A 284,132-nucleotide genomic window follows, 5' to 3' on the forward strand; every position below is an offset into this window, starting at 1 on the left:
TATTCCACATCAGGTAACTAATGCAAGCAGTAGAATCAGATTTGTAAAAAATAGATAAAAATACACCGTATGGAACAGCAGGGACTTTGAAGAGACACACATACAGGCACAGGCAGAGACACAGATACACATAAGACACACACTCTACACACGTACACATAGATGTTGTGTTGTACATATGTGATAGTGGAATAGTGGCCTGAGGGAACACACTAAATGTATTGGACAAAGTGTTAAGAAATGTAATGTCATGTAATATTTGAAATAATATATAACTTCCTTAATGTTGCTGGACCGCAGGAAGAGTAGCTGCTAGGACATACTTAATAAATACAAATACAAATACTCACATCTTTGTGGCTCAGAGGTTTAATGCACTGCATCTACGTGTTAGAGACCCTGGTTCGATTCCAGGCTGTATCACAACTGGTTGTGTTTGGGAGTCCCATAGGGCGGTGCACAAATGGCCCAGCGTCTGGGTTAGGATTTGGCCGGGGCAGGCTGTCATTGTAAATAAGAATTTGTTCTTAACAGACTTGCCTAGTTAAATAAAGGTTAAAAAAAAATAGTCTAATGTCCTCATTTATTTCACTATCTCAAGTATATCTCTCACATGGAGATAACGTTTCAGTGACAATGTCCATTATATAAATGCATTGTAAGAATGTAGTTGACTTACATTGTGCATAGTGTAAATTGTATAAATGACAGCTCGATTTTCCCGCTTGCAACATGTAAACAACAGTGTTTACTCTTTTCAACCCCCGCCTCTTGTCTTTTGACGTACTACACAAGGGACCGCCCCTCCTCTGTCTCTCAGTCACGCAGCAGCTACGTGTGAGCGTAAAAAATAGAAACTTCCAAGATGGCCGAGTCCGTAGGTTCCATGCATTTCTCAGCTAATGGCAAAACAAATCCCCCAAACCCCTTGGTACCCAAAATACCACCAGAGAGTCGACTACAGTCTTCCAATGATGTCTACCCTCCACCGCCAAAGAAAGTCCGAATCGAGGAGAAGAGTTTGAAACACAATAAATTGAACGGGGACTTAGTGTGTGCAGGGGAAAAACACAACGGGAAGCAGAGTTATGGAAGCCCAGCGAAATGGAGTTTCGGCCCGGCCAAGCCGAGCAACTCCACCGCGCCAGCTCTCACACGAAAGATCTTCAAGATCAGCAACTTTCTCGCCTCTCCTGCGAAAGTGAAGAAGCCGAATGAGAAACGGCACAAGGAAAAGGAGAAGAGTGCTAAAACGCAGAGTTCACTCATGGAGAAAGTGAACCCTGGGAGTTGCCATACAAAGACGGAGAACGGTGATACAGCGTGTGGTAGGGTCAACATTGTCAGTCTTTTAAATCACAGATGGAATGTAAAAAGTCATGAAAACTAGGTTTGAAATAACTAAAGCCAGCTGATAACATTAGTTAAGCATTGCTACTGTACAGTAGGCCTACATAATGCTACTAGGCCCAGTAGATTATTATACCACTGACTGATTTAAAGGCCTACAGTTGAGATTAAGTTGAATTAAATGTTGATGGTTCAGAATCAATGTGTTTGTTACCTAAACTGTATTCAATTTCTATATTTTAGACCACACTGGCAAAGATGAGAGAGAGAAGAAAAAGGAGAGTGATAAAGAGAGGGACAGGGAGAAGAACCACCAAGTTATGCTTGTGAATAAAATGGAGAACGGAGAGGTGAAATCTCCACTGAAAGGTATGGATTAAAAATAAATAATGGTGAATACATGGAGATTCAATGCCAAGTTGGTCATTTCTATGTGAGGTTTTCACACTGTTTTAGCTTCCCTCATAATAAATTGAGTCAAAAGCTGTGAAGTAGGTAAGTCATGCACTCATCTTATTTACACCTGTTGGCTTACACTGTCTTCTCTTCCTTGCAGAATCAACAGAGAAGCCAAAAGTCAACTCGGAGGACGAGCTCCTCTTGAAAAAGCTAAAGAAGAAGAAGAAAAAGAAGCACAAAGACTGCGAGAGGGAAAGACGCAGCCGACCCAAGATGTACCACCGCTCCAGTCAGACGGTGTGTTCTGGTGTGTCTGTGGACCTGCCGGACCTGCTCAACACACAAGACAGGAGTAACTACATCACCAATAACAGTTTCTTCCACACCTTCCCAAGTCCCCATCAGGATCCTTCCAGCACCACCACTACTACCTCCGTGTCCACCTCCACTGCCTCCATGGTCAGGGAGAGGTTGGGCTATGGCTCCCCCCTCCACAGTGCCCAGTCCCAGGGCATGTCAGGGCTGGAGTTTGGCCGTCTGATCCACGTGGAGCAGCAGGCCAACGGAGGAGCTTCGGTGGCCCACGCCTACTGCCAGCAGCTGGCTTGTCTCTCCCCGGCCGAGATGCAGCGCTTCGCCCAGGAATTTGTCACCCTGTCATTCAGCGAGGACCAAGCTGAAGCGGCCCACTACGTCATGGGCATCATTCATGGAGCGGCCTCCTACCTACCAGACTTTCTGGACTACTTCTCCTACAAGTTCCCCAATGCGCCGGTCAAGATGGAGGTGCTGGGGAAGAAGGATATAGAGACCACCACCATGGCCAACTTCCACACTCAGGTCAGTGGATGGATGAGAATGCTTTATAATCATCCCAAAGAATCACCACCTCAGTTCCAGCCACTTTCACACACTGGTGCTGAGGTATACGTGTGACTTCAAAGTGCATGACTCTTCCCTAGGTTCTACTAATGTGAATCCTTAACTCTTCACTAGGCTCTGCTAGTGTGACTCCTTGACTCTTCAGTAGGTTCTGATAGTGACTCTTTCACTCTTCTCTGAGTGTTTTTGTTTACTTTCAGAATCTGCATTTATATTTCCCCTCGACCAGGGACTCTTAGTCCTGTATCCTAGCAACCCTGTTTCCTTCCTCCCTGCAGATAGTTTGAAAGGTCTACTGCTCTCTATGTGAGACACCACATGGTTGAGCATTCAGCGATGCTGAAGATGACAGGCCGTCACTTACTACTTAATGTGATTCTATCATGTGAACAAACATTGCAGCGTGTTGAAGGATTATTAGTGGGCTTCGGTTGCCATTAGCTATGTGAATTGGGGCATAAGACAGACACTTGCTACTGCTAGATGTTTCTGGTATGAATGAATTATTTATTTTTAAAAAATCTCGATATTATTGTATGGCTAGATGAATTCCCTTGATCAATTACATGACTAACCACTGTGTGAGCGGGTTAAAGGTAGCAAATCTGCATGACCACAGATGGTTGAGTTCCTCACGTTTTAACCTTACGAGGTCATTCCCTCCAAGTTCCAGTTTTACAGTTAAGAATAAACACACGGCAGCAGTTTGTTTTGTTACAGAGCTTGCACAGGTTTCAGAGTTGTCTCTACTAGCAGACACTATCACACGGCTGCATGAGATGTACACCGGGTTAGGTAAACAAAGCTTTTATCATTACAGTGGCATGTACCAACTCAGTGATATCTGGCAGAGAAGCATGAGTTAAAATGTGCTTTAAAAAGTACAGTTGTAAATGTAGTCTCCCAAATAAAGCCTGAATAATAGTGGTTGGATGACTGTGGGACTGGGCTTACACATTACAAACAACAACATACTCAAATTGCGCATTTTAGGTGTTTTCCTGTTTGTGTTTGCATGCGGCGTCAGGCCTCCTGAGGTAAGGCAGGTGAGAGGTTAAAGATTGTTGATATGTGAGGTCAGTGGAGATTTGTAAACCGAATGGTGAGAGGGCAGTGTTTAATAACCCTCTAGAATTGAAGCCCTGTCTAAACCGGGGGGTTTTAAGCTAACATATGGAATTGTTTTAAGATTGTGATGCCAACTATTATTTAGCTATTTGATTTAGAATTTTAAGACCCCCTAAGGTATATAAAAAAAAATACATTTAAAAAAACTAAACAAATGATTGCATGAAACATTGAATTTGGCATTATTGCTATTAGCCAATAGAAACTCGTTGAATGACTGATTTACTACATGGAACAACAGATAGTCCCCTAAAAAATCAAAAGGAAGTTTATTCTGAAGTGTCTGTCCTATATCTGAGAGAGATAAAGATTAGGAAACAATTTTTATTTGTACATGTATTTATCCCCTTATTTTAGGCACTAAACTATCTCCATACTGGTATGGTACCAGGGACCTTCAGATGAATCTTGTGCAAAACGGAGAGCACCATCCTATTCATGAGTCTCATCTTTCATTAGAGTGTTCATAATAGTTTGTAGGCCAACCTGTTCGAACGCTACAGACGTTTTCATTAGAAGACCGATTTTCGGGATGTCTCATGATCTGACAAACACCACTCTAGCTCTGCCACCTTTCACCGCAGATACAGAAGGGCGATAACAGCGGATGTGATGGATTGAGACACAGCCTATGCAAAAAAAACCAGGATATTTCTAGCTTAAACGGATGGATTTTGATGGGGATCTCTTTTATGTTAGATTTCCGCGGGGGCACAAACATTTTAGTCTAAGGGTTTTAAAGGACCCTCCAGAGGAAGTTCCTGCTGCTATTTCAATGTAATTTCCTGTCCTAGTGAGTTCCGAAGAATGACAAAGGCTACTTGTACTTATTCACAAATTGGGTGTGGGAATTTCCACATAGTTGATAAACAACAAATAGGCAGTAGCGGTGCGTGGGTAAAATCACTGGGGAAGCCAAGCCCCCCGACCCATAGCCATATTACAACCTACAGTTGCAAGAAAAAGTTTGAACCCTTTGGAATTACCTGGATTTCTGCATTGATTACTCATAAAATGTGGTCTGATCTTCATCTAAGTCACAATAATAGACAAACACAATCTGAATAAACTAATGACACACACATTTTTTATTGAATACATTGAGTAATCATTCACAGTGCAGGCTGGAAAAAGTGAACCCTTGAATTTAGTAACTTGTAGATCTTCCTTTAACAACCTCCACCAAACGTTTCCTGTGGCTGCTTATTAGACTTGCACAACATTGAGGAGGAATTTTGAATCATTCCTACTAGTGATGCACCGATATGACATTTTTGGATGATACCAATATCCAATACCGATATTTAAAATGTTAGCGGCCTTATGCATTCTAGTACAGTGAAATAGTTGACACACAAACACAGATGCGGCGGTCTAAGGCACTGCATCTCAGTGCAAGAGGCATCACTACAGTCCCTGGTTCGAATCCAGGCTGTATCACATCCGGCTGTGATTGGGAGTCCCATAGGGCGGCGTACAATTGGCCCAGCGTCGTCCAGGTTTGGCTGGGGTAGGCCGTCATTGTAAATAAGAATTTGTTCTTAACTAACTTACCTAGTTAAATGAAGGTTACACACACACCACACTGTCCCAAAAATAATTTTGTTGCCATTTACGTATGTCCCCATTACCTGTAAAACATCATCACAACTCACATACTTGCTGTGCTGTTTCGTTGTTCATTTGTTCAGTCATTTCCTTCTCAACCAGGATTTCTATGGAACGCCTTTTGGGTCTTTGCATGTCAAAAAAGATAAACGTCAAATAACACTATTTGACGTGTCAAATAAGCTTGTTAACCAATCAGGACCTGAATATGACTGCACATCACATAATAATTTAACGCGTTCATACATTTTTTAAGTAGTTATTACACATTGATTACACTATCTCACGTATTTCAAATGTCACAACGATTCATCGATTCATATGCTATGATGCTGGTAAAGTTGTCTCACGCACCTACTGTGCTGGTCATAAAAAAAGCTAGCTAGCTCATGGATGCAAACAATGTTCTTCCCCAAAAACATGGCAAAACATCTGTTTCAGTAGCTATAGTTAGCTAGCTAACTATATACCTAGGTGTCATCTAAAATAACCCTCATTTATAAGACAGTTCTTATTTGATTTATGGTGGTGGGACCCATCTGTGACGCTAGCCACAATAAGGATTAGCCACAATAGTGGACTTTGAGGTTAGCCTTCAAATTAAAAGTATGTCATTGACAGTGACGCAAGCGAATACAAATAGTAGAATTAGGCCATAATTGAATAGATCATGCTAAACGAGATTGGAATGTTATATAAAATCAACAAAAGACAATAATTTGTTAAATTGACAAAAAAGCTGTTGAAATCAAACAATCTATTATACTTTATAATTGCATTGGGGCCATAGTTATTTCACTGTAAAGCCTTACCTGTGGATTGTGGATCAATGACATGGGGTATCAGTCTACTCAGTGACACCCAGAGAACATTAGCATCATAGCTCTTATTGTGGGACCCTGAAACAACTGTGAATTGAACCACATTTATTGTCAACTTGTGTGTATTGAACACTATTCCAGAGGAAAAACGATACTACGTGGATGTTTTGGAGTCTGATAACTCTGAGGAGGACGTTGGGGAAAAAATAGCTTGGGTATTGAATAGACTGTTACCCCATTTCATTGATCCCCAATCCTTAGGTAAAGCTGTACAGTGCAATATGAATGTCAATACACACAACAGGCTGACTGGTCACAGTCCCGCAATAAGAGCTACAACGCTAATATTTGCATGAACTCTTCACAGTTGTATTCTGTTGGTGTCACCGAGTAGACTGATACCTAATTTCATTGCTTCACATTCCTACCTTGTTTAACGTTATCTAGTATAAATATGGCATGATTCCACTAATTGTAACCTTCTGCATCACTTTCAAAGAGGTACTTGTATTTTGAAAGGCAGACTGCAAATTGCGCTATTATGCCTAATCCTTCTTGTTAGCTTCACAACACATAACCCTGTCAGGTCGAGCCTCACTAGCCAGAAGAAGCTAGCTGGCTGCTTATAACGTTAGCTTTGGGCTACAAGGTTAAGTAGCTGGCTAGCTATTCATTTTCATGAACTAAAGTTACATTTCAATAGGCGAACAACAAGTGGCTACCTAGCTAATAATTACTCACAAGGATTCCTATATCATTGCTAAGAATAGTGAAAATGACTGCAGGTTCTACTGGTCATTGTTTTCAGGCTGGTTGTATTGGTGCTAGCGAGGTATCAAGCTAGCTACCCCAGAAGTTGCAGTCAAAGAAATGATGCTTTATTACCAACGAGGTATTGTAAACACATCGTTCGTGGCCGGTGTTTGCAGACTTTTTTTGTACAGCTTTGACAGTGCCACTGATAGTAGTGGTGGCGCTTGGCTTGCACATGCAAATTCAGAACACACAATCTATAATAGAACTGTGTTATTTGACGTGTCAAATTAAAAGCTTATTTAACGCCTCAAATAGTGTTATTGTCAATAGTGTTATTTGTCATATCTTTTTTGACCGAAACAGCGTTCCATAGTATGTCGTGAAGCTAATAGCAGTGACGCTATTACTGTGTAACTTCGGTAGGGCAACATCTGAACAATAGCGCACTTGGTAACGTTAGTATGTACCGGTGCTCAACCAGTCGCAAAAACCAACATCACCCACGAATGACTGCTCGACTTGTTGACTGCTCGATCCACACAGCAGACATTCTGGGCTAGGTTAGGAATGCTGTGTTTTACGTGGCATCATTATGTCATGTACCTACGTTATATAGGTATGCACGTCAGCTTTGACATCGGTTTTTCACATCGGCGTTAAACTAGACATTGGGCCGATATCGATGTTGGCATTTTTAGTTAATATCGGCCAGGTCCGATATATTCACCAATATATTGTGCGTCCCTAATTCCTACCCTCATCTGTTTCAGTTCATCAATATTTCTGGGTTGTCTTTATTGCACAGCCCTCTTCAGGTCATGCCACAGCATTTTAATTGGGTTAAGGTCAGGACTCTGACTTGGCCATTCCAAAACACACATTTTCTTCCTTTTCAGCCATTCTTTATTTGATTTACTTGTGTGCTTTAGGTCATTGTCTTGTTGCATCACCCAACCTCTCTTAAGCTTGAGGTCATAGACTGCTGCCCTGACATTCTTCTATAAAATGTCTTGATACACTTTTGAATTCACTGTTCCCTCAATGATTGCAAGGCATCCAGGCCCTGAGGCAGCAAAGCAGCCCCAAACCATGATGCTCCCTCCACCATGCTTCACAGTTGGGATGAGGTTTTGGTGTTGGTGTGCAGTGCCCTTTTTCCTCCACACATAGCGTTGTGCATTTTTCCCAAAAAGTAAAAAAAATGTCTCTGTCCACAGCATATTTTCACAGAAACGTTGTGAAACATCTAGGTGGTCGGTCTTGGGCAAACCTGAGACATGCCGCAATGTTTATTTTTAGACAGCATTGGTTTCCTTCGTGGTGTCCTTCCATGAGCACCATTGTTCAGTGTTTTTCTGATAGTGGACACATGAACATAGACTTCCATTTTTTGTAGAGTTTTCTGGAGGTCTTTTGCTGTTACCCTTTGGTTATTTCTCACCTCTTTCAGGATTGCCCTTTTTTGCTCTAGGAGTGATCTTTGCAGGACACCCACTCCTAGGGAGAGTAGCAACAGTCCTGAATCTTCTCCATTTGTAGACAATTTGTCTTACCGTGGATTGATGAACACTAAGGTCTTTAGCAATGCTTTTGTAACTTTTTCCAGCTTCGTGCATCTGTATAATGCGTATTCTAAGGCTCTGTGAAAGTTGTTGGGATCGAGGCATGGTTCACACTAACCAATCTTTCTGGAGAAGAACAGATTTGTCAGTAACCAGGCTTTGTGTGCCTTTATTTAAAGGGCAGGGCACCTGTGCAACCCACACCTCCAATCTCATCTTAATTGAAACACCTGACTCCAAATAGCTTTTGGAGAAGTCATTAACACAGAGGTTCACTCACTTTTTCCATCCTGCATTGTGAATAATTACTCAATGTCTTCAATAAAAATGTGAAATGTACAGCTGTTTGTGTGTTGTTAGATTAGTCAGATTGTGTTTGTCTATTATTGTGACTTAGATGAAGATCAGACCACATTTTGAGTGATCAATGCAGAAATCCAGGTAATTCCATAGGGTTCACAAACTTTTTCTTGCAACTATGTCAAATCAAATTTTATTAGTCACGTGCCGGATAAAACAGTGAAATGCTTACTTATGAGCCCTTAACCAACAATGCAGTTTTAAAAAATATGGTTAAGAAATAAAAGTAACAAGTAATTAAAGAGCAGCAGTAAAATAACAATAGTGAGACTATATACGGAGAGGGGGGGTAAAGGTACAGAGTCAATGAGCGGGGGCACCGGTTAGTTGAGGTAATATGTACATGTAGGTAAAGTTATTAAAGTGACTATTAGTTGTGTAACGGACCGTAGTTAATCCGTACGGATCACCCCCCACGGTTCGGCACGCATGTGAACTGCGGATCAATTGCAAAGTTTAATCATCATAGTGTGAAACAGTTTTACTGCCGCTGTTACTTTTTAAAGTAGTAATTCCCTAAATCTCGTTGCAGTGAAAAGATAAAGACAAGACAGATGCGTGCTGTGTTTTACTCTGAAGCCTGAAGGTTGATTTGATTTTTTTTTTAAGCAGTTGTGTGTACTGTTCACGTGAACGGGGCATGTTGAATCAATCCTGGATGCTCGCGTTGCAAAAAGCAAAGAATAAAATAGAGCAGTGACAGCCATGGCTAGTGGAGGAGGTAAAGAACTGGAAAAGCCTCCCGCTTCATTTAAGTCTCATGTATGGGAGCATCTTGGCTTCCCTGTCAAATATGATGACGGAAGAAGGGGGGTGGACATCATCATTTACGGTGTGTAGGCATTGTGCCACAAGAAAGTCGTATGATCATGGAAATACATTGAGCATGGCCAAACATTTAAAGCGTCATCAACCTGGTGTCTCAGTGACAGGAGCCAACTCAGCCAAGAGACAACTTCTCACCGTGGCATTTAAGCAGCCCTTTGCTGCAGAATCAGACTGGGCTAAAGCCATCACCAAATATATTGGGATGTTTATCGCTGCAGACATGAGGCCATACTCTGTTGTGGAAAACAAAGGATTTAAAAATATGGTGAAATTGCTTGAGCCACGCTACAAAATGATTTGTCATATCTTTTTTGACACGCAAAGACCCAAACGGTGTTCCATAGTATGTCATGAAGCTAATAGCAGTGATGCTATTACAGTGTAACTCCGGTAGGGAAACATCTGAACAATAGCGCACTTACTCTGTTGTGGGAAAAAAAGGAATTAAAAAAATGGTGAAATTGCTTGAGCCACGCTACGAAATCCCCTCACGCACCCACTTCAGTATGAAGATCGTGCCAGATCTTTATGGACAGGGAAAGATAAAAGTGTTGACGAATTATCCAAGGCATCCTCTGTTGCCCTCACCACATACAGGTTGACCTCCAGGGCAACGGAAAGCTACGTGACTGACTTCTCACTACACCACAGAGGAGTGGGAGTTGCGAAGTCCGGTGCTACAGACACGCTCCCTCAGATTCACACAGGCACAAATCTGGCGCTGGTACTGCTAGGAGCATTAGCAGAGTGGAAGCTAGAGAGGCCCAATAGCAATATCCCAATCACAACAGTTAATGCCAAGTAAAAGCAGTGATGGAAGCTGGACTGGGGCCACAGATAGCTTGCTTTGCATGTGATCAATTTAGCATCCCAAAGGGGAATCTCAGTGAACCAGATGGACCGCCTCCTTGGGAGGATCACGAAGGTGGTATCCTTTTTCCACCGAAGCACAACAGCCGCTCATGTGCTTAAGACCAAGCAAGAAATGCTACAGCTACTGACCCACAAGTTCATACACAATGTCACACCCTGGACGGTTCTGACCTAGAATATGTGGACAACTACAAATACCTAGGTGTCTGGCTAGACTGTAAACTCTCCTTCCAGACTCATATTAAAACCTCTTACATCTAGATGTTCCGCTAGCGGAACGCCTCGCCAATATCCAATGATAAGGCGTGGCGCGAATTACAAACTCCTCAAAAATCCCAAAACTTCAATTTTTCAAACATATGACTATTTTACACCATTTTAAAGACAAGACTCTCCTTTATCTAACCACATTGTCCGATTTCAAAAAGGCTTTACAACGAAAGCAAAACATTAGATTATGTCAGGAGAGTACCCAGCCAGAAATAATCAGACACCCATTTTTCAAGCTAGCATATAATGTCACAAAAAACAAAACCACAGCTAAATGCAGCACTAACCTTTGATGATCTTCATCATATGACACTCCTAGGACATTATGTTATACAATACATGCATGTTTTGTTCAATCAAGTTCATATTTATATCAAAAACCAGCTTTTTACATTAGCGTGTGACGTTCAGAACTAGCATACCCACCGCAAACTTCCGGTGGATTTACTAAATTACTCACGATAAACGTTCACAAAAAACATAATTATTTTAAGAATTATAGATACAGAACTCCTTTATGCAATCGCGGTGTCCGATTTTAAAATAGCTTTTCGGTGAAAGCACATTTTGCAATATTCTGAGTACATAGCCCGGCCATCATGGCTAGCTATTTTGACACCCACCAACTTTGGCATTCACCAAACTCAGATTTACTATAAGAAAAATTGGATTACCTTTGCTGTTCTTCGTCAGAATGCACTCCCAGGACTTCTACTTCAACAACAAATGTTGGTTTGGTTCCAAATAATCCATAGTTATATCCAAATAGCGGCGTTTTGTTCGTGCGTTCAAGACACTATCCGAAGGGTGACGCAAGGACGCGTATCGTGACAAAAAAATACAAAATATTCCATTACCGTACTTCGAAGCATGTCAACCGCTGTTTAAAATCAATTTTTATGCGATTTTTCTCGTAAAAAAGCGATAATATTCCGACCGGGAAACCCTGTTTTCGTTCAAAGACGAAAAAATAAAAACATGGTGTCGCCTCGTGCACACGCGCCTCAGTCTCATTGTTCTCAGATCGACCACTTACCAAATGCGCTACTGTTTTTCAGCCATGGACAGCAGAGTCATCATTCAACGTTCTGGTGCCTTCTGAGAGCCTATGGGAGCCTTACAAAGTGTCACGTTACAGCAGAAATCCTTTGTTTTGGATAGAGATGACAAAGAAGGCCAAGAAATGGTCAGACAGGGTACTTCCTGTACAGAATCTTCTCAGGTTTTGGCCTGCCATTTGAGTTCTGTTATACTCACAGACACCATTCAAACAGTTTTAGAAACTTTGGAGTGTTTTCCATCCAAAGCTACTAATTATATGCATATTCTAGTTTCTGGGCAGGAGTAATAACCAGATTAAATCGGCTACGTTTTTTTATCCGGACGTGAAAATACTGCCCCCATACATAACAAGTTAATTCATATGCCTTACAATCGTGATATATAGGACTAAAGGCCGAGACAATAAGAAGACAGTGGCATAATAAATTCGACCACACCTTTGTTTTATCACAAAACCGGATTGCAACCTCTGTCAAGTCCACAAAGCATATTGCATGTAGCAGACAGTTACATGACCTACAGCATGGTCAAGCAAATTAATGTTTCCGGCATTTTCGTACGAATAGACAACTATTGATTTAGAACCACAGAGATTTACCGCAAGTCGCAAAGTAAACAGGAGCTGCCTCCACTATTCCGGGACCATTTCAACATCATCAAATCACCTCTGCTTAGTCTAATACAGTGACAATCAACGTAAGCTAAATATGTGGCTGTCCATGGTTCTGATTTCTGTGTGTTCGTGTAAGTAGAAAACATGTTGACTCACCCTAATTGTAGAGAAACGCCAATGCCACCCTTCTCTCTTTCATAATGACGAAATGGTCTATCACTCTGTCAGAGAGTACACACTTATTTTTTGTTGTCCTAGGCTACCTGACTAAAATGCTTGCTCGCTAACCTAACTTCATCTTTTCATGGGCAACGTTAGCTAGTTAAAGTTAGCCTTCTACATCTAGCTACATATTGAACTTCCATCCTCTTTGTCCAGGGGCACAGTATGAATTTATGGTTGGATCAGAATAACCATTATAATCATTGGCCAGTACGAAGAATTAAGTAAAACCAGAAGTCCAAATCCTTATTTCCATCTATGGCTAATTTAGGGAAGGGACCATTTTAGCTAGCTAGCCACCGGAGGACAACAATTCAAGTTTTTCTATCAATGACATATGTTCTCAATGGGATTTCATAGGAGTGACGCCAAAATCCAAGCTGGCTTCCCTTGACTGTTTTTTTGGGTGCGCCAGGACCATTCCCAGTTGAGCTCACACAGTTTAGCTCAACGCTGATTGGCAAATGTTTTATACTTTTTTTTTGTAATCAAGGGAGGCCAAATGCTTGCTAGCCTGCTAGCTTCCCTTGCCTTGAATGCTATGGGCAGCTACAATGTCATACTCGTTTGGACCAGAAAGCATCTATTAGATGGCCTAAACGTAGAGAAAGAGGGGTGCTGTTTCGCTCGCTCTGATACTTTCTCCTGTGATACATTCCGCCTTTTGCGAATTGAAGGAAAATTATGAAACGCAGAGAGACGAAAGATAAATAAATAAACATTTTATTGGTAAATGTTTTTGGGACGCCTGGCTTCCCTTGGCATCCATGAATACATGCCACTGCAAATAGGGCACTGACAGTTGTCAGTGTAGCTAGCGAGCTGCTAACCTTAGCTAGCTAGCTATCTTTCTAACCTTATCTAGCTAGCAAACGTTATCTGTTGTTACTGTTTAGCTTTTTTATTTCACCGCATTCAAAGGATTAGCCAGCAGACTCTATGGCTGGTTCTGGAGCTGGATTTGTCATAAACATTGATTTAGAGAGAACTTTGCCACAGATGGAAACCACTGCCCTATTTTTGACTTTGCCATCAATTGTTATCTCAAGTTTTGACATCTTCCATCAATTGCGGCCAGTGTGTGAACTGCTGACTGCTCATAATTAGCAGATAGTTGTTTACACATCAACCAGGATCAAGGGGCAATTTGTGACTTTGTTTGGTAATCAGTGGTTGTATTGGAGAGTGGTTTCACCTCTCCTAGGCAATCATCAATTAGTACAGGGAGGTGTGCTCTCCACCTCTGCTAGGCAATTAGTGTTAGTACTTCAGTCTCCCCTGGTTTCTCAGCGGCAGCTTTATGCGGCGGTCGTGTCAGTGACACTTTTATCGCAAAATTAAGATCGACGCCGAAACAAAAACGGTTCTGCAGAGTTGTTCTGCGGAGTTATTCAAGGAAAGAAAGGAAGGCTCCACACCACTCTCACTTGATTATCTTACCTAGTTATTTTCAGGTCTAATTTTTGCTCTTTTTGTAGCTTTGGCAACTATGTGTTTTCTGTATCTGTTCGCTCCTCTCCCTATAGGCATTACAGATGCTCCCCACCCCTTGGCTGCAACCCTTCTAATTTAGTGTGCCCTGCGAGCACAACCCATGTGGTATTCCGGGTCTCTGGCAGTGTTGTCAAGAACGCTGAGTTCATCTCAACCTTCGCTGCCCTTCAGTCCCTTAACTTCTTGGCCCAGACAGAGACATGGATCACCCTAGAGATCTTTCTTCATCTGACTACGTTTTCTCTCATAGTCCAAGAGCATCTGGTCATCACGGTGGGGGAACAGGTCTACTCATTTCTCTTAAGTGGAGATTTTCTCTTCTCTCACCTGTCCAGCTCCTCATTTCAATTCCATGCCGTCACTGTCACTTGTCCACTCAAGCTTTACACTATCGCCCACCAGGTGCCCTTGTAGAGTTACTCAATGAGCTTGACACCTTGATAAGCTCATTTCCTGATGATGGCTCTTGGTACCTCCCAACATCTGCCTTCTATTCATTTCTTTCCAGTTCTCTCTTTCCCCTTGCCTCTTGATCTCACCCTTTCCCAATCTCCTCCAACTCACAAGCCAGGCAATACACTTGACCTCATCTTTACTAGAGGCTGTTCGCCTACTAATCTTACTCACTGCAACCCCCCTCCAGGTCTCTGGTCACTACTTTGTTTCCTTTTCTGTCTCCCTTTCCTTCAACCCTAACCACTCAGCCCCTACCCAGATGGTCATGCTCCATTGCAATCTTCCCTCTCTCTCCAACTACTCTCTCCTCTTCTATCCTATCGTCTCTCCCTTTTGCAAAATCCTTCTCCCTCCTGTCTCCTGATTCTGCATCTTCGACTCTACTCTCCTCCCTTTCCACATCCTATGACTCGCACTGTCCCCTTTCCTCCCGGCTGACTCAACCCCCCGCTCCTTGACTGACTCAACCCCCCGCTCCTTGGCTGAGTGACTTATTGCGAACTTCCAGAACAGGACTGCGGGCAGCTGAGCGAAAATGGAGGAAAACTAAACTTCCCTCCCTCTCTGCGGGAAGACTTTGTCAACCACTTTGAAAACAAGGTTGATGACATCCGCTTCTCACTCACACAGAACTATCCTATGCCTTGACCTCTTTCTCCCCTCTCTCCAGATGACATCATGCGACTAGTGATGTCTGACCGCCTGACATCCTGCCCGCTCAACCCCATCCCCTCCTCTCTTCTCCAGACCATCTCTGGAGACCTTCCCTCATTCCTCACTTCCCTCATTCCTCACTTTCCTCACTTCGCTCATCAACTCATCACTGACCACTAGCTGCGTCCCCTCTGACTTCAAAATGGCCAGTGTTGCTCCCCTCCTCAATAAACCAACACTCGACTCATCTGACATCAAACACTAGGGACTTGTATCCCTTCTTTTCTTTCCAAAACACTTGACCGTACTGTGTATCTGATCAACTTTCTCGGTATCTCTCTCAGAACAATCTTCTTGACCCTAACCATTCAGGCTTCAAGACGGGTCACTCAAACAAGACTAATCTTCTCTGTGTCACGGAGGCTCTTCGCACTGCTAAAGCTGACTGTCTGTTCTCATACTCCTAGATTTATCCGCTGCCTTTGACACTGTTAACCATCAGATCCTCCTCTCTACCCTCTCAGGACTGGGCAACTGCACACTCTTGGATTGGATCCAACCTGTTAGGTCGCTCCTACCAGGTGACGTGGCAAAGATCTGTGTCTGCACCACAACCTCACTTCTGGTGTCCCCCAGGGCTCGGTTCTAGGCCCTTTCCTCTTCTCTCTATACACAGTCACTCGGCCCCATCATATCCTCACATGGTCTCTCCTATTATTGCTATACGGGTGACACTCAACTACTTTTCTCCTTCCCCCTTCTGACACCCAGGTGGCAACACGCATCTCTGCATGCCTGGCAGATATCTCAACATGGATGTCAGCCCACCATCTCAACCTTGACAAGGCAGAGCTGCTCTTCCTCCCGGGGAAGGCCTGCCCGCTCAAAGACATCTCCATCACGGTTGACAACTCCACAGTGTCGCCCTCCCAGGGTGCAAAGAACCTTGACATGACCCTGGACAACACCCTGTCATTCTCTGCAAACATCAAAGCAGTGACTCGCTCCTGCAGGTTCATGCTCTACAACATCTGTAGAGTACGACCCTACCTCACACAGGAAGCGGCGCAGGTCCTAATCCAGGCATTTGTCCTTTCCCGTCTGGACTACTGCAACTCGCTGTTGGCTGGGCTCTCCGCTTGTGCCATCAAACCCCTGCAGCTTATCCAGAACACTGCAGCCCACCTGGCTTTTAACCTTCCCAAGTTCTCTCATGTCACCCCGCTCCTCCGCACACTCCACTGGCTTCCAGTCAAAGCTCGCATCCACTACAAGACCATGGTGCTTGCCTACAGAACAGTAAGAGGAACTGCCCCTCCCTACCTTCAGGCTATGCTTAAACCCTACACCCCAACCCAAGCACTCTGCTCTGCCCAGTCCAAGCTCTTCTCTGTCCTGGCACCCCAATGGTGGAAACAGCTTCACCCTGAAGTTACGACAGCAGAGTCCCTGCTGCACTAACTGTAAGTCACGCTGGATAAGAGCGTCAGATAAATGACTAAAATGTAAAAGACACACAGGCTGAAAATAATTTGTATGTCATATCACAGGCTCGCGAGTGGCGCAGCGGTCTAAGGACGCTGCCTGGACCCTTTACTGCCGACAGGGAGCCCCGCCGATCCATCACGACTGGTCTGCCGACGTAATCGTCCGTGGTGGTTTCAACAGGCTCTTCCGTTGCAACATCGCCGAAGGCCCATCTGCTAGCCCCGGCCCGCTAGCTGTCTGAATCACTGTGTCTCCAGCTCGCCTAGCGTAGTAGCAACTACTGAATAGGCTCCCTGACTCACCTATTGCTTCTCATTGGACCCTATAATCACTCGGCTACACATGCCCCTCCCTAATGTCAATATGCCTTGTCTATTACTGTTTTAGTGAGTGATTGTCTTATTTCACTGTAGAGCCCCCAGCCCTGCCCAATATGCCTTCGATAGCCCTTTTGTCCCACCCCCCACTCATAAGGTGACCTCACCTGGCTTAACATGTGCCTCTAGAGACAAAACCTCTCATCGTCACTCAATGCCTAGGTTTACCTCCATTGTACTCACATCCTACCATACCCTTGTCTGTACATTATGCCTTTAATCTATTCTTCCATGCCCAGTAATCTGCTCCTTTTACTCTCTGTTCCGAACACACTAGACAACCAGTTCTTATAGCCTTTAGCCGTACCCTTATCCTACTCCTGCTCTGTTCCTCTGGTGATGTAGAGGTTAATCCAGGCCCTGCAGTGTCTAGCTCCACTCCCATTCCCCAGGCGCTCTCATTTGTTGTCTTCTGTAATCACAAAAGCCTTGGTTACATGCATGTTAACATCAGAAGCCTCCTCCCTAAGTTTGTTTTATTCACTACTTTAGCACACTCCGCCAACCCAGATGTCCTAGCCGTGTCTGAATCCTGGTTTAGGAAGGCCACCAAAAATCCAGAAATTTCCATCCCCAACTACAACATTTTCCGACAAGATAGAACTGTCAAAGGGGGCGGAGTTGCAATCTACTGCAGAGAGAGCCTGCAGATTTCTGTCATACTATCCAGGTCTGTGCCCAAACAATTCGAGCTTCTGCTTTTAAAAATCCACCTTTTCAGAAACAAGTCTTTCACCTTTGCCACTTGTTATAGACCCCCTCAGCCCCCAGCTGTGCCCTGGACACCATATGTGAATTGATTGCCCCCCATCTATCTTCAGAGTTCGTACTGTTAGGTGACCTAAATTGGGACATGCTTAACACCCCGGCCGTCCTACAATCTAAGCTAGATACCCTCAATCTCACACAAATTATCAAGGAACCTACCAGGTACAACACTAAATCTGTAAAAAAAAAAAGACGCTTTGGGACACTGTAAAGTCCATGGAGAATAAGAGCACCTCCTCCCAGCTGCCCACTGTACTGAGGATAGGAAACCCTATCACCACCAATAAATCTACGATAATCGAGAATTTCAATAAGCATTTTTCTATGGCTGGCCATGCTTTCCACCTGGCCAACAGCCCTGCCTCCCTGCAGCAACTTGCCCAAGCCCCCCCCCTTCTCTTTCACCCAAATCCAAACAGCCGATGTTCTGAAAATGCTGTAAAATCTGGATCCCTACAAATCAACTGTAATTATCTGCCGAAATTGTTGCAACCCCTATTACTAGCCTGTTCAACCTCTCATATCGTCTGAGATCCCCAAAGATTGGAAAACTGCCACAGTCATCCCCCTCTTCAAAGGGGGAGACAATCTAGACCCAAGCTGTTATAGACCTATATCCATCATTCTAAAATCTTCGAAAGCCAAGTTAACAAACAGATCACCGACCATTTCGAATCCCACCGTACCTTCTCCACTATGTAATCTGGTTTCCAAGCTGGTCATGGGTGCACCTCAGCCACGCTCAAGGTCCTAAACGATATCATAACCGCCATCGATAAAAGACAGTACTGTGCAGCCATCTTCATCGACCTGGCCAAGGCTTTCAACTCTGTCAATCATTGCATTCTTATCGGCAGACTCAACAGCCTTGGTTTCTGAAATGACTGCCTCGCCTGGTGCACCAACTACTTCTCAGATAGAGTTCAGTGTGTCAAATGGGAGGGCCTGTTGTCCGGACCTCTGGCAGTCTCTCCCTAATCTTCTACATTTGCAAACACTACATACATTTTTCAATTGTTTTATTGACTGTAGGTTGTTTGTGTAACTCTGTGTGTTGTTGTTTTTGTCGCACTGCTTTGCTTTATCTTGGCCAGGTCGCAGTTGTAAATGAGAACTTATTCTCAACTGGCCTACCTGGTTAAATAAAGGTGAAATAGATATATTATTTTTAAATAAGGCACTGAATCTCGGTGCAAGAGGCGTCACTGCAGTCCCTGGTTCGAATCCAGGCTGCATCACATCCGGCCGTGATTGGGAGTCCCATAGGGCAGCTGGGGTAGGCAGTCATTGTAAATAAGAATTTGTTCTTAACTGACTTCCCTAGTTAAATAAAAAATAAATAGGAAATAGGCTTGGGTGGTATCCAGATTGTCATACCTTCATACCAAGCCACTTCCTCAATTTGTGGACTCTAATATTAAGGATTTGGTACATATGTTTCCCTCTTACCTCAAGGGCACTACAGACTTTTTAAAGAAATTAGAGACTTGTTCGGTGGACTCAAGACTTGTTATGTAGTATGGATGTCTCTAGCCTTTATACAAATATTCCTTATCAAGAGGGTTTATGCAATGAAACATTATTTGAATCAAAGAACATAACTGGATCCCGCCACTGACTTACTGTTGAGCTTGACTAATGACATATTGACTAAGAATTATTTAAGACCTTAAGGAAGGAACTGCTATGGGATCGCCAGTTGCGGCCAATTATGCAAATGTATTTCTGGGGAAATTTGACTTGGACTTCGTTTACAATAATAATCTCTATTCTAAGTTTATCAAAGTGTTTATGAGATATATATATTTTTTTTCATTTGGTCAGGTGATGATCTTGAATTGGAGGAATTCTTTACATTCATGCAATTCCGTGTATTGAATGTATGTTAGTATCCGATAAAGAACATGTTTTGTTTTTGGTTAAGAAAGATGGCAATGGCTTGCACACTGAGGTGTATAGAAAAGAAACTGATAGAAATACCTTTCTTCATTTCAGCAGTTATCATACATCTTCATTAAAAGAAGGTTTACCATATAACCAACTCCTTCGCATTAGGTGCATTTGTGACTCTGATTTATCATTTGATGTACAGTCCTATTTCAAGGTTGATCAAGGAAGTGAGTAATAGACATTGCCACATATTACAGTGATCCCAGCTTTGGTCATGCAAAGCTTTGGTCATATTATTTTATTTTTTACATTTTTTTTGTGGTATGTTATAAATAGGCTGAAGATTTAGGTAATGACATTTATTTGTATTGTGTGTGTCTTTATTTGATTTTCATGTTTCCCCCACAGCTCCCTCTGCTGGGATCTCTTGATTGGGCCAATACTGACTGTGAATTTGAAATTATGCCCACCTGTGGTATTGTTCTTGTGACATTGATTGCCATTACCTTGCACACTGAAGGGCTCATCCCCAAACCGTTTGTGCGGTAATAAAAATGTACATTTTAGTTTATTTACCAGTTTGCTTTCCTATTTCCGTTCGTCATACCGGCCTTGTGCCATACCGGTATATTCGGTAGTACCGGCACTGAACACAAGGGGCGCTATTTTCAAACCCCACTGATCCTCTGTAATCTCATAGAATTCTAACTAAATGCTAACGAGCACGTTGCAAACTTTTTTTTATAGTCTCTGACCTAAAGTATTTGCAGGACAGCCATCCCAGCTCATGAACTTATACAAGTAACTCAAAAATGCTACACAGTTTGCTGCCTCTCTGACATTGCTCAATTTAATATTTATATATTTCTTAATTCCATTATTTTACTTTTAGATTTGTGTGTATGGTTGTGAATTGTTAGATACTACTGCACTGTTGGAGCTAGGAACACAAGCATTTCACTACAGCCACAATAACATCTGCTAAATGTGTACGTAACCAGTCATATTTAAATTGATTCAGACAGCAAGGCGTTTGATCTGCTGTTAACAAGCAAATCTTGATTTTGGAAGAAGCTAACCACTTAGCTAGATAGCTAACTAGCTACTAAATTAGCAAACCAAATGCACAACTGCAGAGCATTTAGCATATTTTAGACAGTAAACTTAATAGTTATTAATTATCTAGCTGGCTAACATTTAGTTGTGAATACCATACTGTAACTAGATCACCTGGCACATGCTCCACAAAAGTGAGTGATTTACAAGGCTCCAGTCTTGCATCATTGTGTGCTTGTCAACAAACACCATGTGATTTGGATTTACGGCAAGCTTCATAATTAATATTTATGTTAAAGGTGAAATTAAAAACGCATCTTTATCTCCTAACGTATTGCACAAGTTGACTGCAGGTATTTACTTAAAAAGTAGCTAAAATATAAAAATGTATTAAAACAACTTCGAACTAAATTGTTTCAATGGCATTGATGGTATTGGTAAATTACCGCCCAAGCCTAATAGGAAAAGACACCGCATTCACACTGATTTGCACAGAAGGCAGTTCTGATTTGTCACTTCAAGCCCAAATATATCATACTTTGACTAAAATGATGACTTAAATCGTTGTGCAACATCATGGGTAAGTGATTTGCACTAACGTGTATATCTATCCTTACTGTAATGATATAAAGGTACAACCATCACATCCTTAACTGTGCAAGAGATGGCATGGATGACATCACTGCCACTTTCTAAAGGGTCTCACTGTTGTGATCATCTGCTGTTAAGATTGAATTCAGGAAAGAATGGCTCACTAACCAGGTCTCCATGTGAGCAAAGTAAATCACAACAGGCCTGATGGAAACGGCACATTTTTTGGCAACCCCTCCAAATGTCGACAAAACAAAATACGCTAGACAAGGGGGGTCTTCCTTTGTCTGCTCAATTAATTATGTGTGAAATGGTGGTGGAAATACTTATTTAGAATAACCATCATATCAAAGTAAACTCTGATTCATATGATGACATGTTCTGTGGTCCTCCCACCACAACATGGGAAAGCGTGCAGCGCAGCAGGCCACAGCTGAAATAAGTCTTAATGAAACCCCACAGGGTGGTGAAAGTGCACAGTGATGAGCTCTGCTCCTCTACAACATATTGAGGGTCTTATTTTGGTGACGTTATGATCGACGCCTGACCACAGACAAACAAAAACAATCTCGCTTTTTTTGTCCATAATAATCTCATGTAGGTAGCTAGCCCGCAATGCATCCGCGACACGCTGGCTAGACCAGGGTGGGCACACTGCCACACAGCGCAACATTTTCCCTGACAAAACCATCAGCAGAGCCGAAAATGCGATGGAAACCCACCTAACCTGCATTTATTCATTTAAAAAATATATGGATTCTTGATAGACAGACGACTAGGGTTTAATAGCGGGAACCGGGTTACTGAGATTTACTAAGATTTACAGCCAAAACCCACTCCCTTGGATAAATAATTTAGAGAAACCAGTAAGTTATAATGCATTATTTCTAGGAATGAACAGCACCACGTGAAATGGAACTGTTATATTAAATGATAAATGTGGATTCTCTACTGCCTTCTCTGCTCTGGTGTCTTCATGATCAATCATCAACGTTTTGGGTGGGTACAGACGGTGCATCTCAGTATGGAGTGCAGTTCACAATGCAAGTATCTCATCAGCTGGTAACTTTTTGTCTTGTGACCGGTACATTTGCTGCAGCATAGCCTATGCTACATTACTATTAGGACTAATATATCTGAATTTGTGTCTAATTTACACATCTTCATTTGGGTTTCTGGGGTCACCTTGTTTTTTTGCAGCCTATCACTCGAATATTGTTGCTTTAAATCACTGAACACGCGATCACTATGTGTTTCTCTATAAATTCCATTCAAATTGCATCCAAAATAGATAATCCTGTTCAAGATGTCCTAGCCTACCTCTTTCAGGTAATACATTCAATGCAGTGTTAGCCTTATATTTAGCTAATCAATGATGGGTTAATATGCTTCTAACTTATAGCCTCTGTCTTAAAGGGAAAATCCACTCAAACTATCTTTAGGTATTTTTTTATTAGGCCACTGTTGATACAATCCCAAAATGTTTTGCATGTCAGCAGTTAAGTTTTTTAAAGATATTGGACTTTTATGAAGCAGAATGTCACCAGCTACATAATCATGGTAATGCAAAAATATTCTAACCTGTTTCTCCCGTGTCTCTGCCCCCAGGTGAAGCGTACCTACTCCCAGGGGACGTACCGTGCGGGGGCCATGCGGCAGGTCAGCCTGGTGGGGGCCGTGGACGAGGAGGTGGGAGACTACTTCCCCGAGTTCATCAACATGCTGGAGGAATCTCCCTTCCTAGAGGTTGGTTTAGAGTGTGTGTCTGAGAGAATGTTGGTGTAATTTCATCAGCACAGTGCTATTCTACTTTTCTTTATTTTCACATCAAATAAACGGAAATAACAGAAATAAATATATACCAGTAAATGAGCTTGTGTGTGTGGTCCCAGCGTACCCTGCCCTGGGGCACGTTCTCCAGCCTGCGCCTGAGAAGCCCCACAGAGAGTGACGACGGACCCATCATGTGGGTCAGACCAGGGGAACAGATGATCCCTGTGGCTGACATTCCAAAGTCCCCCTTCAAGAGAAAGAGGTGCGTTGCTTGGTTTTGTTTGGCATGGTTGTTTGTTCACCATTGTGAAAAGATTGCTCTAGGTCTATGTTTGCTAGGGACAAGAACCAAGTCATTGCAGCAAGCCACCAACATGACATAAGACATTCAATTTAATGAAGCAGTCTGTGGTATCCTCATGCCACATCCTATGGCATTTAGTTTTTATTTTAAAAATGCATTTACATTTCCCTCTGTTCCAGGTCGACCAATGAGATCAAGAACCTGCAGTACCTGCCACGGGCCAGCGAGCCCAGGGAGATGCTATTTGAGGACCGGACCAGAGCCCACGCCGACCACATCGGACAGGGCTTCGAGAGACAGACCACCGCCGCCGTGGGGGTGCTCAAGGCCGTGCGCTGCGGAGAGGGGTGGGTACACATCTGGTCTCTGTAGCCCTGACCTAGTGTGTGTATACACACACCCACAACCCCCTTCCGTACCTGTACACACCGGAGTTCCCCTTTATGACAGTCTCTCCCTCTCCACTGTCTTTCTCTGTAGTGATGCTCCTGCCAGGGTAACCAAAGACGTGGTGTGTTTCCACGCTGGAGATTTCCCAGAGGTGGTCCAGAGGCTCCAGCTAGACCTGTACGAACCACCCCTCTCACAGGTACGTCTGAGATCAATGGATTCTACATGGATCCTTAGAACAGATTATTAACCAATGATTGTGTGTGAATGGTGGCTTTAACCAACAAAATAATCTCTACTGCCCTTTCCTCTCCCTCCTCCCATTCTCCTCTCCTCCCTCCTATTCTCCTCTCCTCCCTCCTATTCTCCTCTCCTCCCTCCTATTCTCCTCTCCCTCCCATTCTCCTCTCCTCCCTCCCATTCTCCTCTCCTCCCTCCTATTCTCCTCTCCCTCCCATTCTCCTCTCCTCCCACTCTCCCCCTCCATAGTGTGTGCAGTGGATAGATGATGCCAAGCTAAACCAGCTGAGGAGAGAGGGCATCCGCTATGCCCGTATCCAGCTCTACCACGACGACATCTACTTCATCCCCAGGGGAGTGGTGCACCAGTTCAAGACTGTGTCTGCTGTCTGTAGCCTGGCCTGGCACATCCGCCTCAGACAATACCACCTGGACCAAGAGAGGGAGGAGGAGAGCTGTACTTCTACAAGGGCAACAAGTGAAGTCATAGAGGAGGAGGAAGAAACAGAGGAGAGTGAGGAGGAGTGGGGGAAAGAGGAGGACACTCCTACACAGCCACGGACACAGGTGAAGACTGAGGAAAAGGAAGAGGTCGGGGAACGGACACCCGTACAGGAGCCGCCACTAGTTTGCAAGGAGGAAGACGACACAGAGGAAGAGAAGGGAGGGGAGAGAGGAGGCTGTACACCTACACTGACATTACCTTTGGTCAAGGAGGAGAGAGTGGAAGGAAACCGACTCACAGAGACACTACTGGAAGTCAAGGAGAGAAAGGAGGTTGACGAGCATCACAAGATAGAAGAGATGGAGAGAAAAGGAGCAAGAGATGTCAGTACATCCACACAGATGGCACCACAAGTGCAGAGGGAGGGAGAGAGAGATGAAGATATGGAACTCTCAAAGGCATCACAGCAGGCTGGGATAAAGAGAGAGGAGGAAGAAAGACACCACAGGACACCTCCACACGTCCAGAAAGAAAGAGAGAGGGGAAAGGATGGTAGCACAGCCACACAAACACCACCAGTCCAGAAAGAAAGAGAGAGGGGAAAGGATGGTAGCACAGCCACACAAACACCACCAGTCAAGAAAGGGAAGGGGAAAGATTTGGAGAAAGATGGAAAAGAGAAAGAGGAGAGGGTGAAAGATAAGGAGAAAGTGGAGAGGATGAAAGAGAAGGAGAAAGTAGAGAGGGTGAAAGATAAAGAGAAGGAGAGAGTGAAAGAGGAGCGGGAGAAAGATAAGAAAGAGAGGGTTAAAGATAAGGACAGAGAAAGGGAGAGAGGGAAAGATGGAGAGAAGGTGAAGGGGAAAGATGAGAGTGTGATGGAAAGCACCACACAAACACAGACGTCACCACCCATTAGGAAAAAGGAGGATGAGGAGAGGAAACACACACATCCATCCCAACACGCCCAGAAGGAGGAGAAGGGAATGAGGGAGGCAGACACAGCCTCAAAGATACAACCTCAAATCAAAAAGGAACGAGACAGGGACAGAGGTGGTAGTAGTACACAGACACAGTCTCACACACGGCTAGAGAGAGAGGAGGGCAGAGAGAGCAGCACACATGGACACAAACACACACATGGAAAGAAGGAGAGAAATGGGTACAGGGAGGGGAAAGAGGGTAACCCATCCATACACACTTCACACACCAAGCCAGAGAGAGAGGAGGATGGAAAGGCTGTCACTTCTAGAAACACACTGTCTCATGTGAAGAAGGAGGGGAAGAGGGATAGAGGGGTCAACCATAAGGAGGAAAGAAAGAAACTGCCCCCTGCCCCTAGCTGCCCCCTCTCGGACCACAAACCCCCACGGACGCTTGTAACCTTTGACCTCTTTAAGCCTATGGAGGCATTTCAAGCCCCGCCCCTCTCCCTGGCAGACAAGTCTCACCACCACAGCGACTGTCGAGGTGCTCTCTCCAAGTCCGAGAGCCGGACGCTAGCACCCTCTAAAGGACCAAAAGTAAAGGACACAACACAGACCAAACCTGCAGTTCCTTTCCAGGACACACGGCCGCAGCACTCCCTAAAACACCCCATGAAACCACACACCACACACGCACAGCAGAAAGCCTTTTTATTATGAATGTGTAGTTTTCTCTCTCTTACTTAGCCTGCTCCCAGATCTGTTACTGCTTCAGACATACTATCATTGTCATGCCATAGTACATATACAGAGGAGTTGAATTGGCTAAAGCGCATACAGATCTGGGACCTAACCCTGTTCGAAAACTTTGAAAATCATTTCCTTTCCTCCATTCCTTGAAGTAATCACTGATCTAACACAGTTGGGTAGGTAAACGCAAATGTTCCACCACGTAGCTCATACCAATAGTCATGTCAGCATCAGATCTGAGGAAGGATGCATTTCATAGCATCCGAAGAGGGCTAAAGTAAGAATTTACGCTAAGTAGCTCACTTTACGTTTGTTAGTGAATGTACGTAGGTTCTTTATATGAAAACCGTTGTGACCTGTGCACTACATAGCTACACTATTCTCTTAAAGCACCTACTCTAGGTACTATACGACTCAGTCCCAAAACAGCCCCTTGGTTCCTCTGTCTTCTCCTAGCCTTTGCTACTTTGAAGTTTGCAGATCTGACAGGACCAGATTGGTGTACTTTGGCAATATGGTGCCCCATCTAGACAGAATTTCAAATCGATTCAAACTCCCAATCCCTTAGTCTACACTAGACTATACAGAAGTGGGTAGTAGGGGATAGGCGTCTATTTTAAAAAGAGAACTAGCCTGCCTGTATGCTATGGGGAGCTTCTACCACGTTCCTTATACCTATCCAGGCACTTCAGTTCTGCCAACACTGAAGGGCTCAGAGCTAGGGGTTGTTTTTGGACCAGGCTTTCATGTATGATTCAATACAGGGCTGTAAATGATATGTACCGAATCTGTACAGTATGGATGTACTAGTACTGATGTGAGAAAATGTATACAGAAATGCATATATTTTTTGTAAGACAAGTTTTATTTTCCATAGAACTTATTTATCATTTTATGTATTTTTTTGTTCAGATGTATGTGAGAAACTCTTGTAAATACCTTTTATTTCCTAAAATTAAGACTTGGTAGTGTGATTTATACTTTGACCAGAACCTCTCAATAAAAGGTTCCTAATATTACAATGGCCTCTTATTCATTGTGTGCATTCTCATCTGACTAAGTTGAAAACTGAATTGACCCCAACTCTGATCACACACACTCACTGAATCCACCAATCATCAAAATAGTGTAGTTTGATTTTTAATGCACATGTCTGTTAAAGGGCAATTCCACCACTTTTAAACCTCATTTTCATTATCTGCAGTGTCAACATATGCAAAAACGCTGCATTTCTATGTTTTGTTGAAAAAAAAAATAAAGTTAAAAAGTTCTGAGTTTTTTTGGTGACTTGGGTAGCAAGAAAATACACTCGCTTGGGCTAGAAACTCGATCCTACCCTGTGTTGTCACAGAATAATTTTTTCCCCCTTATCTTTTTAACCCCATATCATAGAAACGTGCTGTTTTCACATATATAGACACTGGTTTGGTGCTGGAGATTATGAATATGCGGTTGAAAAGTGGCAGAATTGCCCTTTAACCTTGTACAACCAACTGAAAATCTTGCGAGCTTACATTCTGTTTCGCTATGCGGATGGCGCCGCAGTAAAAAGTATTGTAAAAAGAAAGACGCACAAATATCATACCCCTGCAAAATGCTGACATTGTTATGGTGAAAGGTTAGCATGCCTTGGAGGTATAATATTTGTGCGTCTAACTTTCATCATTATTCATGATTGATTCAGGACTGTCCCTAATTATGGCAGAATCAACATGAATATAGAGGTGTTTAGGAACATATTCTATTCTTACTTACAATAAAAGGGACTCCAAAATGGCATTATTTACCATTCATTTCTATTGGGCACAAAATTATCTAAAACAACCAAAACAAACAGCAAATGCATCCAACAAGTTTGTGGAGTCACACGCTTGATGTAATCATTGCGTGCTAGGAATATGGGACCAAATACTATACTTTTGACTACATTAATACACATATAAGTGAATTTGTCCCAATACTTTTGGTCCCCTATGTACAAAAAGTGCTGTAATTTCTAAATGGTTCCCCCAATATGAAAATTCTCTCTAATTAAAGTGGGCAGTCTGCACTTGAATCTCATAGTCATTGTATCATTTAAAATCCAAAGAGCTGGAGTATAGAGCCAAAATAAAAAAAATTGTGTCCCTGTCCCAAAACTTTTTGAGCTCACTGTACATTTAAAGTGAAACTCCCAACACATACCATGGGCACAGACAAAGCCATGGCCGGGAACATCCAAGATCCCCTTCAGTGTCTGCAGATCTGATGGAACCTGATAGGTGTAAGGCTGCTGACAATGGGATTTTGTGTCTGAGAATTTCGGATGCTTTTTCAATGGGAGTCATCCATTCCCAGATGAATGACAACGGACTGTGATTCTCTGACAAATAGGGCACAAACGGTCCGTCTTTTGGCAGACAAACTTGTCCGAAAATAGTTTACTTGAGTTGATCTACATCATAGGCCCTATACGATTTCATCTATGTTCAGGAGTATGAGTTTGGCCGTAGCCCTTTACAGGTAGAATATTAAGGAATGTCTAAGTGTTGTCAAACCAGGCCGGTGTTTCTCAATCCATTCCTGTGGGACTCTAAAGGGATGCACAATTTGGTTCGAACCCAGCATTAGCCTTATTCAGCTAATATGGCTAGATGATACCTTGCTTAGACGAATCAGGTGTGTTAGTGCTGGACTAAAGCAAAAAACATGCACCCTCCTGGGTGTGCCACAGGAATATATTGAGAAACTCTGCTATAACAAACACAACAAAATATCACAGAAGACAACATGGCGTTAATATGGTTATAGATCCCTTTCCAACCCTGATTCCCTGGTGGCCAGTAACAGTAGGAATCATTCCACCAATTTTCGGTGCCTTTTGAGATGTGTAATTTGTGAAAATAAAACATTGATTTCACCAAATTGTAACATTCTGTCATAAAGAGGAAATGTTCAACTTAATAAATAACACGTTTTACCATCTCAATACTATATTAAGTCCCAAATAAAGTAACAAGGTTAACAATTTCATCTTAAATCAGCCATAAATCCCATTGCGACAGGGAATGGAACCATGTTGTGTGCAACAGGGAGGGGCAATTGAATGCAAGAAAATGTTAAAACATTTCTAGCCTGTCTATGGTTAACAGGGTTGACGTGTTATGCTTGACCAGCTCAGTTTTACACCAATAAACACCAGAAAATGTCCAGAAAGGGTAGAACCAGCTCACCTGCTTTTACATTATGATTTGACTATTAGATGTTCAGTGTTTCTATTTTTGTATGAATCACTAATCAATCATATGAAATAAATAATAATCTTCAGATATGACTTTGTCAAAGCAACAAAGTAAGGGATGGATCGAAATTTTACAGAATGGTTACCTGAAGGAAAATGGGGGAGGGTTACGCTTTTTTCAATTTCAGTCAAGGGGAGGGTTAAGTATTTTTTTAATATAGTTTAGGGGAGGGTCATGTCATTTGTAATTGATAAAATGTCAATATTTCTCAATGTTTTAGAATTAGTTGCTTTTTAGGCTATACACTGAGTATACCAACATTAGGAACACCTTCCCCCCCTTCCCTCAGAACAGCCTCAATTTTTCAGGGCATGGACTCGACAAGGTGTCGAAAAGTGTTCCCATGTTGACTCCAGTGCTTCCCACAGTTGTGTCAAGTTGGCTGGATGCCCTTTGGGTGTGGACCATTCTTGATACACAGGGAAACTGTTGAGCAAGAAAAACCCAGCAGCATCTTCTTGACGCAAACCGGTGCGCCTGGCACCTACTAGCATACCTTGTTCAAAGGCACTTACATTTTGCGTGCGGATTAGCCTATAGCCTATGTTCTGTTCAGTTTGAGGAGGACTGCTTTGATAGCTTGCTACTACTAAAATGTATTTTATTAAAAACAATATGTTTCTTGCCCATGATGTATTATCAGAGCTATTGAATTCACAATAAGTCAGATTCAAGTAACTTACATTGTGGTGCTGACATTTGAAGCAGCAGCCGCAGCACTATCAATCAGAAATTAACTGCTCATACAGTGAGGGAAAAAAGTATTTGATCCCCTGCTGATTTTCTACGTTTGCCCACTGACAAAGAAATGATCAGTCTATAATTTTAATGGTAGGTTTATTTGAACAGTGAGAGACAGAATAACAACAAAAAAATCCAGAAAAACACATGTCAAAAATGTTATAAATTGAATTGCATTATAATGAGGGAAATAAGTATTTGACCCCCTCTCAATCAGAAAGATTTCTGGCTCCCAGGTGTCTTTAATACAGGTAACGAGCTGAGATTAGGAGCACACTCTTAAAGGGAGAGCTCCTAATCTCAGCTTGTTGCCTGTATAAGACACCTGTCCACAGAAGCAATCAATCAATCAGATTCCAAACTCTCCACCATTGCCAAGATAAAAGAGCTCTCCAAGGATGTCAGGGACAAGATTGTAGACCTACACAAGGCTGGAATGGGCTACAAGACCATCGCCAAGCAGCTTGGTGAGAAGGTGACAACGGTGCGATTATTCACAAATGGAAGAAACACTAAATAACTGTCAATCTCCCTCGGCCTGAGGCTCCACGCAAGATCTCACCTCGTGGCGTTGCAATGACCATGAGAACGGTGAGAAATCAGCCCAGAACTACACGGGAGGATTTTGTCAATGATCTCAAGGCAGCTGGGACCATAGTCACCAAGAAAACAATTGGTAACACACTACGCTGTGAAGGACTGAAATCCTGCAGCGCCCGCAAGGTCCCCCTGCTCAAGAAAGCACATATACATGCCCGTCTAAAGTTTGCCAATGAACATCTGAATGATTCAGAGGACAACTGGTGAAAGTGTTGTGGTCAGATGAGACCAAAATGGAGCTCTTTGGCATCAACTCGCTGTGTTTGGAGGAGGAATGCTGCCTATGACCCCAAGAACACCATCCCCACCGTCAAACATGGAGGTGGAAACATTATGCTTTGGGGGTGTTTTTCTGCTAAGGGGACAGGACAACTTCACCGCATCACTTGACGGGGCCATGTACTGTCAACTCTTGGGTGAGAACCTCCTTCCCTCAGCCAGGGCATTGAAAATGGGTCGTGGATGGGTATTCCAGCATGACAATGACCCAAACACATGGCCAAGGCAACAAAGGAGTGGCTCAAGAAACACATTAAGGTCCTGGAGTGGCCTAGCCAGTCTCCAGACCTTAATCCCATAGAAAATCTGTGGAGGGAGCTGAAGGTTGGAGTTGCCAAACGTCAGCCTCGAAAACCTTAATGACTTGGAGAAGATCTGCAAAGAGGAGTGGGACAAAATCCCTCCTGAGATGTGAGAATACCCGAGTCTTTCTGGGTAAGTCTCTAAGAGCATTCCACACCTGGATTGTGCAATATTTTCCCATTATTCTTTTCAAAATTCTTCAAGCTCTGTCAAATATGTTAATTATTGCTAGACTTCAGGTCTTGCCATAGATTTTCAAGTAGATTTAAGTCAAAACTGTAACTCGGCCTAGAAACATTCACTGTCTTCTTGGTAAGCAACTCCAGCATAGATTTGGCCGTGTGTTTTAGGTTATTGTCCTGCTGAAAGGTGAACTCCTCTCTGTGTCTGGTGGAAAGCAGACTGAACCAGGTTTACCTCTAGGATTTTGCCTGTGCTTAGCTCCATTTATTTTTCATCCTGAAAAACTCCCCAGTCCTTAACGATTACAAGCATACATGATGCATCCACCACTATGCTTGAAAATATGGAGAGTAGGACTCAGTAATGTGTTATATTGGGTTTGCCCCAAACACAACACTGTATTCAGGACAAAAAGTGAATTGCTTTGCCACATTTTCTGCAGTATTACTTTAGTGCCGTGTTGCAAACAGGATGCATATTTAGGAATATTTTTATTCTGCACAGGCTTCCTTTTTCCCACTGTCAATTAGGTTAGTATTGTGGAGTAAATAAAATGTTGATCCATCCTCAGTTTTCTCCTATCAAAGACATTAAACTATTTAACTGTTTTACAGTCACCATTGGCCTCATGGTAAAATCCCTGAGCAGTTTCCTTCCTCTCTGGCAACTGAGTTAGGAAGGAGGCCTGTATCTTTGTAGTGACTGGGTGTATTAATACACCATCCAAAGTGTAATTAATAACTTCATTCTCAAAGGTATATACAATGTCTGCTTTTTTTTTAACCCATCTACCAATAGGTGCCATTCTTTGCGAGGCATTGGGAAACCTCCCTGGTCTTTGTGCTTGAATCTGTGTTTGGAATTCACTGCTCGACTGAGGGACCTTACAGATAATTCTATGTGTGGGGTACAGAGATGAGGTATTCATTCAAAAATCATGTTAAACACTATTACTGCACACAGAGTGAGTCTGTGCAACTTATTATGTGACCTGTTAAGCACATTTTTACTCCTGAACTTATTTAGGCTTGCATAACAATGGGGTTGAATACTTATTGACTCAAGACATTTCTGCTTTAAATGTTTTATTAATTTGTAAAAAAAAATTACAAACATAATTCCGCTTTGACATTAATGGGGTATTGTGGGTAGGCCAGTGACCAAAACATCTGTTTAATCCATTTTAAATTCAGGCTGTAACACAACAAAACGTGGAAAAGGTCAAGGGGTGTGAATACTTTATGAAGGCACTGTAAGGCTCTTGTCTGTCCAATAATGGTAGACATGTTCTCTGCTATCCACTTTGTTTTAATTATTATTTTTGGTATAGGGTAATTTTTTTTATTCAGCGTTCAGGGAGGGTTTATGTAAAATATATTTTGCTGCAGTGAGGTCTGCTTTTCTCCATGTAACCCTCATTTTAAATAATGTTCACTCCCTAACTAGGGCTTTACAACGATGGTAAAAACTGAGATTTTGGGGATAAGTGGGTTAAAATCTTCCTGGAAGTCAGAGGGACATGTAAAAATGTTGAATTTTGGCACTTTAGCAAGTCTATTCAAATAAAACTTCTCCATGTGGTCTATAGTAAAGGGAAGTTCATTGAATATAACAGGCTTTTTAAATTTCAGGCTTTTAAAATGTCTACTTAAAATATCAAAGGAACGCAAAAGGCACTCATTTTGTGGAACGACCCAGTAACAGTACAAGTCCTGTCCCTGAGTCACCAGTGACCTCTTACACAACACCCCAGAGGGCAGGCAATCCATCCCTCCATACTCTCTGGATTGGGTCAGGTTACCAGTTATGTAATTCACTTCATCTCAGACTCTGAGCCATGTTCCAAACCATAGAAAATGTACCCCTTCTTTGAGGTAGTCACTGATCTGCATGTGATTGGATAAATGAAAGCAGGGACATACTGTTGTATAGTCAGTCATACTGCTTTCACCAATCCAACCCAGGCAGATATTTGAAAACTTCAGCAAAGTACAAACATTTTATGATTTGTGTGCGTTTCTTCATGGTCTCCAGGGGAAAACGTATCCCTATCACCCTTCAAAGAAACATAATCAATACCAATGTTCACATAAACCCATTGGACATAACTGTCCCAGTTATCAGAGAATAACACAGGCACAGACCAGTCAGTCTGTCTGGAGAGCAAGGGTTTGAGTCTGCTTACGAATACCCTGAATTCTCAACCAACTCGTCTCAAATATCACACGGCAGAATAATTATCCACTGGAGCATCAAATGAGTCCATTACCACTGAGTCCCACACATATATATTTGAAAAACAATGAAAAGTTTGTTAACAGAATGACAGTAAACAGCACAAAATGTAATTCAGTTACCAAACTTTGCATTTGCATTGTTCTTCAAGTAAATTTATTTTCGTAACATTTTCTGTAGAAACAGGAAAACGTTTCTGCAAACTTCCAGTCAGATGCAAATGTTTTTAATTATAGCTGAGCAATAACAAATCAGCTGTGGGTTTGCAGTAGATTCTGCCTATTATCTTCAGTAACATTTTCTGTGCAAAATATTAAAAGTAGTCCTTGTGCATGGAGTTGTATGGTTTGTTAACTTTGCAATCATTGTTTTCTGTTTGACATACATTTTAAAGTCGAAGATCTAAGTCTCAGCATCACTCAGTTACATAGTCCCAGTCTTGACTTCAGTTCCCCTGGCAGAGACCACCATGGCTGCAACATTGCTTGATGCATCACTATGGCAAAATAAAGATTACATTTGGGAGCATCATAAACTCAAATACATTGTCATTAGTGCCATTTCACTACTCTCTCCTCCCCTTCGGTCTCTCTCTTGTCTTTGCTCCCACTAGTACAGGATGTAATCTCCCTTCACCCCCCCTTCTTTCAGTCTCTTCTGTAGTAAAATAAACCAATCCATTTGTTATCTTCATCACAGTCCTTTTCAGTTCAGTTTCTCCTGCAGTGGATTACAATAATCTCCCATTCACCTCACTTGCAGTGTTTAGACTGATTTTATTTAATCAATCTCCATCTTTCTCCCTCTCCATCCTCTCAGTCTCTCCGGTAGTGAAAGACATTGTAGCCAAGCTCCACCATGGCCCCGACCAGCATGGCCCAGAGGGGGACACACACCACACTGAGCCAGATGTCCATCAGCCTCTCCAACCGGGCGCACAGCGTCAGACAGAAGCCCAGTTTCAGCAGCATTGCCACCAGGTACGACACCCTCTGCCGCAGGTTCTGCTGGTCGTCCCGTGGGTCATAGCCGGGCTTGCACCGACCCGCCATCTTCACCACCAGCATGAGGATGAGAATGGTGTCAAATGTCCATACAGGGAGGAAGATGAGGAACCAGTTCCAGTGGATCTTGGAGTCCAGTTTGAGGACCAGCATGATGAGGAATATGAGGGTGAAGGTCCATGACAGGAGGACTCTCTGGGCCAGAGACATTCTCATTTAAGTGAGGGGTGGCCTGGAGGGAGAACGTTAACTGTGACACTGGCAGGTTCTGGTCAAGTGTGAGATGAGCCTGGAGGTGGGACGGACACACACACACACACACACACACACACACACACACACACACACACACACACACAACTAGGATGAGAGACAATATTTGCTAAACATGCCGAATTACACTGGTTGTAGTAGGAGGGAGTAGCAATGTTGTCTTCCTGGCAATGGTGGATCATCATCACGATCAATCTAGTTTGCCATTGATATGACAATTTCCACTTAGTCAATTAATGACAACAATATATTGGTTAGCGTATTTAGCTATAGTTCAGCAACTTCCGGTAGCTAGCCAGTCGAATTTAGCCTAATCGAATCTAGCCGAATTGACATTTGAGACATGCAGCCATTCTCCTTACCTGGATCAGAGGATTTGGCACCCCAAAAAATTATCTGTAAAATCCATATCATGTGTATCACTGTGTTTTCATTGGTTACGAAGTGGCTACAGCATTTTCTAATGTTTAGGTTTATCTTCCGGGAGTCGTTAGTGGAAAGAAATTGGACCCTCCTATAAACCACTACGATTAAATATTCTCATGAGGTCTGTCAATCATACAAAACACCTCTGATTGAAGGAAAATAAAAACGTGAAACCGTAAAGTACATAAACGCTGTCCATACTTTGTTTAGTTCAGTCAATACACTAAATGAAATATCGTCTATTATATCACAGATAAGCCATTATACTGTCCAGACACTCCATTGGCCACTCTAACATTGAAAATAAATGTAAAAAATGGAAGGAAGTCGGCGAGGCAAGATCAGGTGGGACCCTTCTAGCCAATGAGAGGGCAGATACGAGTGTGATAACAGGCACAACCTCGACATGAAGTGTTTTCTCTCAACATTTCTACTTAAATCCGTACACTCGTAACAACCTAAGTATTATGAAATTTTATTTGCTCAAAAAAAGCCACACGAAACAAATAAACCATTACATTTTTTGTTTACCAAATTCGACACTCATTGACCTCCATACAAAAACTCCTCGCTTAGTGAGCGAATAAAACGCCACCTGCTGGAGAAAACTGATTTTGGGCCCAGTTATCCCTCGCCTCGCCTCTGCCTCGGATTATAGTGACAAGATAGACATGTGACCACTCTAACAATGGAAATACATGTTGTACTCACAGATGGAAGGCAGGCGGTAGTAGGCGAGATCAGGTGGGACCATTCTAGCCAATGAGAGGGCAGATACGTGTGTGAGCAACACGCCACAGAGATAGTTAGGACTTAATCTTTGTGTCTGTGCCATTATAAACTGGGTGGTTCAAGCCCTGTATGGCCGTGGTATATCAGACCATATACCACGGGAAAGGCAAAATATTTATTTTTACTGCTCTAGTTGCTTCGTGCCTAAGAACAGCCCTTAACCGTAGTATATTGGCCATATACCACACCCCCGGGCCTTATTGCTTAATTATAGCATCTGTGACAGCGCCTTCTAGGCCATCTCCATTTTTTATAAATAGTTTCACATTTAAACATCCAGTCAAACATCTGTCTCATTGTTCTATCTAGTAGTATTAGTGTGTCGCTAGATAACGATGTAAATTATAGCACTTTTTATGAACGTACTGGCCATGTGTATGTTGTTTACCATATCATGGGCAGGAGGATCTAACAATGGGAATTCCAAATCACCTGTTGTATTCACCCCGTCGGTCGCGTTGTTGCCATTGTTAATAAAGCAATTGTTCACGAGAGGGCGTGCTAAACAACAGTTCTTTAGCACGGCTGTGCTGCGGTCATATGAACACCCTCTTGTGTACAACTGCTTTAAAACCTCTTAAGGGTCCAACCCTTTTTTTCACCTTTCGCCTAAAATGACATACCCAAATCTAACTGCATATAGCTCAGGACCTGAAGCAAGGATATGCATATTCTTGATACCATTTGAAAGGAAACATTTTGAAGTTTGTGGAAATGTGAAATGAATAACAATGGCAACGAGTGATTGCTTACAATTGCTTTTCTACAACTGGTTTACATTTAAATAAAAAAACTTTATTTTGACAAATAGGCTACTATTTCAGTCGTAAAGTCTTTTTGTTCTATATCTATGGACGCCACCCAGTTGTTCATTCTAAATGTTCCGTTGCCATGCTGGCTGGCAACACACTTATCGCTTGCTAGCTAGCCAACTACAGCTAACACAGTCAATTCAAACCACGCAGCTAGAATATCAGCAAAGTAGCTGCATTTCATTTTGTTTGACCTGTTTTTCTATTGCCATTTATTTGCAAATATCCATTAAAATGATGTTGATTCATTTCGACTGGCTAAGAAAATGTCTTTCTAGTCCTGATACATAAATTCAAAATAGGACAGTGGAGATCGAATTTCAACATTGAAACAATGCTGCAAATGTCGAGACAGACAGCAATGTTTGTACAAACCCCGGTTGTTACAAACCAAATGTTAGGCTAGAAGCAAGGGGAAATAATGAATTGGCTGGGTTGAAGGGACACTGGATGCGCAGGGAATTCTCAGATGGAAGGGAAAACAAGATGCCCATTTTTGCGTCATAGGATTACCCATGCTAAACGTTTTTTTTAGTATGGCTTAGAATATGTCTCAACCAATCACAATGCTTGTTTTGACCAACCCTTTGTAGAACAACGTTCTTCAGCCGCCACAGCCACATTGATGCTCGAAGGTAGAACGGGGCTAAAGACTTTGAACCAGGGCTAGTGACTGTTTCATCGAAAGTATACTATAGGGGATTGAGAATATAATGACATTGCTAAAGTAGGCACATATTTTGAAGGAAACAACTTTGCCATCATCATATTGTCAAATTTACTTTAGACAGATCGCAATGTTGTCATTAGCTAGCAAAGCTCGTGAAAAATAGATAGCAATGCTAATGTTAGCTAGTTAAAATCTGGAGGTCTCCCCTCAATCGTAGTTAGGTAGCTAACATTATACTGCATCAAAAGTCAATCTGGCGACAAAAGGTTTCCTTCTACTAATTATTTGCCTTCTTTAAAAATGTCATCGTGTTTTCAAGCCACAGTAATGCACTTTAGACAAAAATCTTCATCAGCGCCCAATGTGGATGCATTGAGTAGCATGCACAGTTGGGCATTAGTCCTAAAACTTTAGCAATAAAACGTCACAATAAGTTGCTGAGCGCTAGATTTGCCTGGTGGGGGGCAACAAGATCCCCAGCTCAGCTAAAAGCATTGACAAATTGGTGCCGTTTTCAAGGTGTTGTTAAATAAATGTTAACTACGATCAACAAAAAAACAAACGCAACATGTAAAGTGTTGGTCCCATATTTCATGAGCTGAAATTAAAGATCCCTGAAATGTTCAAATTTTGAGCACAAATTTGTTTACGTCCCTGTTAGTGAGCATTTTTCCTTTGCCAAGTTAATCCATCCCCCTTACAGGTGTAGCAAATCAAGAAGCTGATTAATATATTGATAAAAGTCATCTTATCCGAAAGAGATTTACAAGGTTATCAAAACGTCACGGCAGGGTAAGCCTACACATAACACAGCCCTTTAAGTGTTCGTTTTTATGGGTATTTATGAGTATTATGACCCCTCTTAAACGATATGATAGCTTGCCTCTTATCCAATCATCGTTCCCTTATGCCATAGTTTGTACATCTCAATTGTTATATTGCTTAAATAGGTCTCTTATTAGTGTCTTATTCATAATATTAGGCAATGTTGGAATGATGCATTTCATTGTTTTGCTTACTTTGTGTATTATAATTAGCTCATGTGCTTTTCTTCACCAGGAGGGGACACTATATAATGTTGTTGGGTCTGTAACCATGTTTGCCAGTGACAGTCCCTTCCCATTCAAATACTGTATTCTCTTTCAACAAAAAGTTTAGTAATAGACCCATGTAATTTCAGTTGATATAGGCAGGGTTGTTTTGTTTGTGCAATGTGCTGTCTGTGCGTTGGTATATGCTCTATAAAAGGTGTATGGCGTCCTTGTGGGTCGAGCGGTTTGCTGATGTCAATGTTGTGAACAGAGTGCTCCATGGTTGGGTTATGGTATAGGCAGGCATAAGCTACGGACAATGAACATAATTACATTTTATCTATGGCAATTTGAATGCACAGAGATACCGTGATGAGATCGTTAGGCCCATTGTCGCACCATTCATCCGTCGCCATCACATCATGTTTCAGCATGATCCAATTTATAAGTCGCTCTGGATAAGAGCGAATGTAAATAATGCACGGCCCCATGTCACAAGGATCTATACACAATTCCTGGAAGCTGAAAATGTCCCAGATCTTCCATGGTCTGCACACATGTCACCCATTGAGCATGTTTGGGATGCTCTGGATCGACGTGTATGACAGCGTGTTTCAGTTCCCGCCAATATCAAGCAACTTTGCACAGCCATTGAAGAGGAGTGGGACAACATTTCACAGGCCACAATCAACAGCTTTATCAACTCTGTGCAAAGGAGATGTTGTGCTGCATGAGGCGAATGGTGGTCACATCAGATACTGACTGGTTTTCTGATCCACACCCCAACTTTTTTAAAAGGAATCTGTGACCAACCGATGCATTTCTGTATTCCCAGTCATGTGAAATCCATAGATTAGGGCCTAATTTATTTATTTCAATTTACTGATTTTCTTATGAACTGTAACTCAGTAAAATATTTGAAATTGTTGCGTTTATATTTTTGTTCAGTTTGGTTGTAATGTAATCACCTTTTCAAGAGCATAGTCAGAACTACAAATGTTTGATTATTCCATGCAAACCAATTGCGCATATTTAGCTCTATCATCAGAGTTATGCACCAAGTAACTGCATGCTTTTCGTGATCAGTAAACATCAATTGATCATGTAATTTCAGATATGTGATGGTATAGCCTCACGATATCGCTCAATATTGGCCACCGCCATTAATTGGATATTTGAGTGATGTAAAATAAAAGTGAGCTATACCGGAGTATGTATAGTCCTTTTTGGCCTCTGCCTGTCAAGCAGGAGAAGGGTGAAATTTGCAGATGTAGGCTACTGTTAGCTGATAATGTTTACTTTGTAAACTACTGGTTGAAACTTTACAGTTGGCTAAACATGGTGGTGAGTAGACCTATGTATGTACTTTTTTTCTCCAACCAATGTAGGCTTACCTAGCAAAGTTGACTAACATTATCCCCTTTTCAACATTGTTTTTAAGAGCGTATTTAATCACAATTGCTGCATTGATTGATTTACCACGTCGAATTGGCTAGCTAACATATCACCTCAATATGGCTAGTTAACGAGCTAACTTTAAGGAGGAACTAGATGGCTATATACAAATATTGTTTGAGTTGCTTGCCATCTATAGTGATGACAGTAGTCCGACTGAGTCACTTTACCAGGACGAGGATTTGCCGATGTCCAAGCTCTTTTCAAAAGCCTAATCGCTGATAAAGCAAGCTAAACGTTCTTTGGTTAGCTAGCTACATGCCAAATTGATAGGCCCTCTAGTATCTGAAATTACATGATCAATTGTTTACTGACTATGAAAAGCATGCAGTTACTTGGTGCATAACTCTGATGATAGAGCTAAATGTGGAATAATCGGAAATGTGGTGTTCTGACTGCTCTTCAAGAGGTGATATTAAAACCAAATAGTCATAACATTTATTTAATAATCTCTAGAAAACGGCATGCAGTTGTCAATGGTTTTAGCAGAGCTGGTGGTCTCCTTGCCCCCTAGCAGCCAAATCTAAGGCACTGCACTGTATTGTGAAGTTTTGTTGATAACAACCTATAACGGGTTATATCCATGATGAGTACTCTATCTATCTCTATGAGAACAGGCACAACTCAGATATAAAGTGGTTTTTTTTCAAAGTTGCTTAAATACCACGTGTGTCCACTTACTGTATATTAGTGCATTTGCAACAATCTAACCATTATGAAACTTCCTCACGTAGCAAATTAGCAATTACATTTGTTTTTGACAGTCTTTGACCGCCATACAAAATGTCCTTACTTCGTGGGTTTATTTTCACGGACAGATTTTGCCCTGAGTGAAACCTCTCGCTTTGCCACTTCCTCTCTGATTAAATTAAGTCAATGGACTAAATAACATTTTATTTAAGAAGGCAATGGAAATCTGTACTTAGCCACTGAAATGTTTATTAAAATCTGATATCACAAATTAATGATAATTTACAATCATGGATAAAAACGTCTAATTACAGATTTAAAAAAAAAAAGCAAAGTATACAAAAACGGTTGAGGTAAAACATCATAAAAATAGCTTCAGTTAAAAAGCCCTTATTGAAGTCACAAGTTAAGTTAAAAAGCTTACTTCACAATATCTAGCTGTCCTAAAAACAAAAATGTATTTACAGTTGAAGTGCCGCACAACACAGTGAATGATACAACATTCAATATCATTAAACCCTCATTTTCTCTTCCCATGTAAACAGTAAACAAACAATGACATTTCGTTATTAAGTAAATCATAACATGACTGCTTTATGACTATTGAAAAGAGGATGATAGACCGGTCCCAGACGTATTTTAGCCATCTCCTCTGACTATCATTTTCACGCCATACATGTTTGGCATGACAGTGAAAAACCACACAGAGGGGAGAGGGAACATAGAGCTGGGACAAGCCAGGTTAATACATATTGGACTATGCCGGTTCTTAGAATGAGGAGCAAGATGTGACAATCATATTCACATACTCTATTTACTCCAAAAGCTTTTCTGGTAACTGCAGTTCTCCCAAGCTTTTGTAGAAAACCCAGACACAATCCAAGGGCCCACAGCCAAATGCCCACAGGTTATGGCATCATAGTGGTGAGAGTTAAGTTTCAAAACACACTAAACAAAACACATCCCAAAAAATGCTGACATTATCAGATCGAATCAAATGCTTAGAAAAGTTAGTTTTTTTTCTTCTCCAAGGAAATGCTGACTAAAAAGAGGTATCTTGTGGAGAGAAGTATGGAGTGCACTTAGCCACAAAATCCTTATAAGGACGAGGTTGCCTCTAGCCTAAAGACTGATCTAAGTTTAGCATTTCCATCCAATGTCTAAGCTAAGATATTTGGGGAGGGCAAGCTGATCCTACACGTGTGTGCCTAAGGCGCACCTTCTTCTCATGATTCCCTCTCTACACAGTGCTCTGCCTGCTCTCCCGACCATATCCCACTGACTCCGAGCAGCAGGGTGGGAATTCTATGAATATCCCATCTAAATCTGTGTCCAGGGACTCTAGCACCTGTCCAATGATGGTCTCTGGGCTGGAAGATCCGCTGGGGGGAGAGGTGGGGGCACCATTGACCATGTCTGTGAGGGTCATTGTTACCTCCGTCCTGTAGAGGGGTCCTGGGGAGTGGAGAGGGGGGATTAAGGGGGAGGGGAGAGGAGACTCCATAGTTCCTGCCAGAGGGAAGGTTGTCGGTTAGGCTCAATCAGTCTGGCAAGAGTATTTTTCTTATTTTTCCTACTATGGCAACTTATGCACCTGCGCCTCTGGAAGTTTAGAGTTTGTAGTGTATGCATAGCCTAACCTAGTAAGGACCTAGTGAGGAGGACTGAGGCCCTACCTGTGGACTGTGGAACCACACAGAGCCTGTTAGCAGAGGTGCTGGAGGTGTCAATTCCAGAGGCAATGTCGGCGTAGGCCAGGCCCTGTTCCTCTAGGCAGGAGATGATCTCACAGGCAGAGTGTCGTCGGATGCCCCCGCTGCCCACCGAGCTGGCATCAGGGTCGTACTCTGCCACGGGCGTCAGGAGGAGAGGGATGTTGTAACTCTTAGAACGAACCACAGGGTTCTTAGACGGCTGGTCCACAGGCTGCTTAGGCCAGCACCACTGGAAACGATTCTCTGTGGGAGGACAGAGTGTGTAAGAGAAGGAGAGTAAAGGAGAGGGAAAACGTAGTGGAACAGTGAACAGGGCAGTATATGTATCTTACCAAGCACACAGGAGCAGTGTGCCACGCTGCCGTCTCCAGAGTAGAGGCCGTGGGTGCCCAGGTAAGGAGAGACCACCCTCTGGACCAGAGACTCCAGACGCAGGTAGTCCTCACTCACACCTCGCGACTCATGGACACCCTACAGAGAGAGAGAAGACGGGTCAGAGCGTGTATGTGTGTGTGTGAGTGAGGGACATAAAGAGACAGAGGAAAGGAGAGAGAAAGACAGAGAGAGGTGTTCTGTACATACCTGCAGTATAAGCAGCATTTGCGTGACGGAGGGGGGAATGCGGGCACGAGGCCGAGACAGAGCATCCTCCAGCTTCACACTCAGAACTATGGTGTTCCTGAAATGGAGCAGAGCCAGCTGTCTCACACTAGGCTCCTTACCCTGCAGAAAGGAAGGGGAGAGGTAGAAAGAGGAATGGAGCGAAGGGTGAGGCGAGGGGGATGTAGGGTTATGAAAATGCAGCTTTAATTCCCTGAGAGAATGTTCTTCTTTATTGTCTGCTGAGAGAGAATCAGAGAGCGAGAGAGAGAGTCAGGACAGAGAGATAGTGAGAGAGAGATGAGGAAGGAGAGTGATACCTGTACTGGGTGAAAGATGGCCTGTAGCATGTTGAGAACATCACAGAAGAAAAAGTCCCATGTCTCTGCCAGAGAGTCCAGTAACTTCTGACCTGAACACCAAAGGAGGAGCAAACCAACTGCTGTTAGTACTAAAATAATCTCACAAAGCACAGCAATTTGGGACCTATGGCCTCAGTTGACTTTGGTGCGTTAAGCACAGAACATCACAGACCCTGACAAAGGTAACCCTGACAAATGTAATGTAAGCTTCAGTTCAATTATTTTTATTTGGAGCACTGACTGCTCTCTCTACTGTCACTGTTAACACATCTACTAAAATTCTATGAAAAGTAAGACACCACAAATACCTTCGTAGAATCTTATTTTGTCCCGGAGAATGACCATGCCCTTTGTCAGCAACTGGTTCTGAGTTACAGAGAGGTTCAATAAAACAAGCTTTGGTAAAAATGTATATTATGGCCCAATCAGAAACAATCTATCCATGATATTATTTCACCATTTAGCAGTAACATCACTTACCTGGAGGTATTCTGTGAAAAACGACCCCAGCTCTGTTTTCAATAGGTGCCTGAGTAAGCAAAGTCAAGAGAGTTAACACACATGAACAGAGGCTATATTTGTCTAGTGCAATACACTGATAACACAAAACAGGTAAAAGCTTCAAAACCATCTATGTGAAATTAGATACTATATTATTGTGTAGGTATATATACACTACATTACCAAAAGTATATGGACACCTGCTCATCGAACATCTCATTTGTATTTGTATTTATTATGCCAAGGCAGCAGCTACTCTTCCTGCAGTCCAGAAAAATTAAGCCAGTTATACAATTTTTAAAACTTCATAATACATTCACAGATTTCACAACACACTGTGTCCTCAGGCCCCTACTCCACCACTACCACATAGCTACAATACAAAATCCATATGTACGTGTGTGTATAGTGCATATGTTATCATGTGTGTATGCATGTGTCTGTGCCTATGTTGACTTCACAGTACCATAAGGTGTATTTTTAAATCTAATTTTACTGCTTGTGTCAGTTACTTGATGTGGAATAGAGTTCCATGTAGTCCTGACTCTATGCAGTACTGTGCGCCTCCCATAGTCTGTTCTGGACTTGGGGACTGTGAAGAGACCTCTTGTGACATGTCTTGTGGGGTATGCATGGGTGTCTGAACTGTGCACCAGTAGTTTAGACAGACAGCTCGGTGCATTCAACATGTCAATACCTCTCATAAATACAAGTAGTGATGAATTCAATCTCTCCTCCACTTTGAGCCAGGAGAGATTGACATGCAGATTATTAATATTAGCTCTCTGTGTACATCCAATTTTCCTAAGTCCCTTTTTGTGACACTTGACCACATGACTGAACAGCAGTCCAGGTGTGACAAAACTAGGGCCTGTATGACCTGCCTTGTTGATAGTGCTGTTAAGAAGGTAGAGCAGTGCTTTATTATGGACAGACTTCTCCCCATCTTAGCTACTGTTGTGTCAATGACACGCCCACCTCAGAGAGAAACACAGTTTAATGTGAGCTCGCACATCTTTCAACATGTTTTTTTTACAAAAGGATAGATTTGGAGTGAGAAACTTGGATTTTTCGGCAGGTACATATGCAGGATGCTACTCTCCACAGCATGGCCTTCGCTCCAGATCAAAACTCCAAACCTACAACATTATTTTGACCAAAATTAACCGGAGAGATTACTGCTTCCAAGGTTTTCTTTTTCCAAGCTATACGGAGGATGCTCTAGCCAACAAACAGCAGAGACCTGAGGACACCATTCCAACCTGGAACTGAGCCAGATACACATTCAATTAGCACTAAGATGTGAAGTAAAAGGTCTTTGGGCCCAACAAGTGTCAGGAGTCTTTGAAGCATCCTCTGAAGCCCCCTCCTGCTGTTCAAAGACCATTCACTGGCATTTTCTACAAGAAATCCGCCTCCAGAAATAAGCTTCTCCCATTGCCTGCTGCACTGCTACTTGGATTCCCCCTGGTGATCTGTTCACCGTCTGCCCTGGATTGTCTCCCCCTGTCTGATACAGGTACCTCCACCACACTCACCCCTCTCTGTTCACTGTCTGCCCTGGCCTGTCTCCCCCTGTCTGATACAGGTACCTCCACCACACTCACCCCTCTCTGTTCACCGTCTGCCCTGGCCTGTCTCCCCCTGTCTGGTAGAGGTACCTCCCCCACACTCACCCCTCTCTCACGTGCTTTCGCTTGCCTCCAGCACACATGCACGTTGGGGCGAGTGACTCTGAACTTACAATGACTAGCCCCAGGTCGTTTTATATATATTTTTTAATTCTTGTGCATTTTGCTATTTTGCTATTTGCCTCATGACTCCGGCATACTTTGTTGACTACAAACTTTCTTTACCCAACCATGGGTCAGACTGTTTGTTCCCACAGTTGGGACTCTGACTCTCTATTGGTTACACGGACTTTTGGCCTCCCGTCCTATTCTAACCACCTCTCGCCGGCTTTGTATTCATGTTAACTGATGAAATTGCTGTACAATATGATCTTGTTGCCATCCAACAGTAAGCGTAGATCATCATTCTACACCTTTTCCCATTTTCATGTGAAAGACCATGGAGAGCTTGGTTAGCTGACAGGTGTGATAAGTGTAAATGGCATGTCATAAATCAGCACTTTATTTTGTATTTTTTATTTAACCTTTATTTAACCAGGTAGGCCAGTTCTCATTTACAACTGCGACCTGGCCAAGATAAGGCATAGCAGTGCGACAAAAACAACACAAAGTTACACATAAACAAAAGCAGTCAATAACACAAAAAAAAGAAAAATAGAAAGAATCGTTGTACAGTGTGCAAATGTAGGAGAGTAGGGAGGTAGACAATAAATAGGCCATAGAGGCGAAAATAATTACAACTTAGCATTAATACTGAAATGATATATGTGCAGATGATGATGTGCAAGTAGAGATACTGGGGTGCAAAAGAGCAAGGGGTAAGTAATAATATGGGGATGAGGTAGTTGGGTGTGCTATTTACAGATTGGCTGTGTACAGGTACAGTGATCGGTAAACTGCTCTGACAGCTTATGCTTAAAGTTAGAGAGAGAGATAAAAGACTCCAGCAATTCGTTCCAGTCATTGGCAGCAGAGAACTGGAAGGAAAGGTGGCCAAAGGAAGTGTTGGCTTTGGGGATGAGCAGTGCAATATACCTGCTGGAGCGCGTGCTACGGGTGGGTGTTGCTATGGTGACCAGTGAGCTGAGATAAGGCTGGGCTTTACCTAGCAAAGACTTATAGATGACCTGGAGCCAGTGGGTTTGGCGATGGATATCTAGTGAGGCCCAACCAACGAGAGCATAGAGGTCGCAGTGGCGGGTAGTATATGGGGCTTTGGAGATAAAACGGACGCACTGTGATAGACTACATCCAGCTTGCTGAGAAGAATGTTGGGGGCTATTTTGTAAATGACATCACCGAAGTCAAGGATCGGTAGGATAGTCAGTTTTACGAGGGTATGTTTGGCGGCATGAGTGGAGGCTTTGTTGCTAAATAGGAAGCCGATTCTATATTTAATTTTGGTTTGGAGATGCATAATGTGAGTCTGGAAGGAGAGTTTACAGTCTAACCAGACACCTAGGTATTTGCAGTTGTCCACATATTCTAGGTCAGAACCGTCCAGAGTAGTGATGCTAGTCAGGCGGGAGGGTGAGGGCAGCAATCGGTTGAAGAGCATGCACTTAGTTTTACTAGCATTTAAAAGCAGTTGGGAGGCCATGGAAGGAGAGTTGTATGGCATTGAAGCTCGTTTGGAGGTTTGTTAGCACAGTGTCCAAAGAAGGGCCAGATATATACAGAATGGTGTTGTCTGCATAGAGGTGGATCAAAGACTCACCAGCAGCAAGAGCGACATCATTGATGTATACAGAGAAAAGAGTCGGCCCGAGAATTGAGCCCTGTGGCACCCCGATAGAGACTGCCAGAGGTCCGGAAAAACAGGCCCTCCGATTTGACACATTGAACTCTATCTGAGAAGTAGTTGGTGAACCAGGCGAGGCAGTCATTTCAGAAACCAAGGCTGTTGAGTCTGCCGATAAGAATGTGGTGTGTGACAGAGTCGAAAGCCTTGGCCAGGTTGATGAAGACGGCTGCACAGTACTGTCTTCATCGATGGCAATTATGCTATCGTTTAGGACCTTGAGCATGGCTGAAGTGCACCCATGACCAGATCTGAAACCAGATTGCATAGTGGAGAAGGTACGGTGGGATTTGAAATGGTCGGTGATCTGCTTTTTAACTTGGCGTTTGAAGATTTTAGAAAGGCAGGTGTCATGACGTGGCCCTCTTTGGGTATAGCGAGTGCCTTCCCCCTCTTTCCTCTCCTACACCCAGGTTCTGTTATCTCAGGTCGTAAATTCCTGGAGGAGACTCTTTCCTCCTGGCTATGCAGAAAGAGACACATAGAGAGAGAGTTTCACAGTAGAACAAAGGAACTTCTTCTACATCCCAGAACTTGAGAACTGAACAATATCCATGTTTTGGAGAATGTGTAAACAGTCGGTGGAGAAGTCAGCTGCGACCCGGTCTGTTTTGTTTCGTGTTAATGACCTCATGAAAGACAATACTGCCACATTACCATAACTCTGTTTATACAGGTGCCTCCGTTATGAGGTTTGCGTTTAATTATTGTATAAAATGAATGAGTAAAGATGAAACTATTTGTGAAATTATGTAAACCGTTAATGTGAGAGAACTGTATTACCTTTAAAGTTTAACTAAGTCATTGGCCCGCTCCCATGAGCACAGACATGATCTGGCTCATGGGACAGCCCTTTTCTACTGTTACGAATAAAAACCCCACCTGAAGAAATCCTCTTCAGACCATGCATACCTCAGTCAGCTGAGGGGGCAAAGGTTTGAGTAGAGACCACAAAAACCTCAGTCTAAGCTAATGTTGTAATGGTTGTTGAATTCCTAACCATACCACGTGGAGCATTGGCTACATGGGTGGCAATGGTTAAACTCTGAGACTATCGATCCCGACAGAATAAGAGCCAATCTTCGATACTAATTACTAGTCTGCAGCTAGAAATGATGTGAACCTGGGATGCGAAGACCGACAACCGCCCGAAACATCTATTCTATAAGAACATTTCTGAATGGTACTCTGAAGTATCCATCCTAACCACTAAAGACTTCAGGGAAGCAGAGAGACGCTTGGATGAGCTTTCCAACAGAAGGACTGACGATTCCAACAGAGATCAGAACAACACACTTGGCGTAAATATATATTGATTGCAATTATTCCAAAATGAGTGAGCGTTCATGTGCAAAAGATTAGCATTTCAATTAATATAATTATCAACTGCCTTTTGTCTTTCCCACCCTTCTCAGTCCACACCCACTTCCCTTTGTCCACCAAGCCGTCATATCGGCTAAGCACACAAGGGAACCTCCCCTATCATTTCCTTGTAACCATATCTACTTTTTGTTTGTTTATGCATTTCTGTGATTATTTAGTTAGTTAGTAAATATATGATTAAGACAATTGATGTATGGATGATTCATAGTAAAGGCTGGGTTCGTGCAGATAACCAACAAATTACGACGTTTGGAATGAGACTAACGTGAGGTAAAGAATAATTAATTAATTAATTAGAAGACTAATTGATCAGATATTAAGTTGCTGCAGGGGGTGCTGAGGTGTTGGCCGGGGTATGGGTAGCCAGGTGGAAAGCATGGCCAGCCGCGGAAAAAATGCTTATTAAAATGATTGATTATCGTAGATTTATCGGTGGTGACAGTGTTTCCTATCCTCAGTGCAGGTGGCAGCTTGGAGGAGGTGCTCTTATTCTCCATGGACTTTACAGTGTTCGAAAACTTTTTTGAATTAGTGCTACAGGAAGCAAATGTCTGTTTTACAAAGCTAGCCTTAGCTTTCCTAACTGACTGAGTATATTGGTTCCTGACTTCCCTGAACAGTTGCATATCGCGGGGGATATTCGATGCTAATGCAGAACGCCCCAGGATGTTTTTGTGCTGGTCAAGGGCAGTTAGGTCTGGGGTGAACCAAGGGCTATATCTGTTCTTATTTCTACATTTTTTGAACGGGGCATGGGGATGGGGATACCTGGGCCAGGTCGGTTAGAAAGGCCTGCTCGCTGAAGTGTTTTAGGGAGTGTTTGACAGTGATGAGGGGTGGTCATTAGACCGCAAACCCATGATGCACGCAGGCAATGAGGCAGTGATTGCTGAGATCCTGGTTGAAGACAGCAGAGGTGTATTTAGAGGGCAAGTTGGTCAGGATGATATCTAAGAGGGTGCACAAGGTTACGGATTTTGGGTTGTACCTGGTAGGTTCCTTGATAATTTGTGTGAGAATGAGGGCATCTAGCTTAGGTTGTAGGACGGCCGGGGTGTTAAGTATATCCCAGTTTAGGTCACCTAACAGTACGAACTCTGAAGATGGATGGGGGGCAATCAATTCACATATGGTTTCCAGGGCACAGCTGGGGGCTGAAGGGGGTCTATAACAAGTGGCAACGGTGAGAGACTTGTTTCTGGAAAGGTGTATTTTTAAAAGTAGAAGCTTGAATTGTTTGGGCACAGACCTGGATAGTATGACAGAATTCTGCAGGCTATCTCTGCAGTAGATTGCAACTCCGCCCCCTTTGGCTGTTCTATTTTGTCGGAAAATATTGTAGTTAGGGATGGAAATTTCAGGATTTTTGGTGGCCTTCCTAAGCCAGGATTCAGACACGGCTACTACATCCGGGTTGGCGGAGTGTGCTAAAGCAGTGAATCCCTGTACTATGCCGTGCCTTGATTGTATTACTGTTGATGATATCTGGAAATGTGCATGTACACCCTGGCCCACCTACTGTTGCTAGCCCCAATTCTGACTTGTGCTCTGATATCTGCTTCACTTATTTCTGCTCTCATAAAAGCCTGGGTTTTCTGCATGTTAACACTAGAAGCGTATTACCTAAAATGGATCAATTGAAAGTGTGGGTTCACAGCTCCAATCCAGATGTGCTGGTCATTACTGAGACGTGGTTAAGGAAGAATGTTTTGAATACTGATGTTAACCTTTCTGGTTATAACATTTTTCGGCAAGACAGATCTTCCAAAGGTGGGGGAGTGGCAATCTTTACCAAGGATCACCTTCAGTGCTCAGTTGTCTCTACCAAGTCTATCACCAAACAATTTGATTTGCTGGTTTTAAGCATTAAACTTGGTTTTAAGCATTAAACTTTGTTGACTGTTGCTGGGTGCTATCGTCCTCCATCAGCACCGGCCTGTCCCCTACCTGCCCTAAGCTCTCTCCTGGCCCCTTACACTAAGTCTGAATTCATCCTGCTAGGTGACCTAAACTGGGACATGCTTAAACCACCTGACCAAGTCCTAAAGCAATGGGACTCCCTAAATCTTTCTCAGATTATCACCAATCCCACAAGGTATGACTCCAAACTCCCACAAAAGGCTACTCTCCTCGATGTTATCCTCACAAATAATCCTGATTGGCATAAGTCTGGAGTTTTCTGTAATGATCATAGTGATCACTGTTTTACAGCCTGTGTTCGTAATGGCTGCTCAGTGAAACGACCTGTCCTGATTTGTCATAGACACTTGCTAAAAAACTTTAATGAGCAAGCCTTTCTTCATGAACTGGCCTCTGTAAATTGGTATAGAATCAGCTTGATCCCCTCTGTTGAAGATGCTTGGATGTTCATTTTGATATTTTCAGTGGTATTGTTAACAAACACGCCCCCATAATAAAAAAAAAATTACAAACAGGTTCAGCCCCTGGTTCGACCAGGATCTTGCAGAGTTACTCCACTTCAAGAATTGCATTTGGCGAAAGGTTTGGCACACGCATACTCAGGCTGACTGGCTATTGTTCAGGCAAATTAGAAATAAGTCCACTCTGGCTATCCGGAAGGCCAAAGTTACTTACTTTAACTTGTTATGGCTTGGGGGCAGTATTTCGACATCTGAATGAGAAGCGTGCCTAAAGTAAACTGCCTGTTACTCAGGCCCAGAAGCTAGAATATGCATATAATTGGTAGATTTGGATAGAAAACACTCCAAAGTTTCCTAAACTGTTAAAATAATGTCTGAGAGTATAACAGAATTGATATAGCAGGTGAAAACCTGAGCAAAATCCATCCAGGAAGTGGGATTTTTTTGATGTGTGTAGTGTTCAATTGAATGCCTATAGAGTATCTAAATGGTTAGGACCCCGATTGCTATGGCTTCCACTAAATGTCAACAGTCTTTAGACATTGTTTCAGGCTTGTTTTCTGAAAAATGAGGAAGAATGAGACCATTTTGTAAGTGGCATGCAGAATCAAGCAGAGCTCGTTTGCGCGAGTGACCGATTGCGCGCCCTTCGTTCTTTTTCCTTTCTATTGAATACGCTATTGTCTGGTTGCAATATTATCCATTATTTAGACAATAGACAACCTGAGGATTAATTATAAACATCGTTTGACATGTTTCAACGAATTTTACCGGTACTATTAGGATGTATTCGTCTGCATGTTGTGACCGCCATTGAGCCAGTGGATTACTGAACAAAATGAGCCAACAAAACAGAGTTTTTGGGACATAAAGAGGAACTTTATCGAACAAAACAAACATTTATTATGTAACAGGGACTCTTGTGACTGCAACCAGATGAAGCTCAAAGGTAAGTGATTCATTTTATTGCTATTTCTGACTTTCGTGACTCCTCTACTTGGCTTGAAAATGTTTGTATGCTTTTGTAAGCGGGGCGCTGTCCTCAGATAATCGCATGGTATGCTTTCGCCGTAAAGCCTTTTTGAAATTTGACACAGCGGCTGGATTAACAAGAAGTTAATCTTGAGTATAATTATGAGTATTTCTGTATTTTGAATTTGGCGCTCTGCAATTTCACCGGATGTTGTCGAGGTGGGTCGCTAGCGGAACGCCTGCGCCAGAAGCTTGTTGGACACTAAGAATGCTTTGTTGTAGAGCATTTAACACAAAACCCGGGGAGGGGCCAGCTGAGTATAAGACTGTATCATCTGCATATAAATGGATGAGAGAGATTCCTACTGCCTGAGCTATGTTCTTGATGTAAATTGAGAGGGGTCGAGGATTGAGCCTTGGGGTACTCCCTTGGTGACAGGCAGTGGCTGAGACAGCAGATGTTCTGACTTTATACACTGCACTCTTTGGGAGAGGTAGTTAGCAAACCAGGCCAAAGACCCCTCAGACACACCAATATTCCTTAGCCGGCTCACAAGAATGGAATGGTCTACCGTATCAAAAGCTTTGGCCAAGTCAATAAAAATAGCAGCACAATATTGCTTAGAATCAAGGGCAATGGTGACATCATTGAGGACCATTAAGGTTGCAGTAACACATCCATAACCTGAGCGGAAACCAGATTGCATACCCGAGAGAATACTATAGCCATCAAGAAAGCCAGTCAGTTGATTATTGACAAGTTTTTCCAACACTTTTGATAAACAGGGCAAAATAGAAATAGGCCTAAAACAGTTAAGATCAGCTTGATCTCCCCCTTTAAATAAAGGATGAACTGTGGCTGCATAAAGGAGAGACAGGTTAAAAAGGTTAGATATCGGCTTTGCGATGATAGGGGCAGCATCCTTAAAGAAGAAAGGGTCTAAACCATCTGACCCAGATGTTTTTTTGGGGTCAAGTTGAAGGTTCTCCTTTAGCACCTTGGACTCAGTGACTGCCTGCAGGGAGAAACTTTGTAGCGGGGCAGGGGAAAAAGAGGGAGAAGCATCGGGGATAGTCGCATTAGAAAGGGTGGGAGATGAGGAAATGTTAGATGGGCAAGGAGGCATGGCTAAGTCAATAGGAATCCTGACTTAATGAAGTGGTGATTAAAGAGCGGTTCCGTATTTCACTGAAAGAATAAACGTGATAGTTTCCGGATTCAACCATATTAATGACCTAAGGCTCATATTTCTGTGTGTTATTATGTTCTAATTAAGTCTATGATTTGATAGAGCAGTCTGACTGAGCAATGGTAGGCACCAGCAGGCTCGTAAGCATTCATTCAAACAGCACTTTCGTGTGTTTTGCCAGCAGCCCTCCGCAATGCATTGCGCTGTTTATGACTTCAAGCCTGTCAACTCCCGAGATTAGGCTGGTGTAACCAATGTGAAATGGCTAGCTAGTTAGCGGGTGCGCGCTAATAGCGTTTCAAACGTCACTCGCTCTGGGAGTGGTTGTTCCCCTTGCTCTACATGGGTAACAATGCTTCGAGGGTGGCTGTTGTCGATGTGTTCCTGGTTTGAGCCCAGGTAGGAGCGAGGAGAGGGACGGAAGCTATACTGTTACACTGGCAATACTAAAGTGCCTATAAGAACATCCAATAGTCAAAGGTATATGAAATACAAATCGTATAGAGAAATAGTCCTATAATTCCTATAATAACTACAACCTAAAACTTCTTACCTGGGAATATTGAAGACTCATGTTAAAAGGAACCACCAGCTTTCATATGTTCTCATGTTCTGAGCAAGGAACTTAAACGTTAGCTTTCTTACATGACACATAATGCACTTTTACTTTCTTCTCCAACACTTTGTTTTTGCATTATTTAAACCAAATTGAACATGTTTCATTATTTATTTGAGGCTAAATTGATTTTATTGATGTATATATTATGTTAAAATAAGTGATAATTCAGAATTGTTGTAATTGTCATTATTACAAATAAAAAATAGCTAATTTTTTTTTTAAATCGGCCGATTAATCGGTATCGGGTTTTCTGGGTCCTCCAATAATCGTTATCGGCGTTGAAAAATCATAATCGGTCGACCTCTAGTCTTTTCTACTTCTGCGATAGTGGACTGTCATATTAATGATGGAGATGGATTAGAGTTGCGCAATACTCAGCAGCAGTGTGTGAGATTGCCCAACTCAGAAATGCTGCTGTCTCTCCAGTCAGGTCTGGTTCATTTAACGGACGGACAGGCCGACGATATTGTGAGGCTACTACACAGTTTTCCATGTCTCTTTAATGACGTTCCTACTCGCATAAACGTGTTGGAACATGACATTAATGTTGGAAATGCTGCCCCTATCAAGCAACACCCATATCGTGTCAACGCTTCTAAGAGGAAGATAATGAGGGATGAAGTGAGATATTTGTTGGAGAACAACCTGACTACGCCAAGTTCAAGCCCTTGGAGTTCTCCTTGCATTCTGGTTCCTAAATCTGATGGTACGTCCAGGTTATGTACAAATTATCGAAAGGTAAATTCTGTCACAATGCCAGATTCATTCCCGTTACCCAGACTGGACGACTGTATCGACACTGTTGGTGCTGCTACTTATGTAACTAAGTTGGACCTCTTAAAAAGGTTACTGGCAGGCTCCGTTAACCTCACGTGCTTCTGAGATTTCTGCCTTTGTGACCCCAGACAACTTCCTACAATACTCTGTCATGGCTTTTGGGAATGCACCAGCCACTTTCCGACAACTGGTTAACGCCGTATTAGCTGGCGTTCCCAATTGTAGTGCATACCTTGATGATCTAGTGATTTATTTGTCTGAGTGGTCAGATCATGTTAACTCTCTAAGGGTAGTATGTGAGCGTTTGGCAGCTGCTTCTCTAACCCTGAACTTGGCAAAGTGCGAGTTTGGGAAGGCTACTGTTACCTATCTCGGCAAAGAGGTCGGCCATGGACAGGTGCACCCTGTTGATGCCAAAGTCTTGGCTATCACTGCATTTCCCGCACCTACCACCAGACGAGAGCTATGCCGCTTTTTAGGGATGGTTGGCTACTACCATAGTTTCGGTAAAAACTTCTCTGCGGTAGTTGCTCCCTTGACCGATTTGCTCAGTCCGGCTAGATCGTTTGAGTGGTCCCCGGACTGTAAGGTAGTTTTTGATACTGCTAAAGCACTCTTATGTAATACCCCTGTATTACTGCTGCTCTGGATTTTGAACGGCCGTTTAAACTTGAAGTAGATGCTAGTGCCAGAGGTGCTGGTGCTGTTCTACTGCAGCAGGACAAGAATGGAGTGGATCATCCTGTTATTTTTCAAGAAAATGTAACAAATGTCAAGCAAACTATGCAACCATTGAGCAAGAAGCTCTAGCTTTGTTGTTAGCTCTGCAATACTTTGAAGTGTATATTGGTTCTAGTGCCTTACCAGTGATCGTATATACTGATCATAACCCCTTAGTGTTTCTCCACCGAATGTACAACCAGAACCAGCGCCTTATGCGTTGGGCGCTTATTGTGCAGAATTATAATTTGGAGATCCGCCACAAAAAAGGGTTCTGATAATGTGTTAGCAGATGCTTTGTCTCGTGTGTAAAAATGATTTTTGTATGCTTCGTGAGGTTGACTTTGTTTGATCTTGTGAGTATTCATTGTAAATCCCCCCTAGGGTTGCTCTTTTAAGGGTGGGAGTGTTACGGATACAGGTATCCTGTGTGAGTATCCTGTGTGTGTTTCTTTTCTCTCCTTCTCCCCTCACAGGTGACAATCATCATTCCCCAATCAGTCACCAATCAGTCACCAAGCAAGACACCTGCTCCTTTTCCCTCAACCAATCCCATCCCCTTTCCCTTGGTTTAAAAACCCAGTCAGTAGTTTTCTCAATAGTTCAATCTCTCTCTCTGTAGCTCGATCTCTCTGTGTCACTCAATCTCTCTGTGTCACTCAATCTCTCTGAATCTCTCCCTCTCTCTTTGTATGCAGAGATCTCTCTTTTGTTTTGGTCGTTGGCACATTTGTCCGGTACCTGTGAGTATTGCTTTGTTAAAGTGTTGACTGTTTGTTTGATGGTGGGAAAAGGGGGTACCAAGACCAGTCGCCCATGGGCCTACATTACACATAGGAAAACAGTGTCTAAATACACTAGTTAGAACTGGGCGGACCACCCACTGTATTTTATTGGTTAGTTAGCTAGCTAGCTGTGCTTGAAGCAGGTAGACTAGCTTAGGGGTGTTTTTGAATACTTATTATTTCTTTCATTGGACCTCGCTTCGTGCACAGAGGCATTGCCATGCTGAAACAGGAAAGGGCCCTCCACAAACTGTTGAGACAAAGTTGGAAGCACATAATCGTCTAGAATGTCTTTGTATGCTGTAGCATTAAGATTTCCCTTTAATGGAACTATGGGGGCCTAGCCCGAACCATGAAATAAAGCCACAGACCATTATTCCTCCTCCACCAAACTTTACAGTTGCCATTATGCATTGAGTCCTGGAAACCGCCAAACCCAGATTCGTCCGTCGGACTGCCAGGTGGTGAAGAGTGATTCATCACTCCAGAGAATGCGTTTCCACCGCTCCAGAGTCCAATGGCGGCGAGCTTTACACCACTCCAGCCGATGCGTGGCATTGCGCATGGTGATCTTAGGCTTGTGTGCAGCTGCTCGGCCATGGCAACCCATTTCATGAAGCTCTGAAGAACAGGTCTTGTGCTGACTTTGCTTCCAGAGGCAGTTTGGAACTCGGTAGTGAGTGTTGAAACCGAGCACAGACGATTTGTACGTGCAACGCGCTTCAGCACTCTGCGATCCTGTTCTGTGAGTTTGTGTGGCCCTCCACTTCGCGGCTGAGCCATTGTTGCTCCTAGGCGTTTACACTTCACTATAACAGCCTTTAAAGTTGACCAGGGCAGAAATTTGACGAACTGAATTGTTGGAAAGCCGGAATCCAATGACGGTGCCATATTGAAAGTCACTGAGCTCTTCAGTAAGGCCATTCTACTGCCAATGTTTGTCTATGGAAATTGCATGGATGTGTGCTCGATTTTATACACCTGTCAGCAACAAGTGTGGCTCTAATAGCCGAATTCCAAATACTTTTGTGTATATATAGATTACTTGTGTAGTTACATGTATTGACACCAAGGAATGTAAGTCTCATACAACTGCATGATATCTGGGTATTGTGCAACCCAGCTTTCTCTTTTAAACGTACTGTTAATGTTTATTTCCAGCGCTAAGTATACAGTGCCAGTCAGAAGTTTGGACTCACCTCATTCAAGAGTTTCTCTTTATTTTTACTATTTTCTACATTGTAGAATAATGAAGACAACAAAACTATGAAATAACACATATGGAATCATGTAGTAATCTTAGTGTTAAACAAATCAAAATATATTTTATATTTGAGATTCTACAAAGTAGCCACCCTTTGCCCTGATGACAGCTTTGCACGTTCTCGGGTATTCTCTCAACCAACTTCATGAAGTAGTCACCTGGAATGCATTTCAGTTAACAGGTGTGCCTTAAGTTAATTTGTGGAATATCTTTCCTTCTGAATGTGTTTGAGCAAATCAGTTGTGTTGTGAGAAGGTATGGTTGGTATGCAGAAGATAGCCCTATTTGGTAAAAGACCAAGTCCATATTATGGCAAGAACAGCTCAAATAAGCAAAGAGAAATTGCAGCCCAAATAAATGCTTCAGAGTTCACAAGTAACAGATGCATATCAACATCAACTGTTCAGAGGAGACTGCGTGAATCAGGCCTTCATGGTCAAATTGCTGCAAAGAAACCACTACTAAAGGACACCAATAAGAAGAAGGAGACTTGCTTGGGCCAAGAAACATGAGCAATGGACATTAGACTGGCGGAAATCTGTTCTTTGGTCTGATGAGTCTAAATTTGAGATTTTTGGTTGCAACCTCCGTGTCTTTATGAGATGCAGAGTAGGTGAACGGATGATCTCCGCATGTGTGGTTCCTACCGTGAAGCATGGAGGAGGAGGTATGATGGTGTGTGGTGCTTTGCTGGTGGCACTGTCATGGCTACCACAGCATTCTGCAGTGATATGCCATCCCATCTGGTTTATGCCATCCCATCTGGTTTGTGCTTAGTGGGACAATCATTTGTTTTTCAACAGGACAATGACCCAACACACCTCCAGGCTGTGTAAGGGCTATTTGACCAAGAAGGAGATGGATGGAGTTCTGAATCAGATGACCTGGCCTCCACAATCACCCGACCTCAACCCAATTGAGATGGTTTGGGATGGGTTTGACAGCAAAGTGAAGGAAAAGCAGCCAAGAAGTGCTTAGCATATGTGGGAACTCCTTCAAGACTGTTGGAAAAGCATTCCAGGTGAAGCTGGTTGAGAGAATGCCAAGAGTGTTCAAAGCTGTCATCAAGGCAAATGGTGGAAGTATCTACTTTGTATCTACTTTGAAATATCTCAAATAAAATATATTTTGATTTGTTTAACACTTTTTTGGTTACTACATGATTCCATATGTGTTATTTCATAGTTTTGTTGTCTTCACTATTATTCTACAATGTAGAAAATAGTAAAAATAAAGAGAAACCCTTGAATGAGTAGGTGTCCAAACTTTTGACTGATACTGTATATTGAAACAATGTTAGGTCTAGACCCTACAGTTACGTTCGTTGGAATGATCGGACCTAAGCGCAGCGTGAGTAGCGTTCCACATCATTTATTAATAGTGAAACTTAAGCAAAGACAAAACAAAAAGCACAAACGAACCGTGACGACAATGCAGTGCTAACAGGCAACTAAACATAAATAATATCCCATAACCCACAAGTGGAAAACAAGATACTTAAGTATGATCCCCAATTAGAGACAACGATTACCAGCTGCCTCTAATTGGGAATCATACACAATCACCAACATAGAAAAACAAACCTAGAACCCCACATAGAAATAATAAACTAGACTAGCCCCCCAGTCACACCCTGACCTACTCTACCATAGAAAATAAAAGCTTTCTATGGTCAGGACGTGACCGTATTTCTCCCCCCCCCCCCCCAAAAAGGTGCGGACTCCGACCACAAAACCTGAAACAAAAAGGGAGGTTTGGGGGGGTGTCTAGTATCGGTGGCGGCTCTGGTGCAGGACGAAGAACCCGCTCATCCTGCGGATCCAGCCCTGGACCCAGACTGGACGCTGTGCCTAGACTGGGCACCAATGCAGAAGAAGACTCTGGCCTTGGAGCTGGACTGGACACCGTGCATAGACTGGGCATTGGCGCAGGGGAAGGCTCCGGCCATGGAGCGGGACTGGATGCTGTGCCTGGACTGGGCACCAACGCAGAAGAAGACTCTGGCCTTGAAGCTGGAGGTCCCGAACCGTGGGCCGTCTCAGGAGGTTGTGGGCCGTCTCAGGAGGCTGTGGGCTGTGTCCGGAGGCTCCGGGCCGGGGGCCGTCGCCGGAGGCTCTGGACCAGGGGCCGGAAGCTCTGGACTGGGGACCGTCGCTGGAAGCTCTGGAACTGGAAGGCGCACTGGTGGCCTGATGCGTGGGGCCGGCACAGGTGGCACCAGACTGGTAACACGCAGCTCAGGGCGAGTGCAGGGAGCAGGCACAGGACGTACCTGACTGAGGACACGCACTTCAGGAAGAGTGCGAGGAGGCGGCACAGGACGTACTGGACTGGAAATGCGCACTGGAGGCCTAGTGTGTGGAGCCGGCACAGGTGGCGCCAGACTGGTGACACGCACTTCAGGGCGAGTGCGGGGAGCAGGCACAGGACGCACTGGGCTGTGGAGGCGCACTGGAGACCTGGTGCGTAGAACCTGTGCAGGATATACTGGACCGTGGAGGTGCACTGGAGGTCTGGAGCATAGAGCTGGCACAATCCGTCCTGGCTGGATGCTCACTTTAGCCCGGCAAGTGCAGGGCGCTGGCACAGGACGCACTGGGCTGTGAAGGCGCACTGGCGACACAGTGCGTAGAGCTGGCACAGGGTATCCTGGACCAAGGAGACGTACTGGAGACCAGGAGCGCTGAGCCGGCAAAACCCGTCCTGGCTGGATGCTCACTCTCACACGGCAAGTGCGAGGAGCTGGCACAGAACGCACCGGGCTGTCGATACGCAATGTGTCTCCAGTGCGCATCTCCGCAAAACATGGTGCCTGACTAGTCCCACGCTCCTCACGGCGACTGTCTTGCTCCATACACCAAACCATCCACTCTACCTCATCACTCCCCTCAACTAACTCACAATACTCCTCGCTCAGTCTCTCCCAATATTCCTCTTCGCTCTCCGACTCACCCCTCGGCCTCGCCGACCACTCAATGTGGCCCCCCAAAAACGTTTTCGGGCTGTCTCTCGGGCTTCCGTCGTGGTTGCGAACCCCGGAGTCGTCATTGATCCTCCTTCGCTGCCTCCGCCTGCTTCCATGGCAGGCTCTTGTCTCCTGCCATGATCTCCTCCCACGTCCAGGAAGTCCTCCACTCCCTTCTCTCCCGTGCCCAGGATCCCTGCTCTTCCTGGTCACGCTGCTTGGTCCTGGTTTGATGGGACATTCTGTCACGTTCGTTGGAATGATCGGACCAAAGCGCAGCGTGAGTAGCGTTCCATATCATTTATTAATAGTGAAACTTAAGCAAAGACAAAACAAATAAAGAATAAACAAACCGTGATGACAATGCAGTGCTAACAGACAACTAAACATAAATAATATCCCATAACCCACAAGTGGAAAACAAGATACTTAAATATGATCCCCAATTAGAGACAACAATTACCAGCTGCCTCTAATTGGGAATCATACACAATCACCAACATAGAAATAATAAACTAGACTAGCCCCCGAGTCACGCCCTGACCTACTCTACCATAGAAAATAAAAGCTTTCTATGGTTAGGACGTGACACCTACACAACAAACTGGATAGTTTTACCTAGTGTTCTAGTGTTGATTCAGGAGTGAAATTAACACTCAGTGGTGTACAAAGAACCCCAGTATTGGTGTTAATAAGTGTTGAGTGTGACAGTGTGATTGTGTCAGTTTCTCTGTGGAGAGTAAAACATTCCATCAAAACCACAGCCCTCATTATCATATTTCTCAGCATGCTCTACTGCAGATATATAAAAAAATCTGTGTTTTTACATGTTCGTTTTATTGATTGATTAATCTTATGCCATACAAAGATAAAACAATACAAAAAATAAACTAATTCAATCAGTTACTTATATTTATTGCATCCATTACTGAAATGGTTGTTCCAGTTTAAATGGTTTAGCTAGTCTCCTTTATCAATGTTACTAACCATGACAGTCATTCTGAATGCAGGTTGCGGGTGACTAAAATGTCCAAATGTTGGATATGTCCACTCTGGCTGGATTCCAATTGGAATTATACATCACTTTGCAAGCCAGTATAATGTGACTTGCAGGCCTGATGTGGCCTGTAAACCAGGAGGTTCCAAACGCCACTGTGTTAGGGTAAAACATGGCCATCAGAGTAAGGCCTTATGGTATACAGTGCATTCGGAAAGTATTTAGAACCCTTGTCTTTTTCCACATTTTGTACTTTACAGCCTTATTCAAAAATGGATTAAATACATTTTTTCCTCATAGAAATACACACAATACCCCATAAATAACAAAGCAAAAACATGTGTTTTAGAAAGTTTTGCAAATGTATTAAAAATTAAAAACTGAAATGCCACTGTAATGGGAACTGTAATGTTCGTGCTTTTATTTTATTTTTTTACATACATTTTTATTCAAGAGCACATAAAGAAAATGTACCATATATTTCAAGAGTCTGAATAAGTATACAATTTGGATTAAGTCACACAAAAACTGAAACAAACAACAAGCCCAGAAATGACAGAATAAGACGCGTACGATATGACAGGAACTCTGATCAGACACCTTCGTACCTCTGCTGTCTATGCTGCAAGACTGATGTCATTCTCTCCATGTCAGCAAGTTCCCCGCATAGACCTAACCACATATCTTTTGAGGGTGCATGTTCATTTTTCCAGCATTTTGTTACACATTTCCTTGCTGCTGCTAAAAGATAATCTATCAATTTAAGTGGGGAAGGTTGGAGTGTAGCCACAGGAACAATACCTAGAAGGAGATGACATGGGTCTGGTTGAATAATAATACCTGTGATGTCCTGTATAACATGGAAAACTTCAAACCAAAAAGACTGGATTTTCAGACATTGCCAAAAATATGTGATAAAGTACCTATTTGTCCACACTGCCTACAACACTTTACTGATATTCCTTTTTTAATTTTATTAAGTTTATCAGGGCTCATAAAAAAACGACGTAGTACTTTCAATTGAAACTCCCTTGTTCGGTTACATGTAGAGTGGCTTTATATACTGTTTCCCATATGTTCCCCCATCTCTCCTCTACTATCTGAACCTGTAATTCAACCTGCCATGAGTTCCTAAGACTTTCTATTCATGTGCTGTTCTAATAACAATTTCTGTGTTAATGCAAGTGGCTGACTGTACAAATCCTCACTATCAGTAGCTGCAATTTGGCAGTATGCCCAGAACTTGTTTTGAGAACGAACAAAATATTTCTGTTTCAAGGTCTCAGCTTAGAGAGAAGAAGCCTCGTGAGGTATTGGTCTGTCACATGTTATGAACCAGATCTGTCACATGACTTAAACAAAACGTTAATGATTAATTAATTATGCTAAATCATGCAAATATAACATGTCGGTGTATAGCCGTATATAAGACAACTGCTGGATCTGCCCAGGCAGAGTTTCTGATTGACATGTGTACTATGGTGCATTGAGTTGGTTGAAACCTCTCCAGCACACTGACAATAAACAATGATTCATTTAAGATTGACTTTGAATGTCCCTGTGTAAGAATTTCCACAAAATCACATTTCCATAAGTATTCAGACCCTTTACTCAGTACTTTGTTGAAGCACTTTTGGCAGCGATTACAGCATTGAATCTTCTTGGATATGATGCTACAAGCTTGGCACACCTGTATTTGGGGAGTTTCTCCCATTCTTCTCGGCAGATCCTCTCAAGCTCTGTTAGGTTGGATGGGGAGCGTAGCTGCACAGCTATTTTCAGGTCTCTCCAGAGATGTTCGATCGGGTTCAAGTCTGTGCTCTGGCTGGGCCACTCAAGGACATTTAGAGACTTGTCCCCGAAGCCACTCCTGCGTTGTCTTGGCTGTGTGCTTATGGTCGTTGTGCTGTTGGAGGGTGAACTTTTGCCCAGTCTGAAGTCCTGAGCGCTCTGGAGCAGGTTTTCATCAAGAATCTCTGTACTTTGCTCCGCTCATCTTTCCCTCGATCCTGACTAGTCTCCCAATTGCTGCCGCAGAAAAAAAATTACCACAGCATGATGCTGCCAACACCATGCTTCACAGTAGGGATGGTGCCTGGCTTCCTCCAGACATGATGCATGGCATTCAGGCCAAAAGGTTCGATCTTGGTTTCATCAGACCAAAGAATCTTGTTTCTCATGGTCTGAGTCCTTTAGGTGTCTTTGAGCAAACTCCAAGCGGGTTGTCATGTGCCTTTTACTGAGGAGTGGCTCCGTCTGGCTACTCAACCATAAAGACCTGATTGGTGGAGTGCTGCAGAGATGGTTGTCCTTCTGGAAGGTTCTCCCATCTCCACAGAGGAACTCTGGAGCTCTGTCAGAGTGGCCATAGGGTTCTTGGTCACCTCCCCCGATTGCTCAGTTTGGCCAGGCGGCCAGCTCCAGGAAGAGTCTTGGTGGTTCCAAAGTTCTTCCATTTAAGAATGATGGAGGCCCTGTGTTCTTGGGCCCTTCAAAACTGCAGACATTTTTGGAACCCTTCCCCAGATCTGTGCCTCGACAAAGTCCTGTCTCGGAGCTCTACAGACAATTCCTTCGACCTCATGGCTTGGTTTTTGCTCAAACATGCTGTCAACTGTGGGACCTTATATAGACAGGTGTGTGCCTTTCCAAATCATGTCCAATCAATTGAATTCACCACAGATGTTTCTACAACTTGATTGAAGTCCATCTCAAGGATGATCAATGAAAACAGGATGCACCTGAGCTGAATTTCGAGTCTAATAGCAAAGGGTCTGAATACTTATATAAATGTGTATTTTTTTGAACATTTGCAAACATTTCTAAAAACCTGTTTTTTCGCTTTTTTGTTATGGGGTATTATTGTGTGCAGATTGCTAAGGAAAAAAAATTATGGAATCCATTTTAGAATAAGGCTGTAACGTAACAAAATGTGGAAAAAGTCAAGGGGTCTGTGTGCTTTCCGAATGCACTGTATGTATTGTCATAAACAATTTAATTTGAATGACAATATTCACCTGCAGTAGGAACTGACTTGGTGAAGTCCACAGGACAATAAATGAACAAATTTAACAACCATGTCTTTTTCACTAACAAATACAGTCATGGCTGGTATATCTGCAATTCACCCGAAAAGGCAAGGCACCTTGGGAAATTATATTGGAGGCGTGGCTTAGTGGGGCATGACTTTCAGTTAGTTATTTTTGGCTACCAGTGAGTATAAGCGTTGTACCAGTTGAAGTGGTGTATGGTTATGTTAATTAAAGTTGAGCATGTCTGCTGTCAGTTCTGAAGTCTTTATAAATGCTTATATAAGATCATTCGACAATAGGAGATCCCGTACCGGGAAGAAATTAAATATACTTTCACCTCTGTGTATATTACGGTGTAGTAGGATTGGTGCAGACCAACAACCAGACCAGGCATCATCAAGACCCAAAACAACACCCACCTGAGCAAGATGGCTGGGATGAACCTAGGAGCGATGCGCTGCTACAACACGGTGAGGCTAAAGCTGATCCCCAACAAGGAGGCTGCTGAGGACGGAGCCACCAATCGCTGAGTAGCAGCAACCATAACCGCCAGACCAGAAACTATGACCCACCTGGAATTCAGCAGGAACTGCCTGGTGAAACCCCAGGGGCCACAGTAATCATTTGAAGCTAGTTTCAAGACCCCCCAGTCACTAGAACAGTTTTGGTAAAAATTCAGAAATTGCAAAGATTCAGCCTCATTTAACAGAATCAGAGCATACCTCCTTTCCAACACAGAATCCAACGTAGTTACAGTACGGTTAACAATGAATGCATCCAGGACTATGACACGCATGTTTGGATAAGCAGGTTTGCCACCCTCAAGTCAGTGGCTAGGAGGGTCCTGGACTGGGGCACAAAAATGGCTGGTCCAGTTAAGACCACACTCAACCTGAGTGGGCAGAGTCCAACACCTCCCAAGCACCATCACGCTGGGGAACAACAGAGGCTCCGTCCACTACTACGGCATGACCAAACTGTGCAGGAACTGGACCATCTGGCTGCAGCTTGCACAGCCATCATCTGCAAGATCTGTAAAGACAAATATCCCAACTCAGACTGTACCTCCACACGCCCCTGCAACCTGGGAACTGTTCCTATGCCGGCAGGGCAAGGGCCAGCGCCACCAACCCTAACCCAAATCCCAACCACACCAGACAACAACAATGAAGACCCAGATCCAGACCTTTCCACATGTAATGCCCAACCCACTTCCCGATATGTTTCACTCCTGTCACCACCCAAGACCCTCCAGAAACAGCCCCTACCCCTGCCGGCCCCTCTCTCTGCCCCATCCCAACAAATCCCTTCCTAGCCACCTCCACCCCCATCAAACCCCAGGTCAAAAATGACCAAATGATAACTCCTCCCCCTGCTCCTTAGTGGCCCAGATCCATCCTCCTTAGCCCTCCCTACCCATAATCCCGCACAGCAGCAAGCTAGCCTCAGCCCAGACCCCCCGAACCCTCCAAACCATCTTCACCCCTCCCAGCACCCTCAATTCTATCACCAAGTCAGTACAGGGGGCCACGAGGTAATCAGTGGGAGGCATGCCAAGACCTGTGAACAGCCAAGAACCACCCAACAACACAAATGACCCGCTAGAGGCCCCTCATCCACCTCTGCAATGAAATGATCAAACACAGACCTGGTTCAGACTAACGATCACACCTTCAAGTGTGGACCCATAAAGACACTGGCCCAGTGTTTAACACGGAAGAATTTGCTGTGTATGATTGACTCAGCTCTCTGGCCTGTTGGTTTTCTTCTATAGTGTGTGATATGCGTGACTTCAGTTGTTTACTGGGCTGTAATCGAGGCTGACATGACAGAACTGACAGCTCTGGTCTGGTCTGGACTGGAAAGATAATGAGATATCTGGCAAGACCACATGGCCTCCCACAAACACACACACACACACACACGTGGCAGATAAACGCCATGCTAACAAACAGATGTGTGTGTTTTCTTGTGTTTAACTCACCTGACGCCTTCGTTGAGGACATAGAGTTCATTGTCAGCCAGACCTTTCTTCTGGAAGACGGCAATGACAGCATTGTGGATGCTAGTGGACACACACACAAACATCAACATGTACCACTCATATTCCATTTGCCCATTAAATGATATTTAATATTCATCTCAAGCACAGACAACATGCATGGTCTGGCTACAGCATACCTGTTCCAGGTAGCGTTGGCCCCAGCCCTCTTCTGTTTCTCTCCTCTCTCCTCCGGTGATCCCTTCTCACTCTTTCCTAGCTCACTAAGACTGGGAGAGCTCATCAACTTCAGCCTGTGCAGAGTTCTCATGACGGAAGAGAGGGAGGGAGAGAGAGAGACAGCAGACTAAGCATTGAGCTACAGCAAAGACTAGAAACTGAACAAGAAGGAGATAATTCAAATAGGGGAATAGAGAGAGGAGCGGGGGTGTGAAGAGAAGCGAAGAGTATGAACCAAGAGTTTAAAGTGAAAGACGGAAGAGAGACTGTGCATCTGGACGAGGCAGAGACCAGAGCAGAAGACTCAATGAGACACTGAGGAGAAGAGAGAGAGAGAGAGGGGTGAGGGGAGGAGGAAGAAGGCGGGGCCATGGTCTGTGACTATTGCTTATTGTCTGAGGACTCAGGAGAAAAAAAACAATACCATTTCCTTGCTCCCCCCTCCCCTGGCTGGAGCGGAATTAGTGGAATGGTATCAAATACCAAATTTCCATGTGTTTAATGCCATTCCATTTGCTCTGTTCCAGTCATTATTATGAGCCGTCCTCCCCTCAGCAGCCTCCACTGATACATGCAGACATACAAATACAATAAATTCATTCACAGCACAAAATTAAATGCATATGCATATGGGACCGCAGAGAAAGGGAACTAATAAAATATTTTTTTGCTGTTTACCTGATAGTGACACCATGAGCTTAACAGGAAGAAGTCTAGCTCTTTGACAACAAAAACAGGGACAGGAAACAGTGACACAATAAGGCACAATGAGAGACGGTTTCCTGCATGGTAAGAGATGTATCGCGGGACAAAAGATGAAGCGAGACAAGCTAGGATAAAGGAAGTAGCCTCGCTAGGCTTCTAGGCTCTCCTGTTAGAAGCATAAGACAGTTTGAGGTTAACAACAGATCTTGGATCAGATTACCCAACCCCCAATCGTAACCTTAAGCGGTAGTAGGATGAAAACGATCTGACCCTGTATCATTGGTTATGGGCAACATGGCCGGGAATGAGACGAGAAAGCAATGCTCTGATGGGAGAAGGACTAAAAAGACAGAAGTGGAAATTACCTCACAGAAAAGAGATAAAATACAGTGATATGATTAGTAAGGGCAGTTAAAGGGTTGAAGTCTGGTTGGTTAGAAGGTTAGAGGTTGTCTGATTGGTGAAACGGATTGAAAATGTGTATTCTGATCGGTGGAGTGGTTAAAGTACAGTGTGAATAAATGCTTGTGTTTCTGGTCAAACCCACACAGTCCAGGAGAAGTCTGCTGACACCAGACCACTGAACAATAGACCTCTTCAACACCCCACTCCCACTCTCACAGACACAGGAACACACACAGGCATGGAGTACGCATAGGCATTTGGATAGACATAGAAACAAGCTCATACACACCAGCATGCACACACACATGCGTGCACACAAGCACACACACACTCACACACAAACACTACACACACAGGGTGTAACCACATTTTCTGTGCTGTTCTGATCTCTCTCTGTGTGTGTTTCACTATACCTCACCCACAAAACCCCACACACAGTTTCTTCTTTTGATTACTCCCTTTAGCCATTGCTGCAGAACTTTTCAGTATTAACTGATGAAACAACTCAGCAATGTTGCGTAAGGCCAGCAAAATGTTACACACAGTCAATGGGTCAAAGTTCAAATACCCATTAGCCAATAGGCCAGATGTGTTGCACATTTATACAATCCTTAGAGGGAGTAGGGACAGGTGGGTAAGGATTGGATAACTATAAGCAATATGGTCAAATCTTACCCTTTGACATGCAAACTGGAGTTTCTGCCCTATCGCTTACACGCATCATTTTTTTTCAAGTTTCCAGTTATTGCATGTTAGGTGTACCATTGAGATGGTAGGGCAACTCTCCGTAGTATCATCTGCCATCCACTACATAAGGAATCGGGCTTGGGGTTGATTTCAGACTGGCTATAGTTTTATGACCACCCTGAATGTTAATCCTTGGAGTTAATCCTCACCTCCTGATTGGATGATCACTATTGTCCACATCATGGCTTGGGGGCGGGGCTGAGAAGGTGGTGAAGTTGAGTGACAGGGGTCGGGGGGAGGGGCGAGAGCCATGCCGCCGACGGAGTCCATCCAACATCTGTCAAAGGAAACATTGAGAAAACAACAACATAAAAATAAACCAACAAGAAACTTCAAGAAACCCTTGACTCGCCAGGGTCTTTCTATTCAGGGTGGGGTCAGGGTGCAAAGTGACAAAGCATGCTCAGAAAGAACCATATTATACAGAACAGGCAGTCCTCTTCGTCATGTAGAATAAGGAATTAATTGTATCTGTCAACTTAATATTTTATAGATTATTATTATTATTATTATTATTGTCACAGCAGCTAGCCAACCAAGAAACATTCAACACACGGAAAGAGAGAGAGAGTAGTCAAAACCACAATGAACTCTGAATGGCCTCTTGATACTGTTGATGTAGCAGCCTATCATTTGAGACGTGGAACAACAGTGGAATTTTGAAATCAAAAGGGTGTGTAAGGCTTACTCAATACACACACACACACACACACACACACACACACACACACACACACACACACACACACACACAGGGCCAGTTCCAGGCATAAGCGACATAAGCGGTCGCAAAATGGGTAGAATTGCAAAATGGGTAGGTTTGCAGGAAATTAGTTGTAAAATTGCACATTACTTCTCTCCGCCCATGGCAGAATGTAGAATTGCAGGATTTTTTTTTTAAATGTCCTCTCCACCATCAAGAGGGGGGGGCCCACAATTTGGCTGTAAAAAAATACCAAATAAATACCATTGCTAAATAATTTATGGAAATACTTGTAGATGTAAATACATTTGAGCTCATGCTTATTGGTCTAAAGGTCAATTTGCATAATTTTGTGGAATTCATTTTTTTTTTTAAGTACCTTTATTTAACCAGGTAGGCTAGTTGAGAACAAGTTCTCATTTACAACTGCAACCTGGCCAAGATAAAGCAAATCATTGTGACACAAACAACAACACAGAGTTACACATGGAATAAACAAACATACTGTCAATAATACAATAGACAAAGTCTATATAGAGTGTGTGCAAATGAGGTAGGATAAGGGGGGTGAGGCAATAAATAGGCCATAGTGGTGAAATTATTACAGTATGGAAAATTAAACACTGGGGTGATAGATGTGCAGAAGATGAGTGTACAAGTAGAGATACTGGGGTGCAAAGGAGCAAAATAAATAACAATATGGTGATGAGGTAGTTGGATGGGCTATTTACAGATGAGCTATGTACAGGTGCAGTGATCTGTGAGCTGCTCTGACAGCTGGTGCTTAAAGCTAGTGAGGGAGATATGAGTCTCCAGCTTCCAGTGATTTTTGCAGTTCGTTCCAGTCATTGGCAGCAGAGAACTTGAAGGAAAGGCGGCCGAAGGGGGAATTGGCTTTGGGGGTGACCCGTGAAATATACCTGCTGGAGCGTGTGCTGTGGGTGGGTGCTGCTATGGTGACCAGTGAGCTGAGATAAGGCGGGGCTTTACCTAGCAACGATTTATAGATGACCTGTAGCCAGTGGGGTACCCAGGTGGAAAGCATGGCCAGCCACAGAAAAATGCTTATTGAAATAGTAGCGCAATTATCGTAGATTTATTGGTGGTGACAGTGCTTCCTATCCTCAGTGCAGTGGGCAGCTGGGAGGAGGTGCTCTTATTCTCCATGGACTTTACAGTGTCCCAGAACTTTTTGGAGTTAGTGCTACAGGATGCCAACTTCTGTTTGAAAAAGCTAGCCTTTGCTTTCCTAACTGCCTGTGTATATTGGTTCGTAACTTCCCTGAAAAGTTGCATATCGCGGGGGCTATTTGATGCTAGTGCAGTACGCCACAGGATGTTTTTGTGCTGGTCAAGGGCAGTCAGGTCTGGAGTGAACCAAGGGCTATATCTTTTCCTGGTTCAACATTTTTTGAATGGGGCATGCTTATTTAAGATGGTGAGGAAAGCACAATAACCAGGCATCCTCTACTGACGGAATGAGGTCAATATCCTTCCAGGATGCCCGGGCCAGGTCGATTAGAAAGGCCTGCTCGCTGAAGTGTTTTAGGGAGCGTTTGACAGTGATGAGGGGTGGTCACTTGACCACAGACCCATTACGGACACAGGCAATGAGGCAGTGATCGCTGGGATCCTGGTTGAAGACAGCAGAGGTGTATTTGGAGTCCAGGTTGGTTAGGATGTTATCTATGAGGGTGCCCATGTTTACGGATTTGGGGTTGTACCTGGTGGGTTCATTAATAATTTGTGTGAGATTGAGGGCATCAAGCTTAGATTGTAGGATGGCCGGAGTGTTAAGCATGTCCCAGTTTAGGTCACCTAACAGCACGAGCTCAGAAGATAGATGGGGGGCAATCAATTCTCATATGGTGTCCAGGGCACAGCTGGGGGCAGAAGGTGGTCTATAGCAAGCGGCTACGGTAAGAGACTTGTTTCCGGAGAGGTGGATTTTTAAAAGTAGAAGCTCAAATTGTTTCGGCACAGACCTGGATAGTAAGACAGAACTCTGCAGGCTATCCCTGCAAATTTCTTGTTGGAAAATGTTATAGTTATATCCTAATCCAGGATTCAGACATGGCTACGACATCCAGTTTGGCAGTGTGCGCAAGGGCAGTGAATAAAACAAACTTAGGGAGGAGGCTTCTAATGTTAACATGCATGAAACCAAGACTTTTACGGTTACAGAAGTCAACAAATGAGAGCGCCTGGGGAATGGGAGTGGAGCTAGGCACTGCAGGGCCTGGGTTAACCTCCACATCACCAGAGGAACAGAGGAGGAGTAGGATAAGGGTACGGCTAAAGGCTAAAACAACAGGTCGTCTAGTACGTTCAGAACAGAGAGTAAAAGGAGCAGATTTCTGGGCATGGTAGAATAGATTCATGGCATAATGTACAGACAAAGGTATGGTAGGATGTGATTACAGTGTGACGATGAAAGAGATATTGTCTCTAGAAATATAATTTAAACCAGGTGAGATCACCGCATATGTGGGAGGTGGAACTAAAGGGTTAACTAAGGCGTACTGAGCAGGACTAGAGGCTCTACAGTGAAATAAGGCAATAATTACTAACCAAAACAGCAATGGACAAGGCATATTGATGTTAGGGAGAGGCATGTGTAGCCGAGTGATTATATTAGTCCAGTGAGTGGCTTCAGGCAGCTAGTGGGCCAGGGCTAGCAAGCTAGCAGAAGGGCCTTTGAGGGACGTCGCAAAGGAAGAAAGTCTGTTGTGGCCCCCTCGTGTTGTTACGTCGGCAGACGTATCAGCAGGGCTCCGTGTGGTAAACCAGGCCAATTGGCAAAATAGGTATAGTGGCCAAAGAATTTGTCCGATGGGCCTCTTAAGCTAACAGTCCGATGTGCTCTAGACAACTAGCAGGCTAGCGGATGGGCATTCAGGGGACGTCGCAATGGAGGAGCCAGTTGAGAAACCCCCTCGGGCAAATCACGTCGGTAGTCCAGTCATGATGGGTCGTAGGGGTCCAGGCCAATCGGCAAAATAGGTATTGAAGCCCAAGGAGTGGCTGATCGACCTCTACGGCTAGCCGGGAGATGGGCCTATCAGATGGGCCTAGAAAGGCTAGCTCCAGGCTAATTGCTTGTTGCTTCGGGACAGAGACGTAAGCCAGGAGTGGGCACTCGGATAGCAGCTAGCTAGTTGCGATGATCCAGGTGAAAAAAGTTCAGAGCTTGCGGTAGGAATCTGGAGATATGGAGAAAAATAAGTCCAATTTGCTCTGGTTTGAGTCTCGCTGTGCAGACTGGCGAAGGTAGCTGATGACTGCTAGCAGTGGCTAGCTGACTACTAGCTAGTAGTGGCTAGCTTCTGTTGGGGGTTCGGGTTCAGAGGACGGATCAGCAGGGCTCCGTGTGGTAAACCAGGCCAATTGGCAAAATAGGTATAGTGGCCAAAGAATTTGTCCGATGAGCCTCAAGCTAACAGTCCGATGTGCTCTAGACAGCTAGCGGGCCGCGGCTAGCAGGCTAGTGGGTCGGCATTCAGGGGACGTCGTGAAGGAGGAGTCTGTTGAAAATAAAAACCTCGGGCGGAATTACGTAGGTAGTCCATTTGGCATATGTATTTTAATTAGCCTTCATGTATCTTATTTATCTAACACAACTATTACACACAGCATACAAAGTATATTTTGATTATTTCTCATGCAGCTCCTCAGCTGGTTGCTGCTGGAGTAAAACGTGCTTTTATAAGCCCATTCATTGCGCAACAATTTTAAATGCAATCGCATGTTAAAAACTGTTTTGGTGCACGATTAAAAAGAGCTACTATATTTTATTTCTCAACTGATCATTTAATGCCCGCCTCCAATTCACCATTTAAGTGCAGGCAACAGACTATCAGCGCATCAACATGTGAGCTGGAGGCATACTTAATTGTTTGAAACCGGCAAGTTTTACTTCATATTATGAGGCATGTCTACTTACCTGGCTTCAAAGTAGCCTATAGGTAAAATCCGATGATGGAGGCAATTATTTTATAAATAGCCTACTTCATAGGCAGCATCTGTGTTTCAAGTTTGTGGAAGCGTACAATTTATCCTACAATTCTACCTATCTGCGTACTAGTTATGATTCAATATGCGCATTTTCATGGAACAGTTTCATTTCAATGATAATGTTTTCATTTCTACAAATCACTGTCACTTGGTTAATCATACAAATCTACATTAAAATGATAAAAATCAACTAAATTCAACTAATGCGAGACCACCAGCCTCTGCCATATGGACACATGATACACCTTGATCCATTGTCAGCTAAAGAAAAGGACGCAAGGAGCTCATAGCCTATAGGCCAATGCAGCAGTAGGCCTATAACTTGAATTGTCAACTAAGTAAAAATACATAAAGCCGACAAACACAGTGGAAAATATTATGAAAATTAAGTTTCTTCAATCGCATTAATTTCTCTTCTCAGCCTCTCTGCCTCCCTTTCTATCTTTCTTGACTTGAGCTATCGCTACAGTGAAGTGAAAAATGTGTATCAAATCAATTATCAACTGTGTCCGGCCTGAAGCTTTCGCTAGCAAACTTGCAACATCTTATCATCTAGCCTATTCCAGGCCCTTCGTGTTTCTCGTGCCAGTGAGCTCAGGACAGACTGTTTTTGCCCAAGGGACAAGTGTTCAGGTATTTTATGACGTTTACACTGGATATATGGGCTCATCAGATAATGATATTTTGCTCTTTCACATCAAGGCTTGGTGATAATGAATGGGGAGATTGTTGGAAAGATTTTTCAAATAGCCTACTGTGAGCAACTATAGTTCTAGTGGGCTAAATAATAATTCGCAATTTATGTAAAAAAAATACAAATAAATAATGACTACGTTGACTTTCCTCCATTTCCACACAGCAGGCCAGGTAGGCTACTTCTATGAGTTCTTAGGGATGCTGCACTCCCTCAACATTAAGAGGAGTGAGAAAACAGACACGTGCTCATTGCTCACATGGAGCACTCCAAACAAAATAATGAAAATAATTGACAAAACTTGTAAATTATTGACAAAACTTGTAAATTATGGTTATGAAATAAACCAAAACGTGTTTATCACAAGTGTAGCAGGTTGTGAACTCCGCAAACATCGTTTCCACACCGAGAATGAGAACAGTAAATGGCTGTAATTAATACATGCAGTAACATAAATTAATGTAACCAAATGACGGGGATTAAAGGTATATTTAATATTGGTTACATATGTAAGGGGGAGTTGCTTAAAAAATCTATAAAATGTCAAACAATTCACAAAATGAAACAATGAATGCGCAAGAATTGATGGAAGACAGCTGAGCCATTCTGGAAAGAGACTTGCCTATACTGTATCTTCAACACACACCCCCTCCCCTTCTTCTTGTCTCAACATTTAAAATTATACTCAAAACACATTATCTTCACACATACTTTAGATGCTTTTCACTGACAGCCACAACTCAATAATCAGCTAGGTCTATTGCCACACGCTATGCCCAAATTGCGTGCTTCCCAAATAGGCATAAGCCTATGAGCTTGTGATTTGAAACAATACACAGCTATTTTTAAAAAGAAGCTAATGATCCTCGATTCCTCTGTGGCTAAGTCATGCTTTCTGGTGAAGTATTTTATTTATTTCTGTATAATTTTGGCAAATGTATTTCAATTTACTACCCTAGCACATTGGACCTGCCGCTATGCCATTTCTGTCCTGTTCTATTGGTTCATACTTTATTTATTTGTCCAGAAGCTAAAAGCAATCCTAGTCATATCAGCAACTCATTCTTGTGGTTGTATCTTTAGATTCCACTTCTTTCTAAGTTTCTAACGGAGATTTTCATCTCTGTCAAATACAGAACCGCTCTCATTTTGGCAAATGTTTGAAAATTACGTTTTATTGGCTGCTTCATTACAGGAATTGCATGTTCTGTTAAGATGAATTACCATAATCTAAATGTGATTTCTGTCATTCTGAGCACCGTGGGTGGACGCGGGTCCGGTACATCTCTCACAGAGTGAAAATTACACCATGACATTCAGGGAGTCTCTATTGAGTGCACTGCTTGAATACATTTTTATGGGCCTAATAATAAAGACATCATTAAAATGGTAAAAATATATTACCTTTAATTGTGGTATGAACACAAACACTCAAGATATTTTCATCTGATTGTCAAACAAATCACCTCAAAAGTAGGCTACCTGGCACCTACTTCAAAAGTAGCTCAGGCAGTGCATGTTCATCCACTCCAAAATAATACCATCACCCAAACTGCATGCATACTTGCCATTTGATCAATGGAAATAGACATCTGTTACAAAACACCAAAAAGTGTTCCTAATGACATTCAATGGTTGTCATTGATTAGGCATACATAAATTGATGCGTCTTGCTGACAAATGTACCTTTTTTGTAGTCTGAAAGTCGGGACACCTGAAATGGGGCTAAAACTGTCCCGGGAAAAACGGGATGGTCACCCTAACACACATGGTCAACTTACTAGACTAGGCTACAATGTGTATTACCAAGAACTTCAAACAGGCCTACCGGTAGCCAGTGATGTAGTGGTGAAAAAATAGGTGGTTAAACTCTGATTGCTGGTTGTGGTGAAAAAAGTAACGCTCCCTATACTTTCAATGCATACTTTCTTGTTGGCCGGCTAAGGAGTATTGGTGTCTCTGAGGGGTCTTTGGCCTGGTTTGGTAACTACCTCTCTCAAAGAGTGCAGTGTATAAAGTCAGAACATCTGCTGTCTCAGCCACTGCCTGTCACCAAGGGAGTACCCCAAGGCTCGATCCTAGGCCCCACGCTCTTCTTAATGTACATCAACAACATTGTTCAGGCAGTAGGAAGCTCTCTCATCTATTTATATGCAGATGATACAGTCTTATTCTTAGCTGGCCCCTCCCCAGATTTTGTGTTAAACGCTCTACAACAAAGCTGTCTTAATGTCCAACAAGCTTTCTCTGCCCTTAACCTTGTTCTGAACACCTCCAAAACAAAGGTCATGTGGTTTGGTAAGAAGAATGCCCTTCTCCCCACAGGTGTGATTACTCCCTCTGAGGGTTTAGAGCTTGAGGTAGTCACCTCATATAAGTACTTGGGAGTATGGCTAGACGGTACACTGTCCTTCTCTCAGCACATATCAAAGCTGCAAGCTAAAATTAAATCTAGACTTGGTATCCTCTGTCGTAATCGCTCTTCTTTCACCCCAGCTGCCAAACTAACCCTGATTCAGATGACCATCCTACCCATGCTAGATTACGGAGACGTAATTTATATATCAGCAGGTAAGGGTGCTCTCGAGCGGCTAGATATTCTTTACCATTCGCCCATAAGATTTGCCACCAATGCTCCTTATAGGACACATCACAGCACTCTATACTCCTCTGTAAACTGGTCATCTCTGTATACCTGTCGCAAGACCTGCTGGTTGATGCTTATTTATAAAACCCTCTTAGGCCTCGTTCCCCCTATCTGAGATATCTACTGCAGCCCTCATCCTCCACATACAACACCCATTCTGCCAGTCACATTCTGTTAAAGGTCCCCAAAGCACACACATCCCTGGGTTGCTTGTCTTTTCAGTTCACTGCAGCTAGCGACTGGAACGAGCTGCAACAAACACTCAAACTGGACAGTTTTATCTCATTCTCTTCATTCAAAGACTCAATCATGGACACTCTTACTGACAGTTGTGGCTGCTTTGTGTGATGTATTGTTGTCTCTACCTTCTTGCCCTTTGTGCTGTTGTCTGTGCCCAATAATGTTTGTACCCTGTTTTGTGCTGCTACCATGTTGTGCTGCTGCTATGTTGTGTTGCTATCATGTTGTTGTCATGTTGTGTTGCTACCATGCTGTGTTGTCATGTGTTGCTGCCATGCTATGTTGTTGTCTTAGGTCTCTCTTTATGTAGTGTTGTCTCTCTTGTCGTGATGTGTGTTTTGTCATATATTTTAATTGAATTTATTTTTAATCCCAGCCCCCGTCCTCGCAGGAGGCCTTTTGCCTTTTGGCAGGCCGTCACTGTAAATAAGAATTTGTTCTTAACTGACTTGCCTAGTTAAATAAAGGTTAAATAAAATAAAATAAATGCAGGTGGGTAAACAGTGTTTACTTGCGTTTACCCTCCACTAGACCTACACCACTGCCGGTAGCCTACCCTCTCAGCCGAGGCAATTTTACACACATGAACACACGTAGAACAGGTAGCCTACATTCAATATAATACATGAGTTGAATCAAAACATGTTTGAATGCTTCTAACTGAAAGAGCCAACTATAGGCCCACTGTCATTAACGTACTTGTTGGATGGATCGGATGCGCATTGGCGTCTAGCTGTAGGCTAGTTGTCTAGTGATATTGTCGACCATCATCAGCTGATCCAGGAAAGAAAACAAATATTGATAAAAAATAATAAAGCTAAATAAACGGTCTGCTACTTCTGGCCACAGATGGCACGGAGAACACCAGTACCTGCACGCACCTGAAAACGAAGTAATGAGCGCTCTAAACAGCTGACCGACAAAAGCAAACAATGATAAATCAACGGATAAATCTAATGTATTGGAATAAAGGCTATTTTTATTATGTCAAACAAATGTACAAAGAAAAATCGATGCATAAAGGAGCTCAGATGAGAGGATGAAATTCAGCACTACTGAGTGGACAGCGCCACCACATAGAAATAAATGGTTTAAACCATGAGAGAGAGGTGGGGGGCGCTCGTTTCATTTGGAAGCTTTTATCTTAATATTTACCACTGCATTTTAAAAATAGAAAAATTGTTAAATGTAGAGATATTTGAGATTCTTCTAAGTAGCCACCCTTTGCCTTGATGACAGCTTTGCACCCTCTTGGCATTATCTCAACCAGCTTCATGAGGTAGTCACCTGGAATGTATTTCAATTAACAGGTGTGCCTTGTTAAAAGTTCATTTGTGGAATTTCTTTCCTTAATGAGTTTGAGCCAGTCAGTTGTGTTGTGACAAGGTAGGGGTGGTATACAGATGATAGCCCTATTTGGTAAAAGACCAAGTCCATACTATGGCAAGAACAGCTCAAATAAGCAAAGAGACATGACAGTCCATCTTTACTTTAAGACATGAAGGTCAGTCTATCCGGAAAATTTCAAGAACTTTGAAATTTTCTTCATGTGCTGTTGCAAAAACCATCAAGCACTATGATGAAACTGGCTCTCATGAGGACCGCCATAGGAAATGAAGACCCAGAGTTACATCTGCTGCAGAGGATAAGTTCATTAGAGTTAACTGCACCTCAGATTGCAGCCCAAATAAATGCTTCACAGAATTCAAGTAACAGACACATCTCAACATCAACTGTTCAGAGGAGACTGCGTAAATCAGGCCTTCATGGTTGAATTGCTACAAAGAAACCACTACTAAAGGACACCAATAAGAAGAAGAGACTTGCTTGTGCCAAGAAACACAAGCAATGGACACTAGAATGGTGAAAATGTATTCTTTGGTCTGATGAGTCCAAATTTGAGATTTTTTGTTCCAACCGCCGTGTCTTTGTGAGACACAGAGTAGGTGAACGGATGATCTCTGCATGTGTGGTTCCTACCGTGAAGCTGCCTGCTTCATTAGTTGACTGTCTCCTGCATTCTCTCTCCTCGTGAATTAAGTAAAAATGTAACTTTTGCATTAATTAGGTGGGGTAACTTCCTTCTTGAGATATTTCTTTTGGGACATTTTGCATCTCGGGTCTGTGATTTTTAAATTATTATTACTATTACTTTTAATATTCATAATACATTTTGGGGGCTTTGGGGTGCCGAATAATATTGCTGGTGGCCTAGATTTGGCCCGCGGGCCACCAGTTGGGGAACCCTGTGATAGCCCAATCAGTCTTATGTAGGTTATGTTCGTCATTTTCCCATGGAAATATCAAGTTCATATTCGCAAGATTGGGGAAGTAGGCTACTAAAGACATGTATACCTAAAAAAAAGATTAAAGCAGGGACAAATTAATTAATTAAACACAAAAGATTTCCAAAGACAAATATTAAACCAAACTGTAGCACTTTAGAAGAAGAAAAAGCAGTCGAGAGAGAATGCAGGAAACAGTCAACTAATAAAGCAGACAGTGGACCATTTGGTGGTGCTGAAATGTAAAGCTGCAACCGTAGCACAAACAATAGGTCTGGTGGTCTGATGTTCTGTTGCGGAAAATATAGCTAACTTGTTATGCAAGGGGCGCACAGCAACAGATGGAATGAAACTACACCAGTCGAGTAATTAATTTAAACAATCATTTTTATTGGTGGAGAAATTACAAGATTATGTTATAATACTGTAATTGCATCAAATGGTTGTTTCATGCAACAGAATAGAAGGTTCTTATAACTCTATTGTGTCTGTGTGAACTGAAAGTGGGCCTCTGGGAGATTTAACACTGACAGTTATCCCTCAGCTGCTTGATGAAATCTTACATCACCTCTGTGACAATACTGCGGCCTGGTCCCTCTGCCTGTTGTTTCTTCAGTGTGCTGAAGTGCAGTAGCCTGCCAGTCCAAATCGAACAACTCAAGCTTCCTAGTAAAGGCCTCAAGTTCTTCCACCACGTCCAGAACTGTTTTCCCTCTTCCTTGTACCTGCAGATTTAGCCCATTTAAGTGACAGAATATCACCAAAAAAAGCAACACTGGAGAGGAATTCCTATATTTCCAGAATACGAAGGTGGTCAGCTGTTGCACTCTTTTAGATTATTCTGAGAAAATCCACAACCTGGTCATGCAGCTCACAGAACTGCTCCAGCGCTTTTCCTTTACTCAGACAGCACACGTTGCTGTGAAGCAGGAGATCATCGTGGGTGGCCTCCTCGGATTCTGTCACAAGCTTGCGGAAAAGACGGTGTTGGGTGCTTGGTAAAGGTTGCAAGATTGAATCCCTGAGCTGACAAGGTAAAAATCTGTCGTTCTGCCCCTGAACAAGGCAGTTAACCCACTGTTCCTAGGCCGTCATTGAAAATAAGAATTTATTCTTAACTGATTTGCCTTGTTAAATAAAGGTAAAATAAATAAAACCCTGACAAAGTTGATTATGCTGCATTACTTTATCCATCACATATTTTAGCTTGCCGTTTAGTCTGGTATAGGGCTGTTACAGTGAACGTATTACCGCCACACCGGCAGTCACGAGTCATGATGGCAGTCAAATTCCATGTGACTGTTTAGTCATGGTAGGCTTCTCCAAGCTCTGATGCTGCTGATGGTCATTAGTAGTCTACCAAACTTGCTACCTGTCAGGTACTCAGCATTCTATTGTCCCTCTAATCACTCTGACATCAATGCAAATGTGATCGAAAATCTAATCAAACACTTCATGAGATCCCATGAGCTCATGTTGATCCCATCAGCTTTCTATAGGCTATGCAATTGCATGAGAATACTGTGTGATGGCCTTAATTTAAAAAGAGGAGGTTCCCAACAGCTTTGTATAAGCTAGGTCTACTATATTTATTTCTCAACCTTCCTAATATTAAGCACATTGCATCTCTTTAAAACAGGATTATATGAAAATTAACCATGGGAAAAGCGTCCTCCATTCGCTATTTAAGTGCAGAGATTACATGTATTTTTCCCCTGGCCCCTGTTTCGAGACACGTTCATGATAATGGTCCATTCTAAATCTAAACAAATTTCACACATATATTATTTAGTATATGTAAAGACAAGATTAAATCAAGAATAGTCTGATCGGTGACAATATTAGCCAATCACTTGTGAATGATATATTATCACTTGTGAATGATGCCCAGCTTAAGTCAAACAGTGCATGGTTTTTTGCGAATTTTTCAAATCATAGTCACACACCTCAAGTAGCCTAGCCAATAGACCTATATGTTTTGATAAGGTTTATTTCACAACTAAAGTGGCCAAATAACTTCTTAAAATTAAGCACATTAATCCGCTTTACAAGCGGTGTACAGCCTAACTGGAATACATACGCAGCACGTGAGTTTCATGTTTGGGGAAGAACATTTTCAACATAAAAATGCACCTTTATAATAAAATAATTACATGCATAATCTCATTTGTGGTCACTTTTGATAATGGTGTTTTCCTGCTAATGGAACATTTGTGCTTATAGCCTACTACCGTGTGCGCATTGATGCACTTATAATGTGAAGAAATAGCCTAATAGTTCATCAACATTTAAGCTAAATGTTCTCATCTGTTGCATCAGGCTCATTTCTTAATAACAGTTTTTTTGATGCTAGCGGTTGTATTAATTTGGGAACTATCGCATCCCGTACCTGTCCCCGGCTAGGTTTGGAATATTTATTTCTTGCACAGAATAGAATAGGTCAACTTTTGTACTATGGGGGATAGTAGATTGACATAGGCTAGTGCTTTTGCTGCCGAAAAGTAAATATGAACAGTTCTTCCAATATCGTCAATATGCGCCTCGGAATTGGATAAGGATGCACACAGTTGCGTCCCCGATGTGTCTGTCTTCACTTGTAGCCTGTAGCAAAGACCCGATTACATGACTGAGAGCCATATGAGTGAGAGGTGCACTGGCACACAGCATGAAGAAGGCAATTATAATTATTATCCACCTGGCCTGCTCGCCTCCCTACCTCTGAGGAAGCACAGTTCCCGCTCAGCCCAGTCAAAACTGTTCGCTGCTCTGGCACCCCAATGGTGGAACAAGCTCCCTCACGACGCCAGGACAGCAGAGTCAATCACCACCTTCCGGAGACACCTGAAACCCCACCTCTTTAAGGAATCCTTCTAACTCCCCCCCCCTTAAAAGATTTAGATGCACTATTGTAAAGTGGTTGTTCCACTGGATATCATAAGGTGAATGCACCAATTTGTAAGTTGCTCTGGATAAGATGCTAAATGACTTAAATGTAAATGTAAAATTATATTCAGCCTAAGTGCATAATGGCCACTGGCAGCAAAAGGCATGGATATTTTTAGGGGGATTATGGCCACACAACGGGGATGGAACCGGGAAATTTGAGGCATTATCTTGCAGTTAACACTTGCATCGGGCCACTTTGAAAGTACCATGCTTTCTTGTCTCAAAAGTGGTTGAAAGTTTGCTTCTGTATGCATTTCTCTAGCGCATCAGTATGTGTGGTGTGTCGTGCTGGGCGAACGGGACAAATGATGGCGTGTGATAAAAACCTTATACAGTGCATTTGGAAAGTATTCAGACCCTTTCCCTTTTTCCACATTTTGTTAAGTTACATTTTATTCCAAAATGATTCTTTTTTAAATCATCATCATCAATCTACACACAATACCCAATAATGACAAAGCGAAAATAAAAATCTGAAATACCTTATTTACTTAAGGTAGTATTCAGACCCTTTGATATAAGACTCGAAATTGAGCTCAGGTGCATCCTGTTTCCATTGATAATACTTGAGATGTTTCTATCTGATTGGAGTCCACCAGTGGTAAATTCAATTGATTGGACATGATTTGGAAAGGCACACACCTGTCTATATAAGGTTCCACAGTTGGCAGTGCATATCAGAGCAAAAACCAAGCCATGAGGTCAAAGGAATTGTCCTGTAGAGGATTGTGTCGAGGCACAGATCTGGGGAAAGGTACCAAAAAATGTCTGCAGCATTGAAGTCCCCAAGAACACAGTGGCCTACATCATTTGTAAAATGGAAGAAGTTTGGACCGGCCAAATTGAGCAATCAGGGGAGAAAGGCCTTGGTCAGGGAGGTGACCAAGAACCCGATCGTCACTCTGACAGACCTCCAGAGTTCCTCTGTGGAGATGGGAAAACCTTCCAGAAGGACAACCATCTCTGCAGCACTCCACCAATCAGGCGTTTATGGTAGAGTGGGCAGACGGAAGCCACTTCTCAGTAAAAGGCACATGACAGCCCGCTTAGAGTTTGCCAAAAGGCACCTAAAGGACTCAGACCATGAGAAACAAGATTCTCTGGTCTGATGAAACCAAGATGAAACTCTTTCGCCTAAATGCCAAGCGTCATGTCTGGAAGAAACCTGGCACCATCCCTACGGTGAAGCATGGTGGTGGCAGAATCATGCTCTGGGAATGTTTTTCAGCGGCAGGTACTGGGAGACTAGTCAGGATTGTCATACCCAAGAAGATATATTTGTTAACGTTGCTTTGTCATATGGGGTATTGTGTGTAGCTTGTTGAGGAAAAAACACTATTTAATACATTTTCGAATAAGGCTGTAACGTAACAATATGTGGAAAAAGTCAATGGGTTTGAATACTTTCCGAATGCACTGTAGCCTACTGTGCAATTTATTTAATTTAGGAGCTAAAGGTTGTCAGCACCGTGTTTCTAATTCGGATTGACAATTATCTTCTAAATTTATTTGTGTGGTTACAATGTCATCTTTAGTACACAACATTTTCTGGTTTGCAGAGAAATTTATTGAAAGAGAGAAATGAAACTAGAACGACATCTAATAGATCTACCTTCTAATTTCAGATGCTTTCTAATTTCTGATGCATGGATTTCATCAATGTATTTTCGCTGTTATCAAAATAACTAATGGTAAGTGCATACAGCCACTCATCCTACTTGCTTCATAGTGTGTGTTCACTACATGACAGGCACGAGCGCGTAGATCTCTTGCACTAAACGTGTATTTTGTATTTGTATTCATTAAGGATCCCCATTAGCTGCTGCCAAGGTCCAGCAACATTAAGGTAGTCATATACAATTTAAAATATTACATGACATTACATTTCATGACACTTTATCCAATACATTTAGTGTGTTCCCTCAGGCCACTACTCCACTCTCACATATTTACAATACAACATCCATGTGTACATGTGTGCAGAGTGTTTGTCTTGACATTTTAACGTCATCAGAGCACAACGTATGTTTGTTATTGTTGAACGCTGTCAAACGCCAAAACCTGAACTAAAGACCTTGGTTTAAAAGCTGACAGTGTTTTTATGTACTTCTATTTTACTTTGAATTCTGCGGCTCTGTTGGTCTAAATTTCTGTGAGTGCTGCTATCTGTCCCGGGATCCTGCCAGATTCCGTATAGGGGGTGAAATGCGAAAGCCCAGCTAGCCTAGCTGGCTCGGCGGTCTTAAAAGGAGGCCGCTATTGAACGTTTCCTGCGTTGCAGGAGCTGTGGTAACTTTGTTTGTTCCGGGACAATGTGGACCGCGCTGACTTTGAATGGAGCAACTGCTTGCTTGCGGAAGACTACAGGAGCGAAGTAGCTACTCTTAGCACGCAAGTAGCAAACCTACATAAGCTACTGGGGATCCCACGCCCACCTACTTTTTCTTTTTCTTTCACCCCAGTAGCCGAACGCCGCTCTGGTCTGGCGGAAGTTTTGCCACCATGATGGCTCTCCACAGCCGACTGGCCGGTGCTAGGCAGGGTTCCATCCCCGAAGGTGTCTCCCCCTTCCCTGGAGAACGGAGCTGATCTCGACCCAACCAGCCAGCCATGGAGGTACGTTACTCGCCGTGGAAGTCGAAGAAGGCATCCTCTGGCAACGGGGGTCTCCATGGAGATGCTGAGCCCGGAACTGACACAGACCAGAAACAGCTTTGCCGCCCTGGATCCAGAGGTTCCAGCGCCTTCGTCCTATGTGGCTTCCCCAGATCCGGAGGTACCTGCGTCTTCGTCCTCGGTTCTGTCTCCCTTTCCAGTGGCTTCTACCTCGGGTTAAGATCCTCGGAGCTCCCAGCCTCACCAGACCGTGAGGCTGCCTGTGACACCGGCCAATTCAACATCACCAGCTGTCATCATAGGCAGTTCTATGGTGAGAAGCATCTCGGTCACCAAGGCAAAAACCCTGTGCTATCCAGGAGCACGAGTACAGGACATAACAAGGCTGCTTCCGACTGTCCTACCACAGATGCCAGGAGCTGACACTGTCGTAGTCCATGTGGGGTCAAACGACATCAAGAGGGCTAGCTTGGAAATTTGAAAATTGATTTTTAAGAACTGATTTTAGCATTAAAAGATTCCAAAAAACGGTCAATAATTTCAGGTCCAGTACCATCGTTGGGCCGCGGGTGTGAAAGATTCAGCAGACTGCTAGCATTACACATCTGGCTAAAAGACTACTGTATCTCTGCTAGAGTCACTTTTATTGATTACTTTGACTCCTTCTGGAAACAGAATATACTCTACAGGAATGACGGAGTCCATCCAAATCATCTTGGCTCCTGGACTCTGTCCACACATTTCAAGGCTGCGTTGAAACAATGACTGGTAAATGATCCAAGACCAGCTCAGTTCATCCCTACCATTGTGACAATGAGTCGTCATAATGCTGCATCAAATGTAAATGATCTTAGGGGCATTGGCATACACAATGTACAGTAAGTCATTTAATTGATGTACCCCTAATTGCACCGCATACATCTGTTTATCCTACAGCTATTGTAAGCAGTAATCATGAGCCTATAAACCAGAGTTACACTGTTAGCACTGAGACAGTGTGCAATAGTAGGAAGACCACTTTATGCAGCTCACCCTGCACTATCAGCTCCAACGTGAATAACATGAGTAAGTCTACCTCTGATAACTTTCCCAGTAAAGCATTCAAAACAATCAAGCAACCCATAAAAGTGCTAAAAAAATAGCCCACATTAACATTTGTAGTCTAAGAAACAATTTCCATGAAGTCAATAACTTGCTTGTAACAGATGACATTCATATTCTGACTATCTCTGAAACTCACTTAAATAATACCTTTGATGATACAGTGGTAGCAATACACGGTTATAACATCTACCAAAAAGACAGGAATGCCAACGAGGGTGGTGTTGCGGTCTATATTCAGAACCACATTCCTGTAAACCTTAGAGATTATCTAATGTTAAATACTGTTGAAGTAATATGGCTACAGGTTCATCTGCCTCACCTAAAGCCCATTCTTGTGGGAAGCTGCTATAGACCACCAAGTGCTTACACTCAGTATCTGGATAATATGTGTGAAATGCTTGATAATGTATGTGATATCAACAGAGAAGTATATTTTCTGGGTGATTTAAATATTGACTGGCTATCATCAAGCTGCCCAGTCAGGAAAAAACGTCAAACTGTAACCAGTGCCTGCAACCTGGTTCAGGTTATCAGTCAACCTACCAGGGTAGTTACAAACAGCACAGGAATTAAATCATTGTCACGTCCTGACCAGTAGAGGGTGTAGTTGGGTCAGGACGTGGCAGAAGAGAAGTGTGTAGGTTGGTTTGTTTCGTTTATTTTGGCCGTGTGGCTTCCAATCAGGCACAGCTGTAGAGGGTTATTGCTGATTGGGAGTCACACATAAGTAGCCTACTTTTCCTTTGGGGTTTGTGGGTAATTGTTCTTGTTACTGTGTTAAACGTGACAGGACTGTTTTGGTTGTCTGTTTATTGTTTTGTATTGTATAGTGTCCGTTTGATCATTAAATATATGACAAACACTAACTCCGCTGCATTTTGGTCCACTCTCTCTAAAGATAGCCGTTACAGAATTACCCACCAAACCAGGACCAAGCAGCGGAGGAGGAAGGAGCAACAGGAGAATAGCTTGATGGACGCATGGACATGGGAACAGATACTGGACGGAGAGGGACCATGGACTCAGGCTGGGGAGTATCGCCTCCCGCAGTGGGAGATTGAAGCGGCGAGAGCGGAGAGGCGATATTATGAGGAGAGAGAGCGCAACAAGAATGAGAGGCAGCCCCAATAAAAAAAATTGGGGGGGGCACACGGGTCGGAACCAGACCAAGTCGGGTTGACATTAGCTAGCTACATAGTTGTCTTTGCTGTCTTTGTATCTAAGATAATTGTGTAGTTTAGAGTAATTATCGAGGTTAGCTAGCCAGCCGCGACGCCTTGTCCAGACTCCAGACTTAGTCAACACACCTAGTCATCAAACCCACTGCTAGCTAGTGGGTTTGCTAGCTAGCCAACCGTTACCGACTAGCAGCGCTGTAGATACTAATACATTACAACGGAACGATTTGACTAGTGCAGTGTTAGCTAGCTAGCTACATAGTTGTCTTTGTCATAGCTTGATAATTGTGTAGTTTAGTAATTATCGAGGTTAGCTAGCCAGCTATTTCCGTCCCCCGCGACGCCATTGTTCCATACCTAGCCAACTATTACCGACGAGCAGCATTGTAGAAACTAAATACATTACAAAGGAACGTCTTGATTAGTGTTATGTTAGCTAGCTACAAAGTTGCTTTTGTATCATGACAAGGTGTAGTACTGAAACTATCGAGGTTACCTAGCCAGCTACACGTTCAAACAAAGTCAACAACGCAGCCACTGCTAGCTAGCCTACTCCACCAGCCAGCAGTACTGTATCATTTTCGTCATTTTAGTCAATAAGATTTTCGCAACGTAAGCTTAACTTTCTGAACATTCGAGACGTGTAGTACACTTGTCATTCCAATCTCCTTTGCATTAGCGTAGCCTCTTCTGTAGCTTGTCAACTATGTGTCTGTCTATCCCTGTTCTCTCCCCTCTGCACAGGCCATACAAACACTTCACACCGCGTGGCCGCTGCCACTCTAGCCTGGTGGTCCCAGCGCGCACGACCCACGTGGAGTTCCAGGTCTCCGGCAGCCTCTGGAACTGCCGGTCTGCGGCCAACAAGGCTGAGTTCATCTCAGCCTATGCTACCCTCCAGTCCCTAGACTTCTTGGCGCTGACGGAAACATGGATTACCACAGATAACACTGCTACTCCTACTGCTCTCTCCTCGACTGCCCACGTGTTCTCGCATACCCCTAGAGCATCGAGCCAGCGGGGTGGTGGCACTGGAATCCTCATCTCTCCCATGTGGACATTCTCTCTTTCTCCCCTGACCCATCTGTCTATCTCCTCATTTGAATTCCATGCTGTCACAGTTACCAGCCCTTTCAAGCTTAACATCCTTATCATTTATCGCCCTCCAGGTTCCCTTGGAGAGTTCATCAATGAGCTTGACGCCTTGATAAGTTCCTTTCCTGAGGATGGCTCACCTCTCAGAGTTCTGGGTGACTTTAACCTCCCCACGTCTACCTTTGACTCATTCCTCTCTGCCTCCTTCTTTCCACTCCTCTCCTCTTTTGACCTCACCCTCTCACCGTCCCCCCCTACTCACAAGGCAGGCAATATTCTTGACCTCATCTTTACTAGATGCTGTTCTTCCACTAATCTCATTGCAACTCCCCTCCAAGTCTCCGACCACTACCTTGTATCCTTTTCCCTCTCGCTCTCATCCAACACTTCTCACTCTGCCCCTACTCGGATGGTATTGCGCCGTCCCAACCTTCGCTCTCTCTTTCCCGCTACTCTCTCCTCTTCCATCCTATCATCTCTTCCCTCTGCTCAAACCTTCTCCAACCTATCTCCTGATTCTGCCTCCTCAACCCTCCTCTCCTCCCTTTCTGCATCCTTTGATTTTCTCTGTCCCCTATCCTCCAGGCCGGCTCGGTCCTCCCCTCCTGCTCCGTGGCTCGACGACTCACTGCGAGCTCACAGAACAGGGCTCCGGGCAGCCGAGCGGAAATGGAGGAAAACTCGCCTCCCTGCGGACCTGGCATCCTTTCACTCCCTCCTCTCTACATTTTCCTCTTCTGTCTCTGCTGCTAAAGCCACTTTCTACCACTCTAAATTCCAAGCATCTGCCTCTAACCCTAGGAAGCTCTTTGCTACCTTCTCCTCCCTCCTGAATCCTCCTCCCCTCCCCCCCCCCCCCTCCTCCCTCTCTGCGGATGACTTCGTCAACCATTTTGAAAAGAAGGTTGATGACATCCGATCCTCGTTTGCTAAGTCAAACGACACCGCTGGTCCTGCTCACACTGCCCTACCCTGTGCTTTGACCTCTTTCTCCCCTCTCTCTCCAGATGAAATCTCGCGTCTTGTGACGGCCGGCCGCCCAACAACCTGCCCACTTGACCCTATCCCCTTCCTCTCTTCTCCAGACCATTTCCGGAGACCTTCTCCCCTACCTCACCTCGCTCATCAACTCATCCTTGACCGCTGGCTACGTCCCTTCCGTCTTCAAGAGAGCGAGAGTTGCACCCCTTCTGAAAAAACCTACACTCGATCCCTCCGATGTCAACAACTACAGACCAGTATCCCTTCTTTCTTTTCTCTCCAAAACTCTTGAACGTGCCGTCCTTGACCAGCTCTCTTGCTATCTCTCTCAGAATGACCTTCTTGATCCTAATCAGTCAGGTTTCAAGACTGGGCATTCAACTGAGACTGCTCTTCTCTGTGTCACGGAGGCTCTCCGCACTGCTAAAGCTAACTCTCTCTCCTCTGCTCTCATCCTTCTAGACCTATCTGCTGCCTTTGATACTGTGAACCATCAGATCCTCCTCTCCACCCTCTCCGAGCTGGGCATCTCCGGCGCGGCCCACGCTTGGATTGCGTCCTACCTGACAGGTCGCTCCTACCAGGTGGCGTGGCGAGAATCTGTCTCCGCACCACGTGCTCTCACCACTGGTGTCCCCCAGGGCTCTGTTCTAGGCCCTCCCCTATTCTCACTATACACCAAGTCACTTGGCTCTGTCATATCCTCACATGGTCTCTCCTATCATTGCTATGCAGACGACACACAATTAATCTTCTCCTTTCCCCCTTCTGATAACCAGGTGGCGAATCGCATCTCTGCATGTCTGGCAGACATATCAGTGTGGATGACGGATCACCACCTCAAGCTGAACCTCGGCAAGACGGAGCTGCTCTTCCTCCCGGGGAAGGACTGCCCGTTCCATGATCTCGCCATCACGGTTGACAACTCCCTTGTGTCCTCCTCCCAGAGTGCTAAGAACCTTGGCGTGACCCTGGACAACACCCTGTCGTTCTCCACTAACATCAAGGCGGTGACCCGATCCTGTAGGTTCATGCTCTACAACATTCGCAGAGTACGACCCTGCCTCACACAGGAAGCGGCGCAGGTCCTAGTCCAGGCACTTGTCATCTCCCGTCTGGATTACTGCAACTCGCTGTTGGCTGGGCTCCCTGCCTGTGCCATTAAACCCCTACAACTCATCCAGAACGCCGCAGCCCGTCTGGTGTTCAACCTTCCCAAGTTCTCTCACGTCACCCCGCTCCTCCGCTCTCTCCACTGGCTTCCAGTTGAAGCTTGCATCCGCTACAAGTCCATGGTGCTTGCCTACGGAGCTGTGAGGGGAACAGCACCTCCGTACCTTCAGGCTCTGATCAGGCCCTACACCCAAACAAGGGCACTGCGTTCATCTACCTCTGGCTTGCTCGCCTCCCTACCTCTGAGGAAGCACAGTTCCCTCTCAGCCCAGTCAAAACTGTTCGTTGCTCTGGCACCCCAATGGTGGAACAAGCTCCCTCACGACGCCAGGACAGCGGAGTCAATCACCACCTTCCGGAGACACCTGAAACCCCACCTCTTTAAGGAATACCTGGGATAGGATAAAGTAATCCTTCTAACCCCCACCCCCTTAAAAGATTTAGATGCACTATTGTAAAGTGGTTGTTCCACTGGATATCATAAGGTGAATGCACCAATTTGTAAGTCGCTCTGGATAAGAGCATCTGCTAAATGACTTAAATGTAATGTAAATGAGGTGAGCGAGGGGTACGAGGCAGAGACTGTGAAGGAGTTCATGGGGAGATTAAAGGAGAGAGAGATGAGAGAGCTGCTAGTTTGGTGCATAAGGCACGGCATTCGCCCCACGGAGCGTGTCGTTTAAATGATGTCACCTGAGGCAGCTCTCCATACTCGTCCTGAGGTGCGTGCTGGTTGTCTGGTGAAGACTGTGCCTGCGCCCAGAAACAGGCCTCCTGCATGTCTTCCCATCCTGGTCAGGCCTCCTCCACGGACCAGTCCTCCAGTGGGTCTCCCTATCCTGGTCAAGCTCGTGCCTCCTCCACGGACCAGTCCTCCAGTGGGTCTCCTCATCCTGGTCAAGCCTGTGCCTCCTCCAAGGACCAGTCCTCCGGTGGATCCCTCCACCCTGGTCTCTCCTGTGCCGTCTCCTCAGACCAGGCCTCCAGCGGGTCTCCCCAGCCTGGTGAGTCCAGGGCCTGCGCCCAGAGCCAGGCCTCCTTCATGTCTCCCCAGCCTGGTGAATCCTGAGCCGGATCTGCCAGAGTGGCCCGCCGTGCCGGATCTGCCGGAGTGGCCCGCCGTGCCGGATCTGCCGGAGTGGCCCGCCTGTCCTCCGGCGCAGCCAGAGTCGCCCGCCTGTCCTCCGGCGCAGCCAGAGTCGCCCGCCAGTCCTCCGGCGCGGCCAGGGGCGCAACCTAAGTGGGCGACGCCAAGGGTGCAGCGGAGGCCACGTCCCGCACCTGATCCACCTCCAGGTTAGGTGGGTTGGGGAGGGGGGTGTAGCACAATGCCGTCGTTGACGGCAGCCACCCTCCCTTCCCTCCCTTATTGTTTAGGGGGGGAGGAATTTTTTGGGGGGGATTTTTTGTTTCGGTGTAGGTGCATTCGGGGTATGCACCTTTGAGGGGGGGGTACTGTCACGTCCTGACCAGTAGAGGGTGTAGTTGGGTCAGGACGTGTGTGTAGGTTGGTTTGTTTCGTTTATTTTGGCCGTGTGGCTTCCAATCAGGCACAGCTGTAGGGGGTTATTGCTGATTGGGAGTCACACATAAGTAGCCTACTTTTCCTTTGGGGTTTGTGGGTAATTGTTCTTGTTACTGTGTTAAACGTGACAGGACTGTTTTGGTTGTCTGTTTATTGTTTTGTATTGTATAGTGTCCGTTTGATCATTAAATATATGACGAACACTAACTCCACTGCATTTTGGTCCACTCTCTCTAAAGACAGCCGTTACAATCATCAACATTTATTGATTACATCTTTACTAATGCTGCAGATATTTTTTTAAAGCAGTATCCAAATCCATAGGATGTAGTGATCACAATATAGTAGCCATATCTAGGAAAACCAAAGTTCCAAAGGCTGGGCCTAATATGCTGTATAAGAGGTCATACAATAAGTTTTATAGTGATTCATATGTTGATGATGTAAAGAATATTTGCTGGTCTGTGGTGTGTAATGAGGAGCAACCAGACGCTGCACATGACGCATTTATGAAACTACTTATTCCTGTTACTAATTAGCATGCACCCATTAAGAACATGACTATAAAAACTGTTACATCCCCTTGGATTGATGAGGAATTGAAAAATTGTATGGTTGAGTGGGATGACGCAAAAGGTATGGCAATTAAGTCTGGCAGCCCAATTTATTGGCACTGCAAATTAAGAAATCATGTGACTAAACTAAATTAAAAATCAAAAATAAAATACAATATGAAACACTGAGAAAATATATGAAGAATAATAGTAAAAAGCTTTGGGGCACCTTAAATGAAATTTTGGGAAAAAAGCCAACTCGGCTCCTTCATTCATTGAATCAGATGGCTCATTCATCACAAAGCCCACTGTTATTGAAAACTACTTTAATTACTTTTTCATTGGCAAGATAAGCAAACTTCGGGATGACATGCCAGTAACAAATGCTGACACTACACATCCAAGTATATCGGACCAAATTATGAAAGACAAGAATTGTACTTTTGAATTCTGTAAAGTCAGTGTGGAAGAGGTGAAAAATTATTGTTGTCTATCAACAATGACAAGCCATCGGGGTCTGTCTGTCTAAACTACTGGCACACAGCTTGGACACCCATGCATACCCCACAAGACATGCCACGAGAGTTCTCTTCACAGTCCCCAAGTCCAGAACAGACTATGGGAGGCACACAGTACTATATAGAGCCATGACTATGTAACAGTGTAGGTTCCGTCCTTCTCTTCGCCCCAACCCGGGCTCGAACCAGGGACCCTTGCACACATCAACAACTGACACCCCACGAAGCATCGTTACCCATTGCGCCACAAAAGCCGCGGCCTTTGCAACGCAAGGGGAAGCCCTATTTCAAGTCTCAGAGCGAGTGACGTCACTGATTGAAACGCTATTAGCGCGCACCACCGCTATCTAACTAGCCATTTCACATCGGTTACACTCACCCCCCCTTTGACCTCCTCCTTTTCCGCAGCAACCAATGATCCGGGTCACGGCACCAATGTAACAGTGTAGGTTCCGTCCATCTCTTCGCCCCAACCCGGGCTCGAACCAGGGACCCTTGCACACATCAACAACTGACACCCCATGAAGCATCGTTACCCATCGCGCCACAAAAGCCACGGCCCTTGCAACGCAAGGGGAAACCCTACTTCAAGTCTCAGAGCGAGTGACGTCACTGATTGAAATGCTATTAGCGCGCACCACCGCTAACTAACTAGCCATTTCACATCGGTTACAACTACATGGAACTTTATTCCACTTCAAGTAACTCATGCCAGCAGTAAAATTAGATTTAAAAAACAGATTAAAAAAACACCTCATGGAACAGCGGGGACTGTGAAGCTACACAAACATTGGCAGACACATGCATACACACACACACACACACACACACACACACACACACACACACACACACACACACACACACACACACACACACACACACACACACGATAACATACGCTCTATACATACACATGGATTTAGTACTGTAGATATGTGGTAGTGGTGGAGTAGGGGCCTGAGGGCACACAGTGTTTTGTGAAATCTGTGAATGTATTGTAATGTTTTTAAAATTGTATAAACTGCCTTAATTTTGCTGGACCCCAGGAAGAGTATCTGCTAATGTGGATCCATAGTAAATGCAAATACAAATGTGTATGTGTGTCTGTGTGTGTGTCTCTTCACAGTCCCCACTGTTCCACAAGGTGTAATTTCTATCCATTTAAAAAAAAACTGATTCTACTGCTTGCATCAGTTACCTGATGTGGAATAGAGTTCCATGTAGCCATGGCTCTAAGTAGTACTGTGTGCCTCCCATAGTCTGTTCTTGACTTGGGGATTGTGAAGAAAGCTTTGGAGGCATGTATTGTGGGGTACTGTATGCATGGGTGTCCGAGCTGTGTGCTAGTAGTTTAAACAGACACCTCGGTGCATTCAGTATGTCAACACTTCTTACAAAAAACAAGTAGTGATGAAGTCAATCTCCTCCATTTTGAGCCATGAGAGATTTACATGCATATTATTGATGTTAGCTCTCCATGTACATTTAAGGGCCAGCCATGCTGCCCTGTTCTGAGCCAACTATAATTTTCCGAGGTTTCTCTATGTGGCACCTGACCGCATGACTGAACAGTAGTCAAGGTGCGACAAATCTAGAGCTTGTAGGACCTGCCTTGTTGATAGTGTTGTTAAGAAGGCAGAACATCGCTTTATTATAGACAGACTTCTCCCCATCTTAGCTATTGTTGTATCAACATGTTTTGACCTTGACAGTTTACAATCCAGGGTTACTCCAAGCAGTTTAGTCACCTCAACTTGCTTAATTTCCATATGATTTATTACAAAATTTAGTTGAGGCTTAGGGTTTAGTGAATGATGTACCAAATACACCAAATACAATGCTTTTTCGTTTTTGAAATATTTAGGACTAACTTATTCCTTGCCACATATTCTGAAACTAACTGCAGCTCTTTGTTTCAGTCACTGCAGTAGCTGATGTGTATAGTGTTAAGTCATCCGCATACATTGACACACTAGTATTACCCAAGGCCAGTGTCATGTCATTAGTAAAAAAGATTTTAAAAAGTAAGGGGCCTAGACAGCTGCCCTGGGAAATTCCTGATTCTACCTGGATTATGTTGGAGAGGCTTTCATTAAAGAAATATCCAAATGATGGCATATCATTGGCACTTGGATTGGAACTGTTGCTATGGTCAGATTACATGAAAATAGAGTTCTTTGACCACACACACCAGTGGTGGGTTTGGCTTTGAAAAACAGAAGCATATGCAGAAAAGTACCTCATACCTACAGTAAAATATGGTGGTGCACCTTTGATGTTATGGGGCTATTTTCCTCCACTGGTCCTAAGCCCTTGTTAATAAGGTTAACGGCATAATGAACTTTACCCAGTACCAGGACATTTTAGCCAAAAACCTGGTTGCCTCGGCCAGGAGGCTGACACTTTGCCGCAAGTGGATCTTCCAGCAAGACAATAACCCAAAGCACACATCAGAATTCACTAAGAAATGGTTAATTGACCACAAAATCAACATTTTGTAATGGCCACCTCAGTCTCCGCACTTAAAACCCCATTGAAAACCTGTGGTTTGAATTGAAGAGGACAGTCCATAAGCGCAGACGAAGGATATCATGGATCTGGAATGATTCTGTATGGAGGAATGGTCTAAGATCCCTTCCAATGTGTTCTCCAATCTCATGAAACATTTTATAAAAAGGCTCAGTGTCGTTATCTTCACAACAGTAGGGTGCTGGAGTACTGAAAACAGGGGTACCAATAGTTTTGACCCCTATCTTTTTTAGATCGTTTTTTTATTACTTGTTAAACAAAATCTTTCTCTGAGCAATTGTATTAGTATAAAAAATCAATAATTTCCCCATTTGTTTTGCATACAGTTGCTCAGTATTTGTATAATTTCTTTTATAACATATTTTTTGCTCATCTTTATTTTTATTTATTTTATTTAACTAGGCAAGTCAGTTAAGAACACATTCTTATTTACAATGACGGCCTACACTGGCCAAACCCAGACGATGCTGGGCCAATTGTGCGCCGTCCTTTGGAACTCCCAATCATGGCCGGTTGTGATACAGCCTAGATCGAACCAGGGTGTCTGTAGTGACGCCTCTAGCACTGAGATGCAGTGCCTTAGAACGCTGCGCCACTTGGGAGCCAATAATGATGGACCCCACTGCGTCTCGTTTTTCCAACAAATATATTAACATGTCATTTCTTCATCATGTTTTACTACAAGTTAAAGGGGTACTAACTGTTGCCAGGTGTAATTTTCAATACACTAACTTAGGTGGAGGATCCCTTGGAGAGGGGAGAATTACTTTTAATGAGTAACTTTTTAAAAACTTTTTATAATCAATTACAAAAGTACTTTTTAAATAGATTATAAGCGGAAGTAACGTTTCTATTTTGTCTGTGTATGCACTGAACACTTACGACAGCTCATTTTATGATCAATTATCTACACTGACAATAGATTTAGCTGACATATGACTAATAATTGGTGGCAATTTTTATGCAGTTTGGGAGCACAGACTTGACAAATCAGGGCAGACTGAGGGGAGAGACCAGCATCTTGCCCTTTTGGCATTGCGGAAATGGGAGTTCTGTGCTCAGCTATTTTCCTGCCAGTTGCTAAAGTTCAGAGGCCTGCCTACCGTTCCACCATAAATGGAGCCCCATCTGTACAAAAGCCCACCATTCAATCCCATGGAATCAGTTTTTCGTCAATATAGCCACGCAGCACACTGAACATCCATCCCCTGTGCCGTTTCATGCTCGGGAATCGTGAGACAGAACAATATGTCCTCGTGAATAGCATCCCACGACATGTATAGCGGACCAAAGTCAATGTATGGGCATCTCAGCCCTCACATCTAACGTCCATTTGGAGAGCATAAGCTGGGGAGTTTTGAGTCGTTCAGTCAGAGTTTCCTCTTGTTGCTAGCAGTAGCATAAATCATTTGTTTAACAGTGTTATCTGACAAAGGTATTGATGTGAGTCTCTGTGCCTCTGCCTCCCCACACATTGTTTTCACCATATCTCTATGTATGTGTGTCCAGTATGAAGGAAGTTAGAGATTTTTTTCCCCAATGTTAACTAGCGTTAGCGCAATGCCTGGATGTCTATTGTATCTACTAAGCGAATCCTTTCGGTCAGTACTCAACACTGTTGACTAGAAGTTGAGATCCCACGTTCAGTAGTGTTAACCTTGCAGTTCACCTGAGAACAGTGAAGCAGGAAGACGGGGATCAAGTCATGCTGGGAAAGCTTAGAGAACGCAGTTTCCAATTAATGTGAAGTCTTTGCTGCCCTCCCAAGCAAAAAGGCAGTAACTGCTCATAGAGTGGAACTGAGAAAAATGGCTTCAAACTTTTTTAATTGTCCAGCCAAATGAATTCTAGGGAGATCATTGGAGATGTAATGATCTGTTGCCTTACTATGAGTACATTTTTTATTCATGTTGACCCTGACCTCTGACATGACCTTTGACCCTTAAACGGCAGTTACTGTCTTCTTCCTTGGCATGATATGTTATAAATTGCAGGGTAATACCAATACAAAGAGCAGTATCTGCAATTTCCATTTGTTAGTTTACTATACTTCTCATTTATGCTATTAATACAAGAGCAGTGTAATTACTGACAGTGTAAAAGAGTTGAAACAGCATCCTTTGTGTGTCTTCCACTAAGATACCAGTTGCATTTACATAGAGATGTAGGTTCTGCGTCAGTCACATTACATACTGTGTTTCACAAGTAGCCCATGTCTTGTTATAAGAATACATGTGAAAAGCAGCACTGCAATTATTTGAATTACATGAAATGATTACCTGTCTTGTAATATATAATGATGGAACATGATAGAAGTATGACGTAGGGTAATATCAATTATAAAAAATGACCATGAGATTGCTAATAAAAACATTTTATTTGTATTTTTTCAAATGACACTTTTGAAGGAATAAATAAATAACAGCTTTAAAAATACATTTTAAACATATTTACATGTTCATATTCATAAGAGGACGCAAATTACATTTAGCTACAATTGATAAAATGCTGAATAGTTACATTTCATTTTTAAGTAACATTTCATTTTTAAGTAAAACTTATTCAGTGCTCTTCCATATCACTCCTCATCCTCAGCAATGCTGTTCACAGCCAAGGCATTCCAGAACTGCCTTCGATTTGCAGGCATCAGAGGACACAGCTTGGTGATTATGTCCATCTTCTTGGATTCTTCTATCCCTCTATCCTGTGTACATAGTGTCGAGGGTGTCTCTAGAGTGACTTTCTTCATGATAAAGTCAAGCTCTGTGAAGTCCTTTTCTTCATGGGAGACTTTGTAGAAGAGGCTCCTGGATCCACGCCTCAACTGGATCTCAGCCATCACTGGTGCTGCTGCCTTCTTCAGCTTGACGATGGAATGGCCAGCTTTCCATGCCAGGATGTTTTCCTTTTTCATTTCGACCACCTCCACCTTGCCTGCATTGGAAGTTGCAACCACATGGAGGAAGTCCCCGAAGTCGTACACCACACCTCCAGGTCGGGCTTTCATTTCCTGTTCCACGCCATGGTGGTAACTGTCTGCACTCATGAAGGTGTGTCCTAGCTCGAAGAACTTGAGGGTGATGTCCTCCATCAAAGTTGAGTTAGCATTGACAACACTCACCAGTGATGTTAGGAGGCACCAGTTTTTGTTTTGTCAAGTGCAGTTATCCACCCAATACACTGCATGCTTGACATCTCTCTCCCTCTCCAGTGCTGTTGCATAAGATGAAGTAATCTCCTCTACCTTCCGACCATCTGTTCCTTCATGCCATACCACTGAGATTGTTTTCTTCTTCTGTTGAGACTTCTTTCCAATGGTGGCGAATGTCTCGTGATAAGCAACGATTCGTCTTGTGAACAATGCTGTTTTCACACCTGGCATGCGAGGGAGCATGATGACTTTTTGCATATCAACGCTCCTCACAGACCAGTCCTCAGGCCAATCTTTCTGTGCATCAGCCTGGTAATGGCTTCTACTCTGCCCTGCAGACTTCTTATGCTCCTCATATATCCTACATTGCATGCAGTCGGGGTTGGGGATGGTGAATTCAGGTGCTGCATGGCTGTTGTCTTGGCAGGCTTGGGTTTCCATGGCCTCATTCTCCCTGTGCTCCATCTTCAGATGATGACCCTGCACCAAACAGAGCTCGCACTCCTCCTCTCCAAGCTTCACAAAGCTGATGTTCCTTCCCTTTACCGCCTTGCAATACGTTTCGTAACCGCAGCTGGCATCTTTGTTCTTCTCCTTGTAGTTATTATGCATGAACCGAATATTAACGTCACTAGGGAGGTAGAGGGGCATGCTCTCGTCTGTAGTGGCTGATTTGGGGATGGAAGGACTCAATGTGTTGCAGGATTGGATTCATGTTCAATTTGCTCGTTGAAGCTTTCTTTCCCCTCTGATCCTTTGGTGGAATCAGTTTGGTGGTGATTGACTTGCCCATCATCATGACAATCAGCCTGTCATTTTTGGGGTGGTAGCCCAATGTTGTCAGAAAAAACACTTTGCACACCTGTTGTGCAGAACTGCTCTGGTTTGGAAGATGGTACAGAAACCATCTTCCAAACCGACTGTCAGCGCCAACAGTGATATTTTTCTTAGATTGCTGTGCCACCATGTGAAAGATCCATGTCCTCTTCTCCTTATACTTCATCTCCCAATACTTTTCCCATATTACCTTTTGCCTACCCTCTGAAATATTCTGAGTACATTGCCTCTTGCATTTGGGACCACATGGCTTACCCATTGGTGGAATCTTGGATTGCTTGTTTGATAGGTTGTCTGGAGTTGTGTCCACGGGCTCAGCTGCCACTTGTGCTGGAACATCCAACTCTGAAGGTGGATGATAATCTTCATCATCATCATTGGCAATTCATTTCTCATCTGATAGACTGATGTCTAAGGAGTCAGAGACCACCCACTGGTTCTCTATTTCTTCAAATAGTGTTGACACTGTGACTTCAGTTAAAGGGGGTAGATCAGGAATCTTTGTTGGAATGTGGCCCTCAAACTCAACTGAAATAAACAGAGCAAATAATCAGGGACATGCATCCTAATGATTCTATTCTGTCATGGATGATAATAATTAATACTGACATTTTGTGGTGTGCAAACATATTATCAAAATCCTTTTCGGTTATTCTATAATATAGCATATAATCAATGTTGATTTTATCTTGTGCAAACATTATCATAATAATTTTCACTGTCATAACTCAGTTATTTACAAATACAAATACAAGAAAATTGCATGGATGGACATTGACAGGAATAAACCCTAGTATTGATGTGGTTGTACTATCCTAATACACCCTCACATGGCAACTTTGATCCGCATAGATACTAATCATCTAGACCACAGGGATTGGTGGAAGTCATGCAAAACTGTTTTTTCCGCATTCATGTAATGATGGCACTGAAGCAGACACATTGAGCACACATTTGGCATGTCAAAGCTTGTTGTACTAATTACATATGCCAACAGCAAAGGTGATGGATACAATTTGGGATTTTAACTTTCCTGACCGGGACAGTCACGCAATACTGGAATATAAAAGAAAACCAGAAACCCTGAACATGTGAGTAGATATATTATTAATGAGCTAGCAATGCTGTGTGTGTGCTCATCCGGAAAACGAGTGTGCGTGGCTTTTGACAGTTCAGTATGGGGTGCACGTCCAACTGACCGTCAGCTGGCTAGAGACCGTGTGTGTGGTGTAATGTTACGGATTCAAATAACCCATGGAATGTCACAATACAACTATAGGGCTTATATTAATTCTCGGTATAACAGATTGAAGCTAGTATAAACTGCTGATCGTCTCTTATGGGAGCATGTAGCACAAATCTATTACTTCATGCTAATGCTAGCTAGGTAGGTTTTGGCGTTTTGGTAGGGCGAGTCAGTTTTAGCTAGGTGGCTGTCACTGGCTAGAAATCGTGTGTATGGTGTACTGATTCAAAGAAACCATCAGATGAACTTTCAGAATATAATTCATTATATGGCTAATAGATTGAAGTTAGTATCAATGGTCTATGCACGCTAGCTAATTAGCTAGCTTAGCTTGCTAGCTAGCTAATTAATTTTGATCTCAGATCTACTTAGCTAGCTAGTTCTTACCAGTGTCTGGATGTCGGCGTTTCAGAGCAAGTTCAACCATCATTTTCTCCCGGGAATGCTGTGCCATGGTAACCCTTGATTAGCAATGTATATGTGTGTAGCTGTCAGTGTAATACAGGTTCGATTGCATCACTATCAGAATAAAATTATATGAAACCATGGTAAAATGCAGTAACTGCATCCAAGGGCTGGCTGAAACCAAGCTAAAAGGCTGTAAGTTCAGTTACTGCTAATACGACCACCATTTTCTCCCAAACACAATACAATAAAGGCAGGATACTTGTCCACATGATTAACCTGTTTGGGATAGATGGCAGTATTGAGAATTTTTGAAAAAATATGTGCCCATTTTTAACTGCCTCCTACACCAACTCAGAAGCTAGAATATGCATATTATTGTTCAGGTTTGGATAGAAAACACTCTGAATTTTCTAAAACTGTTTGAATGGTGTCTGTGAGTATAACAGAACTCCTATGGCAGGCAAAAACCTGACAAGGTTTCATGCAGGAAGTACCCTGTCTGACAAGGAGTCGTGCGTCTTGCATCTGTTTATTGAAAAGTAAGGATCTTAGCTGTAACGTGACAATTCCCAGGGCTCCGATAGGCTCTCAGAACCCGGGAAATACCTGAAGGTTGACGAGGCAGCCTCAGGCTGAAACACATTATCGCCTTTGGTAAGTGGCGGATCAGAGGACCTTTGAATGAGGCGCGTGCACGATTCGCTCCTGAGGAGAAATTTAATTCGGCTGTTTAGGCTCAATGCATATTCCCGGTCGGAATATTATCGCTTTTCTACGAGATAAATGGCATAAAAATTGGTTTTAAACAGCGGTTGACATGCTTCGAAGTACGGTAATGGAATATTTAGAAATTTTTTGTCACGCCAATGCGCCATGCGCGAGACCATGATGTAGCATTCTGATAGTGTCTAGAACTCACGAACAAAACGTCGCTGTTTGGATATAACGATGGATTATTTGGGACCAAACCAACATTTGTTATTGAAGTAGAAGTCCTGGCAGTGTATTCTGACGAAGAACAAGCAAGGTAAGAACATTTTTCTTATAGGAAATGTGATTTTGGTGGCGGCTGACCTGGGTGGGTGTCTAAATAGCTAGCCCTGTGATGCCGGGCTATGTACTTAGATTATTGCAAAATGTGCTTCATCCGAAAAGCTATTTTAAAATCGGACATATCGAGTGCATAGAGGAGTAATGTATCTATAATTCTTAAAATAATTGTTATGCTTTTTGTGAACGTTTATCGTGAGTAATTTAGCAAACTGTTAGTAAATTCCCCCGGAAGTTTGCGGGGGTTATGCTTTTTCTGAACGTCACATGCTAATGTAAAAAGCTGTTTTTTGATATAAATATGAACTTGATTGAACAGACATGCATGTATTGTATAACACAATGTCCTAGGTGTGTCATCTGATGAAGATCATAAAAGGTTAGTGCTGCATTTAGCTGTGGTTTGGGTTTATGTGACATGATATGCTAGCTTGAAAAATGGGTGTCTGATTATTTCTGGCTGGGCACTCTGCTGACATAATCTAATGTTTTGCTTTCGTTGTAAAGCCTTTTTGAAATCGGACAGTGGGGTTAGATTAACGAGATTCTTGTCTTTAAATAGCTGTAAAATAGTCATATGTTTGAGAAATTGAAGTAATAGTATTTCTAACGATTCAAAAATCACTGGATTTCAGTGGCTGTTACGTAGGTGGGACGAGTTCGTCCCACATGCGCCAGAGAGGTTAAGCATGCATTTAAAACTCTCTGGGCTACGTGGGACGCTAGCGTCCCACCTGCGGTACACACTATCAACAGCCAGTGAAATATCAGGGCGGCAAATTCAAAACAACAAAATCTCATAATTCAAATTACTCAAACATACAACTATTTTACACCATTTTAAAGATACACTTCTCCTTAATCCAACCATATTGTCCGATTTCAAAAAGGCTTTACGGCGAAAGCATAAAGTTAGATTATGTTAGGACAGAGCCTAAACAAGAAAAACCACACAGCCATTTTCCAAGCAGGAGAGGCGTCACAAAAACCAGAAATAGAGCTAAAATTAAGCACTAACCTTTGACGATCTTCATCAGATGACACTCCTAGGACTCAATGTTACACAACACATGTATGTTTTGTTCGATAAAGTTCATATTTATATCATAAAACCCCCATTTTACATTGGCGTGTGATGTTCAGAAAATATTTTGCCTCCAAAACATCCGGTGAATGAGCACAACAATTTATAAAAATACTCATCATACACGTTGATAAAATATTAAACTGTTATTCAAAGAATTATAGATAAACATCTCTTTAATGCAACCGCTGTGACAGATTTCAAAAAAGCTTCACGGGGAAAGCACACTTTCCAATAATTTGAGTACAGCGCTCAGAAAACAACAGCAGGCAATACAGATACCCGCCATTTTGGAGTCATCTAAAATCATAAAAAGCATTATAAATATTCACTTACCTTTGATGATCTTCATCAGAATGCACTCTCAGGTCCACAATAAATGTTGTTTTCTTCGATAAAGTCCATCATTTATGTCCAAATACCTCCTTGTTGTTAGCGCGTTAGGTAAGCTACTCCAAATGTAGGAAGCGCAACGAAAATTTCACGTCAAAAAGTAAAAAAAAGGTATATTTACGTTCGTAGAAACATGTTAAACAATGTATAGCATGAATCTTTAGGGCCTTTTTAACATAAATCTTCCATAATATTCCAACCGGACAATTCCAATGTCTTCAAAAATGTGAACGCTCGCCACTGAACTCATGTCATATTCTGAGTCACCAACTTCAAGGCCTTCTTGTTCGCTCTCTGTTCACTGCAAAAGCCTGAAATAAGGTTCTAAAGACTGTTGACATCTAGTGAAAGCCTTAGGAAGTGCAAAATGAACCCTAAGTCACTGAGTGTTAGATAGGCAATGACTTGAAAAGACTACAAGCATCAGATTTCCCACTTCCTGGTTGGATTTTTCTCAGATTTTTGCCTTCCATATGAGTTCTGTTATACTCACAGACATCATTCAAACAGTTTTAGTAACTTCAGAGTGTTTTCTATCCAAATGTACTAATAATATGCATATCCTACCTTCTGGGACAGAGTAGCAGGCAGTTTAATTTGGGCACGTCATTCATCCCGAATTTCCGAATACTGCCCCCATCACTAAAAAGTTAATGTAACAAAAATTACATTACATTACAATTGCTAGCATAGACTTCCAATAATTTTGCTAATGCTAGTTAGCAATTACGCTAGCGCTAGTTGGCAATTTCCTTCAAACTGCACGCTGAGACATAAAAATGGTATTCATGAGTTCATCTGACTGTGGGGAAGTAGATAAAGGGCTTAAATGCCAAAATCCCGAAGTACGCATTTAAGGAAAAAGCGAAAAGGAAACCCAGCTTCCCAGTGACGTGAGCCTACCAGACGAGCTAAATGCCTTCTACGCTCGCTTCAAGGCTAGCAACACTGAACCATGTATGAGAGCCCCAGCTGTTCCAGACGACTGTGTGATCACACTCTCCATAGCCTATATGAGTGAGACCATTAAACAGGTTAACATTCACAAGGGCAATACTTATTACCAGGACGTTTACTCTGAGCATGTGCTGACCAGATGGCAAGTGTCTTCACTGACATTTTCAACCTCTCCTTGACCCAGTCTATAATACCTACACGTTTCAAGCAGACCACCATAGTAACCTGTCTAAATGACTATCAGGGACTATCGGGTACTCACATCTGTAGCCATGAAAGGCTGGTCATGCCTCACATCAACACCATCATCCCAGACACCCTAGACCAACTCCAATTCACATACCGCCCCAACAGATCCACAGATGGATCTCTATTGCACTCCACGCCGCCCTTTCCCACCTGGACAAAAGGAACACCTGTGAGAATGCAGTTCATTGAACACAGCTCAGTGTTCAACACCATAGTGCCCTCCAAGCTCATCACTAAGCTAAGGACCCTGGGACTGAACACCTCCCTCTTCAACTGGATCCTGGACTTCCTGACAGCTGTACCCAGGTAGTGAGAGTAGGCAACAACACATCTGCCATGCTGACCCGCAACACAGGGGGCCCTCAGGGATGCATGCTTAGTCCCCTCCTGTACTCCCTGTTGACCCACGACTGCGTGGCCGCGCACAACTCCAAACGACTCCAACGATGAGAAAGCCTATAGGGAGGATGTCAGAGACCTGGCAGTGTGGTGCCAGGACAAAAACCTCTCCCTCTAGACCCAAACTGTTATAGACCTATATCCATCCTGCCCTGCCTTTCTAAAGTCTTCGAAAGCCAAGTTAATAAACAGATCACTGACCATTTCGAAACACACCGTACCTTCTCCGCTGTGCAATCCGGTTTCCGAGCTGGTCATGGGTGCACCTCAGCCACGCTCAAGGTACTAAACGATATCATAACCACCATTGTTAAATGACAGTACTGTGCATCCGTCTTCATCGACCTGGCCAAGGCTTTCGACTCTGTCAATCACCGTATCCTTATCGGCAGACTCAACAGCCTTGGTTTCTGAAATGACTGCCTCGCCTGGTTCAACAACTACAGAGTTCAGTGTGTCAAATCGGAGGGCCTGTTGTCCGGACCTCTGGCAGTCTGTATGGGGGTACCACAGGGTTCAATTCTAGGGCCGACTCTTTTCTCAGGGAATCACCCGCTCTTGCTGCGGGTGATTCCCTGATCCACCTCTACTCAGACGACAGCATTCTGTATACATCTGGGCCTTCTTTGGACACTGTGTTAACTAACCTCCAAACGAGCTTCAATGCCATACAACGCTCCTTCCGTGGCCTCCAACTGCTCTTAAACGCTAGTAAAACCAAATGCATGCTTTTCAACTGTTCGCTGCCCGCACCCGGCCGCCCGACTAGCATCACTACTCTGGACGGTTCAGACTTAGAATATGTGGACAACTACAAATACCTAGGTGTCTGGCTAGACTGTAAACTCTCCTTCCAGACTCATGTTAAACATCTCCAATCCAAAACTAAATCTAGAATCCTATTTCCCAACAAAGCCTCCTTCACTCACGCCGCCAAACATACCCTCGTAAAACTGACTATCCTACCGATCCTCGACTTCAGCGATGTCATTTACAAAATAGCTTCCAATACTCTACTCAGCAAATTGGATGCAGTCTATCACAGTGCCATCCGTTTTGTCACCAAAGCCCCTTATACCACCCACCACTGCGACCTGTATGCTCTAGTCGGCTGGCCCTCGCTACATATTCATCGCCAGACCCACTGGCTCCAGGTCATCTATAAGTCTATGCTAGGTAAAGCTTCGCCTTATCTCAGCTCACTGGTCACGATAACAACACCCACCCGTAGCACGCGCTCCAGCAGGTATATCTCACTGGTCGTCCCCAAAGCCAACACCTCCTTCGGCCGCTTTTCCTTCCAGTTCTCTGCTGCCAATGACTGGAACGAATTGCAAAAATCGCTGAAGCTGGAGACTTATATTTCCCTCACTAACTTTAAACATCAGCTAGCTGAGCAGCTAACCGATCACTGCAGCTGTACATAGCAGAGGTCGACCGATTATGATTTTTCAACGCGATACCGATTATTGGAGGGCCAAAAAAGCCTGATACCGATTAATCGAACGATTATTTATTTATTTGTAATAATGACAATTACAACAATACTGAATGAACACTTATTTTAACTTAATATAATACATAAATACTATCAATTTAGCATCAAATAAATAATGAAACATGTTCAATTTTGTTTAAATAATGCAAAAACAAAGTGTTGGAGAAGAAAGTTGTCACAGGTGTCACGTGTTGAATCGACCAAAACGCAGCCGGGATGTGAATACTCATCTTTATATTTATTTTGAATAAATCATACACGGGAAAACAATAAACAAGAACGACTAGTGACAGTTTCACAGGCTATACATTCACTAGCAGTTCGAAATACAACAACCCACAAAAGCCAGGTGACAAACACACTCCTAATATATGACTCCCAATCAGGAACAACGATAACCAGCTGTCTCTGATCGGGAGCCACACAGACCAACATAGAAACAGAAATACTAGACAAACACATACCCAGTACTTCTGCCACGTCCTGACCACAATACTAAACAACTACTCCCTCTGCTGGTCAGGACGTGACAGTACCCCCCCCCCCCCTAAAGGTGCACACCCCGAATGCACCTAACAAAAAAAAAATATATATATCCCCAATACCACAACAAAAAACAAAACCAAATACCCCCCTAAACAAAAAGGGAGGGACGGGAGGGTGGCTGCCGTCAACGACGGCACCTGTGCTACACCCCCCCTCCCCAACCCACCTATATTGGAGGCGGCTCAGGTACGGGACGTGGACCCCGCTCCACCCTCGGCGTCGCCCACTTAGGTGGCGCCTCTGGCCGCGTCGGAGGGCTGGTGGGCGACCCTCTTCCTACTGTGCCCGGCTGGCGGGCGACCCTGGCTGCGCCCGGCTGGCGGGCGTCCCTGGCTGCGTCCGCCTGGCGGGCGACTATTGCTGCACTCGCCTGGCTGATGACCCTGGCGGCTCCGGCCTGGCTGATGACCCTGGCGGCTCCAGACTGGCGGGCAGCTCTGGCGGCTCCAGACTGGCGGGCGGCTCTGGCGGCTCCAGACTGGCGAGGCTGGGCTGACGCACTAGAAGCCTGATGCGTGGGGCTGGTACTGGACGTGCCAGCCTGGAGACACGCACCTCAAGGCTAGTGCGTGTAGCGGGAAACACTGGACCGTAGAGGCGCACTGGCGGTCTCGAGCGCAGGACTGGCATCACCCCTACTGGCTGGATGCCCACTTTCCCCTGGCACATGCGGGGCGCTGGTACTGCGCGTACCGGGCTGAAAATACCCGGCCTCGCCACAGCACCCATCACCCCAAAGCACGGGACCTGTCCAGTATGTCTCTGCCCAAAAAGGGTACGGGAGCTGGCCTGGGGCTCCATCCTCGCCCAGCCAAACTACTCTTGTGCCCCCCCAAAAAAAAATATTTGGGCTGCCTCTCGGGCTCCCTTACCAGCCGTGTTCCCCGGTCCTCACCAGATTTCCTCCGCTGCTTGGTCCTTTTACGGTAGGTTGTTCTGTCACAGGTGTAGTCGTGTTGAATCGACCAAAACGCAGCCGGGATGTGAATACTCATCTTTATATTTATTTTGAATAAAGCATACACGGGAAAACAATAAACAAGAACGACTAGTGACAGTTTCACAGGCTATACATTCACTAGCAGTGCGAAATACAACAACCCACAAAAACCAGGTGTCCCTGATCGGGAGCCACACAGACCAACAAAGAAACAGAAATACTAGACAAACACATTCCCAGTACTTCTGCCACGTCCTGACCACAATACTAAACAACTACTCCCTCTGCTGGTCAGGACGTGACAAAAGTAAAAGTGCAATATGTGCCATGGAAAAAAGCTAACGTTTAAGTTCCTTGCTCAGAACATGAGAACATATGAAAGCTGGTGGCTCCTTTTAACATGAGTCTTCAGTATTCCCAGGTAAGAAGTTTTAGGTTGTAGTTATTATAGGAATTATAGGACTATTTCTCTCTATACGATTTGTATTTCATATACCTTTGACTATTGGATGTTCTTATAGGCACTTTAGTATTGCCAGTGTAACAGTATAGCTTCCGTCCCTCTCCTCGCTCCTACCTGGGCTCAAACCAGGAACACATCGACAACAGCCACCCTCGAAGCAGCGTTACCCATGCAGAGCAAGGGGAACAACTACTCCAAGTCTCAGAGCGAGTGACGTTTGAAACGCTATTAGCGCACACCCGGCTAACTAGCTAGCCATTTCACATCGGTTACACCAGCCTAATCTTGGGAGTTGATAGGCTTGAAGTCATAAACAGCGCAATGCTTGAAGAATTGCGAAGGGCTGCTGGCAAAACGCACGAAAGTGCTGTTTGAATGAATGCTTACGAGCCTGCTGGTGCCTACCACCGCTCAGTTAGACTGCTCTATCAAATATCAAATCATAGACTTAATTATAATATAGCGGAACGATTTGATTAGTGTAATGTTACCTAGCTAGCTACATAGTTGTCTTTGCATCAAGGATAAAGGTGTAGCTAAAGGTGTAGGTGTAGCTTTGAGAAACTAACTTTGAGAAACTAACAAGGTTAGCTAGCCAGCTGTATTCGTTCGTTCGCACCGTTTTCCAAACGGCGTCAACACCACAACACCACAGCCACTGCTAGCTAGCCAACTTTACCAACTAGCAGTACTGTAGAAACTAAATACATTACAACGGAACGATTTGATTAGTGTCATGTTAGCTAGCTACATAGTTGTCTATGTATCAAAGATAAAAGATAAAGGTAAACGTAGCCACTGCTAGCTAGCCAACTCTACCAGCTAGCAGTACTGTATCATTTTTAGTCAATAAGATTTTTGCAACGTAAGCTTAACTTTCTGAACTTTCGAGTTGTGTAGTCCACTTGTGTAGCTAGCAGGACTGACTTTGTGTTAGCTAGCCAACGTTTAATTACTTCTGCTTTATGAAAGGAACTAGACACGGACACGAATGATCCATTGGTAGTTTGTTGTAACCAAGCATTGGTGCTAACCGTGTGTTATTGGGTGCTAGCATGCTAGTTAGCTACGGCGTCATAGGACACGGTGCACTGGGTGGGTTTCACGGAAGAATACTGTACCAAGTTATCTAGCTGAATAAACTAAGTTTGAGCCTATTCCTGGAAACATTGAACCACTGTAGTTTACATCAATTATAATTTCTAAAGTGGAAGTTGGAAAAGTTATATTTGAGTGTTTCAGTGAATGGTTAGTGAGATAGGCCCTGCTCTCTCGCTTCCCCAGTTGTTTAGTTCATTTTCATTCCAATCTCCTTTGCATTAGCGTAGCCTCTCCTGTAGCCTGTCAACTATGTGTCTGTCTATCCCTGTTCTCTCCTCTCTGCACAGGCCACACAAACGCTTCACATCGCATGGCCGCTGCCACTCTAACCTGGTGGTCCCAGCGCGCACGACCCACGTGGAATTCCAGGTCTCCGGCAGCCTCTGGAACTGCCGGTCTGTGGCCAACAAGGCAGAGTTCATCTCAGCCTATGCTACCCTCCAGTCCCTCGACTTCTTGGCGCTGACGGAAACATGGATTACCACAGAAAACACTACTACTCCTACTGCTCTCTCCTCGTCTGACCACGTGTTCTCGCATACCCCGAGAGCATCTGGTCAGCGGGGTGGTGGTACTGGAATCCTCATCTCTCCCAAGTGGACATTCTCTCTTTCTCCCCTGACCCATCTGTCTATCCCCTCCTTTGAATTCCATGCTGTCACAGTCACTAGCCCATTCAAGCTTAACATCCTTATCATTTATCGCCCTCCAGGTTCCCTTGGAGAGTTCATCAATGAGCTTGACGCCTTGATAAGTTCCTTTCCTGAGGATGGCTCACCCTTCACAATTCTGGGTGACTTTAACCTCCCTACGTCTACCTTTGACTCATTCCTCTCTGCCTCCTTCTTTCCACTCCTCTCCTCTTTTGACCTCACCCTCTCACCGTCCCCCCTACTCACAAGGCAGGCAATACGCTTGACCTCATCTTTACTAGATGCTGTTCTTCTACTAATCTCACTGCAACTCCCCTCCAAGTCTCCGACCACTACCTTGTATCCTTTTCCCTCTCGCTCTCCTCCAACACTACTCACTCTGCCCCTACTCAGATGGTATTGCGCCGTCGCAACCTTCGCTCTCTCTCTCCTGCTACTCTCTCCTCTTCCATCCTATCATCTCTTCCCTCTGCTTAATCCTTCTCCAACCAATCTCCTGATTCTGCCTCCTCAACCCTCCTCTCGTCCCTTTCTGCATCCTTTGACTCTTTATGTCCCCTATCCTGCCGGCCAGCTCGGTCCTCCCCTCCTGCTCCGTGGCTTGACGACTCATTGCGAGCTCACAGAACAGGGCTCGGGGCAGCCGAGCGGAAATGGAGGAAAACTAGCCTCCCCGCGGACCTGGCATCTTTTCACTCCCTCCTCTCCACATTTTCTTCCTCTGTTTCTGCTGCTAAAGCCACTTTCTACCACTCTAAATTCCAAGCATCTGCCTCTAACCCTCTTCCCCCTCCCCCCCTCCTCCCTCTCTGTGGATGACTTTGTCAACCATTTTGAAAAGAAGGTTGACGACATCCGATCCTTATTTGTTAAGTCAAACGACACCGCTGGTCCTGCTCACATTGCCCTACCCTATGCTTTGACCTCTTTCTCCCCTCTCTCTCCAGATGAAATCTTGCGACTTGTGACGGCCGGCCGCCCAACAACCTGCCCGCTTGACCCTATCCCCTCCTCTCTTCTCCAGACCATTTCCGGAGACCTTCTCCCTTACCTCACCTCGCTCATCAACTCATCCTTGACCACTGGCTACGTCCCTTCCGTCTTCAAGAGAGCGAGAGTTGCACCCCTTCTCAAAAAACCTACACTCGATCCCTCCGATGTCAACAACTACAGACCAGTATCCCTTCTTTCTTTTCTCTCCAAAACTCTTGAGCGCGCCGTCCTTGGCCAGCTCTCTTGCTTTCTCTCTCAGAATGACCTTCTTGATCCAAATCAGTCAGGTTTCAAGATTGGTCATTCAACTGAGACTGCTCTTCTCTGTGTCACGGAGGCTCTCCGCACTGCTAAAGCTAACTCTCTCTCCTCTGCTCTCATCCTTCTAGACCTATCTGCTGCCTTTGATACTGTGAACCATCAGATCCTCCTCTCCACCCACTCCGAGTTGGGCATCTCCGGCGCGGCTCACTCTTGGATTGCGTGCTACCTGACAGGTCGCTCCTACCAGGTGGCGTGGCGAGAATCCGTCTCCGCACCACGTGCTCTCACCACTGGTGTCCCCCAGGGCTCAGTTCTAGGCCCTCTCCTATTCTCGCTATACACCAAGTCACTTGGCTCTGTCATATCCTCACATGGTCTCTCCTATCATTGCTACGCAGACGACACACAATTAATCTTCTCCTTTCCCCCTTCTGATAACCAGGTGGCGAATCGCATCTCTGCATGTCTGGCAGACATATCAGTGTGGATGACGGATCACCACCTCAAGCTGAACCTCGGCAAGACGGAGCTGCTCTTCCTCCTGGGGAAGGACTGCCCGTTCCATGATCTCGCCATCACGGTTGACAACTCCATTGTGTCCTCCTCCCAGAGTGCTAAGAGCCTTGGCATGACCCTGGACAACACCCTGTCGTTCTCCGCTAACATCAAGGCGGTGACCCGATCCTGTAGGTTGATGCTCTACAACATTCGCAGAGTACGACCCTGCCTCACACAGGAAGCGTCGCAGGTCCTAATCCAGGCACTTGTCATCTCCCGTCTGGATTACTGCAACTCGCTGTTGGCGGGGCTCCCTGCCTGTGCCATTAAACCCCTACAACTCATCCAGAACGCCACAGCCCGTCTGGTGTTCAACCTTCCCAAGTTCTCTCACGTCACCCCGCTCCTCCGCACACTCCACTGGCTTCCAGTTGAAGCTCGCATCTGCTACAAGACCATGGTGCTTGCCTACGGAGCTGTGAGGGGAACAGCACCGCTGTACCTTCAGGCTCTGATTAGTCCCTACACCCAAAGAAGGGCACTGCGTTCATCCACCTCTGGCCTGCTCGCCTCCCTACCTCTGCGGAAGCACAGTTCCCACTCAGCCCAGTCAAAACTGTTCACTGCTCTGGCACCCCAATGGTGGAACAAGCTCCCTCACGACGCCAGGACAGCAGAGTCAATCACCACCTTCCGGAGACACCTGAAACCCCACCTCTTTAAGGAATACCTGGGATAGGATTAAGTAATCCTTCTAACCCTCCCCCCTACCCTCCCCCCCCAAAAAAATATATATGTACTATTGTAAAGTGGTTGTTCCACTGGATATCATAAGGTGAATGCACCAATTTGTAAGTCGCTCTGGATAAGAGCGTCTGCTAAATGACGTAAATGTAAATAATATAATAAACACACAGAAATACGAGCCTTAGGTCATCAATATGGTCGAATCCGGAAACTATCATCTCGAAAACAAAACTTTTATTTTTTCAGTGAAATACGGAACCGTTCCGTATTTTATCTAACGGGTGGCATCCCTAAGTCTAAATATTCCTGTTACATTGCACAACCTTCAATGTTATGTCATAATTATGCAAAATTCTGGCAAATTAGTTTGCAACGAGCCAGGCGGCCCAAACTGTTGCATATACCCTGACTCTGCGTGCAATGAACGTAAGAGAAGTGACACAATTTCACCTGGTTAATATTGCCTGCTAACCTGGATTTATTTTAGCTAAATATGCAGGTTAAAAAATATATACTCCTGTGTATTGATTTTAAGAAAGGCATTGATGTTTACGGTTAGGTACAGTCGTGCAACGATTGTGATTTTTTCACAAATGCGCTTTTGTTAAATCATCCCCTGTTTGGCGAAGTTGGCTGTCTTTGTTAGGAAGAAATAGTATTCACACAGTTCGCAACGAGCCAGGCGGCCCAAACTGCTACATATACCCTGACTCTGTTGCAGAGGTGACACATTTTCCCTAGTTAAAAGAAATTCATGTTAGCAGGCAATATTAACTAAATATGCAGGTTTAAAAATATATACTTGTGTATTGATTTTAAGAAAGACATTGATGTTTATGGTTAGGTACACATTGGAGCAACGACAGTGCTTTTTCGCAAATGCGCACCGCATCGATTATATGCCATGCAGGACAGGCTAGATAAACTAGCAATGTCATCAACCATGTGTAGTTAACTAGTGATTATGATTGATTGATTGATTGTTTTTTATAAGATAAGATTAATGCTAGCTAGCATCTTACCTAGGCTTCTTACTGCATTCGCGTAACAGGCAGGCTCCTCGTGGAGTGCAATGTAAAGCAGGTGTTTAGAGCGTTGGACTAGTTAACCGTAAGGTTGCAAGATTGAATCCCCAAGCTGACAAGGTAAAAATCTGTCGTTCTGCCGCTGAACAAGGCAGTTAGCCCACCGTTCCTAGGCCGTCATTGAAAATAAAAATGTGTTCTTAACTGACTTGCCTAGTTAAAAAATATTATATATATAAAAAAAATATATATATTTTAAAAAATTGCCAAAAATACCGATTACCGATTGTTATGAAAACTTGAACTCGGACCTAATTAATCGGCCATTCCGATTAATTGGTCGACCTCTAGTACATAGCCCATCTGTAAATAGCCCACCCAATCTACCTACCTCATCCCCATATTGTTTTTATTTACTTTACTGCTCTTTTGCACACCAGTATTTTTACTTGCACATCATCATCTGCTCATCTGTCACTCCAGTGTTCATTTGCTAAACTGTAATTACTTTGCTACTATGGCCTATTTATTGCCTACCTCCTCATGCCATTTACACACACTGTATATAGACTCTCTTTTTTCCTATTGTGTTATTGACTGGACGCTTGTTTATTCCATGTGTAACTCTGTGTTGTTGTTTGTATCGCACTGCTTTGCTTTATCTTGGCCAGGTCGCAGTTGTAAATGAGAACTTCTTCTCAACTAGCCTACCTGGTTAAATAAAGGTGGGAAAAAAAATACAAAATAAAAGTCAGCTAGACAAAGGAGCTTATCATAGACCACCGGAAATGGAGGGCAGATCATGCCCCCATTTACATGAACGGGGCTGCAGTGGAGTGGGTCGACAGCTCCTTTGTGTCCACATCACTAAGGACCTATCATGGTCCAAACACACCAGCACAGTTGTGAAGATGGCACGACAATGCCTCTTCCCCCTCAGGAGGCTAAAAAGATCCTCCATGGGCCCTCAGATCCTCAAAATGTTCCACAGCAGCACCATTGAGAGAATCATGACTGGCTGCATCACCGCTTGGTATGGCAACTGCTTGGCTGGCTCTATGCACACTCACTGGACTCTACCCACACACTCACACACACACACATATTGACACCACACCCACACATTGACACACTTTCACACTCTTCACATATGCTGCTGCTTCTGTGTTTATTATCTATCCTGATTGCCTAGTCACTTTTACCCCTACCTACATGTACATGTTACCGCAATCACCTCAACTACCTCACACCCCTACACATTGATTCGGTACCGGTGCTCCTTGTATATAGTCGTGTTATTGCTTTTTTATTGTGTTACTATTTCCTTTTTTATTTTTGTGAATTTTTCTCACTTTCTAACTCTGGATTGTTTGGAAAGGGCTCGTAAGTAAGTATATCACGGTAAAGTCTATACCTGTTGTATTCGGCGCATGTGACAAATACAATTTTATTTGATATCATACTAATTGGAGCTTCCTGCATATATGTTTACTATGTTACATCTACTACTGAGTCCAGGTTGCAACACTAGGGCGCCAACAGCTAGTCATTGGGAAAAATACAATCTAGGCACACTGTTAATTAAACAAAGAGTAGGCTATCAATAAAGAGTTGTCTTGAATATAAAACAGGTAATACAGTGGATGTATCTGAGACTAGAGAGATGAATTACAGATTAATTTCACTCTTTTAAACAAGTCTAATGCTCCACAATAACCAGGCTTCAATGTCTACTCTATACGAAGGATATTTGGACATAGTGCTGTTACAATTTGTAATGCTGGTGTCATAAGGGTTAAGGTTTCTAAAAAAACATAGTAATTTAGTAATGATTGTGTAGCCCATGCTAATTTTGACAGTCCCTAACTTCTTTACACTAATTGTATGGGTTGAGAGTTTGTTGATCTTGCTCTCTTTCCACCTTATTTTGTAGAGAGTGCCAACGAACTGTGAAGCAGAAAGAAACTTAGAAGAAAACTAGAAATATTGAAAGTTAATAACTGAACTTAAACGTAGAAAAAAAGTTGTAAAGTATATACACTGAGTATACAAAACATTAAGAACACCTGCTCTTTCTATGACATAGACTGACCAGGTGAATCCAGGAGAACGCTATGATCCCTTATTGATGTCACTTATTAAATCAACTTAAATCAGTGTAGATGAAGGGGAGGAGACAGGTTAAAGAAGGATTTTTAAGCCTTGAGACAATTGAGACATGGATTGTGTTTGTGTGCCATTCAGATGGTGAATGGGCAAGACAAAAACATTTAAGTGCCTTTGAACGGGTCATGGTAGTATGTGCCAGGCGCACCAGTTTGTGTCAAGAACTGCAGCACTGCTAGGTTTCTCATGCTCAACAGTTTCCTGTGTGTATCTAGAATGTTCCACCACCCAAAGGACATCCAGCCAACTTGACACAACTGTGGGAAGCATTGAAGTCAACATGTGCCAGCATCCCTGTGGAATGCTTTAGACACCTTGTAGAGTCCATGCCCTGATGAATTGAAGCTGTCCCGAGGGCAAAAAGGAGGGAGTAACTCAGTATTAGGAAGACGTTCGTAATATTTGGTATTCTTAGTGTATTTCAACTACAGAAGAATCAAGTGCTCAGGTAATCAGTGTGCTAAACCAGAAGGGAATTGGGAAGTATTTTCCATTGATGTTTGTGAACAGAGAATCCTAACTGGTTTTGTACCTTTTGATTCTACGTCACCAGCACCATCTGCCATCTTCTACAATCTACTTTGCCATCTAAAAGAGGCTTGTCGTCAATAGCTTCCACAATCATCATCATCGTCACCTCCTCTCTCTAGAGAGAGACATTTGACTGGTACATCGTGGTAGGAACTGAACTGAGACAATGGAGGCCACTGACTTACATTTTTATTGGGTACCCAGTTTATTGATTTTGATTACCTTATTGGATAAAACTGTATTGTTATGAATGAATGGTAATTGCAGGTGTGATACTCTGGTGTTGTGTATTGATCTTGAACATAAAAAAAGAAAATGAAAAAACAAATGTTTTCAATTATAGATAAACTTCCATTTAAAATGCATACCCCTGCGTCCTTGCAGTATTCTTCCTTCAGTAGATATTCAATGTTATCCTTTGCCTTACTAGATAACATTGTTTTAGAAACCAGTCTCATTTCAAACCTAAATAGACTGTATGCACATCATACATAGTAACTCTAAAGTAGTTCCTAGTGTGTTACAATTGAATTCATTCAACTAACAAAACATATATGCCATATTTGCATATGCTTATTGTGACTGGAGATTACAATGTTTGGATGACATCTAAGAAATAGTAATAATAGCAGGCCGAGAGAATCCACACACACACTCCCTTCCGTCTGTCTGCCCCGCAAGCCACGCCAGTCTGGGTATTCCGCTTTTGTTCTTGCGGAGCGGCTGAGGTTCCTTCCCTTCCATAATCAACAGATCGATATCTTTCATTTGCAAACGAAGGCATTTACTTCATTAATTTATGAGAACCCCTTAGGTTACAGAATAATATCCTTGCTCTATACATATGTGTTATACAATTGTTGATGCTCAGGCTACAGGCTTGCCTACACAAAGGAAATGTATCCCCATAGAACACGATGTCCATGTCATAGGGAGGGACGTAGCCTACATTACAGTGCGTACGTGAAGTAGGCAACTTTAACATGTGCGCTACAGGATATGCAAACAAACAAACCCATGTAAACAATGCGAATGTAGGCCATCTTACTTTGCTCAATCAACAGACACACATACCTTTAAAAACAATCGACCATAAATATCCTACCCATACAGTAAAGTTCACCGACTGTACACACACATCCATCGCACGCTACTCACCGTTGCTTCTCCTGATCGTGTTGCTTATAATAGAATGAGGTGGATATAGCATTGATCAACTGTATAGCCTATCTGCAATAAAACCCATAGTCTATATCATTGTTGATTTTTCAGTCTGTACTGACCAAACAGGCATTTTGGTGCAGTTGTGCGACGCGCCAGCGACCTATCCTGCGGGAGTCATTCCAGGAGCATGCATGCTCGCCCCCGTGTTGTTTTGACGAGATGCAAGCCACTGTACCAGACGCCGTGCGTCTTTTGCGTCTGTGAGCGTATACGCGCGTATTGGTGTCTGGTGTTGTAGGGTGGATGCGATAAACGTTCTCATTCAAGCACCGCAAGTTGTAGAAAAGAAAAAGAACGATCAGGATGCACAATTTCAATTAGGCCTATATGCTTATATTTAAAGGTCCAATGCAGCCGTTTTTATCTCAATATCAAATCATTTCTGGGTAACAATAAAGTGCCTTACTGTGATTGTTTTCAATTAAAATGATTAGAAATTAACTAAAATAACTTAGCAAATACAATTTATCAAGCAATAATTTTGCTATGACTGTCTGGGAGTGGTCTGAGAGAGGGACCTAATTGGAAGAGCCTAATGGAAAGGATATGTAACCTGAAAACTAGCTGTTCTTGGCAGAGAGAAGGGCAAAGTCTCTTTGTTATTGGTTTATTAACCTATTTGGCCCAAAACCCAACCCAGCCGATCAAGCTGAAATATCGGGTGGTCTTTTCAAACGGCTCTTACACTAAATATGCATTATCATAATTTTCATTGTGCTAATATATATAAAACACAGGAAAAATCTAGTTTTTGACTGCATTGCCCCTTCAATTTTAAGCACTCTTCTATAATTTATTGTTAAACTACACACTTTGTCATCTCATAGCCTACGTACAGTGCGTTCGGAAAGTATTCAGACCCCTTAGATTTGTGTGTATTTGGTATATGTTGTGTAAATTGTTAGATATTAATTGTTTGATATTACTGCACTGTCGGAGCTAGACACACAAGCATTTCACTACACCCGCAATAACATCTGCTAATCACATGTATGTGACCAATAACATTTGATTTGATTTGACTTTTTCCACATTTTGTTACAATACAGCCTTATTCTAAAATGGATTAAATAAAAACTTTTCCTCAGCAATCTACACAAAATAGCCCAATATGACAAAGCGACAACAGGTTTTAGAAATTTTAGCAAATTTATAAAAAGTCAAAAAACATAAATACCTTATTGATATAAGTATTCAGACCCTTTGCTATGAGACTTGAAATTGAGCTCAGATGAATCCTGTTTCCATTGATCATCCTTGAGATGTTTTACAACTTGATTGGATTCCACCTGTGGTAATTTCAATTGATTGGACATGATTTGGAAAGGCACACACCTGTCTACACAATGTCTCACAGTTGACAGTGCATGTCAGAGCAAAAACCAAGCCATAAGTTTGAAGGAATTGTCCGTAGAGCTACGAGACAGGTTTGTGTCAAGGCACAGATCTGGGGAAGGGTTCCAAAACATTTCTTCAGCATTGAAGGTTCCAAAGAACACAGTGCCGTCCATCATTCTTAAATGGAAGAAGTTTGGAACCACCAAGACTCTTCCTAGAGCTGGCCGCCCAGCCAAACTGAGCAATCGAGGGAGAAGGGCCTTGGTCAGGGAGGTAACCAAGAACACGATGGTCACTCTGACAGAGCTTCAAAGTTCCTCTGTGGAGATGGGAGAATCTTCCAGAATGACACCCATCTCTGCAGCACTCAACCAATCAGGCCTTTACGGTGGAGTGGCCAGATGGAAGGCACTCCTTAGTAAAAGGCACATGGCAGCCCAATTGGAGTTTGCCAAAAGGCCCCTAAAGACTCTCAGACCATGAGAAAATGGATTCTCTGGTCTGTTGAAACCAAGATCGAACTCTTTGGTCTGAATGCCAAGCATCACATCTGGAGGAAACCTGGCACCATCCCTACGGTGAAGCATGGTGGTGGCAGCATCATACTGTGGGGATGTTTTTCAGTGGCAGGGACTGGGAGACTAGTCAGAATCAAGGGAAAGATGAACTGAGCAAAGTACAGCGAGATACTTGATGAAAACCTGCTCCAGAGCGCTCACGACCTTAGACTGGGGCGAAGGTTCACCTTCTAACAGAACAACAACCCTAAGCACACAGCCAAGACAATTTAGTAGAGGCTTCGGGAGAAGTCTCTGAATGTCCTTGAGTGGCCCAGCCAGAGCCCGGACTTGAACCCGATCGAACAACTCTGAAGAGACCTTAAAATAGCTGTGCAGCAACTCTCCCCATCCAACCTGACAGATTCTGAGAGAATCTGCAGAGAAGAATGGAAGAAACTCCCCAAATACAGGAGTGCCAAGGATGTAGTGTCATACCCAAGAAGACTCAAGGTTGTAATCACTGACAAAGGTGCTTCAACAAAGTACTGAGTAAAGAGTCTGAATACTTATGTAAATGTGATATTTAAATTTTTTTTATATACATTTGCAAAAATGTATAAAAATCTGTTTTTGCTTTGTCATTATTGGGTAATGTGTGCAAATTGATGAAGGAAAAAAACGATTTAATCCATTTTATAATTAGGCGAAAGTAACAAATGTTGAAAAAGTCAAGGGGTCTGAATACTTTCCAAATGCACTTCAATATTCGGAGAGCTGACTAGTTTGGAATTAGACTACGAACATAATTGTGTCAAGTTGCAATGTGTAACTTACACAGTTACAGGCAATAGTGTTGAGGGAGTGATTTTTTGAAAGATTAAAGTAAGTAAATGATCCAAAGAGAAAGTGGCGAACCGTTACTAAAATAAACTTATTTTGCACACTATAGGGCCATGGAATGGCTGTTTTATAGGCCAACTATTACTATTAGGATAATTAGCCTAGTATAAATTATAGTACTAGCCTAGGCTACTACTTTATTTCTACAGTGAGGGTACTTCGTAAATGTAAGTAAAATATGATTTATTTTCTGCAAGCTCATGATTGGTGTTTAGGATGTTCAGCTGTTGGTCTATCTCCATAACAATGTTTGTGAGCAAAATTACAATAACAGTGTAGAACAGAACTGAACAGTCAGATCCAGTGACTTCTGTGGTTTTACAGTAGTGGCATTAGAGAGGGCGGCGGGGCCGGGTGTCTGAACTGTTAAACTTGAACATGATCACATGCACTCACATTCTCTATCTATCTATCTATCTATCTATCTATCTATCTATCTATCTATCTATCTATCTATCTATCTTTCTCTCTCTCTCTCTCTCAACACACACACACACACACACACACACACACACACACACACACACACACACACACACACACACACACACACACACACACACACACACACACACTGCAATATTTTATTTTTGAAATAAAAGAAGCACTACACATTTTTCTTCATGACATAGCTTTTGTGGGGCACTGGGCTATAAGGCTACATCTTTTGGACAGATGTAGCCTAGATGTGATGTGTAATTCACATTTTGAATATTACCACTATCTCCCCATAAACGCCTGTCTAATGAAGTTTAGAAACATGTTGCTCTATATCCAGCACTGACCTCAATATCACCCAGTTTCAACACAGTTGGAGTCTATGCTCTTTGCCATCTGTCACATCGTCATGACACGAACATCATGACATGGTCGTGGCGAGCGTCAGTGCAGTCAATCAGGGCACGTCCTGGCACAATTGAGGTAGAGAAACGGTGATTACAAATATTTTTTCGAGGTTATTATTTATTTTTCACATATACGGCTATGGTATGTGATTGACAAAATGACATCTGGATTTATGATGGTGATTCATTTAGTTCATCACTGCGCAATAAATGCGCAAATCTAATATTCTTGAAAATACAAACCCACTGAACCCGCTTACGACCAATGAACAAAGCGAAGGGCGTGACCAGGGTACATTTCCAGGAGACACGTCACTCTAACTACGACCCAGGGGCAAGCGGGAAATGCAAATAATATTTGTAGCTAGAATTCACTCGCTAGCTAAACTCAAAGGTAATTTACGGAACATTTGTGAACTTTTCAACGTTTGTGTCGAGTAGTAAAGCTTCACCTAGCTAGCTTCTTTTCCATCGGCAAATGAATGCCAAAACATCTGCTAGCCAGTACACAATAGTTACTGTTAGCTAGCTAAACTAAATGACTTTATTAGTCACAGATGTAATCGCAAGGTACGAGTACAGTGCAATTCTAATGATCCATGCTCCAACAGTGCAGGTCAAAAAAGAGAAGGGAATGAGATAATATAATTTAGGATGTAGAAGGGGAGCACGACCAACGAACCCCCACCACACAGCCGAGAGTTTGGGTAGCACCAACCCCAGTACAGCCCCCAAAATCACAACCAGCACCAGGACATCAGACAGAGCAGGTGAGACTGGACTGGGAAATGAATGAGCTGCTTTAAAACAGTGTTAACCCTGCTCCTGGAAAACTACTGGGAGTGCAGGCTTTTGTTCCTGACCTGCGCTAACAGATCTGATTAATCTAATCATTAACACCTTGATTACCTGAATCAGGTGTTCTAGCAATGTAAAGGAGCTTCCATTTAATGAATTTGAGAAACATTGTTATTGGTACAGTATTTTCTAGATTGTTATTAATTCCCTTCTCCTGTCACAGATGAGCCCTTCAGTCCATACAGACAAGGACAGTTCATGAATAACACAAGGTCTACACATGAGTAAGAGCTGTTTCACTGTCACCTAAAATCCATTTGAACAACAAATCATTTTAATTTTGGTATTTTAATTAATATGTTGAGTATATAGGAATCTATTTGCATGTGTATCTACTAGTAACCCTTTGTTCTGATTTTAAACGTTTTGATCACATATCTGAATTCTAAGAACATTACATTCCTTCTCAATGCGACATACAGGTCCAGTACCCTGGCCAAACACCAACCTCATTGGCAGACATAAGTGACGGTCCGTGCTGTTTAAGATGAGGGAGGATTATATATTTTTTTAATGAGCATGGCTGTATTTCTATTAACAGCATATTGGAGGACTCTTTCATATTCCATTTACCTGGTTCAATGTAACAGCAATAGGGTTAGGCTACTACATGATACTTGTATTTTCCCTGTACCCATCATGAGGTTGCTACAACCTAGCCTATGAATGAAAGTTTACAACGTAGGTGCACACAGGTCGAGATACATTTTTGAGCTGACACATGGACAGGGACACGTTCAATACCGCCTTGCACACTCTTGCCTACGTCTAGCTGATATAGAGTGTAATCATTAGTCCAACAGTTGCAAACAAGTTTCTATTGGACAAATTCAGGTATGTTTATCTCATTTTTGTTCCTGTTTAAGAAAAGTTTTTCAACAGAATCGGCAGAATGAATATACCTCTGTGTAAACACAGTTCACTTTCATAGCAGCCACATTGCGTTTATGCGCTGTCCCTTCGCTTGTGGACTCCAATGCACAACACATCGGCTGTATGTGAAAAAAAAATATTTCCATGCCAAACCATATAACCGCTACACACAGCCAACATCGTTGTCACCATATTAGCTAAAGTAACGTCATAGTCAACATGGCTAACATAACTAACGCATTAATAAACCCGCTACAATCATGCAACGTTAGAGTCCAGTCAATAAGCAGTTTAGCGTTTACACCAGTGGGCCTCAGTGGCAATAAATTAGTAAAACCAAAAGCTTACCTAAGCTAGCTAAATTAGCATCCCTCTGTTTGAGCAGGGTGTTTGAGTAGGCTAAACTAGCTAAGTGAAACTGAAGAAAAAAAAAACATCTCAATTTCTCCTCTTTTGGAAGATATTAATTTGTTCAAAACTGTTCAACTATTGTCTTTCTCTTTGCGTCAACTACTTCCCACATTTTATGCAGTGCTAGCTAGCTGTAGCAGTATTCATTCTCTGATCCTTTGATTAGGTGGACATGTTGCAAGAGCTCTGATAGGTTGGAGGACATCCTCCGTAAGTTGTCTTAATTACTGCATAAGTCTATGGAAGTGGGTGAGAACCATGAGCCTCCTAGGTTTTGTATTGAAGTCAATGTACCCAGGAGCTAGCTGTTCTCCAGCGACACCATGGTGCTACCCTACAAAGTGCTGTTGAGGCTACTGTAGACGATTGCAAAATGGTGTTTTAATCAAATATTTGGGGACATGTGATTATATTTAGTATAGTCTTATCCAAGGATAACTTTTTAAACATAAAATTTAAAAAAAAAAAAATCACTGAGGATGGTCTTCCCCTTCCTCCTCTGAGGAGCCTCCACTGGCAGAAATAAGCATACACTAGGTCTACTTGGTGCATGTAAAAGACGACACAGTCATAATGATCAGTTCTATTTTTATTTATCTTTTTTACATTTTGTACAATGTGAAAAAACATACACAAAACCATAGAGTAGACTGGTTACAAGAGCCAGAGAGGACAGGTATCCAAGGGTACAACATTAAATAACTTAGTGATATGTCATTTTGCCGGGATAATCTTTTAACCACTTGAGGATAAATAACATATTTACTGTTAATAGGATGACTAGTAGCTTATGTGTGAGCATGTGCTGTACAGTGGGTTGTAAGTAAGCCCAAGGTCTAAAACCAGTTAGCATGCAGAATTCAGGAAACACATATTGATACATTGACAACTGAAAGATGTGCCTGTGACAGCGGTGAATGGCAATTAAAGATCGGCACTTTGTGTGGACTCACTTACAGCAAGGCAAAGATGAACAAAAAAAAAAGCAGGATCTCCGTTTTCCAAATATCAAAAACACTGTTTTTCTAAAGTCAGTAACAACCACCCTCAGCATGCAAACATCTCCATTCCCCCTCGGTTCCTATAGAACTTTAATCATAGCATATTCTGCAATGTAGTAACTTAATATTCTCTAGAGAAGTGAAAGTAGTTGTTCAATCCAGGACTGGGTAGGTGAGAAGGGCACTGTAGTGAGGGGAATGGTACCATTCATGTGAGGTGGCAAAGAAGCAAGAGAATGGTATCAATGAGGGGAAAAAACAACGGTTTAGTTCTCCTTTTCTTAAAATAAGTGCTGCTATGCAATACTGTACTGATTACATTCATTCAGAAAACCTACTAACAGACAAATCTATCTTCAACAACCAATATAGGATAAACAGCTTACACACAAACGCCGTTGGTGACGACAGAAAATAACTTGTCTTCATACAACCCTGTGTGCTCTGCATTCAATTAGTCAGTCTTGTGTTGGTATATGACTGTCACCTGCCTCTTCTGACACTTGTTTAGGTATGTTAAACTTCCTCAACATCCACATTAGACATTTACCTCTGTCTGAGGACGTTTCTGATGGATCTCACTGGTTGGTAATAAAAACATGTCTTTCAGTCACTGGACTTTAAGCCATCAGAACCGCAAGGCTAGGTGATTATGGTGGAATTTCTCTCAGTAGTGAGAATGCAAGGCACTAAAGAGTTCTGCAAGTTTTTACTGTTACTGTGTGGGGGTGGGTTACAGCAAGACACATAGTACTCTATGATGAGCATTATGTGAAAGCATCATTTAATACGAAACATTTACTGTGTGTGTACAAACAAATATGTATGTATGTATGTATGTATGTATGTATGCATGTATGCATGTATGCATGTATGCATGTATATAAATAAATGTGTATATACGTATATTTATGTGTATATGTATTTATATATATATACACACACACACACACACACACATATATACATATACATATATATATATATATATATATACACACACATATGTATATATGCACAGTAAAACAAGATAAAATTACAGGGTGGTGTATGATAAGAGCAGAAGAAGCACATAACTACTCCCCTGTGTGACAGATTATAATACTAATAATAACCCTGCAATTGCACTTTTATATTCCTTTACTACATGTTGTTTAACAACCTTTAATAATTACTGTGAAACATCAAAATCTGATCGCTGAACAGGTCGATAAAGAACATCTCTTTAGTATTTTTATTTAAAATATACACATAAAACAAGCCACAGAAACCCCAGACAATTTGTCATGATTCTGAAAGATGACAACTGGAAATAAGGTTAAAGACATTTTTGTTGACATTGCTTAGAGGTCTGTGTGTGAACACCATGCACCGTTCACTCGCTAGATAACCCTATGCCTCTAGAATGTAATGCCTTTCTAACAGAACTGTACCAAGGACCATAGCCTTGCTTACCAGCGTCTGACTACAGTACTCCAGGTGGTGAGGTGTGAGACAACTGACTGACACAGTAGCTAAGGTCGAAAACCAAATGATCACAGTAGCTGAAGCCAACAACTCAAACCACTGAGCCTAACCAGTCGCTAAGGCGTAAACCTAAATCACTCATGGATACAGTCACTTCAGGGTAAATCCAAAGCCTGGACAAGACAGGTGAAGTAGATATTAATAAACTATCTACAGACAGGTCTGTTAGGTGATGGTCTCATAAGAAACTAACACACCCAGTCAGGCAGAACGTCACATCAGACCAGCTCAGAGGGACAGATGGTCAAATATAACCACAACTTAGGACAAGAAATATCTCTATATACAAAGACAATGTGTATATGTGTTTGGGGGTTTAAGGCCACTCTTACACAGGGGGCTCACTCCTTTCCTCACATTGCTATTACTGCATCTTACTGTATGGCGATCAAATGAGTAACACTAGCCAAACACTATCCACTATAACCATACCTAAACAACTTCCATTCACCATCTTTCACTCATTCTACCTCCTTGCTTCTCTACATATATCTCTCTCTCTCTCCTTTCCTTTCCTTATACAAACTTGTTACCCACAATTAATCAGTTTCTTATACCATTCAATGCCTCAATCTCAGCCAATGACAGTAGTGCTAGGAGGCGTATGTGTTTGTGGGGGTTCTCTCCATCTGCTAACTCTGTCCTAGGTAAGGCCAGTTACAGTCAAGAAGTAATTAAGAGTTCCCCCTCCCTACCCTCCTGTTTAAGGGAATGATGAGATCACAATGGTGCTTTCAACAGATGTCTTTGGCCGTTGCCAGTTGTGCCCTTGGGTCCATAGCTTTCATTGGACAAACCCAAATTTCAATCACAGCCTGCTTCCACAGCCATTGGCAGAAAAGACTGGGCCCTGGTAAGGGTGAAGGTGTGATTGTGTGCTGTGGGTATGTATTGCACTCTCCCTCCAACTGACAGACATCACTCTCTGTCTGACAGGACTGAACCACAGCCTCCTCTCCTCCATTTTCACTTCATCCTCTTTATTTCACCTCACCAATTAGTGAAACAGAACGTCAGATAGTAGTTGTTCTCCTATGGCTCTCTTCCTCCCTGCCCTCAGTCCTTATCAGCCCAGCCTTATTAACCCAGGTCCAGGGCTGCAGACTGGGCTATGTGGGCCTCAGGTTGGGACCTCCAGGGTTGCTAACAGGTTTCTGGGTGGCTCCCATGTGGAAGGCCTGCTGAAGGGGGGCTGAGGCCGCGGAAGGGGCCTGGTACTGGGCCAGGAGACCCACCTGACAGGGTCCTGCCCACTGGGGGGCGCTGTAGGGGGCTGTGCCATAGCCAAATCCCTGGGGAGGGGGGCCTAGAGAGCCCTGACGCTGGCAGAGTGGGTTGGAGGGGTTAGTTGTAATGGGGAGGTGGGCACCTGCCAGGGTGGTAGACGGGAGGGTGGGGCACAGGTGGCCGGGGGCAGAAAACTTTCGGCTCATGTTTGCTTGTGGAGGGATATGTAGAGGGATCTGTAGTTAGGGAGGGGCCATAAGAGGGAAAGACAAGGAGAAGTTGCAGCTCAGTTTAGTTACATTAGCACATAACACATGTTCAAAACTACAATTAAGAGAGAAAAAAGGGCAAAAATTATGTAAAATAGAGCTAAAAACGATTTATTGAGATGCACTGGTCTTTAGACTGAGAAGTGTGGCCTTACGTCATGTCCGGGTCCCTGGGCTGTCCCCTTGGGTCCTTTCTTGCCCTGGGAGAGGCTGATGGCGTCTCGGGCCCAGTTGTCAACAAGCTGGTGCAGGTCGTCTGTGAACGTGCCCTTTCGGTTCTGTGTTAGGGCCGGCGCTGTGTTAGGGCCTGATGGCTGGGACTGGCTGGTGTTCACTCCACTGTCTGAACTGGTCCCACTCACTCCTGGAAGGAACACAGGGACAAGTTCAACCTGGGAAGCCAACTCATTTCTCAATCAAGTTTGGCTTCTCTTCTGGAGAGTTCTCTCTTGGTTTGAGGAATATTGCTTAGGTTTTCCTTTTTAAAACATGTAGTGATGGAGCACAGACAATAGGAAAACAGCTCTGTGTGCTTACCCATGGTGGAAGTCCGGCTGTCTGACTCAGAGACCCCTGCAGTGGGGGGAGACATCTGCTTAGGGGGGGACGCTGGGGGGATCTGCCCTGTGACTGGAGCTCCTAAACATACACACCAATCAGAGAATTGAGAGGAGAGAAAGAGATCACATTACATTTACACATCCTAATCTAGCAGCCTCTACCCTTTAATATCGACTAATTAGTTGTTGCTTGCAGTCGTGTAAATTTCCATTCAGCAGTGCACAGACAGACCAATCATAACTCTGGTTACCCGAGTGCTGGGGGCTGGCCTGGGCGCTGCTGCGGGCTGATTTGCTGGCCTTGGTCTTGGGCCTACGTCGGCCCCCGGCCATAGCGGGGGAGAGGACAGCTGAAGGAGGAGGTTTACCCAGCCTGGTGAACAGAGCATCTATTTCCTCCTTCTGCCGTGAGTGGAGGGTCTGGATCTCTATCATATGTCTGTGGAGGGGAGAGAGGGCAGGGTTGGAACTAGTGCTGGCACAATTACTGTGTAACCGATGGTTATGGGTGAAGAGCGTCATAAAAATAAAATGACTCATAACCGTTTATTTTAAGTTGTTGCAAGGACCGGCTGACTAAAGACGGGACGGCCGGGCATTCATGCGGTTGAGCCAGTTTCTGTTGTAACATGGACTCTTAACAATGTGATTAAACTTTGTTGCTCCTTGCTGAAACAAGCAAGTTGTTGGAGCAAACAACTGTGTATATATTTGCTATTCTAACGGTTATTAGAGGACTCGGTCATTTGGCTGGCCAATTACTGTCATCCAAAATTCCATGACCATCACATCCCTAATTGTAACAAAATACAGTACAACAGTCACCCCTCTCCTTTACTTATGCAAGTGATCCCATTGAGATAAACAAATATAACAGAAATATAGCCCAAAACAGCAAACTAACAGGTTAAATATTGGAGGAGTGAAGGTAACATACTTCTCTCGGAGGCAGCTGACTTCGCTCTGGAAGGCCTCGTCCTCAGGCCCCGAGTCATCCTCGTTGTCACTGGTCATGTAATGGTTAAATGTACCACTGTTCACGCCGGGGGCGGAGCTACGGAGGTCAGAGGTCGAAGAGGAAGGGCCGTTCTGATGGGAGGGGCTAGACCCCGGAGGTGCCGTGGGATTCACTGCGGCTGGCATCACTGAGAAACGGCCCACCTTCGAGACAGAATTAGGGCTGGGGCCAGTGCTGGCACTAGTAGACACCTGGAAGCGTCCGATGGTGGTAGGCTGTGTTGGGACAGAAGAGAGTGCATCTACGGAGTCTCCTCTCCGGACCCCTTTGGAAAGGAGGGAGGAGGAGCGGTGGAGGGTGTTTTCCGGGCTGGAGAGGGAGGAAGAGGAGGAGGAGGAAGAAGAAGAGGATGAGGAGGATGGGGTGAGAGAGGAAGATGAGGCAATGTTGGAGGGGTCAGGAGTGCTGCCGGTGCTAGCGTCTGCTGCAACAGAGACTTGGAAGCGTCCCAGTTTAACGACCCTTGTGGAGGGCGAGGCTGCCTCACTGCTCCCTGGGATGGTCTCTGGGCTCAGAGCTCTCCCTAGCTGGCCGTCCAGACTACCCACAGGCTGCTGGGACTGGACACACACAAACAAGACATGTCAGTAACAAACATACCAACACAACTCACTCAGAAAGTACCACTCAAAATAACTCACCACTACTACCACAACTCATACCTAACAACTAATATAAAATGACTACAACCACAACTCAAAGATAACGATAGTAAATAATCACCTATTCCACACACCTACAAAACTCACAACTTCACACAACTTACAACTTCTCAAAGGGACAAGTTGTGAAAAGAACTAACCTGGTTTGGTCCTGGGAATGGAGGCAGTTGCTCGGAGGTAGGGGTGCCTGCCTGCTCGGAGCCAACAGGATACACCTGACAGACACACAGGAAGATTTCATTATTATCATTGAGGTGGGAGAAAATCATACTCAAGTTACAACTGAGGAAAGAGTAGAGGGGGAAAAGCATTTAGTACAAATACTGTATCTTCTCAGTCACTAGACAAAGACAGTTCCCTCTATTGTACCTGTGCACTGGTGGCTTGACCAGGCTTGGCTGGAGGTGTCTGTGCATGTCCCCCTGGTGTGAGGCCCTGTCCTGGGGTCGCGGTGGGGCCCTGGGCTCCCTGTCCCCCGGCGGTGAGAGACAGGTTGGAGGGGGGCACCAGGACCGCCCCGGGGGGAGGGGAGATGGTCCCTGTGGAGGGGGAGGTGGTCTCAGTGTTGCCAGTGTCCGCGGAGGATGTGTCCTTAAAGAGGGAGCGCAGCTTCTTATCCAGGGCATGTATGTCATCTATACCAGGGACCTTGGACTGGGACTCTACACCATCTGGGTCCCCTGGCTGGGACGGTTGGGAGGGCAGGGTAGAGGGTGGAAGTTGGGCGGAGGCCATTGCAGGCTGTGCCACAGGGACAGAGGCAGGGATAGGCTGGGACGAGATGGGCTGAGTGACAGGTATGGACTCAGGGATAGGAACAAGGTCAGCTGCAGGGTGCTGTTCTGAGCTGGCCACAGTTCCAGAGTTACTGGGTGGAGCTCCAGAGACAGGGGGGAAAGGGGCAGAGCTGCTTCCCAGCTGGGGGGTAGCAGCTGGGGGGACAGGGGCCGGGGTGGCCTGGGGAGCAGCTGGAGGAGGAGATGTGATTGGGGCAGGGGTAGGCTGAGAGGGAGCAGCTTGGTAGCCAGGCTGGGGGTGTGGGGTGGGCTCAGTGGTAGCAGGTGCAGGGGCTGGAACTGGGGTTGGAGACACCCTCCCGGTGGCAACTTGGCATGTGGAGGGGGGAAGAGTGGAGGACCCAGAAGGGATGACTGAGACAGGAGGCAGGGTGGAGAAGCTGGTGTTGGTTGGGACTGTAGCCTCTGGGGGAGCCAAGGTTTGGTGAGGGTGGGAGAGAGGGGAGGCTGGGCGCAGGGAGGAGGGGACTATGCTGGTGTCTGGCTCGGCTGGGTTGCCCATGGTGGCTCGTCTCTCCCCATGCGGCTGCCTCATCTCAGTGAAGGCCTGCTGGAGGTGGCCCGAGGGGGCAGACAGGGACAGGCCCAGACTCACTGGGGTTGAAGGGAGGAACACAGAGTCACTTACATAAATGACTTGTTGTAAGTATACAGGTTATCATACTGGTATATGCATCACGGAACATGTTTTATTCTTAAATATTCCAGAGATGGAAGAGGGGCACGTTTGGAACACAGCGTTCTAACATGCTATGAGAATTCTAGTTGCACTCTATGGCCCACAGATTCCAGTCCATCTCACCTTGAGGGGGCTCATCCCCAAACGAGGTGTTAGCAGATGGAGGGCCGAAGAATTGCTCCCTCAGACGGGACTCTGGGACAGGGCTGACGATGAACCTCCGGCCTGCAGAGTGGACTACCTGAGCTGCAACGCTGGGAGGAACACCTGGAGGGCAATGGGTTAGAGGTGAGGGGTCAAGGGGTGAGGAGGTGGAGCTCAGACAATCATCTTTCAGTAGAGATAGTAATGTGTAGGTGCATGTTTACCAGGCAGATGAGTGGGCATGTCAGGTTGCTGTGAGGGGTCATCCACCACAATCTGTGGAGAGAGAAGGACAACACCATGTCAACTAAAGGCTGCCCAGGAGTTAGTGGGCGGGTACGTGAAGAATGACGTGTCGCTGTGTATTGTTTGAGTATGTTACCTGTGTAAAGGGTGGTTGAGCGTAGCCTTCCTTCATGCCCTCTCTATCGTCTGCCATTTCGATGACCTCACGGACCTGCTCGATGAACGACTCACGTTCGCTCTCCAGGATAAACTCACTCAGCACCTGAGAGAAGGACAGATATTGAACTACAATACCTACAAATCGTGCCCATTTCAATCCACATAGATCTGTAGAGCTATCAAATTCCTTTACTTTTGACTACAGGGCCTTGGGGAACATTTGATGGAGATTCAATACAATCCAGATTGGTGCTTGTGTGTTTACTATCATTACCATGATCTGTGCAATCTCCTCTGGGTTATCTCCGTCCAGGTCAAACTTAAAGGTCACCATCTTCCTGTTGTGGGTCTCCAGCTGGCACTCTGCCACCCGGTCTCCCATGTTGGAGATCTGAAACAGACACACAAAGATGAGTTCATTCTTCCTGCTATCCAGGACCTCTATACCAGTTGGTGTCAAAAAATTGTCAAAGACTCCAGCCACATTTTACATTAGTCATTAAGCAGATGCTCTTATCCAGAGCTACTTACAGTAGTGAGTGCATCCATTTTAATGGAACCCACAACCCTGGCGCTGCAAGCACCATGCTCTACACACTGAGCTACATGGGACCAGCTTCCAGCCACCCAGGTCATCTCTCTGCTACTGCATGGCAAGAGGTACCAGAACGCCAAGTCTAGGTCCAAAAGGCTTCGTAACAGCTTTTTACACTGCTGCTACTCAATGTTTATTATCTATTCATAGTCACTTTACCCCTACCTACGTACATATTACCTTAATTACCTCGACTGACCTGTACCCCCGCACATTGACTCGGTATCTGTACACCCTGTATATAGCCTCATTGTTATTTTGTTACTTGAATTGCTTTAAAACAAAATGGCATGGTTGGTTAAGGGCTTGTAAGGTCTACACCGGTTGAATTCGGGGGCATGTGAAAAATAACATTTTATTTGGTGTGTCAGATGACACCAACTGAAGTGTACATGTAACAATTTAAAATATTTTACTGAGTTAGTTCATATAAGGAAATCAGTCAACTGAAATAAATGCATTAGGCCCTAACCTATGGCTTTCACATGACTGGGAATACAGATATGCGTCCAGTATCTGATGTGACCACCATTTGCCTCATGCAGCACAACATCTCCTTTGCATAGAGTTGATAAAGCTGTTGATTGTGGCCTGTGGAATGCTGTCCCATTCCTCTTCAATGGCTGTGCGAAGTTGCTGGATATTAGCGGGAACTGGGCCGTGCTTTATCATGCTGAAACATGAGGTGATGGCAGCAAATGAGTGGCATGACAATGGGCCTCAGGATCTCATCACGGTATCTCTGTGCATTCAAATTGCCATAGATAAAATGCAACTTTATTCGTTGTCCGTAGCTTATGCCTGCCCATACCATAACCCCACCACCACAGGGTAGTATGTACACAACGTTGACATTAGCACACCGCTCGCCCACACGACGCCATGCACATAGTGTGCGGTTGTGAGGCCGATTGGGTGTACTTGAGACATCTGTGGCATTGTGTTGTGTGACAAAACTGCACATTTGAGAGTGGCCTTTCATTGTCCCCAGCACAAGGTGCACCTGTGTAATGATCATGCTGTTTAATCAGCTTCTTGATATGCCACATCTGTCAAATGGATGGATTATCTTGACAAAGGAGAAATGCTCACTAACAGGGAAATAAACTAATTTGTACACAACATGAGAGAAACAAGCTTTTTGTGCATATGGAACATTTCGGGGATCTTTTATTAATATTATATTTTTGTTCAGTGTACAACTGGACATCTGTATAGACAGAGAGAGGATGGAAGGTCAACATAGGGTTGTAGGATTCCTGCAATTTTCCCAGAATTCACAGGTTTTCCTGGAATCCCGGTTGGAAGATTCCAAGTGTCAGTAGGGAATAAGCAGAAATGTTGGAATCCTCCAAGCAGCATTTCAGGAAAACCTGTGTATGTTGAGAAAGTTCATGGAAATTTGGCCAACAAAGGGGCATGAGGAGATAAAGTTGTCATGTGGGAGAATACAGTGAGTTGAGGTGAAAGTGACTCTTACATTGAGGACGTTGAGCTTGGCCTTGGCGGTCTTATCATGCCGAGAGCGGCTGCGTACGGAGCGCCGCTGGTGCCGCTTAATCATGGAGCGCCCCTCGTGTCTACCACCCGACGCCCCTTCATAGCCGTCACTCAGACCTGACGCTGCGTCTGACAGGCAACTGGGAGATGGAGATGGGGAGAGAGGGGGGGGGGGGAGAGAGAGGGGTGGGGGGAGAGAGAGAGGGGTGGGGGGGGGAGAGAGAGAGAGAGGGGTGGGGGGAGAGAGAGAGAGAGGGGTGGGGGGGGAGAGAGAGAGAGGGGTGGGGGGGAGAGAGAGAGAGGGGTGGGGGGGGAGAGAGAGAGAGAGGGGTGGGGGGGAGAGAGAGAGAGAGGGGGTGGGGGGAGAGAGAGAGAGAGGGGTGGGGGGGAGAGAGAGAGATGAGTGGGGGGGGGGAGAGGAGAGGGGTGGGGGAGAGAGAGGAGAGGGGTGGTGGGGAGAGAGATGAGATAGGGGGTGGGGGAGAGAGAGAGGGGTGGGGGGGAGAAGAGAGAGAGCGAGGGGTGGGGGAAGAGGGGTGGGGGGAGAGGGGAGAGATGGGGTGGGGGGAGGGGATGAGAGGGGGGGAGAGATAGAGTGGGGGAGGGGGGTGGGAGAGAGAGGAGATGAGAGAGGGGGTTGGGGGGAGAGAGAGAGAGAGGGGTGGTGGGGGGGAGAGAGAGAGGAGAGGGGTGGGGGGGAGAGAGAGAGCAGTCCGAGGGGGGAGAGAGGAGAGAGGGGGGATGGGGAGAGAGAGAGGAGGGGTGGGGGGAGAGAGGGAGTAGAGGGGGGATGGAGAGAGAGGGGTGGGGGAGAGAGAAGGAGGGGTGGGGGAGAGAGAAGGAGGGGTGGAGGAGAGAGAGGGGGGGGGGGAGGAGAAGAGGAGAGTGGGTGGGGGGAGAGAGCGGAGAGGGGTGGGGGGAGAGAGATGAGACGGGGTGTGGGGGGAGAGAGAGAGGGGTGGGGGGGAGAGGAGAGGGGAGAGAGAGGGGTGGGGGGGAGAGAGAGGGGGGGGGGGAGAGAGAGGGGTGGGGGGGAGAGAGAGGGGTGGGGGGAGGAGAGAGAGGGGTGGGGGGGAGAGAGAGGGGTGGGGGGGAGAGAGAGGGGTGGGGGGGAGAGAGAGAGGGTGGGGGGGGAGAGAGAGGTGGTGGGGGAGAGAGAGAGAGGGGTGGGGGAGAGAGAGAGAGAGGGGTGGGGGGAGAGAGAGAGAGAGGGTGGGGCGAGAGAGAGAGAGAGGGTGGGGGCGGGGGAGAGAGAGAGGGGTGGGGGCGAGAGAGAGAGAGGGGTGGGGGCGAGAGAGAGAGAGGGGTGGGGGCGAGAGAGAGAGAGAGAGGGGTGGGGCGCGAGAGAGAGAGGGAGAGGGGTGGGGGCGAGAGAGAGAGAGAGAGAGGGGTGGGGGGGAGAGAGAGGGGTGGGGGGGAGGAGAGATGAGAGGGGTGGGGGGGGAGAGAGAGAGAGGGGTGGGGGGGGGAGAGAGAGAGAGGGGTGGGGGGAGAGAGAGAAGGAGGGGTGGGGGGAGAGAGAGAGAGAGGGGTGGGGGGAGAGAGAGAGAGAGGGGTGGGGGGAGAGAGAGAGAGAGGGGTGGGGGGAGAGAGAGAGAGGGGTGGGGGGGAGAGAGAGAGAAAGGGGTGGGGGGAGAGAGAGAGAGAAAGGGGTGGGGGGAGAGAGGGGGGGGGGGGGGAGAGAGGGAGTGGGGACAGAGAGACATTTTGCAATTACTAGGACATCACAATGAACACAGGGCCGTTCCATATAAATATGTATTTTTAATAGAACATATTGAGTAGCAGAAAAGGCGTTCTGGTGTGAGCTAGGTCTAGGGCTGTTGTGGAGAGATGATGTGATGCCTTACCTCTCCACAGACTGAGGGACCAGTGTTGTCGGTCCTGCTGCCTGCTCGGCTGGCGCCAGCTGGGATACACTCACAGAGGCCTGAAACATCGTCACACACACTGTTCGTTAAAGGAGCTTTCCAACCATGTCATGTCAGGCAGGAAAGCAAGGGCTGGATCTGGCTTCACCTTAAGCACTAAAAGGTGTGTGATCTGACCAAGGAATTAGCAGTGCTTTGAGCAAACACACTGAAATCAACTTGGTTTATTGTTTGCGTGCACAGATTTGCAGATGTTATTGCAGGTGCAGCGAAATGCTTGTGTTTCTGACTCAAACAGTGCAGTAATACCTATCAATCATTTAGAAAAACAATATACACATCCAGATGTTTTTATATATCAGAACGAGCACTCTCAGACCGGAATATAAATGTATATACATATAATGGACCATTTGGACAGTATATAAATAGAAACGGTATGTACAGCAGTAGTTATATAGGATTAGCCATGACCAGAATGCAGTATATAACAGTGGTCACCAACCGGTCCGTCGCAATAGACTGGTGGATCTCCAAGACATTCCTAGTTGATCACCAAACATTTCTGTAAAAAACAATAAAGCCCTGCGTTCCTATTTTTGTATTTATTTGTTGTGCTGTTGGAAATAGGTGCACTTGATTCAGCAGCCCTAGTGTTCCCATTTTGAACCATTTCACACGTCTGAAGGTAGAACTCTGTCTAGCCGGCAGGCCCAGAGAACAAATCAAGTGCCCCTATAGGCCTACCACTGGCCAATCAGATAGCTCAGATCATTGTCTGCACAGTTTCCTCGAGCCATAGACTGTAAAAACAAATCTTGAACGTACAGCAAAGTTGATACTGTGAGATTTAAAAACTTGTTCAACACTGTTATAAGCCATAAAAAGTGCGTTCTCCCTACTTCCACTCACACTACAACCAGTACTGCAGCTGCTTATTATTAGCGGCTTGTGTCTTTTTTAATATCCAGGAATATTTAACTTTCTCTGGTCATAGCAGTAACAACATGAATTGGTGCATGAGGCAGAAATAATGCAGTGCGACTTAAGTTTTGCCATCAGCTGGAAGACTGTCCCCTTTTCTCAGCCGAGGAAGAGAGAGAGGATGAACAGTGAGTGAGGTGAGAGGCAGCCTCACTGCTGCACTCCACCTCCCTTCAGACTGACCATCAGATGCAGACCATCAGTCCAGTAAAATCAAAACTATCCTAAAATAAATGTATGCTGACTCAGCTGTAATATTACCAGTGTGATCATATACCAAATGGTTTAAAATATAATTTCTAAAATGCTCTGAGATTAACATTGGCAGGGTAATTCAAGCACGGCCAATATGCAGTGTTAATGTATAGACCTATAGTCTACTGCACAAACCTCATAATGCTCATTGTTTTTTAAACATGACTTAAAACGTAAACCAATCTGAGCGGTAGATATCGGCTTGCATTTCGACTCAGTGATCTTGACTCAGAAAAGGTTGGTGACCACTGGTATATACATATGAAGTGTGTAAAACAGTGTGTAAACATTAAAATGTCATGAGCGTTCAATGACTATGTACATAGGGCAGCAGTCTCTAAGGTGCAGGGTAGAATACCGGGTGGTAACCGGCTAGAAACCATGACTATGGTTCAGGGCAGGGTACTGGGCGGAGGCCAGCTAATGGTGACTGTTTAACAGTCTGATGGCCTGGAGATACAAGCTGTCTCTCAATTCCAGCTTTGATGCACCTGTACTGTCTTCACCTCCTAGATGGTAGCGGGGTGAACAGGAAGTACAAGGTTTTACTTCTCATAGGACGTGTGTGTCTGTTTGTAGGCTCCTTAAACTACCAACACATGTCAAGCCTAACAACTAACACTAATCACACATGTTGCCCCTGGCCTGTGGGTACCTGCATCACAGAGACGTTTGTGGCCTGATAGAGGAAGTAGAGGTGCTCTGCATTGATTGGAGGAGACAGGATAGGAGGGCTTGGTTCATTGGCCCATGACTAACAGCCATGCAGGAAAAAGCAGCAGCATGCAAGAGAAACTCATGAAATAAAGTGGATGAAAGAGTGGAGACTGACACAGAGCCGTTAGTCAAAAAGCAGAAAATAATTTTAAAAAGAGGGAAATAATAGAAAAGAATGACGAGAACGTACATGCATGATAAAACATTCACTAGATGGAATACATTCTGTGTCCTTGTTTGTAGATTGTCGGAGTGTTTTAGCGTTAGTATGAGGGTAAGCTGGGGTTTTTGTGCACTTGACCAATGTGTGGGTGTCTCACCTGTATTTGCTGGGCTCCAGGCTGGAGAGGTGGTAGTGCTGAGCTCTGAGGTGCATCGCTGACCTCTGGCTGTGGCTGCTGGATGTGCAGAGGAGGGATGGGCTGAGAGGGTGGCAACGTCACCTGCTGGGGGGGCACCTACAGGGGGTAGGGGGAGTGACAGAGATAAGAGATCTGCACAAATCAAACAGCCATATCTCAGAGAAGACACAAGACTCTATTATCTATTCCCCAACACACTGCTCTTCAAACAAACCCACCATCCCTCCCCCAGAGGCCGAACCACCTCCGTTTTAAACTGGCTCTCATCCAACATGCAACTCCCCCAGGCACTTACCTACTGCATCACATAGGAATACTAGAAATCAGTCTCATATGGCCTCAGTACATGTTTTATAGCATGGATTCTACAGTACACACACTACTCAAATTGCAGAAGGATAGCATATAAATAGTGTATGTATACCATATAAACAGTATATGTTAAGAGAAAGGCTGTGGGCAAGGGACAGATTTTAAGTACCTGAGGGGGGAGCGGTGGGTGGTAGTAACCTCCGTACTATAATAAGAAACAAAATACAACAAAGGGTAAGAGGGAGAGGAGAGAGAGAACAGAGGTGAGCGGAAAAAAGAATGAGAAAGAGGATGGATAGAAGAAAATATAAGGAGAAAGCATAGGAAGAAAGAAAAAACAGAACCAAAAGGAACGCATAAAGAAACAAAGAAAGAGGGAGAGAGAGAAGTGAGAGGGTCCACCAACGTTTTCAACAACATGCTAATATTGGCCTTTTGGTAAGAGCCCACAGAAACCTCTGATCCAGATCTATTCATAGTGTTTTGATCGATGATCTAGGTGTGATCAGCTGAGGAACAGCAGTGTTGTGGTGGTGAAGTTGTATTGTGATGTGTACCTGTTGTGGGGCCCCAGGGGCAGGCTGGGAGCTTGGAGCCCCAGGGGCAACAGTGGTATGCTGGGCAGCAGGAACCACCTGACAAACAGGACAGAGGGAGAAGGAGAGAGAATGAGATCGAAACTACATGGGACTTCATGATACATGCAGAGACAAGAGTTGGGTACTGTTACTGTGAGCACATATTAAATGCATTGTGTGTGCCACGTTAATAATGACTCACCATGGTCTGCTGCGGCTGACGTGATGGGTCTGTTTGGACAGGAGGAGGGGCCTGGGGCTGAGGCTGCTGACTGGGAAGAGAGGTGTATGACATCACCGGCTGAACCGGGTGCGTCTCATGAAGGACGGAGGAACCCTGAGCACTATCTGTCATTTGATTGGCTGAAAGAGGGAGGGGTAGAGAATGGGGAGATGGTTTGTCAATTGATAGTTCATAAATACTAGATTAAGACTATAATGTAGGTCAATAATACAGAGCTCAGAGCAAAAAGGCAGAAGGTACAGACCAGTCTCGGTCGGCTGTGGGTACTGGTCCACTTCGGGCCTCTCTGATTCTGTCTGGACTGGAACCTGAACTGGAACCTGGGCCGATACTGGGACAGAGACTGGGAGCTGCCCTGTAGACTGGGGTATATAGGGAACCCCCTGTGGCCCCAGCTGTGCTGTCTGAGGGGGAATGTAGGGGGCCATGGGCTGGGCTGGCTGCTGGGTGGGCTGTGGGGGGATGTAGGGGGCAGCCTGTTGGCCTGGCTGGGGGGCTGCCTGAGGGACGGGCTGGGCTGGTTGGGGGGCCTCTGTGCCGGGCTGGAGCCCTGGTTGAGATTGGCCCAGCAGCTGCTGCTGCTGCAGTAGTTGTTGTTGTTGTTGCTGGCCCTGCTCCTCCTCCAGCCTCCTCTTCTCCTGTTCCTCTCTCACCTTAAATTTAATCCCATCTAGTTTAGCTTAGTTTAATTCACGATTGCAATACCATACATCACATTTATCCAGGATTCAAACCAAAGATTCCATTGAGCCGGTACAGACCTGTTGCCTCTGCTCTCGCTTCCTGCTGATGAGGGAAACTCTGTCCTTGATGGCCTTAGCCATGGTCTTATGGTCCCCTTCACATACGTAGCCAGACTCCACCTGACAAAGAAAAACACACACACACACACACACCGAACAGGGCAGTGTTAGGACTTGACTCACATTTAATGTTATTCAGTCTAGATGATGTTTGTAAGTCAAGGATTCCTAAATAATCAGGAAGAATAAAGATTGTGTCCCAAATGGCAGCCTATTTCCTATGGGCCCTGGTGAAAATTGATGCACTATATAGGGAAAAGGGTGAAATTTGGGACACAGTCAATCTCTCTCTGAAGTGGACATTGTGTTGGTCACCCACCATTTCCTGGGCCACATCCTCAGGGACGTCCTTGCTGAGGTCGAAGGAGAACTCGATGGCCTCGTTGTCCTTGTATTTCCCCTTCAGCTTCTTGACATCCTCTATCCTCAGCCAAAGCTTGATGGCCTCCATCTCCCCGTCGTCCTCCTCGGCCAGCTCCACACGTACCCCTGTCTCCTCCTGGAAGAAGGCATGGTTCAGCAGGTCCTTTATTGAGTACCTGGGAGAACGTGAGAGAACAGAAGACGGAGAGAGGATGAGTCAAATCAACAGACATCTTTAACACTTTGAAACGGGTCTTATTTTGAGAAGGTCCTGGGTGGTTGAGTATGAATACTCTCCCTGTATCTCATTAGTGGTGGAGTATGAATACTCTCCCTGTATCTGTGTCTCATTAGTGGTTGAGTATGAATACTCTCCCTGTATCTGTATCTCATTAGTGGTTGAGTATGAATACTCTCCCTGTATCTGTGTCTCATTAGCTGGTTATGAAGCTCAAATCACCCTGGATAAGAGTGTCTGCTTAATGATCAAAATGAGAATATGAGCTGACCTCTCGTCCTTGTTTTGTCGGATGCATCCCTCGATGATCTCCTTCACCTCGGGGATCGCCACCTTGTCGAAGCTGGCCGGCTTCACCCCCTATAAGACACAGACCTCCCAGTCACATCCCACACATTGTCAACACTCTGTTTCAGTGATTCTAACTTCCGGGTCTATCCAGGGTTGCAGATAGAAATGTCTTGTACAGAGCTGAAATTATGACATATTTTACATGACAGAAGTACGTCTGTTCTATGTAATATATTTCTATCTGCACCTTCTGTGGCGTTGCTCTGTCGCCTCATATCAGAGAACCGTGTATAACACTATTGGGCTGCAGTGCACGCTATATGTTCAAACTCATGTAATTGTAATGTGATCTACTTGAGTGTTCCTTGTGGGAAAACAAAGTTGTTCAGGGGAAAAAGAGCCAAATAGTAATGGAGTCTTTTTACAGGCACTAACTCCGTGATGGTTCGTTGGACAAAGCGTATGAGGAAAATGAATGGTATTTTTGTAGGGGTTTTGGATAAACACAGAAAATAAGGTCTCTGGTAAACACAGGTTTAGGAGATCTTTACATTCTGTTCTATGAGATAAATCTTCATCAGCTAACATCACGTTTTGTGAATTTTGAAGAATTTATGTAATATATATTTTTTTTTAAATCACATAGGCTTCATAATTCATAAAGGTCATGTTAACTGACTAATCTCAGAACAAAATGTAAAAGATCTCCTAAGCCTGTATTAACCTCAGACCTTGGGAATGGCATTCCCATAGGGATGTCTGAACAAACCAGAGGTAACTTATTTCCGGGTTTTAAGACTACAAGCTGGCGAGCTCCATAATCACCAGGTACAGCAGTCTTGTCTCAGAGCAAGGTTCAGCAGCAACCCACTGTGTCCAGGGCCTGTGCTGCTGAGGACCACTAACCTAGAAATCTACATGTGAACTCTGGAGTTATGGTGACACTCCCACTCTTTGAAGATTAGGGGCTGGTGCTGTTGCTGGGAGTTGGGGAGAAGAATGGTGGGGGAGACCATGGATTCCAGAAAACAGGGTTGATGAGGGGAGAGGAAGGAGAAGTGAAGGAGGTAAAGAGTGAGAAGGAGGAATGGAGGAGGGAGCAGAGGGTGTATGTGTGACGGTGTCCAGTGATGGATAGGTCTACAGAGACAGCAGCAGACTGTCATATATGATATCTGAAGCTCTGATACAGTCACAAGGTTGCACACTTCTGATGGTCTCAATGCGATAAGTCTGTGGCGTATATACTGATTCCTGGAATGCATGTTACTTATCAAGGGAGTTTAACAATGTTTAGCTAAGGTAAAAAGTAACCTGTGTCATGTGGCGCTCATGGAAGAAACAGGCATGTGGAGAAGGTGTACCTACTACCTCCCAACGTAGTTGATGATCAACTGTGCTCACTGAAACTGGCAGCAGACAGATTCCTAGAATGGCAATGCTGATTGGTGAGAAAATAGGCCCATTTCTAACCATAAATCATGAAGTATCTATGCTGAGGTGTGTGTGTGCCAAGCCAAGGCCCAGTTACACCCAACACAAATGACACTCAACACACCTCAAGAGACAGAATAAGAAAAAGCGCAAAAGATAGAGAAAAATAATGTAGGTTGCAGGATTGAAGGAGGTGGGAAAAGAGGTAACGGAGAGAGAGGAAGGCGGCTCGCAGGGAAGACAGAAAGAGTGGGGAGAAAAAGACAAAAGTGGCAAAGAATGGCCAATGATGCAAATGAAAAAGAAATTAGCTCAAAAGGGACAGCCTAGCAGTGAGAGGAGAAGGGGCAGGTAGAGAGGGAACTGGAAAGAGGAGGAGAGCGGGTGGCAGAGCGAGGACAACAGGCAATTGGGGTTGAGGCAGCGGAGACTTACGCTGGTGACTCTGCGGTAGATCTGTGCAGCGTTCTGGCACTCGGAGTATGGGTACTCTGAGGTGGCCATCTCCAGCATGCACATCCCAAAGGCATACACATCCACTGACTCGTCGTACTTCTCCTCATACATCTCAGGCGCCATGAACTCAGGGGTACCTTAAATCAAATACAACCATTCAGAACTCTGTGTCTCTGTGTGTTCGTCTCCATCTCCGAGTGTCACACCCCAAACGCCCCTCTTCTCCTCTAACCAAGAGGAGGAAGAGTGACCGGTCCTCCGCTGCCTCCAGGTGAGCAGAAGCTGTGAAGGAGAGTAGAGAAAGAGAGAGAGGAAGGAGAGAAAAGAAAAAAGGGGGGGGGGTGCGGGTTCAGTTAGACTGTAGAGAAAGAGGCACAAGTTTCTCTGTGTAAGACCTGGTTATCTGTGGGGTGACACCTTGTATAGGGAGTCTACAGAAGATGGCTGGTGTACAGAAAACACTGTAGGGGGCCAAACTGGTGTTAGACACACACTTTGTCAGTTTAACTACTGACAAGCTGAAGAATGGTCCGGTTTACCAGTCAGAACCTGGTTAGTGAGTTGAGCATCAATGATCAGGGGCCTCAAAATGGCATAGAAGGGGCACAAATAGTAAAACTAGCTATGGAAATAACTTGTGTCAAGACCTTACATTTCACGACTAAACCCTCAAACACAACCCGTTTCATACAAACATACCTTTGAGTAGTCTGACTCACCTGTCCTCCTTGACCTGGGGAGTAAGGTGTTATGGTGATGGCCGAGAGAAGCAGATCCCATAGCTAGTTAGTGAAACAGTGCATTTCTGGACACCAGCCTTATTCAAATAGCAGATACTCTGCTCTCAATCTTCTAATGGTCTTACACAGAAAAACTCTAAATGGATATTTGAAATGATTCGTTTTTTGTAAGGTGTGTGTCACAGTGCACTCGCACACTTACCAGGCCATTACAATACTCACTGACCAGCAGTACCCTACTTATTCCTTTACTGCAGAACGGAGCACAGCTGAGGCTACAGCCTACAGTCTCAAAACATACCCGAGAGTGTGAAAGAACAACAACAAAAAGGCTGATAAAGGAGAAGAGGAAAGTGGGAAGGGGGGGGGCTTTCCAGACAGAAAAAAAGCAGACATTATTCTCTGTGCTCCTGAAATTGTTTAAAGGACAGAGACAAACACTGACAAAAACCTGTAGGGGCAAACCCTTCAAAAAACAGAAACGGCAAATGTTATTGGCATCACTGACAAACAGACCACATATTTCCAAACCACAGAGCAAAGACCAGTCTGAGACAGAACACATAACCAGAGGCCATACCTGTAACCCTGGCCTGGCTAGCCTGACGGTTAAAGCATGACAAGTGGATTGAGATTCATATTTCACAGAAATTGGCACGACTTACTCTCAGTAGGAGCTTGAAAGTGAACTTTCACTTTGTGGAGGAAAAAGAGAATCAAATCAATTCTGTCACGAGTAACCAGCCCTGATGGACTCGCTGACATAACACAGTGTGTGTAAAGAGAGGGTTAGTGTCTCCCCACGGCCTGGCCTCCACTTGAGCTGTGGTTTGAAAAGAGAGCTGAAACATTGTGGTCTGCTTTCCAACCACATTGTCAGTCAAAAAAAAGAGAATAAATAACCCCCCCCCAATCTAACCCTTCACAACCTCAATGTTAACCACAGTATAATAACCTTACACAATATATCCCTATTGGAGTGTAGTGAGGAAGAAAGCAGAGCACAGTAAAAGGTAGCTGGTGATGTTGGGGTCTTACCTATGACACTCTTGGCGAAAGAGGACCTCTTGAGTGTGGCCAATCCCAGGTCTCCTATCTTGACGGAGCCTGTGGGGCCCGTAATGAAGATGTTGTCACACTTCAGGTCCCTGTGGATGATAGGCGGGGCCCTGGTGTGGAGGAAGTGAAGGCCCTTCAGGATCTGCCTACACCAGCTCCTCAGAACTTTGATCTTCATGACCTTGAAGCGCTTCAGATACCTACAGAACAGGATGGACAAAACAGGACGGACATAGGGGTAAAGATAGACATCACACAACCATCCTCATCACATTTCACTGATTTGGGTAACTAGGACCAACAATTTAATCATGATGATAGACTGGTGTTGATGTCTGTGTGTGAAAGTGAGACTCACGTTTTGAGTGTTCCAGAGGTCATGAGCTCTGTGACCAGCACAATACACTTCCTGCCTTTAACAGGGGCCTCCCAGGAGTCGTAGAAGCGGACGATGTTGGGGTGCTGCAGCCCCTTCAGCATGCCCGCCTCCTCCTTGAACCGCTGGCGCTCCGACTTGGACAGCTTACGGTCCTACAGGGGAAAAATCATAGGAACGTTAATGTTACATACAGGAGAGGGAGAGCGTCAATACAGTTGAAAAGAGTGGATTTAGCTTATATGATAAATACTTTTTATATGCAGGAGAGTCAAATAACAATGGGAACAGTAGCCCATTACTAGTATGCCAAAGTGAAAGCAGTTAGTCTACATATTGGCAATTAGGCCTAGTGTTGTTCTTACAATAAGAATGCTTAGCTCACTAAACTCTTGGCAAGAGGACAAGTGCAAACATTTCCGTCAGTTAGCCTACAATTAGAAAGTCTTTAGCATGCTTGGGACAAAATGCTTCCGCACTTGTATCTTTCAAAGCTGTAAGGGGCATCGAGTTGGATGAAAGTGCTTTAGAGTATAAAGAACACTAGTATGTAAACCTATAGCCTCTAGACCTACAGGTTATCACATCAGATGAAACAGCTTTCAAACATCTCACACACAATATCAAACAATCGTGTGCATGCTGGCTCACACCACACACACACACACACACACACAGTCTGGGGTGTAGCGCAATTGTCAATGTTTTCTCTGGCGTGGGGCAGTGACATGAGGAATGTGTGCAGCTTTGGCCTACTTTTCCACCAAGCGAAAACAAAAGAGCCAAAGCGTGAGAGATGAATGTGAAGTGGATACATGTGAAAAACCTAATTTCCCCTGTCTACTAACCAACTCCCCTCAGTCTAACATCGCAAAGCACGCAAAATGTCATCAGTAGGGACGGGCGTTTTTCTTGGTCAGGTCATGTGGTCAGGAAAAACAGATAAATCTACTCAGCAGACAAGGCCAGCCTACCACAATACAGCTTCATGCATCTATTTGAAACAATTGATTGCTGATAAAGAGTTCAAGTCAACATACAGATCAAGCAGACTACTACTCCTAGTGCGCTCTAATACAAACACAACGTTCAACAGGTGGCCAGCCTAAAGCCCTGACAGAATATCAATTACAAGTCAAATACCTTCATGCATGTGTAGGCTAGAACTCTTTATGATAGCCAATCCCTACATTTTTGGACAAATAAAATAACCAACATTTTCTTCACTAAAAGAGCCAGCAAATAAATTGTTCTAACTAAAAAGTCAAATTTTACTTTTACAATAGGCTTTTGTAAATACTAAAACAAGATTAAAAAACGGCCAAAGTCGTTAGGCCAAAATGAGGCCAATAAGCCTCCGTCTCAGGGTTGCCACAAGTTGCCAGATATACTGCTGGACTGACCTACATTTGCACTGAGACCAGACCACAATATAAAACCTCAGCGCAACCTCAGTGGCAACCCACCACCATTCAACCCAGCCCAGAATAGAACCCCCTCAGTCAAAGACCTGGCACCCTGCCAGGTTGTCCAGGAAACACTCCCCATTGTTTGAGGAGAGCACAGGGGAGAGAGAACTTTCTCAACAAAAGAACAATGAAACAGCACACTGCACTGCAGTTAAAGAGGAACTGAGCTGTTCCAACTCTGGGGCTTAGGTCTGACTGATGAGTGTTGGGGGCCGTTACTAGGGAGGGGGTTTTGGCAGACAGAGGGATGAGGATTCTTTGGAAACGAGGCAGCGTTTGTTGTAGAGGGGAGGGTGACAGGGCCGAGGGGGTGACAGGGAACCAGAGTATATTTTAGTCGGAGGGGTGACCCTGAGCCTGGATGAGGGCGAACGTCAGGGCCGAGGGGGTGACAGGGAACCAGAGTATATTTTAGTCATAGGGGTGACCCTGAGCCTGGATGAGGGCGAACGTCAGGGCCGAGGGGGTGACAGGGAACCAGAGTATATTTTAGTCGGAGGGGTGACCCTGAGCCTGGATGAGGGCGAACGTCAGGGCCGAGGGGGTGACAGGGAACCAGAGTATATTTTAGTCATAGGGGTGACCCTGAGCCTGGATGAGGGCGAACGTCAGGGCCGAGGGGGTGACAGGGAACCAGAGTATATTTTAGTCATAGGGGTGACCCTGAGCCGGGATGAGGGCGAACGTCAGGGCCGAGGGGGTGACAGGGAACCAGAGTATATTTTAGTCATAGGGGTGACCCTGAGCCTGGATGAGGGCGAACGTCAGGGCCGAGGGGGTGACAGGGAACCAGAGTATATTTTAGTCGGAGGGGTGACCCTGAGCCTGGATGAGGGCGAACGTCAGGGTCGAGGGGGTGACAGGGAACCAGAGTATATTTTAGTCGGAGGGGTGACCCTGAGCCAGGATGAGGGCGAACGTCAGGGCCGAGGGGGTGACAGGGAACCAGAGTATATTTTAGTCATAGGGGTGACCCTGAGCCTGGATGAGGGCGAACGTCAGGGTCGAGGGGGTGACAGGGAACCAGAGTATATTTTAGTCGGAGGCGTGACCCTGAGCCAGGATGAGGGCGAACGTCAGGGCCGAGGGGGTGACAGGGAACCAGAGTATATTTTAGTCATAGGGGTGACCCTGAGCCTGGATGAGGGCGAACGTCAGGGTCGAGGGGGTGACAGGGAACCAGAGTATATTTTAGTCATAGGGGTGACCCTGAGCCTGGATGAGGGCGAACGTCAGGGCCGAGGGGGTGACAGGGAACCAGAGTATATTTTAGTCGGAGGCGTGACCCTGAGCAAGGATGAGGGCGAACGTCAGGGCCGAGGGGGTGACAGGGAACCAGAGTATATTTTAGTCATAGGGGTGACCCTGAGCCTGGATGAGGGCGAACGTCAGGGCCGAGGGGGTGACAGGGAACCCGAGTATATTTTAGTCATAGGGGTGACCCTGAGCCTGGATGAGGGCGAACGTCAGGGCCGAGGGGGTGACAGGGAACCAGAGTATATTTTAGTCGGAGTGGTGACCCTGAGCCTGGATGAGGGCGAACGTCAGGGTCGAGGGGGTGACAGGGAACCAGAGTATATTTTAGTCGGAGGGGTGACCCTGAGCCAGGATGAGGGCGAACGTCAGGGCCGAGGGGGTGACAGGGAACCAGAGTATATTTTAGTCATAGGGGTGACCCTGAGCCTGGATGAGGGCGAACGTCAGGGTCGAGGGGGTGACAGGGAACCAGAGTATATTTTAGTCGGAGGCGTGACCCTGAGCCAGGATGAGGGCGAACGTCAGGGTCGAGGGGGTGACAGGGAACCAGAGTATATTTTAGTCGGAGGCGTGACCCTGAGCCAGGATGAGGGCGAACGTCAGGGCCGAGGGGGTGACAGGGAACCAGAGTATATTTTAGTCATAGGGGTGACCCTGAGCCTGGATGAGGGCGAACGTCAGGGCCGAGAGGGTGACAGGGAACCAGAGTATATTTTAGTCATAGGCGTGACCCTGAGCCTGGATGAGGGCGAACGTCAGGGCCGAGGGGGTGCTTGCTGTGCCCCCTGACCAACTGACCTAGTTTCAGTTCCTGCTGGGCCCGTGGTGTGGGCCAGTGGTTCCCCTTCCAATTTCTTTGCTCTTCAGTGCATGTGGAAACAGTCAAACAACACATCCACGGCAGAACTCAATATCTGCATTCTTCACCCCAACCCACCGTTGCCCTTTTTTTCCTAATCCCAAACAGACCCCTCACCCCTACACATTAGGGCTGGGCGGTATTGATGCACGGATCGCTTTGGGTTTTAACTTTACCTTCTATAACAGTATGTGAATGTTTAGTTTGTTAAAATGTGATATGCCGTGTGTAACATCCATTTATATACAGTACCAGTTGAAAGTTTTGACAAACCTACTTATTCAAGCGTTTTTATTTATTTTTACTATTTTCTACAATGTAGAATAATAGTGAAGAAATCAAAACTACGAAATAACATATGGAGTCATGTAGTAAAAAAAAAAGTGTTATTTTACATTTCAGGCTCTTCAAAGTAGCCACCCTTTGCCTTGATGACAGCTTTGCACACACTTGGAATTCTCTCAACCAGCTTCAACTGAAATGTTTTTCCAACAGTCTTGAAAGAGTTCCCATATATGCTGAGCACTTGTTGGCTGCTTTTCCTTTACTCTGCGGTTCAACTCATCCCAAACCAACTGAATTGAGTTGACGTCGGGTGATTGTGGAGGCTAGGTCATCTGATGCAGCACTAACTTTACCCTTCTTGGTCAAATAGCCCTTACACAGCCTTGAGGTGTGTTGAGTCATTGTCCTGTTGAAAAACAAATGATGGTGGGACTAAGCCCAAACCAGATGGGATGGCATATCGCTGCAGAATGCTATGGTAGCCACGCTGGTTAAGTGTGCCTTGAATTCTAAATAAATCAGACAGTGACACCAGCAAAGCACTTCCACACCTTCAGACCACCTCCTCCATTCTTCACGGTGGGAAATACACATGCGGAGATCATCTGTTCACCTCAAATCAAATTATATTGGTCACATACACGTGTTTAGCAGATGGAATTGCGGGTGTAGCAAAATGCTTGTATTTCTAGTTCCGACAGTGCAGCAATATATAACAAGTAATATCTAACAATTTCACAACATATACCAAATATACACAAATCTAAGTAAGGAATGGAATTAAGAATATATAAATATATGGATGAGCAATGTCAGAGCGGCATAGAATAAGAGTAGAATTGTATGGAATACAGTATATACATATGAGATGAGTAATGCAAGATATGTAAACATCATTAAAGTGACTAGTGTTCCATTTATTAAATTGGCCAATGATTTCAAGTCTGTGTATATAGGCAGCAGTCTCTACGTGTCTTACGCAGTATTTACACGGCCGGATAAAAAACGTACCCGATTTAATCTGGTTACTACTCCTACCCAGTAACTAGAATATGCATATAATTATTGGCTTTGGATAGAAAACACCCTAAAGTTTCTAAAACTGTTTGAATGGTGTGTGAGTATAACAGAACTCATATGGCAGGCAAAAACCTGAGAAGATTCCTTAAAGGAAGTGCCCTCTCTGACAAGATCTTGTTCTTCTTGTCTCTGTTTATTGAAGACTGAGGATCTTAGCTGTAACGTGACACTTCCTACGGCTCCCATAGGCTCTCAGAGCCCGGGAAAAAGCTGAATGATGTCATTCCAGCCCCAGGCTGAAACACATTTGCGCTTTTGGCAAGTGGCCGATAAGAGGATAATGGGCTTAGGCGCGTGCACGAGTCGATCCTGTGCTTTATTTTCTTTCGTCTATTTACCTAAATGCAGATTCCCGGTCGGAATATTATCGCTTTTCTACGAGATAAATGGCATAAAAATTGATTTTAAACAGCGGTTGACATGCTTCCAAGTACGGTAATGGAATATTTAGAATTTTTTTGTCACGAAATGCGCCGTGCTCGTAACCCTTATTTACCATTCGGATAGTGTCTTGAACGCACGAACAAAACGCCGCTGTTTGAACATAACTATGGATTATTTGGGACCAAACCAACATTTGTTATTGAAGTAGAAGTCCTGGGAGTGCATTCTGACGAAGAACAGGAAAGGTAATCAAACTTTTCTAATAGTAAATCGGAGTTTGGTGAAGGCTAAACTTGCTGGGTGTCTAAATAGCTAGCCCTGTGATGCCGGGCTATCTACTTAGAATATTGCAAAATGTGCTTTCACCAAAAAGCTATTTTAAAATCGGACATATCGAGTGCATAGAGGAGTTCTGTATCTATAATTCTTAAAATAATTGTTATGCTTTTTGTGATTTAGTAAATTGTTAGTAAATTCGCCGGAAGTTCGCGGGGGGTATGCTAGTTCTGAACGTCACATGCTAATGTAAAAAGCTGGTTTTTGATATAAATATGAACTTGATTGAACAAAACATGCATGTATTGTATAACATAATGTCCTAGGTGTATCATCTGATGAAGATCATCAAAGGTTAGTGCTGCATTTAGCTGTCTTCTGGGTTTTTGTGACATTATATGCTAGCTTGAAAAATGGGTGTCTGATTATTTCTGGCTGGGTACTCTGCTGACATAATCTAATGTTTTGCTTTCGTTGTAAAGCCTTTTTGAAATCGGACAGTGTGGTTAGATTAACGAGAGTCTTTAAAATGCTGTAAAATAGTCATATGTTTGAGAAATTGAAGTAATAGCATTTCTAAGGTATTTGAATATCGCGCCACAGGATTCCACTGGCTGTTACGTAGGTGGGACGATTTGGTGCCACCTACCCTAGAGAGGTTAAAAGTTGATGTTGAGATGTGTCTGTTACTTTAACTCTGTGACGCATTTGGGCTTCAATTTCTGAGGCAGGTAACTCTAATGAACTTATCCTCTGCAGCAGAGGTAACTCTGGGTCTTCATTTCGTGTGGCAGTCCTCATGAGAGCCAGTTTCATCATAGTACTTGATGTTTTTTGCAACTGGAAAATTTCAAGAATTTTGGTGCAGATTGACTGACCATGTCTTAAAGTAATCATGGACTGTCATTTCTCTTTGCTTATTTTGCCACAATATGGACTTGGTCTTTTACCAAATAGGGCCATCTTCTGTATAACACCCCCATCTTGTTACAACAACTGATCGTCTCAAATGCATTAAGAAGGAAAGAAATTACACAAATTAACTTTTCCAGGTGAAGCTGGTTGAGAGAATGCCAAGAGAGTGCAAAGCTGTCAAGGCAAAGGGTGGCTACTTTGAAGAATTTCAAATATAAAATATATTTTGATTTGTTTAGCACTTTTCTGGTTACTACATGATTCCATATGTGTTATTTCATAGTTTGGATGTATTCACTATTATTCTACAATGTCAAAAATGTTAAAAATAAAAACCCTGGAATATGTAGGCGTGTCCAAACTTTTGACTGGTACTTTAGTTTCTATAGTTTATTACTCTTCTCAATGCCGCTTTCTATACAGACCTAGCCCCGCCCCATCACTCGAGGAGCACATTTGTTGTTCCTCGACCACGAGACACTTGCATTGGCAACGCAACAATGTTGACAATGCCGTTTTCACTTGGCTTCTTAATATAAATCGACTATCGTTCTAGAATTACACTATTTGCTTGTGTTTCTTACATCTGCAAACAGCTAGTTGTCTTTTCTAAGCAAGTTGGGCCTAAATATTGTTAGCTGCTTATGCTAATCGCTAGCTAGCTAATAAAATGTACCGACGCCTCGATCACACCAACAGCGTCATTGCATTTTGGTACACCAGAAGTACATTCATTTCCAATGGAACGCTGCATTTGCCTTGAAGCATTGCGTTGCAGAGGCAGTGTGTTGTGTGGTGCATACGTTGGATTTATCAAAATTATGCATCTAACTGTATGCCTATACGGCTTGACAGAAATAGTAGCAGAAGGTGAATGTTGTACTTTGTTGCACACATATCCAGATGATGATGAGTACTATTTTACGCATTGACGCTAATGGTGTGATCAAGGCATAAATCAGAGCAAACATAACTAGCTATACAGCCTGATAATACCAGTGAATGTGTAGACCTACATCTGCATATTTTTTGTGCAACAGTATCTTGTAAATAAAAAAGGAATACGCGAAGCAAGAATATGTTCGCTACATGAAGTTCCTAAGAGAAAACATTCAGCGTAAGATTATAGGGTCCCCTAGGAAACACTTGTCAACACTTTGGTTCCTATCCCGTCAAAATTACCCCTGCCTGCCATTTTTATTTGTCGTCATGTCAAACACTGTATTCAAAGTGCCCACTATTATATTCGAACTATAGAATTAGAATAATCATTCTATTTCCATGATTCAAACAATTCACCAAGTGTTTTGCTCTAAATCGCAAGTCAAATGGCAATTGGAAGATTTGATTACAACTAAGGCCTAGATTGTTGGCCCATATCATGCAGCCCTTAGAGGCAGGGAATCTCGGGAAATGCAGAAATGTATGAAAATTATTTTTGGTTGAATTGAAGAATATAAAACAGTCACGATGGAGAAAGACCCATTGAAATCCATCCGAATGCATGTTGCCACTAGTGATATGACATTTTTGGCCGATGCCGATATTTTCCTTGCAAAACCCCCCCCCCCAAAAAAACGATACCCGATATTTAAAATGTTAGCGGCCTTTTAAGCATTCTAGTACAGTTAAATAGTTGACACACACACATGGACGCAGCGGTCTAAGACACTGCATCTCAGTGCAAGAGGCATCACTACAGTCCCTGGTACGAATCCAGGCTGTAACACATCCGGCCGTGATTGGGAGTCCCATAGGGCGGCACACAATTGGCCGAGCGTCGTCCGGGTTTGGCCGGGGTAGGCAGTCATTGTAAATAAGAATTTGTTCTTAACAGACTTTCCTAGTTAAGGTTACACACACACACACACACACCAAAAAGTTATTTTGTTGGCATTTACGCATGTCCCCATTACCAGTAAAACATAACCAAAACCTATTTCTTTCACTTAATTGCTGCGCTGTTTCGTTGTTCATTTGTTTAGTCGTTTCACTCTCAACCAGGATTTCTATGGAACGCTGTGTCAAAAAAATATACTATTTAACACTATTTGACATGTCAAATAAGCCTGTTGACCAATCAGGACCTGAATATGACTGCACGCCACAATTTAACGCATTAATTACTTTTTTACGTAGTTATTACACACTCGTATTCATATGTCACAACAATTCCTCGATACGTATGCACTGATGCTGGTAAACTTGTCTCGCGCACAAACAGTGCTGGTCATAAAAAAAAGCTAGCTAGCTCATGGATGCAAACAATGTTCTTCCCCGAAAACATAGCAAAACGACATCTGCTTCAGTAGCTATAGTTAGCTAGCTAGGTGTCATCTAAAATAACCCTAATTTATAAGACAGTTATTATTTGATTAATGGTGGTCAAACCCATCTATGTGAAGCTAGCCACAATAAGGATTAGCCACAGTAGTGGACTTTGCAATCAAAATAAAAGTACGGCATAATTCTACTATTTGTATTCATTTGCATCACTGTCAATGTCATACTTTTATTTTGAATGCAACCTGCAAATTCCTTATTGTGGCTAGCTTCACAACACATAACCCGGCCCGGTCGAGCCTCACTAGCCAAATGAAGCTAGCTGGCTGCTTATAACGTTAGCTTTGGGAAACGTGGTTAACCTGTTTGGGATAGGGGGCAGTATTGAGAATTTTGGAAAAAATATGTGCCCATTTTTAACTGCCTCCTACACCAACTCAGAAGCTAGAATATGCATATTATTGTTCAGGTTTGGATAGAAAACACTGAATTTTCTAAAACTGTTTGAATGGTGTCTGTGAGTATAACAGAACTCCTATGGCAGGCAAAAACCTGACAAGGTTTCATGCAGGAAGTACCCTGTCTGACAAGGAGTCGTGCGTCTTGCATCTGTTTATTGAAAAGTAAGGATCTTAGCTGTAACGTGACAATTCCCAGGGCTCCGATAGGCTCTCAGAACCCGGGAAATACCTGAAGGTTGACGAGGCAGCCTCAGGCTGAAACACATTATCGCTTTTGGTAAGTGGCGGATCAGAGGACCTTTGAATGAGGCGCGTGCACGATTCGCTCCTGAGGAGAAATTTAATTCGGCTGTTTAGGCTCAATGCATATTCCCGGTCGGAATATTATCGCTTTTCTACGAGATAAATGGCATAAAAATTGGTTTTAAACAGCGGTTGACATGCTTCGAAGTACGGTAATGGAATATTTAGAATTTTTTTGTCCCGCCAATGCGCCATGCGCGAGACCATGATGTAGCATTCTGATAGTGTCTAGAACTCACGAACAAAACGTCGCTGTTTGGATATAACGATGGATTATTTGGGACCAAACCAACATTTGTTATTGAAGTAGAAGTCCTGGCAGTGTATTCTGACGAAGAACAAGCAAGGTAAGAACATTTTTCTTATAGGAAATGTGATTTTGGTGGCGGCTGACCTGGGTGGGTGTCTAAATAGCTAGCCCTGTGATGCCGGGCTATGTACTTAGATTAATGCAAAATGTGCTTCATCCGAAAAGCTATTTTAAAATCGGACATATCGAGTGCATAGAGGAGTAATGTATCTATAATTCTTAAAATAATTGTTATGCTTTTTGTGAACATTTATCCTGAGTAATTTAGCAAACTGTTAGTAAATTCCCCGGAAGTTTGAGGGGGTTATGCTTTTTCTGAAAGTCACATGCTAATGTAAAAAGTTGTTTTTTGATATAAATATGAACTTGATTGAACAGACATGCATGTATTGTATAACACAATGTCCTAGGTGTGTCATCTGATGAAGATCATAAAAGGTTAGTGCTGCATTTAGCTGTGGTTTGGGTTTATGTGACATGATATGCTAGCTTGAAAAATGGGTGTCTGATTATTTCTGGCTGGGCACTCTGCTGACATAATCTAATGTTTTGCTTTCGTTGTAAAGCCTTTTTGAAATCGGACAGTGGGGTTAGATTAACGAGATTGTCTTTAAATAGCTGTAAAATAGTCATATGTTTGAGAAATTGAAGTAATAGTATTTCTAACGATTCAAAAATCGCGCCACTGGATTTCTGTGGCTGTTACGTAGGTGGGACGAGTTCGTCCCACATGCGCCAGAGAGGTTAAGTAGCTGGCTAGCTATATATTTTCACGAACAACAAATTTCAATAGGAAAACAAGTGGCAACCTAGCTAATACTTACAAGGATTCCTAAATCATTTCTTAGAATAATGAAAATAGCTGCAGTTTTTACTGGTCATTGTTTTCAGGCTGGTTATATTGGTGCTAGCTAGGTACCAAGCTTAAGCTAGCTACCCCAGAAGTTGCGGTCAAACAAATTATGCTTAATTAGCAACACAGTATTGTAAGCTCATTGTTCATGGTCAGTGTTGCAACATCAGAAAAATGGCACACTTGGTAGTGTTAACCTGTTGGGGCTAAGGGGCAGTATTTACACGGCCGGATAAAAAAACGTACCCGATTTAATCTGGTTACTAATCCTACCCAGTAACTAGAATATGCATATACTTATTATATATGGATAGAAAACACCCTAAAGTTTCTAAAACTGTTTGAATGGTGTCTGTGAGTATAACAGAACTCATTTGGCAGGCAAAAACCTGAGAGATTCCTTTACAGGAAGTGGCCTGTTTGACCATTTATTTGCTTTCTTTGACATCTCTTCCAAAAACTCAGGATCTCTGCTGTTACGTGACACTTCCCACGTCTCCAATGGGGTCTCAGAGCCCGGGAAAAACAGGAATGACATAATTCAAAGCCCTGGCTGAAACACACGAGAGCTTTTGCTAAGTGGTCTATCAGAGGACAAAGGCTTAGGCGCGTGACCTGCCCCGCCTCAGTCTTTCTGTTTTTCCCTCAGTTTACAGACACGCAGATTCCCGGTCGGAATATTATCACTTTTCTACGAGATAAATTGCATAAAAATTTATTTTAAACAGCGGTTGACATGCTTCGAAGTACGGTAATGGAATATTTAGAATTTTTTTGTCACAAAATGCGCCATGCGCACGACCGTGATTTACCATTCTGATAGTGTCTAGAACGCACGAACAAAACGTCGCTGATGGAACATAACGATGGATTATTTGGGACCAAACCTACATTTGTTATTGAAGTAGAAGTCCTGGGAGTGCATTCTGACAAAGAACAGGAAAGGTAAGACCATTTTTCTTATAGGAAATATGATTTTGATGAAGGCTAAACTTGCCGGGTGTCTAAATAGCTAGCCCGTGATGGCTGGGCTATGTACTTAGAATATTGCAAAATGTGCTTCATCCGAAAAGCCATTTTAAAATCGGACATATCGAGTGCATAGATGAGTTCTGTATCTATAATTCTTAAAATAATTGTTATGCTTTTTGTGAACGTTTATCGTGAGTAATTTCGTAAATTGTTAGTAAATTCCCCGGAAGTTTGCGGGGGGTATGCTTTTTCTGAACGTCACATGCTAATGTCAAAAGCTGTTTTTTGATATAAATATGAACTTGATTGAACAGACATGCATGTATTGTATAACATAATGTCCTAGGTGTGTCATCTGATGAAGATCAAAGGTTAGTGCTGCATTTAGCTGTGGTTTGGGTTTTTGTGACATATGCTAGCTTGAAAAATGGGTGTCTGATTATTTCTGGCTGGGTACTCTGCTGACATAATCTAATGTTTTGCTTTCGTTATAAAGCCTTTTTGAAATCGGACAGTGTGGTTAGATTAACGAGAGTCTTGTCTTTAAATAGCTGTAAAATAGTCATATGTTTGAGAAATTGAAGTAATAGCATTTCAAACGTTTTGAAAATCGCGCCACAGGATTCAACTGGCTGTTACGTAGGTGGGACGATTTGGTGCCACCTAGCCCATAGAGGTTAACCGGTGCTCGACCAGTCGGCGAAAGCCAACATCACCCACAACAGAGCGGTTGATTGTCAAGGGCAATGAATTCCATAATCTTGGCATTAATGGATTTCGACTTTGTGGATTCTCTTTCAAATGACTGTTTGACTGCTCGATCCACACAGCAGACATTGTGGGCTAGTTTAGGAATGCTGTGCTGCACGTATAGAGCTACATTTTACGTGGCGTCATGTACCCCTCGTTATATAGGTATGCACGTCAGCTTTGACATCGGGCGTTAATCTAGACAAGATTCCCATATGTTTACCAATACATCGTGCATCCTAGTTGCCACCCTAGGGTAACACATTTCTCAAAGCAAATTTAGAACTTTGTTATTCAAAAACATAAAATACCATCATACTGTCAAATATATATATATATATATCCCGGCCCTACTACACATATTAGCCCGGCCCTACTACACATTAGCTTATCTTGTAAAGCTGAAAATATTCAGTGTATTAAGGTACAGCAAGCTAGCTAGCAATTGTTTACCTTAAAGCTGCACTAAGCAACTTTTTGGGCAACTCAACCAAATTCACATAGAAATCTCAGTTATAGATCTGTGATTCTCATATAAAGCAGTAGCTCTGTTCTATGAGTGCTATTCAGATCCTTCCTGTTCTTAAGTTAATTTTGTGTCTTTCACCTTCGGTTTTGTACACCAACTTCAAACAGCTGAAAATACTATATGCTTGGTTATTGAAAAGATATTTCACAGCGGTTTAGATTGTACAATTTCTCTCTACACTAACAGGTTGACTACACCGCTTGCGTCGCGTGCGCGAGCATTGCAAAATAAATGTAGAAATCTATGTTATTCAATTATTGCACCCACACTGCTCGCGCACGCCAACAAGCTTCTGCGTTGACAATGGCTAAAATAGAAATCAGTTCTATTTCTGACGCAGATCGCGCTGCAAGTCCTCCCTCTCCCATCTCCTCATTGGTTTATAGAAGCAGGTACCACATGCCATCTCATCATTAGTTATACCCACGTGGGTGACTGAAAGACGACCGAGGTCAGTGGCGGTAATGCACCTAATTTATGAAAGTTGCCAATCGCAAAAAAAGTCAAGAGAAGAAAAGGCCTGGAAGGAAGAGAGATGACTAGAAATGATTCAGTTCTTTTTATGTGTGGATTAATGGCGGAGTCGAGGACCTTGTGCATTTCAGGTAAAATAACAACTCAATGTTTATATCCCAGGACAAATTAGCTAGCAACAGCAAGCTAGCTAAATAGGAAAAATTAGCTAGCAAGTGCTAGCTAACTAGCCATAAATGTTTAATGCTTTTCAACCTGTCCCCAAATTAATATAATTGGTGCAGAGTTTGTTTTGATATTTTAACCTGTTAGGGTATAGGGGGCAGTATTTTCACGGCTGGATAAAAAAATGTACCCGATTTAATCTGGTTACTAATCCTACCCAGTAACTAGAATATGCATATACTTATTATATATGGATAGAAAACACCCTAAAGTTTCTAAAACTGTTTGAATGGTGTCTGTGTATAACAGAACTCCTATGGCAGGCAAAACCCTGAGACAGATTCTGACAGGAAGTGGATACCTGATGTGTTGAATTGACTTTAAGCCTATGCCATTGAAAAACAAAGGGGCTGAGGAATGTTTTGGCACTTCCTATGGCTTCCACTAGATGTCACCAGCCTTTACAAAGTGTTTTGAGTCTTATACTGTGAGATCTGACCGAATAAGAGACTTGGAACGGTGATGGCCGATTAGACCCCTGGCGCGCGAGTTGATGGTGGGTACTCTCGTTCCGAAACGTTTTAAAAGAGATCCCAATCGTCCGCCTTGAATTTTATTCATGTTCTGGTTAAAAAAGGCACTAATGATTTAAGCTATACAACGTTTGACATGTTTGAACGAACGTAAATATATTTTTTCCGTTCGTGAAGTGAAGTCCGGCTGGCTTAGATCATGTGCTAACAACACGGAGGTTTTTGGACATAAATGATGAGCTTTTTTGAACAAAACTACATTCGTTATGGACCTGGGATTCTTTGGAAGTGACATCTGATGAAGAGAATCAAAGGTAATGGATTATTTACATAGTATTTTCGATTTTAGATCTCTCCAACATGTCGGTTAGTCTGTGTCGCAATGCGTATTTTTCTGGGCGCAGTGCTCAGATTATTGCAAAGTGTGATTTCCCAGTAAGGTTAATTTTAAATCTGGCAAGTCGATTGCGTTCAAGAGATGTAAATCTATAATTCTTTGAATGACAATGTAATATTTTACCAATGTTTTCTAATATTAATTCATTATTTTGTTGTCATGACTTGACTGCCGGTATTGGAGTGAAACGATTTCCTGAACATCAACGCCATAGTAAAACGCTGTTTTTAGATATAAATATGAACTTGATAGAACTAAAAATGCATGCATTGTCTAACATAATGTCCTAGGAGTGTCATCTGATGGAGATTGTAAAAGGTTAGTGCATAATTTTAGCTGATTTTATGGTTTTGGTGACGCCTGTCTTTGAATCGACAATACATTACACACAGCTATTGTCAATGTACTCTCCTAACATAACCTAACTTTATGCTTTCCCCGTAAAACCTTTTTGAAATCGGACAACGTGGTTAGATTAAGGAGATGTTTATCTTTCAAAGGGTGTAAGTTAGTTGTATGTTTGAGAAATTAGAATTTTGACATTTATTTGGTTTCAAATTTGCTGCTCTTGAAATGCACCTGCTGTTGATAGGGTGCGCCACGGGTGGCACGCTAACGTCCCACATAGCCCCAAGAAGTTAACCAACATGTTGTGATCGCGTTTGGTGTGGGGGGACAAAATAAATGTATGCACAATGGCGCACGCACGCACGCAGCCCGTTTGGGTTCCATGTAAACATTGCTTGTTTTGTCACAAACTGAAATTGGGCGAACTATGTGTGGCGGAGCGATTTCTGCACATTGAACCTTTAAGGAAATGTTCCCTTACCTAAGGGAATTGTTTAAAGGTGTTGCATAGAGCCCCTCAAACATTTCCTTAGGTGAGGGCATAATTTAAGGGCTTTACGGTAGTTTGAAAGCCTGTAGGGCAGAAAGAGTCTCGGGTTATAATAGAGGCGACTTGATTCACTGGCTGAACGTGTCAAAGATACGCATTTATTCATTAGATAATAAAACATTTATTTTTGTAACTTTTTCAGAACTTGTTCGCATTACTTTCGAACGCGTCAAGCTTATTGACTTTGTAGCTATTGAATGTGCACCTTCCATTGTTTAGCTAATTACCTAGCTAGCTAGGTGATGGATGTTTTACTTTTGAAACCAGGGCAGAGGCAAGCAACATTAGCCTCCACAAATGCTGTTTACATTGATATAAACTCTCTCTATATAAACTCAGCAAAAAAAAAGAAACGTCCCTTCTCCGGGACCCTGTCTTTCAAAAAAATAATTTGTAAAAATCCAACTTCACAGATCTTCATTGTAAAGGGTTTAAACACTGTTTCACATGCTTGTTCAATGAACCATAAACAATTAATGAACATGCACCTGTGGAACGGTCGTTAAGACATTAACAGCTTACAGACGGTAGGCAATTAAGGTGACAGGTATGAAAACTTAGGACACAAAAGAGGCCTTTCTACTGACTGAAAAACACTAAAAGAAAGATGCCCAGGGTCCCTGCTCATCTGCGTGAACGTGCCTTAGGCATGCTGCAAGGAGGCATGAGAACTGCAGATGTGGCCAGGGCAATAAATTGCAATGTCCGTACTGTGAGACGCCTAATACGGCGCTACAGGGAGACAGGACGGACAGCTGATCGTCCTCACAGTGGCAGACCACGTGTAACACCCGCACAGGATCAGTACATACAAACGTCACACCTGCAGGATAGGTACAGGATGGCAACAACTGCCTGAGTTACACCAGGAACGCACAATTCCTCCATCAGGCTTGTAGGCAGGTCCTCACCAGATATCACCGGCAACAACGTCGCCTATGGGCACAAACCCACCGTCGCTGGACCAGACAGGACTGGCAAAAAGTGCTCTTCACTGACCAGTCGCGGTTTTGTCTCACCAGGGGTGATGGTCGGATTCGCGTTTATCGTCGAAGGAATGAGCATGACACCGAGGCCTGTACTCTGGAGCGATTTGGAGGTGGAGGGTCCATCATGGTCTGGGGCGGTGTGTCACAGCATCATCGGACTGAGCTTGTTGTCATTGCAGGCAATCTCAATGCTGTGCGACACAGGGAAGACATCCTCCTCCCTCATGTGGTACCCTTACTGTAGGCTCATCCAGACATGACCCTCCAGCATGACAATGCCACCAGCCATACTGCTCATTCTGTGCATGTTTTCCTGCAAGACAGGAATGTCAGTGTTCTGCCATGGCCAGTGAAGAGCCCGGATCTCAATCCCATTGAGCACATCTGGGACCTGTTGGATCGGAGGGTGACGACTAGGGCCATTCTCCCCAGAAATATCTGGGAATTTGCAGGTGCCTTGGTGGAAGAGGGGGGTAACATCTCAGCAAGGAACTGGCAAATCTGGTGCAGTCCATGAGGAGGAGATGCACTGCAGTACTTACTGCAGCTGGTGGCCATACCAGATACTGACTGTTACTTTTGATTTTGACCCACCCTTTGTTCAGGGACACATTATTCCATTTATGTTAGTCACATGTCTGTGGAACTTGTTGAATCTTGTCATGTTCATACAAGTATTTACACTCGTTAAGTTTCCTGAAAATAAACGCAGTTGACAGTGAGAGGATTTTTCCTTTTTTGCTGAGTTTATGTACTGAATTAAAAGGGACCTCATGGGCACCATGAACCTTTTCACTTAAATTTAAGGGGGAAAGTCACCTTAAAATGTTTTATTTAACTGACAATGTTAGAGAAATTATGGGAAAAGTAGGAAAATGTTTTATGCAGCTCCTGAGCTCCCATCAGCAGCAGATATGGATTTAAAATGGAAAATAAACGTGTTCAAGCAAAAAAATGCACTGCATCGAATCGTATTGCATCAATTCATTTCCCTAATCAAACCGAATCACACCAAATCATTTCAAACTAAAGTATCGTTCTTGTCTCGGAGCCAATCAGTATCTTTTCTATTTGTAGTAGTAGCAGCAGCTAGCTAGTCAGTGTAGCCAATTTATCAAGGTGACAGATACAACACAAGAAGTGGTTGCTTGGTTGTAATGATTTTTGGCATTAACATTGTATTTTAAAAAATGATCAAAACTAAATGAATCCTGCACACACAGATGGCTACACTACTATACTAACATAATGCCCTGGACCAGAGCACAGGCACCGACCGACACCCTGGAACATATCCCAAGTTCAAGTCGCATGGGCACATAGCATCTGAGACCAAAAACACCATCTCAGACCAAAAACACCATCTGAGACCAAAAATTGTCAGACGCACGCGCTTTGAGATTCGCAGACCAGGGGGCCTCAGCCCGCATAATCTGCAGATGGATGCATCTCTGTCAATCACAGCACAGCCTACTGACTGTAGCTAAGGGGACCCATAAACACAGATTATAGCGGTCACCACCAGGGGAGATGGCCAAGACCACCACAACATTAACACGGGTGCAATGGCTCCCTTCCAGCCCTACTTTCCTCTGCTAATTGTCTTTAAAACTAGCAGGTGAAAATATATGACCACCTTCTCTCACAACAGTGGTGGTGAAGGAAAAGAGAAAAGGCAAGGAAGCTAGTGGAGACTTGAGACACAGCCAACATCCTTCAAATGTCATTTGAAAGGTGTGCCAGCCAAAGGAAGGGACCTATAAAATACAGGAATAAAGCAGTAATAAATCCCTGGGTGGCAGGCAGCTGGCAGCCATTCAGTGGGCAGGCAACAGCAGTAAAGAGTGACTAGACTGCAGTCGTGAGTCACAGCAGCAGCTCTCAGTGTGTGTGTCAGACTGGGAATGAGTCAGCTCAATAAATAGCTATGTTGCCAATGCTGTATTTCAAGCCGATACCCTAGCATGGATAAGAAATAGCTAGCAGGTGTATGCCTTTTTTACTTCTTAACGAGGGGAGATTCCTGGCACAACAGCCAGCACTGGGCTGTCAAATGTCCCAGGTGCTGTGAGGCCGCTTCCACAGAGCATTATGGATCCGCTCTAAAGCCAGTCAGAACCAGGCTTCCATGGAAGAGCACACACTGCTACCAGGCAAAGGCTGTCATAAATAACCTATGTAGTCTATAAATAGAGCAAGGAAAAATAGAAGGGTCTGTGCCCACTCTGAGGCCTGGCTCTGTCAGGTCTCTGCTCTGAGGATGACATTGGGGGAAAATACACTTAATAAGGGAAGCGGTTTCACTGGTCTAACTCAGGCCATACTGGCAACAGTGGCAGGGCACCTATTTTCCATCGATAAGACCGTAACACCTTTAATCAATTAGCCCTCACATAGATTTGGTGATAAATTGATTGCATACTTGACTGATGTTGTTTGGCTACAATCCATCAACTGCTACTTCCAATTGCAGTGTCCTCTTTACATTTTACATGCATGTGTGGAGCTCCCAAATGGCCACAGGGCATGACAGTAGAGGTTAGTGGTTCAGCATATACAGAGAGACGAGCAGTCAGCCAAGCTGAACTAGAGCTGGACTAACAAAATGACTTGCTGAGTTCCGCAGGTCAGTGGAGGCTGGTAGAAAACTCACACATACACATTAACCCCATAACATATGTGGGTTAGTGAGTGCATGCATGCGGGTGTGTGCCCAGCGTTTGGCCCAGCGTCGTCCGGGTTAGGACGTCATTGTAAGTAAGAATTTGTTATTAACTGACTGTGTGTAGCAACTAGCGAGATTGTATGTGTGGAGAGCTGGTGTACGGCAGTACGGGGGGGGCAGAGATGGTGAAGCACATGGTATCTCAGGCGTTCTGGCTATATAGTGCCTAAATGGTACTGACACATGTGATGTTGGCCAATGAATGACTGCTTTTGCTTGTCAAGGCCCAGGAGCAAAGCTAATGATTGACATTGAAGATGTTTTGCTGACATACGGGAAACAAATGTCACAGAAAAATATTCCCAGGTGTAAATTCACTAGAAAATGTGTTGAATTAATGAAGTACAAGCCAGCTAACCAGCTAGGAGAGGCTGTTTGAGCTCAGAGCAACAAGCTCATACAGATCTGCTTATCCTCCTGATCACATTAGATTGAGCATTTTCTTTGGTTCACACAAAACATAAAAGAGCTACAGCAAAGCTTCAGTCTTCCCCTCTTTATCCATTAGATTAAGATTTAAAAAACAAGGACTGTCTTTGTACAGAGAAGCCTCTAGAAATCTCTAGTCTAAATCACATCAGATCACGCTAACAGAGTTAGCCAGAAGCCAGCCAGAAATCCTGCTTGTACGAACCTCGGAAATGGCTAATCTTGTTAAAACAACATTGCGGGTTGGAAAATAACCATTAAATTCTGGCACAGAATGGTTTCCTAATTCCACAGTGGTCAGCTTTCTAATACAATAGCTAACGAGTGTTTTGGCACAAAATGGTTACCTTGTGTGGCACTGGCCGCAATGGAAGAAACACATTGGTTTTGCCACGTGAATGGATGGGATGTTAAGCCTTCACTGGCCAAACACAAATCGAATATAGTCATCCCTTGAAACGATTACCTCTCCATAACGTTTTAAACCCATCCAACAGCTATGGATGCAAAAGTCTATGGGAGGGGTCACTCATCTCCACATAGTGATTGACTGAAGGGAATGTCAGAGGATCATATTACAGGCCCTCAAACACATATGGTCCAGAATGGCAGCACAGTTGCTCCAACATAGCTCTGGAATGCCATTGAAGAGCAGTCGGGAGAAGAGACAAGGAGAGGCCACTAGAATACTATGGGGAACATAGCCTGACCAGCTGGCATCGTGGCAGTCCCTGGATTATACCAGCTCTGAGCCAGGCTGGCAACCTTCTGCACCAGGCCTTCTGAAGGATGCCTGCCTCACAGTTCTCCTGCTCAGCTTTCTATGCTGGGGCTCAGCCAAAGGAGGACGGGAGGGGGGATGACATGCTTCATTGAGGCCGGGTGAGAGAAGAGTCTCCTCCTCCCCCCCTCCTATGCGGTGACCTATTTCTTGTTCAAACATGCCTGCAATGTGAGATCCGAATGAGACAGAGGGTGTGTGCGCACAGGTGGGTGGATGATTCAACGTTTTTACCATACCAGTATGGACATATGGCTTCCAGATTGAAAGTATCAAGGGGCCATCCATTAACATTTTGTTTGTTGTTTTAACACTAAAACAAGATTAAGGAGCTTTATGTGGGGAAACTTGTCAAATGTGTTGCTGTCTGGAGTAGTGCTGTTGCATTCAAATGCTTCCAGCTTCATCTCACACTTCCGTAGAGCAAGCAATAGCAAGTCTGATTAACATATGCGCTGATGAACACAGATCAACAGGCTCTTCCACTAAGACAGGTTCCTGCCCGAGTCTGATTAATTTCAATATCCTAAACAACCTACAGATCCATCAGGGAACGCATTTCAACATGATCACTTTCATAACTAGGGTTGTCACAATACCAGTATCGCAATACTCAGGTATTGTGGCAAGGAAACAAAACATAAAGCAGACTGAATTTCCTGAGGAAAACAGCCCTAATGTTGGAAACTAGCAGCCTTATGTTGTCACCCAGAATCACATTTATTCTCCAAGCTATGGCACACAATATTTTACATCCAGTAGGTTTAGTCTGCTTTACGTTTTCCTTTTTGCCATTGAAAATCAAGTTTCGTAGTATCGGGATACTGGTATCGTGACAACCCTAGACATAACTTGTACACAATGTACATTTACTACAATAACAGTTGGGTGCAATTTTTTGCCTTGGCTTTTTTTTAAATCAACATTACACTGGTGTGTGTGTAGTGTACAATAGTTAAATCCACAAGAATTGTGCTGTCAGTCAAATACCAAAACGTACTGTCCCTTTCATGTCTGTCTGACCACACATGCTTAAGATATAGACAACACAGAGAAATCAATACACATGGAGCAGCAACAACTTCGCTTCAATACCCAAGGTACTGTGGCCCAGCCAGATCAGATAGGCCTCAAGAGGCTCTTGACACTAACATGCAGTAAAACAATAAGTTGAAACCTGACTGGTGCCATGCCAGTGAAGAGCTGTGTATTTAATACTGTAGTGACTTAGGTCCACAGAGACATGGGTGGACTGGGTTACAGGCAGGGAGGGAGGGAGAGAAAAGCAGCATGTAGTTTTGCATGGGTCAATGGAATCTTTCGTAGACACCTTTCTTAGGATTTTACATTCAAATCATATCAAATTTGATTGTCACATACACATGGTTAGCAGATGTTAACGCGAGTGTAGCTTAATGCTTGTGCTTCTAGTTCCGACAAAGCAGTAATATCTAACAAGTAATCTAACAAATTCACAACAACTACCTAATACACAAATGTAAAGAGATGAATAAGAATATGTACACATAAATATATGGATGATCAATGGCCGTGCGGCATAGGCAAGATGCAGTAGATGGTATACAGTATATACATATGAGATATGTAAACATTAAAGTGCCGTTATTTAAAGTGACTAGTGATACCTTTATTAAGTCAATTTATTAAAGTGGCCAGAGATTTGAGTCTGTTGGCAGCAGCCTCTCTGTTAGTGATTGCTGTTTAGCAGTCTGATGGCCTAGAGATTGAAAAAATAGCTTCTCTCTCTCGGTCCCAGCTTTGATGAACCTGTACTGACCTCACCTTCTGGATGGAAGCGGTGTGAACAGGCAGTGGCTCGGGTGGCTTTCCTGTGACATTGGGTGCTGTAGGTGTCATGGAGGGCAGGTAGTTTGCCCCCGGTGATGCGTTGGGCAGACCTCACTACCCTCTGGAGAGCCTTGTGGTTGAGGGCGGTGCAGTTGCCGTACCAGGCGGTGATACAGCCCGACAGGATGCTCTTGATTGTCCATCTGTAAAAATCTGTCAGGGTTTTAAGTGACAAGCCAATTTCTTCAGCCTTCTGAGGTTGAAGAGGCGCTGTTGCGCCTTCTTCACCACGCTGTCTGTGTGGGTGGACCATTTCAGTTTGTCCGTGATGTGTACGCCGAGGAACTTAAACCTTTCCACCTTCTCCACTACTGTCCCGTCGATGTGGATAGGGGGGTGCTCCCTCTGCTGTTTCCTGAAGTCCACGATCATCTCCTTTATTTTGTTGACTTTGAGTGAGAGGTTATTTTCCTGGCACTAAACTCCCAGAGCCCTCACCTCCTCCCTGTAGCCTGTCTCATGATTGTTGGTAATCAAGCCTACTACTGTAGTGTTGTCTGCAAACTTGATTGAGTTGGAAGCGTGCATGGCCACACAGTCGTGGGTGAACAGGGAGTACAGGAGGGGGCTGAGACGCACCCTTGTGGGGCCCCAGTGCTGAGGATCAGCGGGGTGGAGATGCTTCCTACCATCACCACCTGGGGGCGGCCCGTCAGAAAGTCCAGGACCCAGTTGCACAGGGCGGGGTCGAGACCCAGGGTTTCAAGCTTAATGACGAGTTTGGAGGGTACTATGGTGTTAAATGCTGAGCTGTAGTCAATGAACAGCATTCTTTCATAGATATTCCTCTTGTCCAGATGGGTTAGGGCAGTGTGATGGCGATTGCATCGTCAGTGGACCTATTGGGGCGGTATGCAAATTGGAGTGGGTCTAGGGTATCATGGAATTAGAATGATTGTGTTTGACCACAAATGCTCCCCTCAGACTTCCACAAAGAAGAAATATGAGCCCAGGCAGAGAAGCACGAGATTTAACTTCACTCAACGTTCTACAGTTTTCCCATTTAGTTAACATTATTAATGGTTCGCTCTACTGTGGCAATTGTGATCGAATCAACGCATTAGCCACTTCCAATGTAATATACTGAAACAAAACGAACTATGCAAGATTTAATATGTAAAACTGTTCTTGTTGGCAGAGCGCATTGGAATAGGATTCTATTGCATTGACAGGCACAACTCTCACTCTACACAGACCGGTCCACCATAACCAATCAGAGCTGTAGTAGGCCTATATGCAAATAGACATTAACATATACGGATCTGTGCAATTCACTTTGAACTGGACTGTGTTTAGGCTCCAGTATGAGCGGTCGTGAGTAGATCCGCTCGGTTTGATATCAAAGTGAGAGCTGCATGTAGCCACCTGTGCACATTTATTCATATTCTTTCCTAGTTAGTGAGTTATCAGCGCAATTACAGCTCATTTGTAGTCAATGGGGGAATGGTTGCTTCCAACAGGAGCACAAAATGTGTGCATTTCTGGCAATCTTTGAAAAGCGAATCATGTTTAAGGGATTTTTGATGTCTTAAAGGAGCAGTGTTGCATTTTGAGACAGTCTTGAATAAGCTAAGTACCCAATAGACAGAGAGTAGCATAATTTGTCAGATTCTGTTAATGGTATGAGAACAATGACTTACTACGCAAAGTGGTTTCTAGCATCAAACAACATTTTCAGTCACCTTCTCTGAAAGACAAGTGGATAAACAGGTTTATGTCAAGACCTGCAAGTCTCACGGAATGTAGACATTGAACACCACACATTGGCTGCTACTGTAGGCTGAATGACAGAACAGCTAATTCCATGTTAAAATGTTATGGGATGCATTTTTCCTCCATTGTTTTGATAGTAGGCGACTCTGGTAGACCTATATTATGATCAAACAGCCACAGTAGGCTACTGGGCCTCTGTTAAAACTAACTTTAAGCAGGTACAGCCTCCGTGTTCACAGTAAACGCTCACCGGAAGTTGCACAGAATTTTCAAAACTTTCAAATTGCCGCTCAGCTGATTTTTTGTTGTTGTTGCGAACATTGGTTGACCACACACTCCAAAGCCTGTGGGTTGATAAATGGAAAGCAGATCTGAAAATAAGCTACATATACAGTTGAAGTCGGAAGTTTACATACACTTAGGTTGGAGTCATTAAAACTCATTTCAACCACTCCACAAATTTCTTGTTAACAAACTATAGTTTTGGCAAGTTGGTTAGGACATCTACTTTGTGCATGACACAAGTAATTTTTCCAACAATTGTTTACAGACAGATTATTTCACAATTCCAGTGGATCAGAAGTTTACATACACTAAGGTGACTGTGCCTCTAAACAGCTTGGGAAATTCCAGAAAATTAAGTTATGGCTTTAGAAGACTCTGAAAGGCTACTTGACATGAATTGAGTCAATTGGAGGTGTACCTGTGGATGCATTTCAAGGCCTACCTTCAAACTCAGTGCATCTTTGCTTGACAAATTAGAAAAATCAAAAGAAATCAGCCAAGAATTCAGAAAAAGAATTGTAGACCTCCCAAGTCTGGTTCATGCTTGGGAGCAAATTCCAAACATCTGAAAGTACCACGTTCGTCTGTACAAACAATAGTATGCAAGTATAAACACCATGGAACCACGCAGCCGTCATATCGCTCAGGAAGGAGACGCGTTCCGTCTCCTAGAGATGAACGTACTTTGTGGCGAAAAGTGCAAATCAATCCCAAAAGACCTTGTGAAAATGGAGGAAACAGGAACAAAAGTATCTATATCCACAGTAAAACGAGTCCTATATCGACATAACCTGAAAGGCCACTCAGCAAGGAAGGAGCCACTGCTCCAAAACCACCATAAAAAAGCCAGACTACGGTTTGCAACTGCACATGGGGACAAAGATGGTACTTTTTGGAGAAATGTCCTCTGGTCTGATGAAACAAAAAAAGAACTGCTTGGCCATAATGACCATAGTTATGTTTGGTGGAAAAAGGGGGAGGCTTGCAAGCCGAAGAACACCATTCCAACTGTGATGCACGGGGGTGGCAGCATCATGCTGTGGGGGTGCTTTGCTGCAGGAGAAACTGGTGCACTTCAAAATAGATGGCATCATGAGGCAGGAAAATGATGTGGATATATTGAAGCAACATCTCAAGACATCAGTCAGGAAGTTAAAGCTTGGTCGCTAATGGGTCTTCCAAATGGACAATGACCCCAAGCATACTTCCGAAGTTGTGGCAAATTGGCTTAAGACAACAAAGTCAAGGTATTGGAGTGGCCATCACAAAGCCCTGACCTCAATCCTACAGAACATTTGTGGGCAAAACTGAAAAAGCGTGTGCGAGCAAGGAGGCCTACAAACATGACTCAGTTACACCAGCTCTGTCAGGAGGAATGGGCCAAAATTCGCCCAACTTATTGTGGGAAGCTTGTGGAAGACTACCCGAAATGTTCGACCCAAGTGAAACAATTTAAAGGCAATGCTACCAAATTCTAATTGAGTGTATGTAAACTTCTGACCCACTGGAAATGTGATGAAATAAATAAAAGCTGAAATAAATCACTCTCAACTATTATTCTGACATTTCACATTCTTAAAATAAAAAGTGTTGATCCTAGCTGACCTAAGACAGGGATTTTTACTAGGATTAAATGTCAGGAATGGTGAAAAACGGAGTTTAAATGTATTTGGCTAAGGTGTATGTAAACTTCTGACTTCAACTGAATGTATATATAACTCAGCAAAAAAATAAACTTCCCTTTTTCAGGACCGTCTTTCAAAGACAAATCCAAGAACTTCACAGATCATTGTAAAGGGTTTAACCTCTCTCGGACCGGCGGGACGAATTCGTCCCACCTACGTAACAGCCAGTTGATTCCTGTGGCGCGATTTTCAAATACCTTTGAAATGCTATTACTTCAATTTCTCAAACATATGACTATTTTACAGCTATTTAAAGACAAGACTCTCATTAATCTAACCACACTGTCCGATTTCAAAAAGGCTTTACAGCGAAAGCAAAACATTAGATTATGTCAGCAGAGTACCCAGCCAGAAATAATCAGACACCCATTTTTCAAGCTAGCATATAATGTCACAAAAACCCAGAAGACAGCTAAATGCAGCACTAACCTTTGATGATCTTCATCAGATGACACACCTAGGACATTATGTTATACAATACATGCATGTTTTGTTCAATCAAGTTCATATTTATATCAAAAACCAGCTTTTTACATTAGCATGTGACGTTCAGAACTAGCATACCCCCCGCAAACTTCCGGCGATTTTACTAACAATTTACTAAATTACTCACGATAAACGTTCACAAAAAGCATAACAATTATTTTAAGAATTATAGATACATTACTCCTCTATGCACTCGATATGTCCGATTTTAAAATAGCTTTTCGGTGAAAGCACATTTTGCAATATTCTAAGTAGATAGCCCGGCATCACAGGGCTAGCTATTTAGACACCCACCAAGTTTAGCCTTCACCAAAGTCAGATTTACTATTAGAAAAGTTTGATTACCTTTCCTGTTCTTCGTCAGAATGCACTCCCAGGACTTCTACTTCAATAACAAATGTAGGTTTGGTCCAAAATAATCCATAGTTATGTTCCAACAGCGACGTTTTGTTCGTGCGTTCCAGACACTATCCCAATGGTAAATAAGGGTCGTGCGCACGGCGCATTTCGTGACAAAAGATTTCTAAATATTTCATTACCGTACTTCGAAGCATGTCAACCGCTGTTTAAAATCAATTTTTATGCCATTTTTCTCGTAAAAAAGCGATAATATTCCGACCGGGAATCTGCAATTAGGTAAACAGCCTAAAGAAAAAATATCACTGGGTCGACTCGGGCACGAGCCTAAGCCCTTTGTCCTCTTATCGGCCACTTGGCAAAGGCGATAATGTGTTTCAGCCAGAGGCTGCCTCGTCATCGTTCAGGTTTTTCCCGGGCTCTGAGAGCCTATTGGAGCCGTAGGAAGTGTCACTTTACAGCTAAGATCCTGGCTCTTCAATAAACAGAAGCAAGAACAACACCACCTTGTCAGACAGGCCACTTCCTGCATGAAACCTTCTCAGGTTTTTGCCTGCCAAATGAGTTCTGTTATACTCACAGACACCATTCAAACAGTTTTAGAAACTTTAGGGTGTTTTCTATCAGAATCAAACAATTATATGCATATTCTAGTTACTGGGCAGGAGTAGTAACCAGATTAAATTGGGTACGTTTTTTATCTAGCTGTGCAAATACTGCCCCCTATCCCCAACACACTGTTTCCCATGAATGTTCAATGAACCATAAACAATTAATGAACATCCACCTGTGGAACGATCGTTAAGACACTAACAGCTTACAGACGGTAGGCAATTAAGGTCACAATTATTAAAACTTAGGACACTAAAGAGGCCTTTCTACTGACTCTGAAAAACATAAGGAAGATGCCCAGGGTCCCTGATCATCTGCATGAACATGCCTTAGGCATGCTGCAAGGAGGCATGAGGACTGCAGATGTGGCCAGGGCAATAAATTGCAATGTCTGTACTGTGAGACGCCAGAGACAGCGTTACAGGGAGACAGGACTGACAGCTGATCGTCCTCGCAGTGGCAGAATACGTGTAACAACACCTGCACAGGATCGGTACATCCGAACATCACACCTGCGGGACAGGTACAGAATGGCAACAACAACTGCCTGAGTTACACCAGGAACGCACAATTCCTCCATCAGCGCTCAGACTGTCTGCAATAGGCTGAGAGATGCTGGACTGAGGGCTTGTAGGCCAGTTGTAAGACAGGTCCTCACCAGACGTCACCCGCAACAACGTCGCCTATGGGCACAAACCCACCGTCGCTGGACGAGACAGGACTGGCAAAAAGTGCTCTTCACTGACGAGTTGCGGTTTTGTCTCACTAGGGGTGATGGTCAGATTTGCGTTTATCGTCGAAGGAATGAGCGTTACACCGAGGCCGGTACTCTGGAGCGGGATCGATTTGGAGGTTCCATCATGGTCTGGGGCGGTGTGTCACAGCATCATCGGACTGAGCATGTGGTCATTGCAGGCAATCTCAACGCTGTGTGTTACAGGGAAGACATCCTCCTCCCTCATGTGGTACCCTTCCTGTTTGCTCATGCTGACATGACCCTCCAGCATGGCAATGCCACCAGCCATACTGCTCATTCTGTTCATGTTTTCCTGCAAGACAGGAATGTCAGTGTTCTGCCATGGCCAGCGAAGAGCCCGGATCTCAATCCCATTGAGCACATCTGGGACCTGTTGGATCGGAGGGTGAGGGCTAGGGCCATTCCCCCAAGAAATGTCTGGGGAACTTGCAGGTGCCTTGGTGGAAGAGGGGGGGTAACATCTCACAGCAAGGAACTGGCAAATCTGGTGCAGTCCATGAGGAGGAGATGCACTGCAGTACTTAATGCAGCTGGTGGCCACACCAGATATTGACTGTTACTTTTGATTTTGACCCCCCTTTGTTCAGGGACACATTATTCAATTTCTGTTAGTCACATGTCTGTGGAACTTGTTCAGTTTGTGTCTCAGTTGTTGAATCTTATGTTCATAGAAATATTTACACGTTTTAAGTTTGCTGAAAATAAAACACAGTTGACAGTGAGAGGATGTTTCTTTTTACTGAGTTTAGAAGGGCCTCATTGAAGAGCTGTCATAGGATGCCACCTTTCCAACAAGTCAGCTCGTCAACTTTCTGCCCTGCTAGAGCTGCCCCGGTCAACTGTAAGTGCTGTTATTGTAAAGGGGAAACATGTTGGAGCAGCAATGGCTCAGCGTGAAGTGATAGGCCACACAAGCTGACAGAATGGGTCTGCCAAATGCCGAAGCACGTAAAATCATGTGTCCTCGGTTTTAACACTCACTACCAAATTCCAAGCTGCCTATGGATGCAACGTCAGCACAATAACTGTTTGTCAAGAGCTTCATGAAAGGGATCAAGCCTAAGATCACCATGCACAATCAACATGTTATAGCAGCAAAGGGGGGAGCAACCATATTAATGTCCATGATTTTGGAACAAGATGTTCAACGAGCAAATGTCCACATACTTTTGGTCATGTAGTGGTCTTAAAATTCTAAATCAAATAGTAAAATGATTCTTGGTATGACCTTTTAAAACAATTCCATATAGCTTAGTAGAACCCCCCCGCTTAGAAAGGCCTTAGACTCTTATGGGTTAAAGTCTGCATGAAGGTTTCTGAGAGGGCAATTATGAGAGTAGGCTACAAGTTAACAGTGTGGTTTTATAAATAAAGCAGTTCTGAAAGTATATGGTCACTGTAGATGATAATTATTACGTGTCCACTCAATTACCACCCCTTTACTCTTTCATGAAACCCTTTTAAGATAGCTCGTAAAGACATGTTAAACAACCAATTGGCCTCTCGATGACCTGTCTTCACACACAGGCTCTGTCTGGAGCTGGGAGGCTGTCTGTTCTAGTCCAGAAGGGAGGAGATGGACCTCAGTGTACATGGGGTTAGGGTGGTTGGTGTGTAGCCTTCTTAGGTTATGTCTGGGGAATAAAGCAGAGTGCTTCAGTTTACCTGATCATGGGACAGCTTTAATAATTGTGTGAGGGGATTTCAGGTCCTCCCAGCATAGTGCCTACAGCAGAGTCTAGTAATGAAAAGCTACTAGACAGATGAGATTCTTTGAGGCATTCCAGCCCTATAAACGCATATTAGCCTGCCGGCATACAGCCATGGGGAGCCCAGATCAGGTTACACACACAACTTTGTTTATGGAAGTCAGCTCGTGTCCCCATCGGACTTGACAAAAATCAGGGTCGGCGAGAAGTCCCACACCTGAAGACATGGATGAAAGCCAACGTTCTGCTTTCTTAGGACAGTGTTTTCCCAGTGGTGGGTCAGGCGGTGGACTGTGGCCAATCATTACCTGGTCATGAACGATTGAACTGGGCAATGGTTTGTTAATCTAAAAGGCCAAAAGAACACTTGAAAAGCTTTAGGTATTAAAAAAATAAAAATGCATTTTCAAAAACAGACGATCAAAAGTCTGCATTTTAAAACATTTGACCTGGGTTCCATATTGGAAGGCAACAATGGTTTTGCGCTTCAATAGAGGGGCATGTAACTAGTTCTCATCACGCAAAATAAATGAATGCAAAACAATAGCATTGTTTTCATTAGATGACAACAGAAGCGCAAGTTAGCGCAAGGCTATTTGGCTCGCAGCAACACAGAAGTAAATGAGCAGCATTTCATTACTAGACTATATAATGAAAAACAAAAGTATTTTTTGCATAGACTATGCATGGCCATGCTGTTTACCATAGAAAGGTAACCAGCTACATTTCCCAATGTTTTTTTTTTTACTATTACTTTTATTTAACTACCAAGTTGGTTAAGAACATCTTTACAGTGACGGCCTACCAAAAGGCCTCCTGCGGGGACAGGGATTAAAAATATAGGACAACACACACATCACGACAAGAGAGACACCACAACACTACCTAAAAGAACACTACCTAAAAGAAGACCTAAGACAACATAGAATGGCAGCAGCACAAAACTGGGTACAAACATTATTGGGCAAAGACAACAGCAGAAAGCACAAGTTAGACAACAATACATTACGCAAAGAAACCACAACTGTCAGTAAGTGTCCATGATTGAGTCTTTGAATGAAGAGAATGAAATAAAACTGACAAGTTTGAGTGTTGCAGCTCGTTCCAGTCGCTAGCTGCAGCGAACTGAAAAGACGAGCGACCCAGGGATGTGTGCGCTTTGGGGACCTTTAACCTCTCTTGGGTAGGGGGCAGTATTTTCACGTCCGGATAAAAAAACGTACCCGATTTAATCTGTTTATTATTGATTTGGATAGAAAACACCCCAAAGTTTCTAAAACTGTTTCAATGGTGTCTGAGTATAACAGAACTCATATGGCAGGCCAAAACCTGAGAAGATTCTATACAGGAAGTGCCCTCGATGACCATTTCTTGGCCTTCTATAGCCTCTTTATCGAAAACAGAGGATCTCTGCTGTAACGTGACATTTTAACGCTCCCATAGGCTCTCAGAAGGCGCCAGAACGTTGAATGATGACTCTGCAGTCCCTGGCTGAAAAACAGTAGCGCATTTGGAAAGTGGTCGATCTGAGAACAATGACACGGGTGCACGCGTGCACGTGAAGAGTCCATTTTCTTCTTTCATTCTTTGAACAAAAACAACGTCTCCCGGTCGGAATATTATCGCTATTTTACAAGAAAAATCGCATTAAAATTGATTTTAAACAGCGTTTGACATGCTTCGAAGTACGGTAATGGAATATTTTGTAATGTTATGTCACGACATCCGTGCGTCACCGTTCGGATAGGGACCTGAACGCACGGACAAAACAGAGGATATTTGAACATAACTATGGATTATTTTGAACCAAAACAACATTTGTGGATGAAGTAGAAGTCCTGGGAGTGCATTCTGACGAAGAACAGCAGAGGTAATCCAATTTTTCTTATAGTAATTCTGAGTTTAGTGAACGCCAAACTTGGTGGGTGTCAAATTAGCTAGCCCGTGATGGCGAACTATCTACTCAGAATATTGCAAAATGTGCTTTTGCCGAAAAGCTATTTTAAAATCTGACACCGCAATTGCATAAAGGAGTTCTGTATCTATAATTCTTAAAATAATGTATGTTTTTTGTGAACGTTTATCGTGAGTAATTTAGTAAATTCACCGGAAGTGTTCGGTGGGAATGCTAGTTCTGAACGTCACACGCTAATGTAAAAAGCTGGTTTTTGATATAAATATGAACTTGATTGAACAAAACATGCATGTATTGTATAACATAATGTCCTAGGAGTGTCATCTGATGAAGATCAAAGGTTAGTGCTGCATTTAGCTGTGGTTTTGGTTTTTGTGACATTATATGCTAGCTTGAAAAATGGGTGGGTGATTATTTCTGGCTGGGTACTCTCCTGACATAATCTAATGTTTTGCTATCGTTGTAAAGCCTTTTTGAAATCGGACAATGTGGTTAGATTAACGAGAGTCTCGTCTTTAAAATGGTGTAAAATAGACATTTGTTTGCGAAATTGAAGTAATAGCATTTAAGGTTTTTGAATATCGCACCACTCGATTCCACTGGCTGTTGACTAGGTGGGACAATTTCGTCCCACATACCCGAGAGACGTTAACAGAATGTGACTGGCAGAACGGGTGTTGCATGTGGAGGATGAGGGCTGCAGTAGATATCTCAGATAGGGGGGAGTGAGGCCTAAAATAGTTTTATAAATAAGCATCAACCAGTGGGTCTTGCAACGGGTATACAGAGATGACCAGTTTACAGAGGAGTATAGGAGTGCAATGATCTGTCCTATAAAAGGAGCATTGGTGGCAAATCTGATGGCCGAATGGTAAAGAACATCTAGCCGCTCGAGAGCACCTTTACCTGCTGATCTACAATTACGTCTCCGTAATCTATCATGGGTAAGATGGACACTTCCTCCCCCCCTCCTCCCTCTCTGCGGATGACAGACCATTTCCGGAGACCTTCTCCCGTACCTCACCTCGCTCATCAACTCATCCTTGACCGCTGGCTACGTCCCTTCCATCTTCAAGAGAGCGAGAGTTGCACCCCTTCTCAAAAAACCTACTCGATCCCTCCGATGTCAACAACTACAGACCAGTATCCCTTCTTTCTTTTCTCTCCAAAACTCTTGAACGTGCCGTCCTTGGCCAGCTCTCTTGCCATCTCTCTCAGAACGACCTTCTTGATCCAAATCAGTCAGGTTTCAAGACTGGTCATTCAACTGAGACTGCTCTTCTCTGTCACGGAGGCTCTCCACACTAAAGCTAACTCTCTCTCTCCTCTGCTCTCATCCTTCTAGACCCATCTGCTGCCTTTGATACTGTGAACCATCAGATCCTCCTCTCCACCCTCTCCGAGTTGGGCATCTCTGGCACGGCTCACTCTTGGATTGCGTCCTACCCGACAGGTCGCTCCTACCAGGTGGCGTGGCGAGAATCTGTCTCCGCACCACGTGCTCTCACCACTGGTGTCCCCCAGGGCTCAGTTCTAGGCCCTCTCCTATTCTCGCTATACACCAAGTCACTTGGCTCTGTCATATCCTCACATGGTCTCTCCTATCATTGCTACGCAGACGACACACAATTAATCTTCTCCTTTCCCCCTTCTGATAACCAGGTGACGAATCGCATCTCTGCATGTCTGGCAGACATATCAGTGTGGATGACGGATCACCACCTCAAGCTGAACCTCGGCAAGACGGAGCTGCTCTTCCTCCCGGGGAAGGACTGCCGTTCCATGATCTCGCCATCACGGTTGACAACTCCATTGTGTCCTCCTCCCAGAGTGCTAAGAGCCTTGGCGTGACCCTGGACAACACCCTGTCGTTCTCTACTAACATCAAGGCGGTGACCCGATCCTGTAGGTTCATGCTATACAACATTCGCAGAGTACGACCCTGCCTTACACAGGAAGCGGCGCAGGTCCTAATCCAGGCACTTGTCATCTCCCGTCTGGATTACTGCAACTCGTTGCTGGCGGGGCTCCCTACCTGTGCCATTAAACCCCTTCAACTCATCCAGAACGCCGCAGCCCGTCTGGTGTTCAACCTTCCCAAGTTCTCTCACGTCACCCCGCTCCTCCGCACACTCCACTGGCTTCCAGTTGAAGCTCACATCTTCTACAAGACCATGGTGCTTGCCTACGGAGCTGTGAGGGGAACGGCACCTCCGTACCTTCAGGCTCTGATCAGTCCCTACACCCAAAGAAGGGCACTGCGTTCATCCACCTCTGGCCTGCTCGCCTCCCTACCTCTGCAGAAGCACAGTTCCCACTCAGCCCAGTCAAAACTGTTCGCTGCTCTGGCACCCCAATGGCGGAACAAGCTCCCTCACGACGCCACGACAGCGGAGTCAATCACCACTTTCCGGAGACACCTGAAACCCCACCTCTTTAAGGAATACCTGGGATAGGATAAAGTTATCCTTCTACCCCCCACACACACAAAAAGATATAGATGTACTATTGTAAAGTGGTTGTTCCACTGGATATCATAAGGTGAATGCACCAATTTGTAAGTCGCTCTGGATAAGAGCGTCTGCTAAATGACGTAAATGTAAAGGTCATCTGAATCAGGGTTAGTTTGGCAGCTGGGGTGAAAGAGGAGTGATTACGATAGAGGAAACCAAGTCCAGATTTATCTTTAGCCTGCAGCTTTGATATGTGCTGGGAGAAGGACAGTACCATCTAGCCATACTCCCAAGTACTTGTATGAGGTGACATCCTCAAGCTCTAAACCCTCAGGAGGTAGTAATCACACCGGTGGGGAGAGGGCATTCTTCTTACCAAACCACATGACCTTTGTTTTGGAGGTGTTCAGAACAAGGTTAAGGGCAGAGAAAACTTTGTTGTAGAGTGTTTAACACATTCCGGGGAGGGGCAGCTGAGTATAAGACTGTATAAGACTCTAATTCTCTCTTTCTTTCTCTCTCTCAAAGGACCTGAGCCCTAGGACCATGCCTCAGGACTACCTGGCATGATGACTCCTTGCTGTCCCCAGTCCACCTAGCCGTGCTGCTGCTCCAGCTTAAACTGTTCTGCCTGCGGCTATGGAACCCTGACCTGTTCACCGGACGTGCTACCTATCCCAGACCTGCTGTTTTCAACTCTCTAGAGACAGCAGGAGCGGTAGAGATACTCTCAAAGATCGGCTATGAAAAAGGCAACTGACACTTTCGAGTTCATGACTTGTTGCACCCTCGACAACTACTATGATTATTATTATTTGACCATGCTGGTCATTTATGAACATTTGAACATCTTGGCCATGTGCTGTTATAATCTCCACCCGGCACAGCCAGAAGAGGACTGGCCACCCCTCATAGCCTGGTTCCTCTCTAGGTTTCTTCCTAGGTTTTGGCCTTTCTAGGGAGTTTTTCCTAGCCACCGTGCTTCTACACCTGCATTGCTTGCTATTTGGGATTTTAGGCTGGGTTTCTGTACAGCACTTTGAGATATCAGCTGATGTAAGAAGGGCTATATAAATAAATTTGATTTGATTTATAGTCGGCATATAAATGGATGAGAGCTTCCTACTGCCTGAGCTATGTTGTTGATGTAAATTGAGAAGAGCGTGGGGCCTAGGATCAAGCCTTGGGGTACTCCGTTGACAGGCAGTGGCTGAAACAGCAGATGTTCTGGCTTTATACACTGCACTCTTTGAGAGAGGTAGTTAGCAAACCAGGACAAAGACCACTTAGAGAGACCAATACTCCTTAGCCGGCTCACAAGAATGGAATGGTCTACCGTATCAAAAGCTTTGGCCAAGTCAATAAAGATAGCACAACATTTCTTAGAATCAAGGGCAATGGTGACATTATTGAGGACCTTTGAGGTTGCAGTGACACATCCATAACCTGAGTGTAAACCAGATTGCATACCAGAGAGAATACGATAGACATCAAGAAAGCCTGTCAGTTGATTATTGACAAGTTTTTCCAACACTTTTGATAAACAGGGCAAAATAGAATAGGCCTGTAACAGTTAAGATCCGCTTGACCTTCCCCTTTAAATAAAGGACGCACCGTGGCTGCCTTCCAAGCAATGGGAACCTCCCCAGAGAGGAAAGACAGGTTAAAAAGGTCAGATGGGAGGGATCGCATGACCCTTGAACGAGATGGCCACATGAACTAAGAGCTACGCACAAGTAGTTTCCAATTCCTAATCTTACCTCCACTTCAAGTTTAAACTCCTTTAGCTTTAGTCAAAAATTCATGGCGGCTACAAAAGGCGACATTACAAGTGACATTTTTACCCGGACACGAGCATTAGCGACAGAAAAAGCCTCCAAGAAGCAGTTAGCTTCAGAAAATGCTAGCGCCATTAGCCAGGAGCAAGAGGACATATTTGTGTTCTATTAAATCTGGGCGAAAAATGAAGAGGGAAACATGCCACTGATCCGTTACCTGCAAGACAAACTTCCGAGTGGCTCCACCTGTCCACCGACAGAACACGAGAGAGCTCACCAAGCATTGAGGCCCCCACCAGCAGCCAGACAACCACCGCGCCCAATCACCATACGTTTCCTGAGATTCACCGACAAGGAACGAGTCCTACAGGCGGCGAAAATCAACACCATTACAGTGGGAAACGCCAAACTCACTTTACACCAGGACCTGTCAGCTGGAATATGCCGAAAGCGCCAAGAGTTTGACGAGGTAAAGAAATACTCCATTGACCGAGGCATCTTTTGGGGATTCAAATACTCAAACGAGCTCAGGATTCTTCACCAAGGAGCCCTGCGACACTTAAAAACTCCCGAAGAGGCAAAACGTTTTTTGAAAGACAATCCTGGTCAATGACTAAATGCGATTACTGTTATAACTAAAGGAGGTAAGACAACATATAGCCGACATCCAAAGACCCCCCCCCCCCCGCTAAATGTCATTATAGCCGACTAATCTATATTTATTTTCCTTTAGCTGAGAGGGATAGGCTCTATAACCTAACCTAGGCCTACTAACGTTTCAGCCTACTTTTATTTCGTTGCTATTATTACTTGTGGTTCCCTATATCCTAGATTTTATTTTCTCCCCCTTTTAAATGTGGTCTGGACGGGGGCTACGTTGTCATTTACTCTATGCGGGCGGAGAGGACGAGGCATTTCTTTGGTGGGGAGGGGGAGACGTTGTGCGTTGCCGTTTTTTTTTGGAACACAGAATTGAGACTGAGCGGGGGGGGGGGGGGGGGGGGGGGTAATAGATCCAACGGGATGTGTCGAGTTGTTTGGGAACTCGGCTGGGGTGTTCAGAGATTGTTATTTTACGTACACAATTTATTTTCCTTTTATGTGAACGCAGCTGTAACTATTTTCCACTTTTACCGAGAGATGACTTGCACTAAAGTTCGATTACTGTTCGATGACGATGACTAGTACCTTAAATCTACTGACATGGAACTGCCATGGTCTAGGTCATGCAATAAAATGGGAAAAGTTGCTATGCGATCTAAAAAAGGAAAAAAAATCATCTGACATTGCGCTATTACAAGAGAGACACCTCTGTGATGCCGAACATGCCAAACTCCGCAGAGCTTGGGTGGGACAGGTGTATTTCTCATTTTTCAAATCAAACAGTAGAGGCACAGCCATACTTATCCCTAAGAATCTTCCATTCATAATTGACAAAAACATATCTGATCCAGAGGGGAGATTTATTTTGATAACTGGGTCACTGTATGGACAACCAATTACTATCTTAAACATATATGCCCCTAACACAGATAGTCCTGCTTTCATGTCAAAAATGATAACCCTGTTCAATGAGCATTGTGTTTCCTTTGGCGTGGTGGCCGGAGATTTTAATTGTACCTTTAACCCAACCCTAGACAAATAATCTCAAGTCCCCACCACAAATCCTAGATCTGCAAAGACGTTGAACTCTCTTACTAAAGAGATGGGATAGATAATCAGGAGAGTGACTAATAGCTCAACTATGGACTATACATACTACTCTAATGTCCATAACACCTACTCCCGTATAGATTACATTTTTATCCCAAAGAGTTTCATAAATACAGCCACGTATACAATCGGACCCATAGCACTTTCAGGTCACGCCTTTGTCCACCTCCGCTTTGACCTCTGCAAAAACATCCCGAGGTCAAAGAGCTGGAAATTCAACACCTCCATGTTATCAAACGAAGCGTTCCATACATTGTTAACTACATGGATAGACAACTACACACAAGACAACAAAGATTCTCCTGTTTCTCCAGCCACAATGTGCGACGCTGCTAAAGCCACACTAAGAGGTCATCTAATTGGATATGCTTCCTCTAAGAAAAAAAGCAATGGAAACACACAGGGTAGATCTTGAGAGGGAGCTGGAATGCTGTGAAAAAGTACATAAACAATCCCCAGACAGCACCTCCTGGAGTCAACTTAAAGCAGCCAAAGCCAAACTGAATTTGGACTATACTCGGGAGATAAAAAAAATAAAATAAAAAAAAAACTCTTTACTAAACAGAAATACCATGAGTATAGCAATAGGCCGAGTAGATTGCTTGCTTACCAATTTAAAAAAAGAGCAGTCAGAGCGTACAATCATGGCTATCCGAACAGCAGAGGACGAGGCCACATATGACCCAAAAAATATAAATATAACTTTTCATGATTTTTACTGCAAACTATATACCTCCGAGAGAAAACACACATAGGCAGAACTCCACTCCTTCCTAGAGGGACTCTCGCTACCTAAATTATCAGAGACCGACCAAGAAGATCTCAACTCCCCCTTCACTCCTGAGGAGGTCCTGGAGGCAATTACCTCCATGCCACCTAATAAGTCCCCAGGCCCAGATGGATTCCCCAGAGAGTTCTATAAAGCTTTTTGGCCCCAGCTTAGCCCTATTGTCATGCCAATGCTGGAGGATTTTTGCACAAACGAAGTTCTCCCAGACTCAATGCACACAGCTCGCATTACAGTGTTGCTCAAAAAAGACAAGGACCCTCTATCCTGCTCGTCCTTAAGCCCATAAACTTGTTGGATTTCGACTGCAAAATAATTACCAAATTGCTCGCCAAAAGACTAAACACTCTTCTTCCCAAAATAATAAAAGCGGACCAAATTGGATTTATTAGAAACAGATACTCTTCTGATAACATTGGCCGTCTTTTTGAAATTATTGATCAAGTAAACACACAGAAGAACACTGTCCTGCTGGCTTCACTGGATGCTGAGAAGGCATTCGACAGGATGGAGTGGAGCTTTCTGTTCCCAGTCTTAGAAAAGTTCAATATGGGCCCAAACTTTATTAAGTGGATCAAATCACTATACTCTCATCCACATGCCATGGTGACTACTAACGGACTGAACTCTGACAGATTCCCTTTGGGATGGGGCACAAGACAAGGGTGCTCGCTGTCCCCCCTGATCTACTTGTTGGGGGTGGAGCCTGTGGCAGAGTTGATAAAGAGCAATCCAAGTATTATGGGTGTTTCTGCAGGCGGCCTGCAGCACAAGATTTCGCTCTACGCGGATGATGTCTTGCTCTACATATCCAACCCTGAGAAATCCCTCCCTCCCATTTTAGACAATTGCTCAGCATGGCAAGTTTTCAGGTTATAAGATACATTTTAACAAATCCACTGTCTACCCTCTCAATATTACACTCACCAGCTCTATGAAGACACTCTGTCCATTCCAATGGAAGACACAGGAATTTCAATACCTTGGGATCTTCATAACACCAGATCTGAATAGCCTTTAAGGAAAATTATCTTCCAGTCCTGGATCGAATCAAGAACGATCTCCAAACCTGGATCTCCCTCCCAATTAGCTTAGTAGGAAGAATTATTGTAATCCGTATTAACTATTTATTTCAGATGCTCCCAGGCTATCTCCCAGTTTCCTTTTTCAAAACCACTAACCAAAGCATCACCAAATTCATATGGGGCAATAAACCTAGGATCAAGTTCTCCACTCTATCAAAACCTGAATCTAAGGGTGGTCTTGCCCTTCCCTCCCTTCAATTGTACTACTGGTCTGCCCAAATCCGCAACATGTTAACATGGATCACAAAACAGACAAGAGTCAACGTGGATTCAGATAGAAGCCCAATGCTGTGGTTCATTGCCCCTAAGCTCAAATATATTCATGAATAACTTTAGTGAAGTGGGCAACATAGCCAAAACCTTTGTGATTTACAGCACCGTACTAGCGTGGAGGGACTGTAAGTCATACCTGGGCATTTCGACCCAAATATGTTCTCACTCGCCTATAGTAGGCAACCCAGACTTGCCAAAAGCCCTGAGGGATGCCAACTTTAATCTTTGGCATACTCTAGGAATCAGGACCTGTGCAGACCTATTTCATCAGAAAACCACTACACTGAAATCCTTTCAAGAGCTCTGTAGTGAATTCAATGTGCCAAGATCCTTTTTTTTTGTTTAATTTTTTTTTTTAAATATCTTCAAATTATACATGTCATTTCCTCATTTACTTCCAAGAGGAGGTTTAGAACTCAGTTGAATGAAGTTGAAACCCTTCTTGTCACAGCACAATCCATTAAAGGCAAAATATCTTATATCTATAGACTCCTTTCGGAGAAAGGAGGCTTCTTTACTCCTTTGAAAATAATCTGGGACAAGGACCTTGGTCTGACTATCAGTGATGAGTTATATTATTTATATTTTAACTTTGAACTTTCTTCAAACTACAAATCTACCATTCCAGTTTTTTACTTGCTATACTTTATTTACTTTGCCACCATGGCCTTTTTTGCCTTTACCTCCCTTATCTCACATCATTTGCTCACATTGTATATAGTCTTATTTTTGTCTACTGTATCATTGATTGTATGTTGTTTTACTCCATGTGTAACTCTGTGTTTTTGTATATGTTGTCGAACTGCTTTGCTTTATCTTGGCCAGGTCGCAATTGTAAATGAGAACTTGTTCTCAACTTGCCTACCTGGTTAAATAAAGGTGAAATAAATAAATAAATGGGCGGAGGTTTGCGACAGGGTATACTGCTCCTCTACTAATGTAAAAATGAAAGAATCTAATTACAAATTTGTGTACAAATTGTATTACACTCCTTTGAGACTCCATAGAATGAAAAAATAAATTTCTCCTAACTGTAAAATATGTACTTCTGAAAGTGGAACCTATATGCATGTATTTTGGAGCTGTAGAGAGATTGACGGATTTGGGCAATCTATACATACTGCTGCACAGAAAATACTAGATGTAAAGTTTGATATGACCCCCGTGTATCTATCTTCTTAATGCCCAGCAGGACTTTGTTCTTGATCCTGACAGAGAAAATGTGTTTATGACTATTACATACTTTGCTAAGAAATGTATTCTTCTATTGTGGGCCTCTAATACCTCTCCTACATTTAAAATGTGGATTGACCAGATTGTTGACTTTCTCCCTCTTGAAAAGCTCACTTATGACCTCCGCAAGAGACAGCCCAAGTTTGATAGACTCTGATCTCCACAACTCAACTATATTTCAAATTGGACAGAGTGAATGGGGTGATTAGGGAAATGAGCAGATACATGTTGTGTAAGGTGCTGTAAAATCAAAAAACAAATGATTTGCTCGTCGTCACAGCTAAGGCTGGAAATAGCTAATAAGAACCTTGATAGTGCTGCTGCAAGTTTTATATATATATATATATATTTTTTTTTTATTCTGTGTGTATGCATGTGTGTATATAATATATATTTATATATTATTATTTATTTATTTTTTAAGTCTGTCACATCTGTGAATGTAGAATGTGTTTTGTTGGTTGATTGAAAAACAAGAAAACTTTAAACTTTAAATAAAAAATAAATATATATTTTTCTTTAAAGTCAGAGGGGCAGCAATCTTAAAGAAGAAACGGTCTAAACCATCTGACCCAACGTGAGGATCAACGAACACCAGAACAAATAAAAACAAGGGTCTAAACCATCTGACCCAGATGTTTTTTGGGGTCAAGTTTAAGGAGCTCCTCTAGCACCTCGGACTCAGTGACTGCCTGCAGGGAGAAACTTTGTAACGGGGCAGGCGAAAAAGAGGTAGGAGCATTGGGGCTAGTCACATTAGAAATGGTGGGAGGTGAGGAAATGTTGGACGGGCAAGGAGGCATGGCTGAGTCAAATAGGAATCCTGACTTAATGAAGTGGTGATTCAAGAACTCGGCCATGTGCTTCTTGTCAGTAACAACCACATCAACGTTAAAGGACATGGGCAGCTGTGAGGAGGTTTTATTCTCCTGGTCTTTAACCATACTCCAGAACTTGTTGTGGTTAGACCCACAGAGAGAGAACTGCTCTTTAGGGATGTGCCCCCTTTTTTCAATTTTCGCCTAAAAATGACACCCAAATCTAACTGCCTGTAGCAAGGATATGGATATTCTTGATACCATTTGAAAGGAAACACGTACGTTTATGGAAATATGAAATTATTGTGGGATAATACACATTAGATCTGGCAAAAGATAATACAAAGGAAAAAAACATGTTTTTTTGTACCATCATCTTTGAAATGCAAGAGTAAGGCCACAATGTATTATTCTAGCCCTGGCGCAATTTAGATTTTAGCCATTAGATGGCAGTGTATGTGCAACATTTTAGACTGATCCAATGAATCATTGCATATCTGTTCAAAATATTGTATCAAGACTGCCCAAATGTGCCTAATTGGTTAATTAATACATTTTGAAATTCATAATTGTGCAATCTCTTCAAAAACAGTAGCATGTGTTCATGTTACTTACAACCTCATGCTTATCACATTAGCCTATGTTAGTTTAAACGTCCCGTGGGGGGACACCGATTCTGTAGAGGCTTACTTAATCATCTCTATCCCTCAACCAGTATTCTACAAGAGCACAGGCACAACAGACACACCGGTCGTCTCTACATTGCAGATGAGCTGAAGGCAGTTATCAATGACCTTGGACCACAGAAGGTATTTGCACTGGTGACAGACAATGCTGCGACCATGAAGGCTGCTTGGACTAAAGTGGAGGAGTCCTACCCTCACATCACACCCATTGGCTGTGCTGCTCATGCATTGAATCTGCTCCTCAAGGACATCATGGCACTGAAAACAATGAATACACTCCACAAGAGAGCCAAGGAAATGGTTAGGTATGTATAGGGTCATCAAGTTATAGAAGCAATCTACCTCACCAAGCAAAGTGAGAAGAATAAGAGCACCACATTTAAGCTGCCCAACAACACCTGTTGGGGTGGTGTTGTCATGTTTGACAGTCTCCTGGAGGGGAAGGAGTATCTCCAAGAAATGGCCATATCACAGTATGCCGATATGGACAGCCCCATCAAGAGGACCCTCCTGGATGATGTATTTTGGGAGAGTGGTAAGCAGCCTGAAACTCCTGAAACCTATAGCAGTAGCCATTGCACGGATTGAGGGAGACAATGCCATCCTGTCTGATGTTCAGTCTGCTTGCAGATGTAAGAGAAGAAAGCCGTACTGCCCTGCCCACTTCACTGTTGTTCCAAGCAGAGGAAACTGCAGTTCTGAAATATATCAAAAAGCATGAAGACCCCAAGCATGCTGGCAAGAGCATCCTGTCTGGTGCAGAGATCAACAAAGCCTACGGTGTCATCACTACCGTGTCTCACTACCTTGGCCTGGATGGGGACAAGGTTCTTGGCAGTCTGGCAAAGTACACTTCCAAGCAAGGGCATTGGGATGGAGATGCAATATGGTAGTCGTGTCAACATATCTCATCAGCCACCTGGTGGAAGGAACTTTGTGGATGTGAGGCTCTTTTCCCATATTGCCTCCATCATCCTCCAAATCCCACCAACGTCAGCCGCCTGAGCGCAACTGGTCCTTGTTTGGAAACACACACACAAAAAAAGCACGCATCAGGCTGACCAATACAAGGGTTGAAAAATGGGTGGCCATCCGGGCAAATGAGGCTTTTTGAGCCTGACAACGAGCCATCCTCAACAAGGTTGGAAAGTGAAAGTGAATATGAGGCCTCAGAGTCTAATGTTCAAGAGGTGGACATTGTGGTCCAGGGAGAAGACATGGAAGCCTGAGTTGAAGACAACCAAAGCTTTAGTATCTAGACTATCATTTTACAGATGCATGTTGAAAACGTTTTTGGGAAATGCAATGGATCATTCAATTTTCCTTTAGTTGTTCAGTGAATTCAGCCCATGTGAAGAGTCAACTAATTTAATTAAAAGTTCAATTCCTAACTAAATAGTTTTTTTTATTTAAATTTGAAGGATTTAATCATTTGCAATTATGTCTACCTATGATAAGGTAAAATGTTTATGTTTTTGTCTCCATATGATATGGTAAATTTATCCAATGCAAAAAACATATACATTTAAATGGTATATTCATTTGCATATATTGCCGTTAACTTGTTGGGGCTAGGGGGCAGTATTTACACGGCCGGATAAAAAACGTACCCGATTTAATCTGGTTACTAATCCTACCCAGTAACTAGAATATGCATATACATGGATAGAAAACACCCTAAAGTTTCTAAAACTGTTTGAATGGTGTCTGTGAGTATAACAGAACTCATTTGGCAGGCAAAAACCTGAGAAGGTTTCATGCAGGAAGTACCCTGTCTGACAAGGTGTTGTTGTTCTTGCTTCTGTTTATTGAAGAGTCAGGATCTTAGCTGTAACGTGACAATTCCTACGGCTCCAATAGGCTCTCAGAGCCCGGGAAAAACATGAACGATGACGAGGCAGCCTCAGGCTGAAACACATTATCGCCTTTTCCAAGTGGCCCATCAGAGGACAATGGAATTAGGCGGGTGCCCGATTCGACCCCGTGCAGTATTTTCCTTCGGCTGTTTAGCTAATTGCAGATTCCCGGTCGGAATATTATCGCTTTTTTACGAGAATGGCATAAAAATTGATTTTAAACAGCGGTTGACATGCTTCGAAGTACGGTAATGGAATATTTAGAATTTTTTTGTCTGTTATGCGCCATGCGCACGACCGTGATTTACCATTCTGATAGTGTCTAGAACGCACGAACAAAACGTCGCTGATGGAACATAACTATGGATTATTTGGGACCAAACCTACATTTGTTATTGAAGTAGAAGTCCTGGGAGTGCATTCTGACGAAGAACAGGAAAGGTAAGACCATTTTTCTTATAGGAAATGTGATTTTGGTTAAGGCTAAACTGGGTGGGTGTCTAAATAGCTAGCCCGTGATGGCTGGGCTATGTACTTAGCACATTTTGCAATATTCTTCATCCGAAAAGCTATTTTAAAATCGGACATATCGAGTGCATAGAGGAGTAATGTATCTATAATTCTTAAAATAATTGTTATGCTTTTTGTGAATGTTTATCGTGAGTAATTTAGTAAATTGTTAGTAAATTCCCCGGGGGGTATGCTTTTTCTGAACGTCACATGCTAATGTAAAAAGCTGGTTTTTGATATAAATATGAACTTGATTGAACAGACATGCATGTATTGTATAACATAATGTCCTAGGTGTGTCATCTGATGACGATCATCAAAGGTTAGTGCTGCATTTAGCTGTCTTCTGGGTTTTTGTGACATTATATGCTAGCTTGAAAAATGGGTGTCTGATTATTTCTGGCTGGGTACTCTGCTGACATAATCTAATGTTTTGCTTTCGTTGTAAAGCCTTTTTGAAATCGGACAGTGTGGTTAGATTAACGAGAGTCTTGTCTTTAAATAGCTGTAAAATAGTCATATGTTTGAGAAATTGAAGTAATAGCATTTCAAACGTTTTGAAAATCGCGCCACAGGATTCAACTGGCTGTTACGTAGGTGGGACGAATTCGTCCCGCCGGTCCCATAGAGGTTAATTCCCACGATAAGTTTCCACCTCTGAATATTCCCCAAAATGTGCAACCCTACTGCTGATCGAATGCCTGTTCGTGAATGCGGGAATTTAATTGGTCTAAAGACAAGCGCAAAGATCTCTCATTCGAGTGGAAGCACAAAATGAGTCAGAAGCTGAGCAGAAATTACAATAAGAAGCATTTTAGATCTGAGTTTACAAAACACAGCAAGATCTTTCTGCATTCTCTTTTCTTGTTATGTGTGACCCCGTTAAACAGATAAAGAACAGTGCACATTCAACACTGATATACGCAACAATGACTGAGTAATAGTTGCATTAACATGAGGCAACTCATGGGGAATGTTCATATGAGATGACAACGTGCTCTTCACCAAACCAAACATTTATCCATTCTCTACAGGACTTTTGCCTTTTGGTAGGTCGTCATTGTAAATAAGAATGTGTTCTTAACTGACTAGCCAAGTTAAATAAAAAAATAAAAATAAATAAGGACTATGAAGGTTTGAGATGGAAAGTTAGAGGGAGCATAAATGCAAGTGAAAAGGCAAGAATATATCGAGAGTCAAAGCAACAAAAATATTTACGAGCAGTTTGATTTGGTTATATGCTTTAGGTCTGAATCCTGGGGAGATATGCCTCTAAGTCAGTCACATGCCACTGTCAACATCATCTCTGAAGAATGGAGGGGGCTGAGGAGAGAAGGAGGAACGGGAGGGAGGGAGAGAGAGGGTGGATGCATAGATGGCTCAAGGGGGACTGGATGGGTAGGAACCGGTTGTACTTCACACAGAAGATAAGAAATGCCTCTGTCAGGAATCTGACCCATTTCACATTCAAACAAGCATTGAGCTCAGGAGCGCACTGAGCATGTGCAGGATTGTCTCTCTGCACTGAGCGACAGGGGAGGGGCCTGGTCTGTGTCAGCAGTATCTCCACAGGCTGTGTTGTCAGTGTGTGTGTGGAGTCTGTGCTGGTTCTGACAGGCTGAAAGCGAGTCAACATAAATATACATGTACTGAATGGGGTTAACCTCTGCTGTGCGTCTTGTCCTTTTCCCTGGAAAAGCAGGCAGCCCGTCTGAGCCTGTGCTATCGTTGGGCCTTTGGCTTGGCCAGAATCACCCTTAGCTACAGCTACTAAGCTAAAGCAGAATGCTACAGCCCTTTCACTACAGGGAGTAGAACAAAAAACAGCACTACAGAGTTACGGAAGACGGCGAGTCAAAAAATAAACTCTAGGGGGAAATGAAAGTGTTATTGACTGTATTCAGGTGGTCTATTTAACTAAGGCCCGAAGCCAGGTCAAAGCCTAATAAATAAATAACGCTTTTAGAAGAAATCAATATATGCATGCTAATGGCCTCTTAAAGGGGAAACATCCGTGGCTGTGACTCACGAGACTGAATCAGCGAGGAAATCACTCTGGCTGTGGGCCACGAGAACAAAGTCTACTGGAATGCAAAGACAAACCAGTCACCGGTGTTGTGTGGTCGCGTGGACCTAAGGAACAGGACTGGGTCCAGCAGGCATGAAATGATATAGAAACAGATCAACAAGAACAAAGATTGTCATATTCCATTTCAAAAAGCTTTGCTGCTTTTTGCACTAATGAACAAGACCCTTACATTCAGGAAGGGGTAGGTCCATCCTGAAAGAAAATATATTTTCAGCTCTGTAACATTATATTCTATTGGCAATGGGATAAATCTCAAAGAGGAAATGCCAGCAACTCATGACTAAAGAGATAAGGCCTATCATAAATACAAAGGGAGATTGCAATAACGTAAGCAGCAAATGTCAGGAGAATTATTCTGTTTCCCCTATAGTCATTTAGCAGCGGCGGCCCGCCACTGCTAAATCGTTGCCGCTACACCAAGAAATATGATGCAGAATTGTTTTATAATATATATATTTTTATATATATATAATTTGAGATGGTAAAACGTTGTCAGTGTAAACTTAAACTGGATGTAAAGTATGAAAAGTTAAAGGAGCTATATATTTTTTTTTAATAAGATCTTTGAGAACTAACAATCAATCACCAATAAAAACTAGACGGCCTGAGAGAAAAAAAAAAAAGTGTCCTGTATGAGGGACCCATTGATTTTGTTAGAATGTTTGAGTCACAGATAGCATAGAACACAGCATGGCAAAATGTGTCGAATTGCACGAAATCTGCTTTAAAACCGGAAAATTGTGTCTCCGTGGCCAAGAGGAGGACCTTTAAAATCTTTGGTCAGAGACTGTGCATGCAATTGGCCACGCTCACGCCCCATGCTAACTTTGCACAGCTCGCATTCATGGAGCTAAAGACACTTTGAACTAGTGATGCACCAATATTACAGTTTTGGCCGATACCCAATATTTTCCTTGCCAAAAAAAGCGACACCAATATAAAAAATGTGTTTGCAGCCTTAAGCATTCTAGTACAGTTAAATAATTGACACACACATGGATGCAGCGGTCTAAGGCACTGCATCTCAGTGCAAGAGGCATCACTACAGTCCCTGGTTCAAATCCAGGCTGTATCACAACTGGCGTGATTGGAAGTCCCATAAGGTGGCGCACAATTGGCCCAGCGTCATCCGGGTTTGGCCGTCAAGGTAAAAAATAATTTGTTAAATAACTTGCCTAGTTAAATAAAAAAAGGTTACACACACAGAGACCGAAAAAGTATTTTGCTGGCATTTACGCATGTCCCGATTACCAGTAAAACAACCAAAACCTATTTTTTCACAAACTTGCTGTTTCGTTGTTCAGTCGTTTCATTCTCAACCAGGATTTCTATGGAACACCGTTTGGTTCGTTGCATGTCAAAAAAGATACACGTCAACTAAGGTTGTTGACCAATCAGGACTGCACGTCACATAATTTAAACGCATTCATGAATTTTTTATGTAGTTATTACACACTGATTACACCATCACTCGCATTTCATATGTCACAACGATTCATCGATAGGTACAGTTGAAGACGGAGGTTTACATACTCTTAGGTTGGAGTCATTAAAACTCGTTTTCAACCACACCACAAATTTCTTATTAACAAACTATTGTTTTGGCAAGTAGGTTAGGACATCTACTTTATGCATAACACAAGTCATTTTTCCAACAATTGTTTACAGATAGATTATTTCACTCCTGCCCAGAAACTAGAATATGCATATAATTAGTCGATTTGGATAGAAAACACTAAAGTTTCTAAAACTGTTGAATGGTGTCTGTGAGTATAACAGAACTCATATGGCAGGCCAAAACCTGAGAAGATTCCATACAGGAAGGGCCCTGTCTGACAATTTGTTGTCCTTCTGTAGCATCTCTATCGAAAATACAGCATCTGTGCTGTAACGTGACATTTTCTAAGGCTTCCATTGGCCCTCAGAAGGCACCAGAAAGTGTAATGGGGTGTCTGCAGTCTCTGGGCGAAGAACAGCAGGATAATTTGTTCGTGGTCAGCCTGGGAACAATGACACTGGAGATGCGCGTCCACGAGACATCTCCATTTTTTTCTTTCAGCCTTTGAATGAATACAACGTCGCCCGGTCGGAATATTATCGCTATTTTACGAGAAAAATAGCATGAAAATTTATTTTAAACAGCGTTTGACATGCTTCGAAGTACGGTAATGGAATATTTTGAATTTTTTTGTCACGAAATGCGCTCGCGCGTCACCCTTCGAATAGTGACCTCAACGCACGAACAAAACGGAGCTATTTGAATATAATTATGGATGATTTGGAACCAAAACATTTGTTGTTGAAGTAGAAGTCCTGGAAGTGCATTCTGATGAAGAACAGCAAAGGTAATTCAATTTTTCTTATAGTAATTCTGAGTTTAGTGAGCACCAAACTTGGTGGGTGTCAAATTAGCTAGCCTGTGATGGCCGAGCTATCTAATCAGAATATTGCAAAATGTGCTTTCACCGAAAAGCTATTTTAAAATCGGACACCGCGATTGCATAAAGGAGTTCTGTATCTATAATTCTTAAAATAATTGTTATGTATTTTGTGAACGTTTATCGTGAGTAATTTAGTCAATTCACCGGAAGTTTGCGGTGGGTATGCTAGTTCTGAACATCACATGCTAATGTAAAAAGCTGTTTTTTGATATAAATATGAACTTGATTGAACCAAACATGCATGTATTGTATAACATAATGTCCTAGGAGTGTCATCTGATGATCATCAAAGGTTAGTGCTGCATTTAGCTGTGGTTTTTGTGACATATGCGCTTGCTTTGAAAATGGCTGTGTGATTATTTTTGGCAGGGTACTCTGACATAATCTAATGTTTTGCTTTCGCTGTAAAGCCTTTTTGAAATCGGACAATGTTGATAGATTAACGAGAGTCTTGTCTTTAAAATGGTGTAAAATAGTCATATGTTTGAGAAATTGAAGTTATAGCATTTTTGAGGTGTTTGTATTTCGCGCCATGCTCTACCATTGGATATTGGTGAGGCGTTCCGCTAGCGGAACGTCTGTCCCTAAAAGGTTAACGTTATCTAGTCTAATATGGCATGATTCCACCAATTGTAACCTTCTGCATCACTTTCAAAGAGGTACTTTTATTCTGAAGGCAAACCTCAAATTCTACTACTGTGCCTAATCCTTCTTGTGGCTAGCTTCACAACACATAACCCGGACAGGTCGAGCCTCACTAGCCAGATGAAGCCTCACTAGCCAAACATTTTCAGACTCTTTCAAATGACTGCTCGATCCACACAGCAGACCTTGAAGGCTTGGTTAGGAATGCTGTGTTGCACGCGTAGTGCCAAATTGTACATGGCGTCATTACATCATTATATAGGTATGCACGTCAGCTTTGACATCGGTTTTGCACATCGGCGTTAAACTAGAGATCGGGTCGATACCGATCTTGGCATTTTTAGCTAATATGATACTGATGTTGGCATTTTTAGCTAATATCGGCCAAATCCAATGTTCACCGATATATTGTGCATCCCTACTTTGAACCATTGGCTTCAAATGGTCCTGTGTTCACTGGATTTGCAACACCACAACTGAAGGGATAACTATGACTGATTGACACCTGGTGACAGTTACAATGTCCAAATGCCCTGAATGTGACTCAAAGACAGCATAAACGCCCATAGTCACCGCAGAAGAAAAGGCAGACTTTTGGGCCTAGCCTGACTTGGCAATATGAGCAGCCTGGTCTCAGACTAGACATGACATAGTAAATGTAAATCGGGTCAAATGTTGGTATGGCAAAAACATAAGTAGGTTGGTCGGCATGGATGGGTGGGCATATAACGCGAACGTTTAGCAACCCAAAGGCCACGTGTTCGAATCTCCTCAAGGACAACCTTGCAACTTAATTTAACCTTTATTTATCTAGGCAAATCAGTTAAGATCAAATTCTTATTTTACAATGACGGCCTACCCCGGCCAAACACAGACGACGTTGAGCCAATCGTGTGCCACCCCATGGGACTCCCAATCACGGACAGATGTGATACAGCCTGGATTCGAACCAGGGACTGTTGTGATGCCTCTTGCACTAAGATGCAGTGCCTTATACCGCTGCGCCACTCGGGAGCAACTAGTTACTACTGTTTAGCTACCATGCAACTACTTAGCATGTTTGCCAACCCTTCCCCTAACCATTTTAGTTAACCCTACCCTTAACTCCAAGCTAACATTAGCCAGCTAGCTAACATCAGCAGTAGCCACCTTGCCAATAGCCACAAATTGGAATTCGTAACATACTGTACTTTTTTTCATATTCGGAACAAATTGCAATTTGTAACATATCACATGAAATGGATGAGGAACATCCACAAATTAATACATACCATACGAAACTCAACATACAGTATCATACTAACGATTTACGTACAGAATAATACAAAATGCTCTGAGACCAGGTTGAGATGAGACTAGTATATTCTCACAGATTTTGTAGGTTATGAGTGACTCAACAGGTTTTATATGGGTCTGATTAGGGATCAACCGGTAACCTGTAAAGAGCCAATTTTGTAATCACTGGGCTTATGAGTGGTGCTCTTTCATATTAGTATTCAAGGAGGGAAATGAAGATGCAAGTTTGTTAAGCTACATAGACAGTATTGAGATGTAGCCCAGTCTTACCTGCAGCTCGCACCATGCCACCTCCACTGTGGTCTCTGTGTCCAGGCCCTTGTAGACCGTCTTGAAGGAACCACGTCCAATCTCAATGTCAAACTTCAGGAAACGCCCATCCAGCGACGTTCCCACCGCTTTCGTCTCGGCTTCCTCAATGTCATCTTGCACCTTCTTCTCAGCCTCTCTCAGTTCAGCCTCTACCCGGGCTTTCTCCTTCTCTGCTTCCTTCCCCTCTCCTTCTTCACCCTCTCCTTCGTCACCCTCTCCTCTCTCCTTCACCTCACTCTCATGTTCAGGTTCTGTCGTTTGGCTCAGAGGTTGGGCAGCTAGACTGTTTGCTTGCTGAGCCACCACTGCTTCCCCATCACAGATATCCTGCAGTACAGCAGCCTTCTGCTCTACAGACACCACATCCACCTTCACTCCACCTTCGCACTCAGCCAACTCCTCCCTCACAGTCACACGGGGTGCAGATCTTGGGGTGGGGAGTGCACCAGAGTGCCGGGGCGCGAGATCTTGCACGCGGGGTACAAGGACAGGGATTTTACTGGGTAAGGGGAGGTCAAGGGCTGTGGCGTTGGAGTCGCTGATGACGCTGCGACGGAAGAATGTTCGATGTTCTGCGGCGCAACGGTCGCGCTCCATGGTGTGGTGGCGCCGCCTCACCTCCGCTGCCATCCGTTCACCAACAAGCGAGTCCGAGCCAGACCCGTTGTTTCCGTTACCATTACCACTCTTGGGAAGGGGAGTCAGGAACTTAACCATCTTGTTGTTGGGCTTTTCCGACATCCCACCACCCCCAACGATAGTGAGCGGATATGATTCAACAGAGAAAAGAAAACTCAAACTTCCTCCATAAAGGCTTTGGTAAGAAATGGAAATCTATGTGGTCAAAAAATGTATCAGACTGACCAATTAAAACAGGAGCTTGTTTTGCAAATCTCCCTCTCCTATTCCTACCTGTGTGACTGCTGCTTAAATACAGTTCGTAGGTATACAGGGCTCAGAGTCTGGGTGGAGAATTGGGGGTGTTCTTTTGTAAATAGAAAAGAAGAGAACACTGTCACAGAACAGGGAGTGCTGCCAACACACTAGACCCTTTAGATCCACACCATCCATCCTGCAAGACACAGGGTACAGCTGCAATCCAGCATAAGGAGCCACCAGAAGGGAGGGGGAAAGCGCTAGACTCAGCTCCAGGCACCAAGCCTCACTGTGCAGGCAACGACAGACCACACACTCCCAGCAGAGATCCAGTGTCACTGCAGGGGGAAAGAAACAGGGACAGACGAGATCAGTATAGCAATGAAATTTAGGGGGAAAGGGGCTAACTGGTTTAACTGTGAGTGAGGGGGTGGTCAACAAATCTGGAATTCCTGACTTAACAGGTAAAATTCCATCACTGACTGCAAAGCGGTGGGAGAGGAGTGTGTGATTAAAATCATTTTTAAGAAGCAGTACAAACTACAGAGTGAATGTTCAGTATTTATATATAAACAAGATGTGTCCCTGTCATGTTGGTCAAGTGCAGGCAGTTATCTCAAGCTTTACAATACACAGCAAAACAAGTGTCCTACTAGGTAACTAAATATCATAATACACAGGACATACACATAATACTACAATAGCTTCACTAGCTTGTGGTGCAGTCAAGCTATTAAAAATATTGCCTATTTATTCCAACTGGCTAATAAATTCTGTGTGCTATGGCAAACAGTGCCTACAACTGACCATAACTTGTCTATACTTCCCCAATTTGAAAGACAGACTGTCTTCTAAACGTCCATGTCTAGTTGCTGGGGGTTCTTTTGAATTTAGAAAATGATTGTTAATAAACCGAATCCATTTTTCTCACCGTTAAGTAATCCAACAACGTGTATGTCGCCTTCTTGTCTATTTTAAATCTCTCATTGATTGGGACAGGTGGGTGTCCATCCCAAAGTGCTGCATATCATGATGATACTCACCTGTCTCAATAAATGAGAGAAGATTTCAAAAAGAAAAGACGGATAACTTAAATTTATTTTATTTAATAACAGAGCATTTTTTTAATTCAATTATAAACTGGGTGGCTAGAGCCCTGAATGCTGATTGGCTGACAGCCATGGTACCACAGGTATGACAAAACGTGTATTTTTACTGCTCTAATTACTTCGGTAACCAGTTTATAATAGCAGTAATGCACCTCGGGGTTTGTGGTATATGGCCAAAATATTGGCCATATACCACACCGCCTCGTGCTTTATTGCTTAAACAAACCCTCTGCAACTAGACTTTGGCTGTCTTCCCAACGCCAAGTTAAGGTTGGTTGAAAATGTGTTGCGTTAGGCCAAAAAGTACCTACCATGTAACTGCTAATGGAAAAACACATTAGCCCATTACAATCTGCTAGCTAGGTGTAGTCTGAATCAGTATCTGGGCAAAGAGGAGATGATTAATATGATGAGTCTCCTCTCTAGCCCAGTTAGCTACCATTAATTTTCCTATTAAACAGCTGTGAAAGTGTTGAGTCAAAATACGTTCCTTTGTCACCAAATATGGAGTTTCGATGAGCAACTACAGTCATTTACTGTTTTCACGCCCGGTGTGTACTTCCAAAAAAGGTCTTAAAACATAAGCAACACAAATATTGTATGGTCAGGAAAAAATATGTATTGTTTTTTACCAAGTGTGCACGTGCTTCCACCTCCTCAGTACTTCCAATAAAATCACGAATAATCTGAATAATTAGTGACTAATTACCGCAGCAGTACAGTATCCCGAAAGATCATTGACTTTATCACCTACAACAGTATTAATGTCTTATCAACCGGTTGTTTCACACATGCTACACGGAATGCAATAATATTTCATGTAAACAGATTAAGTAGTTAATATAGGTGACGTTTTTACAGAAATCTTAATGAATGTGGAGATTTGGCGCAGATTTTATTTATTTTTTGGACCTTTTTCGGAAGTATCTACCGGGCGACAGCAGTAAATTACAATAGTTACACAAATAAACTGCACGCGTGGGGAGTAACTAACGTATGTTGGCAATATAACGCTTGCAGAGCGGTCTAAAGGAAAACGAATGGTAGCTAACTGGGCTAGAGAGGAGACTGGTCATATTCATCGTCTCTGCTTGGATTAATTTCGGAGTTTTGCAGAGAAAATCACGTGTTACATTTGAGCACAGCCATAGCCGACACTTGACTGGCTGCTGACTGTAGATAACAAGGCTTTTAGTTTACCACAACGGCCTTAGCTACGACAAACAATATTATAGAACACGAAGCTGACGTTAACTAGCCATTGCTGGTATATACCGTTAGCTAGTTATGTCATCTATCAATGGAAACTAGTTGACATTGAAAACAGTAAACAACATTACACATTAACGTAGTTAATATATTTAAAACTGAATAATCATTTTTTTTTGTCTGGGCAAACGTTGGGGTTAACTTGCTCACAGGCATCATCGTTCCATGTTGGATTGCGCATTTAGCTAGCGATCTAGCTAACGTTAGTGATAGCTACACTCTTATGCCTGATGATGGCGGCAAGCCAGCAGCTTGGTAGCTAACGTTAGTGATAGCTACACTCTCCTGCTTGATGGCGGCTAGCCGGCTAGTTAGCAGACCGCTCTAGCTGGCTAGCTACCCCAGCTTAACTAGTAAAATAGCAATTGAATAACGTTTGTCAAAATACATAATCGAGAAATCGAAACGATAAAACAAATCAATACAAAAACGAACATTGAATTTTCCCCTTGACCGTTTTAAATCTGTCTGATAAATGTTAGCTTTGGCTAGCTGGAGCGAGGGTTCTTTGTTAACGTTATCTCCGCATAGAACATCGAATGAAAGTTCTGCGTTGCCATAACGGCGATTCACTCCCCGCCATAGTAGGCTACAACTAATATAAATACGTTGATTTGTAGTGTCATTTACCGTCGTGTGGTCAAGTTTCCATCCATAAGTAGTCTTCAAGCGGTGAGATAATTCTAACACGTTTACCAAAGCCAAGGAGCCTGTTGGAATCACTGAGGTATAATAATTACTGTCGGAACGTTCCCAGACTGGCAGCGTTCATTCTACAGATGAGGCGGGTCTTCTCTCGTGCTAGCGGAGGACTAGAACCGCCTCCTTCCCACTAACGACGGCCGTTTGCTAGCTTCAAACCAGGCACTCCCCCAAATTCATCCGGCTACTAGCGGCAAGATAGCTACTGCTACGTTGTGGGTGGTCAATAGACACCACCGCTAGCGTAACTGAATATGGCGACCTCACAAGAACACTCACCTCAGTGTTGTCACAAATAGAACATCTTTGGTGTTGTCCATAGAAATAAAATCGTATTCTATAATGGATCCTATCTGTATGGTGCTGTGCAAAAATGCTGCAGCTTCGGAGAGACACAACCTGTAAACCGATTATGAAAATGTAAACAAGAGCACTCAAAAATGAAATGTAGGCCGAGTTTTAGAAAGCATAATTTCCCATTAACTATAGCATCATGACCCGTTTGAGATCATGCAGAAGAAGAGTAATGACAAAACATACCATGCAATTGTACAGGGATAGTTAAATCGACTTTAGTTCAAGGGATAGGGGGCTTGAGGCCTCACTGTTATCATAATATAGGTTAGAAAGCTGGGCCAGAGGTAAACACTGCCCTCTGCAGATTTGACAAAGAATACAGATTGTATGTGTGAGTGAGTGAATGACATTGAAAAAGCTTCTTCCACTTCCCCTAACACAGTTAAATTAAGGTTACATTTTTAAAAAACAATAAAAAAAAATACATAGGTGGTCATCTCCATCCTGCTACCACAAAAATATGTTCACCCTGCCACCATACAACTGGTGAATGCAAGCATTTCCCAGGACTGTGCCTCAAAACCTAATGTCTACCTGGCCCACCACGCCACCCTGGACTTGAACAGCCTTTACGACCAGGTCCACCTCTACAAGGCAGCAATCCCAACTTTTGCCAGGACCCTGAAGGACATCACCCTCAACCGCAGCCCCAGCACCTCACACTGGAGCAAGACACCCCACACAGACCTGCGAGACACCCTCCCGAAGAACTTGCGCCAAGCGAACCCACATCCCCAGCCGAGACGCCCCCAAACAAACCTTGGCCACACCCTATATAGGCCCTCCCAGATCAGACTTATGCCCCTTCTGCCCCCACCCCAATAATACACCTGCCTAAGCCTCACTGGATGCATGTTATGGATAATTTTTTATTCTGTACAGGTTTCGTTCTTTTCCCTTTGTCAATTAGGTCAGTATTGTCAATGTTGTTGATCATCCTCAATGTTCTTATATCACAGCCATTCAACTCTGCAACTGTTTTAAAGTCACCATTGGCCTCATGGTGAAATCCCTGAGCGTTTTCCTTCCTCTCCGGAAACTGCGTTAGGAAGGACGCCTATATCTTTTGTAGTGACTAGGCATATTCATACACCATCCAAAGTATAATTAATAACTTTAACGTGCTCAAAGGAATAATCAATGTCTGTTTTTTTACCAATCGGTGCCCTTCTTTGCGAGGCATTGGAAAACCTCCGTGGTGTTTGTGGTTGAATCTGTAAAATTCACTGCTCGACTGAGGGACCTTACAGATACAGTGCATTCGGGAAGTATTCCGACCCTTTAACTTTTTCCACATTTCATTAGGTTACAGCCTTATTTTTCCACTCATCAACCCCATAATGACAAAGCAAAAACAGGTTTTTCTAAATGTTTGCTAATTCACAGCCTCGAGTCTTCTTGGGTATGACGCTACAAGCTTGGCACACTTGTATTTGGGGAGTTTCTCCCATTCTTCTCTGCAGATCCTCAAGCTCTGTCAGGTTGGATGGGGAGCATCGCTGCACAGCTATTTTCAGGTCTCTCCTGAGATGTTCGATCAGGTTGAAGTCCGGCCTTTGGCTGGCCCACTCAAGGACATTCAGAGACTTGTCACGAAGCCACTCCTGCGTCGTCTTGGCTGTGTGCTTAGGGTTGTTGTCTTGTTGGAAGGTGAACCGTCGCCCCAGTCTGAGGTCCTGAGCACTCTGGAGCAGGTTTTCATCAAGGATCTCTCTGTACTTTCCTCCGTTCATCTTTCCCTCGATCCTGACTAGTCTCATAGTCCCTGCCGCTGAAAAACATCCCCACAGCATGATGCTGCCACGACCACAATTCACTGTAGGGATGGTGCAAGGTTTCCTCGAGACGTTAAGCTTGACATTCAGGCCAAAGAGTTCAATCTTGGTTTCATCAGACTAGATAATCATGTTTCTCCTGGTCTGAGAGTCTTTAGGTGCCTTTTGGCAAACTCCTACCGGGCTGTCATGTGCCTTTTACTGAGAAGTGGCTTCCGTCTGGCCACTCTAACATAAAGGCCTGATTGGTGTAGTGCTGCAGAGATGGTTCTCCCATCTCCACATAGGATCTCTGGAGCCCTATCAGAGTGACCATCGGGTTCTTGGTCATCTCCCTGAACAAGGCCCTTCTCTCCCGATTGCTCAGTTTGCCCAGGCGGCCAGCTCTAAGAAGAGTCTTGGTGGTTCCAAACTTCTTCCATTTAATAATGATGGAGGCCACTGTGTTCTTGGGGACCTTCAATGCTGCAGAAATGTTTTTGTACCCTTCCCCAGATCTGTGCCTTGACACAATCCTGTCTCGGCGCTCAACGTAAAATTCCTTCAACCTCATGGCTTGGTTTTTGCTCTGACATGCACTGTCAACTGTGGTACCTTATATAGACAGGTGTGTGCCTTTCCAAATCATGTCCAATCAATTGATTTTACCACAGGTGGACTCCAATGAAGTTGTATAAACATCTCAAGTATGATCAATGGAAACAGGATGCACCTGATCTAAATGTTGAGTCTCATAGCAAAGGGTCTGAATACTTATGTAAATAAGGTATCTGTATTTTGAATACATTTGCAGAAATGTCTAAAAACCTGTTTTTGCTTTGTCATTATGGGGTACTGTGTGTAGATTGAGGGAACAAATTAATTTAATCCATTTTAGAATAAGGCTGTAAACGTAACAAAATATGGTGAAAGTCGAGGGATCTGAATACTTTCCGAATGCACTGTAATTGTATGTGTGGTTTACAGAGATGAGGTAGTCATAAAAATGTTATGTTTAACACTAATATTGCACACAGAGGGAGTCCTTGCAACTTATTGTGTGACTTGTAAAGCACATTTTTACTCCTGAACCTTTTTAGATTTGCCATAACTAAGGGGTTGAATACTTATTGACTAAAGAGATTTAAGCTTTTCGCTTTTAATTCATCAGATTTTTTTTTTTTGGGGGGGGGAACATAATTCCACTTTGACATTATGGGGTATTGTTTGTAGGCCAGTGACCAAAAATCTCAATTTAATCAATTTTAAATTCAGGCTGTAACACAACAACATGGAAAAAATTGAGGGGTGTGAATACTTTCTGAAGGCACTGTATATTTACAGAAGAATACATATATGGGAGCAGTCGGCCTAGTACATCAGGAAGCCCAACTGCAACACATTTTGACGACTAGAGTCTTCCTTAGGCAGCACTGTTGACGGAAGCTGACGTGTCTAGAAATAGAGGTGGGGACAGGTAAATGTCACGACAGGTAAATAACTATATACAAAACACAACATTCTACATTATCACGTCAGTGTAAAAAGGCAACATGAGAAATAATATGAAAAATAAATAAGTAGTTGCAGTTGTGCATCCTGATGTACTAGACTGACTCCTCCCATATTTATTATTTTGTAAATATATTATGTTAATAGTTCACTAAAGTTTATTGCGAACGTACCGGCCGCCTACTCATCATCTTCCTTCTTTAAAAATTAACAGAGAAACAATTGCTCATGTGTGCCACCTATATCCCGCTAATAGAATCCCCATACTTTAACGATGACAGCTTCTCCATCCTAGAGGGGGAGTTCAATCATTTCCAGGCCCAGGGACATGTACTAGTCTGTGGTGACCTAAACGCCAGAACTGGACAAGAACCTGACACTCAGCACACAGGGGGACAAACACCTACCTGGAGGTGACAGCATTCCCTCCCAAATATGCCCCTATGACAAAACAACCAACAAAAACAGGCCTCAACTCCTACAGCTCTGTCGCATGCTGGGTATGTACATAGTCAATGGTAGGCTTCGAGGGGACTCCTATGGTAGGTACACCTATAGCTCATCTCTTGGAAGTAGTACTGTAGACTACTTATCACTAACCTCAACCCAGAGTCTCTCATAGTGTTCACAGTCAGCCCACTGACACCACTATCAGATCACAGAAAAATCACAGTCAACTTGAACAGAGCAATACTCAGTCATAAGGCATCAAATCCAAAGGAACTGCATTATACTAAGAAATGGTATAGATGGTAGGAAGTGTAGAAACCTACCAAAAAAACAATTAGGCAACAACAAATTCAATCCCTTTTAGACAACTTCCTTGACAAAACATTTCACTGTAATAGTGAAGGTGTAAACTTGGCAGTTGAATGCCTAAACAGTATATTTGACCTTTTAGCTTCCTTATAAAATCTAAAAATTTAAAGCAGACAACAAAAGAAAATGAAAAACAATGGTTTGATGAAGAATGCAAAAACCTAAGAAAGAAATTGAGAAACCTATCCAACCAAAAACATAGAGACCCAGAAAACCTGAGCCTCACTGTGGTGAATCACTAAAACAATACAGAAATACACTATGGAAAAAGAAGGAACAGCACGTCAGAAATCAGCTCAATGTAATTGAAGATGCCATAGAAGCTAACCACTTCTGGGAAAATTGGAACCCACTAAACAAACAACATGAACATTTATCTATCCAAAACGGAGATGTATGGATAAGCCACTTCTCCAATCGTGTTGGCTCTATAATAAAGAACAAAACAGCAAAAACATACATGATCAATTAGAAATTTTAGAATCAGCTATTAAAGACTTTCAAAACCCACTGGATTTTCCAACTACATTGAATGAACTACAGGACAAAACACAAACCTTCAACCCAAAAAGGTTTGTGGGGTTGATGGTAAATTAAATTATAAAATATACAGACCACAAATTCCAATTGGGTATACTTAAACTCTTTAACATCAAACTCAGCTCTGGCATCTTCTCCAATATTTGGAACCAAGGCCTGATCAACTCCAATCCACAAAAGTGGGGACAAATTTGACCCCAATAACTTCCGTGGGATATGCGTCAACAGCAACCTTGGGAAAATCCTCTGCATTATCATTAACAGCAGACTCGTATATTTCCTCAGTTAAAACAATGTACTGAGCAAATGTCATATGGACATTTTACTAAATTACCATACGACAGACCACGTATTCACTCTGCACACCCTAATTGACAAACAAACAAACCAAAACAAAGGCAAAGTCTCCTAATGCTTTGTTGATTTAAAAAAAGCTTTTGACTCAATTTGGCATGAGGGCCTGCTATACAAATTGATGGAAAGCAGTGTTGGGGGAAAAACATACAACATTATAAAATGAATGTACACAAACAAGTGCGCAGTTAAAATTGGCAAAATACACACATTTCTTTCCACAGGGCCGTGGGGTGAGACAGGGTTGCAGCTTGAGCCCCAGCTCTTCAACATATATACAGTATCAATGAATTGGTAAGGGCACTAGAAGTCTGCAGCACCCGGCCTCACCCTACTAGAATCTGAAGTCAAATTGTCTACTGTTTGCTGATGATCTGGTGCTTCTGACCCCAACCAAGGAGGGTCTACTGCAGCACCTAGATTTTCTGCACAGATTCTGTCAGACCTGGGCCCTGACAGTTCATCTCAGTAAGGCAAAAATAATGGTGTTCTAAAAAAGGTCCAGTTGCCAGGAACACAAATACAAATTCCATCTAGACACCATTGCCCTAGAGCACACAAAAACTATACATACCTCGGCCTAAACATCAGCATCACAGGTAACTTCCACAAAGCTGTGAACGATCTGAGAGACAAGGCAAGAAGGGCTTTCTACGCCATCAAATGGAACATAAAAGTCAACATCCAATTAGGATCTGGCTAAAAATACTTGAATCAGTCATAGAACCCAATTGCCCTTTATGGTTATGTGGTCTGGTGTCTGCTCACCAACCAAGAATTCACAAAATGGGACAAACACCAAATTGAGACTGCATGCATAATTCTGCAAAAACATCCTCCGTGTACAATGTAAAATACCAAATAATGCATGTAGAGCAAAATCAGGCCGATGCCCGCTAATCATCAAAAACTGTAATTCTACAACCACCTAAAAGGAAGTGATTCCCAAGCCTTCCATACCAAAGCCATCACCTACACAGAGAAGAACCTGGAGAAGAGTTTGCTAAGCAAGCTGGTCCTGGGACAGCAACACAATTAGACCCAACCAAATCATGAGATAACTAAAAGATAATTACTTTACACATTAAAAAGAATTAACAAAAAAACAGAGCAAATTGGAATGCCATTTTGCCCTAAACAGAGAGTACACAGTGGCAGAATACCTGATGTGTCAGGTATACTCACAAAGTATAGACCAGGTGCACTCAAGTACTATTTGAGAAGGTCCGGTCACAAAGTTTCCGATGGATAATGTACTTTCCACCTCGCAACACGTGCGAACCCAAACTGTTGACGCACCTCTTGTTGGCTGAGATAACTTTTGCAGTGTTAAAGCTAATTTCACGCAATTCTACCGATTTTGCACGTGGCAGAGTTTTTCTTCTGTTTACAGCTAATTTCCTGCAATTCTATGCATTATTTCATGTATTGTGTGTGTTTATATGATACCGGGTCACAACTCAAGTCGACTACAAAATCCACAATGCAATGCCTCTCTATGGGCTATTAGCAAGCAAGCAACCGTAACTATACACAATAATACCAAAGTCAATATCAGCATGTAACGTAGCTAGTTAGCTGTAAAATCTCCACTATCACTTTAGGAGTCTACAATCGCACCATGTTCAACCTGGGTCCTGTTTCAGAAAGCCGGTTTAGTGAAAACTCAAGAGTTGAAGGAAACGGAGTTTTCGGTTTGACAAAGCCAGTTGAGCTTAACTCTGAGTCAGTTACTATGGCAACATACCCTGTGAAGCTAACAACTAACCCGGAGATTCTCCTCTTCTTTGTTTTATCATTGCCTGATGATTATCTGTTTGAGTGTGTTTCCGTATTTCTGCACAATTGATCATTCATCTGAACAATATTCTCAGCCCTCATATTGTTCATATAACACATCGTGGACATGATCTCAGTTCGCAACAAATTTTGTGTTGCACTTCGTTTTTTTTTTTGCCAACGGGAGTTTTCTATATGACATCCGTGGCGCTTAGCGTATTTCTAAGGCAACCGTCGGTCGGATTGTCAGAAATGTGACTCTTGCATTGAAACGTTTACTGTACACTTTTGTGGTGTTCCAAGTCACAGACCCACAAGACTCAAACAAGAATTCCAAAGAATTGCAGGTATCAGTCTAAGCAATAATTGATTTATTATGAAGCTTTGAAACTTGAAAAACAAATCAATTAATTTGATATATTTTAGGGATTCCAGGTGTGATTGGCTTCATAGATGGCACTCTTATTCCTATCCCACCTCCTTCAGTAAATGAAGGAGATTATGTGAATTGTGAATAGGAAGTCTTTCCACAGCATTAATGTGCAGGTAGGCCTAAATAGTAGCCTTTAGCATTCCAAATGAAAGACACTTCACAATACAGCTACTGCAGCTAAGATCATGTTATGCAGCCCACATCATCAGCAACGTGGAAGCAAAGTGGCCTGGGTCTGTGGCTGACTCGCACATTTTTAATGAGTGCGCTAGATTTGTCCATGGTGAGTTATATATATATATATTAGAATCAATATTTTGTTTCCTCCTATTACAAATGAACATTTTCACTGTATCCTCGTATTATCATAGGAGAGTTTGATGGTTACCTGCTCGGTGACAGAGGGACACGAGCCAGGGTATAGATGACCATTGGGATGTTCAAGGCCCGGTTCCAGTGGCTTCGTAGGCTCAGGGTCACCCCAGAAATGGAAATGGACATTATTGTGGCATGTGTGATTCCGCACAACATTGCCACAATTAGAAGAGAACAATGTCCTACTCAACCAGTGAACGATCCTGACCACCCTGCTGACGCACGAGATGGAAGAGCAGTCAGACACAATATGCTTCCATCATTTCTGATTGACCCATCACCTCCCCAGTGTCAAATAAAGACAATATGCCTTTCTTTTTATGAAGTCTTCTTTATTTCCTGCAAGTACAAATGCAGTACAGTAGTTAATATTGTTTTATGCTGTTCAAACAAGTAAAATCATCCATGTGTGGGCACCTCACCCACCTTTAAGTGATGTTCCATCCATTTAACTGATGTTCTATTTTTATCTTTTGCATCTGCAGCCTTGTGGTCAATTTCGAAATTACATTTTTCATTTTGTTTCTCTAAGTACACCTTGTACAGCTGTTTCAAAGGGAGCTATAGGAACACAAAAAATGACATTGAATTTCACAGTGCCAGGTCTATTTACTTTCATTGTAAGTCATGGGCCAATGCTGAACAACATCTTACTGAGGTAAGTTGTGCTGTGGAGGTGGATGGCCCTCTTCCTCATTGTAATTTCCAGCATTGCTCTGTTAGAGAAAAGGAAGGTGCAAGTTATATTATGGTACAACACTATCATCAACTGTTAGATGTTATTTTTAAAGTGTAAACCTCAATCGGCCTCTCTGTATCTTCCCTCTCTGTGGCAGCTAACAAGGTGTCTTCATCATCCTCCTGTATTGAAAATTAACAATTTTGGTGTTCTACTCCAACCCATTATGAAAACTCTGTGGAGTATTAAGAGTACATACAACTGCATGGAGGTCTGTTATGGCAGAAGGCTCCACCAGACAGATTACACCATCAGTAACTGGTAGAAGATGAAGATTAGACAGTTCAATTATAACTTTACCCAGAAAAGTGACCCACCTAATTTGAATTTTACAACAGTGTGCATCACAATTTTTCAAATATAGAACTTTGAGTCATCTTAAAATCGATGATGTCTGAAGGACAACTAAGAATCTGAAAAAGTAACAGCAGTCAATAAAGAATTGTACCGCTACAAGAAAATCAGTGTGCTAAGTTGTGTCTATGATGGATGGTGGGCATCACTGAGGTAACACTGGCAAAAGGATGAATGTACATATATAATTAATTTGAATAACTAACCTCTTATTTAGGCCCTTGTGTGTGGTTGGGTCAGATGAGCTTCCTCCAGAGATGCCTTCAGCAATAAGTCGCCCACTGTTTTGAGGGCTCTCTCTTCAGCCTCTGTGAATCGTGGTGGAGGTGGACCCTCACCTGTTTTTCAGCCCTCAACCTTTTTCTATTGGCTATAATGGAGGTCAAATTTGAACATGTCCAGTAAGCACAAATTTGGAGACTGAAAAGTATATATGTTTTTGCTAACTACTTAAATAAATGACATGTTGAATGTAACCACTGAATGCTGTATAATTAGGTAGGGTAGGCTAAACATCACAATTGCTTGTAATGAAATTATACCTTATCTGTTTGAAGTATATTTTTAGATTTAATCTTCAGTTGCTGCCAAGTACGTTTTGTGCCTGTTGGGTTGCACCTGCATAAATATTAAAATACACACATTATATAAATGTTGAATAAGTGTAACTCTCAAGATACCTTTTTTTTTTCAATTAATACTGACGCATTGACTTGGTCAGCAATTTTCTGCCACGCCAGCTCACGTTCTTTTGCCGCTGCATTGCTTTTTTTCTTTAATATATAGTCATATTCTGCATACGCATTCATTAATATTTCTAACTCCACTGGAGAGGAGGTTTGAGCCCTTTTTTCTCCTGTTGCCATGATGAATCATGTTATCTGCGTTCAATTGATGACGGCTTTTTATCTCCTCATGCACCTTTAATGAAGGCTGATTGAGTTTCACTGATTATATCAAGGCCTTTTTTTCAGCCTATTGGCATAGACATGGGCTAGTAACTTATAGTTAGTAGCCAACAACGTGATTGGTCTCCTATTGTCCAGGTAAAGAGAGTCCTTATTTGGTTTGACTATAAGAACTATTCGTCCCCATCTCAAAGAAGGAAGTAAGATAGCATTAGCAATACCCTCTTTGTAGACCGAAAGCAATAACTCTAATATCAGGCCAAAAATGTCAATAGAACTCAGGAGTCAGGCCATCCGGTTCAGATTTACCTATAGGCGTTTGTTTAATGGCTTGGTCCAACGCAGTAATATCTATCAGAATCACAGTTTCTTAAACCTTTCTTCTATAGGGTTAACAGAGTTAATAACTAAATCAAAAAAGGAATTCAAGTCACCTTCTGAAAGATGAGATTGATTTTCTAATTAAATCACTTCAAGATCATCAGATAGTATTACATTAATTTATGTAAATTACCTATTCGTAGTCTGCCTACTCTTCTCCAAATTAAAGTAATGTTTTTTCCCCCCCACCTTTTTCAATCCATTTGGCCTTTGAACGGACAAAGGCACCCTGTGCCTTATCGTTGTATATGTCGTCCAAATCACATCGGCATTTAGCAAGCTCTGCTTTTTCATCTTCATTTACATTTTTATTTTACCTTTATTTAACTAGGCAAGTCAGTTAAGAACAAATTCTTATTTTCAATGGTTAAGTGCCTTGTTCAGGGGCAGAATGACAGATTTTTATCTTGTCAGCTTGGTGATTCGATGTTTCAAACTTGCGGTTACAAGTCCAACGCTCTAACAACTAGGCTACCTGCCGCCTCAAGTTTATTACTGAGCCTGTTACAATCAACAATAATATCCATCTGCTTGGAGAATATTTTCTGAGCTCGCAGAACAAAGAGCAGAATCGAGAAAGTGTAATGCGATGCTACTGGCGGCAGAGAAGTCAGGCGCAGGAGAGCGGAAACTGATTTACAACGGTTGTGTTTAATACCCATAAACCACCGTCAACAGAACAATACAATAAATGGGTCAAACAAAACCCGGTAAATACCAGCATACCGTGCACAAGCACTACAACAAACAATTACGGACAAGGGGGGAACAGAGGGTTAAATACACAACATGTAATTGATGGAATTGGAACCAGGTGTGATGAAGACAAGACAAAACCAATGGAAAATGAAAAGTGGATCAGCGATGGTTAGAAGGTCGGTGATGTCGACTGCCGAACGCTGCCCGAACAAGAAGAGGGACCAACTTCGGCGGAAGTCGTGACAGAAAGGTCTCTCTGATTAGAGCTTTAGACTGTAAACAAAATGACTCATTCTTTAATAGAAGAGTTACATTTCCAGTATGCTTTAGAAAATCTCATCATTATCAAAACAAAAAGGAAAGAATAATGGTACTATGGTCTGTCAGAGGAGCTGAGGAAATACTACATTCACTGACAAGATTCATAAGATTGGAAGATACCAACCAATAATCAATTCTAGATTTTAATTGTCTGTCCCTATTTGTAGAGTTGAACCAAGAAAATTGCTTTAAAAAGTTGCATTCTATGAACGCTAAATGAGCAGAAATGTCTGGTGGGATACCTACCCATCCAGTCATCAGGAGCAACATTATAATTACCTCCAACAATGTTTTCTGTAGAATATTTGTTTTTCAACTCAATTATCAACTCAACCAAGATGTTAGATTTTTTTTGACCGTATGTTATAACCATGAACATTTACATTTATGTAACATGAGCCTTTATATTCAACAACAATAGATATCCAGTGACCCTCATCACACCTGCTTTCTAAAACCGTACCTGGAAACCATCTGAAAAGTATTGCCACACCAGCAGGATGAGACGAGACATGGCTAAAAATGATCTGGTCACCCCATTGTGAAGTCCAAAATTCAACATCTGAGGAATGTCTCTCTTGAAATAAAAGACAATTGGACTTTATTGAATCTTTACAAATACTAAAAATTGCCTTGCGTTTTAACTTATGTAAACCCCTGATGTTCAAGGATCAAAAGGAAAGATAAATGTTGGATTAGAGTATACGAGATAAAGAGTCTAGAATAAACAGGGACCCTGAATAATATTAAGGTAGCAAAAACCCTTCAAACCTGTACTTGACAAACAGTAACCACCATAAAAAGGAAAATAAATGGATAGACCGTGTAATAACACGTTATATTAATAGTTTATTACTTAAATTGAACTCAAACTTAAAATAAATCTCTGAAAGCTAATCAAGCCACAAATGTTTTATTGCGATTTACTTAATAACGATCTTAAAAACAATTAATAAAAACTAACTTAGTAAGCCAGAAACAAAAATCTGTGTGCTTACGTTGGTTAATGTTCACATTCAAAACTCGCCACTACGAACAGTACGGCCCAATGCAATATCACCTATATGCGACGTTCAGATAAACTATTGCATGAATAAACTCACCAGTTGAAACGGTATATGGCTTCATTAGCCTACTACTGTATAAGCAGGCCAACTCATAAAGCATAAATCAGTCAGTCACGTAGCTCCACCCTGCGGCCGTCAATGACAGCAAACCCCTCCCGAAAGAAGGCTTTCCCCCCTGCGTCTTGCCTCATCGACTTGTGCCACAGCTTGGCACGGCCATCCCTGTAGCGCTTGCTCAAATCCTCTGCAAACGCAAATGCCTTTCTCCCTGCAGATCCGCGCAAGTTTGGCAGCTCTCCACACCTCGTCTATCATGTTCCTCAACGCAAACATCATGATGACCTGTCTGTCTGTTCATCTCCTTTCTCTTATCTCCGAGACGGTGTACAAGATCTACAGCGATGTTCAGGGTAGCAGGGGCATATGTCAATCACAATCCCTCTGATATTCTCTCCATCAGTTACAGGTAGCCCGTTCAGATCCTAGCCCCCATCGGCGCTTGTATCGGTCCTGTCCAGCACTGGCTCAGCGTAGCTCCTCGTTCTCTTTTGTCAGGGCGTCAACTTTACTTTTCAACAGTTTCACATCAGTGGTAATATTCCTGATAATAATGCCTGATGCATTAAACTCTGTAGTTCTGGAAACGTTTGCAATCGAGAGGGTATTTTTATGAATCCTCTCATCAAAGCCATTCAGCCAAATAGCTTGTTCGTCAAATGTATTGTTTAAACCCTGGATGGCCTCGAAGTTGGCTTCATTTGTGAAAGGCTGTGGTGGTTGAGTCTGCCCGGCGTCATTTTCTCGTAGTCTCTTCATGTAGGGGGGTTTCGAAGAGGTTATTTGGACACCAGTACCGAAGACGAATTCATCCGACCTCGGTACCGTTACTTCTTGGGGAGTGTCAGAATCTTCCATATAGTTGGCAGTATCTACCTCGGTTATGACAGCTCCCTCTACATTTTTGCTAGATTCCATCTCAGCTAATGTTACTAGCTAGCTAGTCTTGGCTGAATTTGCTTGAAGTATAACAAAGTGGTGTTCGGTTAAACCATCAAAATAATAAAATAAATACCAAAAAGATAGCAAAAAAACGTAATTTTAACTGTGTTCGTCGTCAAACTCAAATTAGGGCTTGAATTAAATTTAAAGTTCAGGAGCTCAGTTTAATGCGACCACTGACTCCGCCATCTTGTCCCCACCAGTGGTCATACTCCGCTTTACTCAGGGTTAACTTAACTCAGAGTTGATTAAACTAATTGTTATCACCTGTTCTGAAACTCAAAACTCAGAGTTTGACAGCTCAGAGTTAGTCAACCCAGAGTTCAGGTTTAAACTTAGTTTGTTATACCTGCTTTCTGAAACTGGGCCCTGCAGATTAATGTGACTCAGTCAGACTACAGTTTAACATTCGCAACGGCAGATATACTTTTGAAGGAGATTGAAAAATGTATAATTTTACGTCATGGGCTGCGCGGTGCATTCTGGGCAATTCTGAGACAATGAGCGCTCTTTCTCAAGGAGTGAATGGGAGTCTATTGAGTGCTAGCTCAAAAACCCAGATTAGCACGAATTTCGTCAAAAAAGTACAATATTCCAAATCTTTTCCGAGATGTGATATAATTAACTTGCTATTTGTAGTATTGTATAGCTTTGGAATCGTGATATTACGTAATTTCGACGGGATTTCGTGACGATTCATTTAGCAACCGTGTGACACAGCAGGACAACCTGAACGCGATTGGTCGACAGTCTGCTTGGTGGGGCGTTAGACGTTCTTAATTCAATGGATTCCTATCTCCTTTTTGTAATATATCTGACAACTGCACCGCGGTTAAATTATATACATATTTGATGCAATGCACCCTGGACTAAAGAGGCAGACAAATAGGAAAAATGTGCTAGACAACTCAGATACACATGAAAACATCAAATGACCCAGGGAATCGACAGAACGTCACTCAGAGATGCACAAAAACAATTTAACATTCAACATTGGTGAAACTTTCCTTTAAGACTTCCAGTTGAACGATTTTGCCTTCAAAATAAAAGTCTGCGATTAAACGCTATGTGTATAATACATCACTGGGTACATCACACTGGGGCCAAGCTTCCTGCCATCCAGGACCTGTATACTAGGTGGTGTCAGAGGAAGGCCCAAAAAATTGTCAAAGACTCCAGTCATCCAAGTCATAGACTGCTCTCTCTGCTACCACATGGAAAACGGTACCGGAGCGCCAAGTCTAGGTCCAAAAGGCTTCTTAACAGCTTCTACCCCCAAGCCATAAGACTGCTGAACAATTAATCAAATGGCCACCCAGACTATTTACATTGACACCCCCCCTTCCCTCGGCAGCCCTTTTGTTTTTACACTGCTCCTACTCGCTGTTTATTATCTGTACATAGTCACTTTACCCCTACCTCCATGTACAAATTACCTCGACTGACCTGTACCCCCACATATTGACTCGGTACCGGTACCCCCTGTATATAGCCTCGTTATTGTTGTTTTACTGCTGCTCTTTAATTACATGTTACTTTTATCTTTATCTGTATTTTTCTTAACTGCATGTGACTAAAAAAATTTGATTTGATTTAAATATTTTCTTATTTCTATTTCTTGAACTGTGTTTTTGGTTAAGGGCTTGTAAGTAAGCATTTCACAGTAAGGTACCTGTTGTATTTGGCGCATGTGACAAATAACATTGTATTTTATTTGCAATCAATATTTTTTTTGTATCTTTGCATAGTCAGCGCATAATGTAAGAAATTATGAAACTAATGAGAATTACTACTTACTATAAGATAAAGAATATTATAATGTGGAGAAGATTTAAAATCAAATGTTTAAATCCAAATGTCACATTTAAACAAATCTAAATGTATTGGTCATGTAGACATATTTTGCAGATGTTGCCGCGGGTGTAGCGAGCAATGTCGGAGTCCAGACTATAAATATATATGTAGATGATGGTGTGTATAGACATTATGGGCAGTGTATGAATAGACAAGGTATGTACTGCAGTATTTATATAGGATGAACCTTGACTAGAATACAGTATATACTGTACATATGAAGTGGATAAAACAGTATGTAAACATTAAAGTCTCCAGTGTTCAATGACTATGTACATAAGGCAGTAGACTCTAAGGTGCAGGGTAGAATACCAGGCGGTAGCTGGCTAGTAACAGTGAATAAAGTTCAGGGCAGGGTACTGGGAGGAGACTGGCTAGTGGTGACTATTTAATAGTCTGATGGCCTGGAGATAGAAGCTATTTTTCAGTCTCTTGGTCCAATCTTTGATGCACCTGTGCTGTCTCCGCCTTCTAGATGGTGTCGGGATGAACATGCCATGGCATGGGTGGCTGAGGTCCCGTGTGAAATGGCTATGTTATTTATATAACTGGTGCTATGCTTAAAAGTGTTTATTGGTTCTTACAGATCCGTTCACAGTTTTAATGTATTTCCTGTTTGCTTGAGATGTATTCCTGGATGATTATATAATCGGCCCCTTTTTTTCAATATTCGCCTAAAATGACATACCCAAATCTAACTGACTGTAGCTCAGGCCCTGACACAAGGATATGCACATTCTTGGTACCATTTGAAAGGAAACACTTTGAAGTTTGTGGAAATGTGAAAGGAATGTAGGAGAATAACACATTAGATCTGGTAAAAGATAATATAAAGAAAAAAAACAACTGTTTTTTTGTATTTTTTTGTACCATCATCTTTGAAATGCAAGAGAAAGGCCATAATGTATTATTCCAGCCCAGGTGCACCAATCCTGAAGTTAATTAATGTGTCTTATTCTAGTAGCACCCTCTAGTGGCTTAAAGCCTCATGTGTCTTATTCTAGTAGCACCCTCTAGTGGCTTAAAGCCTCATGTGTCTTATTCTAGTAGCACCCTCTAGTGGCTTAAAGCCTCATGTGTCTTATTCTAGTTCTGTGAAACCTTAACGCTATGTGCTGTGCCCAGCAGTTGTCTTTACTATCTTTTGCTAATAGATACTAATTATTTGGTCGTTCAGAGTTTGTGACTATTGAGGTCTTCCCATGCAACAGAACATAGCTGCCAATGCAGTTCACTGTATATGGAATACATATTGGACTGTAAAGGAACAAGTTTACAACCCGTCTCAGCTAAAGTGAGGTGGAAAAGACTCAGAGCTCTGAAGCAAGCTTCCAGAAAATTGGAACGGAAATGGCGCCACACCAAACTGGAAGTCTTCCGACTAGCTTGGAAAGACAGTACCGTGCAGTATCGAAGAGCCCTCACTGCTGCTTGATCATCCTATTTTTCCAACTTAATTGAGGAAAATAAGAACAATCCGAAATTTCTTTTTGATACTGTCGCAAAGCTAACTAAAAAGCAGCATTCGCAAATGGAGGATGGCTTTCACTTCAGCAGTAATACATTTATGAACTTCTTTGAGGAAAAGATCATGATCATTAGAAAGCAAATTACGGACTCCTCTTTAAATCTGGGTATTCCTCCAAAGCTCCATTGTCCTGAGTCTGCACAACTCTGCCAGGACCTTGGCTCAAGGGAGATACTAAAGTGTTTTAGTACTATATCTCTTGACACAATGATGAAAATAATCATGGCCTCCAAACCCTCAAGCTGCATACTGGACCCTATTCCAACTAAACTACTGAAAGAGCTGCTTCCTGTGCTTGGCCCTCCTATGTTGAACATAATAAACGGTTCTCTATCCACCGGATGTGTACCAAGCTCACTAAAAGTGGCAGTAATAAAGCCTCTCTTGAAAAAGCCGAATCTTGACCCAGAAATTATAAAAAACTATCGGCCTATATCGAATCTTCCATTCCTCTCAAAAATTTTAGAAAAAGCTGTTGCACAGCAACTCACTGCCTTCCTGAAGACAAATAATGTATACGAAACGCTTCAGTCTGGTTTTAGACCCCATCATAGCACTGAGACTGCACTTGTGAAGGTGGTAAATGACCTTTTAATGACGTCAGACCGAGGCTCTGCATCTGTCCTCGTGCTCCTAGATCTTAGTGCCGCTTTTGATACCATCGATCACCACATTCTTTTGGAGAGATTGGAAACCCAAATTGGTCTACATGGACAAGTTCAGGCCTGGTTTAGATCTTATCTGTTGGAAAGATATCAGTTTGTCTCTGTGAATGGTTTGTCCTCTGACAAATCAATTGTAAATTTCGGTGTTCCTCAAGGTTCCGTTTTAGGACCACTATTGTTTTCACTATATATTTTACCTCTTGGGGATGTCATTCGAAAACATAATGTTAAATTTCACTGCTATGCGGACGACACACAGCTGTACATTTCAATGAAACATGGTGAAGCTCCAAAATTGCCCTCGCTAGAAGCCTGTGTTTCAGACATAAGGAAGTGGATGGCTGCAAACTTTCTACTTTTAAACTCAGACAAAACAGAGATGCTTGTTCTAGGTCCCAAGAAACAAAGAGATCTTCTGTTCAATCTGACAATTAATCTGGATGGTTGTACAGTCGTCTCAAATAAAACTGTGAAGGACCTCGGTGTTACTCTGGACCCTGATCTCTCTTTTGAAGAACATATCAAGACTGTTTCAAGGACAGCTTTTTTCCATCTATGTAACATTGCAAAAATCAGAAACTTTCTGTCCAAAAATGACGCAGAAAAATTTATCCATGCTTTTGTTACTTCTAGGCTGGACTACTGCAATGCTCTACTTTCCGGCTACCCGGATAAAGCACTAAACAAACTTCAGTTAGTGCTAAATACGGCTGCTAGAATCCTGACTAGAACCAAAAAATTTGATCATATTACTCCAGTGCTAGCCTCCCTACCCTGGCTTCCTGTTAAGGCAAGGGCTGATTTCAAGGTTTTACTGCTAACCTACAAAGCATTACATGGGCTTGCTCCTACCTATCTTTCCGATTTGGTCCTGCCGTACATACCAACACGTACGCTACGGTCACAAGACGCAGGCCTCCTAATTGTCCCTAGAATTTCTAAGCAAACGGCTGGAGGTAGGGCTTTCTCCTATAGACCTCCATTTTTATGGAATAGTCTGCCTACCCATGTGAGAGACGCAGACTCAGTCTCAACCTTTAAGTCTTTACTGAAGACTTATCTCTTCAGTAGGTCCTATGATTAAGTGTAGTCTGGCCCAGGAGTGTGAAGGTGAACGGAAAGGCTGGAGCAACGAACCGCCCTTGCTGTCTCTGCCTTGCCGGTTCCCCTCTTTCCACTGGGATTCTCTGCCTCTAACCCTATTACAGGGGCTGAGTCACTGACTTACTGGTGTTCTTCCATGCCGTCCATGGGAGGGGTGCGTCACTTGAGTGGATTGAGTCACTGACGTGGTCTTCCTGTCTGGGTTGGCGCCCCCCCCTTGGGTTGTGCCATGGCGGAGATTTTTGTGGGCTATACTCGGCCTTGTCTTCGGACGGTAAGTTGGTGGTTGTAGACATCCCTCTAGTGGTGTGGGGGCTGTGCTTTGGCAAAGTGGGTTATATCCTGCCTGTTTGGCCCTGTCCGGGGTATCATCGGATGGGGCCACAGTGTCTTCTGATCCCTCCTGTCTCAGCCTCCAGTATTTATGCTGCAGTAGTTTATGTGCCGGGGGGCTAGGGTCAGTCTGTTTCATCTGGAGTATTCTCTTGTCTTATCCGGTGTCCTGTGTGAATTTAAATATGCTCTCTCTAATTCTCTCTTTCTCTCTTTCTTTCTTTCTCTCGGAGGACCTGAGCCCTAGGACCATGCCTCGGGACTACCTGGCATGATGACTCCTTGCTGTCCCCAGTCCACCTGGCCATGCTGCTGCTCCAGTTTCAACTGTTCTGCCTGCGGCTACGGAACCCTGACCTGTTCACCGGACGTGCTTGTTGCACCCTCGACAACTACAATGATTATTATTATTTGTGAATTTAAATATGCTCTCTCTAATTCTCTCTTTCTCTCTTTCTTTCTTTCTCTCGGAGGACCTGAGCCCTAGGACCATGCCTCGGGACTACCTGGCATGATGACTCCTTGCTGTCCCCAGTCCACCTGGCCATGCTGCTGCTCCAGTTTCAACTGTTCTGCCTGCGGCTACGGAACCCTGACCTGTTCACCGGACGTGCTTGTTGCACCCTCGACAACTACAATGATTATTATTATTTGACCATGCTGGTCATTTATGAACATTTTAACATCTTGACCATGTTCTGTTATAATATCCACCCGGCACAGCCAGAAGAGGACTGGCCACCCCTCATAGCCTGGTTCCTCTCTAGGTTTCTTCCTAGGTTTTTGGCCTTTCTAGGGAGTTTTTCCTAGGGAGTTTTTCCTTGCCACCGTGCCTCTTTCACATGCATTGCTTGCTGTTTGGGGTTTTAGGCTGGGTTTCTGTACAGCACTTTGAGATTTCAGCTGATATACGAAGGGCTATATAAATACATTTGATTTGATTTGATTTGAGTAGGGTCTCTTTTAACCAAATATGTTTCGTTTTGGAGGGAAACTGTGTCGTACAGATTGTTGCTGTCTTTTTACTCCTCCCCCTCTTTAGCCCCCAATGCAATACACTGTTTTGGGCTGTCTAATACCTGTCTCAGATAAAGTGGGGTGGAAAATACTCAGTAGGGTGAGTTCGAACAAAAAGCTAAGTTATAGGGAGTTTTGATGGACTTTTACTCTGGTCAAACAGCTTCAAATGTGGTGCCTGAACACTATATGGTTCAAATATAGCACTGTGTCATATGATGCATATATTGTTCTACCAAAATACCCTATAATGTAAAAGACAAATATCTCATAATCTTCTTTCTGGTGGACACTTCTGGTGGATACAACATACAATATGTTTATTCAAAAAGGCAAGAGAGATGCAAGTTCACTTTGCCCAAAAAAGCATACTTTATTCATAACAAATATCACATTGATCATCAACAGTTACTCAGAAGTTTCAAATTAGTTTTGAGTTTTGTCACATGCACAAGTACAGTGAAACGCTTACTTGCTAGCTCTTTCCCAACAATTCAGTGTTCAATATCAAATAGTATGAAGTAGATTTGTTTTAAACACACAAGAAATAAGAAAAACATGAGGCATGAAGCTATATACAGGGTCCGTGCCAGTGCCAAATGTGCAATATGCAGGGATACTGGAGTGGTTAAGGTAGATACACTATGTACATGTAGACAGGGGCAAAGAGAAAGTGAATGATAGCAGGATAAATAGTCAAAATAATCAATATAGCAGCAGCATAAGTAGCGGGTGTGTGTGTGTATGTTGGTGTCAGTGAGTGTGTGAGTGTTTGAGTGTGTGTGTGTGCAGTAGAGTCAGTGTTGGCGTGTGTGAGTGTGTGGGTAAAGACCCATGAGTGGCATAAAGTCAGTGCAGATAGACCGTGGATGAGCGTGGGCAGCCATTGCTTAGCTGTTCAAAAGTCTCAGTGCTTGGCGATAGAAGCTGTCTTGGAGCCTGTTGGTCCGAGAACAAATGCTCCGGTACTGCCTGCCAGATGATAGCAGAGAGAACAGTGGCTGGGGTGGCAGGAGTCTTTGGACAATTTTCGCACCTTCCTCAGACACCGCCTGCTATGTATGTCCTGGATGTCCTTACATGCAACATCAGGGTTCAGCGTATCAGCTCCTGTAATGCACCAAACAATCCGAGAACCATAGTACATTTGCATGTTACACCACTTAATCAAATCATTGCAGATTGATCTCCTTTTGACAGTGTACATGGAAGCATTCCTTCATGACATTCACTATACTTTCATGGCGTTCACCATCATACTCAATGAATCTGATATACACATTCTTGTATAACATTAACGCAATAATCTTCCTTCTGATAATTCATACAAAATACATCTCATGTTGTTGTGACTGGACTGCTTTAGTGAACAAACATATAGGGACCACAACTACTTCCATCTACCTGAGCTTTGAAATTCCCACAATGACAAAATTAATATTTCAGAACAATGTCCACAACCTTTCCATGTCAAGCCAAATACTGTAGCGCCAGATATTTCTGTAGTGAGTGCAGAATGCCCTCCAGTTCCTTCTCATACTGCTTTAAGGAGTCCATTATTTTAACACTCAATGTTATACTATTTTGAGCACAACCACATTATCCAATGTGCTTTTAAATTCACAGGTATTATTATATTCTCAAAACGCCACCAATTGAGAGGAATCACATTCTTTACATTTGACAGTGCATACAGTAAGTGAATGTGTCACATGCGTCGAAAGGATTGGACCAAGGTGCAGCGTGTTGAGTGCTCATCTTTTATTATGAGAGAACACTTAAACAAAATAAACAAATGCCAAACAGTTCCGTAAGGACAACGACTATACGAAATACAACCACACACAAAACCCAAAGGAAAACAGGCTGCCTAAGTATGGCTTCCAATCAGAGACCATGAAAGACACCTGCCTCTGATTGGAAACCATACTCGGCCAAACCTGGAAAACGAAACATAGAAAATGAAAACTAGAACACATTCCCCTGGAAACCAACAAACCCCAAAACATACAAAACAACCCCCCTGCCACGCCCTGACCATTCTACTATGGCAAATGACCCTTTTCACTGGTCAGGACGTGACAGAATGACTTCTTTCAGACCAAAGTGGAGAACCTCTACTTATCCGGTCATATGCAACGAGACAAAATGTGTCTTTGTGCAGCAATTTGTTGAGTAATTCTAATCTATAGCCAACTGGCAACTTTGACGTCTCAGTGCAGTTTACGTGTCAAAACTGGTCAGTTTTGACAAATGGGTATTCGTCTGAAAATGTGACTACTAGAAATAGTATATGTATGTTTGCTAAATATGCAAAGGAGAGTAAAGCTTCTAGGTAATTTGATCCTATCCCTGTCTATTTTTACAAGCAAAGTCTGTAGAGCATGGGTTACATAAAAGCTTGAATGTTGAGTGCCTTTTGAATTCGTAGATATATTACATGCTCTGCTCTGTTGATTTAAACCAACAAGGTATTGGCCTACGCGTTCTGCAGAAATGTCCCTGGGTTCTACGATCAGTTGTTTGGTAGTCTGGCCATACACTGCCTGGGCATCACACTTACTGGAAATGTCCAGACTGTGAATGTAGAGCACTTGCCAAGAAATTTGCAGGTAGAATTTCCTGAACAAAATGTTCAACTATGTCCTTTACACCACTGTAATGAAGTTGTTCTTGAACCATGGATTGTGAAAATGTCGCTGAATTCAATGCTTCAAACTGGGAAATTGCCTTTTTGAAGTAAGGAGACGGTTTCCTTTGGTCAGCAATAAGTAATATCTTATGGCATTCAGAAAATGCTGATGTAGTACCAAGAAACATGTAAATGAGCCACCTTATATCCACTGTGTGATTAGAAAATTATTCATACTGTGAAATGACATAAATCTCTGATTCTTAATCATGTGGTTGAACTGTACATCATTGCAATTTGTTTGCATCTGAGGCTCATTAACTACTTCATAGAAATATATAACCCCTTCTGCACTTGTGCCAACTCCTTCCCTATTCATGCCAACAGAAATGTGTAAGTCATCTGCCTGTATCTTAAGTATCAAAATCCAGTTCTGACCAGAAATACCCCCTTGTAGATTTTGTGCCTGAGTGAGATATTACAGAGCTTAATCTGTACATCTGTTTCTTGTTGCCAACAACTGGGATTTCCATTGTACTGGATGGTGCTACAAAAATAACAAGAATATCTGGTGTGGTGGTCCAAACAGTCTGTCTAATCAATACACCATCACATTGACTGCATTTTGTGGGTGCACCCCATTTAGTGATTAATTGCCTAACTAGAATATCAAGCGATGATGTGTCTGTATTTAGTCAAACCTGAAAAATTGAGCTGAAGTAATACTCATTGTGTGAGATGCTGTTTTTGCAAGTTTCACTGCTATGAGTATGCATAGCACTGGCCACTGTTTTAATGCCCAAATCTTGTAACCAGGGGAGTAATTGATATATAAAAACATTATGCCAATGATGGAATGGTCATGTTTATCTCTATCAAAACTTGCTCAAACTCACAGTGCTTAGAGATGCATCCAGGCCTCTGAACTACAGACAAGAGAGCAGCAAAGTTATCTTTAATATCTGAACATTCTGTCATGGATTGTGGGTCAAGATGCTTGAAGGTAGTTTTCACTATCCTGGGATGTAACAAAGACTGCAAGGAGGAGTTGAACCAACAGTTTGCTGCTCTGTTTTCAAATCTACATATTGTTATTTTGATATCATTCAGGAAATCCTGCTGAGATTTCAATCTATTGACCGAATGTGGCTCACAACACAATAAATACTGGATCATTGTTCATCCCTGTCTTTTTATTAAGACCGAATGATTTAGAATGTATAGCTGGAGGAATATGAAAAGACCTACGGAGATGCCTTGGTGCTTTTTTCCTTTTCTCGGGTTGCGGGCAGTATGCATTACCTTTAGGGATTGGAAAATGTGATTTTCTCACATATGTCTCTCTGGCCAGCTTTATGCAGAGTGCAATTTGACAATACACTTGTCAATTCTATGTTCTGTATCAACAAGAAATAACACCCTTGTGTTTTTGAACGTTACCTCACTAATTGCTATACTTTTCTTATTCTGCCTTGGATTTGACTTGTATAATGCTGAAAACGTCTGTACATTTCCTGCCAAAAGGTCAGACCAAATTGGTATTACAGGGAGAAAGTTTTTTAAAGTGTGTCCAACTGCATGGTTCACTTTTAGAATGTCTGTTCAACTCCCCCACCCCCCTTTTGCCTTCAGAACCGCCTCAATTCGTCAAGGCATGGACTCTACAAGGTGTTCCACAGGGATGCTGGCCCATGTTGACTCCAATGCTTCCCACAGTTGGGTCAAGCTAGCGGGATGTCCTTTGGGTGGTGGACACACGGGAAACTGTTGAACGTGAAAAACCCAGCAGCATTGCAGTTGGCATCCTACTACCATACCCCGTTCAAAGGCACTATATATTTTGTCTTGCCCATTCACCCTCTGAATGGCACAGATATACAATTAATGTCTCAATTGTTTCAAGGCTTAAAAATCCTTCTTTAACCTGTCTCCTCCCCATCATCTACACTGACTGAAGTGGATTGAACAAGTGACATCAATAAGGGATCATAGCTTTCACCTGGATTCACCTGGTCAGTCTGTCATGGAAAGGATTCACCCGGTCAATCTGTCATGGAAAGAATTCGCCTGGTGAATGTAGTCTATGTAATGTTTTCAACACTCAGTGAACATGCTAACTCTATACCTATCATCTTTACCACATACATTTTTTACAGAGTTCACAATCCTGTTGCATTAAATTACTTTTGCATGCTTGTATGACACAGAAGTCAAGATCTCTTGCCCTGGCTTGTTCTATGTCTATTTTCCAGCAGCGCTGCAAATACATCTCCATATTGTTCCTATTAAACACTTTCAATGGTACATTCAACAACTCTATAGGACTTGGGGAAGCAGAGAATGTTCACCTCCAGGTCACACTGACCTTCAAGGGTGATCCTGGTACTGCAGATGAGGCCACCATTCACTTTACCCTGTAATCATATGGATATTTTAGGTTTTGCAGTGATTATCATACTTTAACCTGATGCATTTGGCACATGTGGCTGGCCGTGGGCTGATTTTAAATGTGTAAAGGCACGTTCTATAAGCCAATATGTATTCCATATACAGGGATGCGCATTGTGGCCAATGTAATAGGCGGAGTAAAATGCCAGCAACACGCTTTGTTATTCAGAGCCCCATAAAATGACACCATATACATTCTACAGACCCTACTGAGTATTCCCTACAATACTTTTACTGCTGCACCTCGAATATTTTTTTCTCTATAAGCCAATATGTATTTCATATACAGTTACTTGCAGAGGGGGCATTTATTTGACCTCGGAACATGTTTTAAAACCCACATTTAATGCAAATGTCACTTAAACATGAACAAATATGAATCATTGTTAATGTTCAGATTTTTTTTTTTCATATATCATGAATAATAAATACAGGCTATAGACACTTTTGTACGATTACATGGGGAACTTTTATTTAGAAAATATCCGAAATTCCGTGATCCGGAAATACTTGTTTAGTGTAGCTGACGAGACGCTGCTGAAGAAGAAAGCCGATGGTTGTGTTGGCAAAAATATGGTAAAATCGGATAGAGGTATGCAGAAGAAATAAGGGAAAATGTCCGTATATGGAGCCGTTTTCCATTTGACGCAGGATACAGAGAACTGACTTGACCCCATCGGACATAGCTACAGCAAAGTACGTTACTTCACTCTAAAAGTAATTTTCATAATCACTGTTTTCATTGCTAATCAACAAAAAACGGATTCTACTTGACCATATCCGATTCCTTGTATTTATTAATTTGTATTCATCGGGATATGAGCTTTTGTCGATTACGGCATTTGTGTTAATTTTTTACGGGAGAGCGACTTACTTTTAATGAAGGAAAACTCCCTAAATAATGTTCAGCCCTAAAGCAATGGAGGAGGAGAAAGGGATACATATGAGAGGCAGATTTTCGGTGGCTCCTGAGCCCCTTGTCTGTATTTCCAACGAAGAAAACATTTTAGATGTTGTCCATTTTCTAAATAATTTAGACGTCTTGCCATCTAAGTTGACAATTGTATTATTACCCTCGCCTCGGACCAGCTACATATCTTGCGCCCATTTCTTTTATTCCCAAGGTTTAAATGGCCAACCCTTTAGGTCGGTGTATCCAACAGTTAATGTAGCGATCCACCTAGCGAGCAATAAACAATGTAGCACGCTTCCTTGCTCATTATAGTGCTGCAAAAGAGATGCTACTTTACAACAAAAAATGATATTGCGGTAAAACGTTACATTGTAACGCTTGATAACACAGCCATATTAACTTAGCTTTTGCTGCTAGCTGTAACTAGCCTGCCAACTAGCTATGCTTACGTTTATGAGGAGTCTGCAATCGAAATTGTCCGTGGTGAAATGTATTATGCATATAGATAGTGTTTTTTGTTTTTTTTCAAATTCTGTAGCATTTTTGGGGCCACAACTCTGTCATTTGATACAACTGAAAAGGGGCGCTCCTCCCTACATTAGCCAGATGACGTGATACATAGCATAACGCACATGCGCCCCTATCTATTGCTTTTTCTCTGAGTTGTCAAAGCAAGCAAAGCAGAAACTGGCTACTCTTTGACTGATGAAGCTGGCAAGGTAACTGCTGTTTGACTTAACAAAAAAAAGTATTTATTCCCAGTGCTGAGCTAGTAGTTTAACTGACGTGTAGCGTTAGTTAATGTTTCATCCCTTATCGACTGAATTTCTGTCTGAAGTGAATGAACTAACTCTACCACAGCCAGTTCAGCTCTAGCCTCTAGCTATCAGTCAGGTAGCAGTATCTAACAGTTGTTGCGTGTATGGAAATGTTTTGTAGCCTGATATTCTGTTTTTTGACAGCGCATTGTGAGTTTTTATTAGTCAGTATAGCAATGTAAAGTTATTGATCTGCCAGGTTCCTTAGCTAATTCCCTACTTTTCACACTGACACGGTATAAACAGCTCTACAGGCTTCACTGTCATGGTGCACAGTCAGTACATAACACTATGCTCATCATTTATTAGCAGGATCAGATGGTGACAGATGTCCAAGCAAAGCCAGACAGCCAGGAAAGACAAGTCTACGAATTTTGCAGTATAATATAGCAATCAATGAATGGATACAAAGTTACATCTTGAGTTGATGGGTAGGCTTCAGTTTGGGACCTAGGAATAATGGTCATTTCAATTATTGTACCATTGATTCTATTCTTGGATAATATAATGTATAAATGTACACCAAGGTCATTCTTTGACATTCCTCATCTGAGAAGGGTCAGCAGGGTCAAGCAACCAGGGAAGACCAGTCTGTGACGGCGCTGAGATTACACTTTATTCTCTCTGTGCAGAAAACACTGGACAAGCCAGGAGCTTCAAAGATTGAAACTATTTTAAGGCAGTCTGACAAACCTCGAAAGTTGATTTCCAAACTGGGTTGATAGAGGCTTTTCCCGATGACACAAAACATGTCAAACAAACATGTGAGGAAGACCTGGTAGACACTATTGATGATGATGAATGGATACTTATACGTTTGAATGCCCAGTCATGTTCATGTAATCTCAGACATAAATTACTGCAGTTTAAGACCATCCATAGAACGTACTATATGCCAGTGAAACTGAATATCATGCACTCAGAAATGTAATTCCACTGCTGGAGGTGTAAAACACAGAAGGGGACATATTTGCATATGTTATACTCTTGTGAAGGCTTGGTGAATTCTGGCAAAGAGTATTTTCTTTTATCTCAGCAGGTCTTCAGATTCTCCCTTCTCTCTGTTTTGGTTTGCTTGGAAATGTTGATACTTGAGACTGTTATCAGAATAAACTATGTAACCTAGCATTTATAGCGGCTAAGAAATGCATTGCCATGAATTGGAAGGTTGATTATCCTCCCACACTGTCACAATGGATGGCAGAAATGTCCAGTTATGTTCAGTATCACTAGATTTGATTTATTACAAGATTAAGGGTATATTGTGCTACTTTCATAAGGTCTGGATGCATTCTATGGAATATTGTACGACAAAAGGAGTCTGTATTGAAAACATGCCCATGTCAGGAGAGATTTTCTAGTCAGGCAATCTCTAGCTGCTGATGATCCCGTTTAAACTCTGTTCCTTCTTCCAGATCAGTTTCCTGTGTGTGGACTCTCTGAATGGCTGTTCTCTCGCTCCAAGAACAGCTGTCACCCAGTCCCTTCTGAGAGTGAGTGAGCGTGAAGAGAGCTCAACGATTTCACATGAATCAAGCGCTCACTTACTCCAGTTGAAGCCGGAACAGAGAGACACGTCAGCACAAACTCACAGATCTTCTGTCAAAATCTCATACACACACACACACACACTAGGCAAAGCTACATCCTCACATTTCAGACACTGCACCTCTTCATTTCCACCATCCATACGTTCACTTCTCTGCTTCAGTGAAAATGTACGGCAGCTCCCGCTCCGTGGGCAGAGCGGATGCCAACCATAGCGGAGGAGGGAGAGATGGGGGGAGCACCCAGGGTTCGGGTCGCTCCCCTCATCTCCCCCGTTCCCCACGGATGGGCCACCGTCGCACCAACAGCACGGGGGGCAGTGGAGGGGGTCCAGGCGGAGCGGGGGGTAAGACCCTCTCCATGGAGAACATCCAGTCCCTCAATGCTGCCTATGCCACCTCCGGACCCATGTACCTGAGCGACAACGAGGTTGCCATGTCCGACCACGTTAACAAGAGTGGTCGAGAGATGACCACAATGGGTCGACAGAGGGTGACCTACGGGTCAAGAGCAAGCGCAGGAGTGGGTGGAGGGGTGGCAGCTAGCACCCCCAACATCGCCACATCTGCCCAGGCCAACGCTGTGCTCCCTGGGGGAATGATGGCAGGCGACGCTCTGGCTTTTGGGGATCACCACATGGCCTCCACGGTCCCTCACTCCCTGAGACAGTCCCGGGACAACACCATACTGGACCTGCAGGCCCAACTCAAAGAGGTCAGTAGCCACAGTTGGTAACGTTAGTCTGTCTGTAGAATGACAATGGACAAGGAAAGCTCAATGCTGTGATGCCATAAGGAAAGTTAGTAATAACTCATTTGAGATGTACCCTACTTTGAGCAGAAGATCCAGTTTGACTTTGATGTTGAGTGTTCTGCTATTCTAAGGCATGTGTGAAAATGTTGTATTTGTAGTGTGTGTATGGAACTGTATGTTTGACTGACAGACCGCTGGTCCCTCAGGTTCTGCGTGAGAACGAGTTTCTGCGTCGTGAGGTGGAGGTGAAGGAAAGCAAGCTGAGTTCCTCCATGAACTCCATCAAGACTTTCTGGAGCCCAGAGCTGAAGAAGGAGAGAGCCCTAAGGAAGGATGAGGTGTCTAAGATCACTGTCTGGAAGGAACAGTATCGCGTGGTGCAGGATGAGACACAGGTGTGTGTGTGATATTTTTCATCCATGTTATTGTGAAAGAAAGGATTGGGGGTTAGATAATCTGATCCTAGATTTGTGTTGACGGCAATTTACTACCTCAAGCACAGGACAGGTTATAGCCTATAGGCTAGGTGTTTTGGTAGTTTTTTGTGGGTTTTCTCTTTGACCGGTATTGCCAGCATTATCCACTGGATTTGCTGCAGGCGGAAAATCCTAGGAAATGCTCTTTAATTGACACAAGCTGTCTCCAATCAATCATTCAATGTCTGGAGGGTTTTGTAGGGGGATCGCCTAAACCAGGGCAGGCGTAGCTTACGAATCTTAATTGCACATGGACTAATATTTGGCAGGAAATACTATTTGTAAATCAGTGGTTCTACACCTCAATTTGCTCAAGCTGATCCTCTCCAACAGACTTAATCCCTAATCATAGGAGGTTTTAAAAATGTGGCAATTAGGACAGTTAAAGTGGAGAGACTATGAATCCAACCAGAAAATATATACAATTCTAAATCAGAATATCGCTTGAAAAAAAGAGCATGCAAATACGCTGCTGGGACGCTCTTTGCAGACAACAATATATTCTGCAAAACCTGCAATTTAGCATTAGATTATAAATGGAAAGAAAAGTAGCCATCTAAAAGTGTATATATAAGCTCAGCAACAAAAGAATGTCCCTTTTTCAGGACCCTGTCTTTAAAAGATCATTTGTAAAAATCCAAATAACTTCACAGATCTTCATTGTAAAGGGTTTAAACACCGTTTCCCATGCTTGTTCAATGAACCATAAACAATTAATGAACATACACCTGTGGACACAAACAGCTTACAGACGGTAGGCAATTAAGGTCACATTTATGAAAACTTAAGACACTAAAGTTTTCTGGTGCAAATCTGGTGCAGTCCATGAGGAGGAGATAAACTGCAGTACTTTTCAGTTGTTGAATCTTGTTATGTTCATACAAATATTTACACATGTTAAGTTTGCTGAAAATAAACACAGTTGACAGTGAGAGGACGTTTCTTTTTTTGCTGAGTTTATATAGTACCAGTCAAAAGTTTGGACACCTACTCATTCAAGGGTTTTTCTTTAGTTTTACTATTTTCTACATTGTGGAATAATAGTGCACTGCTATTAAAAAAAGAAACGTCCTCTCACTGTCAGCTGCGTTTTATTTTCAGCAAACTTAACGTGTAAATATTTGTATGAACATAAGATTAAACAACTGAGACATAAACTGAACAAGTTCCACAGACATGTGACTAACAGAAATTGAATAATTTGTCCCTGAACAAAGGAGGGGGGGTCAAAATCAAAAGTAACAGTCAGTATCTGGTGTGGCCACCAGCTGCATTAAGTACTGCAGTGCATCTCCCTTTTTCCTGACGATGGTCATTATGGTCAAACAGTTCTATTTTTGTTTCATCAGACCAGAGGACATTTCTTCAAAAGTACGATCTTTGTCCCCATGTGCAGTTGCAAACCGTAGTCTGGCTTTTTTTATGGCGGTTTTCGAGCAGTGGCTTCTTCCTTGCTGAGCGGCCTTTCAGGTTATGTCGATATATGACTCGTTTTACTGTGGATATAGATGGGGTTGAGGGCGGTGCAGTTGCCGTACCAGGCTGTGATACAGTCTGACAGGATGCTCTTAATTGTGCATCTGTAAAAGTTTGTCAGGGTTTTGGGTGACAAGCCAAATTTGTTTCTGTGATGTGTACGCCGAGGAAATTTCCACCTTCTCCACTGCTGTCCCTTTGATGTGGATAGGGCGGTGCTCCCTCTGCTGTATCCTGAAGTCCACCATCATCTCCTTTATTTTGTTGACTTTGAGTGAGAGGTTGTTTTCCTGACACCACACTCCGAGTGCTCTCACCTCCTCCCCGTAGGCTGTCTTGTCGTTCTTGGTAATCAAGCCCACTACTGTTGTGTTGTCCGCAAACTTGATGATTGAGTTGGAGACGTTCATATGAGGGTCAGCGAAGTGGAGGTGTTGTTTCCTACCTTCACCACCTGGGGGCGACCCGTCAAAGTCCAGGACCCAATTGCACAGGGCGGGGTTGAAACCGGGCAGGGCCTCCAGCTTGATGATGAGCTTGGAGGGTACTATGGTGTTGAATGCTGAGCTGTAGTCAATGAACAGCATTCTTACATGGGTATTCCTTTTGTCCAGATGGGATAGGGCAGTGTGATGGCAATTGCGTCATCTGTGGACCTGTTAGGGCGGTATGAAAAGTGGGTCTAGGGTGGCCGGTAAGGTGGAGGTGATATGATCCTTGACTAGTCTCTCAAAGCACTTCATGATGACAGAAGTGAATGCTACAGGGTGGTGGTCATTTAGCTCAGTTACCTTTGCCTTCTTGGGTACAGGATCAATGGTAGCCATCTTGAAGCATGTGGGGACAGCAGACTGGGATAGGGAGCGATTGAATATGTCCGTAACCACACCAGCCAGCTGGTCTGCGCATGCTTTGAGGACGCGGCTAAGGATGCTGTCTGGGCCAGCAGCCTTGCGAGGGTTAACATGTTTAAATGTTTTACTCATGTCAGCCACGGAGAAGGAGGGGGGTGCAGTCCTTGTTAATGGGATGCGACGGTGGCACTGTATTATCCTCAAAGCGGGCAAAGAAGGTGTTTAGTTTGTCTGGAAGCGTGACGTCAGTGGATTTCTTTTTGTAGTCCGTGATTTCCTGTAGACCCTGCCACACACCTCTCGGGTCTGAGCCATTGAATTGCGACTCCACCTTGTCCCTGTACTGGCATTTCGCTTGTTTTAGGGAATAGCTACACAGTTTATATTCAGACATATTCCCAGACCTCTTTCCATGGTTAAATGCGGTGGATCGCACTTTCAGTTTTGTGCGAATGCCGCCATCCATCCACAGTTTCTGGTTAGGGTAGGTTTTAATAGTCACAGTGGGTACAACATCTCCAATGCACTTCTTTATAAACGCACGCACTGAGTCAGCGTATAGGTCGATGTTGTTCTCTGAGGCAGACCGGAACATATTCCAGTCTGCGTGATCAAAACAATCTTGAAGCGTGGCTTCCGATTTGGTTGGACCAGCGTTGAATGGTTCTCGTCACTGGTACATCTTGTTTGAGTTTCTGCCTACAAGATGGAAGGAGCAAGATGGCATCGTGGTCGGATTTGCCGAAGGGAGAGCAGGGGAGGGCTTTGTATGCATCGCGGAAGTTAGAGTAGCAGTGGTTGAGGGTATTGCGCATGCGCATAGCACAATCAATGGGCTGTAAGAATTTAGGTAGACTTGTTCTCAAATTTGCTTTAAAATCCCCAGCTACAATAAATGCAGCCTCAGGATGTATGATTTCCAGTTTGCATATAGTCCAGTAAAGTTCATTGATGACCGTCTTGGTGTCTGCTTGAGGCGGAATGTACACAGCTGTGACTATAACTGACGAGAATTCTCTTGGTAGGTAAAATGGCCGGCACTTGATTGTAAGGAATTCTAGATTGGGTGAGCAGAAGGACTTGAGTTCCTGTATGTTGTTATGATTACATGAGTCATTAAACATAAAGCAATAAACCCCCGCCCTTCCTTTAACCAGTGAGGTGTTTATTCCTGTCGGCGCAATGCATGGAGAAGCCCGGTGGCTGAACCGATTCCGACAACATATCCCGAGAGAGCCATGTTTCCGTGAAAAAGAGAATGTTACAATCTCTGATGTCTCTCTAGAAGGCAACTCTTGCTCGAAATTCGTCTACCTTGTTGTCAAGAGACTGGACATTGGCTAGTGGTATACTCGGGAGTGGTGTGCGATGTGCACGTCTACGGAGCCTGGCCAGGTGGCCGCTTCATTTGCCCCTACTGCGGCGTTGTTGTTTTGGATCGCCTACTGGAATTATCTCCATTGTCCTGGGTGGTGGCCCGAACAGAGGACCCGCTTCGGGAAAGTTGTAATGTTTATAATTTGACGTTGCTCTTATATCCAATAGTTATTCCCGGTTGTTTGTAATAAGACTTAAGATTTCCTGGGGTAAGAAATAATACATAAAACGAAATACTGCAAAGTTTCCTTAGAACTTGAAGTGAGGCGACCATCTCTGTCGGTGCCATGCAACAACCTCATGGCTTTGTTTTTGCTCTGACATGCACTGTCAACTGTGAGAGCTTATATAGACAGGTGTGTGCCTTTCCAAATCATATCTAATCAATTGAATTTACCACAGGTGGATTCCAATCAAGTTGCAGAGACATCTCAAGGATGATCAATGCATACAAGATGCACCTGAGCTCAATTTCGAGTCTCATTGCAAAGGGTGTGAATACTTAACTAAAAGTATTACATTTAAAAAAAATAATATTTGGAAACATTTCTTAACCTGTTTTTGCTTTATCATTATGGGGTATTGTGTGTAGATTGCTGAGGGAAATTATTAACACATTCTGTGACGTGCTCAGTTTTTTGGCGTCATGAAGCTTTCATTAGACCAATGAAATTGCCGAACGGGTTAAGGTCAAACAACTTTTTTGTTTACTGTTTAGATTAAATCGAGCGCTCTCAAACTTCCCATCATTCTGATTACGGTAGTCAATTTGTCACCCTCATCATGGCAAAGACACGGAGAAATGCATATGATGCAGCTTTCAAGTTGAAGGCAATTGATCTGGCTGTTGGAAAAGGAAATAGAGCTGCTGCACGGGAGCTTGGTCTGGAGCAATGACTTTCTTGGTAGGCTACTGTTTACTGCAAATTTTTTATTTTTTGTTACAAGCCGTGTTTCGTTAAAGCCTGTGTAAAGTTCATTTGTTTCAATGTACCGGTAGGCACATGCGGCTTATAGACATGTGCGGCTTATTTATGTTAAAAATAAATAAAAATAAAAATAAATAAAAAAATTCTGTGGGTGCGGCTTATATTCAGGTGCACTTAATAGTCCGGAAATTACGGTAACTGAAACTTTCAAGAAAATGTGCATATGAAAACCATAACTTGCATGCAGATAGGTAGTAATAGTATGATAAATTGGCATTCATCATGAGCAAGGTTCCCTACTCCTCATTTAGCCTATTACCGGAAACTTCAGGAGAGTAATGTCAGAATCTGTGAAAGCCTGCTGGAGTGGGAGGAGAATAGTTGTTTTTTCTTTTGGTTATCTAGATCTCTGGCTCCCTCTTGATGCATTTGTCTTATTTCATCAAACCTTAAGCTTAAACATCAGACATCAGCTCGATGAATATTGGTGATTTTATTAAAACACATAGGGTCTGTCTATGTATGGAAAAATGCATGTTTAAAAATGTCGACCAATCAATCAAATGTATTTATAAAGCCCTTTTTACATCAGCCCATGTCATAAAGTGCTATAATCGATTTGTCGAAAGAACAGACGACTTTCAGTCTACCAAGATCTTTTGTTGTTGGGGGGTGGGTGTGCGTAGCATTAGCAACATCCAGTTAATCCTCTTATATGCAGCTATATGCTCACGCTCCATAGATCAAAGTGGTGTTTAATGGCTGCATAAGTCTGTACACAACATCCCCCCCATGTTAGAGGAATGGGAGGAAGTTGGCAACAGATTTGAGGGGAAACCTGTAAAAGAGGACCTGTGGATTGTTAGAACGCTACTGTACCTGCCACAGAGAGGAAAGGAAGAAGCACAACAGCCTCTTGATAAGACGCAAAGTAAATAGCAGGCTCTTGGTGAAAGCACTCTGCATTTCAAAACGAGCGTTTAGTTTCCACCGTGTGCGAGCAAAGTTTTCGTTTTCTTATCGGCTCACAACTCGGCATATTGAAGACACACTTGCTAATCAGAGACCAAGATGCATGCATGCACGTGTCCTGAGAGAATTTACTCAAGCTGAAGCCCAGCTGAAATACCAGTATGTCAGTACAGTATTGTGTGCTTTGCTTTAGCAGTCAATGACATCTGATTTATCAAAGGAGATACTGTGACAGGAGACACTGCGTTTTATCCAATGGTCAGCAACAGGTGGGCACCAATTTCATTTCTGAAATCTGTTCAAGTATTCCCACGAATAAAAAAGAGACATGAGATCGTGTCTCACTTTTTTGGCTTATTTGTGATCAATTTGCAGTGTACAAATTATAATTGTGTTCCCGGCCCCCGACCAGCCTCTACGACAAAAATCATCCTGGAGCTGAATGTAGTTTCCTACCCCTGGTTTAGTCTAATGACCAGCTCAGCACTCCATCACTGTGTGTGTATAAATATGTGAATGTTGGGAGGGAGATTTTCTGCACTTGAACCTTCGGTCTTCTAACATAGGTGTGTGCGTGCAGATGTGCATTATGCTCATTTTGGCCTTAGCTCTTGCAATGCTTTTCCAGGGATCGCAATCCTGGTTTAACAGGAGATTAAGTGTATAAGAAACAGGGACCAGTTCTGTTTCAGGACTAGTGTATCATCTACGAGTGAAACTATCTAGTATGAACCAGATGTCTGGAAACCTGGAGGATTTTTCACCTCGTGTGTTGTACTTCACTACTCAAATCAATGTATTTCCCCTCTGAACGCTGGCACCCTGACAGAAGGCATGTCTTTAATGACTAGTGGAGTGGATGGGCTGATCTGGATCATTTGGTGTTTCTGTTCCAGCCCATTATGGCCTGCTGAGTCACACACACACACACTTATCTAATGCCCCACTACTGTCCGTCTAACCATCCACGTCCAGCCCCTCACACTGCCAAGCACTCTCCCGTGTGTGTGTGTGTGTGTGAGAGAGAGAGCAAGTGTTAAGAGGTGGAGAGAGCGGGAGAAAGACAGACCACTGTCAAGGAACAAAGAGAGAGAAAGACCTGCTGTGCGTGGATGTATGTTTGTGTATGCAGTGTGTGTGTGTGTGTGCGTTGGCTGCAGCTCTCTTGTAATCCCTAGTATAAAATAGAAGACATTGATCCCCTCATCCACAGTGATAAGTGACTGCTATTAGTCTTTGAACGCGTGGCAGACGCTGTAAAATGGCTGTCATATTCCATCTCCTACTGTAGCACCACTGATACACAACTCATTTACATTGCTCGTTACTCACTGAACACTTCTCGCCTCTCCACTCAAATACACCATCTGTCATGTCAGAATGTTCAATGTAAAATATGTTGAATTGGCAACAATTTAAAGTGGATCTATAACAGATATGTGATAAGAGGGGGAGGGAGATGTGTTAGGCTAGTGTTTATTGTACGTTTGACCCATAGCATTGTACCACAATGTGTGTTGTGCTGCAGATTTGACCCTCTGTAGCAGAGCCTTGCTTACTGTGTGTGTTCTGTTTAGATCAGCTTGCTGCATCTCATCTCTTAAAGGCCAAGTGCAGTCAAAAACAGGATTTTGCTGTGGTTTATATACATTTCCACACTGAGGTTAGAATAATATTGTGAAAATGATAATGCCCTTTTAGTGTAAGAGCTGTTTGAAAAGACCTGAAATTTCAGCTTGTTTTGGTGGGGTTGAGTTTTGGCCTGGTGATATCACCAAGTGGTAAATTAGTTTAATAGACCAATAAGAAACCGTTTCGAAACTCTCTGCCAATAACAGCTAGTTTTCTGCCTTCCACTCCCCACTCAGACCACTCCCAGAGAGTCCTAGCAAAATTCTTGCTTGAGAAATTGCTCTTGGCTAGGGAGCAATTTTTGTAGTTTTTGACAATTTTTTTCAACAAAAATAATCCTTTACAGTCCTGGCAATTGGCCTGTATAGATAGAGCTAAGTTGAAGTATTTCTTCCAGAAGAAATATGTAAAGCATATGCATAAGCATAGTAGCAATTGAAAGGGAACAATTTAGAGATGATGGGAAAAGTATTAGACTAAAGTTGAGGACACAACAGTTCACCTGACACAAGACTGAATCCAAACATTACACTGTTCATTTTTATGTGCGTTTCACATTTACTGTACTTTTCACAGCATTTGTGATAACAAAATCTGAAAATATTCTGGATACATTCAGTAAAATGTTAAGACTATTCCTGGGGAATGTGGGGTAGGTACAACATTACACAAAAAAATGACAAGGGTTTGAGTGAGCGGACTAATTGGTGTCTCTCTCTAAGTGGCCACACACCTCTCCAAAGTGTGTACAGTTCCTAAGTCATTTCAATGCACTTTTATGACTCAACTAAAAGGTGTTTTTTTAGCTCTCCTAGCTGTGCTGTTGAGGAACTAGAGGAAGCACACTTGTAGTTGTTTTGTTTGGAACACAACCCTGCATCCCCACCATCACACAATTACTGTTGTTTATGAAATCGCTATCTGGGTCAGGTGACAATCATTTTAAGCTTGTTCTATTTCCAACGTGACTAACTAAGTTATAAAATAGGATCTTCCAGTGTGAGGCTTTCACAAAGCAATTCAGAGAAACGGATCGTCATTTTGGTGCGCAAAGAAAGGAGGCAGAATAATGGTCTTTTTAAATCCCCAGAACACATCACTACAACTGTACTGGGTCATTCAGGTTTGTGTTCCGCTGTACATTTTCTTCACAATAGACAGTCTCATTCTGTTCTGAACAACCCAGGGTATGACACCATGTCATCTTGTAACATCAGACATGATCATCAACATTGACACTGTGTATATGACATTAGTTTTATGATATGGAAATGTGGCTTTCTTGTATGACATCAAAGCGGTATTTGTTATACTCAACGTCTAATCTCTCAAAATAGAGTCCTCTGAATTTACAGCATTTCCCTCACTCAGACGAGACATCTTTTTCAAAAGTTGGCCAATTAGCGGAAGAGATGGGGGCAAGTTGTTGTTACGTGCAGTTCTCAAGTTCAGAACGGCTGTCAGTCATACAGCGCTGTGAAGCGCAGTCTGAGCTCTGTCATTTATTTCATATTACTGTACAGCCACTGCGTTACCATTTAGGCGCTTATCAGTGCCCAAATCTGCTATTTTCAACCCATATACAGATATGAGTGTGAAGGGCTACTTGTTATCCAGAAATTAGATTTTGAGATAAAAATGGCTGAACTGTACCTTTAAACGCCTCTCTGTTGTCTCTTAGAGCGAGATCTCAGTGAGTCAGACTTAGTCACTGGGTATGGGAGGAGGAGAGAGAATGAGGGAAGGTGAGAGTGAGCGGGAGGGTGAATGAGTGAAAGAGACATAGTGAGTGGCAGAGGAGGAGAGCAATGGATACAGGCACTGACTTGTTTTTGTGCTGTTGTCTGAAATATCTCTCAGCTGATCCAAATGAGAGAATAGAACACAGCATTGTATTTCTGTCACATAGCTGGTCTGTCAAAGAACTGTGGCAGTACAGGCTCCAAAGAATGAATGCTGGCTGATTTGTACTTTTGCTCACTCTGTATTCCACTGGATGGGAATGCCCTGATTTTGAGTAGATGGTGTCCTACTTGTTGCTGTATCCTCCTGTCCTTCGCTCCACTTCTCCTCTCTCCCCTTCCCCCTCTATTTGATAAATAAACAAATTAATCCCTACTCCATCTTATTTCATGCAGCACCCTGAAATGAAAGGTGAAACATAAATAGATAACCTCTGTCTCTCTCTCTCTGTCACCCCCCAGCACCTCCATATGACGGTCCAGGCCTTGCAGGATGAACTGAGGATACAGAGAGACCTGAACCAGCTGCTTCAGCAGGACCCTGCCAGCCAAGGTCGTGACCTGGCCCTGACCTCTGAACCCACGGAGGAGAACTACCGTCGGCTGCACGGGGACCACGAGCGTCAGGCCAAGGAGCTGTTCCTGCTCAGAAAGACCCTGGAGGAGATGGAGCTGAGGATAGACACCCAGAAACAGACCCTGGGCGCCAGGGACGAGTCCATCAAGAAACTGCTGGAGATGCTGCAAAGCAAAGGTGGGTTACCGTGCCCCACACACTGTGTCCGTTTTAGTAATGTTTTTATATTAACACATCTTCTAAATGACCATATTATTGTATTATATTCCAGGGCCGTCGGCTAAGGCGTCAGAGGAAGACCAGGAGAGAACTAGGAGACTGGCTGATGCTGAGATGCACAGACACCATCTAGAGTCCCTACTGGACCAGAGAGACAGGGAGACAACTGCTCTACGAGAGGTGAGGGACTCAGCGGGAGGAGAGGGAGGGAGGTAGCAAATTGAGCTTAAGTTGGGTCACAACACAAACTATTAGGGTATGAGTGGTGTGTAGTAGACATGGTGTGGAGCGTAACGACCTTGTTCTCTTTAGGAGCTGCACCGTCGATACGAGGGAACCCCAGAGTCCACAAAAACCAAGGCTCTACAGACCGTCATCGACATGAAGGTACCCATCTGTGTGTGTGTGTGTGTGTGTCTGTAAGTGCATGTGTGAGTGAGTGTATTATAGGGCTGACCCCATTTAGTCAACTGGCCGATTGTTTGGTCGATAGACTGCTGGTCGACCGAGATTTCTTCAGTCGAACAGTAGCCCCCCCCACCCCCAAAATAAATCATGGTGTACAAGAAACCAGTATAATTTGCACCTAAGTAGACTAGTCCACTGTGGAGGTTGTGGGGATGGCACAGTCCATCACTCTTAAGACATGTGCTACTGAAATTGCATATGCTTAGGCCTATATTACGTAACAACAATGGTGCAACACTAATAAAAAATCTGATTATTTTATAACAAATGCGCTTTCTCCCGTGTTGGATAGCAGTCGCTGTCCACAGTACTGAAACACGCTTTTGAATTGGCACCTTTTCCTAAATCATGTTGCTATGTGCATAATAGCAAAGTTAACCAGCATATTGGTGTTGAGAACAATGCGGCGAAAGCAGCAGCAGAATGACAAGACGAGAAAACAGCCCTTGCTTTAATTGTCTAAAATTAGGGGGAAAAATGTTCAATCCATTTTGAGAATAAGGCTGTAACGTAACAAAATGTGGAAAAGTCAAGGTGTCTGAATACTTTCAAAATTGTTATTTTTTTACCTTTATTTAACTAGGCAAGTCAGTTAAGAACAAATTCTTATTTACAATGAAGGCCTACCCCGGCCAAACACGGACGAAGCTAGGCCAATGGTGCGCCACCCTATGGGACTCCCAATGTGATACAGCCTGGATTCGAACCAGAGACTGTAGTGACGCATCTTGCACTGAGATGCAGTGCCTTAGACCGCTGCGTCCATGTGTGTGTGATAACCATTTAACAGTCCTAGAATAATGCTTAAAAGGCCGCTAAAATTTTTAATATCGGTTATCACTATCATTTCTTTGGGCAAGGAAAATAACGGATATCGGTATCGGGGAAAAATGTCATATCGGTGCATCCCTAATTGTGATGATGATGATGTTAATAATTATTATTATTATTAACAACAACATCAAGAAAAAGGAGGGCTATTATTATTATAAATATTATTTCTCTGGCAATTTGGAAGTGTAAACACTAAATACACAAGTAATACCAGAGAGGCTGTTCTAATGCAAAAAAGTGTAAAGCCTTTATTACAGCATAGCAAAGATTAAAAATAGACGAATTTGTGAAATTGTTTATCCGACATGTGGTTGGGTAAGGCTTGGTGCTGACTGACTCAGTAGGCTATTAAACAAACATTCAAACAGGCAACAGAAGCAGGATCTGTCTTATTTTTGTAGATATACAGTGCGGCAGCGTAGCCTAGTGGTTAGAGCGTTGGACTAGTAACCCAAAGGTTTGCAGATCGAATCCCCGAGCTGACAAGGAACAAAAACTGTTGTTTTTCCCCTGAACAAGGCACTGTTCCTAGGCCATCATTGAAAATAATTTGTTCTTAACTGACTTGCCTAGTTAAATAAAGGTTACACATCACACTTACCAAAAAGTTATTTTGTTGGCATTTACCTATGTCCCCATTACCAGTAAAACATAATCAAAACCTATTTCTTTCACTTAATTGCTGCGCTGTTTCATTGTTCATTTGTTCAGTCGTTTCATTCTCAACCAGGATTTCATCATACATGTCAAGCAGTGAAGTTTCTGCTCTGTCTGTCTGTGGTCTCGCATCCTCGTGGCGCACTGTCTGTTTCCAACTTGTCCAGCTGCGTCTGTAACATTTCACGTAAACCCTGTTTCTTGTCTGCATTGAAGTAGCGGTCCTTGTACCTAGCATCGAGCATGGTGGCGACACAGTAAAGAGGCTCAGAGAGAATGCCACCGAATCGCATGTTCAGTCTTGAGTACTTTTGTAAGTTTTAACCCCGCGGTCTGTGTCGGTAGTTTTGTTGGGCAGGCGTTTCAATGCCATGACAGAGGGTATCACGTCTGCTCCAGACATAGTTGATGAGCTTATTTCTCAAGTCAGTTGTTCGAATGGAGCTAGCTAGTGTGTTCATGTTTCCTAGTTTCAAACATGTTCTCAAATGCCATTGAAATGGCAGCAGTGGTATGAGAACCAGCACATTCTTGAGCATGCAATACGGCTTTCCTCAGTATGAAATCCTCGTCGACCCACTGTGCTGTCAGACTCAGCATGCTCATGGGGCTGACATCGCTGGTCCAAATGTCAGTCGTGAAGCTAATAGCAGTGACTCCCATAGCAAGTACTCAAGGATGTGTTTCAGCAATACTGTGTAACTTGGTAGTGTGCTCAAGGTGCTCGACCAGTCGGCGAAAGCCAACATCATCCACGACAGAGAACAGTTGATTGTCAAGGGCAATGAATTCCATTATCTTGGCTTTAATGGATTTCACCTTTGAGTTGTCTCTGTGAAATGTTCTTACTCTTTCAAATGACTGCTCAACTTGAACTTGTTTAGTTGGTGGAAGTGTGCGCTTAGTATTTTTCTGTTTTTATTCTGTGTAGCGCTGTTGTTTTTGTGGCGTCATTATGTCATCTACCTACGTTTTATATAGGTATGCATGTCAGCTTTGACATCGGTTTTGCACATTGACGTTAAATTAGACATCGGGCCAATGCCGATGTTGGCTTTTTTAGCTAATATTGGCCGATTTTGCTCACGATATCTCGTGCATCCCTAATTACAATAATAAGTAATGTCATTATCATTGGTAGACTTAGTATAGCAGCCTTGTATAACCACCATCGAGTTGTAGGCCTAAGAGCGCATCCTGTTTAGTCTTAATACCATAACTAACTTGGACATATTTCAATACTTATATAGGCGACTGTATCAATCAATAATTTATTAGTTGTCATCACACAGCATATGAGTCATTCATGATTTGAAATGCCATCAAGCTTTTTAGTTTTAACATAAAATATCAAAGCGACCCCTGATTAGCGTAAAAAATAAATAAACTGTTGCATTTTGGAAATTGCATTCACGAATGAATGCGACTGTTTTTAGTCTCTGCTGTAATAAAGGCTTAACAAAAAAACTTTAATTGATTTAGTGTTGACATTGTTCCAAACGGTCAGAAAAATGTAAATTGTAATCTAACAGCACCTGTTTGGCACACATAATATGCACGTAGTACTTGCTCCTTACCTTCCCCAGTATTTTCCACAACTGACTTCCCCTTTACCTCCTGAGCAACCAGTAAACATTCCCCCGTTTTGAGTTTATTTCTCATGTCCTCTGCATCCATTTTTGCTGTTACGGTGTTAAAAGTTTGTTATAGCTAATGTATTGATGTGATTATGATATGCTATACGACAGACCCTATTGGTCACTTGCATGCGATGCATATCTGTCTCATGTAAAGAGAGCAAGGGTTGAGGGAATGGGGAATGTTTTTCCTAAACAAATATGGGATTTCAGTAAACATTTTCAGTCAGAAATGGCTGTAATTATGTTGCAGCTTCAGCAACAAGGACAATGCGATAAACACAGATGTTATGTGGTGGTTGCTGCAGCAGGGAGGCAAGAGAGACAACTGGTGCTAGTCACAGTCACTCGCTGTCATTTTTACACAATGCAGCAAGTCTGAGTCCGGCACAATCAAATCAATTGCAATCAGACTCCCTCTAGTCATTTGTGTGTCTTAATTATTTAATCAAACAGTGTTCTTCAAGCATCAGACAAGCTCAATGCATATAGTTGATTTGATTAAAACACATAGGATGTGTCTATGGATGGAAAAATACCTGTTTTAAAATTTAGACCAATCAATTGGTCGAAAGAACAGACTCTTGGTCGACCAAGATTTTTTTTTCTTTCGGTGACAGCCCTATTGCATTAACCCCTTCTCTGTCTGGTGTTTGTCAGGATGCTAAGATCAACTCTCTGGAGCGAGGTCTGAGGGACATGGAGGAGGAGGTGATTATGTTGAAGTCCAACGGCCTGCTGAGCTGTGAGGAGAGACAAGAGGAGATGAAACAGATGGAAGTCTACCGCAGCCACACCAAGTTTATGAAGAACAAGGTGTGAGGTCACTTCCCCCTCAGTTTCCATTGATCAGAATTCCATTTCTATCAGTTGATATTGGTCGGACTTCAGTTCCCCTTGGTTCTGAGAGGTCAGAGGTCGCTTCAGTTCCTTCCAATCAGCTCAATATAAATCTGTTCTGTAGTTGTACATGTTCTCTTCATATCCCAACCCTCCTTCCTCTGCTCATCACCCTCTACCTCTCCTCTACATGCCTCTTTTGCTCTTGTTGTCCTCTTCCTCCACCTCTCCCATCTTTCTCCTCTTCTCCTCCCTCTCTTTCGCTCTCTTTCACTGTCTCAGATGGACCAGGTGAAGCAGGACTTGTCCAGGAAGGACACAGAGCTGCTGGGTTTGCAGACCAAGCTGGAGACTTTGACCAATCAGTTCTCTGATAGCAAGCAGCACATCGAGGTCCTCAAGGAGTCGCTGACCGCTAAAGAACAACGAGCTGCCATCCTACAAACAGAGGTACACACACACACCCACATTTCAGAACAAGCAAAAGTATATAGACACTCACTGGCCAGTTTATTAGGTAAACCACCCCGTTCTCGAAAATGGATTGCCCCTACAGACAGTGAGTTATGTGGCCATGACTTGCTATATAAAGCAGGCAGACGGGCATTGAGGCATTGTTAGTGTTTGATTGAACTTTCAGCGTGGTATGATCCTGGTGCCAGGCATGCTAGATCCAGTATTTTAGAAATGGTCACCCTCAACAGCTTGTTGATGAGAGGTCGAAGGAGAATGGTAAGAATCGTGCAGGTTAACAAACAGACAAATAACGCCGCAGTACAACAGTGGTGTGCAGAACGGCATCTCGGAGCCCACAACTCGTCAGTCTTTGTCACGGATGGGCTATTGCAGCAGGCCACCACACCGGGTTCCACTCCTATCAGCGAAAAACAAGAAGAAGCGACTCCAGTGGGCACGTGATCGCCAACACTGGACAGTTGAGGAGCGGAAAAACATTGCCTGGAACATGACAGTGAGTTCAGTTACTTGAGTGGCCTGCAGACCTCAACTGAATGGAGCATCTTTGGGCTGATATGAAACAGGCTGTTCGCAGTATATATGTACCGCTGTCCAATCTGCTGCAACTGAGTAATGCCATTGCGTCAGCATGGACTAACATCCTTGTGGAACGTTACAACACCTTGTAGAATGCCCCAAAGAATACAGGCTGTACAGGGAGTCCTTCCCGGTAATTGATGGGTGTACCTAATAAACTGTCCAGTGAGTGTACAGCGCACACACAGACCCAGTATGCTGAGTGGTTCTCCTCTGCCCTCTGCTGGCCAGGTGGATGCGTTGCGTCTGCGGCTGGAGGAGAAGGAGACCACGCTGAACAAGAAGAGTAAACAGATCCAGGAGATGTCTGAGGAGAAGGGCACGCTCAACGGAGAGATCCACGACCTCAAGGACATGCTGGAGGTCAAGGAGCGCAAGGTCAACGTCCTGCAGAAGAAGGTGGGCCTCGACTAATATAGCACGCTGTATAATACAATGGAATACGTTACCTCACACTACATCCTATTTAGCAGGCTTTTTCTGTATGTCTGTTGTCTAGCTCGTCTAATTTTGTGTGTGTGTGTGTCCAGATTGAGAACCTGCAGGAGCAGCTGAGAGACAAGGAGAAGCAAATGAGCAGCCTGAAGGAGAGAGTCAAGTCTCTACAGGCAGACACCTCTAACACAGACACCGCTCTCACCACACTGGAGGAGTCCCTTGCTGAGAAGGTACACACACATGCAGACACACACTCTGACTCCAACAGAGAGAGCAGTGTGTGTTATTTAAAGTCATGCCGTTTCTGCCCTGGATGTTTGTAGTCCTCTCATATGGGCTCTGAATTGAGTGATGATGATGTTGTTCTGTGCCTCCCCTCCTCTTCTCCGTAGGAGCGTATCATCGAGCGTCTGAAGGAGCAGAGAGACCGAGACGACAGGGAGAAGACTGAGGAGATCGACAGCAACAAGAAAGAGCTAAAGGATCTGAAGGAGAAAGTCAGTCTGCTGCAGGGAGATCTGTCTGATAGAGAGGTGAACACACACACACACACACACACACACACTGTTGACACATTTTATTAACCCCACCCTCCCTCTCTCCAGACTAACCTGTTGGACCTGAAGGAGCATGCGTCGTCCCTGGCTTCCTCAGGGCTGAAGAAAGACTCCAAGCTGAAGACTATGGAGATCTCTCTGGAGCAGAAGAAGGAGGCATGTCTCAAACTGGAGAACCAACTCAAGAGGGTGAGATATTTGCCTTAGACACTGATCTAAGACCACTTTTGCTATGTGTGTGTGTGTGTGTGTGTGTGTGTGTGTGTGTGTGTGTGTGTCTGACTGTGTGTGTGTGTGTCTGACTGTGTGTGTGTGTGTCTCTGACTGTGTGTGTGTGTCTCTGACTGTGTGTGTGTGTCTCTGACTGTGTGTGTGTGTGTCTCTGACTGTGTGTGTGTGTGTGTGTGTGTCTGACTGTGTGTGTGTGTGTCTGACTGTGTGTCTGACTGTGTGTGTGTATCTGACTGTGTGTGTGTGTGTGTGTGTGTGTGTGTGTGTGTGTCTGACTGTGTGTGTTTCCAGGCCCAGAATGCAACGTTGGAGGCCAAAGCGAACACAGAGCTGTCGGAGCGCATCACCTCCCTGGAGAGGGAAGTTACACGACACCGAGAGGATTCTGGGAAGGCTCAGGCGGAGGTGGACCGACTGCTGGAGATCCTGAGAGAGATGGAGAACGAGAAGAATGACAAGGACCGCAAGATCAACGAGCTGGAGAGGTGTGTGTGATGTTTATCTTTCTCTGATGCTGACTGTTTGTTTGTGTCTGTGTGTCTGACTCATAGTCTCTGTAAACAGCAGTCTATCTATAGAAATGTGTATGAGCTCCTACATGGTCTAATGTAGGTGTTTTCTTCTGAAATACCACACGGTCCTACTCTTCTCCTTCCTTCTCATCTTCCTGCTCTCTGAATCTGTGTTTCTCTCTCCTGCCTTGTCTTTTTGCTGGAACTCTGTCTCCTCTCCAGTCAGTCCTCCAGGTTAGTAACATGTTTTCTACATGGCCTCTATGTACTGGCTTCTCCCATCTCCCATCTCTCTTCTTCTCATCAATTGCTTTTGCTCTCCCTCCACCTCCTGCTCTCACTTTCACCAGTTTCTTCACCCCGCTTCACTTTCTCTCTCTCCCCCCTCTTTCTAACTCCCTCTCACTCTGGGATGCTTCAGTGTAATGTGTGTAACCCAGTCCTCGTGTGTCCCATGGTGCCCTGCAGACAGACCAAGGACCAGAGTAAGAAGGTGGCGTCACTGAAACAAAAGGAGCATGTGGAGAAGAGTAGGAACGCCCAACTTATGGACGAAGCCAAAAAGAGAGAGGACAACATCTCTGAGAGCTCTCAACAGGTCAAGGTGAGGTGTGGGGGGGGGCAGTATCGATGTATGTGACTAATGTCAAAGCTTCCCTTGTTGTATTAAATGTAGTTCGACATCAATATCCTTAGTCTTCCGCTGTCTTCTCTCCTCCTCCTGTTCTCTTCCTCTCCCCCTCCTGTTCTCTTCCTCTCCTCCTCCTGTTCTCTTCCTCTCCTCCTCCTGTTCTCTTCCTCTCCTCCTCCTGTTCTCTTCCTCTCCTCCTCCTGTTCTCTTCCTCTCCCCCTCCTGTTCTCTTCCTCTCCCCCTCCTGTTTCTTCCTCTCCCCCTCCTGTTCTCTTCCTCTCCTCCTCCTGTTCTCTTCCTCTCCTCCTCCTGTTCTCTTCCTCTCCTCCTCCTGTTCTCTTCCTCTCCTCCTCCTGTTCTCTTCCTCTCCTCCTCCTGTTCTCTTCCTCTCCTCCTCCTGTTCTCTTCCTCTCCTCCTCCTGTTCTCTTCCTCTCCTCCTCCTGTTCTCTTCCTCTCCCCCTCCTGTTCTCTTCCTCTCCCCCTCCTGTTCTCTTCCTCTCCCCCTCCTGTTCTCTTCCTCTCCTCCTCCTGTTCTCTTCCTCTCCTCCTCCTGTTCTCTTCCTCTCCTCCTCCTGTTCTCTTCCTCTCCTCCTCCTGTTCTCTTCCTCTCCTCCTCCTGTTCTCTTCCTCTCCTCCTCCTGTTCTCTTCCTCTCCTCCTCCTGTTCTCTTCCTCTCCTCCTCCTGTTCTCTTCCTCTCCTCCTCCTGTTCTCTTCCTCTCCTCCTCCTGTTCTCTTCCTCTCCTCCTCCTGTTCTCTTCCTCTCCTCCTCCTGTTCTCTTCCTCTCCTCCTCCTGTTCTCTTCCTCTCCTCCTCCTGTTCTCTTCCTCTCCCCCTCCTGTTCTCTTCCTCTCCCCCTCCTGTTCTCTTCCTCTCCCCCTCCTGTTCTCTTCCTCTCCCCCTCCTGTTCTCTTCCTCTCCTCCTCCTGTTCTCTTCCTCTCCTCCTCCTGTTCTCTTCCTCTCCCCCTCCTGTTCTCTTCCTCTCCTCCTCCTGTTCTCTTCCTCTTCTCCTCCTCCTGTTCTCTTCCTCTCCTCCTCCTGTTCTCTTCCTCTCCCCCTCCTGTTCTCTTCCTCTTCTCCTCCTCCTGTTCTCTTCCTCTCCTCCTCCTGTTCTCTTCCTCTCCCCTCCAGGACTCTCTGCGGTTGAAGACTGAGCGTATCGAGGAGTTAGAGGAGGCTCTGAGAGAGAGTGTTCAGATCACAGCAGAGAGAGAGATGGTGCTGGCACAGGAGGAGGCTGCCAGGAACCACCAGGAGAAACAGGTACGCTCACATGCAACAGAACTACACATGCACGCACCCACCCACACACACTTGAAACACAAATACACACAACACAGGTGGACACACAAACGCACACACTAAAAGAACACCTTGAGAAAGCGCGCACACACATGCACTTACAAAGCTACACAGACACACATACACACACATACGGCTTCAATCTCCTCTCCTTTCAGCCCTGCTTGCTACGTTTCACTCTCTTCCTGCTATCCCTCCTTTTCTCAGTTTTCTTATCTCTAATTTTCTCCTGTTTTATCTCTGCTACTCACTGCCTCTCAGAAGCACTCACACAAACCAATGCATGAGTCCAACAACGCCCACTTTAAGTGGTCTAAGGTATGACATAATAATGCCCCCTCTGTTGTATTTCACCCTTTAGACCATGTTATCATGTCACTATTTACCTACTATTCACTTTGAAATTACATGGCGTCAACTAAACTACAACCTTCTGGTTAGAGCCTGACCCATGTGTTTTTTGGGGGTCCAATTCCGATTTCTAGGAGGCAAAACATACCGATTATATTTGCCGATATACTGTTTTACATCGGGGAAATGGAAAAGGTGTCTTTTCCACACTGAATTCTCATAAAATGTCCAATAACTATGCTTCAAATGTTAATTTCATACATTGTGTCAATGACACAACATGAAAATGGCTGCAAGTGTTCAGAAAAGCATGAGATTTTCTGATTTTCTGAGATTATTGAATATCGGTGGAGTTAACGTTATAGCGTTAAAAAGGCCAATATCGGCCGATTTTTTTTTATTATTTTTTTTATTTTTATTATCGGTGTGCAGATGTTAATATTGGTGGGGCTCTACTTCTGGTACGTATTTCTAGTTGGTAATCAATGATAATACAAACATATGTATTGATGGTGCTATTTAGTATTTGCAATGCACCCCAGATAATTCAATAGTTATTATTTAGCCATATTGAGTTGTACTGTTAACCATGTGACTTCTAAGTAAATGCCAAGTAAATGAAAGTACTGCAGTGAAGTAGTATATTTAGTGCTGTTTAGAGCTGTCATTGGAGCCCCTTGTTGTACATCCAACTCCTCAGTGGGGTTGGGTCCAGAAACAAACCCTGGCCCAGGGGGTGGCAAAACCACCCAGCGAATGATTTCTTTTTTATTAAAGGATTTTAGTTTTTGGTCAAAAAAGTTTTCAGCTAAAAATGAGAATCTGTTCAAGTATTCCCACTAATAAAAAAAAAGAGACGTGATCGTGTCTCAATGTAATCAAAGTATGAAATTAGCGTTATTTTAAAATACAATCTCTTTTTGGGCTTAGTTGTGGTCAATTTACAGTGTACAAATTATTATAATTATGTTCTGACCCCTGACCAGTCGCTCCGACAAAATCCGACCTACAGCTGAATTTAGTTGCCTAGCCCTGTTCACCATATTGCTGGTCTATTACCCATCAATCCATTCAGATTTACACTAGTTCCTAGGGGCAGTGGTGGAAAAAGTACTCAATTGTCATACTTGGGTAAAAGTAAAGATACCTTAATAGAAAATGACTCAAGTGAGTCATCCAGTAAAATACTACTTGAGTAAAAGTCTAAAATTATTTAGTTTTAAATATACTTAGGTATCAAAAGTACGCAGTGGTCTAAGGCATTGCATCTCAGTGCTAGAGGCGTCACTACAGACCCTGGTTCAATTCCAGGCTGTATCACAACCGGCCGTGATTGGGAGTCCCATAGGGCAGCGGACAATTGGCCCAGCGTCGTCCAGGTTAGGGTTTGGCCGGGGTAGGCCGTCCATTGTAAATTAGAATTTGTTCTTAACTGACTTGCCTGGTTAAATAAATAAAATACATTTCTTGTTTTTTACATTAACGGATAGTCAGGGGCATACTCAGACGCCATTTACAAACAAAGCATTTGTGTTTAGTGAGTACGCCAGATCAGAGGCAATAGGGATGAGCAGAGGTATTCTTTTGATAAGTGTGCGAATTTGACCATTTTCCTGTCAAAATATAACTAGTACTTTTGGGTGTCAGGGAAAAAGTACATTATTTTATTTAAAGTGTATTGAAGTAAAAGTTGGCAAAAATATAAAAAGTAAAGTAGAGAGACCCCAAAACTACTTAAGTAGTACTTTAAAGTATTTTTACCTAAGTACTTTACACCACTGGCTAGGGTGTAAGGGCTAGTGCCAAAGGGTTAGGGGTTCTTTCTGGGTAGAGCCATGTTTTCAATAACATACAACCTCTGATGGCCCTCCCTCTTTAGATTGCCTTTGATTGACAGTTCATCAAAATTGGTCTGTAAAGTGTGTCTTTGAATGATGAACACGTCTCATACAATTTCACTTTCTCTACTCGTGTGTTTGTACTGTCTTCATTCTATGGTGTGTATGCAGATTGAGGAGCTGCTGGGGTCCATGGAGAAGGTGAAACAGGAGCTGGAGTCCATGAGGGCCAAGCTGTCGTCTACCCAGCAGTCCCTGTGTGAGAAGGAGGTCCATCTGACCACGCTGAGGGCTGAACGCAGGAAACACCTGGAGGAGGTGCTGGAGATGAAGTAAGACAAACATACACTGTTTACATCCCCCCCACTTTACCAAGTTAACAAACATGTTAGTCAGGTAATGTTGTTAAACTCCCAGGTAATAGAATATCCTGCACAGTGTAGATGACGCATTATTCTGAAATGCCACCCTGTAATTCTTCCTCGGTGTAGACAGGAGGCGCTGCTGGCAGCCATCAGTGAGAAGGATGCCAACATCGCCCTGCTGGAGCTGTCATCGTCCAAGAAGAAGAAGACGCAGGATGAGGTGGCTCTGCTGAAGAGGGAGAAGGACCGTCTGGTACAACAGCTCAAACAGCAGGTAGGGAACACTACCTCGTCACGTGACCTGGGTCTGGCCACATATGCCACTGTGACATTAAAGATGTATTTCAATAATGCTAAGTCACTTCCTCTGCTCATCTCCTCTCCTTTACCTGAAATGGGGAGAGACTAAACAGACCTTAGATAGTTTATAGGTAAAGCTTTTGACTTTGCAGAGTGTCAAAATCAAGAGTAGGCAGCCTTAAACTCCTCTCGGCACAGCTGGCTGCTCAATGCACCGTGAGTATGCTGGTTAAAAATGTTCCGTAAGTCTCTCTCCCTGAAATCCTTTCCACATTCTCCTCTCTTCCCCCTTTCTCCTCCATCCTCCCTCTTTCTCGCTCTCCCAGACTCAGAACCGTATGAAGCTAATGGCAGACAATTATGAGGACGACCACCTGAAGACCGCCCCCGACCAGACCAATCACAAACCTTCTCCAGATCAGGTGAGTACCCAGTCATCCGAACAGAATCCTATATATCTAGATAAAATGTGTTATTGTGATAACACATGTGCAGCTTAACTATAATATACTTTCTTTCTCCACGATATGAAGTTATGTCAACTGTCTTTCTGTCCCTAAACTGAAATTGAATCATCACTCCTAATATAAACAATTTAATCTTTTTTCAGCACCTAAACCTAAGTGTTCTCTCTCGCACTCTTTGTTCTGTCTCGTGCACACACACTAACCAAGTGTTCTTTTCTAATGCTGCAATTGGCTAAACCATCTGTCCAATAGGATGATGAGGAGGGTATCTGGGCATAGCCAACCCTGTGCCCTCCTCCCCTCTCTCTCTCTGCCAATTTGTTCAGAAGGGTGAGCATGAATGAACATCAGTCATCTGTCCATTCTTCACCTCCTCCCTGGCATGTTTGCTCTTACTCCATCGTTCAGTGTGTTAGTTCTGCTCCACCGTTTTGTCATCCGTTTCTCCTCTCCCCATTTTACGTTGGTCCGTGCTGTGTTTGGTACATGTCTGTTCTCATATTTGTCATTTCTGTGGGAATGTTGTCACTGTTGTTAATGTGTTACCATGGTAATGGTGGTCTGTCAAGTTATGGCAACGCATTCAGTGTTTGTCTGCCAACCACATACTGTAGCTTGTGTCTGAACAACTGAGTCAATCAAATAGTCACACACACAGCAGGAGACACTTTTGTCCAACATACCATACTCCACAATCCCATCTCCTTAATGCATGTGAGATGCAGCCTTTTTCTTCCTCCTTCTGCATGCTCCATGCTTTTGGTTAATCATGGTTAAGCCTTTGAAAACACACTGGGACCTAATGAAATGTCATTTTTCTTATCTCTCTCTTCCTTTATCCAACTGGTTCCTTCATTTCTTTCTTTCTTTCTCCCCTCCCTCTCCCGCCTTCCCACTGTCCCCTCCAGATGATCCCCCCTCTCTTGTCCCTGAGTGAAAATCGCAGTAAGCTGAAGCTCTACATCGACCACCTGACTGACCTCTGCCACGACCGAGACCCCAGCATCCTCAGTGACCTGACCCCGCCCCCCCACTATCACCACGCCAACCCACCAGCCTGGGAGGAGGAGCTACACAAGTTGACTCTGGAGCAGGTAACAGTCGGTATTTAATGTCATAAGAAGGAGTTCCCCTTGACCACGCCCACAAATCGGGGAAAACCAAACATTCTTTCTCATTGACCGTCATTGGAAAAGAGCCAACTTCGTCGTAGATTTTTTGTTATACAGAAATACAAATCTGGAAGCGAAAGAAACGCACACCTGTTTCGGGCGAGATGCTGGCTAGCGGAGAAGAACACTTGAAAAAGAAAAGGAGAGCCGCATACACTAGGAGCTCAGATGCAATAATTGCATAACCTAATAACCAACGTTACGACAGACAAGCTGTCTACATCAGGGTATGATGAAGTTGGCTCTTTTACGTTGGTCCGATCAGGGTATGATGAAGTTTGCTCTTTTACGTTGGTCCGATCAGGGTATGATGAAGTTTGCTCTTTTACGTTGGTCCGATCAGGGTATGATGAAGACAGCTTGTCTGTCGAAACGTTGGTTATTCAATTATTGCATCTGAGCTCCTAGAGTGTGCTGCTCTCCTTTTCTTTTTCATACAGAAATACCAAAACATGCCAAAAAGCTGCTGTGTTGATCAATGTACATGTAACATAGGTTCGGAGATTTGACTATGGTTTACCATGCTCCCATGTAGGGAAATGGAGCCTTTGAGAAGAGCCCTGTAGCTTCAGGCTATTCGGTGCGGAAGAGTGGGAAAATGTGCCTTCAGAAAGTATTCATACCCCTTGACTTAATCCACATTTTGTTCTTACAGCCTGAATTAAAAATGTATTAAATATATTATTTACTCACCCATCTACACACAATACCAAATAATGACAGTGAAAACATGTTTGATAGCAAATTTTGGGGAAATGAAATACAGAAATATCTAATTTACATAAGTATTCACACCTCTGAGTCAATACTTTGTAGAAGCACCTTTGGCGGTGATTACAGCTTTGAGTTATCTTGGGTATGTCTGTATCAGCTTGGCACATATAGATTTGGGGATTTTTCTTGCAGATTTTCTCAAGCTCTTAAGTTATACAGTGCCTTCGGAAAGTATTCAGACCCTTTGACGTTTTCCACATTTTGTTACGTTACAGCCTTATTCTAAAATTGATTAAATAAATTAAAATCCTCAGCAATCTACACACAATACCCCATAATGACAAAGCGAAAACAGGTTTTTAGAAATTTCTGCAAATGTATTAACAAAAAACAAACACCTTATTTACAAATGTATTCAGACCCTTTGCTATGAGACTCGAAATTGAGCTCAGGGACATCCTGTTTTCGTTGATCATCCTTCAGATGTTTCTACAACTTGATTGGACATGATTTGGAAAGGCACACACCTGTCTATATAAGGTCTCACAGTTGACGGTGCATGTCAGAGCAAAAACCAAGCCATGAGGTGGAAGAAATTGTCAGTAGAGCTCCAAGACAGGATTGTGTTGAGGCACAGATTTACATTTACATTTAAGTCATTTAGCAGACGCTCTTATCCAGAGCGACTTACAGATCTGGGGGAAGGGGTACCAAAACATTTCTGCAGCATTGAAGGTCCCCAGGAACACGGTGGCCTCCATCATTCTTAAATGGAAGAGGTTTGGAACCACCAAGACTCTTCCTAGAGCGGTCCGCCCGGCCAAACTGCGCAATCGGGGGAGAAAGGCCTTGGTCAGGGAGGTGTCCTAGAACCCGATGGTCACTCTGACAGAGCTCCAGAGTTCTTCTGTGGAGATGGGAGAACCTTCCTGAAGGACAACCAACTGTGCAGCACTCCACCAACCAGGCCTTTATGGTAGAGTGGCCAGACGGAAGCCACTCCTCAGTAAAAGGCACATGACGGCCCACTTGGAGTTTGTCAATAGGCACTTATTAAAGACTCTCAGACCATGAGAAACAAGATTCTCTGGCCTGAATGCCAAGCATCACGTCTGGAGGAAGCATGGCACCATCCCTACGGTGACGCGTGGTGGTGGCATCATGCTGAGGGGATGTTTTTCAACGGCAGGGACTGGGAGAGTACTCACTTTGATCAATTTTAGAATAAGGTTGTAATGTAACAAAATGTGGAAAAAGTCAAGGGGTCTGAATACTTTCCGGGTGCACTGAATGGGGAGGGGTCAGCAATCCTAAAGTCCTTCCACAGATTTTCAATGGGATTCAAGTCTGGGCTTTGGCTGGGCCACTCAAGGACTTTACCATTCTTGTTTTGAAGCAATTCCAGCCTTGCTTTGGCTGTATGCTTGGGGTGATTTGTCTGGTTGGAACGTAAATCTTCTCCCCAGTCTGTCATTTGCATTCAGAAGCAGGTTCTGATCATGGATTGGCCTGTATTTGGCTCCATTAATTGTTCCCTTACCAGTCTCCCAGTCCCTGCCGCTGAAAAGTATCCACACAGCATGATGCTGCTACCACCATGCTTCAGGGTAGGGATGGTGTTAGACAGGTGATGAGCTGTGCCTGGTTTTCTACAGACAGCGCTTTGCATTCAGGCCAAAGAGTTACAATTTTGTCTCATCAGACCACAGACTATTTTGCTTTATGATCCGTCTTTCACATGCCTTTTTGCAAACTCCAGGTGTGCTGTCTTGTCTTTTTCTCAGGAGTGGCTTCTGTCTGGCCACTGTCCCATAAAGCCCAGATTGGCAAAGTGCTGTAGACTGTTGTCCTTCTGGCAGGTTCTCCCATCTCAGCCTAGGATTTATATAGATTTATACCCTTCCCAAGATATATGCCTCGATTCCCACGGGGGGCCAGTACAAAAAAAAATGCATGAAATGTATGTATTCACTACTGTAAGTCACTCTGGATAAGAGCGTCTGCTAAATTACTAAAATGTAAATGTAAATATCACAATTTTATCTTTGAGATCTAAGGACAATTTCTTGGACGTCATGGTATAGTTTCTGCTCTGACATGCACTGTCAACTGTGGCATCTTAAATAGACAGGTGTGTTTCTTTCTAAATCATGTCCAAATAATTGATTGGGCCGTAGGTGGACTCCAATCAAATTAAAGTGACATCTCAAGGATGATCAAAGGAAATTGAATGGACCTGAGCAAAATGTTTGACTGTCATAGCAAAAAGGGTGTGAATACTTATGGAATATTTCTGTATTTTATATTTATAAAAATGTTGAATTCAAACTACCACAAAAGTGGAATAAGTCAATGGGTATGAATACTTTCTGAAGGCAACTAGCTATGTGTGTGAAAAACAGTTAATCACAGGTAAGACATTTTACTCGTGGTAGTATATTCTGTTCGTAACTCCACTCACTAGTAACATTATAGTCTATTTGTTGGTCTTGACTTGCTTAATGTTCTAGTTGGTATCTAGCTAGCACTCACATGGCTAATGTTAGTGCCGTCATGAAAAGGGGGCATGAGGGAAGCCCTACAATATGACGTTTTTCTAAGTAGTAATAACGCTTGGGAGCAGGCAATGTTGTAAAGTAGTCTTTATGTACTTTTCTTAAATGTATACTGAACAAAAATCTAAGTGCAACATGCAACAAATTCAAAGATTTTACTGAGTTACAGTTCATATAAGGAAATCAGTCAATTTAAATAAAATCATGAGGCCCTAATCTATGAATTTCACGTGACTGGGAAGATAGATATTCATCTGTTGGTCAAAGATACGTTAACAAAGGTAGGGGCGTGGAGCAGAAATCCTGTCAGTATCTGGTGTGACCACCATTTGCCTCATGCAGTGTGACACATCTCCTTGGCATAGAGTTGATCGGGCTGTTGAGTGTGGCCTGTGGAATGTTGTCCCACTCCTCTTCAATGGCTGTGCAAAGTTGCTGGATATTGGCGGGAACTGGAACATGCTGTCATACACGTTGATCCAGAGCATCCCAAACATGCTCAATGGGTGACATGTCTGGTGAGTATGCAGGCCATGGAAGGACTGGGACATTTTCAGCTTCCATGAATTGTGTACAGATCCTTGTGACATATGGTGACGGATGAAAGGCAAGACAATGGGGCCCCAGGACCTTGTGATGGTATTTCTGTGCATTCAAATTGCCATAGATAAAATGCAATTGTGTTCATTGTCCGTAGCGTATGCCTGCCCATACCATAAGCTCACTGCCACATGGTGCATTCTGTTCACGAAGTTGACATCAGAAAACCGCTCGCCCACACGTTAACATGTATGTGGTCTGCAGTTGTGAGGCCGGTTGGACGAACTGCCAAATTCTCTAAAACAAGATTGGAGGCGGATTATGGTAGACAAATTATCTGGCAATGGCTCTGGTGGACATTCCTGCAGTCAGCATACCAATTGTACACTCCCTCAAAACTTGAGACATCTGTGGCATTGTGTTGTGACACAACTGTATGTTTTAGTGGCCTTTTATTGTCCCCAACACAAAATGATCATGCTGTTTAATCCGCTTCTTGAAATGCCACCCGTCAGGTTGATGGATTATCTTGACAAAGTAGAAATGCTCAATATCAGGGATGTAAACAAATTTGTGTACGAAATTTGAGAGAAATAAGCTTTTTGTGCGTATGGAACATGTCTATATTTTATTTCAGCTCTTGAAACATGGGACCAACACTTTACATGTTGCATTTATATTTTTGTTCAGTGTAGTTTTTGTAATTGACTTACTTGGCTGTCACAATAACAAATTATCATCTTAGATATGTTGCATAACTACTTCCAGTCTTTACCTGCCCTTGAACGGTCTAGGTATTTAGAAAAGTTGCTTCTTGTTGGCTTGTCTATATGTCCTTTCAACTTGCCAGAGACCAGCTGGGGAGACAACCCTACCAAATGGACCCAAGTAGCCTACGGCGAATCACACCTACTTGGTGGAATCTCCAGTTTTGCATAAATATCCAAATGCAGAAGGATATTCTAGCTTTTATTTGGATGGATACAGCGCACTAGTCCTTACTACAAGCTAACTAGCAAGCTTTATGCAATATACATAGCTAGTTAGATATAAACAAAAATGTATAGAGTAACTGGACCCCACAGCTTTCCATTTTCATTGCGACGTAATAGCCTGAAACCGTGAGGTTCGTCGAACCTGGTCCTTCTCCTTGGGCAGTTGATGAAACTTAATTTGGTGGTCCTTTTTCTCTGACTATTGTTCAAACAAAATGATACGCAACAGCTTTTCGGCATCTTAAAAGCAGGGCTTGCTAGTTAGTCTGTTGGAATCGTCCCTTTGGCTGAGAATCGTGACGTACATTCCATGCCACAGTCTAACATTTTTACATTTAGAATGAAAGTGTTTTTAGGTATAATGTAGTTTGTTGATTTAAGATGACTAAAGTGCAGTACCAGACAAGTTTGGTCACCTACTCATTCAAGTGTTTTTCAAGAGTGTGTAAAGCTGTCATCAAGACAAAGGGTGGCTATTTTGAAGAGTCTCAAATATAAAATATATTTTGGTTTTGTTTAACACATTTTTTTGGTTACTACATGATTCTATGTGTTATTTCATAGTTTTGATGTCTTTACTATTATTCTACAATGTAGAAAATAGTAAAAAAATAAAGAGAAACTCTTGAATGAGGTGAGTCCAAACTTTTGACTGGTACTGTATGTTACAAATGACCAATCAAGCATATCCAGAATGTTTATAAAATCATAAATAAAAAATAATACAGCCGTTGTCGGGATATGAGTAAAGTATGCCATTTATCATAGGAATAAGGGGAGTACCCTACGGCTGTAAGCTACTCGGGGGTGTGATCACGTTAAGCCTTGCCTTGCTCTGTATCTATGGGCTAACCAAGATGACCACTGGTGGTTTTCCCCACAGCCGGACGAGGGTGCAACGTTTTTTTTAATACCGACTGAGACTATCCCTTCCTCTAGTGTTCTCTTGTTCCCTCTGTCTTTCTTTCCCTCTATCTTTCTGCACTCTGTGTTATCTAAAGTTTTGATTTGCCTCAATAAAAAATGGGGGTGGGATTGAAGAAGTATGGTAACTCATTATCTCTCTTCCTTAGTTGGAACTGGAGTTGGAGTTGTGTGAGAAGGAGAGCGGGGAGCTGCAGGAGTATGCCAACTCAGTGCTGCAGCAGATCGCTGACTACTGCCCTGACATCCTGGAGCAGGTGGTCAACGCGCTGGAGGAGTCCTGCTGACCGCTCACCTTTACAGACCACCTCATGACCCCGCATGAGCTTCAGGCAATCCCCCCCCCCCCCCCCCCCATCTATTCGCACATGATCAGGGCAGAGGGAAGACTGGGCGATCGTACTGCACCCCCACATGCCCAATTCTCATTCCTGGGGATATTGACCAGCCTGAGGACATGATGAAGAACAGCCACAAAGTGGCCTAATGGTGGAGGGATGTAGCGGCCTGCCAGTCATGGGTTGTGTTCAGTAGGGAACGTCATACCAAAACGTTTTGAAAGAGAAAACACAGGTAGCACTTTCAAAATGTTTTCTCTGGATTCATCCCTACTGACACAACCATTGTTTTCTCTTTGAATCTAAACCAGTGTTTTTTCTGAATGGTAGAGTGTCGTGGCATAAAAATATTTAGGAACCAATGATTTAAACCACTTTTTTTTTGCTAGTTTATTTCCTTTGATTGGCCTTCAGAATCTCCTATGTGAGTTACTGGACAACAAACCTTTTCCCTCAACTCCCCACCTAGATCTATTGAGAGAACCCCTAGCTGAGTTTTGCTGACTAAATGTAAGGCTTTAGCTATGGCTGACTTACTGCGTGTTCTGTGAACGGCTCTTAAGACAGAGGGAAGAATCCTAACTTGAATTTCCACACACATTTCCCATTGACATCAATGTCTAATGTATGTGAAACTTTGAGATACACTAGCTTCTCAAGTTAGGGAGAGAGAGCAGTTGATTTTAATAGTTTTGCACACAGCACTCCCTTCTATATGAGGTATGCAATGTTAGTTTATTTTCAGTCATAGCCAGCATCCCAAATGATACCCAATTCCCCACATTGTACACTTATTTTGTCAAAAGTAGTGCACTAAACAGAATAGGGTGTCATTTGGGAGAATAGGGTGTCATTTGGGATGCTACCATAGAGTGGCCTTTGAGCGTACACAGGGATCAGTACTGGACCTAAATGAGGGACCTTTTTTATTCCTCAGTTCTATTGGTGCTACAGCATGGCATAAGACATCAATAAAGATCTAATCCACTGGTCACATGATCTCATCCAAAGTTTCTATAGATATGACTTTTAAAAAAAACTATAATTGTTTCTTTTTTTTTATTGAATTACATTCCCTTAGATGCAAATGTTGCCCGTTCACTGCATCTGTCCAACGCTTCAGAGCTAGCTATGTTTCTTGTAATGAGATTATCGGGAATCCTAGTTAAAAAGACATGGCAGTCACTTCTCAGTGGGTTTGAACTTTTTTCAATCAGTTTGTAAATAACTCATCAAATACGTACAGTGACTATATAAAGGTAACTCAGTGGAAGATGTTGTGAATTCTGTTTAAAATATATATATATACAAGTGAGAAGCTAAAAGCAGTGCAGTCCCGTGTGTCTCAATTTGTCTGCAGACAAGATGTATTTGACAGTACTGCCATAAGTCGCAAAGTCATGTTCTATAAATATATATACATATACGATGTTGACCATATGGATATATGCATTGAACTGTTTGCACAGAATCGTGAGGAGCAAGTCCCTCTGGACAAAGTTGTGGATCGTGTCCTCAACTAAAACTGAAGAAATGTGTCAAAAACGTTTTATGTGTCAAATTAACTACAAATATTTTCAAACCGTGACTGTGTAGAGGGAGAGTACTTTTCTTGCATTTATTTCTAAATTGTTCATGTTTTATATACACACTTTTGCCACATTATGTAAACCTTTTACCCTTTGGTTCCAGTGTTAGTTTTTTCATCTGTCTGAGATGTGAATGGGTGTTTGTGGGAATGACGCTCCCTAGACTGTGTTCCTATGTTCTCTCACATAGTAGTCTGACCCTTTAGGACAGAGTGGTCTCCAAACATGTTTGTCCTGTGGCCTGATTAGTGAGAGTTGTACTGTATAGAACAGACACTCTTTGCCAGTCTGGCATTTTATAACTGCTCTATGCCAATCAGTCAATGGTTGAACAATAATAAAAACCTCCAGATCAGCTTGCTCTCCAGGACCAGGGTTGGAGACTAGGTTACTGTTCAGGTTATTTTATCCTGCCTCTTGTCCATAGGCCCTATGATGAGAAATTTTGAATCACATCCTGGCAATCCCAGAAGTAATGACTGACCTGACAAAATCATGAGGTCAAACCAAAGGGTTCCACTTGTCAGCTTTCACCTATCCAGGTCGTTAGAACAGTTTTATTCTAGGAAGGAGGAACAGGGCCCTAGCCTGTGTATCCCTGCCTTTGCCTTAATGTCTGTGGACTCACCATTCTGTGATAACTTCATGTTTTACAGTTTTCATTTAGGAACAGTGCTTGCCGTTAAAGGGGCTACTACTACCAAAGTCATGGATCACTTTTTTTTGTGTTTAAAGGAAATGTACTGCCTTCTGTGTTGATGAAAAAAGTAAAACTATGTAAAAAGAAAAGATGAGTATTTGCATTTTGTATATGTATGTAAATAAACATATCCTATCAGTCTTTGACTCTGGGGATTTGTTTACAGGAGCACCATGTGCATATTTATCAGCAGAATGAAGTGTAACATTTGTCTCTATTTTAATATCTGCCTCAATTGCTAAGAATGGTTTTCATTCCCTCAGACCCTGTCCTGCTGTTAATCCAGTAAGGATATGTGACTGACAAGCCCTCCCCTCAATGTCTGGATAGGTGTGTAAGCAGTGACAGAAACTCTAACGCCATGGTAGGTGGTAATCCACCATTTTACTTATGTATCAGGTTCAGATCAGCACACAAAGGGGATAGAAACGAAGGGCCCGATTTTGTCAAAACTGGTTGTGCAACCTCAAACCTATAGTCAATCTGGTCCTAATTGTTGTTTCTGGACCAGGCATATAATAGAGCAATAATGTTCTCAACACCCTGCACCTTCTGCCCTGTTTCCTGTTCTTACAATAGGTAAACCCCTTACTGGACGACAGAACTCGAAAGAATTTTCCCCAAAAAACATTGTGCGTTTTTATTAATAAATATCACTATCGTATGAATATAAACATTTTAAATTAGCCTTAACACTCCAATATCTTTCCTTGGAGGCTTTACAGGAGAAAATATGTAGGTTATTGATATGTTGCATACAGAAATACATATTCTTGATAACCAAGGACAAGATAAAGGGCTTTATTCAATCTATCGCTGAAGCATTAGATTGCTCAATAAATATTTAAAGGTTATTTCCGATTGAGCCGACATTTGCAGCGTTTACCGTGAATGCAGTCTCCGCTAACGTGGGAACAGTGCCTTTAAATTTCAATCATGCTGTAACAACTTCCGGGATACAGATTGAATTGAGCCAAGTCTATTTCCACTCTCCATTCTAAAGTCCCCAGGAGGAAAAGGCAGTTTACCCCTGTCATATCCACACTGTTCATGTTGACAAGATGGAGTAAGGCATATTACAATGTTTGATACAGTGTAACTCCTCAGGAATGGGAACTACCAATTAAAAAACAAAACACTTCAATTTGAAGTACAATGTTCTGGACTACAGCCATTCATAAAAAAATACCTTCATTAACATAAGCAAAATACTTCGGCTGAAGAATTCCCCTGCTCACACCTTCAATCCAAGGCGTTAACGCCGTTGTGCAGTGTTAAGGACTGTGTTTGAACAGAGATGTTTTGCATGAGTCATGTCTATCATCAATACTGGTAAACATTTAAAGGGAAAGTTTAAAAATGAGTTTGTTTTACATGGAAAGATGCTGTGTAGTGGGGTTGTGTCCCAGACAGTACAGTTTCTTGAATGGATGAGGTAGCTAGTCAAAACCTTATAGATGTGATACAGGGACAGGATAGTTAACACTGAAATAAGAGAGAAAGCAATTGTATCAAAATAAGGGGTGGAATATTGCTGTGACAGTGAATGTTTAAAAAGTGTTTCCTTATGCTAAAATTAAGTCACAGTATTGTAGCTATTAAAGATAATGTAATAGTCTACGAGCTGTTCCGCTCAGATAATCTCTGTGGATGAAAAATATTACACCTTCCACAGTGAAAACCCCACTTGGCTTTCACCTAACTTTCTCACTCTCCGTCATCTGCCAGAGTCCCAGGTTTAAAACTTTAAGGCACGGGAGCTGCGTTATCCTCTCCAGGCCCCGCTTGGTGATTTTGGTACACCCATACAGGTCGATACCGGTGAGCTGCGTCAGGTGGTCAGCAATCAGCTCCAGCCCCTTGTCAGTGATGCGTACACACTGCCCGATGTTCAGCGTCTTGAGCTCGTGCATCTGGCGCACCATCCGGTTGATCCCGTCGTCACTGATGTGGCAGGAGCACAGGGACAGAGACTTGAGCTGGTACAGCCCCTGGGCGATGTAAGCCAGGCTCTGGTCACCTATCTTGTCGCAGAAGGAAACGTCCAGGCCAGAGAGCTGCAGAGACCCCATGGCCAGGTGCATGATGCCCATGTCACTGATGTTGTCACAGGACCGCAGGTTGAGGCTTGACAGGTGAGTCATGTTCGACAGATGGATCATACCTGCGTCCGATATGCCTCCGCAGAAGCTGAGGTTGAGCACCTTGAGCTTGGCTAGTCCCTTGGAGACATGTTTGAGGGACAGGTCTGTCAGTTTCTGGCAGTCCTGTAGGGTCATCTGCTCCAGGGAAAGGCAGCCTTCGGCAGCGCTTCGGGTCATCCCAGCCAGGTGACCGATGCCGACATCTGACACATGCCTGCAGCTCCGCAAGTTAAGGCTCTTGAGTTTGTGCAAGCCCCAGGCGATGAGAAGAAGGCCTGTGTTGGTGATGTTACTGAGGCCTCCAAGTTCCAGCACCTCCAGGTTTTTGAGATACTGGGCAATCCTGCCCAGGCTTGAGTCTGTGATTGGTTTGCAAAGACTGAGGTTGAGGATTCGCAAGGACGGGATGTCTTGAACAAACGCATGTCCGAGGCCGTTGTCCGTGAGGTTAAAACAGCCACATAGGTTAAGGCTTTCGATGTTTGGCAGCCCCTGGATTACATAGCTCAGGCTTCGCCGCAAGCTTAGGATCTGGACCTTCCTAATGCCTCGGGTATGGAGGCTGGGGAACAGGGACGGGTTGGCCCTCCGCAGATGCAGCTTCGCTTCCACCCCCCTCCACACAGACTTGTGGTACGAAGCGTCCCTCCAGGCCGCACACACTTGGGCCACCCTACCTTTGTCCCTTACGTCCAAGTAACTGAAAATCATAGCTAAAATTTCCGGGAAGAGGCCAGATATGTGTGTTTCCATTTCAAACATGTTTGGAAAGGGAGAGGTTAGATAAAACTAACCATGTATCCGCTTATTCGAGTAGGCTAGCTAACTGTTAGCTAGCTAAATTAGGTAATGCTACTCAGGAAAATAACCTGTTCAAAGTCCAGCCATCTCTTCATAATGCATATCCAACAAGAAGTGTGGAGGTTGTGTTATAATAGATAGGTTATAATGATATTATTCTAATCAAATGAGATAGCTAGCTACGTCCTACAAAAACTTAGGATAGCTAACGTTAGTTAGCGTACTAAAAGGCGGAAAACAGTGACGGTCAGGCGACTCTACCCAATTTCAAGTCAGATGACCGCTGTCGTTCTTCAAACGGATCCAGTCGGTCGTTCATTTTCAAAACAAAAAGTAGAAATGTATGTATGAAAACCGCAGTATCTGTTTCTTCTGTGTCATCGATTAAAATGCAACGTTTCTATTATCATTTCGGTTCTGTTGTGGGATTCTTCCTGTGCTGCCTTTGTCTGACCAACCATTTCAAACTAGCTTGCTACGCAGAAAGTCAGCAGCACTTCCTTGCTTTGGGGGGTACAAAAACAATACACATAAACGATTTACATTAATACGAGAAAATTTAATAGGTCCAAATTAACAACATAAATATTAAAAAGTTAGACATGTTACACATAATCACTTTTGTCAGAAATTCTAAAGGATATTTTGTGAACCACCCCTTTTTATTTTTGGTTTCGCCCAATTAGTTACAAGGTAGCTGTCCGATGAAAGCGACTTGTTTTTTCTACTTGAACCACATTCTTTAAAATAAGTAGTTTGTTATATAAATACATAATTTCATGAGTTTTAACGTGAGTGCCCATACTCACGAATGGGCAGGAATGAACCATGTTGATAAATGTGACCTGGACCAGGGTACAACCAGGTTGCTTCATCAATAAAGACAAAGGCTAGTTATTATCCAATATTGTACAGCATCCCAATGTTCACTTTTGGGATGTGGGATATTCGTTCTCACTCCTTGATCGATTTTCACAACCTCTATTTGAATAAAGTGTATACAGGGCTACAACAGCCAGGACATTTACTTCAAACCTCCTTCAAGTCACCAGTGTCTGTCAGTAGGAAGTAGGGGCTGTGTAACCAAACGCAAACTCCTGATAGCATGAATGCTCTTCAAGGGCCACTGGAAACCAAATACTCCCTTTATCCTAATGGTCAGTTCACACCAGTGGTCAAACTCTGGTAAACACTCCATCTAAGGAGTAGGGGTGATGGTTTTGCATATGGTCCAGAAGAAGAGTAAGAATATATTGAAATGTAATCAATCGTCAAGGAACATTTTCTTGTGGGGGAAAGTGACAAAATGAGTGGTCCTTGGGAAAATGTGATGCAATTTTTATGAATCTATGTAACTGTGAATCTTGTGTGATGTGTGTTTTGTCCTATTTTTATTTAATTTATTTTTATTTTTAATCCCAGCCCCCATCCCCGCAGGATGCCTTTTTTTCCTTTAGGTAGGAGAGCATTGTAAATAAGAATTTGTTCTTAACTGACTTGCCTAGTTAAATAAAGGCTAAAAAAAAAAACCGATTGATTATGAGATCCTATTAATGTCAAACTGTAGCATTAAGATTACTGCATAAATTGACGCCAATAATCAATCAATGTTTTATTAATGCCAGGGATGGGCAACTTATTTGAAGATACACCCCCCCCCCCCCAAATTACATTTTTTTTGTAGAATTGCAGCAAACTTGCTTTAAAACTGCAACATTGTCTCTACACCACTTGGCAAAATGTATCGAATTGCACGAAATTAACTCTAAAACTTAGATTTTTTTGTGGCCTCAACCTCCATCAAAGTTGCCCATCCCTGATCTTCAAGGTAGCTAGCTTCAAGGTACATTGAAGCTGATCTGGCTCATGGTGGCCCAAAGCTCTATTAAGAACCTTTATGTTGGTGTTTCCTTTATTTTGGCAGTTACATGATAATGAGAGACAAGGGCTAATTCTTAATTGTTTATTCTCAATTTATCCTGTCCTTCTTCACCTTTCTTTCTCACAATAAATTGCAGGCAAGGGTCCGACGGGAGGAACATTGTATCTTCTCTGGCAATGCATTCTGAGAATTTAGTAGGCGAAAAGAGAGGTTGGTGAGGGAGGAAAGACAATACAGAAAGTTCCTATTTCAGTGTCCTCAACATCAAGTGTTGAACTACAAACTGTAGCATACTTTCAAATGATAGTATATATAGATTAAACAGTATTGCAGTGCCAAACATGCAGTAACGGTCATGCAAATGTATTCTTAATCCACAATATTTACTATTACAGGTTGATCATTGGAGGTAGTGGGGCTCTTCCCTGCTGATCTCAGGTCAGTGTATGTGTGTGTGAGAGAGAGAGCGTATATGACATACTATAATGATAAAATTATGGTTCAAGCCTGTGTTCATGGGACTCTAAAAGTCAGGATTTTGATTGGCAATGGGCCCTATAGTGATGGAGAGGCTACGTTTTGGAACTGGAAGAGTGGGGAACCAAATGGGTATGGTAGAGAGAATTGTGTGGGGATGGATCAAGAAGGAAAGTGGAATGATGTAGAATGTAGTCAGACATTTGACAGTGCTGTTTGCTACGATAGCGAGCCTAATTGGGAATGGGGATTTCACAAAAACCACCAGCAAGACACACACACACACATACACACACACACACACACACACACACACATAGTCTGCAGAAAGAGAACCTAGAAAAACAACATGTGTATAATACATGCTCACATATCAAGATAACAATGACCACACATTCACATGACATTTTTCAAAACATTCTCCTATCTGCGTTTTTGACGGGTGAACCAAAACACAGCTCAGTTTAAGATCATGTTTGAAAGATGCCTGCTTCAGAAGACAGTCTTTATACTGTCACCTGACCTGGAGGAAATGGATGTGGGCCTCTGTGTGAGAGAGCTGCTTTATCTCAGCATCTTTCCTCCTCAGCTCAGCCACCTCCTGCTCCAGGAGTCCTTCAGCCCAACTCACTTCAGCCTTCTCCTGGGCTCTGTTCAGCTCCTTCACCTCAGAGTGCCTTCTTCTAATGGAGTGGATCAGCTCAGTAAAGATCCTCTCACTGTCCTCCCAATTCCACCTGTGCTGAGTGCTGTAAGGACACACACAGAGACAGGAGGGAGTCCATTTCAACTCGTCCATTCACCCAGCTCTCACTAGGACCCCAGACAGCCTGTAAATGTAAACATTTAAATATATACAGTGGCTTCAGAAAGTATTCATACCCCTTAACTTACTCCACATTTAATTGTGTTACAGCCTGAATTCAAAATTGATTAAAACATTTTTTTTCTCACCCATCTACATACAATACCCCATAATGACAAAGTAAAAACATGGTTTTAGAAATTTGAATAAATGGATTGAAAATGAAATATCTCATTTACATAAGTATTCATACCCCTGAGTCAATACATGTTAGAATCACCTTTGGCAACAGTTACAGCTCTGTCAGGTTGGTTGTTGATCATTGCCAGACAGCCATTTTCAAGTCTTACCATAGATTTTCAAGCCAATTTAAGTCAAAACTATAACTAGGCCACTCAGAAACAATGTCATCTTGGTAAGGAACTCCAGTGTATGTTTGGCCTTATGTTGGGTTTTCACAAATAACTGATCTCAGTCCTCTTTAAAGTGAATTCTGCGGTAAAAAAAGCTAAAGAACTCAGTTCTCTTTGTATTCACAATATCCTGGCCTTTGAATGAGGACTCTATTCTTTTGCCAGTTCACGTCACCTATTTAGTGGTACGAGTCTTCTTTGCATTCACATTGCTATGTTTAGAAAGGAACCAAGATCTTTTTCCAATATTCACTCAATGCACTCTGGGTTTTTACAAAGTGCTGGACAAGCCATTCCATTTAGTAAAAAAAGGGGATACATAATCATTTTAAAAAGAAGATACTATTATAAATATTATTGGTAACAGAATAAATAGCAGAAGAATAATTGCAGATGAAATAATACTGTAATTGAAAACTGTACACCCAATGTAGACTACTTCCCCTACAAGAGCTCAAATTGATTTTGTTCACTATGTTGTGATTCTTTACCAAATATGTTGTCTTCTCACACTATTCAAACCCCACAATCAAATGAACAGTTTATGAACATCTCTTAGCCTATAGATCACATATTGTAAACAAATAATCTGAACTAAACTCCACACATACAGTGTATTCGGAAAGTATGCAGACCCCTTCCCTTTTTCACATTTTATTACATTTCAGCCTTATTCCAAAATTGATTAAATTGTTTTCTTCCCCTCATCAATCTACACTCAATACCCCATAATGACAAAGCAAAAACAGGTTTAGACATTTTTAGCAAATTTATAAAAAATAAATAAAAAAAACTGATGTCACATGTACATAAGTATTCAGACCCTTTACTCAGTACTTTGTTGAAGCACCTTTGGCAGCGATTACAGCCTAGCGTATTCATGGGTATGATGCTACAAGCTTGGCACACCTGTATTTGGGGAGTTTCTCCTTCCTTCTCTGCAGATCCTCTCAAGCTCTGTCAGATTTGATGGGGAGCTTCGCTGCACAGCTATTTTCAGGTCTCTCCAGAGATGTTCGATCAGGTTCAAGTCAGCCCTCTGGCTGGGCCACTCAAGGACATTCAGAGACATGTTCCAAAGCCACTGCTGCGTTGTCTTAGCTGTGTGCTTAGGATCGTTGTCCTGTTGGAAGGTGAACCTTCACCCCAGTCTGAGGTCCTGAGCACTCTGGAGCAGGTTTTCATCAAGGATCTCTCTGTACTTTGCTCCATTTATCTTTCCCTCGATCCTGATGAGTCCCCAGTCGCTGAAAAACATCCCCACAGCATGATGCTGTCACCACCATGCTTCACCGTAGGGATGGTATTGGCCAGGTGATGAGCGATGCCTGGTTTCCTTCAGATGTGACGCTTGGCATTCAGGCCAATGAGTTAAATCTCGATTTCATCAGACCAGAGAATCTTGTTTCTCATGGTCAGAGTCCTTTAGGGGCCTTTTGGCATACTCCAAGCGGGCTGTCATGTGCCTTAATGAGGAGTGGCTTCCGTCTGGCCACTCTACCATAATGGCCTGATTGGTGGAGTGCTGCAGAGAGGATTGCCCTTCTGGAAGGTTCTCCCACCTCCACAGAGGAACTCTGGAGCTCTGTCAGAGTGACCATCGGGTTCTTGGTCACCTCCCTATTTAAGACCCTTCTACCCCGATTGCTCAGTTTGGACAGGCGGCCAACTCTAGGAAGAGTCTTGGTGGTTCCAATCTTCTTCCATTTAAGAATGATGGAGGCCACCGTGTTCCTGGGGACCTTCAATGCTGCAGAAATTCTTTGGACCCTTCCCCAGATCTGTGCCTCGACACAATCCTGTCTCGGAGCTCTACGGACAATTCCTATAACCTCATGGCTTGGTTTTTGCTCTGACATGCACTGTCAACTGTGGGACCTTATAGAGACAGGTGTGTGCCTTTCCAAATCATGTCCAATAAACTTGACTCCAATCAAGTTGTAGGAACATCTCAGATGATCAATGGAAACAGGATGCACCTGAGCTCAATTTCGAGTCTCATAGCAAAGAGTCTGAAAAAAAAACCTGTTTTCGCTTTGTCATTATGGGGTATTGTGCGTAGATTGATGAGGGGAAAAAATATTGTATCAATTTTAGAATAAGGCTTGAACGTAACAAGATGTGGGAAAAGTGAAGGGGTCTGAATACCTTCCAAATGCACCCTATTTTGGAATTTCGGTGCGTTCTTGATAATCTCTAATTAATATCTAAAAACAGCGCACATTTCTTTCTGCGAACCTGCACATCATCATCTTCTCTCTTTTGTGGAACCAATGTGAGGGTTATGGAAAGTGAAACGCTTTTGCAGTAGTCTACTGTGTGGTGCGGGAATAATGACAAGCAAATCTGGGGAGCTTTGTGTTCACATTGCCTTAAAAAAGGGAACCGAACCAAGGAATTCAAGCGAATCGAACTCAGACCAGCTCTAGAGATGGTCTCAGTTTGGTTTGCTTCTGGGGATCTTTTCAGGGGTTTGAGTTCCTTTGGGGTGTTCACACTGCACAAAATAATTAAGCTAACTGCACTGAGTTGCAAAAAATTGCCTGAAAGGGACTAAGTGTCTCCCAGTGTTTGTTGAAAAGCAGACTGAACCAGGTTTTCTTCTATGATTTTTCCGGTGCTTAGCTCTATTCCGTTTATTTTAATTTAAAAAAACTCTGTAGATGACAAGCATACCCATAACATGATGCAGCCACCACCATGCTTGAAAATATGAAGAGTAGTACTCAGTGATGTGTTGTGTTGGATTTGCCCTAAACATAATGCTTTGTATTCAGGGCATAACGTTAATTTCTTTGACCCATTTTTTGCAGTTATTCTTAAATGTCTTATTGCAAACAGGATGCGTGTTTTGGAATATTTCTATTCTGTACAGGCTTCCTTCTTTTCACTCTGTCATTTAGGTTATTCATTGTGGAGTAACTACAATGTTGTTGAGCCATCCTCAGTTTTCTCCTATCTGTAACTGTTTTAAAGTCACCATTGGCCTCATGGTGAAATTCCTGAGCGGTTTCCTTCTTCTCCTGCAAATGAGTTAAGAAGGACGCCTGTACCTTTGTAGTGACTTGGTGTATTGATACACCATCCAAAGTGTAATTAATAACTTCACCATGCTCAAAAGGATATTCAATGTCTGCTTTATTTTTTATTTTGACCCATCTACCAATAAGGTGCTCCTGTGAGGCATTGGAAAACCTCCCTGGTCTCTGTGGTTGAATCTGTTTTGAAATTCACTGCTCGACTGAGGGACCTTACAGTAGGGTAAAGAGAAAAGGTAGTCATTAAAAAATCTGGTTAAACACTATTATTGCACACATAGTGAGTCCATGCAACTTATGTGACGTTTAATGCAAATTTTTACTCCTGGACTTATTTAGGCTTGCCATGACAAAGGGGTTGAATACTTATTGACTCAAGACATTTCAGCTTTTCATGTTTTATTAATTTGTAAACAATTCTAAAAACATAATTCCACTTTGACATTATGGGGTATTGTGTGTAGACCAGTGACACAAAATCTCAATTTAATCAATTTTAAATTCAGGCTGTAACACAACAAAACGTAGAAAAAGACAAGGGGTGTGAATACTTTCTGAAGGCACTATATGTAATGTAAATATATACGGTCCAACACACAGCCTATTTCAGGTCCTGCATCTCCTTCTCTCTCTGCTGGGATTTCTGCTGATTCTCTCCCAACTGCTTCTGCAGAACAATCTCCACAGTTATTGTAAAGAGTGTGTGTGTTGGCACTGAGTATTGACAAGTTAACGTTTTACTTAGTGCTTCATTAGCATGAATTCACTCTGAAGGATTAAAGCATTATAGGCCTATATTTAATATGTATTTTGAAAGTGTGAAAGAGCTTGCATTGAAATGTTTTGGTCCTTACCTGTTTCTCAGTCCTTTCTGCTGCAGCTGAGACTGTATCATGGCCTTTATGTTCATCCATCACACACAGCAGACAGATACACTTCTCATCGGTACGGCAGTAAACCTCCAGCAATTTGTCATGAAGTGAGCAAATCTTCTACTGTAGTTGTCCAGTGACATCCATCAACTTGTCTTTTTCCCGGGTTGAATTCATTGTGAAGTTTGAGGTGTGTCTCACAGTAAGAGGCCAGACACACCAGACAAGATTTAATGGCTTTGAGTTTTCTTCCATTGCAGATGTCACACTCCACATCTCCAGGTCCAGTTTAACAGAGAGCAGGAGGAGCAGCTTGGAGTCTTGTCTTATGTTTCTCAACAAGTCCAACAAAAATAATGTTTCTGTTCAGAACAAGTCTTGGGGTGAATCTTTCCATGCACAAGGGACAGCTGTAGACACCTTTCAGGTCATCCTGATCCCAGCAGTCCTTAATACAGCCCATACAGTAACTGTGTCCACAGGGAATAGTCCCTGGATCCTTCAGTAAATCCAGACAAATCGGACAGCAGAAAGGATCCTGATCTTGTAAAATTGCCTCTGCCATGTAGATACACTAAGGTAGGGTTAGGGTGTTATCTGCCTGGTTGTTTTTATTTCTCTGGAAATGCTTGTGCTGCAGTAGGAGTTACTTCCAGGTAGAGTACTTGGGGATAAGCAAAGGGAAACATGACAATAGATTGAGAGCATAATCACAAATCTAAGCTTCAGTTTATTTTCATCCAGTAGGTGGGAGCAAAGATTTAGATATAGAATTGAAAGTCTGCTTCAAGACAAATAGCTTTTTAAAAGTTGAACTAGGCAAGTCAGTTACGAACAAATTCTTATTTACAATGACGGCCTACCCTGTTCTGGTTTCAGAGCTGGTCATGGGTGCACCTCAGCCACGCTCAAGGTCCTAAACGATATCGTAACCGCCATCGATAAGAAACAATACCGTGTTGCCGTATTCATTGACCTGGCCAAGGCTTTCGACTCTGTCAATCACCACATCCTCATCGGCAGACTCAATAGCCTTGGTTTCTCTAATGATTGCCTTGCCTGGTTCACCAACTACTTCTCTGATAGAGTTCAGTGTGTCAAATCGGAGGGCCTGTTGTCCGGGCCTCTGGCAGTCTCTATGGGGGTGCCACAGGTTTCAATTCTTGGGCCAACTCTTTTCTCTGTATACATCAATGATGCCGCTCTTGCTGCTGGTGAGTCTCTGATCCACCTCTACGCAGACGACACCATTCTGTATACTTCTGGCCCTTCTTTGGACACTGTGTTAACAACCCTCCAGACGAGCTTCAATGCCATACAACTCTCCTTCCGTAGCCTCCAACTGCTCTTAAATACAAGTAAAACTAAATGCATGTTCTTCAACCGATTGCTGCCCGCACCTGCCCGCCCGTCCAGCATCACTACTCTGGACGGTTCTTACTTAGGATATGTGGACAACCACAAATACCTAGGTGTCTGGTTAGACTGTGAGCTCTCCTTCCAGACTCACATCAAACATCTCCAATCTAAAGTTAAATCTAGAATCGGCTTCCTATTTCGCAACAAAGCATCCTTCACTCATGCTGCCAAACATACCCTCGTAAAACTGACCATCCTACCGATCCTCGACTTCGGCGATGTCATTTACAAAATAGCCTCCAATACCCTACTCAATAAACTGGATGCAGTCTATCACAGTGCCATCCGTTTTGTCACCAAAGCCCCATATACTACCCACCACTGCGGCCTGTACGCTCTCGTTGGCTGGCCCTCGCTTCATACTCGTCGCCAAACCCACTGGCTCCAGGTCATCTACAAGACCCTGCTAGGTAAAGTCCCCCCTTATCTCAGCTCACTGGTCACCATCGCAGCACCCACCTGTAGCACGCGCTCCAGCAGATATATCTCTCTGGTCACCCCCAAAGCCAATTCCTCCTTTGGCCGTCTCTCCTTCCAGTTCTCCGCTGCCAATGACTGGAACGAACTACAAAAATCTCTGAAACTGGAAACACTTATCTCCTTCACTAGCTTTAAGCACCAGCTGTCAGAGCAGCTCACAGATCACTGCACCTGTACATAGCCCATCTATAATTTAGCCCAAACAACTACCTCTTCCCCTACTGTATTTATTTATTTTGCTCCTTTGCATACCATTACTTCTATTTCTACTTTGCACTTTCTTCTACTACAAATCTACCATTCCAGTGTTTTACTTGCTATATTGTATTTACTTTGCCACCATGGCCTTTTTTGCCTTTACCTCATCTCATTTGCTCACATTGAATATAGACTTATTTTTCTACTGTATTATTGACTGTATGTTTGTTTTACTCCATGTGTAACTCTGTGTTGTTGTATGTGTCGAACTGCTTTATCTTGGCCAGGTCGCAATTGTAAATGAGAACTTGTTCTCAACTTGCCTACCTGGTTAAATAAAGGTGAAATAAAAAATAAAAAACCCTGGCCAAACTAATTGTGGATCACCCTATGGGACTCCCAATCACAGCCAGATGTGACACAGCCTGGATTTGAACCAGGGACTGTAGTGATACCTCTTGCACTGAGATGCAGTGCCTTAGACCGCTGCGCCACTTGGGAGCCACCACAAGCCACCACAAGCATCAGAACCACCACAAGCATCAGAGAGAGAGAGCGAGAGAGAGAGAGAGATCATATAGCTTTTTTAGTGTGTAATATTGACTGATGATTGGGGTAAACATAATATCTGTGTATCTCGCAGCACAAATGGTTGAACAAAGGAACATTTCCCATTGCTAGAACAAGCCTGTTATTAATTCTCTCTGTCTGTCTGTCTGACTGACCGACCGACCGACCCACCCACCCTGATCCTGCCCCGGGGGCAGCCATTTTACAACAGGTGAGTCTCACCCCCTTTCATGAAGGGACTGTGTCCCAGCGAACGCACACATCGCAGACTGTGGCAAGAAGAGCTAGAGTGAACACTGAGAACACTACTAGGTGGTTTCTCTCTAGAACAACTTCAGTTGGATGATCTCATCTTGTTAGAGAGGCTGTGTTTTGCCATAGAGAGAGAATTCTATATCTTGTGAATTGATTAGAAAGTCTGACATACTGTATACAACTGTTGTAAGTATTTGTTATAAAAATCAACATTGTACAACAGCCGATGTAGTAGGGTTCATATGTATGAGTATAGGTTAGAATGGTATATAAAGTTTGAATGTAGCCTACTGAGCAAGATCGGAATGCCTTTTTCCCAATAAAGCTTGAGTATAAACACAGATGATTGATTCACTTTACATGACTCATGGAATACTTCATGTATTTATTTTACACAATGACATGTCATATACAATGAATAAAATGGTAGAGTTTGTTTAAATAATATTACATTTTCATAGTTTATGTGAGGGGGGTGGGGAGAGGGAGGGAGAGAGGAGAGAGAATAACAGTCCAAACTATTTAACATTCAGTCTTAAACCATACTTCGACCACAACCCTTAACTTGTCCTGGATATAGAAAAGGCCCACCAGCAAAAGCTCACAATTTCTTGATCACTAAATAGGTTTCAGTATACTCACAGATGATCTGGATAGAGGGTCTGTGGTCTGTGCTGCCTTTTGCTGACAAATGACAAACTGACCATAGACCAGTGTCTAAAGGCAACTTCACCCTGGCTTTATAGACCAGGGAGGAGTGCCCCCTAATCCTACATCAACACCACTTAATAAAAAAGAATGTATACAAAAAAAAATATGAATGAAAGCAAAGTAAATGTGCATTTAACAATGCCATGGCTTTGATATCCCAGGCATTACTTCAGTAAATTCATTTTCTGTCATCATTCTTAAAATCCAATACTTTAAGATTTTTTATTTTAACAATTTTCCTTTTTTTGCCTAGTCAAAGCTCAATCAAGGTATTTCCTTTTCTTTTCTTTAAAATATTGTTTTATTTTTCTTGCACTGTTTTACGTTTTAGTTATTTTTCCATGTTATGTTTTTCCTCAGTCAAGTGAGATTCAAGGTTCCCAATTCAGTGGCTTATTAGACACTTGGAACACCAGATGAGTTGGTCATAATCACTGGTAAGCCTGCAGCACTGCCATGGCTTCAACCAACTTGGTGCAGAGAGACTCTGGAGACTCTCCAGCAACATGTCAATCTTTCCAGTCAGGCTGAAGTGCATATTCTGGTTGAGCGGGAAGAGGCGCTCTCCCAGCATTTGCTTCTGTTCCACTGGCCAGCCTCTTGGGGGCCCCTGGCGAGATTTGGTTGGGCCCCCACCGTGATAAATATTTTGCATACGGGCCCTGCTTGTCCTGCCTCTGTCACTGAATTGATCAACTGGACATTTCTGACAGGTAGGCCTAGTAAATAGCTTGATTAGGTCTGACAGTGACTGACATAACGAGGAAAACTGCTGCACACTACAACATTTCAAAATGGTGCCTTATGTATTCTACTATTCCAACTCTTCACAGTAAAAACAAGTAAAAACAAACAAAACAAACAAGAAAATACAAATAAATAAACTGAAACTTAGTTGGGGGACCCTTAGCAGCAGCTTTTGTTGCATTGCAGTCAGGCCAGCTCTGCAGGGGCCCATGGTGTGACCGGCCGTGTGCTGAGTGAAAAACATGCAAGGCGCTGCAGCCTGGAAAGTGGGCTTCATGGTCAGTTGCACATACTGAAAATGTTGTGGCTTCATGACCTGGGTTGCATAGAGATGGCTGGGTCTCCTCTGCTTCTTTAGAGAATAATGACAAGATTTTGTAACTACTCCTACCATTATCTTGAAAATAACTTGTGTGTGTGTCTTTGATGGCACCGAGTGTTAACTAGGTACAGTTTTACCCAGTGCTTCATTACCATGGAACTCAGATGAAATCATTATAACTTTTTTTAAATGTATGTTTTGAAAGACATAATTTATAGTGTGTTAAATGTACGTTTTGGAATAGCTTGCATAGAAGTGGTTTGGTACCTGTTTATTTCTCCTTTCTGCTGCAACTGTATCATGGCCTTTATGTTCATCCATCACGAACAGCAGAAAGATACAGTGTTGATGAGTACAGCAGTAATCATCCAGCAGACTGTCATGATGAGGGAAGATCTTCTCCTGTAGTTGTGTGGAGGCTTCGACAAGCTTTTTTTTGTGCTTCTTAAAGGCAGGGGATTCATAGTGAGGCTGGAGGTGAGTCTTACAGTAAGAGGCTAGACACACCAGACAGGACTTGATTGCTTTGAGTTTTCTCCCAGTGCATAAGTCACACTCCACATCTCCAGGTCCAGCATAACAGAGAGCTGGAGGAGTAGATCTGAGTCCTGTCTTCTTCTGTTTCTCCACTAATTCAGCCAGTATTATGTTTTTCTTCAGGACAGGTTTTGGGGTGAATCTTTCCATGCACAAGGGACAGCTGTAGACACCTTTCAGATCATCCTGATCCCAGCAGTCCTTAATACAGCCCATACAGTAACTGTGTCCACAGGCAGTAGTCACTGGATCCTTCAGTAGATCCAGACAGATTGAACAGGTAATCAAATCCTTATCTTCTAAAGTTGCTTCTGCCATGGTGATACACAGACTAACAGACTGAACAGTGGCAAGAGTTTAGGGTGTTGTCTTCCTGTTAAGTTTCAATTTTCTGGAAATGTTTGTTTGACAGAGCTGAGTAACTTCCTGGTTCTGCTAGTTGAACCACATTGAGAGAATTGGCTGATGGCCAAAAAATGGTCACAGATAGTACTGAAGGAAGGAGGCTATTAAAACATATAAAACATGAAATTATAGTATTCCATATTCATGAAATTATAGTATTCAATACTGAGATATTCAATTAAGGAGGGGAGGGTCTTGCGGGCGGGGGGGGGGCAGCGTCATTGTAAATAAGAATTTGTTCTTAACTGACTTGCCTATTTAAATGAAGGTTAAATAATACAAACATGTATATAAGTGTAACCGATGTGAAATGGCTAGTTAGTTAGCGGTGATTCGCGCTAATAGTGTTTCAATCGGTGACGTCACTCGCTCTGAGACCTGAAGTAGGGTTTCCCCTTGAGTTGCAAGGGCCGTGGCTCTTGTGGCGCGATGGGTAACGATGCTTCGATGGTTGTCAGTTGTTGATGTGTGCAAGGGTCCCTGGTTCGAGCCCGGGTTGGGGCGAAGAGAGGGACGGAACCTACACTGTTACATAAGCATTGGGAAACAACAGACAAGATTGAGAGCACTCTACAACAAATCTAAAACTTCAGTTTTATTATTTTCATCCAGTAGGTGGAAGCAAAGTTTTAGGTTAGAGATCAGAATTGAATGTTTTTTTTTGTCTCCAAGTAAAGACCTCCCTAAACTGAGCCACAATAACGATTAGCCACAATAGTAGAATTGGCGGTTCATCCCGCATTAAAATTGATGCAAACACACAGTACCAGTCAAAAGTTTGGACACACCTACTCATTCAAGGGTTTTTCTTTATTTTGACTATTTTCTACATTGTAGAATAATAGTGAAGATATCACTCCTCGGTCCAACTTATCATCTCAATTGGGTTGAGGTCGGGTGATTGTGGAGGCCAGGTCATCTGATGCAGCACTCCATCACTCTCCTTCTAGGTCAAATAGCCCTTACACAACCTGGAGGTGTGTTGGGTCATTGTCCTGTTGAAAAACAAATGATAGTCCCACTAAATGCTAACCAGATGGGATGGCGTATCGCTGCAGAATGCTGTGGTAGCCATGCTGGTCAAGTGGGCCTTGAATTCTAAATAAATCACTGACAGTGTCACCAGCAAAGCACCCCCACATCATCACACCTCCTCCTTCAGGCTTCACGGTGGGAACCACACATGCAGAGATCATCCATTCACCTACAAAGACACTGCGGTTAGTACCAAAAATCTCACATTTGAACTCATCAGACCAAAGGACAGATTTCCACCAGTGTAATGTCCATTGCTCGTGTTTCTTGGCCCAAACAAGTATCTTCTTATTGGAGTCCTTTAGTAGTGGTTTCTTTGCAACAATTAGACCATGAAGGCCTTATTCACGCAGTCTCCTCTGAACAGTTGATGTTGAGATGTGTCTGTTACTTGAACTCTGTGAATCATTTGTTCGGGTGCAATCTGAGGTGGTTAACTCTAATGAACTTATCCTCTGCAGCAGAGGTAACTCTGGGTCTTCTTTTCCTGTGGCGGTCCTCATGAGAGCCAGTTTCATCATAGCGCTTGATGGTTTTTGCGACTGCACTTGAAGAAACTTTCAAAGTTCTTGATATGTTCCAGATTGACTGACCGTCATGTCTTAAAGTAATGATGGACTGTCGTTTCTCACTGCTTATTTGACCTGTTCTTGTCATAATATGGACTTAGCCTTATTTGGTAAAAGACTATCTTCTCTATACCACCTGTCAGGGAAAAACGACATACTTACCTGATTTGTTTGATATTAATAGTAAACGGTTATATATTTAACTAAGAGTAAGACTGGCCGGCTAATGCTGAGTTTTTATGGTGTTGGCTCTAGGGGTGACAGGTAGCCTAGTGGTTAGATTGTTGGGCCAGTAACTGAAAGGTTGCTAGATCGAATCCCTGAGCTGACAAGGTAAAAATCTGTTGTTCTGCCCCTGAACAAGGCAGTTAACCCACTGTTCCTAGGCTGTCATTGAAAATAAGAATTTGTTCTTAACTGACTTGCCTAGTAAAATAAAATAGATTCCTTCAGTTGGCCTGGGTGTCTGGTTAAGGAAATGGGATAGCATGAGCTGACAATGGCTTGGTGTTTAAAAGCTGGCATTCTATAGACAGCCTGAAAGTGTTTAGAACAATGCCTCATTGTCTCATCTTCCTGGCATCTGGGAAACTATGCTGGGTTGGAAGTGAAACAACATCCTGTGTAGATAATAACTAGGAGATGGACCAAGATGGCTTATGGGAACGGTAGAAATGGCTGACTGAGCATTTAGGGCCTATATAAGGTCTCTGTTTTTTCATTATCAGTTAAGCTCTCGGCAACACAACTTAGAGTGTGCGGTCGACAGTTTAATTATTGCAATAATTAATCGATGTTGAAAAAGATGATTGTTTGAATAATTGTCCAAGTCTCTCTCAGTACTGAAATTTCTTGTTACAACACAACTGATTGGCTCAAACGCATTAAGAAGGAAATAAATTCCACAAATGAACTTTTAACAAGGCACACCTGTTAATTGAAATGCATTCCAGGTCCACCTCATGAAGCTGGTCGAGAGAATGCCAAGACTGTGCAAAGGCAAAGGGTGGCTACTTTGAAGCATCTCAAATATAAAGTATATTTTGTTTTGTTTAACACTTTTTTGCTAACTACATGATTCCATATGTGTTATTTCATAGTTTTGATGTCTTCACTATTATTATTCTACAATGTAGAAGAAAAAAAATTACAAAAAAATAGAATGAGTAGGTGTGTCCAAATTTTTGACTGGTAGTGTATATGCACCTTAAAGCATTACATATGGATCCATGAACTGGGGTATCAGCCTTTCCAGTGACACCCACAGAACACTACTCAAATAATACAGTCATAGGTCCTATTGCAGGACTATGTCTGTGGGAAATCATCTCTCTAGTATGCCTATTTAAGTATTGAACATTCATTTTGCACTGTAAAGCATTACATATGGATTGTGGATACATGAAATGGGGTATCAGTCTACTCAGTGACGCACACAGGACATTACTCTGAAGAGTTTACACAAATATTAGCGTCATAGCTCTTATTGCAGGACATTTACTGTGGAAAATCAACTCAAGGAAAGGACAGGAAGAATACAGAATTCATTCAACAGTATTCTCTTTCCTATGGTCATTCATTCTCTCACCTCAGTTAAGAAGGGATAATATGTGAGAAAAATAAATGCTCAGAAATTGAGGGAAAACAGTAGAGATTGAAATGAATAAAAATGTATAAAATCGATTAAATTATGTATGGGTAACATTGACTGACTCAATGGCTTTGTCTGAATAATTAATTAATTATATTATTGTTAGCAATTTTATTACCATAGCCCTACAGTTATCATAGGCTACTAATAATAATATAATATATTGAGTCATGCGTGCATACATGTATTTGTATGGGTGGTCCCAGGAAATAGCTTACATTCCAGTTAAAGTGGCAATCAGCAGTTGCTACATTTAAAAAACTTTTTGGACCAATTGTTTGTTGAAGAATACAACTTAGAAATGCCTCATCAGCTTAGTTTGACTGTCATACCCCATCATAACCCAAAATAGAAGCTTGTTTAACTCCAATGTTTGTCAACAAAGTAAATGTAAAAAAAACACTGTACAGCCTCAAAACGTGGTTAAAACGATCATTTTGATATCATGGATGGTCAGTCCTTGCATCACATCAAATCAAATTGTATTTATCACATGCAGCAGGTGTTGACCTTACATTGAAATGCTTACTTAAAAGCCCTTAACCAACAATGCAGTTAAGAAAATACCCCCCCCAAAAAAAAGTATGAGATAAGAATAGCAAATAATTAAAGAGCAGCAGTAAATAACAATAGCGGGGATATATACAGGGGATATTGGTACAGAGTCAATGTGCGGGGACCCCGGTGTCGAAGTAATTGAGGGAATATGTACATGTAGGTAGAGTTATTAAAGTGACTATGCATAGATAATAACAGAGAGTAGCAGCAGCGTAGAAGGGGGGGGGGTCAATGCAAATAGTCTGGGTAGCCATTTGATTAGCTGTTCAGGAGTCTTATGGCTTGGGGATAGAAGCTGTTTAGAAGCCTCTTGGACCTAGACTTGGCGCTCCAGTACCGCTTGCCATGCAGTAGCAGAGAGAACAGTCTATGACTAGGGTGGCTGGGTCTTTGACAATTTTTAGGGCTTCCTCTGACACCGCCTGGTATAGAGTTCCTGGATGGCAGGAAGCTTGGCCCTGGTGATGTACTGGGCCGTACGCACTACCCTCTGCAGTGCCTTGCGGTCGGAGGCCGAGCAGTTGCCATACCAGGCAGTGATGCAACCTGTCAGGATGCTCTCAATGGTGCAGCTGAGGTCTCTGACCTCCCTATAGGCTGTCTCATCATTGTCGGTGATCAGGCCTACAACCATTGTGTCATCAGCAAACTTAATGATGGTGTTGGAGTCGTGCCTGGCCGTGCAGTCATGAGTGAACAGGGAGTACAGGAGGGGACTGAGCACGCACCTCCACACACCCCTGTTTTGAGTATCAGCATGGCAGATGTGTTGTTACCTATCCTACCCACCTGGGGGCGGTCCGTCAGGAAGTCCAGCATCCAGTTGCGGAGGTAGGTGTTTAGTGCCAGGGTCCTTAGCTCAGTGGTGAGCTTTGAGGGCACTATGGTGTTGAACACTGAGCTGTAGTCAATGAATAGCATTCTCACATAGGTGTTCCTTTTGTCTAGGTGTGAAAGGGCAGTGTGGAGTGCAATACAGATTGCATCATCTGTGGATCTGTTGGTGCAGTATGCAAATTGGAGGGGGTCTAGGTTTTCTGGGATAATGGTGTTGATGTGAACCATGACCAGCCTTTCAAAGCATTTCATGGCTACAGACGTGAGTGCTATGGGTTGGTAGTCATTTAGGCAGGTTACTTTAGTGGTCTTGGGCACAGGGACTATGGTGGTCTGCTTGAAACATGTTGGTATTACAGACTTAGACAGGGAGAGGTTGAAAATGTAATTGAAGACACTTGCCAGTTGGTCAGCACATGCTCGGAGTACACGTCCTGGTAATCCGTCTGGCCCTGCGGCCTTGTGAATGTTGACCTGTTTAAAGGTCTTACTCACATCGGCTGAGGAGAGCGTGATCACAAAGTCGTCCAGAACAGCTGATGCTCTAATGCATGTTTCAGTGTTACTTGCCTCAAAGCGAACATAGAAGTTATTTAGCTTGTCTGGTAGGCTTGTGTCACTGGGCAGCTCTCGGCTGTGCTTCCCTTTGTAGTCTGTAATGGTTTGCAAGCCCTGCCACATTCGACGAGTGTCGGAGCTGGTGTAGTACGATTCGATCTTAGTCCTGTATTGAAGCTTTGACTGTTTGATGGTTCGTCGGAGGGCATAGCGGAATTTCTTGTTGCCTGTAATCCATGGCTTCTGGTTGGGGTATGTACATACAGTCACTGTGGGGACGACGTCCTCGATGCACTTATTGATAATGCCAGTGACTGATGTGGTGTACTCCTAATGCCATCGGAAGAATCCTGGAACATATTCCAGTCTGTTCTAGCAAAACAGTCCTGTAGTTTAGCATCTGCTTCATCTGACCACTTTTTTATAGACCGAGTCGCACCAGTGACTCGGTCTATAAAAGGAGGATAGAATTATGGTCAGATTTGCCAAATGGAGGGCGAGGAAGAGCTTTGTACGCGTCTCTGTGTGTGGAGTAAAGGTGACCTATAATTTTTTTCCCTCTGGTTGCACATTTAACATGCT

The 284,132-nt window shown here is 43.3% G+C and overlaps 5 protein-coding genes and 1 pseudogene across 8 annotated transcripts; 2 read left to right on the plus strand and 4 right to left on the minus strand.

The window, feature by feature from the left end:
• Positions 1-858: 858 nt before the first annotated feature.
• LOC115197284 (round spermatid basic protein 1-like) lies at positions 859-25,409 on the plus strand (the record flags this gene model as incomplete). The annotated part of the gene is made up of 8 exons (XM_029758669.1): positions 859-1,328; positions 1,594-1,719; positions 1,907-2,589; positions 23,117-23,254; positions 23,401-23,543; positions 23,765-23,932; positions 24,066-24,174; positions 24,465-25,409. Coding segments are annotated over exons 1-8 (2,775 nt in total), but the record flags the coding sequence as incomplete, so codon positions are not given.
• Positions 25,410-33,058: 7,649 nt separating this feature from the next.
• On the minus strand, positions 33,059-35,959 carry LOC115197292 (transmembrane protein 60). The gene is made up of 2 exons (XM_029758678.1): positions 35,598-35,959; positions 33,059-35,251 (listed from the first exon to the last, which is right to left on the minus strand). Exon 2 carries the CDS (start codon positions 35,176-35,178, stop codon positions 34,774-34,776), a length of 405 nt encoding a protein of 134 aa, XP_029614538.1. The 5' UTR covers positions 35,179-35,251; positions 35,598-35,959; the 3' UTR covers positions 33,059-34,773.
• A 5,381-nt stretch (positions 35,960-41,340) lies between these two features.
• Positions 41,341-118,273, minus strand: LOC115197287 (proline-rich protein 5-like; annotated as a pseudogene).
• Positions 118,274-126,832: 8,559 nt separating this feature from the next.
• On the minus strand, positions 126,833-201,300 carry LOC115197279 (serine/threonine-protein kinase WNK1). 3 transcript variants are annotated; one of them, XM_029758658.1, is made up of 26 exons: positions 201,280-201,300; positions 197,003-198,258; positions 145,287-145,459; positions 144,908-145,128; positions 143,109-143,266; positions 141,220-141,308; positions 140,667-140,886; positions 140,306-140,407; positions 139,789-140,197; positions 139,503-139,663; positions 139,280-139,357; positions 138,892-138,927; positions 138,369-138,506; positions 136,072-136,151; positions 134,202-134,361; positions 132,401-132,517; positions 132,104-132,229; positions 131,946-131,997; positions 131,701-131,844; positions 130,471-131,492; positions 130,242-130,316; positions 129,359-129,999; positions 128,673-128,860; positions 128,399-128,500; positions 128,017-128,225; positions 126,833-127,828 (listed from the first exon to the last, which is right to left on the minus strand). In XM_029758658.1, exons 2-26 carry the CDS (start codon positions 197,783-197,785, stop codon positions 127,475-127,477), a joined length of 5,838 nt encoding a protein of 1,945 aa, XP_029614518.1. In that variant the 5' UTR covers positions 197,786-198,258; positions 201,280-201,300; the 3' UTR covers positions 126,833-127,474. The 3 variants fall into 3 exon arrangements, with proteins under 3 accessions (XP_029614518.1, XP_029614517.1, XP_029614519.1); XM_029758657.1 differs by lacking the exon at positions 201,280-201,300 and adding an exon at positions 200,929-201,167; XM_029758659.1 differs by lacking the exons at positions 138,892-138,927; positions 201,280-201,300 and adding an exon at positions 200,929-201,167.
• A 25,151-nt stretch (positions 201,301-226,451) lies between these two features.
• LOC115197282 (ELKS/Rab6-interacting/CAST family member 1) lies at positions 226,452-262,406 on the plus strand. Of its 2 annotated transcripts, XM_029758665.1 has the most exons (21): positions 226,452-226,668; positions 229,119-229,965; positions 230,211-230,399; positions 239,925-240,216; positions 240,311-240,438; positions 240,571-240,645; positions 244,515-244,670; positions 244,977-245,144; positions 245,979-246,146; positions 246,278-246,415; positions 246,578-246,718; positions 246,791-246,931; positions 247,265-247,458; positions 247,708-247,719; positions 247,954-248,089; positions 249,248-249,379; positions 251,779-251,939; positions 252,099-252,246; positions 252,599-252,694; positions 253,648-253,833; positions 259,789-262,406. In XM_029758665.1, the coding sequence occupies exons 2-21, from the start codon at positions 229,420-229,422 to the stop codon at positions 259,924-259,926; spliced, it is 3,345 nt and encodes a 1,114-aa protein (XP_029614525.1). In that variant the 5' UTR covers positions 226,452-226,668; positions 229,119-229,419; the 3' UTR covers positions 259,927-262,406. The 2 variants fall into 2 exon arrangements, with proteins under 2 accessions (XP_029614525.1, XP_029614526.1); XM_029758666.1 differs by lacking the exons at positions 226,452-226,668; positions 247,708-247,719 and having other exon boundaries at positions 229,420-229,965.
• Positions 262,407-262,878: 472 nt separating this feature from the next.
• On the minus strand, positions 262,879-266,346 carry LOC115197288 (F-box/LRR-repeat protein 14-like). Its single transcript, XM_029758675.1, has one exon. It carries the CDS (start codon positions 265,170-265,172, stop codon positions 263,961-263,963), a length of 1,212 nt encoding a protein of 403 aa, XP_029614535.1. The 5' UTR covers positions 265,173-266,346; the 3' UTR covers positions 262,879-263,960.
• Between the last annotated feature and the right edge of the window lie 17,786 nt (positions 266,347-284,132).

The sequence above is a fragment of the Salmo trutta genome, chromosome 7 (assembly GCF_901001165.1).
Source record: "Salmo trutta chromosome 7, fSalTru1.1, whole genome shotgun sequence".
Taxonomy (NCBI): Eukaryota; Metazoa; Chordata; class Actinopteri; order Salmoniformes; family Salmonidae; genus Salmo; species Salmo trutta.

Bases quoted from the DNA above. Each gene is read 5' to 3' on its own strand.
- LOC115197279 (XM_029758658.1), bottom strand. From the start codon at position 197,785: ATGTCGGAAAAGCCCAACAACAAGATGGTTAAGTTCCTGACTCCCCTT. The intron at 140,198-140,305 runs GTCTGTACCGGC...ATTAAATTTAAG, and splicing joins AGCGAGAGCAGAGGCAACAG to GTGAGAGAGGAACAGGAGAA. The intron at 127,829-128,016 runs GTAAGGCCACAC...CCCTAACTACAG, and splicing joins CCCAGGGACCCGGACATGAC to ATCCCTCTACATATCCCTCC.
- LOC115197288 (XM_029758675.1), bottom strand. From the start codon at position 265,172: ATGTTTGAAATGGAAACACACATATCTGGCCTCTTCCCGGAAATTTTA.
- LOC115197282 (XM_029758665.1), top strand. From the start codon at position 229,420: ATGTACGGCAGCTCCCGCTCCGTGGGCAGAGCGGATGCCAACCATAGC. The intron at 246,932-247,264 runs GTGAGATATTTG...GTGTGTTTCCAG, and splicing joins TGGAGAACCAACTCAAGAGG to GCCCAGAATGCAACGTTGGA. The intron at 248,090-249,247 runs GTGAGGTGTGGG...TCTCCCCTCCAG, and splicing joins AGAGCTCTCAACAGGTCAAG to GACTCTCTGCGGTTGAAGAC.
- LOC115197292 (XM_029758678.1), bottom strand. From the start codon at position 35,178: ATGAGAATGTCTCTGGCCCAGAGAGTCCTCCTGTCATGGACCTTCACC.